Here is a 288,358-nt window from a genome sequence, read left to right as displayed (position 1 = left end):
GGAATTTTACTGAATGTACTTTAGAAACCACTACCTTCTACCATAAGAAGCTATCTCTGAATTACTTTTCCCTACTTTTCATTTTGTTATTTTGGGTTGGTTTGGTTTTTTTTTTTTTTGTTTTGGGTTTTTTTTTGTTTTTTGGGGGGGAGGGGGGTTTGGCAGGAAGAGGGGAGCGGAGCTGAGCGTGGGAGAATTGCTGATACATAAATGTCTGGACCATGACCTGGACCTGCTTCCTTAATCATGATGTGATGGTTATTGCAGCTGAGTAACAAATTCAACATCAAACTTTTATCCTATAAAGCAAACAGTGCCAGGAAACATGAGGATGGTTCATTTAAGGGACGTGATTAGTAATAATGACTTCTAAAATCAACACATCCAGTCTGCTGCATAGCTTAGTTCCAGAAACTGAAACTACTCATGCTCAGTTTTGTTTTGATTTTGAATGCACTACTTTTTAAAGTTAATGAGAATCTGAGAAGTAATTGTGCTTAAAATACTATTTTATTCAGCTTAAAAGCACACCATCGATTTTTGCTAGGTATTAACTGCTATTTTACAAAATGCTGCATTGATGTTAAAAAGCCTTAGGAGGGAGCTGAAGTGACTAGAACTGAATTCTCCCTAAGGCTGGTTCATATAGAATTAAGACAGTCACAGAATTCCTGAACAGAGATCTGACTTCCTCAATAAAATTCTCAGACACACACACACACACACACACACACACACACACACGCACACAATTCAAGATTGATCATGGTTATGTAAAATATGAAACAGCCTTATGGGAAGAGGTTATGAAATACAGGGGATGGGAATGGGAGACAAGAGGACCCAGGTTCTAATTTCAAATTTGTCATTCGCTAACTACGTAGAATTGAGCAAATCACAGAGAATCACAGCATATCACAACTAAAAGAAACTTTAGAGACCATGTAATCCAAACTATCTCTGAACAGTTCTTCTCTGGGTAAGAAAAGAACTTGGGAGAGACCCAGAGGTAAATCATGCATTGATACAAGTTGCCAAAAAACCCCACCCTTTTTGAGAGGAGAGGAAGAGGAGTTGGAGAATAAATCCTTCTATAATATCCCAGACAGGTGGTTATCTGGTCTCTGCTGGAAGATCAGCAGTGAAGGAAACTCTTTTAACCCACTTATGCCCCAAAACCCATTGCAGTTCTGCATAATTTTCATTGATAGAAAAAAATTTCCTTATATGGAGCCTAAATCTGCATCTCTAACTTCAACACTATCCAAATCGATTTGACACAAGTGCCTAGGACAAGGATGGGGAATCTGTGGTCTCAAGGCCACACATGACCTTCTAGATCCTTAAGTGTGGCCCTTTGACTGAATCAAAACTTCAGAAAACAAATCCCTTCAATAAAAGGATTTGTTCTGTAAAACTTGGACTCAATCAAAAGGCCATACTCAGGATCAAGAAGGCCACAGGTTCCCCACCCCTGGCCTAGAATAAAAAGAAAATTTTCCCTGATACATTCCCTTTGGTATGTTGGTAATGACCATTCCCCTCAGACTCCATGAGGTTTTTATTGTTATGAGTTGTTTTGTTATCCTAATGTATTTCATGTGTACTGTGGTGCATTATAGTTCTCTGTGTTAGATTCTTGGAGTCCTTGAGGGTGAAAACCTTCCCATTTATATTGTGTGCAGATACATATACATATAAACAATATTTGTAAATCATCTTAAAACAATGTATATATATATATATATACATATATATACAAAAGTGTGTTTTTATCTATATATGGAGTATTGAGAAAAGCAGAGCACTCTGCTAAGTGATAGAGGAGATACAAAAAAAAATAAAACAGGATCAATTAGTCAATATGCATTTATAGAGGGATTACTAGGTGCCTGGTAGTATTCGAGGTGCAGAGAAGATAAAGAAAGCCAAAACTATGGTCCTTGCCCTCAAGAAGCTCACATTCTAATAGTGAAGATAATATACAAACGCGTGGGAATATAAGATATATACCATACGAATAAATGGTCTCAGAAGAAAGGCATTACTAGTAGAGGGAGAGAAAAGAAGAAGATATCTTCAGATCTTAAAATTTGAGCTGAGTTCATAAAGAAACTTGGAAATATAAGGAAGTAAAGCATTCCATAAATGAGGGATAGCCACTGAAAAAGGTGCAGAAACAGTGCTGAGTATAAGGAATAGCCAGTGTCACTGGATCACAGAGAGTACGTAGAGGGGAATAAAGTATAAGATTGGAATGGTAAGAAAGAACCAGGCAAAGACATCTGAAAAAATAAAAAGAGGATTTTATATTTCATTCTGGAGATAATATGAATTCACTGGATTTCACTGAATAGAGAGGATGGCACGGTCAGAACAGCACTTTAGGAAGATCACTTTAACAGCTGAGTGGAGAATGAACTGGAATAGGAAAAAAAAAACAGAAGGCTTTTGCAACAGTCTAGGTGTGAGGTGATAAGGATCTGCACTACTTTGGTAGCTGGCTTTTGTGAGTAAAGAAGATAGATAGATAGATAGATAGATAGATAGATAGATAGATAGATAGATAGATAGATAGATGCTAAATATATGATTGATAGATAGATAGATATGATATGATATTGTGAAAGTAGAAATGACAAAATTTGGCGAAAGAATGGATATGTTGGGTAAGTGCAGTGGTGGAGCCTAGATGTCATCTTTCAAGAAATTATAAAGGAAAACTACCCTGATATTCTAGAACCAGAGAGCAAAATAGAAATTGAAAGAATCCATCAATTACCTCCTAAAAGGGATCCTAAAATGAAAACTCCCAGGAATATTATATCTAAATTTCAGAGCTCCCAGGTTAAGGAGAAAATATTGCAAGCAGCTAGAAAGAAATAATGCTTGTGTTATTCATAGTCAGGATAACACAAGATTTAGCATGTTCTACCTTAAAGGATCAGAAGGTTTGAAACATGATATTCCAGAGGGCAAAGGAGTTAAGATTCAAGAATCAGCTATCCAGAAAAACTGAATATAATCTTTTAAGGGGAAAAAATGAGTATTTAGTGAAATAGAAGACTTTTAAGTATCTCTGATGAAAGAACCAGGGTTGAAGAGAAAATTTGACTTTCAAAGAGAACACTCAAGAGAAATATAAAAAGATAAACAGGAAATAAATCATAAAGGATTCAAGAAAGTTCAAATGTTTACATTCCCTAAATTTCTGCATCTCACATTTTTTTTTTTTGTGCTACTGCCATTCTGCTTTGCTCATAGAGCACAGTGCCTTGTTTGATGCAGGCACATCATGTTGATGGTCATTTGCCAGTGACTCCCATGTCTTATAATTGATTTCAATTGTAATTTCCAAGAACTTTTATCATGGTAAGGCAGGTGGAAGAACTATACATACATAGAGGGCATGAGTATGAGTTAAATATGATGGGATGATATCTTAAAAAATAAAATTAAGAGATGAGAAAGGAATGCACTGGGAGAAGGCAAAAGGGAGAGGTACAATGAGATAAATTATCTCACATAAAAAAGGTGTGAAAGAGCTTTTGCAGTGGAGGGGAAGATGGGGGAAGTGATAGAGGAGAACTTGAACCTTACTCTCATCAGAATTGGGTCAAAGAGGGAATAACATACACATTCAGTTGGATATAGAAATCTATCTAACTCTATAGGAAAGGAGGAAGAGAAGGGGATAAGAAAAAGAGAAGTGCTGATAGAAGGGAGGGCAGAATGGACAAGGTGGTAGTCAGAAACATTTTTGAGAGGGACAAGGTAAAAGGATAGAGAGTAAGATAAATGGGAGGAATAGAATAGTGAGAAATACACAGTAATAATAACTGTGAATGGCAAGTTTCTCTGATAAAGAACTCATGTTTCAAATACATAGAGAAGTGAATCAAATTCATAGAAATGTAAATCATTCTCCAATTGGTAAATGGACAAAGAATATGAACAGGCAGTTTTCAGATGAAGTAATAAAAGCTATATATAATCATATGAAAAAATGGTCTAAATCACTATTGGTTCAAGAAATGTAGATTAAAACAACTCTGACATCACTTCACACGTATGAGATTGGTTAATAAGACAGAAAAGGAAAATGACATATGTTGGAGGGGATATCAGAGAATTGAGACACTAATTCACTGTTGGTGAAGTTGTAAATTGAGTCAACCTTTCTGGAAAGCAATTTGGAACTGTACCCAAAAGGCTATAAAATCATTCATACCCTTTGTTCTTAGGTCTATATCCCAAAGAGATTTTAAAGAAGAAAAGATTCTCTCTCTCCCTCCCTCCCTTCCTTCCATGTATATATGTATGTATGTATGTGTATACACAAACATATATGTATATATGTATGTATGTGTGTATATGTATACACATACATATGTAATATTTACAGAAGCTCTTTTTGTGGTGTCAAGAACTGGAACTGAAGTAGATGACTATCATTGGAAAATTGCTGAACAAGTTGTGATATATGAGTGTGATGGAATACTATTGTGTTAAAAGAAATGACGAGCAAGATGCTCTCAAAAAAATCTGGGAAGACACATGAACTGATGCAAAGTAAAATGAGCACAACTAGGAGAGCATTGTACGCAGCAACACTGTATGATGATAAACTGTGAATGACAGGTATTCTCAGCAATATCCAAGACAAAGATACAAGACAATTCCAAAGGACTTATGACAAAAAAAAAAAGTGTTATCCATTTCCGGAGATAGAATTGATGGAATCTGAATACAGATCAAAGCACACCTTTTTTAAACTTTCTTTATTTTTCTTATTTGTTTATTTGTTTGGTCTGTGTTTTTTTGTTCTTAACATGACAATATGGAAATATGTTTTCCACATGTATAACCCATATCAAGTTGCTTGCCTTCTCAATGAAAGGGAAGGGGAGGGAGAATTTAGATTTCTAATTTAGACAATTTCTAGAACTAAATTTTTAAAAAGTTTAAAAATTGTTTTTACAGTAACTGGGAAAAAAAGAAAACATTAAAATTTTTAATTGTTTTAAATTAATTAAAATTAAATTTAAATTAATTTTTAAAAATTAATTCCACAGCATCCCCTGCCCACCCCAATTACTAGTCCTCTCTCCCCTACCTCAGAACTCACGTTGTATTTATTTCTAATTTATTTTTCTATGTACATGATATTTAACTGCAGTAGGATATAAGTTCCTTGAGGACAGAGACAATTTCACTTTCTTCTTTGTATCTCCAGCCCCTAGCCAAGAATAGATACTTAATGATTGAGTTAAATGGTCACATCCAGTATGAGTCAGACAAAGGACTTGACCTTAGGTTTTCCATAGTCTAAAGGTGGTTCCCTGTGATGTCATGCTTTTCCTCTATAGCCTTGAGATGCTTGACATACAAAAATAAAAAGAACTACTATTTTTTAAGTTGTCTACTTTGAAGAGTTCCCTAAATGTAATTTAACTCTCTCTAATCTTATTGCATAACTGCCTTGGCTTTTTACTTTGCAAATTACGCTAATTTAATTCAATTCCTCTGTCTGCTTATGTCATTAGCACCTTAGAAGAGATAGTTACATAGAGGCAAAATATAAATTTGCATATTTTTCTTTAATCATAAATAATTTTGTTTTATAATATAAAAAAGAAGAAGAAGAAGAACCCTAGGGATTTGTGTCTCCCTTCCCCAAATATGAAAGATGCCTTAAACAAGCCACTTAAGTTTTTTTCAAATTTCTGCTGTTTCAATGGTAAAATAAGGGGATAACTTGGTTCCTGTCAGCTCAAAATCTATAGTCTTTTGATCCTATGACCTTTCATAAATTGCTTTAATTCTAATTCCATTTAAAGTGATATTTAGAATATTCCAAGAAATATGATTGGAACTGACACTTCATGCTAATTTATTATTGATTTATGCTATTATGAACAAAAAGAAGAATGCCTAATGTGAAGCTGAAGTTGGATACTTCTGAAAATTTACTATGAGATAATAATAGTTTAATTTATTAACAAATATTATTTTACTTATTAATTTTAATTAATTAATATTTATTAACACTTAACTATTTAATTAATTCATATTTATTTGAAATTTATTAATAGTAATTTTAATATTTAATTAAAATAATTATATAATGATTATAATAACAATGATAGCTGATACTTATATAGCACCCCACTATGTGCCAGACAGGGTGCTAAGCACTTTATAACTTTTTTTTCATTTGATCCTCACAGGAACCCTGGGAGATAGGCACTCTGATTATCTTCATTTTACAGATGAGAAAACTGAGACAGAGGTAAACTGACTTGCCCCGGGTCACACAGCTAGTAAGTGTTTGAAACTAGATTTGAACTCAGGTCTTCCTGACTCCAGATCCCATGCTCTAGCCTCTGTGCCAGCAAGTTGCCCCAAATGCCCTAAGTGCACATGGTTTCTTCTGAAATATTTTACCTAGGAATTATATGTACCTATGTGATAATTTTGACAACCAGATAATAAATTTGAGTATTTTACTTGCTGTAACCATAAATGCCTTCTGATATTTACACACTGACATTAAATATTATAATTACAGTTATCAATGGGAGAAGTTTTAGATTTTTTTTAAATATTCAGGAAAGTGGAACTATCCAGCTTCTTGCAAGAGAGCCAAATCAGGTCCCAATGTATCTCTAAATGATAGGGGACACTCTCTGACTCTGATGTGAGAAGACCTGGATTCAAATTCTGTCTCTGACCCTTACTACCTATATCATCTTAGAAAAGCTTTAAATCTCCTCATCTGTAATATGGCAGGGAGAGGAAAGTTGGACTAGATAGGTGTCTAAGGTTCTTTTTAGCTTTATACTGATGATTCAGCAACACCATGATACCTATCTGAGCTAAATCTGAGTCTCTACATTAACTAGTGATTTGGAGGAGCATAGGGACCTTTTGTACTTTCCACATTGAATTAACTATCATTTCCTTCAAACCTAATGCCTAAAGAAGTTGCTCACTTGAACTTCTGTAAAATGAGTCATTTATCATGTTGAGATGTTGATAGGGAAGTAAAATATAAAGAGATATCTGTGCACCCCACTAATGGTATGGAAAGTACCACTGGTCTATCAGAGACAACACCACTCAGTGACATCTAAGTATAGTCAAAAGAAAAGTAAGAAGAAAGTACTTAGCACAGTATTTTATATTTAATAAATGTGAATGAGTGGATGGAGGCATTAAAAATTATCTGTGAAACAAAGCCTATATCCCCGCTGAGGGATTTAGCACATTTACAGGTGTTGCATAAATACAATAAAAAGTGTGCAGTGGGTGCAACTAGACTTTGACACATTGCCAACTATGTCTTGCATGTGAAAAGTAACAAAAGATAACATCAAAGACAGATCACCACAGGAAATGTGTAGGTCATCAAGTAAAAGTGATGGATAGATTGGGTACTGCAGCGTCCTGTGGATTCAGGAAATGCTTTCTAGAAGACCTATGGAAAGACATGGATGTCAATGGCACAAAATGAGGAAAATGTGGAGAATTTATTAGCACTGGGGGAGAAACCATACCAGTATCGATACCATGAGATCATAGAACCATCAAGTAAGTATAATGCAATAATGCCATCTTAGAAACTGACTTGTATACAGATAGATTCTCAAAATCAAAACCAAATGACAACAATATAATGGAAACCTACATGTAAATAGCCCTTACTATGTACCAGGTAGTATGCTAAGCACTTACAATATTATCTCATTTATCCTCACAATAACCCTGGGAGGTAGGTACTATTACTATCATCCTTACAGATGAGGAAACTGAAGCAAATAGAGGTCAAGTGACTTGCCCAGAGTCACGCAGCTAGTAAATATCTGAGGCTAGATTTGAACTAAGGTCTCTCTAACTCCAGGCTTGGCACTCTATTTAAAAGACAATGGTATAAGACCAGATTGTCTATGAGTTTTTCCCCCTTAACCCATCTGTTCATCTGTATAGAGATCTCCCCATGATAAAACTCCCTTCCCAAAGCAGATCCATTATCTATGGTACTTTTAATCAAAATGTAGTTTCCCTTGACATTACACATTATATCTATTGCCTTATCCAAAATTAGCCCCTGCTTTGTTTTGGGGTTTGCATTCAGCTGAAGCGTTATAAATTGTTTTCTATATCCCGGGGATTCTTAACTTTTTGAGTTATGTGTCCCTTTAACAGTCTGGTGGATTCCTTCTCAGAATAATGTTTTTAAATGTAAAAATAAAATAAACAGAATTAGAAAGCAAACTAATTATACTGAAATATAGTTACCAAAATATTTTAAAAAACCATTTTGTGACATAGGAATCTAGCAGGTGGTCTAATAACTACAATGATTCTAAGATATTTATAACAATTGTAATGTGCTATGAAAATATCTGTGATTTCTATTAGTGACAAAATCTGCTAATATTATTGTAGTTTGTTGCCTAAATTCGTAACTGATGAAAATGTTAAATTTAAGTTAGGGTCAGTGAAAATTAAGATGTAATTTTTTCCCATCTAAGTTCACAGGCCCCCTGAAATCTATCTGTGGATGCCTTGGAGGTCTGTGGACTCTAGGCTATGAACCGTTGATCTAAACTTAATTTCTGCCAGACTGCTTTCTAGTTCTTCCAGAACTTCTTATCAAATAGGGAGTCTTTTCCTAAGTAAGTTATGCTTTTAGATTTACTGAACAGGAAGTAAGTTATTGAGTTTCATTTTTCTAATTCTGCAATTTTTTTTTCCAATCCAAGTTCATGGACTGCTCAACTCTATCAATGGAGCTATGCCAAAAACTTCTTTTCTGTACTCTCATTTTAGCTTTGTATGTGTCTTCATGTTTTAAACATATTCCTTATATGCAGCAAATTTGTGGATTTTATTTTCTAATCCAAATGGGGATAAAATAAACTAACAAAACCCAAAACAAGCCATTTTAATTACATATAAAATTTTATTAAAAATCAATGCAGCTCAAAGAACTAAAACTATGAACTCAGGAAGCAAAAAAAAAAACCTTTTGTATCAAATCGTTGCCAAAGTACTGACATCAAAATCTATTCCCTAGTCGACAAGTGGTCAAAGGGTCTGAACAAATAGGGCAGTTTTCAAAAGAAGAAATTCGAATTATAAATCCAAATATGAAATAATATTCTCTAATAAGATAATGCAAATTCAGACAACTGTGAGGTATTCCCTCATAATCCTCAAACTGGCAAAGATCAAAAACTTTAATGTTGGATGGAGAAGCTATAAAAGATAGACATACAAATTCACTTTTGGAGTTGGCCCAACCATATTGGAAAACAATCTGGAAATATGTAAGAAAAGTTACTAACCTGTTCACGTGATCTCACTTAAATGGGTGCCCATCAATTAAGAAGCAACTGAATGAATTGTGCTGTATAAAGATAATTGAATATGATTATGCCATAAGGAAGAGCTACTACGAAAAAACGTGAGAAGAGTTATGTAAACTGACACAGAGCAAGAGAAAGCAGGTCCAGAAGAACTATGGAAATTGACATAAAATTATTACAACAACACAAAGATATATTAAAAGGCAATAGAATTCTGGTCAGTTGCAATGATGGTTCCAGATTATTAAAGTTACAACATGCAACTATCCTCCTCAGGTAGTTAGGTGGTAGAGTGAACTGAATGTTTGACCGAGTCAGGAAAACCTGAATTTGAATTCTGCTTCAGTCACCAACAAGCTATGTGAACTTGACCAAGTCATCTAGCCACAATTTCCTCTTCTAGAGATTGATGATGCTAATAGCAAATATCTCTCAAGTTTCTTGCGAGGATCACATGAGACATATAAAGCACTTTGCAAAACTTACAGTGTGTTATTCAATACTAAGAAACAGGAAACCACAGGAGTGGAGTGTTATATATGCCATCAGTCACAATTATTATATTTAAAAGCTTCTACTTTATCAGAAGGTACTATGAATGAGGCTACTGAAAATTGACTGATATATCAAAATGCTGATGAAATTAGGACTTCCTACCTTATCAATATCCTGGACTGGGGTAGTCCCTCCCACCTCCAGACATCTCATGACACCCAACTTGAGCTATCATAGCTGTGTCCTACTATTCCTGCTCTCACTGTCTTGTTTTCTTAACAATTTTATACAACAATCCTTTGCACATAGTTTTTAATGTGACAGAAAGTGTCACCTTAAGAAGTCAGCTTTGCTAGTATCATTGGCTTAGAACTTTTCTCTTTGCTTAGATATTTTCTTCTCATATAGACTATTAAAAACTCTCCCCCTGAAACATTTGGATGACTTTTTAATGGCAAAAATCTCTTTGAATCTGTCAGTTCAAGCCAAGCAAGTGCATTTTTTTAGTTGCTCAATGAGGAGGCTGGTAATGTTTTGATATTTGATCAGAACATTTGCTAAGTTATATAGGTATATAATTCTGGATTTAAGTGTCCTTTTTTGTCTCCTTCAAATATCTAAATTTCTGAAGAATTACCCTTTTTGGAAAGAGATTATGAACAAACACCAGCTAAGTCAAACTCAGTTATATTTTGTGGTTAAATTGTGCTTTGCAGAAGTAGCAACATATAGTGGTTAGACGATTGGCATTGGAGTCATGAAGACTGGGGATCAAGTATAGTGCTAATATGTGTGATCCTAAAAAAGGCATTTAAATGGCTCTTGAATCCCATAGCTAATTTGCTAAGTGTATAAATTGCAAGAGGTTTAGCAATCTGAGTTAATAAAAGAAGTCTCCACCTCAGGTTCTCTACACTAATGAAATAACAGGTCCAGACAAAAAATGGTTTTTGAAATGATTCTTCATCATGAGAAAAAACAGAAAGTCATTGTTTTATAATCAAAGTTAATATAAATGAAATAACATATAAGATAACATAATGGAATAAAGTAGAAATCTAGGTAAACCAAGGTCTTCTTTTGGGTTCTAACTTGTAATTTCATCAGTATAGGGAACTCCCAGTATGAAAACTTTCTCCACTGATGCAGATCTACAATTGTTCTGCCACTTAAATTTTTATATAGTCGCCAGGAATATTAAGAGTTTAAGTGATTTATCCTTGATATCCAACTAGTACAAGTCAGAAACAGACCCTAAATCTAGGTTTTGCGACCCTAAACCTGACCTTCTGTCCACAATGCAGGCTGCGTCTTAAAGTCAAAGCATTATGATACATTTCAGAAGACTATATAATACCTTCCCTCATATTCATAGGATCACAGATATAGAACTGAAAAGGACTTCATCTAATTCAGACAGCTAGGTAGTGTGGTAGATAGAACATGAAACAGACTCTGTAAGATATGAATTCAAATCATGATTCAGATACTGATTATCTGTGTGACCTTGGACAAGTAACAACCTCTGTCTACCTGAGTTTTCTCGACTGTAAATGAAGATAATAATAAAATTTACATTGCAGGGCTGTTGTAAAGATCAAAAATGAGTTAACATGTGAAATACTTTGCAAACCTTAAAGTGCTAAATAATTGCTAGTTATTAGTATTTTTAATTCACTATCATATCACCAGGGATGTCAGACAATTTGCAAATGATACCCAGCTAACAAGTAACAGAATCTAGGTCTTTTGAGTAGAAAGCCAGTGCTCTTTACCCCATATAATGCTGTCCTGTTTTCAGAATACATTAAAGACAGGGCAGCATAATACATATGTATACGTGTGCATGTGTGTGTATGTGTGTGTGTTTTGCCTTTGCAGAAATATGGCCCTTTAAGATCTGTCGAAATTCTTGCTGCTTTAAAAGCCTCCTTTGAGATCAATGAATCATTACTGTAAAGGTTTCAGATAAATATAGCATTTGGTGCAGTGTTATAGTCATTATAATCCACAGGCCACCTCAGACCAGCCACTGAGAACTGAGTACAAGTAGAGGAATTGAAATAGGAATGGCATTTCTTTGTACAATATATTATTCAATTGTAGTTGCATGGTTTTTGGCTTTTTTTGTTTTTTGCTTTCTACCTTTGAGATTTGCAAAGGATCTTGTGATTATCGACAGTCTTGTGATTATCGACAAGCAACAACGATTATCGACAAATCTTGAACGGTCATTTTTCTGGAAAGGTTAAATACCCATACAAACATTGGTGATCTATTTAGCACTCTTCCGCTGCAATGGTTTAAATAAGTTTTCACAAAGGACTGCCTAAATCAAATTACTAAGCACTTACTAACTAATGATCATTGTAAAATATCAAATGAACCACAGATAGAAGAATTCTGGCATAGTGTCAACAATCATATTTTGGGGGAAATAACTACTTTATAGAAAGTATGTATCATCACTTATATACGTTCTGACAATAAAATGTGTATATTTTGGTTTTACTTTATTTTTAACTATAGTGGTGATAGCCTCAGTCATCTTTGTTCTCACCCGGATCCTTCCTGTAACCAAAAACACGTGCTACAAGAACTCGGTGTCAAAGGTCATAATTCTGAATAGACCATGGTTGTACATTTGATCATCAGATGAAAATGCATCCCTGTCCAAAAGAGACAAATATCAGGCAGCCATTCCTATGTGCATCTATCTAACTCTTTATGTCTTAGTCAATATTAATAGTGCTATATGAAATCTTAAATGTGATACATCAGATATTTTGTCTTAAAACTGCTATAGCTGTGGCATTATACAAATTAGCTAAATCTCAGACTATTATCCTTAAATTTTTTCTTCTAAGTAAACATAGTTTATCTCCAGCATTTGCTCCAGTTTTAGAGATGAGACTGGGAACATGCGCACCGTGCCATCCATTTCTCCTAGGAGACTTATCCACTCGGCCTGGATGTATTTACTACAGAGATTGAATTGTCTAATTAAAATAGTAGAGATTAAGCAGGAATGAGTGTATATTTACTAAAAACCCTACTATGTGCCAGGCACTTCGAATACGAATATAAAAAGTAAGCCAGTCCATACCTTTAAGGAGGAGATAATATAAAAAGGGGAGTGGTAGTTTAAAAGGGAGGCTTGGTATAAGAGAGTCATAGGAATGTTGAATGGAGCTATAAGTGGAAATTACTATGCCTTTTCTAGAAGGAATGGTAGTATTAATTTGATGGGGAGAATGGTGATGGTGAAAATGTGAGACTAGAGGGCAGAAGAAGGGGTATATAGACACCTGGCTGGATGGGATGTAAAGTAAAGTCTGGGGCCAGTTACATAAGATGAGTTTAGATGGGTTTTCACTCATTTATTCACTAACCAAGACCCAGCCCCAGGGCAGGGATTCCAAACTGAATGAATTATCTTCCTCAAGGGGAGGAAGAGAGCCTGGTCTCTGAAGGTCTCATCTACAGGGTATTATTCTGAAACTTAAAGCAGGAGTGATGGAGAAGCATCAGCAGCGGAACAAATGACAAGATGCTGGGAGTCAGCAGCTGAATGAATGAGATGTGATGATAAAACTACTTCAGTCAAGCACTTACCCCAGCCCTGTGATTTCACAACTCTGAGGAGTTACTACCTAAGTTATCACTTGGGAGAAACTAAGTTGAGCAACCAAGACCTTCCCTCTTAGTTATAATTTTGATAGAGTGGTTTGAGGAAGCTTGTTCGACTATTGTGGGCCAACTATTGATTACTAGGGATGAGCATCACATCCATCATTGTAGGCAGAAAGACCACTACCCATATTATAATTTTCCTGTGGCACAATGAATAGTTAGGTAAATAGCTAATACATAAGTTTTGTTTTTTCCAGACATACACACCTACTAACTCAGAAAAGTTTCAGATATGAGCCAGGTGGTGAAATATGTATCTGCTGCCCAAAGACCAATCTTGCTAAATTCAGAGAGGCCAATTGTCATAAAAAGAATTCTTGATCCATCACATTATCAGGTCCCTGTTCAGGCGTAGTTGTTCTTATGTATTGGAATGATATGACTCTTCCTTGACCTAACATGGATATCAAGAAGTCATTGCATAAAGACTACAACAGACTTCAATAATTATCCTGCCGTCTCTATCCTTACAGATGAGCAAACCAAGGTTCAGATCCATGACGCAACAGCTGAACGGCCTGGAAGTGTCTGCTCACCTCTCTGATCCTCTGCTTCCTCATCTGGAGCATAAGAGACCTAGACTAGAATATCTCTCAGGTCCCTATCAGGTTTGAAATTTTATGAGTTTGATTATGAAAATTGATTAATGAGGTAATGAAGCTTAGTTAAACATCAAATCCATGCTCATCATGATGCATTCTGATTGGGAAAGAACCTAAGAAGTCAACACTTAGTTACCAGAGTGAGCATCTTTATTGTTGCCAGTAAAATGCTGGATAAGGAGTATGGCTGACCACAGAAGCAATAAAAACAGAACAGCCTAGGTAAGGTGATACTGAGTAATTTCAATGAGGGTGAAGTGAAATAATTCAAAGATATTGTGAAATCTGAGTTGGAGGAGCATTGCGGTCAATGGCACAGAAATGAAGAGGTAAGGCATACAGATCAGTGGATACTGATGCTGCAACAAAAACATATTCAGGTCACAGCAAAGCTGGGAGAGCAAGCAGTTTGCATAGGCAAGAAAAGGAGCTTGGCAGTGGAATGCCAATGGTTATGGCAGGTCTCTATTTGGGACTCTTTCCTGATTTATAGGGTACTTAAAATAAAAACTGTCTTTTAGGGTGACTTCATGACATGAGGCAAAAGACAGAATCCTAGAGGAGACTTCTTGGGGGCAGAGATAGCCATGGAAGCCGTGGGATCAGCCCTAATTTATTTATAAGAGAGTATCTATCTATATCGCATTTTAAGGGCTAGTCAATCCATTCCCATGGATCTCATTTCTAGATATTGCAAAGTAACATGTAGATACAAGGATTTTTGAAGTTGCATTCCAATCATCACTTTTCTTATGTTACAATGAAAACTCATCATGATGACACTGAGTTCTTGAAGATACAAAGCAAAAGTTCTGGAAGTTTCTAGAAACCTGGAAATGTTTCAAGTATGGGCTCAATAATGGACTATGTGTTTGTGACCTGGGGACTAATATAGCTAAAGCCAGAAGGCACTTTGAGAAAGAGACAGGAGGCAGCATGTGACAGGCAAGTCACCAACATCACCACCTCAGATCTTGACCACCTTCTCCCTTCAGATTTTGTTGAAGAAGCCCAGGAATTAGAAACCAAGAGCCTTGGGAATAACAGTATTCCCCTAACTCAGCCAACATTGATGGGAGAGGTCATTGTGGAGAAGGGGCCCACCTTCTTCCTCCCCACCAGAAATACTAACTGCTGCCAACCATCCAATAAGCACTCTGGGAATGGCATCAACCCTTGAGTGGCACCCCTCTCCACTCTTAACCCCCAGCCAAACCATTACTTCTGTAGCCCAGCCCCTAGAGCCATCATCCAGTGAAAGAATCCCTTTAGATAAGGGGCAAGCTATTCCAACCAATTTTCAACCAACTGCCACTTACAGGACAGGTAGGCCTGACTAGCTGAAACAACAAGTTAAACCACCACTACCACCTTGACCACCATCTCCCCTTGGATTCCGATGAAGACAGCCCAGGACCTTGAACCCAGGAGCCTCCATAACAGTAATACTTCCATACCCCTACCACCCTGAGAAGCAGCTCCTGTGGTGATACAGCCTGGTATTGCTCCTGCAGATGTTACAACTACACCTATTTAAGACCCAAAAAGGAAAGTTCATACCACCAAAAGTCTTTGGTGAAATGGTTCAATGTCAGACACTGACATCATTTTATCAGTAGAAGTAACATTGAATTAAATTCATCTAAAAATTAAAATAAAGAAGTGACCTTGCCATTCACTATGCTGATGACAGTGGGACCTTTCCATTAGATTTGCAGCTGGAATCTTTACATGTTATCTCCCCCATTAGAAAATGAGCTTCTTGAGTTGTTCATTGTTTTTCAGTCACGTCTGACTCCTCATGATGCCCTTTGGGGTTTTCTTGGCAAAGATACTGGATTGTTTGCCATTTTTCTTCTACAGCTCATTTTATAGATGAGGAAATTGAGGCAAATTGGTTTAAGTGATTTGTCAAAGGTCATCCAGCTAGGAAGGCTGAGGCCAGATTTGAACTCAGGAAGATGAGTCTTCCTGACTTCAGGCCAAGCACTCTATCCACTGGGTCACCTAACTGCTTGAGAGCAGGGGCTTTGTTTTCTATTTGTATCCTCAATATTCAGCACAGTGCTTTGCATATAATAAGCACTTGATAAATGTTTTGTTCATTCATTCCAAAGATCCTTAATAATTCTGTCTGTAGTGATTAATGAAACAGTCTACTAAAAGATGGAAGAATTAGGATCTGCATCAGCAGGGGGAGTAACTATATTGATAGACAGCTCTTTTGAAATGCTAAAACAACTTAAGGCAAAAACATTTTCCATGAGAACACATTTCCAATTTTATAGTTGAAGCCAAAGGCAAAATACGACCCAGTTTACAACAATTCAGTTGCAAGCAATTCTAAGATATAAGTATAAATAGATAATAGGGTAACCCCCTTAGGGGTTATGAATATTTGTTTCACTTTGTTAGAATTTGAGATACAAAGCTTTTGTGGTTCAAGAATGCAACAAAATGGAATATACTTCATGGTTTTTCCCATCATGGCAATATCATTCATAGCCCAAAAGAGGTGGTGAAACCAGGACACAAGTTGTTTGACTGGAAATCTATAAACCTCATTTCCAAACTTAGCAGTAACATGAATTGACTGCAATTTTTATATTTCTTGCCCACAGAGGAGTGGTGGGCAGTAGTTAGTGTTTCTGGTGGGGAGGAAGAAGGTGAGCCCCTTCTCCACAATGACCTCTCCCTTCAATGGTGACTATGAGTTTGGAAGATGTTGTTATTCCCAAGGCTCTTGGGTTCTGAAGCCTGGGCTGTCTTCAACAAAATCTGAAGGGAGAAGGTGGTCAAGATCTGAAGTGGAGATGGTGGTGACTTACCTGACACATCTTGCCTCCTGTCTTCCTCAAGGTGCCTTCCAGATTTAGCTATATTAGTCCACAGGTCACAAACACATAGTCCATTATTGGGCCCATACTTTTTCTTAAGTCTGGATTAAGATTTTAGCAGCAAGGTATACAAATGATCAATTCACAGGGAATAATCAATATCATTAATATTGTTGCTACAAAAAGTCTTCTGGCCCATAAATCATGTGTAGCATTATTTCAAAATCCTTCAGCAAGATGCTTATATGTACACTACATATGAACAGAGTTCCTGCCACGGAGGAACTTATCATTTACAGTAGGTGGTAATAATGAAGGAAGAGTGGGGGAAGTAATTTGCCAGAAACTGTGTGTGTGTGTGGGGGGGGGAATGTTGGAAAAACTATATTAGGTTTATCTGCTATGGAAAGAGATTGCAAGGTTTAAATTCTTAAGCACACAGTCAAATCACCAAGCATTTATTAAACAGCTACTAAGTCAGGCATGGTGGCGTGGCATACTGGGCATACCAATGAAAAACAAAAGACAGTCCCTGTTCTCAAGGAGCCCACAGTCTAATAGGCAAAATTACATGAAAATAACTACATACAAACAAGCTATGTATATATAATAAATTGGAAAGGAGAGGAGCCAATATTGAAGTGAAACCCATTTTCCTGGATCACAATTATATAAATGAGTTAGTAAATGATCGTGGATAATTAAGAGTCTCTTCCTCCATAAAAACGGTCACTTCAATATACTAACAAATTCGGCATGACTATTCCAAGAAGAAAAAGAAACTGATATGCTGAATGTGGTATTTTGAAAAGATGGGCAGGATGAAATAAATCATATATATATCTCACCAACAGAAATGGAAACCTTTGTTCTTTCTCATTAATCAGTGTTGCACAACTAGTTCTGACTGGAATGAAATGACTGAGTACAAGATTATATCATACTATCCATGCTGTAAGAATGCAGGGAAGCAAAGGTCACGGTGGAACAGCCTTGGGAAAGGCTTCCTGGAAAGAGGGAAGGTGGGGAAAGGGAGTCTCACATGGAGTTACCTTGCTCCTAATGGGAGAGTTTCGTCACTCTCTATTGTCTGGTATAGGTTTATATATGTATACTTTTCTGATTTCTGTTTTGCAATCAACTTGGATAAAAGGACTTCTTTGCTGATCGCAGTAAGAAACAAGCATTTTACCAAGAACTCTTCAAAGCCGCTGGTGAGTTAGGAAGAGCTTTTATTCAACGTTCTTGCAAGAGCAAGGGGTCTAACAAGTAGGCACACCCATTGAGACAAATACACAGATTTTTATTCCCTCTTCTCAATTTGTATTTCCCTCCCTTGTTTCCCCATTCAGGGTTTACCTTGACAATGCCTAAACTCCCCGAGTGATTCTCCACCCACCTCACCCCTTTCATCTCCCATTACCCTGCTCCCTTCTCCTCATTTTCTTTATGATTTCTAGCTGCCTCTTAAGCACCTGCATCTTGTTTAGCAACTTGATTTTTATGCAGAAGCAATAAGCTCCCTTTTTCCACATCAATATGTTAGTTCATTATGGAACTGATATTTGGTGGGAAAGGAGTCAAGCCTTGGATGTAAAACTTGGGTCCTCCTTTCTCTGTTAATGAATAACTATCAGAAATTTAGCTTGAACCAAAAGACTACATTATCCAGACTAATAATATTTAGGGGAGCAGATAGATATAATTCTAACCCAGTATTCTCTCACTTTGAAATAAGCAGAATGACTAAGATTCTGGCCCCAACCTCCTGCTTCCTCTACTGGCAAGAATTAGTCTCCTATGGAGAAGGGTCAGGGAAGATGAGTCTAAAGAAATCTATTCTTTGAGTCGCACAACGACACCCCCATGCTTCATATGTGTCAGACAGCCTTACTACATTTGTGTGGGTAGAGAAAGTTGGGTAGGAGTTTCCAAGACTTTTTTTGATTACAGCAAAGGAAGAAAAGGAGAGGAGAGAAAAAAATAAAAAATGTCCCTCGGTTGTCATTTTCTTCCTCTGTCAATGGGTTCGCTGAGACTTAGATGACACATTTGAATCCTCAGTAAAGTTCTCACATAGCAAACTGAAAGACACATATTGATGGGAAAAAGCTAAGATATAGGGGAAATGGCACAGTTCAGTGACAGGGACTGTTCCAATGGTGATTGGATAAAAAAGCATTTCTTAAATGTTCACTGTGTCCCAGAAACTGACTTAAGAGCTGGTGATACAAATAGAAAATCTCCAGCCTTCTATTATTTTATTTTAAATTTCTTTTAAAAAAAAATAGCTCCAGCTCTCAAGGAGTTCGTATTCTAATAAAGGTTTTAGCTGCAAACCCTAGTGGTCCTTAGGGTACAGTGGCAAAACAGGTTGTGATGCATCTTCTATGTCATTTCCATTAATAAAGCCATATTTGTTTCTAATATTGAACCATTTTTCAGTGCCAAGGATTTTGATGAAAAGAAATGTCTTTTCCCTATCTTTAGTTGAGGAGAGGTATGAATGGAGATGAAGAGGACTTACTGTAGCACCTTCAGAGACACCAGCTGGGCTACACTAATGACAGTCATTAAAAGGCAGGAAATAGAACTGGGATTGCCCTGAAACTAGGAAATTCTTCAAGACTGGCAGGTCCAGGGAAATTCTTGGGAAGCAGCACTTAGCTGGGAGGAACACAGTAGATACTTAATAAATGCTTGCTAATTGTGGACTTTAATTCACCCTAGGAACAACTAAATATATAAGATCAAAGGCAGACAAAAACTATTCTGAATGCTTTTTTTTAAAAAAATGCATTTAACTTAATACTCTATTAGTTGTGTATGTAGCCTAGATGTAATGGAACACTATGCATTCTCCTAATTCTGTATAACTTCTAGCATATCACAATGGAGTTAAGAAAGCTAAACTCAATTTTCAAGAAAACCTATGACAGCAAACTATTTTCAAAGAAGCTATCTCTCAGATTTCTTGAAGTTGCCTTAATGACTGACTTCATACATTTCTAGGAAAAAGATATGAATAGCTCTCATCAATTTATTATGTTCCTCCCGCTTTCCAGATCTCATCATTTCAATAAATGCCTCTGTTTTCCATCAGGCTAACCAACTAACGTTTTTGCTTTTTAAAAAGTTCAGTGGAATCCCCGTTCAAATGAGTAATGTATTAACCTTGATCTAAAGTGCACAGTTACTTTTTAAAGACCACTTCAAAGAAAGGGTTTAAGAAATTTCAACACTTATATTGTAAAAGGAGGAAACAGAGGCTAAAAATTAAAGTCCAAAGTTACACAATCCATAATGTTGACTTTGAGCAAGGACCTTTGTCTTCAAATTCCTACCCACTCCAGCCTAGATTATATTTACTTGTTTGCTGGACCTAAAAAAAAATAACTAAAACCAAGAAAAAATGTCTTCTGGTTTTGGAAGCCAAAATCTCAATTCTTTGTCTCTCTAAATGGTTCATTTGAGACTAATCTTCTCTCCTAGAAATCACTTATCTGAAACACTAATTATTTTCTTTTATTTTTCCCCTTATCATAAGGGAATTTTCAGTCCAGGATTAAAAACTACTCAGAGATCATTTAGAAATAGAGAAATAGCTCATCTGTCTCACACAAAAATCATGAGCCTGACATTTTAAGTGCTCTGTAGAGAAATCTCTTGATTATATTGGTGATATTGAAATGGATCCTGGATTTGATGAGCTCGAATGGAAACTGGACTTTGACAAGCTGTAGAAAGTCCAAATGACTGTCCCGGAAACAATAGTGCAATTAGCAGTAGAAGGCATATTTCATCAGTAATAAAGTTAACCGGTTTAACTGAGACAGGCAGAAATCCAAAAAGCTCGTCTGCAAAAGGAATAGCAATCAGAATACTTTTCCCATGTTCAAGTTTCCATTTCTAATGGAAGTGTAAACATGGAGGTCAGGTAAATTAGGAGTAACATGATGTGAGAAATATTATAGAACCTTTTGATCCCATTTGGTCCTGTTCTACACGGCAGCCTATCCAGATGGGAGTGCAGGCACAGTGGGTCCAGAAAGACTTTCTCTAGTTCAATTCATAGACCACAGTTAATACTTGAATATAGCTAAAATTCAAAATCTTAAAAACTGCTTAATATCTTAAATTATCAACTGGATCCATCAAATTTGTTGCTTTTGTTTATTCTTTTGACAGGACATGTAATTTCATTGCTATATGAAGCAACTGGGGAAAAAAACCAACTTCCTACATTAATGCAGAGAGTTCTGCACTGTTGTGTGATATTTTTTTAGTCTGGGCATTGAGAAGGTAAATGACTTAAAAAGTTCGTAGATAGTATGCATCTGAATAGGATTTAAGACCTAGGTCTTTCTGACTCCAAAGCCTTCTCTCCAGCTACTACTTCATGATTCCTGTTGACCCATCAATTTTTCACAAAAGGATGCACAGCACTTGAGCCAGGAGTACAATGATAACAATAGCTTATAGAATCATTTGTATTTTAATAAGTACTTTCTTCACAAGGCTCCTTTAAACTTTTTGTTGTTCCTTGTTCGATGATCAACTATGATTGGCTCAGCTCTTCTCATCAGTACAATGATCCAAAACAATTCCAAAAGACTCACGATGGAAAATGCATCCAGAGAAAGAACTAATGGAATCTGAATGCAGATGGAAGCATACTATTTTCACTTTCTTTGTTTTTTATCTTTTATTCTGTTTCTTATTTCACAACATGACTAATGTGGAAATGTTTTACATGTTTACACATGCATGACCTACACAAGACTGCTTACTGTCTTGGGAAGGGGGAAGGGAGGAGGAAGGGAGAAACATTTGGAACTCAAAATCTTATTAAAAAATGAATAGTGAAAATTTTCTTTATATGTTATTGGAAAAAATAAAATACTATTTACTTTTCTTAAAATTGTTGCTGTTGTGGTTGTTGTTCATTCTAGTTACGTTGTTGTAATTGTGTATCTTGCTTTCCTAATTGTATTTACTTCCCTCTGTGTCATTTCATGTGTTGTAAATTTGGTTTTGTAAATTTGTTTTTATCACTTTTTACAGCTCAATAATATTTGACTGCATTCATGTACCACAACTTGTTAGTCATTCTTCAAATGATGAGCATCTACTTTGTTTCCAGTTCTTTGCTACCAACAGAAAGTTCTATTAAGCATATTTCCCTGTATGGGACCTTTCTGTCTTTGGCCTTCTTGGGGTATATAACTAGCAGTAAGATGTCTGGAGCAAAGATTAAAGACATTTTAGTCATTTTTTAAGCTGAATTTCAGATTGCTTTCTGTAATGATTGCACCAAACCCAGCTCCATTGACCATATATTAGCCTCTCTCTTTCAGCAGTCCTTCCAGCATTAACTATTCACATCGTTTATCCTTTGCCAATTTTCTGGGTGTGATGATACCACCAAAGTAGTTTTGAATTACATTCCTCTTACTGCTAGTGTTTTGGAACAATCCATAACATGAATCTCAGATTCCTCCTTTGCCAAATGAAGGGAGTTGGACTAGATCAGGGATTCTTAACCTGGTGTCCATGAGCTTTAAAAAAAAAAAAAAGATAACTATTACAATATCGGGTGTCCCAAAGTCTTTGTGCAGTTTTAAGCTGTTCATTAAAATACACCAAGTTTTTTGGCACCTTCTGTATAATCGGTTTCCTTTGTACTTCTACATTTTATTTTATACACTGAACATCATAATTCTAAGGAAGGGTCCCCCAAAAGTTTAAGAACTCCAAGCCTGGATGGTTTCTACTGTTTCCAGTTCTTTGCTGCCGCCGAAAGTGCGACCATGAATGTCTCGATTATATATATATATATGTATATACACACACATATAGACACACATGTATATGTATATACATACATACACGTATATACGTACACACATATACGTACACGTGTATATAGACACACATGTATATGTATATACATGCATGTATATACGTACACACATATACATACACGTGTATATACACATACATGTATATACATGTATATATCACATATGTGACATATATGAGATCCTCTGTCTTTGGCCTCCTTGGAGGTATGCCCCTAGCAGTGGGGGGGGGGGGCGTCTCCAAATCCCTCCACACCCTCGGTGTCTCCAAGTGGACGTACGCATTCCCCCCGGATCCTACTTCTCTCTCAAAATACAATATTCCCCGGACTCCTATTTAATCCTCGATTTGCAGATAAATATTTATTTCACCCTTAGGATGCAATAATCACAAGGGTGAAAACGCCAGTGACAACATGAAGATGAGATCTATTTTCATTTTCCTTTTTCCCTAATGCATCTCTCTTTTCTTGGGGCCAAGAGAGTCAAGTCCAAGGTGGAACGCGGGGACTCCTGCAACGAATTTGTCAATTTCACAAAGCAAGGTGGGGGCGGGGCCAAGGCGGTCGGGAAACGACTCCTACGGAGAGCCCGGCGGGACATTCCGATTCAAAAGACGAAACCCGTTCCAGCCGCGGCTGCGGCACCAGGGAAGGCCGGGAGGAGAGGCCGGCGGAAGTGACGCAGGGGTTTTCGGTGTCCGGAGGGTCGCGAGCTCCCGAGCGAGAGGCGGGCCGGGCGGGGGCGGGGCGGGTTTAGAGAGAAAGGAGGCGCCGAGGCCGGGCACATGTGGGCAGGGCGGGGTCTAGGAGCCGGACTGTGAAGCTAGCCGCGGTTCTCTCGCTCTCCCCACGTGGCCGGTGGCGGGGCCCAGGGGCCGAAGGGCGCCGGGCGGATGGAGAAAGGCCGCAGGGCCCCGGCTCAGGCTCGGCTCCCTCCCGGGCCGCTGGAGCGCTAAGCGCCTTTGTTCCGCGCCCGCCCGCGCCTCCCCCCACCCGCCTGCTAGCGGCTCCTCGCGCCCATGCGGCTGCGGGGGCCGGGGCCGGGTCCCGGGCGCGCGCGCGGCAGGGGGGCGGCCGGGCCTTGAGGTCGGGGGCGAGACGAGCGGCATGCCATGGGGAACTGCTGCTGGACCCAGTGCTTCGGCCTCCTCCGCAAGGAAGCGGGCCGGCTCCAGCGGGGAGGCGGCGGCGGAGGGTAAGCCCGGGGGGAGGGGCCTCGTGGGGGACCCCCCCCAGTCGGAGCTAGGCTCGCGTGCTGCCCGGGGTCTGGGGAGGGGAGGGGAGAGAGGGAGGAGAGAAGGCGGGGCCCCTCTGCTCGAGCCCCCTCCTCCCTCTGACATGGGGGGGGCCTCGCCTAGGTGTCCAGAGGGCGTCCGGAAGTCGTGAACGCGCCCTGTGGACGCCGTGGGGCTCCTTGCCTTTTTTTCCTAAGGAGATCTTAGCGATTGGAGGATGTTACGGATGAATTTTTAATGGAAATAGTGAGGAAAATGGAGTTTAGGGAAAAGGAGCTGCGGTCACTCGTAGGCTCTTCTGCGTGCCTGCACGGGGGGTTAGAAGACAGTGCAGCTTTAGGCTGTTAAAGTTTTAAACAGCACTAAGACTTCTAAGACATACTTTACGGGTGGGTGGGTGGGTGGATGTAGACATGAATGTATGCATGTGTAGATACATAGGTAGATGTAGACATGAATGTATACATGGATAGATACGTAGATGTATACATGAATGTATGCATGTGTAGATACATAGGTAGATGTATACATGGATAGATACATAGGTAGATGTAGACACGAATGTATACATGGATAGATACGTAGATGTATACATGAATGTATGCATGTGTAGATACATAGGTAGATGTAGACATGAATGTATACATGGATAGATACGTAGATGTATACATGAATGTATGCATGTGTAGATACATAGGTAGATGTATACATGGATAGATACATAGGTAGATGTAGACATGAATGTATACATGGATAGATACGTAGATGTATACATGAATGTATGCATGTGTAGATACATAGGTAGATGTATACATGGATAGATACATAGGTAGATGTAGACATGAATGTATACATGGATAGATACGTAGATGTATACATGAATGTATGCATGTGTAGATACATAGGTAGATGTATACATGGATAGATACATAGGTAGATGTAGACATGAATGTATACATGGATAGATACGTAGATGTATACATGAATGTATGCATGTGTAGATACATAGGTAGATGTATACATGGATAGATACATAGGTAGATGTAGACATGAATGTATACATGGATAGATACATAGGTAGATGTAGACATGAATGTATACATGGATAGATACATAGGTAGATGTAGACATGAATGTATGCATGTGTAGATACATAGGTAGATGTATACATGGATAGATACATAGGTAGATGTAGACATGAATGTATACATGGATAGATACGTAGATGTATACATGAATGTATGCATGTGTAGATACATAGGTAGATGTATACATGGATAGATACATAGGTAGATGTAGACATGAATGTATACATGGATAGATACGTAGATGTATACATGAATGTATGCATGTGTAGATACATAGGTAGATGTATACATGGATAGATACATAGGTAGATGTAGACATGAATGTATACATGGATAGATACGTAGATGTATACATGAATGTATGCATGTGTAGATACATAGGTAGATGTATACATGGATAGATACATAGGTAGATGTAGACATGAATGTATACATGGATAGATACATAGGTAGATGTAGACACGAATGTATACATGGATAGATACATAGGTAGATGTAGACATGAATGTATGCATGTGTAGATACATAGGTAGATGTATACATGGATAGATACATAGGTAGATGTAGACATGAATGTATACATGGATAGATACGTAGATGTATACATGAATGTATGCATGTGTAGATACATAGGTAGATGTATACATGGATAGATACATAGGTAGATGTAGACATGAATGTATACATGGATAGATACGTAGATGTATACATGAATGTATGCATGTGTAGATACATAGGTAGATGTATACATGGATAGATACATAGGTAGATGTAGACATGAATGTATACATGGATAGATACATAGATGTATACATGAATGTATGCATGTGTAGATACATAGGTAGATGTAGACATGAATGTATACATGGATAGATACATAGGTAGATGTATACATGAATGTATGCATGTGTAGATACATAGGTAGATGTATACATGGATAGATACATAGGTAGATGTAGACACGAATGTATACATGGATAGATACGTAGATGTATACATGAATGTATGCATGTGTAGATACATAGGTAGATGTATACATGGATAGATACATAGGTAGATGTAGACATGAATGTATACATGGATAGATACATAGGTAGATGTATACATGAATGTATGCATGTGTAGATACATAGGTAGATGTATACATGGATAGATACATAGGTAGATGTAGACATGAATGTATACATGGATAGATACGTAGATGTATACATGAATGTATGCATGTGTAGATACATAGGTAGATGTATACATGGATAGATATATAGGTAGATGTATACATGAATGTATACATGGATAGATATATAGGTAGATGTATACATGAATGTATACATGGATAGATATATAGGTAGATGTATACATGAATGTATACATGGATAGATACGTAGATGTATACATGAATGTATGCATGTGTAGATACATAGGTAGATGTATACATAAATGTATACATGGATAGATACGTAGATGTATACATGAATGTATACATGTGTAGATACATAGGTAGATGTATATGTAGATGTATACATGGATAGATACATAGAGGTATGCATAAATGTATATGTGGATAGATATATAGAGACATGGATAGGTAGCTAGATGTATACGTGTGTAGATAGATAGATAGATAGATAGATAGATAGATAGATGAGACCTAAGTATTTAATCGTTGCCTTTCTTTCCTAAAGGGATCCTAGGACTTGGGAGTTGTTACAGATGGATTTTTAAGAGAAGAAATTGGGAAAATAGAGTAAAAGAAAAAATAAGGAGCTACAGTCACTAATTATTAGAACATCTTATCTTTTTCTTTACATATAGAGGATGAAGCTGTTATAAATGGATTTTTAATGGAAGTGATGTGTACAGTAATAAAAGAAATAGTAAGGAGTTGCGGTCAGTTATTAACCCTTTTTTTATGCATTTTATATACACACGGTGTTGCAAGATAATGCGGTTTTAAGCTGTCAAAGCTTTAAACTGCACTGACTTTTAGGACACACTCTATGTATAAGTGTATACGTGTATATATAGATACATATATACATATAGGTGGATGGATGGATGGATGGAACCTGAGTAATTTAATCATTGCCTGTCTTTCCTAAAGGGATCCTAGGACTTAGAAGTTGTTGCAGATGAATTTTTAGGAGAAGGAATTAGGAAAATGAGTAAAAAGTAATAAGGAACAGCAGTCACTGATTATTAGGCCATCATATCTGTCTCTATTTACATATAGAGTATGAGGCTGTTACAAATGGAATTTTAATGGAAGTGATGTGTACAGTAGTAAAAGAAATAGGAGCTGCAGTCAGTTATTAACCCTTTGTGTGTGTGTGTGTGTATGTGTGTGTGTGTGTACACACAGGGTGTTGTAAGATAATGCAGTTTTAAGCTATCAAAGCTTTAAACTGCATTAAGACTTTTGGGACACTGTATATATGCATACATAATTATGTATTTGTAGATGGGATCTAATTGTTTAATCATTGCTTATCTTTCCTAAAAGGATCGTAAGATTTAAAATTTGTTGCAGATGAATTTTCAAGGGAAGGAATTTGGAAAATAGAGTGAAAGAAGTAGTAAGAAGTAGCACTCATTTTTAGGCCATCATATCTACATACACACACATACACACACACACACATTCACATTCACTCTCACTCACTCTGCTGATCATGTCGCAGTTGCCTTTGGGCACTCATATGACAATGATCACAGTAAGAGGGGGCACACCACTGCATCTGTTGCCAGCGCTTTATTGGAAGTCTGTATCTATACCAGTGTTGTACTCTGGTACTGGTCCACACTGTAGGATTTGGATCAGTCACCCAGCCTCCTTGCACTGCAATTTGCATAAAACCAATTCTCTTCATGTCTTTTGCACAGCACTCTTAAAATTTTAGGATTCCTCCCTTGAGAGAGAATCAAGATACTTCTTCTAAAGTACTTTTCTGTAGAGTTTTCAATGCCTTTTCTGAGGACCTAAAATTGAAACTAGTTTCAGTCACAACCTAATGAATAGAATGAGGACATCTGAGGTCAAATATACCTGTTTACTCATTTGTAAAATGGGAGATATTCTTGAATTTAACTCACAAGGTTATTGAAAGGCACAGATGATATGGTGCTGAATCTGGGGTCAGAAAAACCTGAGTTCAAATCCAGCCTTCAGACACTTAATAGCTGTGGGAATCTGGGCAATCACTTAGTTGTTGTATCCCTCACTTTCCTCATGTTTAAATGGGGTAATAATAGCACCTATGTCTCAGAATTGCTGTAAACATTAATGAGAAAATATATGTAAAGGTCTTTGCAAAAAGAGCACTTTATTCTAATTATTGTTATTATTAATATTATTTTCGTAAGATGAGTATTTTAGAAGTCCTAGAGGGCCCCAAATTATTAATTTGTGTTATGTCATATACTATTTTGCATTTTCTGGTACAAATAGTTTTGTAGATCTAAGATTAGCATAGAGCCTAGGTACAGAAATTACTCATTCAGTATCATCAGGGAATAAAGATAATTGAATTTTTTAAGTAACTGATTTCTAACTCTTAAAGTACCCTGTCTTAAAGGTTGTAACATTTTTTGAATCACCTCTTTCTAAGATGCCTTATACACATCCTTTTCTAAGTGGTGTAAAACACAGTATTTTGAGGGATAAGCGATTTGAGTCTTGGGTCTAAAACCAAACTGTGTGATTAGGTAGGCTAATGGACCTCTCTTTTGTGAGACTGGGGTTTTTTTTATGGTTTGGTTTCTTTTTGCTTTTCACTGATGAGCTGTTATCAGTCACTTTGAAGGTTGTCACTTCATATTTTGCTGCTTCTAACTTATGTGAGTAAAACTAAGAGACCAGGCTTATTAGAGTTAAATATAAAGTAGGCTGACCAATGGATCAAAAGAGATGGAGCTTCAGGTGTAGTTATTGGGAGAGGCTAATGTTGCTTAGAGACCCTTTTCACTTAATTGCCAGATTTGCTGATGGGCTTTAAGATGTTGAAGTTCCAGGAAGTCATTTATCTCTGTTATATTCCCTAATGGAGAGGAGCACCATCTGAAATAATACAAAATAGTGGATAATCACGTCTCTTATGTTTGGCTTTTAAGTGCTTTATGTTGGGCTTTTAAATGGTAGTTTCACAGCCTAATTATGTTTTCCTTAGAGTAGCTTTGGAAATAGTTCCCAGCCCCCAACTTGGCAACAGAAAGTGGTAGTGGGAAAAGCAGAGTTTTCAGAATTGCTTGCAGATAATTCGTAGAGGATATTTGAGACCAAAGAAATATATTTCACATGCATATTTATGTACAAAATTTCTTGATGGATAATTTATTAAATTTAAATTGTTTGAATTTGAGTTAACAGAAAAGTTTGAGCCAATAGATAAATATGCATTAACATTAAGAGTCTCATTCAAAGACTTTATTTTAAAATTGTATCATAAAGCTGTTGATCTACTTTTCTATATCCATAATGAAAAATTTTGACATCATTTCTTCACTTAATTTTTCAAATAACATTGTTTTGTATTTCATTTTATTGTGGGTCACTCCTTGCATATAAAGAGTAGACAGGAGTAGGTTCTATTGAAGAGGTACTATTTCCCCAGCCCAGGTGAGGCATTGGGTAGAGAAGCAATATATGTCACTTGGAGAGCCCAGGGATGAGCAGTAGATAGTTTCCCCCCCTCTAGACCATTGTGTTCATCCTTCATTGCCGAAGAAGACCATGCCATCAGAGAAATAATGACATGACTTGCACTTGACTTTATTTTGGGTGAGGGCGGGCTGTGCAGGTCACCAGCCTCACTTCTCCTTCAGAGCCACCAGATATTCATCAGGATGACTGGAGATGACCCAGGATGAGGCAGTTGGGGTTAAGTGACTTGCCCAAGATCACACAGCTAGTGAGTGTCAGTAAGGAAGAAAGGATAAACCTCGCATTTCTATGGCACCATTTCCCTTTTAATTGTCCTCCTTCACATTCTGCCCTGGCCTGTTTCTGAATCCATCTGGCATGACCTGTCAGATACTCCTCTTACTTTCCCTCTGTTCTGGCTTTCCCAGAACCCAACTTATTTTTTTCCCCTTCCCCTAGACTGTTTGACTGCTCCCAGAGCTTAGAAAAGATGGCACATAACAACTCTATCCTGTCTGATTAGCTAGAACACCAGTAGGCCTTACCTTCAGCCTCCTAAAGTCCTCCAGACCCTGACTGGAGTCTTGCAGTATCCCAGCCTTGTTGTCTGACCTCCTTAAGTTTCCTAAGGATTTCTGGGCCCAGCCATCTTCTCTAGTTCTACACCTTTAAGACTTTGAGGCCTTTCCATCTGCCCTGCAGCTGAACTTTCTTTTATGTGTTGTTTCTCTCAATAAGAGTAAAAGTTCCTTGAAATCTGAGGCTCTCTTTTTTCCCCTTTCTTTCCTATAAATTTTCTCCAGTATTTAGAACAGTGCTTGTCACATATTAAGCGCTTAGTAAAAAACTTTCTCATTCACTCACTTCACAGTTTCCAGCTTTTTCTTGGACAGAAGCCAGGTGGTTTTATGGAGGGGTCGTGTTTTCCTTGACATAGGAGCCCTTTGGACTTTGGTTTCTCCAAAGACAGCACAGCACAGAGACCAAAAACACCCAAGAGTGTTAGACCATGAGTTAGTCACCTGATGAAATTTGCCTCAAGCATCAGAATTGTTTGTTATAGCTCTGATCTAGTCTTTAAATACAAATATTCCAGACAGCATTATTTCAGTTGTGTAGTTAATATACTTTAACCAAACGATGCAATAAATAGCAAGGCTGTTAGCGTCAGCGGACGTATAGTATAGTATAGTATAGTATAGTATAGGGAAAGTAACTGCTCTGTAATGATGTTTCATGTTCTGTATCATCAAGAAAATAATTCATGACATTAGACGGAGTTCTGCCTATATTATTATCCTCTAGTTTTAGGGTTTGTTTGTAGCTGTGTCAGAAAATAGGAACATGGATTAGGATTGTTCTGGTCCCAGAGGGCAAAACCAGGAAGAGGAGGGATCCTAGGGATGGAGTGGAAAAGAGACTCGTTCTCTGTTGTTTCAGTCGCCATCATTTATTTTTCACCGGTGGCCTTACTGATTGCCCCTCTGTGGCAATCCAACCACATGGGCTTAAATATAAGGAAAAATTTAATCATTAACTTCCGAAGGCAGTCACATCTAGGGATAACTGGCTCAAGATAAATGATAGAAGATTGCAGAACTTAAATGCTGGAAGGGAACTGCCACCTAGAGACTTGTTCAAGGTCACATTGAGAGGTAGCCTAAGCAGGATTTGAAGTCTTGTAATTCCAATCTAGTGTTTTTGTTTTTAATATATCCACTAAAATTAGTTTCCACCTAATTTAGCTCATTTTAAAGTAAGACTTTAAGTGCCATTGAACCAGTGTACTTGGTGCAGTAAATTGGCTGTAGTGTCTGGTGTGCGTATGTGTGTGAGTGAAACTGGTTTTCCCAATGTTGAACCATTGTTAAAACCCTAGTATAAATCCAACTTGTTCATAATAAGTGATTTCTTGCATAAAATGCTATAATCTCTGACAGGATTTCTTTTAAAATGTTTGAATCAGTATTAATGCTATTGGTCTTTAGCTCTTCTTTGCTTTATCCTCCTTTGGTTTTGTTATTAGGACTACATTTTGCCTATAAAAGAAGTTTGGTAGAGTACTTCCCCACCATGCAGCTTCTCCTTTTTGCATAAGGTATGCCTTCAGTTTTTAGCTCTGTTCCTTACAGAAAGGAACAGATTACAAAGTTTTGTTTTCTTATCCAATCTGTCAGTCTTTTGTATTATTATATTGTTAGGTTTATATTTCTTTCATTTTTAAATAAGGATTTTTTTGTCCTCCTTCCTCTTTTAAGAGAGTACTTTGTCCCTACGATTAGATTTGTTTAATCCACCTTAAGTCACCCTTAAACAATCCCCTGTCCTATTTTTTGCTGTCCTTTCCTCAGTTTTGGAGTTTTACTTCATCCTTTCTTGCTTGCTTCCATTTATTATCTAATCCTTCCCCTCTTTCCCTCTTGCTTCTTTCTTTCTAGAGTCCATGGATCATTTTGATTTGTTCTTTGCATTTTGTATAAAAAGTTCTGGGAAGTTTTCTTGTATTATTCTTGCATTGTGATTCAGGTTATTTGACTTGTCATGTTCTTCTGGAACATCTGTTATCTTTAAATGATTTATATAGATCTCATGATCTTTTAATATTATTGCTTTTGAGGTTCCTTTGGGTCAGATTATCCTTTATTTAGGTATATTTCTATTCCCAATCTCTTTTTGGAGAGAGCCAGTGTGGATTCAAGATTTCTTCTAATTAATTTTTTTTGCTGTAACAGCCATAGATTTTGCCATTTGTTTTTATTTAAATTCTTCCCTCAGGGTTCTGATTTCTTGAACCATTCTGGCACATTACTGTGGTTCCATGGTGTCTTAGAAATCTACTGTATTTTATCAGGTCTTGGTTTATTTTCTTTTAACTTGCAGTATCTGTTTAGAGCTCTTTAATCTTTTAGGTATCTTAATACTTTTAATTTTGGTATCTGGTTGTGCTTTAACTTTTTAACTGATTATACACCATTACCAAGTTGGATTTGTGACAAGAAGTCAGAGCTGTTTTAATACTGGACAAATTATAAACTTAACTGACCATATAAATAAAATATGAATGTTTATGTGTACGTATAAAACCTTATTAACAAAGTAAAAAAAAAAAGTTTTTAACTGAATTTTCTTCCTTCTTTGGTGGTTTTAGATCTTTCATCTTTTTTCCCCTAAACATTCCCCTGTTACTTTTGATTCCTTTCTTTTTGATGTTGGATTTACCCCACTTTGCCCCTCCATCCCCAGGGCTGGACCTCAAAGCTGTCACTGACCTAGGTTACCTCTGAGGGAACTTGGTCTCATTTGGATTTCAGTCAGCTTCAGGCCTGTATAACTGTTGGTTCTCTGACCCAGTTACCTTAATTCTTTACTTCTCTAGTTGGTCTGAGTCAGTGTCTGGGGAAGGCCAGAGTGAGTATTCAGAGCAGAGTCTGCTGCTTTGAAGTGCTTCAGAGGATGCCTCTCTTTTCTCCCTATCCTCCTTACCTAACTGAACAGAGTTGAAGACTGCTTCTTATTGCCACAAGGTACTAGGGGAAGGACAAGAACGATGTGTTGGTAGTAACAAGAGGGAGAGCCCCTTGTGGGTCCCAAAATAGAAATCTTCTGGTCAGTGTGTGCACCCTCTTGCAGCATGGAGGCCGGTGGTGGAGGGATGTGAATGATGGTATTAAAATTTAGTATTCTCCACTGCTAATGCATAATACTGCTGTTGTTGGTCTTTTTGTTTTCTTGTGCTGTGGAAACAACTCCAGTTGCTTTGACTGACATAATTCCTCTTTGGGGAGTTTTGTGAGAGTTAATGGGTAATAAGAATATGTCTAGTCCTCCCTTACTGTCAGACTAACTCTCACTTCTTTCTGATACTAATGAGCATCTATATCTGGCAGGTTTCTACTAATAATCTTCATTGAGTTGGGGAACTTGATGACTTAAATTACATTGTGCATAAAAAAAATATATTTCTAATGTCATCACTTTATGATATGGATCTTGGCTTTTAAATTTCCTCAGTCTGTCAGATAAGTGACATCTGATAAGTGAAGGATTATTGTATTTCATTTCATCCTGTGTGTTAAACAGATTTGTCCTAGTTATTTCTTTTATATAATTACTTTTCCTTTTTTCCTCGTCCACAGCTTCTATTGGCAGTGAACCCTTGTAGAGTTCATGTAGGGTTTGGACTTTGTGGCCAGTGAGATTCCATCCAATTCAAGTTCTTTGTGCAAAGAATGAAGTGGATTGAGAGGGTAGAGATGAAATGGGTACAGTTATGAAGTTACTACAGTGGTCCAGGTGAAAGGTGATAAAGGTCTGAGCTAATGTACTGTCTCTGAGGGGAGAGAAGGGTACAGGTGCAAGAGCTGCTGTGAGCAGTACAACACTTTGCCAAAATTTGACAACTGAATGTGTGGTGCACTTGTGAATATGAGTGAATTAGAAAGATGGTGATTCTATTGCTGAAAATAAACAAGAAAAAGAGGCAGTGGCAAAAGTGAGGAAGATCTTTGGAACAAGCCACCTGGAGGAGGCAAAAGAGGATGAGATTGGGGCAGCAAGGTGGTGGAGTGAATAGAGCACCAGCCATGAAGTCAGAAAGACTTGAGTTCAAATCCAATCTCAGACACTTGACACTTACTAGCTGTGTGACCTTGGGCAAGTCACTTAACCCCAATTGCCCTGCCTTCCCCCTCTCCCCCCCAAAAAAAGAGGTAGACATCAAGGGTATAGAGAGAAGCATTAACCTTAGTGAATAGTAGAATCTTCTTGGTGGTTGTTGAAAAAGAAGAAAATGTAGTAATTGCTATGTGGAATAAGATGAGGAATCAATAAGGCTAAAATAGGATTTTGAGCAAGGACAATAGCCTAGTTGAGAATGTACATGCCATGGATTTGTATGAGTTTGATTTGATAATTTTCATCTATGATACTTGGAGCCTCTGAAAAGAGCAGAAAAATCAGATAGTTGGGATCTTTTAAAAATAATAATTTGTAGGTTACAGGTAGCTAGGTGGCTGGCGAATAAAACATGTACATGGAATCAAGAAGACCAATTCCAAAATTTGTGTTAGACCAGGGGTGGGGAATCTGTGCTCTCCAGGCCACACGTGGCCCTCTAGGTGTTCAAGTGTGGCCCTTTGACTGAATCCACACTTCATAGAAGAAATCCCCTTAATAAAAGGATTTCTTCTGGAAAGCTTGGACTCAGTCAAAAGACCACACTGAAGCACCTAGAAGGCTACATGTGGCCTGGGACTACAGGTCCCCACCCCTGTCTTAAACACTCTCCAGTTGTGTCAGACCCTGTGCAAGTCACTTAACCTTTCACTCTAATCTGTATAATAGGTAGAAGTTGCAAGGATGTATAAATTTAATCTTGATGGCAGGAAAAACTTCCCAACAATTGGAGTTTTCTAAAGTGGAATGACCTTCCTGGAGAGGTGGTATGTTCCTCCTCCTTAGGGGTCTTAAAGCAAAAGTTAGATGAATACTGGTTGGATATGTTATAATGGAGATTCCTTTAGTGTGTGGATTGAATCTGTCTGCTCAAGCTTCCTTCTAAATCTTAGCTTCTGTGACTGGCGGATTTATGAGAGGTATGCATGGGTTGCAGTATTTACCACTAGAAGGAGTAATTATATCAATGAAAACACAATCCATAGTGAATCCGAAGTGAATGTGAGGTTCTTACTCACTTTTTAATTATTATATATTTATAAGAATGTCAGATACCCTCCCTTAGATGTTAAGTTACCTGAGGTCAAGAACTATAAGTCGTGATTATTTTTGCATATTTCTCAGCATCTACTACAGTGTGTTGTTCATATTAAACATCTGGAAAATGGTCATTGAATTGATGAATAGAATATTAGCTTGTGTATGTAGTAAAAGAGACTGTGTATGTGTGTGTGTGTGTGTGTGTGTATGTGTATGTACACACACACACACACACACAGATTCCATATACTTACTCATTGGTGTGTGAATGAGTACCTTCTCCAGTGTTCTTGGGAAGTGGGTACTATGGTTATTACTGGCCTTTACCTATCTAAACAGCTTCCCCTTCATTAGCCCATATGTGAGAGTAAGTAATAGATCTGGGAAGAAAGGAATTAATCTGAGTACAGAGTTGTGGTACTGAACTAAAGGAATTTCTTAGAAAAAATGCTGAGAAACTTGTATATAGAATTATAAGAAGTTATGTCTCTGACCTCTAGAGACCTTTAGGCCAGTCTCTTCATTTTACAAATGAGGCTCAGACTAGAATGAGCCTCTTCTTACTCCCCTCTAAGTGAGTAACTGGAAAGGCCAGCCTAAGAAGGTCAAGGTCTCCTATTGCATCCTGGGCCGTCTCAGTCATCCTGATGAAAATCTGGTCACTGGATCCAGATGGCTCAGGAGGAGAAAGTGAGGCTGGTGACTTGCTCAGCCTTCCCACACTCAAAACAAAGTCAAGTGCAAGTCATGTCATCATTTCTCTGATGTCATGGTCATCTTCAAAAACGAAGGATGAACACAACATGACCAACCTCTTCCTAACCCAGTGCTTTTTAAAAATTTCCTACCATAGACTCCCTTACTTTAGAAACATTCCATAATGTGGAATGATCTGAGTTTGAGTGTACTCTGTCCAATAATTGTGAAAGTACTTTTTGAAATATGAAATAGCTTTCAAACAACTGGCTTTTTAAATGCTGTTAAATATGTATATCAATATTCCTTTGCTTCTTTTAAGATAAACTTTAAGATACGGATTCTTCTGATGTATAAACGCTGATTCATTTGCCAAGGTCAATATTTACTGTGTCAGCAAATCTTAGTGTTTAGTGTAATAGGAGTCAGTAGCATCTTTGCTTCATAAATAACAATAACAAAATATTTACCATCTAATCCGTCATTAAAGAAATACTTTGCAAATTTCCTTTTCCTTTTCTTTTGTCCTTCTTTTACCTTTTTGATCCTGCATTTGGTTTTTAATTGGTTGTTTGTTTTCTATATTACTTGGATCTAACAAGATAAAAAAAACTAGCATTCCAAAATATGGAATCCTATGGTATTTGACTTTGAATGTCCCAATATTTTGTTATGTTAATTATCTTAATTATAAAATATATCATTTTGATTTGGAAAAAATGAATTCTGAAAAATGAAACCTGTTACTTTGTCAAATATGTGTATATATACTCTTTAAACTCTAATTCATCAGTAAACTTTAAAATTAGTGTTTTCCTATGGCATCAAATGTGGAAGGAAGCTTCATTGCTGTGTGATTTTGAGTATTGTCCTGTCACACTGAGCTCTCTTTTAAATTCTATGCAGGACAGTCTTATGTGACAGTGACAAACACATTTGGCAAGCATGTCTTCTTGTTTTATTCTTCATTCGATATTAAAAATTAGAGTATTGTTGAGCAAAATCATCTTTGCAGTAGAAGTTACTGAGGTGTCTTGTGTAATTTTTAACATAGACCAGACACCTTGTTGAAGTATAATTAATAAATAGTGAAATTTTTTTCTATATCTTTAATGCATTTTTTTTATTATGAATGGTCTACTGAAAGCTATGATTTTATAAATGCCAGCTATTGTTATTAGAACTAGTTTTGCTTTTTTTAGCTAAATTATAAACTTCCGAACAGAAGGAACATAGAATCTATTTCTTTTGTGTGCCACTACCCACTCCCTAGTACCTAGTATTTCCCTTTGTCCCTAATTTATGTTCATAAGATTTACATGAGATAGCAGAGACCATCCAATATATAATTGATCAGTGATCATCCAGCTCCTGCTTGAAACCTTTGAATGAAGGGGAAACCATCACCTCCAGAAGCCTCCCATCACTCAAGCTGAAAGTGTTAGGATGCCTTTCTTTACACAGAGGGAGTCTGCCTGCTCTAATCTCTTCCCTTCCAATCCAGTTTTAGGTTTTGCTGTTGAAATTTATTTAACTAATGCACAAGTATGATTATAGCACTCCACTGCTCAAAAATCCTCATTATTTCTGTTGTCTACATAACTAGTTAGTTTCAGAACCAGGACAAGAGTACAAAACTCCATTACTTTCCTCTCATCTACATCCCACTGGGACATTCTTTGACATTTGTCTCAGTGATTTTGATCATGATCCTGACAGTAGGATCCTATGATAAACCTAGAAAATGACCTTACAGTTTAACTACCTTAACTTTTCATTTAGAGATTAAGAAATTGAGCTCAGGTTAAGGGACTTGCCCAACTTCATATGAGTGGTTAGCAGCAGAGTCAAGATTATATCTGTACATCAGCCAAAATTCTCCTGAATCCAAGTCCAGAACTCTCACCACTCTCACTTCCCCCACAATGAAGTATATCTCAGCTTTACTTAACCTAGATTTGAAGTCAAATCCTGCCTCTAACTCTTGTTAGCCGAGTGACTGTGTCAATAACTTTAACCTTTCTGGGTCTCAATTTCTTCATCTATAAAATGGTAATAATACCTCACTAAGTTCTTGTGAGGATCAAATTAGAACATACAACAAAGTTCAAAAACTTTAAATTACTCTATAAACTTCAGCAACTTTTTATACTATGTGGCCCATGATTTTCTGAATCAAGCTATCTAAATTGCACATGGGTGTGGGTGGGTAGGTGGGTGTAGAGGCAAATACTTTATTCTTTCCTGCAGAACAGAGGACCCATTTCAAATGAGTAAGTGATTCATTATAAAATTCTCACTTTCCAGGTGTCCCGGCTACCATTGATGAATTCTCTATTTTTCCATTTACTTTAACTTCCTCTACTAAACAAATGGTAAACTATTTGTTTTGCCAGCAAATCTGGGTTTTAAAATTGCTTTAAAGTACTCTTATTGATGTATAATTTTAGATTACATGTGGAATCATAGAATTTTGGAAGTTAGCCTTCAGTGGACGTGTGAGTTGGCTATTTAACTGTCAGATAACTTATGTGAATTCAGACTATTAGAAATGGAAGGGATCTTAGAGTTAATGATCCTTCCTAACTTTCAGGACAGGAATCTCCTATGCAACCTCACTTAATAGCTCAGCATTTGCTATCTATTTGAATATTTCTAATGACCAAGAACATTTTGTTTGCAGAGGCAGCTTATTCAGTTGTTGAATAGCTGTAATTGCCATAAAAGTTATTCCACATGCTGAAACAAAATACTCTTTCCTGTAACTTCCACTCATGTATCCTAGTTCTACTCCATGGAACAACAGAGAATTGTCTTAAGTTCTCTTTCACATGACATTCTTTAAAGATTTTAAAGATGTCTAGCATTTTTCTTTCTATGCCCTCCCTTTTAAGTTAGCATCATTTTTCTAGTTCCTTCAACAGTTCATCATATAACTTGTTTCTAAACCATTGCTATTCTGCTTGCCTTCTTGTAGATATTTTGTTGGTTACCATTGCCCTATACAAAATGTGACACCAGGAACTAAATGTTATTAACTAGATGTGCTCTGAAAGTGTAAACCAAGATTGTTGATTTTTTTTTTAAGCAATTAAATTGTCACGTTCTGAAAGTCTCACATGGTGCTGTTTTTATTTATTGATACTATACATTACTGCCTTATTGCCATTCTAGAATGGAAGTGGATTCAACAAAGTCAAGTTCTAGTATTTCTTATTTTTCTAGGGAAGTAAGTACAGGAAAAGGAATGTTTTAACCAGTTTCCAGGGCATTTTAAAATTCTTGCTTTGTTATCTGAGGTTGAAATGTGTAGGAGATTGTCTTGATTGCTATTAGGTGGTTTTTGAGTCAGGAGGAGTTGAGGAACAGTTAAGGTATAGTTCAGTTCTCTTAGATAACCCTAGGAGTATGCACTTCTTCACAGTGAAACTTCTTTTATGCTGTTAATGGTATTGACTAAAAATATGTTAACATTGTTTTCTAACAAAGTGCTTCTAGCAATAATCCCTTTTGAAAAGGTCCAGTGTATGAACAGGCAGTTTTCAGAGGAAGAAATTAAAGCTATCTGTAGTCATATGAAAAAATGCTCTAAATCACTATTGATTAGAGAGATGCAATTCAAAACAACTCCGAGATATCACATCACACCTATCAGATTGGCTAACATGACAAAACAGGAAGATGACAAATGTTGGAGAAGATGTGGGAGAGTTGGAACACTAATTCATTGTTGGTGGAGCTGTGAGCTGATCCAAGCATTCTGGAGAACAATTTGGAACTATACCCAAAGGACTACAAAGATGTTCATACCCTTTGACCCAGCAATACCTCTTCTAGGACTCTATCCCCAAGAGATCATAAAAATGGGAAAGGGTCCCACATGTACAAAAATCTTTATAACACTCTCTTTGTGGTGGCCAAAAACTGGAATTCAAGGGGATGTCTATCAGTTGGGGAATGATTGAAAATTTATTAAATTGTGGTATATGCATTGTGGAATATGAATGTAATGGAACACTATTGTACTGTAAGAAATGATGAACAGGAAGACTTCATTGAGGCCTGGAAAGACTTATATAAACTGAAGCTGAGTAAAAGGAGCAGAACCAGGAGAACTTTATACACAACAACAACCACAGTGTGTGAGAACTTAGTACTTCATTGCAATTCAAGCACTTAAATAATTCCCAATGGTCTCTTAAGGCAAAATGCCTTCCACATTCAGGGAAAGGACTATGGAATTCGATCGCAGAATGAAGCAGATCATTTTCTTTTGTATTAGGTTTTGGTTTGTTTTATGATTTCTCCCATTCATTTTAATTCTTCTATGCAACGTGACCAAGGTGAAAATGTATTTAATAGGAATGTATGTGTAGAACTTATATAAAACTGTATGCCTTCCCAGGGAGGTATTGAGGAGGTAGGGGGGAAAGGGGTAAGGGATGGGAAAAAGTCTAAGAGATATGGAAGTGATTGTAGAACACTGAAAACAAATAAAATAATAATAAAAAAATTTTTAAAGAGTCCAGTGTGAGGTATGTTATATAGCAGTTAGGTCTAGCATATTGTTAGGTACTAAACATCTTGGAAAGATTTTGGTGTATTTATTTGACTACTTGTATACCCCTTATAATGGGAATTATGATAAATTGGTAAATGTTTCTGTCTTTGATGTAAAAGTCAGTCAAATGTGATTTTTGAACTGCTTGTTTTTGGTGTTGTTGAGTTATCCTTCATTCTTGAAGAGGACCATAGCACCAGGAAGATAATGCCATTGCTTACAAGTGAAGTAGATTACAGCGAGGGCAGACTGTGTAAAGTCAACAGCCTCACTTTCTCCTCCAGAGCCATGTGGATACAGTGGCCAGATAAAGATCAGGACAACTGGAGATGGCCCAGTAGTTCCTAAAGGGAGAGAAAGAATCTGGGAAGAAGCCAGTATATAGAAGACCTGGCAACTTGATTATGTCCCTTTTTCATAGCTACATTTGAGACTTCTCACCTTAGATGAAACATGGGACTCTTTCTCTTGGTTGAACTGAGATATCTTGCTCCCAGTGGGAGGGTTTGTATTCTTTCTCTGATTTCTATTTACTATCAATTTGGATAAATGAGTTTGTTTGCTGTTTGCTATGTAAGTTCTTTGTGGAACTGGTGGGAAGGAAATCAAGCCTTGAATGTATAGCTTTAGTTAAAAGGCGAGTAATCATGATCACAGCTTTAACCTAAAAATTGCTTCCCTTATGCTAACAATATTTAGAGGGAATGGATAGATATAATCCTAGCCCAGTGCCCTTCTCTGAAGAGTGCAAAACATCTAGCCTCTGGCCCAGTCTTCTACTTTCCTTCTGGCAGGAATCAAAGTCTCCTTTGGAGAAGGGTGGTCAGAGAAGAATATAGAGATATGTATTCATACCTCCTCATAAGCCACATCTAAATAGACTAAAGTGGATACAAGTAGCTCACGTGAGAAACACAGCACACATGCTCTCTTTACGTAAGAAAGAACTTTCTCTGTTAGTATAGTCTAAAAATGGAGCCAACTGCTTCATGAGGTAGAAAACTCCCTGTTGTTGGAGAAATTATAAAAGATAAATTGTCCTCTTTTAGGGATGCTGTAGAGGTTTGGGGTATGGGAGAATTTGCACTAGATGACCTTTAATTCAAAATGCCCTCTAGCTTTCAGATTCATGCTCCCTATTAGTCAGACCACATTTGGAGTATTATAACTGGGCACTGCCTTTGAGAAGGGATAGTAGCAAAATAGAAGTATATCTACAGCAGGGTGACCAGTGTGTGGATGCCATGCAAAGATTAGTTGATGGAACTAGGGTTACCAAGCCTAAAAAAGAGAAGGCCCACATAGGACACAACATTTGTCTTTAAGTATCTAGAAAGACATTAGAATTCTGCTGGGCTCCACAGGGTAAAAGTAGGAGCAAATGGATTTGAGATGCAGGCAGGAAGATTTAGATACCTGTAAGGAAAATGTCCTAATAGCCAGTGACAAGGGTTCTTCTTTATGTCATGGATCCCTTTGGCAGTATGATGATGTCTATGGACCAACCTCTTCTCAGAATAATGCTCTTAAATGCAGAAAATAAATACATAAAATTGCAAAAGGAACCAGTTATATTGAAGTGTAGTTATAAAAATATGTTTTTTAAAAGGAACAAATTCACATACCTTAGGTTAAGAACTTCTGTATTAGACCTTCTCAGAAGCAGACTGGGCTGTCTTGGGGGGATGTTAGACGTCTCTAAGTGGACAGATGTGGTGGAGTTCTTTTGTAGGAATGACCAGGTCCCTTCCAACTCTGAGATTCTGAGCTGTCTAGCTAGATAGAAAGAGATCCACAGATAGAGAAGATCTCTTGAATTTGTCTCCTTGAGTTGCCATATTTTCCAGAAATACTGGACCTGGAGTATGCAGGAGACTCTAAACTACAAAAAGTATCCAACAGTCCATATTGGCATTGGCTTTACTTGAGATATCACATTTCTGGTTTAGGGACATATTTTCTGCCAGAATATTTTTATTGAAGTAATAAGGTAAAATGATGGTAGTAAAGATTCAGAATTATTAGTCTGTTTTAGATGTTTGTGTCATGAATTAATATTAGCAAATGACTGCCATGTAAGCTCAGTGAATAGTTAACTAAAATGCTGTTTTAAGATTCTTTTCAAATAAAATAACAATTTAACATAAGTGTTAGTAACAGTTTAACATTTAACACTTTTAACAATTTAAAAATGTAAACATCTGCTTCAGGGATATTTATGGGAAATTGTGGTTATGGTTTGTTAACTGTATGAAATATTTGAAGCTTTGTAGATTGTACCTAAGGAGATTATTTTATGCTGCATTTCTTAATGGTAGCATTCTTTTCTTCTTCCCAGGTCAAAGTATTTTAGGACGTGCCCAACAGGCGAGCATTTCACTATAGAGGTAAGTAGAGTGCTGAATAACATATCAGATTCTTTATAAATGTTGAAGTGAAGTGAATATTTGCACCTCATTTCATTTGCTCAACATGTGTTTTATCTGTTGAACACTGGATATGCTAGCTTATATTTATTTAAGATCAGGAAAGATCACTCAGCAAGAGCAACCATGAAATAATTAGAAAACAAAATTGCAGAGCATTGTGTGAACAAATTGAGTATAACGTATAAACTAATCAGAATGAAGAGGCAATCAGGAATAGCTTTCTTAGGGAAAGTGAGTTGGTTCCAAAGAAAGTAGTGGGCAGAACCGGTAGGTGAAGGATAGTGACAGAAAAGAGACTATTCTGAATGGGATGAACATACCATCCTTTATGTTTTCATCTGCCATAATTTGAGTGATTTTTAAAAGTTGTCCCTTAAAAACTTTCCTCAGAGAACCTATTTTCCTATCCTTTTGATTTCACTGATTTGCTCTGGATACTACAACTTCCCCACACCCAGACAAATTTTTCTTTTTTCATTTTCAAGTAGGAATGCTTTTTTAACTTTTATAATATGTATGTAAATGAAATATCTAGAATTATTTAACATTGAATATATTGACTTTTTAAAAAATTCATATTAAATTTGATAATTTAGACTTATGGTAAGATTTATGCAAGTATTCACTCTTGAAAGAGTTTTTTTTTTTTTTTAAGACTTCTTGATTGGGTAATTTTGCCTTAGGATCTTTTTCTGATATTGCTAAGTAAAATTTCATCCATGAGTTGGCATTAATCTTACTTCCATAGTGTTGTGTTTTGCTTTTATCTTTCTTGCTTGTTTTTTTTTCCTTTTTGTCTTTCACTAATACCCGTGTCAAGACAAGATAAATTAGACTGCTTCTTAGCCAAAACAAAAAAACTCCAACATTTTCAGATAATATAGACATCCTTCCAGTCTTTCTTAAAAAGAGGTAGTATGTCGCCACTTTAAAATGAAATGAAATAACATTGTATTTCAAAGATATGTTAACTAAGTCTACTAAAAATATGGTTAGGTAGAACACAATAAGTAAAATGAGAACTATGATAAGAAATTATTTAAAGGAATTGTTTATTGCATTATTGTATATGGTTTGAAGGTGTGTGTTCTCACAATAAAATAAAGATTCATCTTCCCACATCTCATAATCACCACAATTTCTAGGATTTTATAATGCTGTATTTTAATAGCTCATTGAACTTATTATTGTTAATATTTTACTAGGTTGCTACTTTTTTTGAGTATATTTTTTTAGAATGGAGTTGTCCTTTTTAAATAATATTTGTAACCAAATTATTTTTCTTTAGAAATACATCTTTGCATTTATAAATCACTAGTAAAATTTAATTTTATTTGATATGTATTGATTTAAATACAACTTCATGGAAAATTCACCCATTGAATAAAATGAAGTATGCCTTTATTATAAATTGTTGCCTCATTAGAGATTTTTTTAAAAATGTGATGATCACTGATGATCTATAGAATTCCCTGTATTTACGTTTATTGAGGTTCATATCTTATTAGTGTTTAGCTCAGGATCATTTAAGAACCACTAAAAAAACATATTGAGTTGTGGCTACCTAACAGTGGAAACTTTAAGTTCTGTAATCCATTAATTTGCCTTCTGCTTTGTATAGGTATTACAAGGGATTTAAGATAAAAGCATTATCTCTGGAACATTCTGCATGCTTGATAAATATAGTCTTCCCAAACTGGGAAAGATGAATTAAAGAGAAGAAAAACTGGAACAAGAAAGACCAATTAGAAAGCCCATATAACAGTGTAGGTTAGAAGAGGTGAAGGCCTGCAGGTAGGATGGGAGCGGAGAATAGAGGACGCTTGGACAACATCACAGGAAAGTGTTGTGTTGTGTTTTTGAAACAGAGGAGCCCTGAGCATGTTTTGTAGTTTGAGGGAAGGAGAATTTGAGAATTAATGGGGGAAAATGATTCATGGAGCAAGGTCACAGAAGAGACGAGGGACAATAAAGGGAGCAGATGGAGAGATTGTGTGTTTGTCCTTTGTTGCCAAAAAAGACCATGCCATCAGAGAAGTGATGACATGACTTGAACTTGACTTTATTTTGAGTGAGAGAGGGCTGTACAGGTCACCAACCTCACTTCTCCTCCAGAACCATCTGAATCCAGTGACCAGATACGCATCAGGATGACTGGAGATGACCCAGGATGAGGCAATTGGAGTTAAGTGACTTGCCTAAGGTCACACAGCTAGTGAGTGTCAAGTGTCTGAGGTGAGACTTGAACTCAGGTCCTCCTGACTCCTGTGGAGGGATTATCTTTGACAAGACGGATCATAGATTTGGAGATAGGAGTCATTTTAGGGTTCACCTAAAGCCACCCCTTCATCTTCTCAGAGAGGGTAGTGCCACTTAATATTATATCGTAGGGACATAAAATGAAATAAAATGGAGTCATGGTGAAAAGTTCAGCAAAAAGCTGGCAAATACAGAAGTAGAATTAGAGGTTATAAGATAATCTTTAAGTCCACACACCAGATTGCCCTTTATTAGGATAGCCAGCCATGGACTCATCGACTTTCTAGAGTCTGTAAGGTGCCAACCGTTAAATAACTTTACAGGAAATAAAGCCTATATATTTTTTCCATGTGATCCAGCCCTATTGAATTCTAACATATACATATCTTTTTAGTATTTAATATCAATAATCCATTGAATAAGTCATATTATAAATATGATTCTTTCTTAATTCTTGTTATCAAGTATAGTAGTTTGTGCTAAGTAGTTTGATTTTCAACAGTTTCAGGTGTTCATACTTTTCCCATTTTATCCTGTTAAGACAAATTATCAAGTTACTACTAACATTTCTTGGTTCTGCAGCATGTTTTAACTTGGAGTTTTCTATTTTCAGACATCCATTTTCATAGTGATGAGTATTGCTTCAGTTTATTTTACTTAAAAGTAAGAAATATTTATTCGGAAAAAATGAACGAATATGAGGCATTGTGAATTGTTTTCATTATTGGAACTTTGTTTTCAGTAGAAGTTGTCAGTTTTTGTGTTTACCTGTCAAAAAGACCTCTTTACTCAGAAAATGGGTAAAATACCATGAAGAATGTGATTTCAGAAACTACTTGTGAGAAGGAACTATATATGGAAATGCATTTGAATAGTTGGCCTTGAGTTGGGAGGAAAATATTTAGCTCATCCTCTGAAAGAGTTAATTGAAGCCCCCAAATCAGTAGAGAGGTAGAAAACATTCAGTAATTTTCCACTTTAAAGGTAGAAAAAAGTGATGTGAAGAATCTTAACAACTCTGTATATTTCAAGGGAGGGAACACCTTTGTATTAAATTTCTAGTTAACTGGGATAAAAAGTTTTTATTTTTTGCTTCTTTTATGAAGTAATTGCCTCCAATTCTCTAAAAGTTGTTGGGAAAATTAAATGAGATAATAAATCATTTGATTTCAAATGGTTTGAAACCTGCAGTGTCCTTACAAATAGCTACATTATATCATCTTTTTAAATGAGATTACTTTCCTTTCTGGTAAGATGTTATATATGTTATCCTCATTAACATTTTTCTTTTCTTTTCTTTTTTTTTTACAGTTTGAAAATCTAGTAGAAAGTGATGAAGTAAGTATTTGCATTTTTATAGTTTTGCAAAGTTGAGGATTCTTTGTTTCATGGGTAAACTCTCAAGTCCCATTCACATTTAGGTTATCTGGTTATTTACCAAGGTGAATGAATGCGTATTTATTAAGAATATATTATTGGTCAAGCACTGTACTAAGTTCTGGGGATACAAATAGAAAAATTGAGTTCACACTTTAATTACAGTATGTTAAAAATACTCAGACTTCATGGCAGAGCAAAAGGCCCAGAAGTTCTGAAAGTGCTTCACTGGGGCAGATGGCAAAGGACAGAGGTCTTTAGGGTGTATAAGCAAGTCAGGTGATGATTCTGGGAGACTATAGGACATTGGGGCAAGGCATGTGATAAGGCTTGGTGGACTTTATGGATAGTGTCAGGGCAGCCGATAAGGCCTGATAGTTTTCTGCCTTAGCCAGAAGAGATGAGCTGTTGGCTCCCACCTCACCAACCCTATGTGCATTCAAGTAACTGGGCAAAGGAAGAATATAAAGAGGAAGGCCAGCCCTGTGGTGGCAATAGATAATAATATACTAGTTTTATACTAAATACCCAGATGTTAATATTATTGATACAACACGGTTATTTCTGAACTTTGTTTTCTTTCCACCTGTCAGTTTTTAGACAATTTAGAAAAGGAAGTCACACATTTAACTCCCCTCTTCAGCAAGCCAAGTGAACATGTTAAAAATAACTACAAAAAACTTCAAGTAGTTATCGAGGCTAATCCCTAGCAGCTGAGCAGGTGAACACCCAAATGATCCAATAGAGATACTCTATATATTATATATTAGCTCTGTTTTAAAGAATCTCTGTGTGGAGGTTTCATTGGCTTCTGTGGAAGCTCAGGGCCATCTTCAATCAAGAATTTCTCCCTACCCTTTAAATGAAAAAGAGAGCTGTTTCTCTATCAATGTTCTCTTTGTAAGACCCCATTATTTACTTGACGTGCAGTGTGATGGAGTGGGGTGGGGTACTGGGCTTGGAGTGGAAAACCTGAAGTCCAGCCCTGTACCCACTAATTATTGGTTCTGTAACCTTCAGTAAGTCACCTAAACTCCCTGAGCCAATGGTTATAATACGTTGATCACCTACTTCATAATAAGACAGTTGAGTAGGGGAAAAACCCAGCTCTGCATGTTTTTAAAGGTTTGGTAAATGTGTTTTTATTATAATTCCATATCCTTCTGTCCAAGATAAATTATTCCAGTTTTTAACTTAAAGGATTTTTACAGGTTTTCTAGAAAACCTGTTGTTCCTCTCCGTGCACACGCAATACACACCCCAATTTCATTTTTATTACCAAATTTTCCATTGTTCCAGATAAAAGGCATATGTAGATGTTAAATGTTGAAGACCTTTCAGGTTATATGGAATATTGCTTATGAATTCCCAAGAAAATGCCTTATATGGCAAACGTGACATATTCCTTCCTGAGTCACTGTGGTGTAGGGAAAAAGCATTGGCCTTGGACTTGCATTTGAAGACTGGTTCTAACCCATACTGGTTGTGTGATCCTTTAATCTCTTGGAATCTTCATTTTCTGGGATAATAATACTGGGAGTATGCACTTCACAAGGTTGTTGTGCATTTGGTATACTGCATATCTTCTTTAGGACTGTAAATTGTTACTAATGAAGGATTGAAAAAGGGTCTCTTAGTCATAGATTTCTTGGCCACTAATTCCTTTGCTCACTCTTTGTAATACAAAAATATGACTTTGCATATCATAGATATTATAGTAGGAATAATAACTGAAGAAAGCCTTTTTAGCTCTTGAATGCTAATTACACAGTTCTTGCTTCCCATAAGTGGACCTACCCCACCCCTCGGGGAGCACCTTCTGAGAGTGAGGGGAGGCAGGTGTCCTGCTTTCCCTCGTAGCTGAATTTGCATAATACAGATCTAAAAATTCCATATCACACTGTCATCTTTGCTTTTTAAATTGTTTACTCGTTCAGCTTGTACTGAGTGATAACTTGCAGTCTTTTCTCTGTAGAACTCATATTAGCCATTCTTTCCCTGTTACATATTCCTCATAACCTTTTACTTACTTGAACTTTACCTCATTTGTTTTTTGATCATTTTTCCTGATTTGTTGAAGTTGATTAGAATTTTTGTTTCCACATTTCCGTAATCCTTTTCTTTCTAGTTAATTCTTTTTAAAGCAGTTCTTAAACTATTTTTAAACAGTTTAAGTAGAGATCTATTTTAATAATTTATGGTTTGCTTTCAGGGAAAAAATGGACAATATGTGATTATCTAAATAATATTAGCTATGATAGCCTTAATCAGTAATTGATGCATATATATATAAAATAACATAATTGATGAAATTTGATGTTATTTTAATTTTTTTGTTTTGCTTTAAAAAGTGTCTTTAGCAATCCTGTAAAAAGAATATGTGGAAAATATTTTGCTAATTAGTACACATATATTCTCAGCATATTGACTTCTCTTTTTAGAGATAATAAGATCTAATGAACTATTTGATTTATTTGGAACAGGGAGAAAGTCCAGGAAGTAGTCATAGGTAAGGACTGATTTTTGTATATGTGATAAGCTTAAGAAATTCTTTAAATTCACTCTTTTAAAAAAACAAAAAACCAAGGAAAAAGACACTTGTCCTTTTCTCTGTTTTATTGCAAGCTTCTTCCCTTTTCCCTTCTGTGTTGCAGATTTTGAAAATTGTCTTCTTGTTTCAGAGTTTACTGACCCTTTAAAGACCTGGATACTGTGATAGTTTGAAGGAGCCAGTTTTCTAAGTGATTGCACTGACTTCTGTTAGTTACATTTGTTGTATGAGGAAGAGGCGGCAGTACATACTTGTTTTAACTTCAGAATGACGCTCTTAGTAATCCAGAGCATTTTCGTTTGATATCCCTTATTTTTAATGTAACCAGTCGTTGCCCTGGCTCAGGGTGATTGCACTCTAAATATCCTATTGTTATTCCAGTTTCAGATTATTTATTCATCTCTAGAAGTGATGTTAGTATTTGTTGTTTCTAGTATATTCATTAAAATCATAGCGTTAAATTATTTTAATACCTTTTAACATTGCAAAAGTTTGGTATTTCCTTTTTCCTTGTAGGCACCTTACTGAGGAAGAAATAGCTGACCTAAGAGAGAGGCATTATGATTCCATTGCTGAAAAACAGAAAACATTTGATATAAAAATTCAAAGAGAGGTAAACCAAATTCTTTGATTGTAGAACTGTGTGTATGACTTGGATGTTTGCTGTGTTTCACTCTTGCTTTTTTTGTGATGTTAAGTATTATGTTCAATGGTCGTAGTTTACTGGTAGCAGCCTTGTGCTGTGGTCAGAAGAGAGCAATTTGAAAACTTTGATGGATGTCCCTTCCCCAGCACTGGTTTTGTGTCTGGGAGCAAGTCAGTTAACAGCTTTGTGCCTCAGTTTCTTCACCTGCAACTTTACCTCATAGAGGTGTTCTGAAGAAGCACTGTAAGCTTGGAAAGCAATATATAAGGGGAGTTACTATTTTTCGATTTATAGTTAAATCTTGTCAGGACTTAATGAATCAGTGAAAAGTTCTTGCAGTCAGTCAACAGTAAATCATGCAGCCTACAGGGAGTTGGTTGTATTTGAGAAATATGTGGGAGCTTAAGAGAACAACCTCTTAAATCTCAGAGGGACTGTGGTCAAGCGTGTTTCAGACATCATAGTTGAGTAGGAAGAATCCTGAACTGGGCCCAGGAAACCTTGCTTCTAGGTTCAGGTCTTCCACTTTGAGCAAGTCACCTGATGTGTAGGCCTCATTTTCTCCTCTATTATAGATAAGGAGGATAGACCAAGTGTCCAAACTTGATGATGGTCTGTGATTCTTGTAAAGCTAGTAGAAAGCCAAGTTCACTTAAAAGCTTGAAAAATTATTTTACTTATAAAACAGATTTCACTGCTGTCCAGTTTTTGTACACTTTGTTCTCATTGGAACAAAACAACTGCAAACCCAGCTACTGTTTATTTTAATGTTTATGGGATAGTTACTGTTGGCACATAGCTGGTTTTCCAGATACAATAGTTTTTATCGATATTATCTTCAATCTAAGCAGGACAGTTTTGAAAATACATGTAGAAGAGCTCAAAGTCTTGTAAAAATGAGTGCTAAAAATTTTCTTGACATGTAATGAAATAAAATAATATTAAATTTTTTTAAAAAGATAAAACACATGCAGAATTTATCATAACCTGCATTTAAAAAGCAACTGGTATGAAATAGAGATTGTCTATCATGCAGAATCTTTTTTTTTCTGTTTACCTCTATGAAAATGCTCTGTATTGTGGTGTTTAATCCAAAATTAAAAATTTTTAAAAATACTGTCTTTGATCAATAAGTCAGGCATATACAGTAACAAAAACATAGAGAACAAAAAAATGTAAAATTCTGATTTTTAGAAACAAAGACAATTATTACTGTAGACATCTTGCATACTGTTTAGTTAACAAGAACTATATTCAAGACAATTCTTGAACAGTAATAAAACTAAATGTCTGTAACAAAATGGCGCTAAGTTAAGTGAAATCCCATGAAATTAAACTTAAGGGTTTACCCCAAGAAAAATGTTGGGTATGAGCAGGTCATAGCATATTACAAAGAATTGTGCCAAAGAAGTATAAAGGATGCCATCATAGGCATATAGTGTGTGACTGGAAAACAGATAGACGGTCACATGGTGAGAAGGGAGAGAGAGTAAATAAGAGAATGAGAATTGCCTGCTATGAGAAATTTGCAGGCAGATGCAGATAAGACTGGCACAGGAAGAGCAGGTGCAGACGAATGTGGTCTTCCTCCTTCGCTGAAGTAGAAGGGTCATTTGTAAATGGGAGTGTTGTAACTGATTGTGATTTGGGGAAGCCATCGACTTAGAGTAGCCAAGGTAAAAATGTGTGAAGAGAAATGGTATGAATAGTAATTATGGCATGTTGTTAAAGTGAGAAACCGTTCTGTAATGTGAGAGCTCGTAGACTAAAAATGAGGTGTCACTCCATAATGCAGGATATAAACTTACTAAGTAATGTTTGTAGTTTTACTTTGTTACAGAAAAAGCAAAAAATTAATAACTAAGATTTCCTCTCTAACATGTAAAAATCAATTTTTGTTGTGAATAATTTTTTTATTTTGTAAATACTTATTTTATAAATAAGCATTTCATTATTTTAGAGCAGTTAGATAGGTTCTAATTTTTGTTAACCCTTATTGTTTTGTTCATATACAGTTAGCCTTACAAGAAGAGAAGTTAAGACTAGAAGAAGAAGCTTTATACGCTGCACAGCGTGAAGCAGCCAGGGCAGCAAAGCAGCGAAAGTTCTTGGAGGTGAGGGGAAAAGACCCCAATACATAAATAACAGAGCTGCTTTTCTACTTATTGGTAAAAATGCGCTAAAAGAAACTTTAGTTTTTGACCTGTTTTTTCCTCTGAATGAAGGTCATTTTATTTATCATTGTTTACTCTCTGCCTACCTTCTCAGAATTTTTAAAGGCAAATTAATGAGCCTTTTGTGAATATAAAATATCAATAGTAGCATGTAGTCACATGCCTAGTCTGATTAACATTGTTCAGTTTGGCATTAGTAGGTGCCATTTGATTTTGAAAATACAAACCTTGGATGATAACTCTTTGTTTTCTTCAAAGAAGAACTATCATATTTTTCATAAGTATGCATTTCCCAGCAACTTAAATTGTTTTTTAAACAAAGGAAATTTTGTAACAAAACAAACTTCTTAGTAAAAATTAATACAATGCTTTCTGAATGTTTTTAAAGTTTATTGAGTTCTTAGTTGGTACTCTCTAAAATTATATGTTGTTACATGTTCTCTTCTAATTTTATATTGAAACATCTAGTTCACAGAAAGTACTATGGCATATAAAGTCAGAAAAAGGGGAGGTTCAAAGGCTATATAATGTTTTATGTTGTCTTATCAGTTAAGCAGCTTGGATGTGCGTCTTACACTAAATTAATGTCAGGTTGAACCTCCTGGAAAGAATATGCTTTTATGTGCTCATCTGCTATTGCCATTGTCTTGGCCGTTTTCATTTTTGTGGAAATGTCAATGTTCACAATAGAATGAAAACAAAACAAAATTTCAGGGGCAGTCCTGCCCAGTTAACAACAACCTTGCTTATAGTGAAGAGCCAAATAGTCAAGGAATCTGTACCCCCTGAGGGGAGTTGGGGCCATCATGGATTTTTATCTGTTGTCAAAAATTTGACTTACATCTTTGGCAGTTTTGGTCCTAAGATGTCTGATCTGAAGGCAGCAGATTTTTACTCAGAGATGCCTATATAGAAATGTACTTGTTATGGTAATTAAATCACAATGCCTTTTTTTCTGGCCAAAAATTAGTTTAATAAGTACAAAAAACCCTAAAATTAAAATATTCAGTTTCAGAATCTGACCTTTTTTTTGGTCCAAAAAAATTTAGCAATGTAATTGAAATATATTGGCAAATGAACATTTTATGATAGATCTTTAAAATGGAAGCTATATTGGAAATTAGCTCTTATATTTTCCTAAAAAAAAATCTGTATAGGGGATAGGCCATTTATTTTATCATACTCAGGATGGGTATGTTCTTGCCTCTTTAAGAATGGCAGCTCCCGGGGTTCAATTCATTAGATATTACTTAGTATCTCCCAGGGTTCTTAGAGGCAAGGGGATGTGGATGGGGGATGTGGATGGGGAATGTGTACAGGGGAAGTCTGGCAGAGGTTTTTGCCTTACCCCTTGATCAAAGTTTAGTTTTAGGGGACTGTTTTTGTTTTTTTTTTTTTTTGATGAGTTGTCTTCCACTGAGAACCTCTCTTCTGAACCCACTAACCCCCTAGAAACTAGAGTCCCCTCTCTCTCTTTGGTTGCTGTAGAATTGTTGTCAAAACTCAAAATTTACTTTTTACAATAAATCTAAGATCTCCTCATCCTCAGGGACTATATTGATCCATCTGAAGGTCTGTAGTGACAGGCTCAGTTTCTTCATCTGTAAAATGAGGGGATTAGATTTGATGACATCTGAGATATAGTCCATCTCTAACATTTTCTGAGTCTATGAGTACAGTACAAAAATAAGGGTGTATGGAGGAGAATAATGATAATTAGGAATATGAGAACTCCCCAGTTCATCTTTCCCCAGTAGAAAGTATTTTTAGTTATGATAGAATGATTTAATTTACTTTTTCTCTTTATTTTTATTTTCTATTATTTTTTAAAGCAAGAAAGGCAAAGGATTATGCCACGATCTCATCATTCCAACACTGGAGAATATCAAAGGTAAATAATAAAAAGTGCTTTTTCCTTCTTTCTTTATGGGAAGTTCTAATGTCCATAGGGAGCAGGGGTCATTTCCTTCTCTCTTTTGGGGACATGCATATAGAGGAAAGCTCATGTTTGATCAAAGAGCTGTTGCATTCTCAATTACATGATACACTGAAAGCTATTTTCTCTTCAAAGTCGGAGAGCATCATCTCTTTTGATTGCCCTTATCTTCTCCCTAGAAAACTACGTAATAACATTATTGATACCAAGTGGTTATTCAGTTCTGTTTCTCTGAAGACCCTCTCTGTTTTGTGAGCAAGTGACTTACTTTTTGCAAAAGAAATCTTGGATGTCTCAGTTCTATAAATATTTATTATTCATTCAAAAAGTCTGAGCTATGGGAGATCTAATTTCATGACAAAAATCTGCCTGTATTTCCCAAAATGTTTTAATTATACAATAGATTCTTCTGTTCTGGAGGACTTCAGCTTTAAATCTCATTCTTCATAAATAATGATAAGTATTTAAGAGAATCTATTGTAAATATAAGAAAAATGTTTTACTTTATTACAGTTCAGGGGCAGAAGAAGACTTTGAATCCTATTTGAGAAATATAAAGTCACAATATGAAGTTTTTCGAAGTAGTAGTAAGTATTTTTAATTATACAATCAAAATTTAAAATACATTTCATGTTCCAAAGACTTCACAAATTTCATCAAATACTCATTCCTAGGATTTTCCTAAAGCTGTCTTTCTAGAACACATTGCCTTCCTTATCCCTCAGTCTACTTCAGCTTCTAACATAGTACCTTGCATACAGTAGGCATATAATGAAAGCAAAGTTAAAATTGGATGTATTCAAAAAGTTAATTCTTGATTTGTATTTCTTAGGAATTCTTAATTTTTTTGTATTTTAGATCTTTTCAGAATCTAGTGAAGCTTATCAACCCCTCCCCAGAATGTTTTTAAATTCTTAAAATAAAATGCGTGGTATTACAAAGGAAACTAATTTTATTGATGTACTTATGACAAAAAATTTAAGTCATAGACCCCAAATTAAGAACCCCTAGCATACTTGTTCCAAAAATTTTTCCTTTGCTTCAAGAAGTGGCCTTCCTCCTGCTTATCAGATAACTGAGGTCATAAATAGCATTTTTATTGAAAAAAAGATTTCCTACCATCTAGCTATTTTACATGATTTAGCTAAGTTACAACTCAGTGTAGTTCTAGTCTTGTGAAGGGATTTATCACCATGACATTCTTCTACTCTTAAAATATTAATAAAGCAAGAAAAAGATCTCGAGCTATTATCTTGGCCTTGCCAGATTTTTTTTAAATCATCCCTGTTAAATGTATTACTGTCACATAAGGTGGTTAAATAACTTAATCGTTTTCATTTCTATCATTAAATGACAAGTTATAATTGTTTTTTTCAGTCCTAAAATTTTCTATTCAAGGTCTGGCTTTTAAACGACAAACTCCGTGACGACTCTCTGATCCCTCCAGCTGAAAGTGAAGAATATGGTCACAATAAAGAGTTCAGAGGAACCTCAGAGGCCACCTTGTCCAACCCATACTCTTATCAGGTGTCTTCTACACCATCTCTAACAAATAACATCCGGTCTTTGTTTGACATCCTCTAAAGAGGGGAATCCGTTACCTCCCAAGGCAGGAATACTACTTTTAGATAACTTATATTGTTAAATATTTTCCTCACATCAAGTCAAAATCTGTGTCTGTGTAATTCCCATTACTTGTTCTTAGTCCTGCCTTCCAAGACCAAGCAGAAAATGACTAAGCCCCTTTTCCACATGATAGTTTTTCAACAGTCAGCTCTTTTTTTTCTCTGGCCCAGGCAGCCCTGGTTCTTTCACATGATGTTCCTTGAGGATAAACATTGTGGTTCCCCATTTCTTGGCACCCTGCTTGGTAAATAGGTGCTTATGCCTGGTGATTCATTGTTGATTCATCCTCCCACAGAGGCATTCTGCCTTGTCAGTGTCATGACCGAAATATGCAGGAGCCCATGACAGGGCCTGGTGATGTGAGGCATGATGAGTTAGACGTTGTGCTTTTCCCAAAGGTTAATGGCCACGTGATCTGTAGGACTGTGGTGTTACAGCAGCAGTTTGAGGATGGCCAGTGAGTGTGTTAGTGCCCACCCCATGTAACAGCTGACAGGAGTGAATTTTCATTTCTTTTCCATAGATTGAAAACTGGAAGACACCTCAGAGATCAGATCATGTTGTTCAATCTTGTTCAATTTAAAGTGAACAAAACTAAAGCCAAAAAGGTTAATTGACCTGAGTCAGTCACATGGTAATAAGTAGTTGCTCAAGCTTCCAACTGCAGTTAACTCCAGATGTAACCATCAATCAATAAACATTGTGCCAGACACTGTTTGTAGGGACACAAAAAGAAGCAAAAGATCTTCTCTGCCTTCAGGGACCTTACAGTGTAATGGTTATCTTTCTTCTTTATAGCGCAAACTGCATGTAGAGAAATAACATACTCAGATTGCCTCTAGGTCAGTTAACTAGCAGAACATACAAGTTAAAATTCCTCTAGTATGTCATGTATTTTGAAAGCTCAGAAATAGAAACCAGAGCATTTCTCTTCTTGTAGCTCTGCACTAACTTCCTCTTTCATCCTATCATTTCTGTTCAGAGTGGGCTGGTCTCTGTTCTCCCTCCCCATAAGGTGAATGAAATGGGCAGTTTTGAATATTTATATGTCTAGGGTATCTCCCTCTCATACATAAGATCTGCAGAATAGCTACCTCAGTTGCAGGTTACTCTGTGGATCCATGTCCATCCAAAACTATAGCTCCCAAAGCCTTGGAAGGTGCAGGTAATTCAGAGCAAAGGCATAATGAAAGATCATTGTAAGAAAAGAAGCCGTAGAGCATCTACCTCATAAATAATAGTCGTTATTAATAATAGCTAACATTTACATAGCACTTTAAGGTCTGCAAAGCTAATTTCACATCTGTTTGCTCCTAACTATAACTTTGTCAAGTAGATACTCCCATGATCCTGATTCTACAGATGAAGAAACTAAGCGTGAGGGATTAAGTGATGTGGCCAAGGTTACAAAGCTAGTCAGTGGTTTAGATAAGCTTGAACTCAGGTCTCCTTATTCTGAGTCTAGCAATCTCTCTACTGTGCTGCCTAGCTACCTCTCATAAATCCAGGGTACATGCTTCCACAGAAAGGGGCAACCATCAGTGGGGAAAAAACAGTATGAATAGAGATCATACATGTCATGAAGGGGTAAACTCTATGTCCAAGGAAGGTTATCTCACAACCCTAGCCCTCCAGGACTACCCTTGCATAATATTGGGCACAAAATAATTTGATGGTGGCTGGGCACCTCTCCTTACTACCAGCTTCTAGGCTTCATCTCTTCAGGACCATCTAGGTAGCTTTCCTAGGTGTAGTCTGCAAGAGTGTATAATGATTAAATTCTCCCCCTTCCGTGGGCAGGCTGACATCTTACCCCTTTGTAGCTGACAAAATCTAGGCTAAGGTGTATGAGCTCTTCTCTAGGCCCAGGCCTGGGGTCTTAGATCACAATAATCTATCCCAGATAATTTAGGCCTAGAAATTCTCAAGATGCTCTTTGGCCTGACATGCAAATAAACGGAACAGGACTAGAAGTCAGCTTCTCTGCCCTTTTGACCTATTCCTGTGTCTAGTTCTGTGAGCAGTAAACTCCCTTGGCTTTATTTTAACCAGCAAAAGACCTTACTTCCTCCTCTACTCGTTTTAATTTCTTTAAACCTGAATATTATAAGCTTGTGGTAATCTCTTTCTCACTGCCTCACAGCAATTCATTTATGATATAATGTCCCTTCAGCGTAATAACCGGTTTTTTTTTGCACACTTCAAAGTTCTCGTTGGCTTAACCAAATATTTCTTTGGTTTTTACCCAGAACTTGTATAAAACCAATAGTTCAAACAGCCTAACAGTGATGCTTAGTTTTTAAATCTTCCCCTCTTTAAATTTTGCTAGTGTTCTGCCCAGATGTCTCCTTTTCTCTGATCATATTCTATGCCTTGCATTGCCTTCTGTCTCCTTGAGACAAATGATATTGTTTGCATTTTTGTATCCTAATCCCTGTCATAGTAGTTGGGATACTGTAGGTACTGAGTAGATGTTTATTTAAGTGATAAATTTAGTTTATAAGTTCAAAGCTTTTTCTTCAATATAAAAAGTCCATACTATTATGCCCCTAAACAAAAAGTATCCTGTTTTAGGTTATGTTTCTTTAAAACCATCAGATTTTTCAATATAACCTCATTCATTAAGTTTTTTTTGAAGTTGTAGAATAAGTGTTCATCTTATTTTGAAAATTTGAAGAAGCAAATGATAAAAACTTCTCTGTAGTTTGTGTGGAATATAACTGTCTAAAACTTGCCTTGAAAGTCTTCCATGAATTGTACACTTGCCAGTTCCAGTGGTTTGGGGACAGAAGTCAGGAAGGCCAGGGCCAGGATTGCTAAGAGCCTTGATCATGGGTTTGTTTTACCTCACAAGTGAAGGTTTATTGGCCTAATATGGGGTACCCAGGGTCTGGAACTTGTAGGAACAGAGGCAAGGGAAGAAGGATTACTGAGTATAGATTACTGCAAGATTTCAGAAACTGAAGGAGTAAGGAAACTAGTGATCTCTATAGCCAGCAGGAGAAAGGGGTGTCCCCAAAGAGTCTCCTTTCCAGCCTGGCACCATCAGACTACGCAAGCTGTCTTCACTCCTCTAATCAGTGGGAATGACTTCTATACTTTTTGTCCCCTTGTGTAGCAGTGTAGGATGCAGGCCATGGTTTAAAAAAAAAAAGTGGTTGTCATTCAGATCCTCTGATCGGTTTCCCTTCTGTAATGTTATAAGAAGAGAGATACCAAGGATTTGCTAGCAACTCTTGACTCTAGAAGCATCCAACATAGAAGTTTCCAATGTAAAAACAAGGTAGGGATGCCATGGAGTGGAGTGTGTATCTAGAGCAGAGATAGCCTGTCATAGGCAAACCTTTAGGAGTTTCAGACCCAAAAAATGGTTTTTTTTTAAAGTTGTCAAATATCAGTAGTAATAATGAGATCATGAGAATGGGTAGATCTGCCACTAACTAGCTGTTTGGGTAGGTTACTTCCTCTACCATAGTCTCCCTATCCTTATTTATACTTTCATCTGAAAGGTCCTTAGAATTCCGTTGAGTTTTCCAGTTCTGAGATAAGTGGTCATTAGAAAAGGAATCATAATTTAAACAGGGTGAGGTTGTAAACTAGATTGTTACATTTGAAGAGAGGTATCATGGTATTCTAGAAAAGGCACTGTACTGAATTTGTTTCAAGAGGCCAAGTGCCACTTGGTGGTCCTGTGATCATGGAGAGGCTCTTTTGCCTCTGAGCCCTAACACTTGCACTACTTTGCAAGTGTTGTGAAGAAAACATTTTCTGAACTCTGCAATGCTTAATTAAGAAGTGGGTGGTTGTTGTGGGCATGGTTGCTATTTTGGTCAGAATGGTTACAGATATCAGTTTTTAATTATTTTGGTGTTTGATCTAGGGCTTTCATCAGAGGCCACGGTTTTGACACCGAATACAGAAAGTAGTTGTGACTTAATGACCAAAACCAAATCAACAAGTGGAAATGATGACAGCACATCCCTAGATCTAGAGTGGGAAGATGAAGAAGGTAATCTTTTAATAATTCACCATTTCATATTTTAAAACTTAAGTATTGTAGGCCAATTTTCTTCTATAATCTTCCTTTTTATTTCTTATGAGATCTGGTTAAATTCAGCAAAAGCCTGAAATGATATTCTTTTTAAAAATTCAAGTTTTATTGATGCCTTTTGTTGATGCCTATTTATTCTTCCCATCTAGTGAAACTTCAACTTTACTGTTCAAATAAAGAACAGCTGTGCAAAACCAGCACACTGCCACAGCCCACAGCACATGCAGTGCTCTGGAGCTATGTGTTTCCATGCTGCGCCCTTCTCTCCCCAAAGAATGGCAAGAGATAGTTCTTCATTTTTCTCAGTTGAACGGCATTTGATTTTTTTTTCATTCGTTTTCTTTTTTTTCTTGGTTCTTGCTTACTTTATTCCTATCACTTGATACAGGTTTTTCCATAGTTCCCTAATTTCCACATACCTGTCATTTCTTACAACGTAACAATATATGATTATTTTTATATGCCACAATTTGTTCAACTGTTCCTAAATTAAAAAAAAAAAGCTATACATGTTATTTCCAGTTGTTGGGAGTTTTTGGTTTTGGTTTCCACAAAAAGTTCACCTCTGAATATTTTATTGTACATGATACCTTTTTGTTTTTTACTTCCTTTAAGTATATGCCCAGAATTGGGATCTCCCAGAAATTTTTTTAATAATTTTGTTACTGCTTACAGTATAGACTAATTTTTTAAAAATAATTTCTAATAGATGGAGAAATGAAAGTAAATTCCTCTTAATGATTTTCTAATCATGACTAAATACTGCCCACTTGTGGATAACATGATTTTATTGATATTCAGACTAGACTTACCTTTAACTATTTTTGTTAGTTGGTAAAATTAAAATCAACAGTTTATTTTAAATTTATTTTGTAATTGACTTTGCTGCATAAGATCCAGTTTTAGTTCTTATTTCTGAGAAACAGGAGATATTTGTGGTGTCTGCTTCAAGACAGTTAATATTCTAGTGTTGTAAATAAAATTTACTAAGAAAACATGAAGTCTCAGATTTTTTTTTTTTAATTCATTACAAGCAAGGGAACATAGATAGCATTGGAAGGACCATAGACACTTGACCAAAAGAAAGGTTATAACAGTAATGCATTTTGAAATTCTAATGGCAATTATTTGCTTTAAGAGTAAATTTCCCCAAGTCTTTTATATATGTATTCAAAAATAAATCTGATTTTACTTCTTTCCCCAGAATTCACTAGAATTAAAACCCTATCTTATAAACTAGAGAGTTTTAAAAATTCTTTTTCCCAAAGTTGTTGGGAGGATCAAGTTAAGTTTGCACTTACAAACCTTAAAGTATTGTATAAGTGCTAGCTACTTGTATTTTGTACTAAAATACTTGATTTGTTTAATAAAAGATTTTTTGTTTTTTTTCAAATTTATCACTCATCCAAAGTTTTTCCTCTCATCAGATATTTAGATACAAATCATATCCCAACTTCACTAAAAAAATATAATAGTGATAAATGAATGTTTTGCAAAGTTATGGGATAAAAAATTAACCCACAAAAATAACCCACATCCTTATTTGCTTTTAATAAAGATAAACATAGCATATAAAGGAAACCCAATTATAATTGTAATTCAGATATTTGGGAATTACTCACCCAAGATTAGGAAGGTCTGTGTAAGAACAATTCAAAAGCTGTGATAACCAAAATGAAGGAGGACCTAAAATACCTAGAAAGAGCAGTCAATATTTGCAAGTGGATTGAATTAATATAATAAATGATAGGTTAAATACGGGTTAATCTACAACTATCAGTCAAAAATACCAAATAAATGTCATTGTTAGAACTAAGCAAAATAATTACAAACATATAAAAAGAAGTAGGTATGAATAATGAAGGGGACATTATAGAAAAAGAAGCTGGTCTTGTATTCCTAGACTTTAAAATGCTACAAAGCAATTACCAAAGCTCTAATACTAGACCCAAAGCATAGTAAGAAACGTCAAATACAATAGATATACCAGACATCCAACCAAATATATACAAAGGATTCATGTTTGATTAAACTTACAGAAAATAAACTCTGAGAAAATGAATATTTATTTAACAAATGTATATTGGAAAATTGGATTGTGATTTGGTGGGGAATTAATTACTATCCCATACTTATGCCATATATACTATTGAATTGCAGCTAGATGTTAGACATAAAAAAAAAATTATAAAAATTATCGGAAAAAATAGAATGTATTTACCTTAGAGAGAGAAATTACTTCTATATAGTCAACAAATAGAAGAATTAAAGGAAAAGATAGATGTTCTTAACAAAAACAAAATGTACATGCAACAAAAAAATATAATTAAAGAAAAAAGATTGGAAAACATTTGTGGCAATATGATAGATAAAAACCTGACATCTAAAATATGTGAAAAACTATTAATAAAAAAAGATAACTCCCAGTCACAACTGATAAATGTTTAAAAGATACTGATAGACAGTTTTCAAAAGAGGAAACCACAATGTTAATACTTACTTGGAAAAATGTATAACTCCATTAATAAAGGGATGCAAATTAAACCAACTTTTCATAAAACTTCATACATCAAATTGGCAAGAAAATAATTAAAAGCAGCAGAATTCAATTCTGACAAGATTGTTGGAAAGGAAACAGTTGTAATCATTCCTGGTTGGTGACATTACATTACAGTGTTTGCGGACACCAGTCTTTCAGTATATACTCATTCTTTGTCTCCAAAATTCCGTTTTTGAGGATGTGTCCTAAGCATTGTAAAACATACACAAATAAATGTTCTTCAGAGTTGTTCTATAGCTGCATTATTTGTAATTTTAAAAAAACTGGAAGGAACCTAAATGTCCCACAGTATGGAGAAAATTAAAGAGATCATGGTATATTTGCAGAATACTGTGATATAGTTAAGAAGGAATATAAATGAATATGTTAACACCTTTGTGAAATAATAAAGAGGAAAAGAAATTCACACTTAAACCATGTAAAACTGAATGGTATATAAATTGGCCAAGAATCCCCTTTTGAATAGGTAGGGATTGTTTTATTTCTTGTGCTTATATCCCTGCCTCTAACATAGTGCCTACTATCAGTTAGTGCTTGATGAGAGGGAGGGAAAAGATGAGTTAGGATATTTTATGGGATATATTTCACATATTTAAATATAATCAAATGCAAAGTTTGTTTATTGGTCAGCACAGTTTATAATCACTCATTTTTAAAATCAAAATCAATTATTTTTATCAGCAGCATCAGAATTCCTTTCTTCTTAAGACATAAATTCAGCAGTAGAATCCCTTTTTTGTCATGCCGAACTTGGCAGACAGCAATATTTGTATACAAAGAACAAAAACATGATATATGAAACTATCACGTAAAACAAAATCAACACGTTAGTTCTAAAACTGTCCTGCTTGTTCATCTCAGTCTCTGTCTGGACTTCGTGTTTTGTTGATACTCTTTACTTTTTAAGACTCTCTTCAGCACCCCTCTCCTTGCAACAATCCTCTGAAGTCTTTCAGAGCTGTTTTTATTTGCACTGTTGTCGTTATAAAAATTGTTCTCCTGACTGTCTCTTTCACTTTGCATCAGTACAAATGACTCTTCCCCGATTTCTCTTACATTCGTGTATCCTAATTTGTTTAGCCATTCCATCAGTTGATGGTAGGTACTGTTTGGTTTTCAGTTTTTTATTTGTTTAAACTTCTTCAAACCCTAGGAATGAATAGAATGGTCCCATTGAGAGAACGATCCAGAACTGAAGAGGATATTCTGCGGGCTGCGTTAAAATACAGTGGCAAGAAGACTGGAAGTCATCCAGCCTCTGCTTCGGACGATTCCAACGGGCTGGAGTGGGAGAACGATTTTGTCAGTGCTGAAGTGGATAACAATGGCAATTCGGAATACTCTGGATTTGTGAATCCCGTTTTAGAACTGTCTTCCTCAGAGTTAAGAAAGTCTGAAGCAGATCAGCAAGACAGATAGGGTGAGATCATCTTTCCTTTTAACAGTCATGACCAAATGTTGAAAATCAAATAGAATGTATAAATGTTTGTTCTGAGCCTTTTTGTAAGGAAGAAAGAAATTATGTGGTAAAAGTTCAATAGCAAGGAATAGGAATGATGGAATCTATCTAAATTCAGAATTAAGTGCAATTTCATCATGATTCTGTCATGCTTCTGGATATGTTGTAAAGAAGATTCTTGTTCAGGTACCATTTGGACCAGATGGCCTCTGAGGTCCCTTCCAACTCTTAGATTCTATGATTGTTAAAAACTATGTGCTCTGATTTATGTATTCCAAATTACTATCTGTAGATTTAATTTGTTTCCTTTTCAGTAACTTGCACTTTCATTTTCTTTGCATGGATCTAATATTGTTTTAAAAATTATCTACTTATTTCAGTATCTGAACATGAAAATAATAAAGCATTTTTATTTGTTTTTCTCAGCAGCTATAAAGAGAAGTAATTAGCAGCTTCAGATAATGCACTGTTTCCTGAAAGTTTTTTAAACTTTCTCTATTTTTATAACTTGTTTGATCATCCTATACTAGCACAATTAGAGTTCAATAAGCCTAACAGAACACTAATATTCATTTCTTCCAAAGTGATATAATAGCATGTTCACTGTATTATTGCTAAACAGGATTGTTATGAGACCTGAAAGAGGTGGAATTGGAAATTTTTTAATTGCTAATGATCACACACAAAATTGAAGATGTAGAGCTTAAGCATTCCACTTCAAAGTGAGTTACATAGTACTGCAAAGGGAGTGTTTACTTTAGATTGTATTTTCAATTTCTAGTTATTTTTTTAAGTCTACATTGGATGAGTTTGGAATAATATTAAAATAAAAAACTTGCACAAAGGACTAAATTCTCTGTGAATGAAAAGGTGGGAGATCCTAAAAAGAAGTTATACGGGTATTTTGAAGAATGTTTTCCTGTATGAAATGACAGATTTTATTTTGTTTCTTTTGCCTTGTTTTATGTATGATAAAGGAAGGTGCTCTGAGAAGTAAAGCTAGGTGAGTTGCGATCTATAACTGCTGCTAGGATTCTGCAGGGGGTCGCAAAGGCTTAGTGATGCTTTAGTCACTTAAAAACACCACCAAGGACTTTGGGACACCCCGCATGTTAGCCTTTCTTTTCCTACTTTGTTAAATATGAACTGAAGGCTAAGGGAGCAAAATGCCCCCGCAATTTGGGCTGCATTTCTTGATTTTGCTAGGGAATCTAGTGTAATTTCAGTAGCTAAATTGCTGTCTAGTTTCCTTAGTAATTTTTTTTTCTTATAACAATAATAATGTACTTCCTTAACACCATAGGAAGATTAAGATGCAAATAGTGATGTAAGTTCTTGCTGTTATTTTTAAAAATCACATGGCCATTCAAATATTTTCACTTGTATGATAAGCAAGGGTATCTGTAAATTCATCTCCTTTTTTAACTTGCAGAACTAAGACACTGACTGAATATGTAAATATATTTCATTAAAGATGTGATTATTCTTTTACCATAATTTAAGTTTGTAGCTATGTCACTTAAAAATATTTTAAATATTATTTGCGTTCATACTGCCTGTAATATTGCCTTTTAAAATTTGTATACATTAGATGTATATTTTTGTTTTGGCATAAGCTACTGTCTAATTTTTCTTGGCATTTTGTCCATATTATGAACTTTTTTGAAGGAGTGGAATCAACTTCTCAAAAGTTGTGAATAAATACATTTTTACATTTAAAAATAATAAATCATCTTGCTTGTTGCTGTTTCAGACTTTTTATCAACATTATAAATATTATGACTACTGATTTATAGAAAATATTTTGTTGACCCTGAAAGACACAAAAATATAGTTAGAAGAATAGTTTGAGGACCCATGCCTACAAATGACCTGGACTACTGCTGCTGCTAGCATGAGGTTCACTGTGGAAAAAACTTGGAGCTTTTCAGAGAATCAATTGGAAAATCAATTGTTTAAAAGTAAAATAGATTGGTTTCTGAATTTCTTATTTTAAAGAAAAGGAAGAGAACCTGTGAAAAGTAAAGCTTGACTCAGAGGAGCTAACTCCCCGACAGGCCTTGTAAAGGTGACTGCCGCCTCAAAATGCCTTCTCTGACAGTGCTTTTCATTTTTACCCTCACCTTCACAGTTACACTGACATTTGAGCAACGACAAATTAATTTGAGTGGATAAGTATGCTGTCAGTATTTCTATTACTATTGTAGCACTTGGGATCCAGAGACAAAAAGAGCCCTGTTCTGGACCCTAAGATTTTACATTCTACTATACAACATATTTACCAATTAGTACAATACAAGGGAGATTGAGGATGAAGAACTGGGGAAGATCAGGGAAGGCTTCATTGAGGAGGTGGCAGCTAACAGGAGCCTTGAAGGAAAGATCCTAGATGAGGGAGTATATTCCAAGCATGGGCACTCACTACTCTGTGCAGAAGCAGAGATTTGCTGTGGAGTGACAATTTTCCAGGACAGCTTGCAGTCCTGTGTGGCTAGAATGTAGAGTTCATGAAGATTAGTAGGTCATGAAACTAAAAGGGTAAGTGGGGGCCAAGCTAGAGTTCATCCGTCAGGTTGAGCTTGTACTGAGTGGACATGTCATGATTAGATCTTTGCCTTAGGTTTCGGTAGCTGGACATGATAGGAAAAGGGAGAACCTGCAAACAGGGAGACCATTTAAGAGTTCTACAGTAATCCAGTTGAGATTAAAGTTGGATATAGAGATTGGGAATTGTTCTTGAGTCCATGGGAGCAGATGAATTTGCCAAGACAGAAGAACGAGGTTTATGACAGCCTTGGGGAATGACCGTACTAAGGAAGCAGGAAATGGTTGATGAGTGGTGATTAGCTAGAACAGAATCAGAAAAGTGTGTCGTGGAAGCCAAAAGGACTAGAAGGAATTACAATATGTGCAGGAGAAAGTCAACAGAGACCAAAAAGAGCTCAAGAAGGATAAGACTGAGGAAAGACAAATTCAGAGATCAATAACATTGGCAAAAGCTATTTCAGTTGTGGTACTGTCTGGATCCTTTGAGTTTGTGAATGAGAGGTGAAACATCAGGAGTAGTTTGAGGGGGTAGAATTGTGAAGTTCCTTGTAGTTGATTTTTTTGTTTGTTTGTTTTGTTCTAAGCTTGGAATGTTTTCCTGTACCTGGTGGTATTGAAATGAAAGGAGATAGGATAATGATAGATTGGATAAGTTCCTAAAAGTAAGAGGACCAGTGGAAGCAAAAGTAGAGGATGAACTTGACAAAAGAGACTCTCTTCATCACAGATTAGAGCACAGAAAGAGAGGTGATGAATAATAATGAGGAGGTTTTGAATTGTGCAATACAGGAAAATATGAAGTTTATACAGATGGCCTCAGTTTTCTCAGCAAAGTGACACAAGGTCCTTTGCTGAGGAGGGACAGAGTAATATAATCAATTTAAGAAACCTCAATTGGGTCTGCCCTGGTGCTCTGAAATCCTTTAATTCTCCTCTAATTGTTTCTGTGATAGTCTTTCCAGCTGCTTTAGAAATAGCAGGGATGATGGTTTGGTGTGGGAAAGTGACTGGAGACAAGGAGAGCCATTATGAAATTGCAGTCTGGGTGAGAGAATGATGACCCAAACTAGGATGGTGACCATGTGAATATTATTAAGAGAGTGAATGTAAGAGAAGTGATGGAGTTAGATATAACTTGGCAGAAGATTTTTGGATCCCATATTTAAATTCAGATTTTTTTTTTGGACTAGACTACAAATTTAACATTTATGCCACTTTTTCTGTGAAAATGTTCATATTCCAAAGAACCAATACATAGGTGACCTTTTGATGTGTGACAGTTATGTAAGTAAAAAACCGTATAAAATATCTTAGTATTTCTTTTTCCCATTACTGGAATTTTCCAGTTCTAAGAAAAATTTTCCCCTAATAAACTCTTTGATTCTTAATATACTCCAGCATCTCTTCCTTTACAATACTAAACATTAAATTGGTATGGACTTGATATGCTACATTTTAAAATCATGTAAACATATTTTTAGAAACAGTTGTCCATCAATTCCAGAGGACTCATGATGTCCACCTGAGAGAGAACTGAGTATATGCTGAAGCATTTTTTTCACTTTATTTTTCTTGCTTTTTTTTGTGCAACATGGCTAATATGGAAATATGTTTTGCATGACTTCACATGTATAATTGATACCTATTGCTTGCCTTTTCAGTGGGTGGGACAGAGACTCAAGGGAAGGAAGGAATTAGGATCTCAAAAAAAAATTTTTAATGAATGTTAAAAATAAAAGAGGGATGATAATAGTACTTCTCAAGGTTGGTGTAATGATAAAATGAGATATTTGTGAAACATTCTGCAAACCTTAAGAAAATAAAATTATAAATGTAGCCAAAAAAGAAAGAAACAGTTATCAGTGTTCTACAAAGTAACCTAATAGAGCCAAGCTTCCTGAGCTGGGGGCTATGGTTAGGGGTGTTATTTGAAAATTCCTTGGTTTTTCCCCTAAATAATCAACATAGTTGAACAGACTGCCTCAAAGAGATTATTTGACTCAACTAGACATTTCTGCTCTAGGACAACAGCAAAAATGATTATCTTCCCTCTTCTTTGGGTTTTATTTGATTTCTTTTAAAATTATCCTTTCTCTTGTCATTTCAAACAGTGAAACTTGTATTCCCTGTAAAGAATTCAGAGAAGCATCAAAAGACATGAACTGATGCAGAGTGAAGTAAGCAGAACCAGGAAAACAATATATGCAATGAGTGCAACATAGAAGATACAAAAACCAAAACAAAAAACTGAATGCCATGTATGCATAATGACAACTATGGTCCTGGAGAAGAGTTCAGAAAATGAAACTATATTCTCTCTCTGCACAGGTGTGAGACCGTGGTAGAATATTGCATATACCCTCAGACAAGACTCATGTGTTTTTACTGAACTGCTTTTTTCCCCTTTATTTTTCAAGTGTTTGTTTCAAGAAATGACTTGCTAAGTAAGGAAGGAATAAATTCAGAAATGAAAGTGATGTAAAAACAAAAGGTATCCCTAAAAATAAGATGTCTACAAATTATTTGCATAGAAGCCAGCTTTAATTTAATATTATCTGCACTTTTGTTTCTGTGGTTTAAGGTTATTTTTAAAGGGATTTTTGATGCCAGACAGTGAGTAGTGTTCAAGCTCAGAGTATCATATACTTAGGCCACTTGAAAAGGAGTCCATTCTAAATCTCACCACTATTATTGAAAGGTAAAATGTCAGGAAATTGAATTTATCAGGTACATGCCCCATGTAGTCACTTGTAAAATATGGGCAGTAATAGTATCGTGGATAAAATGCTGCAGAACTCAATAAACATTTATTAAGCACCTACAGTGTGCCAGGCATTGTGCCTGACCCCACTATACGTGGGGCACAAAGAAAGGTAAAAATAGCATCTTACCTCAAGTAGTTCACATTCTAATTCAGGAGACAACATTCAAACCACTACGTACAAATAAGATTACAGGGTGAGACCGTAAAGCATTATAAAAATATAACTCTTAAAGATGTATATGAACAATAGTAGTTGTTAATAACAAGCTTGAGTAAGAAAGATGAGAAGATTGGGGGAAATTACCAAATAAGGCCAGGAAATAACCGAGGGAGTTTATTCATATACAGAGAGCCAGTACAAATGGAGTGGGTAGAGTGTGGGATGTGGAGTCAGCAGCATCATATAGTAAAAAAACAAAACAAAACCCGGGTTCCAGAGATAGACAACCTTAACTTCATTTTTTTGTTTCGTTTCTAATTTTTATTTTCAGTTCCAAATTCTCTCTTTCCTTTCACCCTTTCCCTACCTATTGATAAGGCAAGAAATAGGATACCTATTATACACAAGAAGCCATGCAAAACAACAAAAAAAGAAAATGCTTCCATCTGCACTCAGTTCATCAGTTTTCTCCCTATAGGTGGATAGCATTTTTCATCATGGGTCCTTTGGAACTGTCTTAGATCATTGTCTCAATCAGAGTAGATAAGTCATTTACAGTTGGTCATCGTACAATAGTGCTGCTACTGTGTATAATTTCTTCTGCTTCTGCTCACTTCACTTTGCGTCAGTGATACTACACCTACATGACCATGAGTAAGTTACCTAACCTGCCTTGGTTTTCACATCTATAATATAAGGGGGTTAGACTAGATAGCCTCTGAGATCGTTGCGATGGGCAAGTGAATTAACCTCTTTGAAACTGAATTTTTTCATCTGTAAAATAGAGATATTTGCTGGGTTGTTGTGAATGAGATGTATACAGTGCGTTCTACATTTTAAGGATGCCATTTAAAAGCCAATTATGTCTTTATATCTCCAGTGCCTGGCATATAGTGAGCCCTTAATAAGTGTTTGTTTTAAATTATTGTTGTTATTATTCTTATTATTCCAGTTTGAATGTAAAAGTAAGATTTTTAGTTAAAAAATAAAATTTTCCTAGAGTAGTTACGTCTAAAAATACTTAAAAGAACAACGCTAGCCTCGATTCTGTTGTAATAGCAAGCATTTCTATAGCACATAAAGTTTGCAAAGTGCTTTACTAATGTCTCATTTTATCCTCACAATAATGCTGGAAGGTAGATGTTATTATAATCCCCCATTTAGAGATGAGAAAAATTGAAACAGAATCTAAGTGACTTGCCCGAGGTCACACGGCTAGTAAATGTCTATGCCAAATTTAAACTCAGGTTCCGCACGTACACAGTGCTACATAGCTGCTTTTTAATAGAACACACCTGCTTTACAAAGACTGAAGAGATAATAATCATAAGAAAATTCAATTTAACATTTCTGGAAGGGTTATAGGACCAAAAAACCCCACAGTAATTCATTACATGACCATCCATTTAGAAGGAACTTCAGGCCATCTAATCTAACCATCATTTTATAGATGAGGAAACAGGCTTAGGGAGGTACAGTAACAGCAGAAATCACAATGATTAATTTTAGAAGAAGTACATGAACCCAGGTCCTCTGACTCTAGAGTCAGTTCTCTTTTATGTTATTATTTAAATTTAGAAAAAGGAACCACATGTAGTAAGGAGAAAAAAAGTAGCTTAATGGGCAAAAATCAGGAAACTTGGTAGTTTAAAAGCACATTACTACATCTTGTGCTTTGATAAATTTCTAATTTCAGGATTGTGTTAACTCCTTCCACTAGTGCAGATTACAATCCATCCATACCTTTTGTGCCCGTTATCTTCTCATAAGAAGTGCCTCATAGTTTCCACTCCACTCTCTGCAGACTTTCCTAATTTTTTTTTATTTAATTTTTGTGGATAACAATGCAACACTTGATTTTTTTTTTAACCCTCATCCTCACCACAGGACTGACTTGCTTCCTTTTCTGGTCACCTGTCGTTGGTGATGTCCTTTATACCATTTCTTGAATGTGACTTATCATTGGCAACAGGTAACACATACTTATACCCGTCATGTGTCTTTCCATTGCTTTTGGAGACACATGAAATTTTTAGTCTTCTCAAGGCTCTAGTATGTCATAATTTGGAGGCATATGACACCACCGGGAATTTGTTGGATGTTAAAAATATAACTTTTTGCAATGGGATGCAGCTTGGAATAACTGAAAGTATTGTGAGTCAAACAGTTAACTACATGCTAAATTTGGATGAAATCCACTCTCCTTTTCAACTCTAAGCCCAATTCATCCATCTTCAGTACTTTCTGTGTGATATTAGACTAACTAGCTCACTGAGCTATGCATCCAGTAATGTTGCATATCCTGTATAATACAAATTGTCCAACCACTTAGTTTTCGTATGTAATTTCTATGCCAGTTTCTTTTGAGTGGTCATGAATATCATTCAGAAAAACCTGTAGTATCCTGGGACTTGGCACAATCAATACAATGTTTGTAGAATCATAGGATTATAGATTTACAGTGGGGAAGGTCAAGTCCAGTGTTCTTATTTTACAGATCAAGAAATTAGAAGATTTGCCCAGGATCACAGAGCTAGTAAGTTCTAACGATTTCAACCCACACCTGCCCTTCAAAGTTACCAGTGATCTTTAATTGCCAAATGTAATGGACTTTTTTCCGTCTTCATCCTTCTTGACCTGTCTGCAGCCTTTTAACACTCTTAATTATCCTCTTTTTGATAATTTCTTCTCATTAGGCATCTATAACAGCGTCCTATCCTGGTTCTTTTCCTACCTCTCTGACTGCTCCTTCTCAGTCTTCTTTCCCAGATCTTCATCAGGGTCACACCTGTTAAATATGCTTATCTTCCAAGGCTTTGTTGTTTCCATCTACACTGCTTCCCTTGGTGATCTCATCAGTTCCCATGGTTTCAATTATCATCCTGATGCTGATGATTTTCAGAGCTACTTTTCCAGTCTTAACTTCTTTCTTGACCTCCAGATCCACTTGTCCATCTGCCTTTCCTGTGTCTCAAACTTTAAACACAACATGTCCAAAACTGACCTCAGTATCTTTTTCCTCAAACCCTTCCCCTTTCTGAACTTCCTGATTATTTTCAAGGGCACCCCCATCCTTCCAGCCAATCACCCAGTTTCACAATCCAAGTATCATCCTCAGCTCCTTACTCTCCCTCACTGCCCCCCATCTCCAATCCATTGAAAAGTCCTGTAGATTTTACTTTAACATCTCTCATCTATGCCCCCTTCTCTCCTCTGACACTTCCACCACTCCAGTGCAGACCCTCATGACTTCACACCTGAGCTATTTCAATAGCCTTCTGGTTGATCTCCCTGACATGTCTATCCCTATACCAGTCAGTCTTCCACTCAGCTATCAAATTAATTTTTCTCAAGTGCAAGTCTAACCATGTCATTCTCCTACTAAGTAAACTAGTGGCTCTTTATTCTCTCTAGGATTAAATATAAAGCCTTTGTTTGGTATCCAATCTTCTTACACCTTCTTCCTCCCCCTACCCCACTTTATACCCCTCTCATGGACTTTGCCATCCAGTGACAATGGCCTCCTTGCTTTTCCTCAGACTGGACCTTCCTCCAAACCTGATGCATACCTGGAATGTTCTCTTTCATCTCCACTTCCTGCATTCCCAGGCTTCTCTGAGTCGTAGCTAAAATCTGTTCTACAAGAAGCCTTTTCTGATCCTCCTTAATGCTAGAATCTCTCCTCGGTGTATCTCTAATTCATCTTTTATATAACTTGTTCATACATAGTTGTATATATGTTCCCTCCTCTGTTAGTCAATAAGAGTATAAACTACGTTTTGCCTTTCTTTGAATCCCCAGTTTAGCATAGTCCACAGGCATATTGACTGACACAAGTTCTGTCCAGTACGCCGCACTTCCTCTCATATCATTCACAAACAGGAGCATCTGGAAAACCTTTCCATCTAGAGATCCTTCTGTCCTTCTTCCATTTGCTGATACCTTCTAATACCTTTGATTAGCTTTGTTCCTGGTTTTCAGTCATATCTAACTCTACATGATGCCATTTGGGGTTTTCTTGGCAAAGGTACTGGAGGGGTTTACCATTTCCTTCTCCAACTCATTTTACAGATGAGGAAACTGAGGCAAAGACTTAAGTGATTTGCCACAGGGTCACACAGCTAGTGTGTGACCACATTTGAACTCATAAAAATGAATCTTCCTGATTCCAAGTCTGGCACACTACCCACTGCACCACCTAGCTGCCCTGTTTCACTAGTATATGCTTCCATATTTTATACATGGGAGACATACTGCTCAGTTTTGGAAGGGGCTGCTAGTGAACCACTATCATGTTCTGGAAAAGACATGTTATTTTCAAGTTTTGACAATTGATTGGGTTACGTTTGTCTTCTATTTGTGGAATCACTGGTAGGTACAGTGTGCAGCCATGGCCACCTGGCTGCTGCTGCTGCAGTTTGTCCTTCATTCTCAAAGAGGACCATGACATCAGGGAGGTGATTCTGTGACATGCCAGTGAATTGGGTTTAAGTGAGGGAGGGCATTGCAAGGTCACCAGCCTCCCTTTCTCCTCAGGAGCCATCTGCGTCAGTAAAGGGGACACATAGGACTCAAATTCACAAGCATAATCTCAATTAATTAAACTAAAGGAGCTAGGAATAATCTACAGGAAGAGAAGCCTATCAGAGTCAGAAATTAATGTGACTTGAAGATAAACATTCTACAGGTAGCTGAGGGAATTGGGCAAAGTTTGGAATTCAGGCTTCTTCAGGACAATAGCTGGAGGTTGGACTGTATAATCCTGAAGTAAGAACCAGTGCAAGGTGCTACTCTTTTCCTCCCCAGTAATTATTCTCCACTCTGGAAATTAGTAAAGAGGAACAGCTACTTCCTTTAAATAAAGACCACTGGAAAGAAAATTCACTTTAAAAACTTTGCTTTACTATAAACATTCACATTATGCATTTGTTTATACAGAAATGTCTGAAAAAGTCCTTTCCAGAACCTTCAATCCCTGCTGCCCACAAGAATCAGTCAAAGGCCCCACCCAAAGCAGGGAACTCCCATTCTTAATACTGCCTGTGATGGCCCTTACTCAATGTATCTTCTTCCAGAACTAGCTCATATATTTCAGAAGACTGTTTCATTTTTACTGGTTATACAATTGTAGGAAGTGTAGAAACCACAATAGGGAAATGCCACACAGTCCCATCAAAGTAAATTGGTCCCAGTTTGCACTTTTCTGATCCAAGAAAGCCCAAAGAGCTAATCAAAGTTGGAATTTCAGAAACCATCTCGAGTAAATCAGGTCTCCTCAGAGAAGGAAGGCCCCAAAGCCAAACCTACCATTGCTGGAGTCTAGGGCAGCCTCGCCATATGGGACTGCTGCCCAGGGTAGACAGAAATATTGGCAAGACAACTATAGTCACCACTGGCACTCATTACACACTTATGACCTGGTATGCTGTGGAGGCTTTGTATGCTGGAACAAGACGTTTTGATATATTCCTATTTTGAACAACTCTTTTCAAGTCTTTATACACTGCAAAATTAAATCTCCCTCAGGGGTTAGCATGACCTTTCCCAAGGCCTTCATGAGGATGAATCAGCAACTGGTTTGAAAGACAGTGCAGTACAGTCTCACTTTCATGACCTCGTTGTGGTGTGGAGGTGACCCTTCATTCTTGAAGGCTATGACAGCAGAGCTCAATGCTGGAAAGGCATTGAGAAACAATCCCAGTGGCAGACTGCCTCTGCTATGCTGTTGCAGAACCAGCCTAGTTAAGTATGGAGAGACTCCACCAGGAGGCCAGATACTTGGTGATGAATTTTTTGGCTATGAAAGAAAGAAAGCAAACGGAGGAAATAAAACACAAGATGGCCTTCTGTTCCATGTCCCTTCGATTTCTGCGATACAATGAGAAAATGCCAATGAATACAGTGCCAAGGATCAGTTTTTAGATCAACTCTAAATATTAGTTTAGCTGTTCGTATTTGAAATGTAAGAGTTTTATCCCAATGACCAATCCATCAGTTAGGGCAACAAACAGACTTACTGTACTGGAGGAACTGGATTATATTAATACAGTAATGATAACGGCTGTTAATTTTGCCATTCTCATATTTTTTTTAACATGTCAAAGAAATTTACTACTGGAGGAAAAAAATGGGCTGGTCATATGACAAGTAAGGGCTAAGTGATAGTCTGCATATTCCATTGGTTTCCATGCAAGATCCCTATCCAGTGGGGTGGGCTTCTTGGTGGTGGGTTTACAAGAAGACATGGACAAAAGCTGCACAATATGGACTGCAATCCATATTACTGGGGGGAGGACCTATGTCAAGATCACAGATCCATTCAAGAACATTGTATTTAAAAGAGCAAAGGATTTAAGTCTGAAAACCTACATCCCAGTCACTGCCCTATCACATACTTTGTAAACTTGAACGAACTGTAAGTTCTTGGGGCCTTATTTCCCACCACCCCCATCTGTAAAAATGACCATATTATTTGTGCTACCTCCTTACTATGTGCCAGGCACAGTGTTAAGCACTGGGTATACAAGAGACAACGTCTCAAGGAAGTCACAGTCTAATTGGGGAGACATTGAAACAGCAATATACAACGTAGAGACAGAACAAATTGGGGTTAACCAGCAGAGGGAAGGCACTGGAATTAAGACCCTTTAAAAATTGTAAATGTTAGTAGTTCTTGTAAGTTGTCATAGTAACACAATTCTATACCTTGTTCTACACAGCACCTAGTATGTTATTAAAGCTTAATAGCAAATACATATTAAAAGCCTATTAGTCAAGGAATCAATAGGTTAAGTCAAGGGAAAGAATCAGATACTTATAATGGGGTTCAGGGTATCTCCCCCTGCCCCATGCCATCCATGTAGGTGGCTCCTTCCACACACTTATTCTGGGTAATTCTTTTCCATGTGTTTAGATAAAATCTCCGTGGAGGAGCCATTCGATTTTTTGGATACTTAACTTTTGTTCTTTTACCATTTAGGGGAAGGCTAGTGAAGCACTTCAGAGTATCTCCCTGCTCTTTTCCTTCTCCCTCCATGATCCTACCAGTGACACTTTATCATGTCTTTTATACCATTTCTGACAAGTCATGAAATGAGATAAACTTCAGAACACCACACTTAGCTTATCTAAGAGCATGTCCAACCTATGTGGAAAAGCTCTAGTTGGTCCTACCATGCTGAACAAGCCCTGTGAAAGACAATGTGTCTACTGTCTAGCAACAAGCCCAGCCAAGTTCAAAGAGCTGAGCAAAACCCAGCCATATGACTGACTACCTGACGAATTTCTTTTCAGCCACAAAAACTCCCACAGGCTATCTACTTAGGAATGGAGGGATTCCAGTTTTTATAAGTGGAGGTAACTCTCATACTGACAAAATTATGGAGCCTTGAAATATGAAACATAGACTATTAAAAATACTAATACATCTGAAATGGTACTTCTTTAAAAGGCTGAAAAATTTCCCAATGATTCTGGTTAACTGAGGTAAGGGTATAGGGGAAAACTATATGGGAAGCAACATTCTTTCTGGCTCTTCTAAAAGAAAACCAAGGAGAAATTTCAACTCCTTCCTCCAGGGCCAAAGATTAGGCAGAAAAGTGAAGTTGTCATTTCAACCACCTCAGAAAATGGACATTCCCCTGGAACATGGTTGCATGAGATGAGCATGGATCTTGAACCAGTCTGGGTATCACAGTTTTGACAGGCTAACTGACAAACAGTCAAAAATTGGCCAAGGTCTTTCACTTTGGAAACCAAAATGCTCTGTAATAAGGGGACTTGACCAAATAAAGGCATGGCCCATTATCCACACAAAAGTAAAAACACAAAATTAAAAACAAGGGCCAAAAATGAAACAGTGAGTTTGTTATCTGAGTAAACTCTCTAAGGCATGAAGTGTTACAGGGATAGACAGAGTTTCTTCATTGGGAATTCCCTGTACCTTGAGTAAAATCTCAAGTCTAGCCATCCATCCATACCCTTACATGCATTCGCATGAATTTTTTTTTTTAAATATGTTTATGCAATGTTTATAATAGGGGTTTTGTTTTTCTTGCTTTCTTAGTGGGGACTAGGGATGGGAGGGAAAGAATGTGGATCTGAAAATAAAATAAAATGTAATTCAAAAAATAGGTACAGTATAAGCTAGGTCTAACAGTTTTTCTTCTTCAAAAGGCACCAAGGTAACCTAAAGTTAATTCTTTAGAGATCCAAACAGATCATGCTCTGGATAGATAGATCCTTAGATACCTCATGATCTCATTTGTCCCAGTGTCGGTCCCAACCGTCCCCCTACACACACATACACAGACACTTGCACACACACACACACACACACACACACTCACACTCATATCCTGTGCAATTCGTATCCATGCTTTTCTGTAAATCCTTTAGTAAGGATCCACCCAATGCACTGAATTTTTTTCTCTACTGATCTTCAATGCCCAAGAAAGCTACAGAATTTTAAAAAAACAACAAAGTATTGAATTTAAAATACTCCATTTGATGGCATGGAAGACAGAAATGTTGACGTTCAACTAATTCTACCCAAATAATATCCATCAAGTTGCCTGCCTTCTCATACCCTTTATGATTTTTCTGTCTTCTCCATTTGTTCAATACTCATTTTCATCCATTTCTGTAGGTAATGTGGATGAATAAAAGCCATTCTCAGGTACAGGCATTCCATAATGTCTTTCCTCTAAGAGTGATCGTGGGGCCAATACAAAGCGTGTCTCAAAATACTCCAAGGACTCCCCATCTTCTTTCTCCATCAGGAACTGGTATTCTCCAAACCGTACAATGCACCTGCCTGGAAGGTCCATTTTATTGAGATAGCCAAGTTCCATGTTATCTACAAGCAGGCTGGTTTTCTTACTCAGGTTTTTTATTTCAAATGAGAGAACTGAATTGTTGAATTGTTTAAATGGCTGCAGAGAGAACTGAACTCTGGAAACTTGTTTGTCTTGTAAGGTGTAATGACACAAGTTGGAACTCCGGCCAAAGTTTACCACTTCCATGGATGACAGCCTTTCTCGATTGAAAAACCTTAGCCCCTGAAAAACGTTATTATTATCTTGGTTTGGATGATAGACTGTAAGTTGGAAGCAAGTGAGTTTTTCCTCAGTGTCAGCATCCTCAAAGCTGGACATGGTGGTCATCAGAATGAGACCTGCCATCATCAACAAATGAATCACAAAGTTAGTATATCACCAAATATTACTGTAAGACTTCCCCTATAAGAACTAAAATTAATTCTTCAAGTAGGAAGGTGATGTCTAAGAGTAAAAGAATTTTGCTGAAATTTTTTCTCATAAAAGATTCGTTTGAGTTCCAAGTTAGGGAATAAGGAGCTTAATGTTACAGATACAGCATGCTTCTATTTAGTTGCTTAGTAAAATAAAGCCCTTAGGCCAGGGCCCTGTAAGAAAAAAAACAAATTCAATTCAATTCAACAAGAGAAGTCCTGGTTACACAAAGAGAGAAATCAAAGTGCCTGGATAGAGTAAAATCAGAAGACTCCTTGTTTAGGAGATGGAACTTAAGGTGAGCTTTAAAGGGACTTAGGGATTCCATATGTGAATCTCTTTGACACCAATAATGTAAGCAGCGGGATGGTATGTGATTCAGGGATACAAGATACCTGGTCAGGCAGCTGAGTGGCACAGTGGGTAGAGTACCAGACTCATTTTCCTGAACTGAAATCCAGTTTTAGACACAACTAGCTGTGTGACCCTAGACAAGTCACTTAACCTTGTTTGCCTCAGTTTCCTCATCTGTAAAATGAGCTAGAGAAGGAAATGGCAGACCATTCTGGTATCTTTTCCAAGAAAACTCCAAATGGGGTCACAAAGGGTCAGACACAATTGAAAATAACTGAAAAACAAAGATACCTAATCATTTTAAAGTTAGAAAATGTAAGCTACTTTTTGGAAAGGGAGAAAAAATAGCTTCTCTAATTCAACTTAATACCCGTGAAAAAAAATCTTAAAGGAATCTTATCTAATAACTAAAGAATTTGAAGATCAGGGAGCATTTTCTAAATCTTGACATATTTCTGGGAACCCATTAAGTTCTTAGGTGATGCTGAACAGGCTTCAGAATTCTGAATTCTTAGTCTTTAAGTTCCTCTTCTCAGACAGAGACTGTGGGCTACAGGAGCCAATGTGCTATACTAGTTTGTTCAATCATTCTGTATTACAAAGAAGGGTTTTATTTTCAGATATGCAGGTCCTTGGGAAGTAACTACGACAGTTTTTAAAGTGTCACTGAAACATTTATAGGGACAGGGACTGGACCTATGATTTTATTGGTATTGGGCAACTACCAATACAGGCCTAGACAGAAAAGTGAAATGCTCAACATAGCCAGGATATGTTGGAGGTAAGACTAGAACCCACGTTGTCTTGGCTTCAAGGCCAGCTCTCTACCCGCTACACCACAATGCCTCTAATGAAACATTTTTTTTCAAAGAAAGAAAAAAGTGCATTTAAAATAAATAACAAAAGGCATTGAAGAGAAGGAAAGTTATTGTAAGATTTTTTTTACTAGAATAGAATAGTAGAGTTGTTTATCTTATTCAATTATTTCTGATAAATTAACAGCCAAAAAAATTATCACTTACCACAAGTACCACAAATTAACTGTTAACCTCAACATCCTCATACTGTTAATATCCCTATCTCCCCAAGGCACGTGTTATGTTCTATTTTCTCTCCTTGATCACTGGTGTATAAAAAGTAACATTAAAAAATTGGAGGGACTGCTGAAGATGAAGTCTTCAGTCTTCATTTTACATATGGATAACTGTCATTTACTTTTCAATTGCAATTTTTTTCAAAAGTTATTTAACCTCTGTGGACCTCAGTTCCTCATTTGCAGAATGAAGGGGTTGGTCTGGCTAGCCTTGAGATTCACTTTCTAAATCAATGATCTTATGATCTTAACGTTGTATGCAGATTTGTAACTGAATAAAAAAACAGATTTAAAAAGAAATGTCATTAAATTCTTAATTGTCTTAATGACTAATCCAAAGTTCCCTTTTATTTAAAGGGCATGTTGTTTGATGTTCAAAGATAAAATTATCTTCATTCAGTTTGATATTTACTAAGCACTTATCATAGATAAGACAGTAATGATAATATAAATTTAATATTATGTTTTACTTGGATTAATAAAGAATGTTTGGGAATTCCCTGAGCATACACTTTGGAAAACTAATGGGAAGCTGAAAATCCTAAAAGTGAGATTCATCTCAAAACACTAATAAAAAAATGGCAAATGAAAATTAAAAAGCAAACCAAAAAAGATCAACCCATCAGCCTTTGTTAGGTGCTTTTTATGAGGCAAGGGACTACAAATAGGAGTGACCTAGTTCCTACCTTCAAGGAGTTTACATTCTAGGAGATGGGTTTAGTAAATTCATCATAAATCTTATTTGGAGAGAACTTTCTTAGGAGAATACTCCTTAATCAGGAATGGGTCTCCTTTAAACGCGAATGATAAATTATGATCTTGGAAACTGAATCATGGGCCTGCAGAATGATAAAAAGGCCCAATAACCAGGTAAGATTTTTTAAAAGAGAAGAGAAAAAAGTAATAATTTTTAGTCTATTGTGAAACCTGAAAAGATGGTTTGATTGTCGAAGGTCTTTATAGAATTCTTAGAGTTAGAAGAGAACCTAAAGGAAATCTTCCACAACTCCTTCCTTTTATATATGATGAAACCAGGGTCTCAGGATAGTAGGTGACAACAAAATAGTCTGCTCTGAATCCAGAAGATGTGTAATGAAATACCACCCTTGCCATTTGCAACCTGTGTGACCTTAAATAGTTTAATACCTTTAACCTCTTTGGGACTCAATTTCTAACAAACTAAGAAGGCTGAACCTACTCCAGGATACTCCTAGCTCTAAGGCTGTGAACCTAAGACTTTATCAATATGATACAGCCTCTCCCTCCAAGTTCAATGGCCCTTTCCACTATAACATAGCTGTCTCCTATCCATACCAAGATAGATCCCCACACTGTAAGACCCAGATTAATGGTCCAGCTATCTGTACTACCAGTATGGTAGGAAAAACCACTGTAACAACAATGGATTTGGAATCAGAAGATACAGGCTCAATTCTCACCTCAATCATTCAGCTGCTGTGTTCACTTAGGCAAGTCAGTTAACTTCTAAGTTTCAGTTTCCTCATTTACAAAATAAGGATAACGATAATCAACTGATCCCCCAGGGGTGCTGTGAGGATCAAATTAGACAACATAGGTAAAGAGTTATTCAAGAGTGAATTATTTTTGTAATTGTTATTACAATGTTTGACCGAGTCTACTGAGGCATAAAGAAGTTACCATCAGTGTCTGGGTAGAACAATGAAACCAGAGATTTTTAAAGTATTCAATTAGTTATTATAAAACATCCTACAACTAGACAGTGGAGAGAGGTCGGCTAGGGTGCCCCTGGCCTCTCGTGATCCATGAAGCAGTGTGTTCCCAACTGACTGAAACAGGCATGAGGATAAAAGCCTCTCTCCCTGACCTCATCAAACTGAGAAAGGATAGATGGAAACTTCACCTACTGTGGTTTACTGGTGTGACTTTTAAAATCTATCCTTTAATTCTGAAGCCACAGAGAATTAATATTATCCCAATATGGCACTGAGGCAATCAATAGTGGTACACTAAAAAGACACATTTAATAGCTCTTTAAAGTCCAGCTTCGGAATGAGGAAGACCTGGGGTCGTCATGACTAATATACAGTGGCTCTATCAGCTTGGGGAAATCTTTCAGTTGTCCAGGCAACTGTCTAAGACAGATATTTTAACCATTTGTGTCATGGACCCTTTGGGCAGTCTGTTGAAGCCTATGGGACCCCATCTCAGAATGAGGGTTTGTCGCCCACATTCATTCTTGAAGGAAATGCTAAACTTCAGTTATAAGTTAGTGAAAATAAAGATTAATTTTTTTCCTATCCAAGTTTTGTCAGCCCCCTGAAATTTGACCCTTTGAAATCAATGAATCCCAGATCAAGAAATCCCACTTTAAGACATGTGGTAGACAAGAACTGACCTGCATTGGTAGAAGGAGTTCCCTACACAGGTTAGGGTTAACCATAGCCCTTTATTCATTCAGTCACTTAATATTTACTGAGTGCCTACTATGTGCAAGCTTTTATGCTGTGTTGAGGGAGTGGAAATGAAAATTAACTAAGACATGACCCTCAAGAAGCTTAAATGATTTGTTTCCTCTTCCCACCTAACCACGATGATACTGCTAAACAAAGAAGTGAATCTCTGATATTTCATTTGTAATGGTCAGTATTAAATGGGAAAGCAATAGCATGAAACTAAAATTGGCAGTTAACAAACTGATTAAATGCTTACTTTGGCAGGGCTTACTCCGGACATATACCTGGCTCAGTTATTGTATTTTTCAAATATATATGATTACCTGCTATGACAGTTTGTGACAGGAAAAGATGGATAATGTTAGTATTGGTCCATGTGAAGGGAATTATGATTTTCATAATAATTGATATATGTAATGAATGTACTAATTTAGATTTTCCAGAATTGTCTTTTCTAACTTGTGAGTCAGAAGCTCACAATGTAGCTGGAAATAATCAAACCCTTGACACACAATCACTGCATTCTTGTGCCTGTGTACCTTAACTGACATGAATGAAAGATTGTAAAACCTGTTTCCGGCACATATCTCTGATCCTGTGATCCATCAGGTAATGACCCTCAAAGACCTGAAGTAATGCTGTTCCCACAGAACCTTGGGACACCTTGGTGATTGTGGGATTTGTGGGTTTGTGGGAACTCAGGCCCTGGGTAACGATAGCTTGTAATCCACCTTCCCCCCTCCCTTTGTGATGTATATAATCTTTGCCTTCACTTCTGCAAGGTGGAATTGTGATCAGGAGAATTCCCGATTTGCAAATCTGTTCTTCATAATGAAACTTATTAATTAAACTGATAATTGATTACTGACACTTTGTCTCGGGTTAGAGTCTGTCTTGGTAAAATCCTGTTCCCACCCCATTATAAAAATACACCATACAAAAGAATGCTCTCTGATCTCTAAGAGGCCAGATGGAAATTGATGTAAACTTGGAAAACTAAAACCTCAGGAAGGGGGAAAATAAAACAAACAAAAACTTCCACCAACCTGAAAATTCCGTAGAGGCAGAAAATCACATCTTTTATTGAAGAAGATAGATTACAATATAACACACTTTATTATCTGAAATCCCCAAAGATCATAGGGTCAGAGGTCTAAAGCTGGAAGGGACCTCGGAAGACATCCTGTCAAACCCCATTCATTTTACAGATAGGGAAACTGAGGCCCAGGAAGGCTTAGGAGAAGCTAGATGGCATGGTGGATAGAATGCCAGAATTGGAATAAGGAACTCCTGAGTTCTAATCATGCCTCAGGCACTCTAAGCACTTACCCTCTCTCAACCTCAATTTCCTCACCTGTAAAATGAGAATGTTGGACCTTTGTCTCTCTCAGTATCTACATTCCTATAAGTGACTTGCCCATAAGTAGCAGAACAAAGATTGGAACTGTTCTCTCATGTGTTCTAAGTACAGTACCCTGGAGGCAAAAACTGAGTGGGAAGGAGAAGGAAGTAAGGGTGTACTCAAGGTCAACAGAAAAAAAGGGCATTACAATGCAAAATAGCATCACTGAATGCTAATAAAAATAATAAAAGAAAGATTACTCAAAGGATCTTTGGGCTAAAGAAGAGCTGAGGGGAACAGAAGCCCCTCCTGGTTGATCTTGGTCAGAAAGGAACTCCAGCTTATAGCAAAAACTAGTGATAAGATACCTCCAGTGAGACCTCCAATAGCCAGAATGAGGCCCTTTGACATGATCTCTAAATTCCCTTTTAACCCTAAGATTCTAGGACCCAAAATGGATAAGTAGCGAAAGGAAAACAGACACAATCAAGTGGTCTTTTCTGACCTATCCCCTTATGCTCTAGAAGAACTAAGTTGAGCTTACTTTCTGGGAGATGTTACTATTAAGTCTACCCAGACCTAAGAGGTCATAGAACCCTTCCCCAAATCTCTCCAACTGCTAACTGCTAACATCAAATGTAAACTTCTTGAGGTCAGGGACTGCTTCATTCTTGTCTCTGTATCCCCAAGGCCTAGAACAGTGACTGGCATATAGTAAGTATTTAATAAACACTTGTTGACTGAATGGAGTTCCTTTAAAAAGGTACAAAACCTTTGATTTCACAATGAACAATATTTTCATGGATGTGACTGTTCTCTCTAAAGCAGGACTTCTTAACCTAGGGTTCATGAACTTGTTTTTCCTCATATATTAATAACTTATTTCAATATAATTGGTTTCTGATCCAGCCATTTTGGAGATCAATTCAGAAACATGCCCAAGGGGCTATAAAATTGTATATACCCTTTGACCCAGCAATACCACTACTAGTCAGATCTCAAAGAGATCAAAGAAAAGGAGGAAAGACCTGTATGCACAAAAATACTGATAGCAGGTCTTTCTGTGATTATAAAGAATTGGAAATTGAAGGGATGGCTAATATGGAAAATATGTTTCAGCCATCATCGTCAGGACCCTCACACTGAGCTCTGATAGATGAGGTTCTGCCTTATCTAACCTGGAACCAGGAAAAAAAAAAAAAGACTGTACTACTACACCCTGCCCTTCCAAATACACTTTCCTTTCTTGGTCCTCTTTATCATGTTTCTCAATTAGAACAGAAAGTCCTTTTAGACAGGGACTATCCTACTTGCTTTTATTTGTATCCTTAGAACTTAGCACAGTGCCTGACATATAGTAAGTGTTTTAGACAGACAGACAGACAGACAGATAAATAGATAAGTGTTTTATCTATCTTGTAGTTAGGTGGTGTGGTGGATAAAGTGCTGGACCTAAAGTCAGGAAGACATCTTCCTGAGTTCAAATCTGGGCTCAGATACTTCCTAGCTGTGTGACCCTGAGCAAGTCACTTAGAATCCTGTTTGCCTCAATTTCTTCATTTATGAAATGAACTGAAGAAGGAAATGGCAAACAATCCAAGAAAACTCCACATAGGGTCACAGAGTCAGACACGAGAGAACAACTATCTCTTCATCATCTGTCTGTTTCTGTCCCTATCTTCCTATCATATCTCTCTATCTATCTCCCAAAGTCCAAAGCCCATAAAAGCTTTACTAAACACGTTGCACAACAGTAACTGAACACCTATTGTGGAGATAAGAGTGTTTTCAAGTTACTAAAAATATAGTAAATTTCTCAACTAACCTACTTTGTATTAGCACATATAGGAAAGTGCAGAGGAACCGTCTTTTGTGACCTGAAGAGCCAGCTTTAAGGAAGGAAAGATGCTACCCTAACACAATTAGACATAGCCACTCTAGAAAAAGCCCTGTGCACATGCAAAGAACAGTCAAGACACGAGAAACCTGGATTCACCTTCCCTTATTAAGCCCTGACATCTTAAGTCACCACAATAGATTGAGTGGTCACATAGTAGAATGGATCAGAACTGGACTGGGAATCAGGACCGAGTTCAAGTCCTCTTTCTGATACAGTCTGGCTGTGCAAACCTGGGTATTTTTTAACCTCTCAGTTCCCCAGACAGCTCTCTTAGGACTGGACTACAATCCTACGTTGGTGGAAAATGTTTCCACACCGGGAGCTTCCCTAGTTTGATGAACTCACAGGCCTGCATCCCGGCTTTTCCATAAAGACTCTGAGCCCTCCTGAAAGAGGTTGGAGTTCGTAGAAAAGTTCCCAAACTGGAATTTCTCTTCAGATTACTTGGGTCTGAGTCCTAGTGCTGATTCTTACTTGTCTTATGAGCTTAATTTTCTTACCTGCATATTTTAAATTTTACCTTAAATTACCTTAAATTTTCTTACCTGTAAAATGGGCAAAATGGAAGGCGAAGTTTAAGATCCCTGAGCTCTCATCCTTTACGGGCCACTTGAGCTACGCACCATTCTGCGCCCACTCGTGTTTCCCGGTCAGCAGGAGATTGGGGGACACCCAAACTCACAAGTCCGTCTGGCCTCCTTCTGCTGGCCTCGCCTCTCTCACGTCCCTGGGGATGTAAGGTCAAGGTGCACGTTATTTTCGTGGGCACTTCGGGGATTTCTCAGTTATTTCCTTCCTTTTTCCCACCTACGTCCATCTACGTTTCACTTTCCAAAGTATGTCTCCACCGCCAAGACAAGCGAGAAGGGCCTGTCTCTACTTCCCTCTGTCCCCTCCGCTTCCAGAAGCAGATAAGCCGGACCCCAAGTGTCTGATCCCAGGCCCTTCACCTTCCCTGCACGCGCTCCCGCGGCAGCTGGAAGGGTGCTGTCCACCTGCGCCCTGTGCGCCCCGCGCGCCCCAGCCAGGTCGGGCAGGATGGGCCAGGTAATTGTGGCACGGCCAAACCGGAGGGACTGGCTCTCCGAAGGAGGCTCCCTCCTCCCCCTTCCTCTTTCTTACCTACCTCGGCCAAGGCCAAGGAGACTGGATACAGCAGGACTTAAGGAGGCGGCAGCCGCTGGCTTAGCTCAGCAAAGACGTGGCGCCGGCCGGGCGAGCAAAACTAGGCGGACTTGCCGCTGGACTCAAGGGAGCTTCTCCCTCCTCTGCATGAGAGCTGGGCAGAACTCTTTATTGTAGAGTAGGAGAAGTACCTCCTCCTCGCCAGCTCTCCGCCTCTGCTCAGTCCCGTGACAGTGGGAATGAGAATGGGGAGGGAGGGGCCAAGGCAAGTAGAAAGTCTGCCAAAAAAAAAAAGAGAAAAGACAGAAGAACTTGTGTCTCTGCAAGCTGCCCTGGCAATAAGACCATGGGAAGATGCGGGAGTGAGGTGGGGCTGGGAGTGGGAGGTGGGGAGGGGAGATTGGGCAAGATGGAGATGGTGCCCGATTTATGTGGAAACGTTTAGGAGAAAGGTCCCAATGACCCCACGCACTGAGATTGGTTGTCTGGTGTCTGTCACACTTGAGAAGGGAATTGAGTCACTTGGTAAGTGTGACCTCCCCCCCATACGCGATCCTATTGGTTTTCCTTTGTGGCTACTTCAGTGAAATGGTTTCAGGATCACCACAAAGACTCTCCCCTCTACTGCTTTCCTCTCCCTCTCCCACCTCCGCACACCCCATCCCACCCCTCTGGCTAGCTAATATCAGAAACTGATTCCTCCTAAAATGTGTAAACATCTTAAGCGTTATCTGACTAGCTTAGGGGTGTAGTGAAGCCAGTTCTTACAAGTTAGGAGACTGTTAAATTATGAGTGTGTGTATACACACACACACACACACACACACACACACAAATACACATGCATATATATATACATACACACATATATACATATATACACACACATATACATATATACACACATATATACATACACACATATACCTACCTACATATATATCCACATGTATACTTATATATCCCAGAAATCAATAAAGGATTTATTGGTTTGTTGATTATTTAGATATGAGAAACATTAAACTTAAGAGTATGTCTTGCAGGATTTTTTTTCCCCTTCATTTTGTTTTTTTAGAGATCTGGTTGTTAAATATTTGCCACCTTGTTTCAGGTACATGAATGTGTAGATGTGGAGCAGCAAGCACCCTGACACATCCAGGATGGACTGCTAGCACAGGTTCTTAAATCTGCTTTTCTAAAAGGAAAACAACTTTTGAAGGATCAACAATCTGCTTTAATTACATTTACCAACAGAGAAAACACAAGCAGAGAAATAAAGACCAACAGACAGGGTTTCCAACTGTCTGACCGTAAGCAATATGTACATCACAGGTCAACAGACTGATCCAATTGTCTGACCTTTACATACATACATAGTTACCAGAGAGAGAAACACCAACATTTGGGTTTTCAAAGCTGGGGGAATCCCTTAACAGCTACCTAGAGTCTCCTCTGGCACATGAACCTTCTTCCACAGAGTAAACCTCAAATCAAAACCTCACCTCAGAGTATATATACACTTTTCAGAGCTGGAGGGCACAACCCTGGTGAGCTGGTACCTTATTAGAAATTAGCAAAAGGTACCTGGGGCCTATTAATGGTTGGGAAAAATCTTTAACTCTCATTGTGAGTCTTCCTACAAAACAATCCTCCCCTAATCATTACAAGAGGCAAGTATCTTGGACAGAGAGACAAGAGATGTGGATTCTAATCCTACTTCTGTCACTAACTAGCGGTATGACCTTGGGCAAATCACTTGACTGAGTCAGGGCTCAGAATCCTAATTTTTCCAAAGAGAAAGTTCCAAATTTTACATTTTCATTTTTTCTAATTCTGAATTTAACAAACACTAAAGCAGAACAAACAGCAGAATAGAAAGATAGGCTTATGTGTGAAATTATAAATGTCCATTACATACAGCTTTTTGAAAGCATATAATAAAATCAATATGTTATTTTCAAAGCTATCCTTATTAGTTTTGTTTCGCTTTGAATTTCCTTCTGTTCCTATCTGGGCATTTTAAAGACGCTTAACTAACTGTTTTATTCTTTTTTTTTTTTCCCAACCCTGTTGCTAGCTTCTACCTTTACTACAAAGGTTCTATCCCAAATTTTAAAAAAGAGGGGGATTACAATCCTTGTACCAAACATACATGATGAAACAAGACAAATCCACATATTTGCTGTGTCCAAAAATGTATCTCATTCTGTGCCTTGGATCCATCAGTCAGGAAATGGGGAAGATGGTCTGTCATTGGTACTCTGGGGTTGTGGTTGGCCACTGCACTTAGAATTTTTAAGTCTTTCCAAGTTGTTTTTCTTAGATTCTTAATTTTAAAAAGGAAAAGGTTTGTTGATTCATTCAGTATTCATTTGCTAAGAGTCTGATGTTATAAAGCTTATTGTTTAACCTCTAAGGAGTTCAGCAAGAAGCTGTCTAACAACATTGTATAGAATCTTCGTCTCTGCATTTGCCTATATGACATCACCAAGTTAGAGGAAAAATGTGTTCCAGTTCCATGCTAGAGTTGTTTCTTAGCTAAAAGTTTTGAGACTTCTCTTCATTGTCTGGATTTCACCCTAGTGTTTTAGCAGCTTCTCTCTCTCTCTACCCCAGTAGTCCATCCCCACCCTACCCCTCTTTGGTGATTTCTTGTATGAAACTCCATTTTGAAGTGTAAGGACCAGTATTTCTTCATTTTTTGCCTCTGTTGCCATAATAAATACACACACACACACACACACACACACACACACACACACATACACACACACACACACACACACACACACACACACACACACACCCTCCCCCTCTACTTTCAGCTCCCTTTTCTGTATTCTCTGCTCCTTGTTAGAACATGGGAAAGAACTGTCTTTTTGCTTTAATTTGTACCCCCAGCTCTTAGCTCCATGCCTGGCACATAGTAAGCATTTAATAAATGCTCATTGACTTGATTAGATTTATGTGCCTAGCTGTTTTGTAAAACTATAAATTTCAGAGAGGCAGAGTGGCTGAGTTGATAGAATAGTGGACTTAAAGAATCAGGATAACTTGGATTCAAATCCTGCCTCAAACACTAGTTATATGATGCTGGGCAAGTAACTTAACCTCTCCATGCCTCAGTTTCTTCATCTGCAAAATAGGGAAGGATTGAACTTGATAGCCTCTAAGGTCCTTTCCAGTTCTAAATCTCTAATCCTATGGACTGCATTAGAGGAAGAGGATTCCCTATACAAATGGAATCACAAGTCAGATCCAAAAAAGTGACTGGGACTGCAAGGAGCAGCTAGCGATAGTGCACAGAGTGACAGACCTAGAGTCAGGAAGATGAGTCTTCCTCAGTTCAAATCTAGCAGCGTGACCCTGGGAAAGTCACTTAATCCTGATCACCTCAGTTTCCTCATCTGTAAAATGAGCAGGAGAAGGAAATGGCAAACCAATCCAGTACCTCCACCAAGAAAATCCCAAATGAGGTCATGAAGAGTCAGATATGACTGGGACTACAAATGTAAAAAAGAAACACTGCCTGTCCGTGGCAGTGGGGGGATGGTAAACTATACATGTACATAGAAAAGTAAATAGGAATTATAGGATATGTAAAGTCATTCCTGAGAGGAAGTCACTAGCTAGTGCGAGGGCTGAAAGAGCAGGACCACATGAGCTCTAATTTCCTTCCAAAGAAAGCTAACATTCCAGGACTCTGTGACCCTTACATCACTCTTACATCGTACTCTTATGAAATCACTGGCAGGGTAGTCTAGGCATTTCTTCTTTACTTACTGTCTGCCAGATCTGGGTGCTCCATCTTTCTGTTGTTTATGGGAAACCAGGTGTTTCCAGCATGCTGGCCAGGAGTCTAAATTCTGGCCTGATGATTCCCCAGAGGGTTCCAAGTATGTATGCTACCTGCCTCAAAGTGAGGAGCCTCTGTGGAGACTTGTTTCCCTTCAACCTGTGGAAGCCCTAGCAAATAGTAAGCCAGTAGCATCTCTTTTCTACCAAAGCAATTGTCTTCTTCCTGTTAAGGTAGCCTCACATTCCCTACTTATATTCGTAGATTTGGTCTTTGAATTTTCTTCTAAAAATCCCTCCAGACATCAATGTCTGACTGAATGGATGGAACTTCCATTGAGCTAAACCCTTCTGAATGTTTTTAGAACCCTATTAACATATATTTCAAAATCCTATTAATAATTAACTTTGGCCACCGTGATACACCGCTAGTCCTCCATTTTTCCCCCAAGAGGTGTGAGGTGTGCTTCACTCTCTGACTGATTTCCATTACATTCCTCCTTCACAATTCCTACCCTCTTTGACTCTACTCCCTGCCATGTCATCTTGCATTTTACTAAGAAAACAGGGGCCGAATTTAAAACTTAAAACATTTAATTTAAAACTTAAAACATTTTAACCATTTCTGTTTCTTTGTAACTGTGGAACCTCCCAATCATTTAACTTATAAGGCTACATTGTATGGACAGAGCAAAATTATTGTCCTTTAGTTTCATATGATTACACCTGTAGCTACCATAATGCATGAAATGTAAATAAATTTTATTATGTCTGAAAAAAAAAAAGAAAACAGGGGCCATCCACTATGACATATTTCTTTTCCCTTATTGCATATCTTAAAACTCATCTTCATAATCATTATTCTTTCCTCCTTTGTGCCAGTGTCTGAGATTGGGCTAGTCTTTCTCCTTGCCAAAGTCAAGTTTTATTGTCTCTTGACTTTCATGATATTGTTTTCACTTGGCTCTCCTCCTTCTTGTCTTTTAGTCATTTTAGTCATCAACCATAACCTACACTTGAAAGTTGGCTGTTCCCCAAAGCTTTGTTCTGGGTCCTCTTTTCTTCACTGGGTACACACCATGCATTGATGAGCTTATACGTTCCCTAAGTTTTCCCAAGTAAACAGATGACTCTCAAATCTATACATTCTTCCCTAGCCTTTCCCCTAAATTCTAGGCTTGAATCATCAGATGCCACCTCAATATCCCACTGGCATCTCAGACTCACCATGTCTAAATAGAACTCATCTTCTCCCCAAATCTGCCTCTTCTTCATTTTGTATAAAGGACATCATCAACCTCTAGTCATCAAGGTTCTAAACCTTGGACTTTTCTGGGATTCTTCCCTCTTCATCAACCCCTTCTTTGTTCAATCAATTCTTATTGATTCTACCTCCACAACATTTTTTAATCTGTTTCTCTGTTTTCCATTTTCATGGACACAGCCCTAGTTCAGGCCCCCTTGCCTAGACCATACCAGTAGTCTCCAAATTGTCCTCCTTAATCCCAGTCCTCCGCTTCCCACAAATGCTACATTAACCATTTGCAAACACAGGTCTAAACAGGAAGGACACCCTTGCTCATCATTTTCAGTGACTTGATATTACCTTTAAAATAAAATAGAAACTCCTTAGCCTGACCCTTAAAGTATCCAGGTTAACTGGTACCAGTTCATTTTATATCATGTCTCTATGTAGCTACATCCCAAACTCCACATTCCATTTCTGTGTTCTGTCCCATGTGCCTAGTATGTGCTCCATCCTCACCCCCAAATGACTTCAAAATTCAGCTCAAGCATCACCTCCTATATGAAGTCTCTTCCGATTTGTAACTCCACAATTGTTAGTAGGAGTACTTTCCCTCCTAAAATTATTTTTATTTACTTCTCTATGTATATGTATCCAACCTGGCACTCATTAGCTCATAGGTCAACAGGCTGCTGTCCATACATGCCTGAAACCAGGCTTCTTAATCATAGCTTCCAAAATTTTCATTGGCAGCCAAAATTTCAGTTTGTGAATAGAATAGGGTGGATCTCCCTGTCACTGAGTCCACTGACAGTTTACAAGTACAAATGAAACAGTCTGCCTGTAGCTATCACTTTGTTATTCTAGGTACCAGCTGGTTTCTGTATGTAAGAGAAAGGCATCTAATGCTGTTCATAGTTAATGCACAGGACAGCACTTTCTGTTCAGATGAGAAAATTTCTCAAGTTATAAATGCGATAGGTAACCAAACTGTGAAGTAAATGAGCTAATTTATGATGGTGTATAGTGTCTGTAACCTCTTGTATACTAGGAAGAACAAGGAAATGCTGTGTGAAGAAAGGCGTTCATTCCAATAAATGTGATGGTAAAAGTCCAAACCCAGTCTCACATGAGGCGGTTAATTGAACTTTTTTGTAACTTTTGTAATTCCAGGCAGTCCCAAAAGAATGGTCAAAGGTCTTCAAGTTCCAGCTATATCTGAACAAGATTCTCCTCCATGATATATTTGTCAGGCCATTATCCAGTTTTTGCTTAAAGACCTCTAGTACGAGGGAATCTCACTGCCTGCCATGGCAGCCTATTTGACTTCCTGGTAGCTCACATTGTTAGGAATGTTTTTCTTCACACCAAATCTGCTACATCTGCTTCTCTATAATTTCTGTATATTGTGCCTATGGTGCTAAAATACTCCAGTAATAATAATAGCTATTTTTAAGGTTTTTCAGTCTTTTTTTTCCCCAGTCATATCCAATTCCTCATGATCCCATTTGGGGTTTTCTTGGCAGAGGTACTGGAGTGGTTTGCCATTTCCTTCTCCAGCTCATTTTATAGATGAAAAAACTGAGGCAAACAGGGTTAAGTGATTTGCCCAGGGTCACACAGTAAGTGTCTAAGGCCATATTTGAACTCAAGAAGACTCACTTTCCTGACTCCAGAACCCTCACTCTATCCACTGCACCACCTCAGTGCCCCACTTTTAATGTATATAGCACATAAAATCTGAGATCTCTAGCCCATATTTTCATTTTTCTGTGTCTAACAATGTTTTTCTTAGAATATTTCAGAAACATACCAACCAGGTTTTCTTTTTCTCCTTTCCTCTTAGGGTAGCAGTGTCCTTTAAAAATCTTGTAACTTTTTTTGAGGGATACATGTTGGGTGGGGTTGTAATATTGGTCTTGGAATCTACCCAACCTCCTGTGTCCTTTCTTCAAGTCACATCACGTTTGGGGGTAGAGGACACTCTCCATCACTTCCAGAACTGTCAACCAAATCAGGAAGCATTTATTAAGAACCTACTCCATGCTAAGCTCTGGGGTTACAAGGCCAAAAGTGAAACTCTTTCTGTCTTCAAAAAAGTTACATGCTATTGACATAGTTAGAATGAAATCTTATATCTTAATATCTGAAATAGTTCTTCCTTCCTTCCCTAGGGAAGAAATCAATCTCTCTAACAAGTCAGTGATTGAGACAGAGGTTATCCAATCATTTTCCATTTACTCCTTTCTTTTTATAACGTCTAGGAAATGTGGAAGGTTTTGTGCTTCAGAACACTCACAGAGAACAACATTCCTACTGTGCCCACTTCTTAGCATCTTACCTATACCTGCCCAGAGGTTCACAGTAGTTGGCAGGATCTTCCAGATGGTGCTCTTATCATGGTTTAGTAATATTCCCCAAATCAACTGATTTGTGTTTATCCCAGCAGACCAATCGTCTTAAAATTGTTAAACCATTTCCTTACCTTGTCTTCCTGACACAATCTCTGCCCACTACATTTGCTAACCATGTTCATCTATTGCAAAGACAGACAATATATGCTTCCTTGAATCATAGGACACATATCTAGAACTGAGAGGGACCTTAGGAGCCACCTTGTCCAGTTATTTCATTTTACCATTGAAAAAACTTGAGGCCCAAGGAGGTGAAATGACTCACCCAGGGTCACACAGGTAGTATAAATCAGAGAGATGACTTAAACCCAGCTCCTCTGATTCCTGAAGGAATCATCTTTCTACTCTACCAAACTCTTCACCTAAGTTGACTACTCAGAATTCCTCGTCTTTGGGGGATTTCTTATTTCCCTAATAGTCTCTTCCTAGAAAATCTGAGGAAATTACTGTCTAACACTACTTAACATTTTACTACCAACTCCCATGACTTTCCAAACCAAAATGGCACTCTCTAGATACCAGACCCTCATTTGTGTACTCTGCTTTTATAAGAGTTTAAACTCCTTGAATGTAGAGATTGTCTTTGCCTTTGCATTTATATCTCCAACTTAACATAGTGCTTGGTACATACTGAGTGCTTAATAAATTCTGGTTTCCTTCCTGCCTTTTTATTTATTCATTCACAAAATTGAAAAAAATATCACAGGAGAAAACTATAAATAGAATCCAAACAAAATCAAACTAGAATCTGAAACAGATTGTTTTGGGGAAAAAAATATAGAAACCCTTGAATCCAACCATTCAACCCAGAAAGCACATCCCTGTGGAGTCAGAGGAGCTGGATCCAAATTCTACTTCAGATACTAACTGTGTGACCTTGGGTAACTTATTTCCAAGGCATATTATTTCCAAGTGACCAGTAGACCCAGTGCTGGGCCTGGAGTCAAAAAGAGTTTAAATCCTGCCTCAGACACTTACTAGCACTATGATCCTGGGTAAGTCCCTTAACTTTTGTCTCAGCTTCCTCATTTGTAAAATGGGAATAGCACCTACTTCCATGAGTGGTGAGGATTAAATCAGAAAATATTGTAAAAGTGCTTACCAAAATGCTTGGCACATAAAAGATACTTAACTGCCTAAAGTGCTTATTTCCATTATTTTCTCTCACTCCCTGGACCTCAGTTCCCTCTTTGGCAAAATGTGGTTGTTGAACTAAAAACTAGCTTGCCTCTGAGGTCTTTTCTGGGTCTAGACTTGGGATCTCATAATCTCAACAAGGCAGCTCCGTTTGTCTGTGAACAAGTTTCTCTGTCCATCGGACACTTGCTGGCTCTTCTTTTCACCATTTGGTTTTTAGGGTGGGGTTACTTCTTTGAACTCTTCAGGGAAAAGTATAATCAAAGTCATGTGCTCATCCTTATTAGTCAGATTAGGAAATATATTGTCATCGTTAGTCAATTATCAACAAAATTTATAATTCCTAGGTAGAAAGCTGCCTTTGCTGGTGTCTTTATCACACTCAAGTGGGTGGAAGAAAGAAAAAAATATAACTTCAGGTTCACAGCAACAATGGGACAAAATTAAAAATTACTAGCAGATTTGGATTTCTGATGTCCAATCACTTTAAAGAAAGTACAATAATGTCATAAGAATAATAAAAAAAAAACACTTTTTCTCTAATAATTAAGTTTTCCTTAAAACAGGTACCTTTGTTTATAATAAGGTACAGTGGAAAGATCACCATGGCTTTGGAGTCAGAGGACCTGGGTTCAAGCTACATCTTTCCACATACTTTCCACCTGTGTCCTTAGGCAAATCACTTAATCTGCTTGTCCCCAATTTCAACTGTAAAATGAGGATATTGGATTACATGACCCTGGAGGTTCTTTATAGGTCTAAATCTGTATATTTTAGATATAAAATTCACCTTTAATAACCTGGCTGACTCTATTGTTGGCAACATTTTTCCTCCAGCAATGAAATTAGAAATGATAGATCTTATCATGTTTTTATCTGCTGAGGATGGTACCCACTTGAGTAGTCAATTAGGCAGTTAAGTGTCATTAGTGGATAGACTACTAGGCTGGAGTCAGGATGGCATGAGTTCAAATCCCATCTCAGGCACTTACTAATGGTGTGACTCTGGGTAATTTTAATTAACCTCTGTTTGCCTCAGTTTCTTCAATTGTAAAATGGAAATAATAAGAGCATCTCCTTTACAGTGTTGTTGTGAAAATCAAATGAGATAATATCCATAAAGCACTTAACTGACACAGGGACTGACATGAAGTAGACCCTACATAAATGCTTATTTCCTTACCTTCCCCCTAATCATTCCTACAACCTTGAGTCAGTGGCTTGGATTAACTGTTTATTGAAGTGAATTTCCCATATTTCTGTTACTGAAGGGTCAGGAGAGATTGTTTAATAAATCAAAATGGATTTTGCCTGGGTACCTCTCCATGTAATATGGAGCCTTGGCTTTTCTCGAGGACTGACAAGAGGCCTAGACTGATAGAAAAGCTCTCTATTCAGATTTCAATAGCTAAGAGGTAATTCCCTAAGTCTCATTCTTTCTTCCTGCCAAATAAAAAGATTCTTTTGTGACTCCAAATCTAAATTACTGAGTTAGCCAGATATTTGATATCTATTTCACAGATGCACATTTAATTCAAGCAACCCCTAATGGTGCCACTGCTTTAGGTATAAAGTAATCTGTATCTTTGTGTTTTATTACTATTCGCTTAAGTTAATATAAAAATTAAAATAAGATTCTTAGAAAGACACTTTATATGTGTTTGCTTAGATTTTTCTTTTGTTGTTCCTGAAGGCTAGGACATAAACAAATATGACATAGGAAATATTTTTAGGTAATAGGAAAATTATAGCAGGGCAACAATAGAACTAGTATTTTAATAACACAAAGAAAACATTACAAAGATTTTTAGGAAAGAGTTAAGTGGTGATTTTTCTTTTTTCTTTTACAAAGATCATGCCTAAAAATACAGGCTTAGCAAAAAGACCTCAAGCCATAATGATATGTCGTGTGCAAGTCCAAATACACATCATTAAAATCAAAGTTTGTAGTAGCCTTCTTTATCTGCAGTTTTCTTGACTTGCCTTTGTAAGAAAAGAAAGAGAAAAATGTATCTTTGTTCAACAATAACCAAGAATTTTAAAAACCAAGAATTCTGGCCTATTGGGTTAGTGACCTCTTTTCCACACTTGCTTTTTGGCTTCTCATCCTTTAAAAGCTGGAAGAGGTTCTGATGCTCAACTTTTTTTCTTATGAAATGAAAGAACATTGTTGATAGCATTTATATATGGTAGAATTGTGATCGAAAGCAAAATTCCAATATGCCAGGAGCTAGACTGAGATTCCACTGGATTATAAACTCATTGAGGATAGAGCTGTCTTCCTGCATCTCTCTGAGTGCCTAGCAAAGTTCATTGAACAAAGTGGCCTCTAAATCCAACCCACTGTCAAGACTTTCTTGGATGATTATTCTTAATAAATAGTTATTGAATTGATGGACACGTAAAATAAGTCAAATAGATATTTAAGTCCATTCAGTCAGCTAGTATTTATTTAGCATTCATTATGTGCAATATAGCATAATGGATAGACAGCTGTCCTGGAAGTCAAGGAAAGCTGAGTTCAGATCCTACTTCTGACACATATTGGCTATGTAGCCCTAAGCAAGTCATGTATCCTCTTAGCGCTCTAGGCCAGAGGGCCCAGATGTATCAGGAGTTTGGTGACCAGTTCAACCCAAACAGATTACAGTATAACTGGGGAATATTTAAGAAGGTGAACAGAAATACAAAAAAAAAAAAAAAGCATAGATAATGTTAATTTTTGGTCTTCCAAGACAATATGTATTTCTGTTTGATTTTGGCACTGTTGTTCTCAGCAACTGCCTACAACTTTAAGTTGCAACAAAGGGTCTGATTTGCATCATTAGAGGACATTTCTTAAACAAATGAAATCATAGATACAGTCCCTAATTCTATCCCTATTATATATAAGACACTACACTAAAGGCTGAGGATATAAAATCAAAATGAAATAGTCCCTATCCTCAAGGAGTTTATTTTATGAATGTTATATAAACACACACACACACACACACACACACACACACACACACTTTAACCTAAAAGAGCAAGGGTCTCCTGTTGCATTCTGGGCCATCTCCAGTCATACTGATGAATATCTGGTCACTGGATCCAGATGGCTCTGGAGGAGAAAGTGAAGCTGATGACCTTGCACAGCCCTCCCCCACTCAAATCTAAGTCAACTGCAAGTCATGTCATCATTTCCCCTTCCAGGATCAAGTGGATGACATTGGCGTCTTTGATGTCTGATCAAGCTCTAAACTCTCCATAACCTGCTTCATCTGCCTCCGCTACCATTGGACCAAATTGTTTTCATTCACCCATTCTGCCAAGGGAAGTCTTCATGTGCCTGGGATAGATATCCTCGTAAGTCACTGATGGGTTTGAAACCTGTTGGTTACCCTCAATGGTTAACTAGGGTGTGGCTGCTTTGTGTACTACAGCTTCTTGGAGCCACAGGTGGGAGCTGAAAGAAAGTGGATACCAAAAGTGTACAAGCAGCCCTGAAAAGGACTCAGCAAACCATGACACCAGAGGTACTAGCTCTCCCTCAATGCCCACTTACACAAGTAAAGAAAAATGAAAAGAAGCATTTGGCACAGATACAGAATGCCAAAATCAGTCAACAAGTACTCATTAACAGCTTACTATCTGCCAACATGTCAGGCGCTACACTAAGAGCTAATGAATATTTATGAATCACTTACTATATGCCAAACACTCTGCTAAGTGCTGGTGATATAAAGAAACATCAAAAACATTGTCACATAATCACTCAATGAGTCAGTCAATGAACAGTCAGTGAAACAGTCAGAAAATATTAAATGCCAGACACTGCGTAAAGGAGTAGGGGTACAAAAAATCCAAAAGACAGTCGCTGCCCTCAAGTGGCTTATAATCAAGTAGAGGAGACTACGAGCAAACAAATATGTATAGCAAGCTATACACCAAATAAATGGGAAATAATTAAGACAAGAAGACATTAGGATTAAGAGAAATAGGGAAGACTTCTTGCAGATAATGGAATGCTAGCTAATTAGTACTTGAAGTCAGGGAAGCCAGAGGCAGGTGAAGGAGAGCATTATAGGAGTGGAGTCAGTCCAAGGAGGAAAAACTATTAAGACAGAGGCAATGTGACTGTGTCCAGTTGTGCAGAAAGGGGAAGAAGGATGGTCAGAATAGGGGGGCATTGGATCTGCAGCAGGGGAATGGAAGAGAATGGTATAGTTTGCAACTTGATTCCTAGAATTAAGATCATAAGACCACAGATTTACAGCCAGGGTCCCTCAAAGGCTCTCTAATCCAAACCCCTCATTAGGCAGATGAAGGAAAGTGACTTGCCCAAAGTCACTTAAGCAGTAACAGAGCCAAGGTTTGAACTCGGGACTTTTTACTCAAAATCTAGTGATATTTCCTCTGTATATGATTTATCCTAGTAGAAAATTGTAATTCCAAAAGACTAAAGATGGAAAATGCTATCCACATCCAGAGAAAAAAGCATGGAGTCTGAATGCAGATCAAAGCATATGATTTTCTCTTTTTATTTTCTTTTTCACAGTTTTTCACTTTTATATTGATTTTTCTTTACAAGATGACTAATATGGAAATATGTTTAACATGATTGTAGATGTATAGCCTGTATCAGATTGCATGCCATCTTGGGGAGGAGGAAAAATTTATAACTCAAAATCTTATAAAAGTGAATGGGAGGCAGAGACAAGATGGTGGAGAAGAAGGACAGACCTGTAAAAGCTCTCCCCTATAGCCCATAAAATACCTGTAAAAATTACTCTAAACAAATTTTAAAGCAGCCAGAAACCACAAAATGACAGAGTTAAAGAGATTTCCAGCTCAAGACAGCCTGGAAGGCTGACTGGAAAGGTCTATCATACTAGGTGTGGAGCACAGCACAGCCTAGCCTTGGTTACAAAGCACTAGGAGGAGCAGGACCAGAACAGGTCTCAGGAGCAGAATCCCCAGCAGCAGAGGAGGTTCTCAGATCCCTCAACCCACAAATGCCAAAGACAACTTCAAAGGTCAGTGAGAGGCCTTTTTCAACTGGGCAAGAAGGGAGCAGAGTACTTCCCTAGCTCCAGCTCCAGGTGGCAGGGGAGGAGACAGCAGCAGCAGCAGTGGTGACAGCAGTTGCAGCATCCATTTGTGGAGCCTTGGGCCTAAAGCCCCTGGGGAAATTGAGCAGATGATCTGAATCTCAGCCCTGAACATGGTCTCGGGGTGTGATGGAGCTGGAGGTGGTTGTGGGGTGAGAATTCTACTACTTGTAGATTATGGGCAGAAAAGTTTTTGGTTGTTACTAGACCATTGTGCAGGCCAGGAGAGGAGTAAACTCCTCTCCCTTGATTGTGCCACCTTGGAGGAACTGAAAATTTACAGATTCCCTAGAATATACCCTCCTCTTGACAAAGGACTCAAAAGTCAAATAACTGACTGGGAAAATGCCGAAAAAAGGGGAAAAAATAAGACTATAAAAAGTTACTTTCTTGGTGAACAGGTATTTTCTTCCATCCTTTCAGATGAGGAAGAACAAAGTTTACCATCAGAGACATTCAAAATAAATGTGCAATGGTCTCAGGTCATGAAAGATCTCAAAAAGGACTTTGAAAATCAAGTAAGGGAGGTGGAAGAAAAATTGGGAAGAGAAAAGAAAGCAATGCAAGAAAATCATGAAAAATGAATCAACAGCCTGCTAAAGGAGACCCAAAAAAATACTGAAGAAAATAACACCTTTAAAAATAGGCTAACTCTTGACTGAATGCAAGTGGATAATCTAATCCTGCCTGGAACTGACATGAAGTTGGGGTGATATTGTACCCCTGCAATGTCCTTACTACTGGTGGCAATTTCCTATAGTCAAAAGGTTTGTAAGCTTAATACCAGATCTATTCAATTATAGATTATGGGTAAGGGAACATCTAAGGTTGTCTAAAATTAAGCTATTAGGCATAGGACTTTAGACCAACAACAATAAGTTAGGGTCTTTTAATTCTTAGTAATACTGTGGAGACAATTAGGTCAAGAGCTAAAAAAAAATTTCTTTTGTGGTCCATATTATAAATGCTTTAAAAAGAAGTATCACCTGTCCAAAAGTTGGAATTGCTTTACCTGTTATAAACTGTGTTAAAAATAAATAATGAAAGTAAAAAATTCAAAAAAAAATAAAAATAGGCTAACTCAATTGGCAAAAGAGGTTGAAAAAACCAATGAGGAGAAAAATGCTTTAAAAAGTAGAATTAGCCAAATGGAAAGGGAATTTCAGAAGCTCACTGAAGAAAGTAGTTCTTCAAAAATGAGAATGGAGCAGATGGAAGCTAATGACTTTATGAGAAAACAAGAAATTATGAAACAAAACCAAAAGAATGAAAAAGTGGAAAATAATATGAAATATCTCATTGGAAAAACAACTGACCTAGAAAATAGATCCAGGAGAGATAATTTTAAAATTATGGGACTATCTGAAAGCCATAGTCAAAAAAGAGCCTAGACATCATCTTTTATGAAATTATCAAGGAAAATTGCCCTGATATTCTAAAACAAGAGGCCAAAATAAATATTGAAAGAATCCACCAATCATCTTCTAAAAGAGATCCAAAAAGAGAAACCCCTAGGAATGTTGTAGCCAAATTTCAGAGTTCCCAGGTCAAGGAGAAAATATTGCAAGCAGCCAGAAAAAACAATTCAAGTACTGTGGAAATACAATCAGGATAACACAGAATCTGGCAGCTTCTACATTAAGGAATCGAAGGGCTTGGAATATGATTTTCTAGAAGTCAAAGGAACTGGGATTAAAACCAAGAATCACCTACCCAGAAAAACTGAGTATAGTCCTTCAGGGGAAAAAATGGTCATTCAATGAAGTAGAAGACTTTCAAGCATTTTTGAAGAAAAGGCCAGAGCTGAATAGAAAATTTGACTTTCAAACACAAGAATCAAGAGAAGTATGAAAAGGTAAACAGGAAAGAGAAATCATAAAGAATTTCCTAAGTTGAACTATTTGCATTCCTACATGGAAAGATAATATTTGTAACTCTTGAGACTTTTCTTAGTATTTGGGTAGTGGGTGGGATTACACACACACACACACACACACATATAGACAGAGAGCACAGATTGAATTGAATAAGAAGGGATATTTAAAAAAATAAAATTAAGGGGTGAGAGAGGAATATATTGGGAGGAGAAAGGGAGAGATGGAATGGGACAAATTATCACTCATAAAAGAGGCAAGAAAAACCTTTTTCAATAGAGGAGAAAAGGGAGGAGGTGAGAGGGGAAAAGTGAAGTTTACTCTCATCACATTTGGCTTATGGAGGGAATAACATGCTCACTCAATTTGGTGTGAAAATGTATCTTACACTACAGGAAAGTAGGGGAGGGGGGACAAGTGAGGTGAGGGGGATGACAGAAGGGAGGGCAAAAGGGAGAAGGGAGTAATTAGAAGCAAACACTTTTGGGGAGGGACAAGGTCAAAAGAGAGAATAGAAAAAATAGGGAGCAGGATAGGATGGAGGAAAATATAATTAGTCTTACACAACATGTCTATTATGGAAGTCTTTTGCAAAACTACACATATATAATCTATATTGAATTACTTGCCTTCTCATTGGGGATGGATGGAGAGGGAGGAAGAGAGAGAAGTTGGAAACCAAAGTGTTAGAAACAAATGTTGAGAATTGTTTTTGCTTACATCTGGGAAATAAGAAATACAGATAATGGGGTATGGAAACCTATCTTTTCCTACAGGAAAAGAGAGAAGATTGGGATAAGGGAAGGGAGGGGTGTGAAAGAAGAATAGTCATATTGAGGGAAAAGGTAATCAGAATGCAAGGTGTTATCAGGTGGGGGAGGAAAGAGATGGGGAGAAAATTTGGAACTCAAAATTTTGTGGAAATGAATGTTAAAAACTGAAAATAAATAAACATTAAAAAAGTGAATGTTGAAAAATAAAAATAAATCAATAAATTTTTGAAAAAAGGAAAAAAAAGGAAATTGATTGATATAGGTGAGTGAATACTATATTTGTAGTCAACTGGTCTGGATTTTAATCCTGGCCTTGCCATTCACTACTTGTATGAAATTGGGCAAAACACAGAAGATTGTGGAGTCCCTTAAATTTTACAGTTATCTTCTGTCAGATAACTTGCTCCAGTCTGAGGTGAAGTGAGCATTTTGCAGCTTCCATCTTGGGTTCTCATCAAGAACATATCAATACCACATCAAGGGGCTGGTGAAAAGGTCATCTGAGGTCCAGAAAAGGGTATTGCCTGAAGGTAATGCCTCTATTTCACAACCCAACCTGAGTTAGATGTACTGGAATAGCTTCAGGCAGACCCATTTTCCAAGGTATAAAAAACCATCAAGAAACCCGAGAGGAAACTCTGACCTGGTCCAAGAGAAAATTTTCATTATTGAATGAAATCTAATTTTTTAAATGGTCTTTAACCTTATTATCTTTAAGGAAAGAAGAATTTTCTATTATCTACAGATCCTCTACTCCAAGGTTTCTTCTCCTTTCCTCAGTGAGTTTAGTGCCTGGTTCACAGTCTTTCTTTCCTCCCCAAATCAGTCAGTTAATATTTATTAAGCATATAAAAATTATAATCTGATAATTATAAAATAATAAGAATTACTTGTTATGCACCATGCTAAGTGCTAGGGATACACAGAAAGTAACAGACAGTCCCTGCTCTCAGAGAGCTCACACTGTAATGGAAGAGATAACATTCCAATACCTATATACAAATGAGGTACACATAGGATAGCTTGGATATAAGCAACAGAGAGGAGATATTAGCATTAAGGAAGACTGGAAGAAGCTTCTTGCAGAAGGTAGGATTTTAGCTAAGACTCACTTATTAAAATGCCAGCTCTCCTTTGAGCCAGCAATAGCACTTCTAGGGCTGTATCCCAAAGAAATCAAAGAAAAGGAAAAAGGACCCACATGAACAAAAATATTTATAGCAACTCTTTTTTGTAGTGGCCAAGAATTGGGAATTGAGTGGATGCCTATAAACTGGGGAATGACTGAACAAGTTGTGGTATGTGAATGTAATGGAATACTATTGTGCTATAAGAAATGATGAGCAGGATGGTTTTAGAAAAATGTGGGAAGTTGTGTTTGAGAGCCAGGAGAACAGTACAAGTGATTAACTTTGTAAGATTTAACTATTCTGATCAGCAGAATGTTACAAGACAATTCCAAGGGACTCTTGATGAAAAATACTATCCACCTCCAGAGAGAGAACTAATAAACTCTGAATGCAGACTGAAGCATTTTTCTTTAACTTTCTTTATTTTTCTTGGAGTTTTTTTGTCTGTGTTGTCTTTTGCAACATGACCAATATAGAAATATGTTTCGCATGACTTCACACATATGCTTGATATAAAATTTCTTGCTTTTTCAAGGAACAGGGAGGAATGGGAAGGAGGGAGAAAAATTTGAACTTAAAATTTTAGAAAACATCTTTTAATTATTTTACCTGTAGTTGGTAAATATTTATCAAAATAAACAAAAATATATTGGAAAAAAATAGATGTACTCAGTAAAAAAAAAAAAAAGAATTAGCTCCTACATAACAGTGACTGCTTTTTGCCTTTCTTTGTATTCACAGCACTGAATTCAGTGACTGGCACATAGTAAATGCATATGAAATATTTATATTCTGACTAGCTGTAAGAAATACAACTCCCAGAATTCCTTTTACCGAAAGAGCTTAATGTGAGAAGGTGTAATCCTGTAAACCTAGTAGCTGTTGAAAGTCCCTGGAGTTACACAATCCTTTGCTGAACCAATACCCGTTCTCTGAGTTTTTTTCTTTCCCTTTTGTTTTCTGCTCCCTACTTCCTGGAACTGGAATTGTTTTTTAGAAGCTGAATACTTCTAGCTGGGTCATACCATTGTCCATCAAATTCCTGGCTTGTTGCTTAATATTGTTCTCAGAGATAAAGGTAAGTACTCACTTACGCATCTATTTTCTGTAAATCTGTCTGCATCAGATCCGTTCTAAAGTACTGACCAGAGGGTTCATTTAGATCCCTGTCATTTAACTTCCTCACTAGCCCACTCAGAGAGTGAGCTGTCTGGCCCAGAGGGTATGGATGTTATCTGAGGACCATCCTGGTCAATTTCCAAGAAGCTCCTTCTCTCCCCTCATCCCTCCTGATTCAGCTTTTAGCCCCAGCAACTCCCAATTTAGACCACCCCTTGTACTGTTATTTGAGTTGGTGAAGTTTCGTTGCTGAACCATAGAAGCCTGACGGCTTTTTAAATTAGTTTTAAAATTAAAAAAATAAGCAAAAATTATTTTATCATCAACTTAGTACCCATTGATAAACCATCAAATAAGCATTTAAAAAAAAACAGTGTGGTGAAGAGAATGAGAGTTTAATCCTATGTCAGAAATTTAACAGCTGCAGGACTTGGGGCAAATAATTTCATCTCTGCCAACCTCAGTTTCGTCATTTGTAAAATGAGTGGATTAGACTAGATGACTTTGGAAAGTCCTTCCAGCTATAAAAATCTGTGAATAACATATGAGCATTTAAACAGGTGACAATGAATGAATCCAAAGAAGACACAAATGTTTTCTCAGTGTCCCTTTCCAAGTTTATCTGAAGCCCTGTTACATTTGGCTCCATTATAGATGCATGTTTTTGGACTAGATCTACCTAAGATGGTATTGTTGTGGGAAAGTCCTGAGGAGGAAACTCCCTCTACCGAAGTAGAGATCTTAGAGAACTGTCCGGGAGCACTAGAAGTGAGGTGATTTGCTCAGGGTCATACAGCCAGGGTCAGAAGCAGGATCTGAATCCAAGTCTTCCTCAATCTAAGGCCATATCTCTCTATACACTATGTCACACTATGTATATATTACATATATCATACATGCATATACATATGTATATGTATGTATACTGATAATGTTTAATATAAAATTTTGGAATAATCTCTTTGTTCTCTCTGAAGCAAACTCAGAGAATGCCTCTTCCTATGTCAACAAAAACCAGCCAGGGCTGACTTAACATTCCTTAAGAGACCTTTAACCTAAGACACTATCTTGAATAACGGGACGTTTTCCATATCTTAGTATTTGTAGACATATACTATGTTATAGCATGTTAATGGTAAAGAAAATACAGCCATCTTAGGTCGTAATTTCAATTGAAACTTTGTTTACCCTTTCCTGTGTCAGCTATTTCGAGTACCTGTTTAGGACAGGAAGCCTGGTGGGATTTTCTTATTGTATGTCACAGAGACATATATTTACACAGCCTAGAATCGCAAGGCCCAACCAACATTACTTTGTTAATTGTCTTGTCTTACTAAATTTATGATTTGTTCAACTAGGAGAGTTCCTTTCTCACGGCAAAATGTATAAAAGCCAGAAGATTTCTGCACTGGGTAGCCAGAACATTTCTGGCTCCATAATGCATTATGTTACCGTTGTCTTTAATAAGGAATTGATTAATTAATTAATTAAATTATAAAATGTATGGATTTAGCCTGTTTCCTTTTCTTTAACCAAGTTTTCAGGTCAACAATACACACATTTATATTTTTACATTTGTATTTATGGTTGTTATCTGTATAGTGCTTGCTTTAAATATTTTATAATTATTGGATCCTCAGAACTCTGGGAGGGAGGGGCTATGATTATCCCCATTTTACAGATCAGGAAGCTTAAAGCAAAGACAGTTTAAATAACTGCCCAATTACACAGCTATTAAGTGTCTGAGGCAGGATTTTAATTCAGATCTTTCTGAGTCCAGGTCCAGCCATCTAGCATATGTATTGTGCGTGTGCATATATGTAGATATGTAAAATAGCAAAAAATGGAAAATATGTGCAAATGCGTATGTTCATATAAAACATGCATGTGGCGTGTCCTATATAAGGTACATGTACATGTGTGTGCATGTATATATTTTGTAAGGGATCATATGGTACTGACCGTAGTAAGGACTTAATAAATACTTGTTGACTAAAATAGTTGTATATTTGTGGTTGATATTTAGACAACTCTGGTTCTGCTGATCTCATTTTGTATCATTTTGTGTAGGCCTTTATAAATTTCCTTCTATTCTGCAGAGTTGTTATTTGATGATTTGTTGGTATACTGTTACCCTAATATACCACCATTTATTCAGCTGTTTTCTAATCATTGACAATATAAGTTACTTTCAGGTTTTGTTTTTGTTTTTGCTACTACAAGTAAAACAATTCTGAATATTTTTTGCAGGAAGGGCCTTTTATCCTTCTTGGGTGTATGTGGGGGGGGTTGGGTTGGGGGGAGATGATTAAAAAAAAAAACCAATGAACTCTCCAAATCAAAAGGATCTGTTCTGTGTCTCTTCATATGTATTACTTGTTTTCTTGGAAGTGTCTGGATCTGTGCTTTCCTGGTGGGGAAACTCCCTCTACCAATATGGCAACTATTCTTCAATTCTTAGAGACTAACCTGGGAACACAGACAGTCTAAGTGACATGTCCAGGATCATCCACATGTTGCAGGCAAGACTTAAACCCAGGGTTTCCTGAAGCCCTTTGTACTGTGAAGTTTGGATTTAGTCAGAGGTTGTGCTTGAGGATATAGAGGGCCACCTCAAAGCAGCAGGTTCCCCACCTCTGTTCTAGACTATAAGAGGCAGAGAAGGGTGAACCTGCATTTGTAAAGGGAGTTTCCTTGTTCAAAAATTCCTTATAATACCAAATCACAAGTCTAACGTCTATCTTAGATTTAAAGCCAATGTGTATATATAAGTGTATATTATTACATGTTATCATATGTAATATAATAATGTTATATAAGTGTTTATGTATATATGTGTATCTGTATGTAGACATTAATACACATACAGGGACAGCTGGGTGGTGCAACAGATAGCGAATCAGGCCTGGAGTCAGGAAGACTCATTCTCTTAGTTTAAATCTGCCTCAGACACTAGCTGGTCAAGTCACTTAACTCTGCCTCAGTTTCCTCATCTGTAAAATGATGTGGAGAAGGAAATGGTAACCCATTCCAGTATCTCCACCCAAAAAATCCCATACGGGGTCATGAAGAGTCAGCCATGACTGAACAACAACATACATACATCTTTTTATCTGAAGTATCTAAGAAATGATCATTGAAACTATCATTCACTTTTATGATAGCATAACTGGGAAACCTTGGGATTTCCCCAATCTGTATTGGAATAACTGGAGTCGAAGTCTAGGTGTAGAAAAGGACACCTGGGGAAATGGATAAGGAATAATCTTCATGATAAAGTCCTTTCAGTTTCCGGTCAAAAGAGCTTGCTATTAATTGATACAGTCCTAGCTTTTGAATATTAGAAGGTGTTTTGTGTGATATTGTATGAGTTTTTGTAATATGAGAGGCTTTTTGTGTATTCGATGTCAGGGCTACAGATTTATTTTGAATACCCCATCTTGGAAAGGTAGCAGAATAGAATTGCAGAATTTCAGAACTAGGAGGAGCCTCTGTGGTTTTCTGGTCTAACACATACCTGGAAGAGAATTCCTTCACTACCATACCTGACAAACGGTCGTCTTGATTTTGGTTAAGGACCATCTGAGGCAGCCCATTCCCTTTTGGATGGCATTAGTTATTTTTTGGATAATAACTCATTGTTATGTAGTTTTTCTTTAAGCTGAGGTTCAGTTTACAACTTCAGAACCTCTACCTATTAATTTTGTCCTATTGGGGCCAAGCAGAAAAAATCTAATTTTTTTTCTGCTACATGACAGAACTTCAAATACTTAAAGATGACTATCACATGTCCCTAAGTCTTCTCCAGGCTACACAGCCCATGTTTTCATCCTTATATGGCATGACCTCCAGGCCCTAGACCATCCTGACTGTCTTCTTTTTGATGCCACCTAGTGAATCAATATCCTTTTGAAAATATGGCATCCAGAACAAAAACCAGTATTTCAAATATGCTTTAACCTGGACAGAATGTAGTGAGACTGTTACCTCTTTAACTTTCTTTCTTGAATCTATGCCTCTCTTAAATTAGCCTAAGACTGTGTCTTTCTTGGCTATCATAGCATACAATTATCTTATTTAACCTTATAGTCCACTAAAACCCCAGGTCTTTTTTCAGGCAAATTGTTGTGTAGTCATAGTGCTCATTTGAGGAAGCCAAAGGTAAATCTTTACATTTGTTCTCATTGTATTTCAACTTACTTGATTCATTTGGGGAGCCTCAGGCCCTCTAGGTCCTTAAGAACAGATCCTTTGATTAAGGGGATTTGTTCTGTGAAGTGTGAATTCAGTCAATGGACCATACTTGAGGACCTAGAGGGTCCCATGTGGCCTTGAGGCTGCAGGTTCCCCACACCTGGTCTAGCCTGTCAATGAAGTTTTTGGATCCTGAGTCTGTCATCTAGAGCATGAGCTATTTCTCCCATCTTTGTGCCATCTACAAATTTAATAAGTATTTGAATTAGCCCCAGTCTTGGCACTCCAACTTAGTGCTGTATTAGTGCTCTGTGTGTAAGAGGTTTTCCTTCAAATGTACATGAACTGACTGCTCTATCTATTTCACGTGTGTCTCCAGAGGAATGATGCTGCGGTAAATCAGACTAGGGAGGAGGGGGACAAAAGAAAATCTATGCACAAAACTTTTGCATTCACATGAGACTTATTGAAGGACATTCTTTATGGGGCCTCAGGAGGGATGAGGGTTTGTGTGGGGAGAATCCTGCAAAACACCTGCATCTAATGTGATTGGGGCTGGGGTGGAGGTAACTGACACAGATGCTTCTCAGCATTCCCCCTTGGTAGGGTGTAACACTCTGATAGAATAATTGCCAAAAGGGTAATATGAAAAGCCCTTGGGACTGACTGGTTTTCCCTTCTGATGCTTTAGGGAATTTATATGAAATAAAACATCATAAGTACAATTGCAACAGCTCTAAGTCCCCAGTTAGAAAAATTCCTAATGTTTAGACAGAGGTTCGGCTCTTAATTCACAGCCCTCTCCCCCTCCTACACACTCATATGAGCTTTTGGTGAAGCCATATTGCTTGTTGTGGTCACACTTTATTTTCTATGTATTCACTAACTATCTCTTTAATGATATGTTCTAGAATTTTGCTGAGGGCAGCTAGGTAGCACAGTAGATAGAGCACTGGGCCTAAAGTCAGGAAGACTCCTCTTCTTCAGTTCAAATCTGTCCTCAGACATTTGCTAGCTGTGTGACCTTGGGCAAATCACTTAACTCTGCCTTGGTTTCCTCATCTGTAAAATGAGCTGGAGAAGGAAATGACAAAACACTTCAGTATCTTTGCCAAGAAAACCCCAAATGGGGTCAAGAAGATTCAGGTATGACTGAACAATAACAAGAATTTTGGCATTCTCTTTCCTTCCTTGAAATCTGAGAAAATAGTTGCCTTCTTCCCATTTGGTAGTGACTATTGCATTCTCCATATTTTTCCAAAAGATCATTGACACAGAATCAGGAATCATCTCTGACAACCTTTTATGTTTTTTTAAATAATTTATTTATTTTTAGTTCTCAACATTCATTTCCACAAGATTTTGACTTCCAGATTTTCTCCCTATCTCTCCCCTCCCCACTACGCTGAGATGGCATGCATTCTGATCACTCCTTCTCCAGTCTGCCCTCCCTTTTATCATTTCCCGCCCCCTCTTATCACCTCCCCCTTTACTTTCTTGTAAGGCAAGATAGATTTCTATAACCCATTGCCTGTATATCTTATTTCCCAGTGGCATATAAAAACAATTTTTAACATTTGTTTCTAAAACTTTGAGCTCCAAATTCTCTCCCTTCTTCCCTCCTTACTCACCCTCATTGAGAAAGCTAGCAATTCAATATAGGCTATACATATGGAGTTATGCAAAACACATCCGTAATAGTCATGTTGTGAAAGACTAACCATATCTTCTTCCATCCTATCCTGCCCCCCCCCATTATTCTATTTTCTCCTTTGACCCTGTCCCTTTCCAAAAGTGTTTTCTTCTGACTACCCCCTACCGCAATCTGACCTCCCTTCTATCATCCCCTGCTCTTATCACCTTCTCCCCTACTTTCCTATAGGGTAAGATATCTAATTGGGTGTTTATGTTATTTCTTCCTTAAGTTAAATCTGATAAAATTTAGGTACACTCATTCCCTCTCACCTCCCTCCTCTTGCCCTCCAGTGTGAAAGTTTTTTCTTGTCTCTTTTCTGTGAGATAATTTACCCCATTCTATGTTTCTCTCTTTCTCCTCCCAATATATTCCTCTCTTACCCCTTAATTTTATTTTTTAGATATTATCCCTTCATATTCAGCTTACCCTATGCCATCTATCTAGCTAGTTAGCTATCTCCTCCAACTATCCTAATATTGAGAAAGTTCTCATGAGTTACAAATATCATCTTTCCATATAGTAATATAAACAGTTCAACTTTAATGAGTCTCATGATTTTCCTTTCCTATTTGTCTTTCCATGCTTCTCTTGATTCTTGTGTTTGAAAGTCACATTTTCTATTCAGCTATGGTCTTTTCATAAAGAATACTTGAAAATTCTGTATTTCATTGAATTTCCATTTTTTTCCCTAAAGGATTATATTCAGTTTTTCTGGGTAGATGATGCTTGGTTTTAAGCCTAGCTCCTCTGACCTCTGGAATATCATATTCCAAGCCCTTCAATCCCTTAATGTAGAAGCTGCTAAATCCTGTGTTATCCTGATTGTATTTCCACAATACTCAAATTCTTTCTTTCTGGCTGCTTGCAACATTTTCTCCTTGACCTGGGAACTCTGGCATTTGGCTACAATATTATTAGGAGTTTTCCTTATAGGATCTCTTTCCAGAGACAATTGGTGGATTCTTTCTACTTCTATTTTATCCTGTGGTTCTAGAATATTAGGCAGTTTTCCTTAATAATTTCTTGAAAGATGGTGTCTAGGCTCTTTTTTTGATCATGGCTTTTAGGTAGTCCAATAATTTTTAAATTATCTAGACTGGCCAGGTCAGTGCTTTTTCCAATGAGATATTTCACATTGTATTCTATTTTTTCATTCATTTGGTTATGTTTTATAATTTGTTGATTTTTCATATGCTAAATTCTAATTTTGAAGGAATCATTTTCTTCAGTGAGCTTTTGGACCTGCTTTTTCATTTGGCCAATTCTACTTTTTGAGGCATTCTTCTGCTCATTGGCTTTATGGACTTCTTTTGCCATTTAGGTTAGTCTTTTTTTTAAAGTGTTATTTTCTTCAGCATTTTTTTGGGTCTCCTTTAGCAAGCTATTGACTCAATTTTCATGATTTTCTTGCATCATTCTCATTTCTCTTCCCAATTTTTGCTCTTTTTCCCTTACCTGATTTTCAAAATCCTTTTTGAGCTCTTCCATGGCCTGAGACCAATTCATATTTTTCTTGAAGGCTTTTGATGTAGGAGCTTTGACTTTGTTATCTTCTTCTGATTGTATGTTTTGATTTTTTTGTCACCAGAGTAGGATTCTATAGTCTGAGTTCTTTTATAATGGTTACTCATCTTCTCAACCAAACACTTGACTTTCTAACTCTTTGTCAAGGTAGGAATCTGCTTCCAGTAAGAGTGGGGGTGGGTTACTGTCCCAGGCTTCAGGGATTTTATATCAGCCCCTCAATACCCCACCACCTGTAGGCCCAGAGATCCAGAAGCAACCTTTGACACAGTTGCTGCTGCTGCTGCTGCTGCTTCTGCAAGGCACCAGCCACTGCCGCCCCTACTCCCACCACCCTGGGGCTGAGGCTGGACACCAGGCAGATGGCACACTCTTCTTTCACCCAAGCCCCACAGAGTTTTCCCTCTGACCTTTTCGGTGTTTGAGGATTGAAAAGTTTGGAAACTCCCATAGTTGCCAATGGTTCAGTCCCCTGAGGCCTATTCTGCCTGCCTATACCCATGTGGCCCATGACACTCAGCGCTCTGCTCCCTGCTCAGTGTGTTAGACCCTTCCTGTCAACTTTCCAGGCTGTCTTGGGCTGGGGATTTGTTTCACTCTGTCATTTTGTGAATTCTGTAGCTTTAGAATTTGTTTAGAGTAATTTTTCACAGATATTTGGGGGGTGGGGGGGGAGAGCTCAAGGAAGTCCCTGCTTTTACTCTGCCATCTTGGCTCCACCCTCTGACAATCTTTTAGACTCAGAGTTCATGTGGGCTTGGTGACTTGAATTAATAAAAAGATAGATGGTGTTCTTTTAATATTTCTTTATTTCTTTTAGACATAAGTATTAGAAATCTTTGTTCCAGACTTTCTAATCCAAAAGTCATTCTTCTTGGCAGAAAAAAATAGAAGAAAAATTAGAATTAAGTAGATCTGCTTTCTCTCTGTTGGTATCTATCACTAATAAGAAGAATCATAGATTTAAATTTAGAGGTGGAGAGATTAGAGGCCATTGATTCCAACCCTCTCATTTTACAGCTGTAGAATACAAGAAAAATAAAAGATAAAGGAACTAAAAGAACCACTCTGACACCACCACCCCCCTCAAACCTTCAGTTTGGAGATCACTGCTTGGAGAACAAGGAAAAATAGTCCTTCCCACACACCTAATTGTGACCAGCCACACCCTTAGTTGAGTCAATAGAAACTCTGGCAAATTTTCCTGCCAAAATGAAAATTAGGATATAAAAAGACTCAGTAAAAGGGGACAAGCCTATGCTTGAGACAGACAAAAGTTGATGGAGAAGTGGAGAGTCAGGAAGAAAGAGACAGAGAAACAGAGAGGCAGAAAGAAAAATAGATAGAGAAACAGAGAGGCAGAAAGAGAGACAGAGAGAGAAACAGAGAGGTAGAAAAAGAAAGACAGAGACAAACAGAAAAACAGAGACAGAAAGAGAGACAGACTGACAGAAACAAAGGCAGAGTGACAGAGACAGATAGAAAATCAGAGAGACAGAAAGAAAGATAGAGACAGACAGAGAGGCAGAAAGAAACAGAGACAGATGGAGAAACAGAGAGGCAGAAGAAATACAGACAGACAGACTGACAGAAACAGAGATGCAGAAGAAATACAGACAGACAGACTGACAGAAACAGAGATGCAGAGAAAGACAGAGACTGACTGACTGAAAGAGAAAATCAAAGAGACACAGCTTGTCCCAGAATGCCCACCTGGACTCTTGCTTCTTCCCTTCCTGACCATTGGATTGTAAGTGTACTTCTCCCCACATTAAAGCTTGCTTGTTTTAATAACCCCTGCCCTGGTCTCCTTTTTCCTCATATCCATAAGCCACATCCCAAGTGGGGTCAGCACACTGAGGCACATAGAACTGACATAAGGATATATAATTTCACCTGAAAAACAAAACATTGTCATTGAATGAGGTTGAAAACTGGAAAAAGTGAACAAGGGAAGAGGAATATACATGACAAAACCTGATGGAATTTCCTATATAAATGCATATGTTTATTTGTACATGCATGTATGTATATACATGTGTGTATATACACATATCCATATACATACATACATGTTTTTGGTACCAAATTAAAAAAAATTCTTGATCTTCAGAGAAAGAGAGTGAGGGATATGTAGGAAAAAAAAAACTATCTCCTGCCACCAAATATTAACACAGGAGGCACAAAGATTAAAATTCTTTAGGTCATAGGAGAGAAAAATTTGACACAAATATGTTTTCTAGAAAAAACCAGAATTTTACTTTCGTTTTTCAGTAACTAACAGACCTGGGGAGGTCCCCAAAACTATTATGTAGAGTGAACTTCCCTTCATCTGTAAGAAAAAGTATAAAAAACTAACTAACCTTTAAACTTCTACGGTAGTAGAAGTTTGACTGTAGTCAAGACACATTATTAAGGACAAGCCAAGAAGCTGCTAGAATTAATGGAAAAATGCACAAAAGTATATACAATATGTGGTCACTTGAATAACTTGAGATTTATGATTTCATTAGCAGTTATCCTTTCCCCTAATGCTTATCAAAGTCCCACTGCACCCTTTTGTTCTGTACAGTGTCATTTTTACCCATGTCTTTCCATAAATTCTTTTCAAATATCTACCCAATGTACTGGAGGCCCTCTTTTCATTCCTTTTTTAAAAGTTCCCAATAACTGAGTATTTTTTTCTCCCTCCCATTTTCTAGCAGAGAACTCTGAGTGATGAGTCCATGCTCTATTTCCTCTGCTCTAGGTGCTGAGCTCATACCCCTGTCCAGGGCCTCTGTCTATGATCAGCTCTGTGTGTACCCACACTATTGGTCTGGCTCAGAGCTATGGGTATTGAGGCCATGCTCTTTGACCCAATCTTGATTCACAGTTCCTACCCTGGTCACCTATCTATAGATTAAATTGGTGAATTTGTTATCCACTGTAATTTCTCTATTTCTTTATCATTATTCTCAATCTGATATTCTTCTCAGATTATTGTTGGAGTAGTTGTAGGGGGAGCTGAGAATGTACTGCTTCCTCCAACTCCTTCATTTTGGCTCCTCTGATTCTTTTTTTTAAAGAATTTTATTTTTTCTAATAACACATAAAGAGAATTTTTAACATTCATTTTTTGAAAAATTTGAGTTCTGGGGGTGGAGTCAAGATGACGGAGTAGAAAGATGCACATACTCTAACTCTTCCCCCACAGCCCATAAAATACCTGTAAAGAAAGACTCTTAACAAATTCTTGAGCAGCAGAAGCCACAGAACAATGAAGTGGAGGAGATTTCAAGCCCAGGGTGACCTGGAAGGCCGAAGGGAAAGGTCTGTCCCATCAGACATGGAACAGAGAGCAGCCCAGCCTTGGCTGCATGGTGCTGCTAGGAGGACCTGACTAGGACTCCCAGGCAGAATCTCCAGAGGCAGCAGCTATGGTCAAAGATCCCTCAACCGATAGGCAGCTTCAAAGGTCAGTGAAAGGGCTTTTTCACGTCTGTGACAAGGGATCAGGGTCCTCCCCTAGCCCCAGCCCCAGGCAGGCAGCAGTCAGCACCCATTGTTGGATAAAACCCCTGGAGGATTTGACCAGCTGATCTGAACGTCAGCCCTGAGTGGCAGCCCCACACCCACCTAAAGCCTCTGGGGGAATTGAGCAGCTGATCTAAATCTCAGTCTGGTGCCCAGCCAGGGAGAAAACTCCTCTCCTTTGATTGTGCCACCTTGGAGGAACTGAGATCTTACAGGTCCCCAGAATATACCCTACTGTTGACAAAGGACCCAAAAGTCAAGTAGCTGGTTGGGAAAATGCCCCAAAAAAGAGGGAAAAAAATAAGAATATAGAAGGTCACTTTCTTGATGAACAGCCATTCTCTTCCATCCTTTTGGATGAGGAAGAACAATGTTTACCATCAGGGAAAGGTATAAAAGTCAACAACTCCAAAAAGTCAACCTCCAAAATAAATATGCAACAGTCTCAGGCCACGGAAGAGCTCAAAAATGATTTTGAAAATCAAGTAAGAAAGATGGAGGAAAAATTGGGAATAGAAATGAGAGTGATGCAAGAAAATCATGAAAAGCAAGTCAACAGCTTGCTAAAGGAGACCCCAAAAATGCTAAAGAAAATAACACCCTTAAAAATAAGCTAACTCAATTGGCAAAAGAGGTCCAAAAAGCCAATGAGGAGAAGCATGCTTTAAAAAGCAGAATTAGCCAAATGGAAAAGGAGGTCCAAAGCTCACTGAAGAAAATAGTTCTTTAAAAATTAGAATGGTACAGATGGAAGCCAATGATTTTATGAGAAACTAAGAAATTAAAAAACAAAACCAAGAGAATGAAAAAATGGAAGATAATGTGAAATATCTCATTGGAAAAACAACTGATCTGGAAAACAGATCCAGGAGAGACAATTTAAAAACTATTGGGCTGTCTGAAAGCTATAATTAAAAAAAAGAGCCTAGACATCATCTTTCATGAAATTATCAAGGAAAACTGCCCTGATATTCCAGAACTAGAGGGCAAAATAAATATTGAAAGAATCCACCAATTACCTCCTGAAAGAGATCCAAAAAGAAAAACTCCTAGGAATATTATAGTCAAATTTCAGAATTCCTAGGTCAAGGAGAAAATATTGCAAGCAGCCAGAAAGAAACAATTCAAGTACTGTGGGAATACGATCAGGATAACACAAGATCTGGTAGCTTCTACAAGAAGGGATTGAAGGGCTTGGAATAAGATATTCCAGAAGTCAAAGGAACTAGGATTAAAACCAAGAATCACCTACTCAGCAAAACTGAGTGTAATGCTTCAGGGGAAAAAATGGTCATCCAGTGAAATAGAGAACTTTCAAGCATTCTTGATAAAAAGACCAGAGCTGAAAAGAAAATTTGACTTTCAAACACAAGAATCAAGAGAAGCATGAAAAGGTAAACAGGAAAGAGAAATCACAAGGGACTTACTGAAGTTGAACTGTTTACATTCCTACATGGAAAGATAACATTTGTAACTCTTGAAACTTTTCTCAGTATCTGGGTAGTTGGAGGAATTATACACACACACACACACACACACACACACACACACACACACACACGTATACAGAAAGAGAGAGAGACGGAGAGCACAGGATGAGTTGAATAGGAAGGGACCATATCTAAAAAAATAAAATTAAGGGGTGAGAGAGGATTATATTGGGAAGAGAAAAGGAGAAATGGAATGGGGCAAATTATCTCTCATAGAAGAGGCAAGAAAAAGCTTTTCCAATGGAGGGGAAAAGGGGGGAAGTGAGAGGGAAAAAGTGAAGCTTACTCCCATCACATCTGGCTCAAGGAAGGAATAACATGCACACTCAAATTTGTATGAAAATCTATCTAACACTACAGGAAAGTAGGGGAGAAGGGGAAAAGCAGAGTGGGGGATGATGGAAGGGAGAGTAAATGGGAGGAGGGAGCAATTAGAAGTAAAAACTCTTGGGGAGGGACAAGGTCAAAAGAAAGAATAGAATAAATGGGGGGGGGGCAGGATAGGATGGAGGGAAATACTCTTACACAACAGGACTATTGTGGAAGTCATTTGCCAACTACACATATGTAGGCTATATAGAATTCCTTGCCTTCTCAGTGGGGATGGGTGGGGAGGGAAGAAGGAAGAGAAGTTGGAACTCAAAGTTTTAGGAGCAAATGTTGAGAATTGTTTTGGGTACCACTGAGAAATAAGAAATACACGTAATGAGGTATAGAAATTTGCCTTGCCCTACAGGAGAAGAGAGAAGATGGGGATAAGGAAAGGGAGGGGTGTTAGAAGGGATGATACATTGGTGGAAGGGGCAATCAGAATGCACAGCATTTTGGAGGGGAGGGGAGAGATGGGGAGAAAATTTGGAACTCAAAATTTTGCGGAAATGAATGTTGAAAACTTTAAATAAATAAATAAATAAATTTTTCTAAAAATTTTAGTTCCAAATTTTTCTCCCTCTCTTCCCTCCCCCCTTCCTAAAACAGTAAACAATTTTACATCAGTTATATAATCATGTAAAACTTATTTCTGTGTTAGTCATCTGAAAGAAGAAACAGACCAAAATGGAAAAAAAAAACACAAAAAAAGTAAAGGAAGTGAAAATAGGATACTTCAGTCTGCATTCAGACTATGTCAGTTCTTTCTCTGAATGTGGAGAACATTTTCCATCATGAGTCCTTTGAAATTGTCTTGTATCATTGTATTGCAGAGAAGAGCTAAGTCATTTATAGCTGATCATTGTATAACACTGCTGTAACTACGTATCATGTTCTCCTGGTCCTTCTCTTTTCACTTTGCATCAGTTCATATAAGTCTTTCCAGGTTTTTCTGAAAATCACTTGCTCATCATTTCTTATAGCATAATAGTATACCATTATATTCATATACCACAACTTGTTCAGACATTCCCCGATTGATAGACATCCCCTCAATTTCCAATTCTTTGCCACCACAAAAAGAGTTGCTATTAATATTTTTGTATGTGTCCTTTTCCCATTTTTATGATCTCTTTAGGCTACAGATGTAGTGGTGGTATTGCTGGATCAAAGGGTATGTACAGTTTGATTGCCCTTTGGACATAGTTCCAAATTGCTCTCCAGAATGGTTGGATCAGCCCACAATTCCATCAACATGCATTAATTAGTGTCCCAACTTTCCCACAGCTTATCCAGTATTTATCATTTTCCTTTTTTTGTCATTTTGACCAAGCTGATAGATGTAAGATGGTAACTTAGAGTTGTTTCCATTTGCATTTCTCAGATCAGTGGTGATTTAGAGTATTTCTTCATATGATTACATATAGTTTTGGCTTCCTCTTTTGAAAACTGCCTGTTCATATCATTTGACCATTTATCAATTGGAAAATGACTTGCAGTCTTACAAATTTGACTCATATATTTGAGAAATGAGACCTATATCAGAGATATCTGCTATAAAAATTGTTTCCTGTCTTTCCACTTTCTTTCTAATCTTGATTGCTTTGTTTGTGAAAAAACTTTTTAATTTACTGTAATAAAAAATCACCCATTTTACATCTCATAACGTTCTCTATTTCTTGTTTGATCAAAAATTCTTATCTTCTCCATACATCTGACAGATAAACTATTCCTTGATCTCCTAATTTGCTTATGGTATCACTCTTTATGCTGAAATCATGTGCCCATTTTCTTGGTATACGGTGTAAGATGTTGGTCTATACTTGGTTTCTATCATAATGTTTTCTAGTTTGCCCACCTGTTTTTTGTCAAATAGTGAGTTCTTATCCAAGAAGCTCAGGTCTTTGGGCCTATCAATGCTAGATTACTATAGTCATTTACTATTGTGCCTTGTATAACTAATCTATTCCACTTATCCACCATTCTGTGTTCTTAGCCAGTGTCAGTGTTTTTGATCATTGCTGCTTTATAATATATTTTGAGATCTGGCATTGCAAAGCCACCTTCCTTTGCATCTTTCCCATTAATTCCCTTGATATTCTTGACATTTTGTTCTTCCAGATGAATTGTGTTACTGTTTTTTTCTACCTCAATAAAATAATTTTTTGGTAGTTTGAATGGTAAGGCATTGACTAAGTAAATTAATATAGATAGAATTGTTGTTTTTATTGCATTGGCTTGTCCTATCCAAGAGCAATTGATATTTTTCAAGGTGTTTAGATCGGACTTTATTTGTGTGAAGTTTTTTGTAATTGTTCATATAGTTCCTGGGTTTGCATTGGCAGATAGACTCCCAAGTATTTTACATTGTCCACACTTATTTTGAATAGATTTTCTCTTTCTGTCTCTTGTTTCTGAGCTTTGTTGGTCATATAAAGAAATGTTGATGATTTATGTAGGTTTATTTTATATTCTTCAATTTTGTTAAAGCTGTTAATTATTTCAAGTAGTTTTTTAGTTCATTCTCCAAGATTCTCTATATACCATCATATCTCTGATATACCATCATATCATCTCCAAATAGTGATAGTTTTGTTTCCATATTGCCTCCTCTAATTCCTCAATTTCTTCTTCTTCTTTTATTATTATAACTGACATTTCTAGTACACTATTGAATAATTATGATGTTAATGGGCATAGTTGCTTCACCCTGATCTTCTTGGGAAGGCTTCCAGCTTCTCCCTACTACAGATAATACTTGCTAGTGGTCTTAGATAGATACTAATGATTTTAAGGAAAACTCCATTTACTCCAATTCTCTCTTGTGTTTTTAATAGGAATGGACGCTATATTTTGCCAAAAGCTTTTTTTGCATCTATTGAGATAATCATATTATTTATATTGGTTTTGTTATTGATATAGTCAATTATGCTAAGAGTTTTCCTGATATTGAACCAGCCCTGCATTGCTGGGACAAATCCCAGCTTGTCCACTGTATTTCCTGGTGATATATTGTTGTAATCTCTTTGCTAATATTTTATTTAATAGAAAATTTTATGGTGAAAGGGAGGATCAAGATACAAACTCAGAAGAGGACAAAAATGTTAAAATATCTGTGGTCAAAACTCCAAAGAAAAAGCTGAAAGTGGCTTCAAGTCCAGAAAGAATGCATGGAAGAACTCAAAAGGGGGCTTAAAAATCATATGAGAGAAGTAGAAGAAAAATTGGAAAAAGAAATGAAAGTGTGCAAGAGAATTATGAAAAAAGAGTAAACAGCTTGGAAAAAGAAAACAACTACTTAAAAATTATAATTGATCAAATGGAAAAGGAGTTACAAAAATCCACTGAAGAAAATAACTCCTTAAAAAGCACAACTGACCAAATGGAAAAAAAAGTCAAAAGTTAACTGAGAAAAACAACTCCTTAATAGTTAGAATTGGACAAGTGGAAGCTAATGACTCTATGAGTCATCAAGAATCAATCAAATAAATTCAAAAGAATGAAAAAATAGAAGAAAATGTAAAATACCTCATTGGGAAAATAACTGACCTGAGAGGCAGGAGAGACAGTCAAAATTAACGGACTGCCTGAAAGCTACAATCAAAAAGAGTACCAGAATAGCATCTTTCAAGAAAATATCAAGGAAAACTTTCCTGATATCCTGGAATCAGAGGGCAAAACTGGCATTGAAAAAATCCACTGATCACCTCAGGAAAGAGATATCAAAACAAAAACTCCAAAGAATAGTATAGTGAAGTTACAGAACTATCAGATCAAGGAAAAATATTTTTCACGTCTTCAAAAGGAAACATTTCAAATAACAAGAAACCACAATCAGAATTACAGAGGACTTAGCAGCTGCAGCATTAAAGGATCAGGGGTCATGAAACATGATTTTCTGAAAGGCAAAGGAGCTAGGACTACAACCAAGAATGACCTACCCATCAAAATTAAGCATAATATTTCAAGGGGAAAGAAGGTCATTCAATGAAATAGTATGATTTCAAGTTTTCATAAGAAAACCAGAACTGAAGAAAAAAATTTAATCTCCAATTTCAAGACACAAGAGAAGCCTAAAAAGGCAAAAAAAGGAAAGAAAACATAAGACATTCAATATAGCTGAACTGTTTACTTCCCTACATGGGAAGATATTTGTAATTCTTAAAAATTGTGTCACTAATGGTACAGCTAGAAGAAACATACAGAGGGTGCAGGTTTAAGGTGAATTTTATGGAATAGCATGAAAAAATAATTAAGGGATAAGAAAGAGGAGTACACTGGGTGCAGAAGGAAGGGAAAGGTAGAATGGATAAATTATTTCACACAAAGAGGTGCAAAAACCCATTACAGTGGAGGGAAAGATGGGAAGGTGGGCAATGGGCATTGCTTGAAGCTTACTCTGATCTGTATTGGCTAAAAGAGGAATGATATACACAATCAGTTGAATAGAGAAATCTCTTGCCAAAAAGGAAAGTAGGAAGAGAGGAAATCGGGAGGAGAATGGGAAAAAGCCTGACAGAAGAGAGGATGGACTTGAGGAGGTAGCAGACAGAAACAAAACACAACCAAGGAGGGAAAGGGTGAAAAGAGAGAAAGGACAAATGGGATGAAAAATAGGATGAAAGGAAATACACAGGAAGTAATCATAACTGTGAATGTTAATGGGATAAACTCTCCTATAAAATGGAAGGGAATAGCAGAGTGGATCAAAAACCAGAATCAGCGAGACACACACAGAGCAAAGGTAAGGGGCTGGGGCAGAATCTATTATACTTCAGCTGAAGTAAAAAAAAAAAAAAAAAAGCATGGCTAGCAATCCCAATCTCAGACAAAGCAAAAGCAAAAGTAGACCTAATTAAAAGAGATAAGGAAGGAAACTACATTTTGCTAAATGAAGTAATATCAATACTAAACATATCTGCACAAGAGGCATAGTACCTGAACTCTTAAAGGAGAAGTTAAGTGAGTTACAATTTCATGACCAACCAACTTTTATGTGTGCACACACACACACATACACACACACACACACACACAAAACCAATGCAACCAAGATTAGAAGGAAAGAAGAAAGCTGGGAAACTGATGTCAGCAGTTTCTTTACAGCAAGTTTCTCTGATAAAGGTCTCATTTTTCAAGTATATAGAGAACTGAGTATTAACAAGAATACAAGCCATTCTTCAGGTGGTAAATGGTCAAAGGATATGAACAGGCAGTTGTCAGATGAAGATAGTAAAGCTGTCTTTAATGTGTGTTTATCCTTCATTGCTGAAGAAGATCATGCCTTCAGAGAAATAATGACATGACTCACACTTGACTTTGATTTTTTGAGTGAGGGAGAGCTGTGCAGGTCACCAGCCTCACTTGTCCTCCAGAGCCATCTGAATCCAGTGACCAGATATTCATCAGGATGACTGGAGATGACCCAGGATGATGCAATTGGGGTTAAGTGACTTGCCCAAGGTTACACAGCTTGTGAGTGTCAAGTGTCTGAGGTGAGATTTGAACTCAGGTCCTCCTGACTCCTGCACTGGAAAGCTGTCTATAGACATATGAAGAAGTGCTCTAAATCCCTTTTTATTAAAGAAATGCAAATTAAAACAACTCCGAGGTACCACCTCACACCTATTAGATTGGTTAATATGACAAAAAGGGAAAATGATAAATAATGAGGAGGTTGTGGGAAAATTAGGACACTAACACACAGTTGGTAGAGTTGTGAACTGATCCAACCATTCTGGAGAACAATTTGGAATGATGCCTAAAGGAAAGCCAAACTGTGCATATACTTTGATTCAGTAATACCTCTACAAGATCTGTATCCTAAAGAGATCATAAAAAGGGGAAAGGATATATATATATACGTATGCAAAAATATTTATAGCAGCCCTTTTCATGGTGACAAAATATTAGAAAGTGAGATGTCCACTATCACGCAATAAGAAATGATAGACAGGCAGCTTTCAGAAAAGCCTGAAAAGATTTGCACAAACTGGTGCAAAGTAAAATGAACAGATCCAGGAAAACATCGGACACAGTGTCAGCAGCATTGTGTGATGATCAGTTATGAATGACTCAGCTTTTCTCAGCAACACAATGATCCAAGACAAGCACAAAGGACTCAGTCAGGAAGGAAAATACTGTCAACATCCGGATAAAGAACTGATTTACTCTGAATGGAAATTGAAGCATACTTACTTTATTCTTTTTCTTTTCATGTTTTTTTTCTGTTTCTTCTTTCATAAATGTGACTAACACCGAAATATGTTTTACATAATTGCACATGGATACTCTAAATCAAATTGCCTCCCATGTTAGGAAGAAAGGAGAAGATGGAGGGAGGGAGAAAAATTTGGAATTCAAAAATTTTGTAAAAATGAATGCTAAAAATTGTCTTGACATGTAATTGAGAAAAAATAAAATACTATCATGAAAAATAAAATAAAATTTTTACATCAATACTCATTAAGGAAATTGGTCTATTTTTTTCTCTGTTTTTGCTCTTCCTGGTTTAGGCATCAGCACCATGTTTGTGTCATAAAAGAAATTTGGTAGGACTCCTTCTTTGTCTATTTTTCCAAATAGTTTATATTGGAGTAAATTGTTCTTTAAATGTTTGGTAGAAGTCACTTGTGAATCCTTCTAATCCTGGGGATTTTTTCCTTAGGGAGTTCATTGCTGGCTTATTTATTTTCTTTTTCTGAACTGTATCCCAAGAAGGACAGCTTATACAGACCAAAAGTGGCAGATTGTGCTGATATCCACAATGTATTATCTTCTAAATTAAATTCAGTCTTGTTTGTATATACCATAGTAAATAATCACTGTCATATTTACTGCCAAATTGGAATAAATTCTCCAGGCTGGTTTTCCTTTTGTTGACTTAGATAGGAACTTTGTTTTCATTAACAAAAAGTGGATGTATTTGTGTGGGAATTACACCTGAAAATAAGCAGCTATTTTGCTTCTTACCTGCAGAGAATCTCCAGACTTCTGAAGACAGAATGCTTCACAGTTTGGAAAACTTTGCCTTCTATCGAGTAGATCTATAGCATTAGTACTTGGACTTAGTTTCAAAATGATGGATTCCAATTCAAGAAACATTTATTTTAAATATTCTTGTTTCTGAAATCTTAAGTCTCTTTATGACAACAAACACTTCTGTCTGAAGTTATCCAGGATGTGAGCATAATTGTTTGAAACAGTTGGTATTAAATCTTATTTTAGATGTGTTTGTTAGAATTAGTGGTTTTCTGGAAAAGAAGGATGTCTTTTCCCCCCTCCTTAGTCACTGTAAACTAAAGAGCGCTTAGGCAGTGTATAGGCCATTGTGGTTTACTTAGTTTACTAAGCTTATAGCGCTCTCCCTCAACTTGAAATTTTAAGGTAAACATGTTCTCTACTGTTTATTTTCTTTTATGTCTGAAAAAATGGAAAGAGATTGACATAGATGGAAACCCACTTAAGCAGAGATTGCTTCTCATTGTCCTTCTTGGGATACAGTTCTGCCACCCAGTTGGTATTTTCAGATTATGATATAATAAAAAATTATATTTAATAAAGGGTCATGGAAAGAGATTAAAAATTCATGGGAAACTAAATAGTCTAATCTTAAAGAATGAGACTGTCAAAGAACAAACTACAGAAAATCAATTTCATCAAAGAGAATGTTGAACTTAAACATGATGTGAAAACTCAGATACAAATAATATTTCTGTAGAAATCACAAGTATCTATCATATTTATCACCCGTATTCACTTTGATAAGCACAACATAAGCTGGCTTACAAAAACTGCAACTTTTGGAAATAGCTCAAGAATGATCATAGTTATATTACCTTTGATTAGATATGTATGATATGCTATTGAGACGGATGTTAGAAAAGACATTGCTTTACAAAGCTATTGATCACAATACCACATGAAGAGAAAGTTTTACTCTAAATGCTGGGTTTTTAAATAAAAATTACATACATATAGGAATATTGTAGACATTCTGCCCTGATAGAGCTCAATCATAGGTCACTGATCTAGAGATAAAGAGACCTGAGAAGCCAACCAACCATGTGAGATATAAAATAAAAGAATAGCTATCATTTATATAACACTTCAGGGTTTACAAAGCACTTCATAATTATTATCTCCTTTTATCCTCACAATAACCCTGAGACATAGGTGCTATTGTTATCCCCATTGCACACATGAAGAAACTGAAGCAGACAAAGTTTAAATAACTTGCCCAAGGTCACATATTTAGGTAAGTTTCTGAGGTAGGATTTGAACTCAAGTCTTTCTGACTACAGATCAGGGTCCTGGGCTACCTACATTAGAGACAGAAGGGTTGTTCTAAGGATGGTAGCAGTAGTCTGGCCATCCTAGCACATGGTGCCTCTTCTGTCTCTCACTCTTCCTCATCCCCCTCCTTCTACTACTCCTTCTTCTTCTTCCTCTTCATTATCTTTCCCCCTCCTTCCCTCTCTTCTTTCTCTCTCCATTTCCCCTCTCCCTCCAACTTCAGGTCTATTCAATGAGTCACCTAGCAACCTATGAGAATTCAAGTGAAGCAGGGATTACTTCTGTCTGGGGAAAGCAGATTGCCTTTGAACTAGGCTTTGAAGAATGCATAGGAATTAAACAGAAAGAACTGGAAAGGCAGGTAGAAGAGGAAGATATTCTAGAAATAGGAAACCATGTAAACCAAGCCCTAGTGGCATGAGGTATCTTTTAGGGAGACAGTAAATATTCTAGTTTGACTGGAATGAAGTGAAGTAGTGAAAAATGAGACTGGAAAAGTAAATTGAGACCAGATCATGGAAGGTCTTGAACAACCAAGGCAGGATCTTTTTCTTTTTGGCAATGGGAAATCATTTACATTTTTATAGAGGGAGGGAGGAAGTAGAGGTTGACATGATAAAGCCTATATTTTAGTAAGATTACTATGTATCCTGTTATTAGGATGAATTGCATTCCCTCTTCCCCCTCTCCCCTGGCCTGGCAGTCTCAGAGCCCCTCTGGGATGGCTACGTAGCAGGAAGCCTCTCTACCACTGGAGGTCCCTCCCTCTTTTCTGAGGGCTGATTGACTGCTCACTGGCCTTGGATGAGATGGGAATCCACAATTCTATTCCTTTCTATGAGATGGAGGACCACCATGGCTTGTCATCTGCCTTCTACTGCTTGCTATCATCCTCCAGTCCTCACCGTCTGACCGGCCTCTTACCTGCCTATATAACCTAAGGACTTGTGTGCCTCATCATCATTACCACTATTGAATTCTTGGTATTTTTATTTTGACCTTTCCATCTTCCCTAATGATTTTCTTTCGAGGCATCATTTTCTTCAATTGATGGGTGAGCTCCCTGAGAGCAGGAGTTATGTTACAGAATGCTGGGCACATACTAAGTACTTAATAATTTTTCTTTCATTCATTTCATTGATTCAAGAGGAGAGAAGCTGAAAGTTGGGAGATTAATTAGGATTCTGGTGCAGTGGCCTTGCAAGAAGTATGCCCAGGATTCTTGGCCTCAGCATCCTGGGCTGTCTCCATCCGTCTCAGGGGTTGTTGTCAGGATGGTAGCAGCAGTTTGATTATCCTGGAACATGATGTCTCATTTCCCTTTCCCCTTCCCTCCCTTTCGATCCCCTTCCTCATCTCCTCCCCCTTCTTTCTCCTCTCCTCTCCTCCCTTCCCTCCTCCTCTCTCTTTTCTCTCTTCCCCTATCCTTTCTTCTCCTTCTTTCCCTCCCCTTCCCTTCCTCTCCCTCCCTGTATGTTTCTCTCTCTGTGTGTTTCCGCCTCTTTCTCTCTCTGTCTGTCTCTCTCTCCTCTCTCTGTACCTTGCTGCTTCAGCTGAATGGGTCTGCCTGCCTAGAAAGTGACAATTGGTAAAGATGACTGGCCCCTTCTATACAGGAGTTACTTATCTTACTGATGGCTTTGGGGGACACAGCTGGAAGCAGGCTTTGTGGTCTCATTGATGAGGCAGCCACACTAAATGCGATTATCTTACCGTTCACTGATTCGTCAACCTCTGTTCCTTACTTGCATATCGACAGCTGAATCCCAATCACTGCTTACCACCTTCATTTTGTTAGGACATCACTTTTTCCACTTACTTTGCCGTTAAACTTTCTCAATTAGTTTCCTTCCCTTTGAGGAGTCAGCATGACCTAAGGTTCTTTAGTTTATCCTATCTTTTATTTAAACCTAATTTTGTTCTTCCTTATTAAACACCCCATTGTATCCCCAAGACTTCTAGTTATAACCTGTCCTGCAGGTTCTACTTCCAAACTGATCCTGGGCCTAGCCAATTTTTTCTGTTCTCTCTTAGTAGGTCATGCGAAAAGATGAGCTGAGCTAATTCATTATACAGCTTTCTTCTCTGAATCATGGTTTATTTTTGTGTGGTGGGTTGTTTTGTTTTACCTGAAAACTTTCATAGTGGGAGGAAAAACTGAGTCTGCCTCCGAGGCCTGCAAACACACACAAAAACACAACAAAGACCTAATGGGGAGAGGGACCACGGGAGGCAGGTTAAGTCTCAAAGGGGAATTTGAGCAATAGTCCCTCCCCAGGGGCCAGGATCAGGCTGTGCAGGTTCAGTACACTCCCTTCTTGGTGGCCCCAGGGTGCAGTGCATCAGGACTGCCCTCTCAGACAGCTCTAGCTTCTGGTTGGTGAGAACAGGGGGCATCTCTGGCAGTGCTTCCTGACTGGTGGAGCCTAAGCTGATCCCAGTAGCACATTAAGGCGAAGACATCCTGCATGGGCAGAACCATGAAGTCTCTGTGCAGAAAGGACTGACAAATCTTTCTCTCTTCTGGAAACTGAGTGACAGAAGAGAGAGCAGAGAGCTAAGATTGTCCTTTTGGCCCTGGATAGTCATGCTGAGCCTCACTGGTTTCATAGGGTAGAGGGAGAAGCAGGGGTGAATGGTGCAAAGAGGTCAATTTAGACTTGAGATTGGAGAAAACTTCTCAACCATTAGAACCGTGCAAAGTGGAACAGGCTTCTCTGGAGAGGTGGTGAGCTGCTCCTCCTGGGAGATCTTGAAGAGCTGAGATGACTGTTTGTCAGGTAGGCTGCTCTATTATACTGAGAGTTCTTTTCAAGTGTAAACTCTGGGGGGTCCTTATAAAAATAGCAACTAACATTTATATATTACCCAAATGTGCCAGGTACTTTACAATTATTATCTCATTTGATCCTCACAATAACCCAGTGAGTTAGGTGCTATTATTAGCAAACATGAGGATTTTACAGAGGAGGAAACTGAGGATAACTTGCTGAAGGTCAGACGACTAGGAAGTACCTGACACTAGCTTTGAGCTCATGTCCTCCTGATTTTAAGCCCAAGCTCTCTCCACCTGCCATAATACCAAGCAGTGAAATTTGTATTATTGTAATTCCCATTCACGCTTATGAACTAGGTTATGTCAGAACAAAGCTAGCTAGCTACATCTCCCTCTCAGGAGTCTAGGGGTACTCTTGAGAGGTTATCAGTATCTTTTTTTCAACTGCTTTTGGCTCAAGCCCCATTAAATTATGTTCTCTTTAATATTAATTGGCAACTACAGATAGAATCTCTCTTAAATCATGGTTGATTAGTGCCACGATAGATTCAACCAATTAACATTAACTAGGTTTTCTAAAGGGATATTTGATAAGAAGATATAGGAGGAACTGAAATATTAAAAAATCCACCACTTCCTCCCAAACCAGGGGCACATTTTCCCCTTTTAGGAGATATTTCTAATACTAGAATTCCCTTTGTTCAAGTTTGAAGTTGGTATGAAAGGAGGCACTTGAAGATCATTGAGCAGTTAACAAAAGGAGGTTTAATTTCCCCCAATGTAGCAAGAATAATATTTAGTTTTACCGGATATAGCACCTTTAGTCTCCAGATGGTAACTTGTCTGGTCGTCAGAACAGGAGAGGGTGAAGGACAAGAGGATTCACATGGTATTCAGAAATCCACCAAGTCAAAGGACCCCAACTGCCCATGGTTGGGACTTTGTATACATTCAGATGTACAGGAGAAGTCAGACTCGATCAGGTCCTGGGGATAACTGTCTCTTTTTGGGAAAAACTAACACCTTCACAAGGAGGGAAGGAGGAGGGACCTTTGCCTACTCTACATTATAGGTGGGAGAAAGAAGTTGCCTTAGACTAGATGTTAGCCTTATCACACAACTCTAGCAATTCGGTCCTTGGGGGAAAGTGGTCTCAAATTTAAAATGACTGCTACAAAGAGTTCACTTTACCAAGTTCAGTATAGCCCCTAGATGAATAGCTCCCTTATAGAAGCAGGTCATGGTGTCTCAGAGTGCTTCCACTGCTGGGCTAAGTCCAACAGATTGCCGGGGCAGCATTGATACCTCAAACAGCTCAAATGACAGCAAAATGACTGCTAGACCACTAGTAGGACACTTGACCTTTAGAAGTTCACAAGACTGCATCTTAATCCATTCCATCTCTAAAGTTTCTTCATCTAGTAACAGAAAAAAAAAAAACCAGGCACAAGGAGATGAAAAGCAGAGATACCACATATTCACATGCACACCCAGGCAAATAGACCTCTGGCAGTGGCAGAAACTCTCTTCCTACCCAGAGGCTTACAGCAGGTATTACCTCAGTCACCATCAGGAAAACGAGACCAATTTGATTGGTTAGTGACTTTTTTTATATGCCCTCTCAATTCTAGCTCAGCAGCCAATCAAAAGGTTGTACATTCTACAAAATTCATATGGAGGATTGCACCAAGTAGGGTGCTAAGGGCATGTTCATCAGGAGTAGGCTCTAATTGGCTGATTCCTTATTGTATATTTGAGCCTTGAGGACTTAAGAAACCACTAGAATTTATTAACCAAGGAAATGAGAGAGGTGATAGTTCCATCAAACTCTGTTCCGCTCATGTCACATCTGGAGAAGTGTGGTTAGTTCTAGGGTCTGCCAACTAGAATGGACGTTGATGAGCTGGAGCATGTTTAGCTGTATTCAGCAAGGACAGTGAGGGGAGTTGAGATCACACCATGCAAGAATAATGCTCTATGGGAGAAGAGAAACCTTAGGGAGAACATGACAGTTTCAGCTTTAATCTGAGACCTGTTGAGAATCAATCCTAGACTAACAGAAGCCAAGTGAAGGAGGGATTTTTATTCCTGTCTCATCCTTTGTGCCCCTACAACTAAAAGGTTAGCAGTTATTTCTGATGATATTTCCAAAAATAGCTGAACTGGGAAGGCATCATAATAGTGTCCTTTCAGTGGTTTAATACATGTCATCATGCCCACCATATCATGAGTAAGAAGGCAAGTGCCTAACTTGCCAGCAGTCACAGCAGCAAACATGCATGTGTGTATGTAAGTGAATGAATATTCATTAACAAGTATTCTTAACTTTTTTTGTTGTTGTTGTTATAGACCCTTTTGACAAACTGGATGAAACCTATAGACTTCTTTTGAGAATAAAGTTTCTTTTAAAAAATACATGACGGACATATTGAATTTCAGATAGAGGTTAGATAATTTTTTTTCCTATACAAATTCTTGAAAACTATCCATGGTCCCTTGGGAAGGCCATGGACCCCAGGTGGAAAGCCCTCATGTTGGAAAAATGTCCAGTGAGCACAAGTGATGAAGGATTCACCCTGACAGATATATCTATGTTTCTTTGGAATGTGGCATGGAGTATATTCATCCAAAAAGTACATACCTTCCTTCAGGTACATTTGGTTGAACTACAGTCTGTAACTGTCATTCAACAAATAAGCTGTAATTAAACTAATCATTTTATCCTTCCATTTGTATCATTTATTTAGGATGAATGAATTAGCGGGTACCCGGACTTGAGTGTACTATGTCTGCCTCAATGACTGCGGAGTTAGCTTCCTGTATAATGTGAGTATTTGTGATTCTTTTTGTAAAAAAAGAAGCAAGTGAAATGCAATTAGAGATAAGGGGATGAGGGAGGGAAATGTGGTACAGCAGAGGAAATGCCTTTGTGTATTGTTTCTGGCTCACAGTTCCAGGAATTGGTCAAAGGCACTAGCCAGGATATAATCTAATTGCCCTCCATAAATCATTTGTCAAGTCCCAAAAACAAAGTTAAACATTATTTTTTTCTTTTTAAAAATTATATTTTATTTTTTCCAAATTACATATAAAGACAATTTCTAACATTAGAGTTTTTGAAATTTTGTTCCAAATTTTCACCCTCCTTCCCTTACCTCTACCCTCCCTAAGGCAATAAGCAATTTGACATAGGTTATACATGTGCAATTGTGTAAAACATTATTACCATATTAGCATGTCATGAAAGAAGGAACACACCAAACAAACAAAAAATGGGGAAAAAAGAAAGGGAAAAATAGTAAACTTCAATCTATATCCAGACTCTATCAGTTCTTTCTCTGGAGCATAGCATTTTTTTATCGTGAGTCTTTTGGAATTGTCTTGGATCACTGTACTGCTGAGCATAACGAAGTCATTTACAGTTAATCATTGTGCAATACTGTTATTATTATGTACAGCATTTTCCTGGTACTGCTCACTTCTCTTTGCAGTTTGTACAAGTCTTTAAGTATTGTTTTCTAGAAAATTGAAATGAAACTACTTTGCAAAGAAGGGAAAAAGGATGCATTAATTGTGTCAAGTATTTTACAAATGTTATCTCATTTGATCCTTTTAACAAGCATGGGAGGTAGATATTATTATGTTCATTTTACAGTTGAGGAAACTGAGGCAGGCAGAGGTAAAGGGACTTGCCCAGGATCACACAGCTAGTACTTGAGGCTGACTCCAGGTCCATTTCACTATCTACTGTACCACCTCACTGCCTCCTTCCAAGGATCATGGGATTTAGAGTTTAAAAAGAGAGATTTAAGAAATCATCTAGTCCAAGACCCTCATCTCCTCAAAAAATGAGGAAACTGAGACCCAGAGGTGAGAACTGACTTGTCGAAGGTTACACGTGTAAGAAATAGAAATTGACTTGGTCCTGTTCTTAATCCTTGTCCAGGACTTACCTGTGATTGTGGATTATCTACTTGGTGCTTGAAAATAGAGAATTTCTAGATATTCTTTCTCAGATTTATAGAATGGCTGTTTGTTGGCATTTTAACAGTTTCTAGCTTAGCATACCACATATTCTGCCTGACTAGAGCTACACATACAAACCTGGAGAAGTTTTCCATTAGACGTAGAGTGCAAAAAGGAAGTTTTTAAAAAGTGAAAGAGAAGCAAGAGCATTAACTATTATGTAACACGTGAAAGTCCCACAGTGTTACCCCAAGGACATCCTCCTAATGGAAACTACAATTCCTAGAAAAGGCATCTTTTCAGGCTCTAGTAGTATTAAGAGAATGGATTTGAAGTTAGAGGATCTGAGTTCAAATTCTGACTCGACTTTTTTTGGTCCTATCTGACTCTTCATGACCCCCTTTGAGGTTTTCTTGGCAAAGATACAGGAATAGTTTGCCATTTCCTTCTCTAGCTCACTTTTCAGATGAGCAAAATTGAATCAGAGTTAAGTGACTTGCGCAGGGTCACACAGTAAATGTTTGAGGCCAGATTTGAACTCAGAAAAATGAGTCTTCCTGACACCAATACTGGTGCTTTATTCATTGTACCATCTAGTTGCCTGGACTCTGCTATTTACTGCTTATGTAGCCATGGTTTCTGGGTCTCAATTTCCTCACTTATAAAATAATCTCAAGGTACAATTTGGTTCTAAATCTTATTATCTGCTCTAGACATTCTGGATATTAACTTGGACCCTGGGAATTCTCCCACTACTTCTGTATATTCTACATTGCAATAAGATCTTACTCATCCATTTCCTCCTTAATAGGCCTTTTCCTTCTGGTCTGCCTCAGACGTCATATCTGGACTGGCAGTAGCTTCTTAAGTGGTCTTTCTGACTCCAGCCTCTTCCTTCCTTAATCCATTTTCCATTCTGCTGCCAAAGTAATCCTCATAATCCTAGGCTCTTGCTTGAGGTGTAAGAACTTTCTAAGGACCATCTACTTCAACCCCACCTTTTTGAATATGAGGAACTGAGACCTAGACAAGTCAGATTTCTTGCCAAAGCTCACACAAGTAGTAAGTGATAGAACTGGGCTTCAAATTTATGTCCTGTGACTTCAATTTCATCCTTTTTTTTATGGTGCCACTGTATCTTAACATGTGTCTGTTTTTATTTTTAATTTCATGTTTTATTCTAAACTTAAGCATACCAAAAAAATCAGAACAGAATACAGAAAGAGGATGAAGTTGTAAGTCTACATTTCATACTGATTAATGCATCAATCTTATGTTACTCTCCTGCTCAAAATCCTTTACGGCCTCTCCATTACCTCCACAATGAGACAGATACCCTTCCTCTGGTATTTAAGACATCCCATAGCCTAACTTTAACATAATCCATGCATTATATATTCCAGCATAATGAGACATCTATCCTTTTCCAGGTCTTGTTTTGTTCTCCCTTGCTTTAGGGCATTTGTTTAAACCACAAATTTTTTTGGAATAGACTCCACGTTGCCACATGTTGAAATTCTTCCCAACATTCCATGCCCAGGTCATCTGAAGCCTTCTCCATAAAGTCTCACCTGATCCCCAAAACTAAAGGAGGTCACTCTGTCTCCAATACTTTATTCTTTTTTTTCCTTCTTTGCACTTTGGGGAAGGGGCTGGATTTTAAGCTATAGCTTGTGGCCCAGAAACTCCTGAGCTCTAGACTCATGAGGAACTGGTTCTATCTAAAAGATCATTATTTCTGTAGCTCATGTCCTTCCTCCTAGAAATTATTCAGGAAAAACTCCAAGTATACTCATGTCTATTGTTCCATAGATGTAAAGACCCTAGATACCTGTGCTCAAGTTAACAAATGTATATCTGATAATGTATATCTTAGAGAAATAGTCTTTAGTTAACTTACAGAAAATATAGAAGGTAAAAAAATACAAAAAGCTTTTTTCTTTCATCAAGAGAAACAAACTAGGCCAAGGGCTCACAGTAATTTCTAAACTCTTTTCAAAAGGGAACTGAACTTGGGTGTTGCCATTCTCGCAATACACTGAAACTTCAGTGAAATTCTTTTCTCTCATAGGTTTCCATGCAATACTTCTTGATGTTATCAGATAGCAAAATCCTTCTCATTGGATTTTCACTGTTAAAATAATTCATGGTAATGGGAGGGGGGGAAGAGGGAAGGGAGAAGAATGGGCCTTCTTCTTTCTCCTTTAGGATGCAGCTTTAGTCCCTCAGTGCTCCTCCGACTGAAGGGGATCACGAGTGATCGCTGCTTTTTTTTTTTTTCCAGTAGGACCACTACATGGAAACTCTCCTCTTTCTAGAAAAATCACATTTCTAAACTCTTCAACTTAAGGTTATTCTTAAAGTAATACCCAGGGCTAGTGCTCCCTGAAAAAATCTGTTCTCTGCTAGAAGGCAAATCACTGATTCTTTTCATGGTTAAGAATAATTGAAACTTCACCTGAGTTTACAGTTTTCTTAGAATTGGATCAAATGCCCTTTTCCTCCATTGTACTGAGATTTAGTAAAGCAGGCATGGTTATTCAAACTGTAGGTGGAAGTTGAGTTTATAAGACAACTAGGTGGTATAGTGGGTAGAATGTAAGGCCTGGAGTCAGGAACACCTAAGTTCAAATCTAGCCTCAGAAACTTGCTAGCTGTATGACCCTGAGCAAGTCACTTTACCCCATTTGCCTCAATTTCCTCATCAGTAAAATGAGCTGGAGAAGGAAATGGCAAACTATTCCAGCATCTTTGCCAAGAAAATCCCAAATGGGATCACAAAGAGTCAGACATGACTGAACAGCAAGAAGGTGAGTTTTGGCAATTTAATAACAACTACCTCTCTGTATTCCCTAGGCGAGAACATTATAAACATTCATGACCCATTAACTACTTTCATTTCTTATGTAGCCCCCAGGGGGAGGTCAGATGCTTGCTCTAGCTTTGCAGCTGGGATTACACAACTAAATAACAAAATATTTTTCTTGTCTAGTTCCTCCATTCTGGTTACCGTTTAATTTCAGAAGAACAATTTATTCAAAGGATCCTTTGTCTATTAAGATCATTAACAGTATATAATTTCTTGGTTTACTAGTACAAATAAACTCACTAAGTGAATCAATAACTAAAGCAAATTTTCTTTTTTTCCTGGAAAAAAAATCTATAGGGTAGGTATGATGGCTTGATTCCACATTAACTGTGTCTGAACATGTAAGCACTCATGGTTTCTGTAATGTAAAGTTGAAGTTTTCATTCATGCTTTTAAGAGAAAGAATTTTGAACACATATTTAAATTTGCCGTCGTTATTGATTCACCTTTGGAGACAGTGGCCACTCTTGCTTTTTCTGTAACTTAAAAAAATCTCCCCAGCATTTACAATAGTTTTCAAGAATAAATATTAGTTTTATCATATACCAATTACATTTTAATGCAAGCTCAATTTCACTTTAGTTTGTCAATGAATTAAATTCTCTTTCGGATATCTTAATGATGTCAGACTCAGGAATAATTTTTATTTTAATAGTTTATTCTGATAACTAAGCATCATTTTCTCATTTGCTTATTTATTTGGCTACAAAGTTCCTCTAAATTTTGAGTTGAAATCTACAGAAGATGTCTTGAATGAGCTTTCAAATATTTGAGTTTCATAGCAAAATATTTTAGGTTATCAGTGGAATACAACTGTCAAACTAGAGGGTTTTAAACTCAAAAAGAACAAATTTCCCAATGTAAATGCACAACAGAAAAAAATGCAATCAACATAATTGTGATAATATTGTGATAAAATAATAATATTGTGACAAAAGAAACAATAAGTTTGTACTAATTCAGATTAAGTCTATGGGAAGCTGGTCTGAATGTAAAAGAACAAGTCAGAATTGTGGATTTTCACAAAGAAATGAAGTTTTATTACTTTTGATGACATCTATGAAATTGGAACCTACTGCTAACAGGTTGTTTATAATTCAAAGCTCCATTGAGTTTGCTTTAATAAACAGGTAAAACTAATTTAAATTAGCAGCATCTGTGCTCATATAATTAGGGTGAAAACATATCTTTTAAGTTTGTGCTCCCAATCAGTTTAAATATGTCTGGCTATTTTGTTTGAACTATACATTGGCTAGCAAAACTAAGCATCAGAAGGTGGATTTAACACTAGCCAGGTGAAGTTACCATGCTGCCTAATCCAAACAACATTTTTAAAGTGCCCACTATGTGCTAAACATTGCATTAGAGAATACAAAGACAAATTCTGGATCCTTGGGAGAAAAAGTAGTGAGTTTTAATTCACTAAAAACTTATGCCAAATACTAGGGAGGTCACAGAATCATAGATTTAGAGCTGAATGAGAGCTTAGAGGTCCTCTACTACAACCCTTTCATTTTATAGATGAGGAACTGGGCCTAGAGATGTTCCCCAAGGTCCCACAGACATGAAGTTGTAGATCTGTGATGCAAATCGGGTCCCCTTGTTTGAAATCTAATTAGTTCCGTTGTATCCTGAGGTAATTGATAGATGTCTTAGTTTTTTTGCTTTGCATGTTTTAAAAAGTTTTCTGTTCCTTTAAGAGATTTTTTTCAAGGCTTGATGCAGGATCAAATTAATGAAATCTTTCATTTTTAACAAAGTATTTTTAAAAAGCATTGTTGCTGCTGTTGTGTTCGTCTTTCATTTTCGAAGAAGACCATGACACCAAAGAATTGATGACATGACTTGCACTTAACTTTGTTCTGAGTGAGGGAGAGCTGTGCAAGGTCACCAGCCTCACTTTCTCCTCCTGAGCCATCTGAATTCAGGGACCAGATATTCATCAGAGTGACTGGAGATGGCTCAGGATGCAGTGGGGGACCTTGGCCTTTTCAGGTATTGACTTAGAGGGAGGTAATGCCCATTGAATGAATAGGTCCCTTTAAGAAGTAGTCAGGGAATGACCCTTTTAATGAGCAAAAGAAAAAAATAACTGAATGAAGTTAGGAGGGAAAGAGAAACTGTTACTATTGATTATCACTCTACACCAGCCATTAAGTAGAACTTGGGCATTGAAATGAAAAGTGTTTTCATAGAAACCCCTACATAGACGCTGCCTGAAACCAAGGCCTAGAGTGTCTAATGAACATTGTATGTGTACCCACAAGTGTCCAAGGACAAAAAGTGACAAGTCCTTCAGAGGCCTTAGAGTCCAAACCCTTTATGTGATCCGAAAGGGAACTGAGTCCTAGAAAGCTGGATAGCTGAGTGTCTTAGTGAAAAAGCTTTGTAATGAAGGAATGCTATACACCGGCTATTATTACTTCTTACCACGAGGGGGAGACAGCGACTCATGAGAAACAACTCTAAATTACATGAAATTTTTGATTATGTGAGGAGTATTTAAGGGTCTGTCCATCCCAGGAGCCTTTAACTCTCTCAAAGATGTAACATTTGTTGTACTTAGGATTTTATTTCTATTCCAGACTCTCAGTCAAGGAAAGCTACCACTTCTTCAAGTCAATATAAAGGCCCAAATCTAACACATCAAAGAAACATTATTATTAAGAATGTGTTATTCTATCTGGTTACTTTTGTAATAATAACTTGAAAAATTACTTGGGAGTATTTCTATATATCATCTTATTGTTGCCTAGATAACATCTCCAATGTGCTTGGCATATAGTAGGTGCTTAATAAATGCTTAGGCATTCTAGGTGGCACAGTGAAGAAATGGAGTCAGGAAAGCTTGAATTCAAATAGGGTCTCAGATGCTTACTTATTGTGTGAACCTGGGCAAGTTATTTAACCCTATTTTCCTGTTTCCTCATCTATAAAATTATCTGGAGAAGGAAATGGCCAACTACCCCAGCCTCTTTGCCAAGAAAACCCAAAAAAGGTCAAAAAGAGTCAGACATGATTGAAAATGGGTTGTTGACTTGATGGTACTTGATCCTTTTTCTGAGACAAAAACTTTGAGGCTAATACATTGGCATTAATTTTGAGACACAGAAAGACCAGACATGTTATCTAGCCTTAGGATAAAATGGTCATCCAATGGAGGCTAGTTAAGTACTTATTGGGACGACTATAGAAGATATTCTAGAATCAGGTAGGAATTGTACTTGAAGATCAATATCCCTTCTGACTCTAAAGATACTACCGTCATCCAAATCTATGATCGTATGATTGGGTAGTACAAATGGTTCTAGATGCTAACATCCAGCCATGTTTTTCTTGAAGAATGAACACACATCATTAGTTTCTAGAACATCTGTTGGTGTCATTATGATCAGTATAAAGAGGAATTATAATAAGAAATTCTGGCACAGATAACAAGATCAACACTAATTGGATGGTCAGAGAACGTCAGAAGGGAACAGATTCCAAGGAAGGCTTATATTTACATGTATTTTTGTTATTTTTTAAAATTATCAGCCATTTTTCTCTTCTCATATTCTCTTTGCACTGGGAGATAAAACCCTGAAAAATAAAACTCTTATACTGAATAAGTACATCCAACCATAGAAATTCTCCCTTTGTTCTTGTCCAAAACTGTTTCATTCTCCCTATTAGTTTGTCACCTCAACATCAGGAGATGAATATTATCTTTTATCATGGCCTTCTGGAATCATGATGGATGGTTTCATTGATCAGACTTCTCAAGTCTCTCAAAAATTGTTGGTTTTTATAATGTTGATGTCAAAGCATGCATTGTTCTCCTGGTTCTGGTTTTGCTTACTTTACTTTTTATCAATTCATAGAAATCTTCTCAAGTCTCTTTGAAACCATCTCAAGTAATTTCTTACAGCATAATAATATTCCATTACATTCATATGAGATAATTTGTCCAGCCACTGCTTAATTTCTAGTTTCTAGATTTTTACCAACATGAAAAGAGTTACTATAAATAATTTTGTATATAAAACACCTTTTCTCTTTTGATCTCCTCATGGTAGTTGTTGGGACCAAAGAATATTGCACAGGCTAGTAATTTTAAAAATTGGCCACTTAGTAGATTAAGTAAACAAGAGAAATCACTTGAATTTTCTGTCTACCTTTCCTTGAAATGCTACTGTTGTTCATTCTTCATTCTTAAAGAGGACCAGAGGCATCACAAGGGTGATGTCTTGACTCACTCATGAATTGGATATGAGTGGGCCAAAGCTGGGCAAAGTCTTCAGCCTTACTCTCCTCCAGTCATCCTTCTTGAAATGCAGAAATGACATAAAAACCCAACGATACCACTCTGCCACTAAGAAAACTCCTAAAAAAATCTGCTCAAGTCCTAAATGCTTTTAAATTAAAATTTCATTGCAATGAACAAAAATTTATTTTCTCCCAAGCCTTAAAATGACTAGATCTGGGAGAATCAGGAGAGGCTTCATGTAGGAGGTGGCACTTTATAAGAATTTTGAAGATGACTGTGGATACTAAGAGACAGAGGTGAGTAAGCAGGTCATATATTCCAGGCATGAGGGATAGTCAAAAAGAGAATGTGGAATACAGTGTTTAATGTACAGCAGGAAAGTGGGTTTGACTGGACCAAAGAGTTCATAAGAGGGAGGGATATGGAATCTTCCAAGAATGGTAAGTTAGAACCAGGTTGTGAATGGGTTGTATAAATGGGAATTTACTGAATATTTTAAATTGAATTTCCTTTTTTCAATTAAAAAGCAATATAGAAAATTCTGTACCCTACAGATGACAACCTTGGATAAGGTGACTACTCTTGACTTCCCCTGGAACAAGTGAAATTTTGGTTTTGATACTGGGTTGAAATAAATTTAATATGTGAAAGGGGACTTGTCTTATTGACATAGCTAACTCAACCTTCTATCCACACATATTCTGAATGTTTGAATGAATGTATTTCTGAATATCAGTTTCAGCAGGTTTCTTTTCTCACCATGTAACTTTAGGAAGGTTTGAAAACTGTAAATCAGACTATTGAAATGTACTCTCTGATCTGAAATCTAGCTATAATACACAGGTCTTGGGAAGAATTGATTAAAAAAAGAAAGGAAAGCAAGGTAGAGGAAGAAAGTGATGGTCATTGAGTAAAATGAAAAGTCTACTATCTCTTTAAATAATTGTATTCTCACCTAATCAAATATTCTACTACTACTATTGATGATGTTGGTGATGATGGTGATGATGATGATGATGATGAAGAAGGCAGAATGATGTTATGGGCAGAGAGCTGGTACTGAAATCAGGAAGATCTGGGTTCAAGTCCGGCTTCTACACACAAGCTCTGTGACTCTGGGCAAGTCATTTACATACATTATCTCATTGGATTTTCACAATGACTTTGTGAGATAGGTATTATTAATGCCCATTTTACAGATGTGGAAAATGAGGCTGTGAGAGATTGTGACTTGTCCGTGGTCACATAGCCAATAGGAGTCAGATGGACTTCTCCTTGACTCTGTGTCTGGCACTCTATCTCGTGTGCCGTGTTCCAAGTGCCTATGAATTAGAAGGTTAAGCAGATAGTGTATGTGATTCTATTTGCTTCTTCTGTATTCTTCTGTATTTGTTATAGCAGAGAAGTGATTCAGCCATTAAGTAAATGTCAGAATAAAATATGGCAGCCAAGTACTCACAAGGGTCTTTGTAACTAGTCCCAAGAATGAATGGAATTAAGTAATTAAGAGGAAAAAGTCAAACCAAGTGGGTGAAACTTGATTTTCTGGAAAGTCTCTTAGAGGCTTCAGAGTTCTTACCTATTTGAATACGTAAAGTGAGATAATTAAATTATTGAGGAATAGACTACATTGTCCAAAGTAACCACATCCTTTAATTTGTGAAAATGATTATGCATATCCTTTCTCACATTTGGCCACAGTGAATATTTGTGCATTACATGTTATAATTCTCCAGGGACTCAACTGTCATTCTTTCCTGACAACATTCCAGTTTCTGAGATTTCTGGAAGGCTGTATTTGGCATTTGGCACCTGGTACTCTTAATGGAGTTCTTGGCCACTGCTATGGGCCTGCTTGGAACCAGGTTTTGCATAATATCCCACTTTGTGTGACAAGTCTGACCACTGCTGATCACTGATGGATATTAACCCATAGACCCCTGAAGAGAGAGAATCTTTTCCACTTCTTCTGGTGTGCAAGTCATCATTAGGAATATACTGAAACCCATTTATACTCAGTCACTATTTCTGTCCCTTGGGACTCCTAAACTTTGCACTTATCAAAATCTAATTTTCTGTGATTTATAACCAAATAGAATGATCAAGAGAATCTTGTATTAAAGAGGTTGTTTTTATAGCAATGAACAGTTTAGGACACACCTCTGACAGTGTAAGTACATACACAAGTGTTATCATTATGCACAAATTATAAATTTTGAATATAATAGTATTAAGGAAGTAGCAAATCACTGCAATAATTTCTAGGGGGTAGAATAATTAGAAATTATAACCTGGTGTGGTGACACAGGCCTGCAGTCCTTGGCATTGGAAAGCTGAGACTGGTGGATTGGTTGAGTTCAGAAGTTCTGAGTTTCAGCAGGGCCACAGTGCCAGGCATAAAGATGGTGAACTTCCTCCAGAGGGGTGAGCTGCTCAGGCTAGAAAAAACAAAGAGGTGAAAGTTCCTGTTCTGATTAATACTGGGATGGCACACAGGGGTGGTGAGCCTGTGGTCTCGAGGCCATACGTGTCCCTTCTAGGTCCTCAGGTGAGGCTTTTGGCTGAGTCCAAGTTTTACAGAACAAATCCTTTTATTAAGGATTATGAAGTTTGCATTCAGTCAAAGAGCCACATTTGAGGACCCAGAGGGCTACATGTGGCCTTGAGGTCACAGATTCCCTACTCCTGTGTGAATAGCCCCTTGGCTAGATAGGACTGGGCAAGATAGGGAGACTCAGTCTTTAAAAAAAAATTGTTGTTGTTGCATATTAATATCCCTCACTTAACATTACTTAGAATTGCTTAGAATTCTACATTTAAGGATTTATTTTTACAGTACTTGTAATTTCATCAGTGTGGGAAGCATTGAGAGAAGTACTCCCTTAGCCAATCCAGATACTGCTCTGAAACCTGCGGAGTCTTCAGATGTTCACATTTCACATATTACAATTGCATATTATAATTCTCTAGGGACCAACTATCATTCTTTCCTGACGGCATTCCACTTTCTGAGATTTCTGGAAGACTGTGTTTGGTTTGTGGTTCTCTTAATGCAGTTGACCGCTGCTGTGTGTCTGCTTGGAACCAGGTTTTACCATAATATCTCACTTTCTTTTGCAAGTCTGACCACTGCTCATCACTGATGGATATTAACCTATAAACCCATGAAGAGAGAAAATCTTTTCCACTCCTTAGAATAGAGGTTAAGTCAGTTAACAAGCATTCATTAAGTGCTTACTATGTGGTGAGGCACTGTGATAGACTCTGGAGATAAAAAAAAAAATTAAAAAAAAAATGCTCCCTGCCCCCAAGGAGCTCCCATTCTAATGGAACAAAAGACAACATTCAAGATACATGCAGAGTTAATGGAAGACCACTTGAAAGGGGGAGGCACCAGCAGCTATAGGGAACAAAAACGGTTTGCCAGAGGTAGAACTGTAGATGAATCTTGAAGGAAGCCAGGGAAACCAAGAGGTAGAAATGATAAGCAGAGCATTCCAAGCAAGGGGACAGCAGGTACAAAGACAGAGAGATGGGGCTGGAGCACTCTGTTTATGGAAGGGAAAATACAACAGTGTGGTTGGATCATGGAGTGCAAAAAGGGATGGAGGGGGTTAAGTGTAAGAAGACCGGAAAACAAGGAAGGTTATGAAGAGCTACAAACGCCAACCAGAAGAGTTTTTCCTGGAGATAACAGGGAGCTCACTGAGCCCAGGAGTGACGTGGGTAGTGATCTGCCTAGAGTCCCAAAGACAGTCTGTGAAAGAGTCAGGACTTAAACCCAGGTCTTCCTGACTCTTGAATTCTGTTCACTGTCTGTCTCTCTCTCTCTGCCTCATAGATATTTAAGAAGTAATGAAACTAATTAAAACTCATTCCAGAACCACTGCCACTTCAGTTCAGAGAATGTGATTGTGCACATGACACCATTTTGCCTCTGTTTTCATCAAAGGCAATGCCCAGCAACCAAACTGCTGATATAATAAAAGGATAGTAAATAGGAAAATCATAAAATGAATCAATTAGAGGCCAGTAAATAGATTATACTTAGAGTAAGTGGTAAGATATGAGAAAGAGACAGGTGGGCTGACTTCAGGCTGAGACAGAAGCAGGGGACCAAAAAGGATGACAACAAAGAATCAGTCATTGGAAGTGGAAAACAAGAATTCATTTCCTTTAATCAATAGACTGAGGCAAAACCAGGAGATCTCTAAGTCCCTATCTAGAATTTGAAAATTCAAAGACAGAGTAGAGGTGAAAAGTCATGGATAGTGAGGGATAAATCTTAGAAGATGAAGATAAAATAGATAACTACTGTTGAACCAATAAAGGCCCACAGATCTCTGCCATCTTATCTTGTCCTTAGTCAGAAGCTCAATTGCCAGCACTTTGGTTCTGGTCCAGCATTCTACGAAGCAGATGAATTACCCTCCATCCAGTTTCTGCCTGAGCCTCTTATCTGCTCCACGGAAATGGAACTGTCTTCATACACAGACACCTAGGACTCATGAAAAAGAGGAACCACACTGACAGGCTGGAGCAGGTTTTAAAAAAGGTCGATGGGCAGTCCTGGGTGAGGCTGCCGAGGCTGAAGACCTAAGCCATTCCACCTAAAAGGTCACAATGGACAGCAAGCTCCCCCAAATACTCAGACTTTCTGGGAGTGATCCCAGTTGCTTTTTTAGACCCTACCCTGACATCTGCCTTTACTTTGTCAGGCTTAACCTTAGCATTTTCATTGTTCAAGTAGGCTAGGTTTACCTGAGATTGTTCTGATATCTTAGATTTGAGATTGGAATGAGACACTTGGAGAATATTTAGCAGCTAATAAAAACAAATTTATTTAGCCATAACGGGGAAAGGATATTCAGCAAAGACACAGTCTTGCTTCAGTTAACAACAACTTTCCTGATTCTATGTTGGCTATGATGGACTGCTGGTTGGAGCTTGAAGAAACAGTCAGAGCTCCTTGTTTCATGATAGTTATTTTCTTGTAACCAGGAAGCCATGTCAATGACTCTAAGCCAATCAAGTCTCAAGGACAGTTTACATTTTAAGGAAAAGCCCATATTACAAAGGACTAGGAGTATGATGAAGCCAGCTTGAGCTGGACTAATTTTTAAATTTTCAATGCGAGCATTTGCATCTTAGAAGTCAGCAAATGCTACAAAATCAGCTAGTTGGCTAAACTCAAGAAAGTGAGGGAGAAAATGTTAGTAATGCAGAATAAACTTAAAAGTGTTCTGGGATGCATTTTTTTCCAGAAAGCCAGTTGTTAAACATGGGCTGCAAGGACCCATGGTAAATATTCTTCCCTCAATGATGATCTAGTTTTTGCCTTAATAGTGATGACCTAGCTCTGACTCCTAGAATTTAGCCAAGCCCTCCTTCAGTTTTACTTTTGATCTCCTGGCCCCTGCTCTGGTTTCCATCCCACAGCCATCAAAGCTAAATGAGGCAAGTTGCCTTGGTCCAACAGAGTGGGAGGAAAAACTTGAGTTGGGGCATTGTAAGTATTCTAAGAGGTAAACTCAGCTTTACAAATTAGCTTTTCATGGTAACTGGAGAGAATCCCACTGAGTACAGCTCCAACCTGGCCACTTGGCCCCTGGGGGCCTCAAACCTGCTTCCTTTCCCTGTGCCAAGTCATCACTTTAAACCCCAGATGAAACTGAGATTTCTTCAGTACTATCAATTTAGTGGAAAGAACGCTGGATTTTTTTTTAGGAATATGCATTGTAAAATCTGGTAGGGCTGTAGGTTCTTCAAAATAAGACTCCAGAGGAAGAGGGAAAGGAAAGACATTAGTACCTATAGGGAACACAAAACAATTTCTTCCTTGATGTTATGTTCCTTCCCATTCTGACCTTCCCAAATATTGCCAACTCTGCCCCATAAAAGGAAATCAGCCCAGTCCTATTCTGGAAGCAACTAAACCTCCAGGGTATAGATAAGCCCAAGGACTCCAGAAGGGACATGCTGTCTTCTATTATCCCTGAGATCACACCATAGGGATATACCCAGGATCTATTGAAGCTGGAGCTTCTGAGATACCAGATTGTAAATATGGATTGTCCGGTCAGTCGACAAGCATTTATTAAGGGTGTCCTCTCTGCCAGGTACTGTATTAAGTGCTGAGGATACAAAAAACCATGGACTCTAGCCTCAAGGACCTCAAATTCTAAGGGGGAAGAGAGCTTGTGAAAAAATTTTACACATCATCGTCCACTTCACCCATGAGGATCCCAGATCTCTTTGTTACATATTTAGAGAATTATACTTGAATGAGGAATACCAGACTCTTAACACCATCATCATTCCAAATGGGTTTACTATTCTGCTAATTCCTTGTTTGCTAGGTCCCCTATGATAATTTTAAGGGAAGAGACAATTTCATTTTGTCTTTGGGTCTCCTGCATTTTACGTAAGACCTTTCACTCTGTAGATACTTAATGAGAGCTATTTATTGTGTTGAATTGATTCCCAAGGGCTTTTGCAGACTCCTACATCCTATCTAGACCATGGCTTTTCAACTAGGTTCTAGGTCCAGACCTGCTGAATGATGACTGCTCATTTTAACCAACCCCCAGTCCTAGTTCCACTGGCTAACTCTTGACTCCCCTGCCCTGCCAGGACCGTAACTTGACCCTACATCTGCACTAGCTGAGGAAACCACTCTTTGAGTAAGCAGCTTGACCACAGGCTTAGCTCTTTGGTCAGGACCAAACTGAAAGACAGATACAAGGCAGCTGTGTAACTAGACTATGGCGCCGGGAGAAAAGGGATGACGATGTTAATCAGACCAAGAGGGCCACGTGTGGCTTTAAGTTTTCCCACTCCTGATCTAAACACACACACATGCATATTACATACATATTACATATACATGCATATATTTCTGTATAATACATACACATACATGTATATATGTTTCATACAAAATATACATATGCAAAAACATATATCCTTCTATAATGAATTCACACTAAAACTCCTGAGAAGCTTTTCTGAAATAATTTTTATACAGATTTATTTCCTTTGCCTCAGATGTACACTATTTTGCCTTCCCAGAAGATTCACAATCTACTACCCAGGTCTACTACATCTCTGACAACCTGTCCCTTTATAATTGTTTAGAAAATGCTTTCTACAATGACTATTCTTAAATACTGGACTGATTTTTCTCTTCAGGGATTCTGTGAGTATTTCTTTTTTTATTAAATTTGAATCCTCATATGTTCATTTTGTCAAATGTGCAGTTATAACTTCTTAGAAACAGAATAGATGTTTTCCCTCCAAACATGAAAAGTCAATGCCTCTGTGTCCCATGGCACTATGTATTTATCTTATATACGTTCCATGTTCTGGTTTTCTGTTTTGTTTTTGTTTTTTATGAAGCAGCATAATAAAGGTCAAAGGTACTGATTCTAGATTCAGAGCAGCTGAGCTCGAATTTTGCTTCTGATGCTGGACCCAAGCTTACTTTTCTGTAAAGTTAGGGAACTGGGAGAAGCCAGCCTCCAATGTCCTTTCCAACTCTAGGTCTATGGTCCTCTGTATCTATCCCCTATCCACACCACTAGATTCTAAGCTCCATGAACATGAGGACTGTATCTTATTTCATCTTTGTATCTCCCCCTTTGCTTATGTGGATGCTTAAATGTTTATTGAGCTGAATTGATTTAGTTTATGGGTATACTATATGCCTATATAGTTTATAGGTATATTATAGGTATACTGGTAAGCATTCTCAGTAAGAGTCTATTTTCAGTCTTCTCTCTAGGAGAATCCTGTCAGTGAGATAATGAATGATGACTGCTTATTTTGACCAATCCCCAGTCCTAGTTCCACTGGCTAACTCTTGACTCCTCTGCCCTGCCAGGACCATGACTTGACCCTATATCTGCACTAGCTGAGGAAACCACTTTTTGAGTAAGCAGCTTGACCACAGGCTTAGCTCTCTGGTCAGGATCAAACTGAAAGACAGATACAAGGCAGTTGTGTAACCACTAGGACACATTTCTAGAAAAACATGGATAAGAATCCTAGAGGAAGAAATAGCATGGAGGATTTGCAATCTATATTGATGGAAGAAGGGTTTACCCATACCAATGAAATCACATGTCTATCAAGAGAATGCTAATGATCGAGTTAATGGAGAGCAAGTTTTGTAGGAAGTATGGGAAAATCCATATAGAAGAGAGGCCACGCAGCTGGAATAATTTTTTAAAACCCCAATCAATCGATATAAACATTTACTTAACACACTTTACTATGTGTCAAACACTATGCTTAACACTGGAAAAATAATCCAGTGGTGGATAAGAATAATGTCCCAAGAGAGGTAGGGAAGTTCATCTGTATTTCCTTCACTGAACTGTTTTGTTTTGTTTTGTTTTGTTTTTGGCTATGTTTTACTGTGAAAATGACATCAGGATTATTTATGTGAGAAAATTCAGCAACACACATATTTCATATTTGTCCAATGGCCACATCATATTTGCTAAAGTAGCCCATCACTATGAAACCATGTTATGCCTTTCTTTACTCTTCAAAGTTCTTAAATCTTTTGTATAGTTACTAAGCAAAATGAATATGAAATTTAACTTAAGAAAACAAGCACAACCTTGTTGCAGTTTTTAGTGAACTAAAGAAAATGGTTTTCCCTTTTCTTCTCTCCTGTAATTTTTTCTGCTTCCACCATCTGGTGATATGTGTTTCCAATCAGGTTTATATATAGGTTTATATAAACTAGATCAGATGAAGAAATATGCCACAGGGATTTAGAACAAAAAAGTTTGTTTTTAAAATTATCTAGGAAACTCGATAAAATGTGTATTTTTAAGTCGGTCCATCATGTTGCTAGTGGAGGAAGAAATCTTTCCAGGATTCTTATACTAACTCCCCAAATCCCCCATCCACACTTCATGCATTCCACAACCCAGTGATCCCAGCATTCATGCTCATCTTTACACCTTGAGAATCTGTCTCCCAGCTCCAGGCATTTTCATTGTCCACTAGACCACTCTCCCTCCTCATCTCTGTTTCCTAGCTAGCCTGGCTTGCTTCAAGCCTCAGTCAAGTCCCCCACTTCTGCAAGAAGTCTTTCATCATCTTCCTTAACCTTAGAGCCTTCCCTCCAATTTACTTGTTTGTATATAATCACTTTCAAATTGACTCCTTGAGAATAGGGACCTTTCTTTGTATCCTCAGAACTTAGCATAGTGCCTGGCACATAGTGGGTGTATAAGAAATTCTTGTTGACCACTCAAACTAGTAATAGATTATGAAGATGTCTTGAACCATGAGAGAGCATGTTTTTCCTTACACAACACCTGCCATAAGTATGATCCTATCTGAAAACGTTGGTGTCTGCTGCTAGTTTTTATAAACAGGTTCAATGAAGGAGAAAAGTTCTGAATTTATACAAGGGTGGGAAGCAGTTCCTCACAGAATCTCAGAGTAGGAAGAGACCTTAGAGTTCACTGGGTATAATCCAACTGGAGCAGAAATCCCCTTTACCAGATAACTGAGAAGTGGTCATTCATCTTCTGTTTTTCTGCTGAGAGGAATCCACTGTCTTACGAAACAGTTCACTCTTCTTGGAGGGTCCTGAATGAGATGATTGTAGCCAGCACAAATCTCCCTGTGCTTTTTTCTTTCTGATCCTTATTTTATTCTCTGAGACTATTTCTTCCATGGAAGCTTCTTTTCTATTTAATATCTTAAGAGGCAGATGATTATAAATTTAATTTGAGCCCTCTATCTGCCTTCTTCAGGGGAGGTGTCAATGGAGGAGAGAGTTTGGCTTGTATTCTCATCCCCATTCTAGTGCACTGGGGAGAAGAGAGAGTTGGTTTTAGTTATTTAAGATTTTAGAGGTACACTGTGTGTTACTGAGTCCTACCATCCCCTTCAGCCACTTTATAGTGGTGGCTTTACATGTTTTCCCTCTTCCTCCTAATTTGTTCTCTCTCCAAGTATTAGGGCACCACATAACTTTAGTTCATCTGTTATTTCCTTCTTCAGCTTTTTTTGCAACCCCTTGGAGGGTTGGGGTGGGAAGATCAATGAATAAGGGGTGGACGCTGGTGATGGATGTAAGGGTTACTTTGGCTCTGGTTCCACCTATGGGTCCTTTCTCAGCCCTCCACCTTAGTCATGAGGGGGCACAAGACAACAATGACTAGCCTCCTTATTTCTCCCTCTCTAGGTCAATCTCCCAGAGATTCCAAGACAACTGCAGCAGCAATGACCTCTCCACACTCATCTTTCTTTTCTTCTAGTCTTGGAGTATGATGGTGAGGAGTGGGAGGGGGAAGCAAGCTAACTCAGGAAGTCTTTTTCGTAAGGACCCTCCATGGTTCTACTGAAGGACTATGTTCTGCTTCTTTCTTTGTTAATAGACTCTCATCTTGGCCACTATCAGTAGGGTCAGCCACTTCCTCTGGGCAAATGCCTGCATTAAATGTGCTTCCAATATTCTCTGTCTCAAGAATGAATGAATGAATGGGTGGATGGATGAATGAATGAGAAAACCATTTAAGTGCTTGCTCTGTGTGAAGCACTAGGGTAAAGGAGACATACAAATAGAAAAGTAAGACAGTCCCTGCCTTCAAGAAAGTCCCATTCTATTGGGGGAGATAGAGCATAGGAAAAGGTTCAGCTGCAAGTTAAATGGAAAGGTCTCATGGTCCATAGGTTACAGCAGCAAAACAGATGCTAATGCATCTTCTTTAACGTTATTTCAGCTGATAAAATGATATCAGTTTCTGATGTTGAACCGTTTGACAATCACCATCTTCTCCTCTCCCCAGCAGCAATCCCCTGGCACCAGCCAATTTTCTCCCTACCAGGCCCCACAGAGAGGTAGCATGGTATGATAAAAGGACAGAGTGCTAGAATATGAGGCAAGAAGACCTGGGTTCAAATCCCATCTCAGACACTTACCAGCTGTGTGACCCAGTTCATGTTGTTTAACCTGTCTGATCCTCAGTTTTCTCATCTACAAAACGAGGGTGTTGGACTTGCTGACTTCTAATGTCCTTTCCAGCTCTAAATCCAGGATCCTGTAATGCACTCCAGACTCAGCTCCCTCTCTGGGCTCTTCTCCATCTTGTAGCAACCTTCTCATCCTGGCAATAACCCAGTCTGAAGAATTGGTCCTTTAATTGATGATTCCCTACCCTGAACTATTCTGTCTCATGAGGGGAAAACCATGTTTTTGGCTCAACTCACTCTGTATTTCTTCACTTCCTTTAAAAAACCTTCCAGTAACCCCTCTCTTCCTCCCCTGCCACACTTTCTGGTTCCTTCTCTGTATTTCCTTCCCCCATTAGAACATAAGCTTATTGAATTTACATTTGCTCGTATTTGGCTTTTTGTCTTCTCTGTCTCTGTCTCTGTCTCCCTGTCTCTGTTTCTTTTTGTCTCTTTCTGTCTCTATCTATCCCTCTATCTCTTCCCCTCTATTTTCTCCCCCTGCCCATCTCTCACACTTCTTCTTCTCTCCCCTTACTCCTCTCCTATCCCCAGGATATAGCACAATGCCTGACTTGACTATTTATCTAGCACATCAACTCTATCTCTCTGTGATTCTGAGGTGACCATGTGGGACAACCAGCAGTAGCCAGGGGTAGACAGCTTTAATGGGTTTGGCAGTTGTAACAGAATTTTCGCCCTTACAATATTGTGAATGGGGAAGAGGCCACCGTTTGTTGTTTCTCTCTCTCTAGCATCATTGTAGGGAACTGGTACCTGGTTTTGTAACAGCTTTATCAACTTGCTGGAAGTCCAAGTTCACATTTCGAAAATTAAGATTGAAAAAGAAATAAAGTATTGGGAAATCATCTTTAAATATTTGTGGGGACTTGAACAAAGAGTCCCCTTCCTAAGTGAATCCTAGGCAAAACCCATGTGAGTGTGTATACACACACACACACACATACACACTGCCTTCAGAGCCAGAACCACAAGACTAAGGCACTACTGCCCCCTCATGGCAGCATGAAGGAGTCTAATCTTCACATTTTATGTGAAGCCAATAAAAGTCCCCTTTAGAATGTTTCATGCTATATGATTCAACCAAAAAGTATGAGGTTGTGGCAAACTCACAAAAGTATGTGCTTTATATGGTGTTCATGAAGATGGGATTAAATTAGATTAGACATGTATACTGCATTTCTTCCCACAGATTACTAGGTTTCAACCTCAATTTCCTCATCTACAAAATGTGGATAATAATTCTTAATAATAATTATTATATGACACAGAACTGGAGCAAAAATTTAAAGAAATGTAGTATGTGAAGCACAATGTAAATGTTAATGATCATTTTTCATTAGCAGGAGGAAGAACACTGACTTTGGAACCCAAGCCCTTAATTCAAATCTTACCCTGCCACTTCGTATCAGTTCAATCTTGAGCAAGTCATTTATTTTCTATGGACCAAGTTTCTTTGCTTGTGAAATAGAGGGCTAAGCTAAATGATCTCTAAGGTCCTTTAGAGCCGAACATTTATGATCTTAGATTAATTAGACCTTTTTGTAAAAAAACAACAACAGTTCTTATGATTTTATTGATTTAGGAAACATCTAAGTAGAACTTTCTCTATGAAGGCTGATCTTTACCTCCTTCATAATTTATAGTCTCACAGAGTTGTAAAATCAAATGACTTACTCAGAGTCACACAAGACCATTATGCGGAAATAATGGGACTTGAACCCAGGTCTCATAACTAACTGTCTATCCTCCACATTGATTATACTACTACTTCTCTTGACCTCTATATTTTATTAAAGTGGTACTCTAGGGTAATATATTGTTGATGAGGATAGTGGGAAATGGAGACTATGATCAGTTATGAATTATTACTTCAAAATACATAATTTTATCTTATCAATCAACAATCCAGTTTACCTGTAAGCCAGTTACAGGCTAGATGATGTGATCTTCCCCCTTCCCTAAAAGAGAGAAATTATTCTTGCCCTCACAAAGTTTCTGTATTATAGGAGAAGGTAGCATAAGAATATTTAGAATATATACATACATATACAGACTATGGATGTATACACATACACTATAGATACTTGCAAAATATACAAAGCAGATACAAGGTGACATGGAAGGAAGACAGGGGAGATAAAGCATTAGCTAATGGGAAGACCAGGAAAGACTTCATGCTGACAGCAGTGCTTTAGCTGAGTCTTCAAGGAAGCCCGACATTCCATGAGGCAGAGGTGAGAAGGGAGAAGATCCTGGGCATAGGAGACAGTAGAGAAACACAAAACAGGGAGATGGGGTGTTATGTACGAAGAAGAGCGAAGATATCTGGGTTGGCTGTGTAAGGAATGGATGTGTAATAAGGCAAGAAAGTTAAAATGGAAGCAGGTTTAAAAGGCTTAAATACCAGAAAGAGAAATTTATATTTGATCTTTAAGGTAAGAATAATAGCCAACATTTCTATAGCGCTTTATGGTTTGTAAAGCCCTTTAAATACATGAACTTACTTGATTTTCCTAACAATTCTGGTAGGTAGGTGCTATATTACTATCCCCATTTTACAGATGGGAAAACTGAGGGACAATGGTTAAATGATTTGCCTGGGGTTACATGGTTAATAAGTGTCTGAGACAAGATTCAAACTCAGATTCTCCTCACTCCAGGTCATTTATTGTACCACTAAGGAGCCCCTGACATTTATTGAATAGAGAGGACAACATGGTCAGAACAGTGTTCATGGAAAATTGGAAAATGGCTTTGGTAGCTTTGTTTGCATACTTTGAGGTGGGGAGAGACTTGAGTCAGGGAGAGGAATCAGGAGCCATTGCAATTGTCCAAGGGGGAGATGAGATCCGTGTGTGTGTGTGTGTACATACATATACATATGTGTATATATATATACATATGTGCCTGTATATTTTAAAATAATATCAGAAAAGAAAAGGGAAAGAAAGACACCATTCGCTGGGTCTGTTTTCCCTGCTCAGACTGGCTCAGGTTGCTCCCAAGACAGAAGATGTTGTTAGCACTTGATCTGTAATCAAAGGGCCAAGAAACATGGAACTGGTTTTATTTTTCATCTTACTTGAGAAGATTATAGGTGGACACTCAAGGAAAAGTGAAAAACAGAAAAACTTCTCTTCTTCATTTATAGCACAGTGTTCAGAATGGTAGCATGGATTTTATCCCCCCTTATAATTCTCCTTGATGAGCACAAGGCTTTCACAACACAGAAGACAGTGGTTTATAGGGTGGTATACAGACTCACAAGAGATCTCTGTTCAATAGCCTTCAAAGTGATTCAGCGATGGCATAGCTGCCGCTGTGGCCACATGTAAAGGGTCTGTAGCTCTTTAAAGAGGATTAGCCTTCACTCACCAGGAGCATTCATCGATGGATTTCATGTAAAGTAGAATATGCTAATTAAATGTCAATGTCTACAGCAAACATTGCATAATATTGAAAAACCCTCAAAACTGAGCTTTGTCTCTTGCACCGTTGGAAGTCAAACTTTATCATATCAGGAGAGAGGGAGGGAGAGAGAGAGAGAGAGAGAGAGAGAGAGAGAGAGAGAGAGAGAGAGAGAGAGAGAGAGAGAGAGAGAGAGAAGAGAGATGCCTCAGTGGTTTAGAGAAACACTCCTGTACAAAGTAAAATGAAATATGTATAGATTTAAAATAAATTAAGATTGAACTTATTGCAGCAAAACAAAATTCAGTCAATCTCTTGGGAAACAAAACATTTATTTGATACATAACGTTGGGAGAATCTGTTGTATTTTATTCTAAAGCATTCTCTTTTGTAATTTTTCCCACTTTTTGTCTGAATGGAAACTTTTCAGTATGTAACGCTAGAAAATATTCTCTTTTTGTTTTCTTTTCTTGCTTTTTGTTATCTCATAGGAAATTGATGTGAAATTGACCAATTTATTGAAATTAAATCAACTCTTTCTCACTGTAATTAGCACTAAAGTGCTATGTAAGGATGAAGTAATTCATACTGTATTTAAACTATATGAAACTGACCTCACTGTGAAAACCTGTGATGTGAATTTCACCTAGGTTCATGGATTGAATTCCATGTACATTTGCATAGCACATGTGAATACACACATTTGAAGTCACTTATACTGTATTCGTGCTGTTCTAATCACCCTGAAGTTTCATCTGGACTTGTTGGGAAAAAAGGTCCTAGAAATCATATGCAGTCATGTTTGTCTGGTTTGATTTCCAAAGCGTGAGCTTTCATTAGTTACTAGCATTTCAGCACACTCAGCTTAGATTTTTTTTTTGGGGGTGTGTATGTGTGTGTGTGTGTTTCTGTTGGTCGGTGATGTGTGTGTGTGTGTGTGTGTTTTATATCTCAGTTTTGAAGGGTTTGTCTCTGTAGACATGGAGCGATGGTAATACATATTCATGAAAGACGGCTCTTTCCAGCCCCTGTTAACATTGACAAAGACTTAGCTGTTTCACACAGCAAGCTGGGTGGAATTGTGTGTATGTATGGAGAGGGCGTGGGGGGAGGGAAGGAGGGAGAAGAGAGAAAGTTGAGGAGGGGGAGGGGGTTGCTGCATGGCCAGATTAGTGCCAACATCAAGCTTACTCCTCCAGTTGTTAGACCTTGCCTTCCTAACAATTGTCACTTGTGACAAGGCTGTCATTAGGTGATGACTTCTTTTGGCCATTTCGAGATAAAGATGATTTCCTTAACTTCCATTTTATTGGGCAACAAGCACTTTGGGAGAGAAAGGAAGTGCCTCAGTAGTTTATGGATTGGGGTTTTGTCACTTCAAAGGCATCTTTGATCTAAAAATATGTGCTGTACCAAATTCATTATGTCTTTTTTTAAAGAGCTTTTAAATTTATTGATCTCCTCAATTATTCCCCTTTAACATCTAATAATGATGTGTGAGATGGTAGTGTTGGAAGGAGTGCAGAGAGCGACTGGAGAGGGGGGACGTCCTGCCCAAAATGGTCACTTTTAAGGTCATTACAAGAGCTAAACAACAGGTGCTTTTGTTTCATAAGGACTGATTCTCTTAACTTTGGATGCAAAGGGCCATGTACTATTTCTCACCCAAGATGACAATATTAATATCAGTGACACAGAGGCTAGGTTAGGTCTGAGACTTTCAATACCTCCAAGATAAAAACTTTATTATTTATAAAATACACAGAGCTCTAAACTATTTTTTTATCTTTATCATGTAGTCCTTCTGTGGTTCAAGTCAGATCCAATAGTGTTTGCACAACCGATCAGAAAAAAAAAATAAATGGATTCTTCTCGACCAGAAAATGATTCATCTTTTTTGTTTGTTTATTTTAAGAATTCCAACAAAAATCTACTAATTTGAATTAATGTTTTTCTCTGTGGAAATCATGAGTTTTGGCTAACTGTTGAGTGTGGGATGGCTTCTTTAGAAGCCAGCCTGCAATGTGAGATCAGCCTTATGAAATTCTTAGGTTTTGATTACTACCACATAACCATGGATACCAGTAGATGTGGTGGTTGTTTTTTAAATTATTTTTTCAATTAAAAATTGATTTTCTCTTCTACCCCTTCCCCCATCACTGGAAGCGGGTGAGGTGGGGTGGAATCTTTTGTAAGGAATATATGTGTGAGTGTGTGTGTGTATGTGTGTGTGTGTGTGTGCGTGTAGTCAGACTATTTTATATGTAGTCAAATATATAAATATATGGTCAAACAAAATTAATTCCACGTGTAAGTAGTGCTAAAATATCTAAGGATATACTCAATATCCTATTAAACACACAACAAGTTACATCTTCTTTAAAGATGAAAAGCAGACATTGATGCTGTTGCAGAAGGAATATAGGTTTCTTCTTCCTGCTGGCTTTTGTGTTTTCAGTAACTTGTTGCTCAAGTGAAATTTACAAGCATGCCCCACATAATGTTTTAATTGGTTTCACAAAAACATGATTTTAGAGGAAGCAACATTACAGGGGGCAATATCCTAGAAACAGTGTCATGAATAGACTGTCAGCTAGGTGATGTTGCAACATATTTCTGTAACTTTTGCAGTAGGTCCCGGTTAGCCTTTCTGGGGATACCTGCACATTCTTTAAAAAAGTAACAATAAAACATCAAGGGAAAAGAGACACATAATTTGACCACATCCACACTGTTACTTAATACAATTCTGTTTCTTTCAAATATAGTGCTTAGTTCAACTCATCAAGCACTCACTGTGCTAGATGTTAGGGATATAATGCCAAAAAAAAGAAAAAAGAAAAAGAAAGAAATTCCTGCCTTCGTGGAGCTTAAAAGGGAGGATGCAACAAGTGGGCATTTAATTAAATAAGATTTCATTTAAAGAGAGAAAAGACACTAATGACTTGGATACAAACTATCAGGTGTTACTTCTATGCCTTAAGAAAATCCTTTCCTACTTGAAATAGCTAACTTCAAAAATCATAGAGCTGGAAAGAATCTCAGAAATCTAACTCATAAAGACTACAGATGATGACACAGTGTGAGAGTCCTACAAGAAATAAAGCTTTGACTTGAATCTTCAGCAGCTAGGGGAATATTCTGCTTGCTCCCATCTCCCAGTCCAGAAGGTAAACCTGAGGGACACGAAGGTAAACCTGAGGGACACTGTTGCTACTTCTGGTTTCAGGAGATGCTGGGCCCCTGAATGAACTTTTTCTTCTTACTTGTCACCCAAGCAGATGGCTCCCAAGTTTCAGAAACAGGAAGCATATAGAAATCTTGTAGTAGATCAGTGAGTTAACATAAACAAATTTGGTAAAAATGAAGTCAGTAACATGAAAAATAATATGCAAAAAGCATATTATTCTGTCATTTTGAGGATCCCTTTCATGCAGGTATCAAAGGGTGGTGAGGAATAGATTGAGGGGGGCAGGAGAAGCTGGTTTGTAATCCTAGGTGAGCCACAAACCAGCTTTGTTACCTTAGGTAAGTCATTTAGATTCTCTTGGGGAAGGAGAAAAGGAAACAAATTATTATAACACTTATTAAATGTTTATTTTTTTGTGGTTCAGTCGTGTCTGACTCTCACCTCATTTGGGGCTTTCTTGGCAAAGACACTGGAGTGCCTTACCTTTTCACTCTCCAGCTCAAGAAAATTGAGGCAGACAGGGTTAAGTGACCTGTCCACAGTCACACAGCAAATAAATGTCTAACGCCAGATTTGAACTCAGGAAGATGAGCCTTCCTGAATCCAGGCCCAGCACTCTATTTACTACACCACCTAGTTGTTCTGTGTGTCTATTAGGTGTTATTATTAACCCCATTTTACAGTTGAGGAAGCTGAGGCAGAGGGTGTAACTTGCCCAAGTACATACAACTAGAAAATATCTGAGGCTATAAATGAACTTGTCTTCCTGATCCCAGGCCCACCACTCTACCTATCTGCTTTTATTTCTCATTTAACTAGACTTGGGGAACACCTGGGTTCCAAATCTGCTGAGACACTTACTAGTTTTATGACAATTTCTCTTGGGCCATGGATATGGTTAGGATACTACATTTGGAATCAGAATAATCTAGGTTCAAATGCCCCTCAAACAATTTACTAGCTGTGTGACCCTAGGCAAGTCTCTGAGTCTCTTTGTGAGTTAATGTCCTCATGGGCAGAATTAGGGGGCTGGACTTGATGGCCTCTACTGTTCATTTCCAGCTCTAAATCTATGTTCCTATATTCTGTGAAATGAGGGGGTTGAGCTAGATTGTAACTAGATTTGACCCCTTCAACCTTAAGTTATTATTTCTTTTGTCTGTAAATTTTAGTCAAGAAATCTTACTTTTGTCTTTCTAGTGAAATAAGAAAATACTGTTTTGGGGTGAAGGAGTAGAAAGGTAGGAGGAAATGAGGATGGGAGGAGGTACACTTTGAAAAAAAGCATTTTTCTTTTTGTTGGATAACATTCAAAGAAGTTTAACTGTTATACAACACCTGAGTGAAAGACAGATGGCATCTCTTGTATAGAACTCCTCTGGGCAGCAACTCCAAGCTACCAGCCTTAGATCACTGAGACATAAAGCCCCCTCCCCAACAGGCTGCACTAAAGTGGGAGAAAAGCTCTTGCCTAGTGACCCTTCTGCCCATACAAAGATCATATTCCCCTTCCCAAACACACAGGGAGTTTGTAAACCACCTTTCCTATGCAGACGGAGGTGATGATTATAATAACGGGACCCTTCTCACTGCTGAGGCCCCTAGACTGATCCCATCTCCAAACACAAACACTTCTGCTCAAGTCAGGGCCGTGGCTGTGCAGTGGTCTCTCCCCACCCCCAACCCCACTGGTTGGGTCTTTTTTTTTTTTTTTGCCTGTTAATTGGCTGAGACCACCAGAATTCGAAGGACACAGATGTCACTGATAGTTTGCCTAGGAGCACATTCATGCCCATCTGTTGCAGTCTAGAAGGCTGTTCATATATCCACAAGGCCTTCATTTAATTCTTGTCAGAAAGTAATGTAAATCCAGTTTACCTCAGAGGTCGCAGCCGAGATTTATGCCAATGAGCCCCCTGCAATTTACACACACTGTAGTTGTATAGGATGAAAAGAGAGCTTTTCATGTTAGTGCATATTAACAAGAAAGCCTGCCTTTGGAGAGGCCTTGGGAGTGGGGTTTCTCCTGATTTTAATACAGCCCATGCCAGTTGGTATACCCAGCTTCACACACACAAAAAAAGAAATATCTAATCTTTAAACTGAAGAAGTTAAAAAAAGAAAGGAAGAAAGAGAGAGAGAAAGAAACAGAGACAGAGGAAGAATCAGAGAAAGAAAGAGAGAGAAAAAATAAGAAAAGAAAGAAAAAGAGAAAGCAATCTGCATCTTTTATTGTGAGTTATTAGAAAAGCCTTCTACGAAGGAATGGGAAAGAGAAATTGACTAAAATTTAGGCAAACCTTGGGAATGCTTCATCAAGGGCCCTTGTCCATCCTAGTGGATAATTATAAGAAGAGGAGGCTGACATATTGCTCAACTTCCCTTCCCTGCAATTTGGTTCTACCACATTAGGTATTTCTAGAGCTCTGTATTTTATTGTTTCAAATAAGATAATATTTGGAAAGCATTGTGCCTGGCACATAGTAAATACTTAATAAATGTTTTGTTTTTTCCCCTTGAGGAGTGCCCACACAAGGATGCATTTGTAAATGAAATGGAAGAAGGTATTTCTGGGTATTCAATATGTCTATTGGGATATTTATGAATTATCTATTAAAGGGAGACACAAGAAAACTTCTGTGAACTTGTGTGTGAGAATGTGTGTATATATATATATGTATGTATGCATGTAATATCTGTACATACACCCAAATATATTTTATATATATGTTTACATATACTTTATAGCTATCAAAATACAGTTGGAATACAGTTATGAAAAATACATATTTTATTGATAACTACAAAACAAGTTTCCTTTGTAATCTACACATTTTCTTTGATACATTTAAAAACATTCTTCTGAGAAGGGGTCCACAGGTTTCACCATATTCTCAGAAAGGGCCATGACAGAAAATAAGGTCCAAAAGCCTCACTCTACAGTATCTCCTGATTGTGGCTTACTCAGATCAGCACATTTTCTTAAAAAGCCAATGCCATCTTGATTAAGGCCTTTGGTCACATGGGTCAAAGTCTGTAAGCTATTATATGGTAAACATTTGGTCAAATCTGATGAGTACGTAGTAAGAAAACATTAGGCAATGGAGCCAGTGGAATTTTGTTAGGATTTTAAAGATGGAGAAACAAAAAAGAGCTGGATTGGTGGGCTCTAATTCTGTGAATTATAAATATTTGTATTTATTTTATGGAATGAACTAAAAAGAAATAAATGTGCTGACTAACAGCCCATCTCAAAGTGATTTAGAAAACAAGTAAAGCTATGCTCCGAACTGAATTTCTTATGCATGAGCATAAGCAGATTAATGCTAATGACTTGAAAAGGATCATGAACAATGATGAGCTCTATTTTCTCCTCAACTCTTGACTATCTGCATTAAATGAGAGAAGAAATTGGTCTTGCAAGAATGACTTACCTTTGGCTTTTGAATTTGACATGCTTAATTTCACCACAGATTTATCTCCTTTACAATGCTTCCGGCTCTAAATCCTGGAATTCTGGTATTTTCATACAGTGGCAGAAGTAGAAGGCACTTAGAGATTATACAGCCCAACCCTCACTGAAGAGAAAACTAAGGAAGGGAGGTAATTATGTCATACAGTTTGACTAAGATATAATTAAAGGTTTCTCTGCTCCCTAAGCACACACTAAATGGACAAAGTGGAGCAGACAAGCAACCTAGGGTTGGAGTCAGAAGACCTGGATTCAAGAATTGTTTCCAGTTCTTATATCTGGGTGTCCTAAAGGATCATGAGCAAGTCAAATATGACCTCTCTAAGCTTCAGTTTTATCCTCTGTAAAATGGAGTTGACAATATTGTCATATCTACCTTGAAGTGTTATTTTTCAGAAAATACACTGTGCAATAGAGGCTGAGGCTGGTGGATAGCTTGAGGTTGGTGGTTCTTAGCTGTAATAAGGCTAAAGCCAATTTGTCCATACCCAAGCCTTACACTAATATGATAAATCAATAGGGATTGGGGACCCATCAGGCTGCCTCAGGAGAGGTGAACCAACGCAGGTCAGAAATTGAGCAGGTCAAAGTTTCTATGCTGATCAGCCCACATATGCTCGTTGCATTTCCAGCCTGAATGAGATATGGAGACCCAACCTCAAAACCAAAATAAAACGAAACAGTACTTTGAAAAGCACAAAGTGCTCTACAAATACTGTCATTGTTCAGTCATTTCAGTCACGTCTGACTCTTTGTGACCCCTTTTGAAGTTTTCTTGGCAAAAAGTGCTGGAGTGGTTTGCCATTTCTTCCTCTAGCTCGTTTTGCAGATAAGAAAACAGAGGCAAACAGGGTTAAGTGACTTGCCCAGAGTCACACAATGAGTAAGTATGTCTTCAACGAGTAAGATGGGTCTTCCTGACTCTAGACCTGGTGCTCTATCCACTACGTCACCTACCTACCCATTCTATCAATGTAAACTATTATTATTATTTTGGAAGAATCAAAGGAATATGGGATAGCAGGTAGATGCCACAGTGGATAGAATGCTGGACTTGGAAGAAGAAAGACTGGAGTTTGAATCCTGCTTCAGACATTTAATAACTGTGTGACCCTGGGCAAGTCACTTAATTTCTGATTTTTAATTTCCTTATCTGAAAAAATGAGAGGGTGTGGGGGATGGATTTGATGACCTTATTTAAGGTCCCTTCCAGCTCAAAATCTCTGATTCTATGGTCATGCATTATGTGTGATCTACAAAGCCCATCCAAATTAGAATGCTCAAAAGTTAAACTATTGTTAAAAAAAGATAGAAGCAATTGTTTCATCCTATAGAATAACAAAAGTGTCAAAGAGACTGAAATCTGGTCAGTTAGAACAGCTGGGTCCCAATTATCCCAAATAATAAATCCCATAGTGAGGTCACATTATTTGAATTCACACTGCATACTTTCTGTATTGTACTGGAACCAATGATCATATTATATATAATTATAGTATCAAATAGTTCAGATTTGAATATGTGTGATCACTTCATGGGACTCATCTATACTATTTGGAACCTAGCTGTATCTAGGTTGAGTTGTTGTGGTAATTAGCACTTTGGGCACAGTGGATAGTGCATTGGAGTCAGAAAGATCTGAGTTCAAATCTTACTAGGTATGTAATCCTGGACAAGTCACTTAACTTTTCTGTACTTCAATTTTCTCATTTGCAAAATGAGGATAATACTAGCACCCAACTCCCAGGATTGTTGTGAAACTAAAATGAGATAATTGTTGTAAAACACTTTGCAAACCTTAAAGTGTTATATAAATGCCAGCGATTTTTAGTATTCTCGTATTACAATGAATAGGTTTCATACTTCAAGGCTCTTTGGTAATATATCAGCCTGGATTGAAGGGGTGTGATTTGTGTGTGCTTTGGTGAGTGTTTGAATCAGTGTGTAAATATGAGGGACCTTCACTTATTGAAGGATTACATGTTATTTATTGTCTAGTGCCTCCCTCCCTCCCCAAATAGTAAGTGATGGCATATAGTAACTATTTAATAAATGCTTTATAATTCATTTGGGGGGGGGGGAACATTTTGCCTTATGACTTTTGTATACAGTTAGATCCTTGAAATTTCAGCTGATATGACTTACAGGAAGGATTGATATCGATATCACATTGCCCAGTGGTACAAACTACTATCTTTAGTATAGTATAAGGAAAGGGAGGGGATTAAGATTCAAACTGATATGTAAATTGGAGTCACATAGTACTTGTTGTTTTTAGCTTCCTTCCCCAGTAAAGAATGTTGCATTTACAGTAATTAAAAATGTTTATTTAATAAGAAAAACCATGGTGGTCATAAATAACAACTCCTTTTCTCACTTGGCTGCATTGGACCTCTATCGAATGCCCCTGGGAAGATGGTTATTTGCTCCCTGTCAGGATTAATACATAAATGCACTCCCCACATGGAACTCATCAGTTCTTTTCTTCCCCTTCATTGGTCCCTCTGGAATTGTCTTGCTGCTTGAATAAGATCAAATGAGGGCTTGTTTTTTATTCCAAGACATAGGAGTTGTTGCTTTGGTGCTTTAAAAATTAGGGCTCTTACAACCAGAACTGTAAGGAGACTTTCTCATTCAAGAAAACTAACCCAATGGTCTTTGGGATTTGTTGAACTCTTTAATATGCAGAGTATCATATACATCGAGAGACAGAGACAGAGAGAGAGAGACAGAAACAGAGAGAGACTGAGAGAAAGCATTTGGATATAAAACAAAAGTCTGGTTCTAACTCCTGGTAAGACCTTTTACCTTGAGCACTACAGGTATTTAATAACTGCTTCTGGATTATTAGGAGATTTAGATCAAATCACTTGACACACCTTCTTCTGTAAAATGGGGTAAACCCCCTTACTCGTTTTCCTTTTATGATCTTGTGGGAGTTCATAGGATAATCACTTTATGTCTTCCCTTTTCAAGGAGTAATAATGTCTCCCTCTCCCCCCAAGAAGTGCTAAGCATTAAGATGGCAGAGAGGGAAAATTGAATTTTCCATAACCCAGAAAAATCCTCCACAGATTCAAGACAGCAGTTTGTGAGTCAGTATAGTAATAAAGTCTTTTTACATTTGAAAAATAATTTTTCCTTCAAGGGAAACATGAAAAGGTAAACAAGAACGAGAAATCATAAGGGACTTACTAAAGTTGAACTGTTTACATTCGTGCATGGAAAGATAATATTTGTAACTCTTGAGACTTTTCTCAGTATTTGGGTAGTTGGAGGGATTATACACACACACACACACACAGAGAGAGACAGAGAGAGAGAGGGCACAGGGTGACTTGAATAGGAAGGGGATGATATCTAAGAAAATAAAATTATGGGGTGAGAGAGGAATATATTGGGAGGAGAAAGGGAGAAATGGAATGGGGCAAATTATCTTATGAAAGAGGCAAGAAAAAACTTTTTCAATAGAGGGGATAATAGAGGAGGTGAGAGGCAAAAAGTAAAACACTGTCATCACATTTGGCTTAAGCAGGGAATAACATGCACACTCAATTTGGTATGAAAATCTATCTTACACTACAGGAAAGTAGGGGAGAAGGGGATAAGTGGAGTGGGAGGGGATAATAGAAAGGAGGGCAAATGAGAGGAGGGAGTAATTAGAAGTAAACACTTGAGGGGAGGGATAAGGTCAGAAGAGAGAATAGAATAAATGGGGGGCAGGATAGGATGGATGGAAATATAGTTAGTCTTTCACAGCATGACTATTATGGAAGTCTTTTGCAAAACTACACATATATAGCCTACATTGAATTGCTTGTCTTCTCAGTGGGGATGGGTGAGAAAGGAGGAAGGGAGAGAAGTTGAAACTCAAAGTTTTAGGAACAAATGTTGAGAATTGTTTTTACATGCAACTGGGAAATAAGAAATACAGGAAATGGGGTATAGAAATCTGTCCTGCCCTACAAGAAAAGAGAGAAGATGGGGATAAGAGAAGGGAGGGGTGTGATAGAAGGGAGGGCAGATTGGGGGAAGGGGTAATCAGAATGCACAGTGTTTTGGGGTGGGGAAGGGGAGAGATGGGAAGAAATTTTGGAACTCAAAGTCTTGTGCAAATGAATGTCGAAAACTAAAAATAAATTAATTAGTTAAAAAAATTTTTTAACATCACTTTAATTTCCAAATATATTTCTCTCTCTTCTCTTCCCCAGAGAGTAATCCATTGTAACAAAAGGGGAAAAAGAAAAAAGGAAAAGAAAAATAACAGTTCAACAAAACTGACCAACATAGCAACATATATACTGCCAAGTCTGACAGTATAAGCAATATTACCCATGCATAGTCCCCCACCTCCACAAAGAAGAGAGGGAAGTGTATCTTCTCTCATTTTCAGGTCAAACTTGATCACTTTAATTGAACTGCATTCATTTTTGTCATTTTTTCCATTAACTTTGTTGTAGTTAGTATGTATTGTTTTCCTGGTTCTGCTTACTCTGCTTTGCAACAGCTCATATAAAGCTTCCCATGCTTCTCTAAATTCCTCTCTCCCCTCCCCATTTGGCAGCTAGGTGGTGCAGTGGATAGAGCACCAGTGCAGGATTCAGGAGGACCTGAGTTCAAATCTCACCTCAGACACTTGACACTCACAAACTGTGTAACCTTGGGCAAGTCACTTAACCCCAATTGCCTCATCCTGGGTCATCTTCAGTCATTCTGATGAATATCTGGTCACTGGATTCAGATGGCTCTGGAGGAGAAGTGAGGCTGGTGACCTGCACAGTGATGACCTCACTCAAAACAAAGTCAAGTGAAAGTCATGCCATTATTTCTCTGATAGCATGGTCTTCTTTGGCCACAAAGGATGAACACACACAAATTCCCCTATATTCACTATTTCTTATGGAACAGTACCATTCCATTACCTCTTGTAGAGGGTTTGGATTAGCCATTCCCTAATCAATGGGCTGTAACTTCTTTTGGTCACCTTCATGCCTGGACTTACGAGTTCCATGAAAGCAGGAACTACTTTTTCTTATTTCTTTCATAGCCACCAATAATGCCAAGTATTTTGTTATATAAATTTCTAGTGTTCAAAAATGCTTATAGACCAAATTTGGTGTCCCTCAAAGAAAATCATAATGCAAATACTGTATATAGTATTTCTTTTCTTTTCTTTTTTAAATTTCCAAGTTAGGTACAGAATATCCCTAGTTATCAAAGGAATAATAAAAAAAAAATCTTTATGATTTCCTCTGATCCTATAGGTTAGTGTTGTTGATATGTGCTGTGCCTAATAGAATGAGAGTAGGGATTCTTTTTTTTCTGTATTTGGGTTGCTGGTGCCAATAGTACAGTGACAGTAGGTGCTTATTAAATTCTTTTTAATTGATGTTACTCTTTGTCCATTTCAAAAACTTCCCTTAAAATTTGATTTCTGTTTCTTTGTGAGCACTGTCCTTAAAACCATAGGATCATCGAATTAAAACTGAATGGGATCTCAGAGGTTATCTAACCCATCTCCTCCCCTCATTTTACAGATGAGAAAATGGAGATCTAGGGAGGCAAAGTGATTTATCTAAAGTCACATAAATAGTAAAGTGCAGAGCTGAGATTTGAACCTGAGGTCATCTGACACCACCATCCTGTACTCTTTACAAAGGCCATCTCAAACAGGAAAGTAGACTTAATGTCAAGTTCTCTCTCTCTCTTCCTCTTTCTCTTCCTTCTCTCTCCCCATCTCTTTCCTTCTCTCCCTCTCTCCCCCTCTTCTCTCTCCTTCTTTCTCTCCTCTCTCTCTCTTTCCATGTCTCTCTCTCTCCTTCCTATCTCTCTCTTTCTCTCCCTCTCTTTTACTTTCTCTCTCTGTCTCTGTCTCTCTGTTCTTGTCCCACATTATTTTAATGAGGAAATGAGACCTCTAAGGTCCTCAATTTTAATGAGAAAATGATGCTTCTGACCTTTGAAACTAGAGGAGATAGTGAAGAGTAAAAACGTATATACAAAAACAAGAGATACTGCTCCAAATGGACTGTTTATAGTTCTGAACACCATTTTACTGAGAAGCAGATAAAAGGGTCTAGATTTTTTATTTGCTCCAAGAGTGCTCATTTTCCAGGACTGCCTGGTCACATGAGGAGTTCTCAAAGGCATCCAGGGAGTAGAAGTAATATGCATCTACCAGGCAAGGTTTTTTGGATAACTTTGGCAGAGACAACAGAGCAGAGAGAGAGAGGAAAGGAGAGAAGGGGGGAGGGAAGGAGGAAGGGGAATAGTGAGGAAAAGAGATACAGTAAGACAGACACAAAGAGAAGAGAAGGATGAAAAACAAAGAGGAGACACAGAGTGAATGAGGCAAGGGGGGAGAGATAGACAGCAATTCATAAAGAAAGACAGAGAGGGAGATAGGGAAAAAAGGAAGAGAGAGAGAGGAAGACAGACAGACAGAGAGAGAGAGAGAGAGAGAGAGAGAGAGAGAGAGAGAGAGAGAGAGAGAGAGAGAAGAAGAAGAAGAAGAAGAAGAAGAAGAAGAAGAAGAAGAAGAAGAAGAAGAAGAAGAGACACAGAGACAGAAACAGAGAAGGAAAGAGAGAGGGAGAGAGACAGAAAGAGACAGAGAGAGAGAAGGAGAGACAGAGAGAGGTAGTAAGACAGACACAAGGAGAAGAGAGACATGAACCACAGAGGAGAGACACAGAGTGAGGCAGAGGGAGAGAGGGAAAGGCAAAGATAGAGAGACAGGAAGAGAGAAAGGAGGGTGAGAGAAAAGGAGAGAAGACATAGAGCCAGAGAGCAAGACAAACAGACCGAGAGCACAAATGCCTCCATGATACAGTATATGCTAGGCTAAACAAGGGAAATAAACATGATCTCCCTTTTCCACTGAAGCATGGATGGGAGTGGGGGTGAGTCGCATTACACCATGGAATGACACAACACATTTGTTGTAAAATCCTGCTATAAACTTTCTCAGAACCACTGCTGTTCCGGTACACTTGGTCACGCTTCCATTTAAAAATGACAGTGTTTTGATGCCTATCCTGCTGAACCACAGATTTCCATATAACTTTGGAGCAGCCCCCAGTCGCACTCTGTGTGGCTCTCCGGATTTCTGCATCCCAGTGACTTTGGCAGCTCTAGGAAGCGTAGCCCTCTCTCTGTCCCTAGGCCAGCAGGAGGCTGCCTGCCAAGACCCATCGATTGCGGGTGACATGCCCATTCTGTGTAGATCACACAGCCACATGGTGAATCTTTATTATTTCAGAGCTGGAGTGTGATCTGCCAATCCACGGCTCGGGAGGCCCACCCCCAGGCTCCTTTGACATTCTAAGTATAAAATAAATAAGAGCTTTTTGTGTGTCTCAGGGTGAAGAAGAGGAGGGGCTGGGGGAATGTTCATGTCTGATCTGTAATCCGATGGACTCTTCTTTCCCTCCAGCCACAGCGGTGCTCACTCTCCTGACACCCCAGACAGAGGGCTGGGGAAAGGAACAATGGGACATAGCAGGGGCTCAGCAGACCAGGAGATTACAGACTGGGGATGAATTACCTTTTTAAAAGAAAGAAAGAAAAGCAAATAAAGCTCATATCTTCCTCCCTGAAAAATGTCTAATTGGTCATAACACTTCAAGTCCTTTGAGTGGAATCTTTGCTTGGTGATAGAACATGGATCTACTGTGTAATTTAGAGGGATTCTCCCCACGATTATATCACTTTGCACTAGAAACCCAGCTCAGGAGTATTGGATGTCGAATGCAAATTATGGACATAAAATTTACTCTTCTCAGAAATTCAGATGCCAGTAAAGCCAACAAGAAACCTAAATATAAATAACAGAAAACCAAGAGAAAAGATAGTATTTTTTAATTAAAAGAAAAAAAGAAAGAAAGAGAAAAGAAAAAAAGGGTATTTCTTGAAGATTTTCCCTTGTCGATTAGCGCAGTGAATTTGCCTAGATGTTGTTGAAAAAATGAATGAATGAGTAAATGAATGAATGAATGAAGAAGTCAAACTATCATTTCTAGGACATCTTAATTTTTCTCCTCCAGTAGTTTCAGATTCCTCCTTTACATATGTGCATTTTGTGGATGTATGCATATTATATTTACACATGTATATGTAAATTGCTCTCTCTCTGGATCTGATTTAAGTTCCTTGAGGGTTTCTTTCACTGTTGTTTTTCTATTCCTAGCACTTTCCTCATGCCTTCAACATAGGGATAAGGAGGGAGATGGAGATAGGGATTGGACCCATGATATCATCTGGGAACTCACAGATAAGGAAGTCTCCTCTACCCCTTCAGGTCAGCACCCTCCTTGCAATGTAAAGTATTAAGGAGTTACTGGGTCACTGAGAAGTTAATTGGCTTGCCCAGGATTGGACAACCAGTATGTGTCAGAGGAGAGACTTGAATCCAAATCTGTCCATCCCTAAGGCTGGGTCTCCAGACATAATGCCAATTCTGCCTCTCTGACTGGCACATGTTATGTGTTTAATACGTTGAATGAATATGCTGTGACCTCATAGTATTATAATAGTATGTGTGTATCCTAGGTGGTTGTTGTTTAGTCATGCCTGACTCTTTGTGACCATATGGACCTTACTGTTCATGGGATTTTCTTGGCAAAGATACTGCAGTGGTTGACTATTTCTTTCTCCAGTGGATTAAAGCAAACAGAGGTTGAGTGAGTTGCCCAGGATCACACAGCTAATAAGTAAATTCAGATCTTCTTGACTCTAGGCCCAGTGCTCCATTCACAGAGACACCTCACTGCCCCTATCCCAGGTACTTATCTTCAAAAAGTATAATAAACCCAGAAATCAGTGGCGTAACCTAGAGGTCCATAGATAATAGTATTAAGACTCTGGACTGGGTGAAGGGAGCTTTAAAGGTGATAACTGGCCTGCTGTGCTTGGGACTGTGAGAGAAGAAACAGTCAGCCTTGGAGACTCATGGCAGAACCAAGATCCAAAAGAAAATTTACAAATTAGAACACTGGACTGCGTCCAATAAGATGAAAATTGATAATGGTAAATGTAACCTTTTGCGCTTAGGTACAAAATAAAAATCAGCTTCAAAAATATAAGAAGAAAGAATCATGCATAGACAGGAATTCTTTTGAAAACCATCTGGGGTGATAAATGTCTAGGGGCAGAGCTATGATGGCTGAGGAGAAGCAGAGACTTGCTTGAGCATTCCCCCCAAATTCTCAAAAAACCTGTAAAGAATGACTCTAAACAAATTCTAGCAGAAGCCACAAAATGACAGACTAAAGCAAATTTCCAGTCCATCTGAAAGGGTGACAGGAAGGGTCTACCATACCGAACAGGGAGCAGAGCACAATCTTGTGACTCTGGCACACAGGGGAGCTGGAACAGGCCTTAGGGGACTCAGTCGTTGGCAGCTGCTGTAGTTTCCAAACTTCTCCACCCACAAACATCAAAGACAGCTTTAAAGGTCAGTGGTAAAGGTATCTTACCTGGGTGATAAGGGAGTGTGCCCCAGCCCCAGTTCCAACCCCAGCCCTAGCCCTGGCCCCAGCCCCACTGCTGAAGCACAGGCTCCTTCTGGAGACCTCAACTTAACAAAGAGCTCAAAAGTCAAGTAACTGACTGGGAAAGTAAGCAAACAGGGGACAGAAAATCAGACTATAAAATCTTACTTTCTCAGTGAAAAGATATTTTCTTATGTCCTTGATGATGAGGAAGATCAAAACATACAACCAGAAGAAGAGAACAAAGTCAAAACTCCTGCATCTAAAGCCTCTAATAAAAATATAAATTGGTCTCAGACCATGGAAGAGCTCAAAAAGGATTTTAAAAATCAAGTAAAAGAAGTAAAATAAAAATTGGGAAGAGAAATGAGAGTGATTCGAGAAAATCATAAAAGCAAATCAAAAGTTTGCTAAAGAAAACCCAAAAAAATGCTAAAAAAAAAAAAAAGTAACACCTTCAAAATTAGACTAACCCCAATGGCAAAAGAGGTCCAAAAAAGCCAATGAGGAGAAGAAAGCCTTAAAAAGCAGAATGAGCCAAATGAAATAGGAGATCCGAAAGCTCACTCAAGAGAATAATTCCTTCAAAATTAGAATGGAGCAAATGGAAGTTAATGACTTTACGAGAAACCAAGTAATTATAAAATGGAACCAAAACAATTAAAAAATAGAATACAATGTGAAACATCTCGTTGGAAAACCAACTTTAAAATAGATCCAGGAGAGACAATTTGAAACTTATTGGACTACCTAAAAGCCATGACCAAAAAGAGAGCCTAGATATCAGCTTTCAAGAAATTATCAAAGAAAACTGCCCTGATATTCTAGAACCAGAGGATAAAATAGATATTGAGAGAGAGAGAGAACGCAGAGTAAGCTGATTATGAAGGGATGATAGCTAAAAAATAAAATTAAATGTTGAGAGGAATGTACTTGGAGAAACAGAAAGGGAGAAGTAGAATGTAATAAATCATCTCACATAAAAGAGGCAAGAAAGATCTTTTACAATGGAGGGGAAGAGGGGGAAGGTGAGAGGGAATAAATGAACTTTACTTTCATCAGATGAGTCTTCCTGTCTTCAGATCTGGCAGTCTCTCCACTGTGCCAATCTGCCCTGCTGATCTGCCCTGATAATCCCCTAGCAGATCCCAAATGTTGGATGAGCCTTGTGGTGGCGAGGTAACTAGAGAAAGGAGACTAATAGAAATAGGATTCTACTTTTGAACAGTTACAAACCACAAAATATCTCCAACATAAGGTAACCTTCCTGGGATGGCCAATGTGTGAGTGAATGTTCCAGGAATTATAAGCATTCTTTGACAACGTCATATCTCCCAGACTAGATTACAATGTGAATTAGTATTATTATAATGTTGAGGGCATGAATTGACTCTGATTTTTCTTGTATCATCATTAGTATCAGTGCTTGGCACTGAGTAGGGTAACAGCTCCTAGGTGGGCAAGATGGCAGAGGGGAGGGGTGCACGCAGCAGATTGTCAGTCACTTCTTGTATCTCTGCTCTTCCAGTAATCACCCTGAAGCCTGGACCTTTCCTCACTTTAATCTCTGGTCTAGCAAGTTTTGCTGTGAGCACATCACAAACTTGCCATTCCAGCTCTGTTCGGGAAGATGACGTATATCAATCACTTCACCCTTTCACAGACAAGAAACCACTAAATAAATGCATGACACCATCTTCCTTCAAAAAATGAAGTCCCTATATCCCACAAAACTGTCCCCTTTTCTAACTTTCTCTTACTGTTGAGACCACCACCCTTTCAGTCGTCTGGCTTCAAAACCAAGATGTCATCCTCAAATCCTCACTTTTTCTCATTCACTATATTCAATAAATTGCCAAATCCTGTCATTTCCACTTTGGTCATATTTTTCACATTTGCCCCTTTCTCTCCTCTCAGGTACCACCATGGGGATACAGTGTCTTATCCCCTCATTCCTGGACTTTTATAAACATCTGCTAGTTGATCTCCTTGACTCAGTCTCTCCCTTCTCCCATCTATTCTCTACTTAGCTATCAGAGGGGTCTTCCCAAAGTACACATCTGACTATTCCCTCCCCACCCTCTTCAGTAAACTCCATTGACTTACAATTGCCTCCAGGATCAAATAGAAAATCCTCTATTTGATGTTCAAAATCCTTCACAGCCTGTCCTCCCCCTACTGATTTTCTTAAATCTTCTCCCTCCCCACAAAATCAAACAATACTGGCCCATGGCTGTTATTCACACAGAACACTCTCTTGACTCTGAACATTTTCCCCAGTTTTATCCCATGCCTGGAATGCTCTCTCTCTTCACCTCTGTTTCCAGGTTTCCCTGACTTCCTTCAAATCTCAGCTAAAATCCCACCTCTACAAGAAGCCTTTCGAATCCCCCTCAATGCTAGTATCTGAGATTACTTCCCATTTATCTGGTATATATATCACGTTTGTACAAAGTTGTTTTTATGTCATTTTCTCCATTCTACTGTGAGCTTATTGAGGATGGGGACTGTTTTTTGTATCCCAGAGCTTAGCACAGTGCCTGATGCATAGTAGGTACTTAATAAATTTTTTATTGACTTAATTATGCCTATGTCAAAGTGCTCTTCTTCCAGCAAAGCAGACATCATAAGTTATTTCCATGGCACTTGGACCAATGTGTATGGAAAGCAGGTCTTCCTACAGGGATTGGAAGGTCAAAATCTCAGAATTCTAATCCTCATGACAGGCTCATTGTGTGGCCTTGAGTAAGTCACTTAAAAATCACTGCTTCCTCTTTCCCATTTAACTCCCCCCTCATTCCTCTACTCAACTTTTTTACCTTGACTGTGGTTCTGGCAACACTTGACTCCCCAGGGCAGGGTTAGGGTTGCTCAGGGTTTCTTTGGGGATTGTCTAGTCTCCTGGTGTCTCACATCAATTCTGTGAATATTAGGGACAGATGGGTGTAGTGGATATTTTCTTGGACATAAATGAGTATTTTTTTCTTTCCTCATTTGAGTTTGGCATTGTAAAGGAAGATCTCCAGGAAGCAGCATTTCAAAGACATCTGCATAGGAGCCTGGAGCCAGGACCAGATGGCAAGGATGACTCACCTTGACCTGGCATGCTCTCAGGAGACAGTCATATGCCTCTCTTCTCGCCATCAGGGCCAGTCTAATCAGATGACTCCTTTGTCAGATGTCATCATGGGCTGATGGAGTGGGTAACTGTAGCTGAGTTACATTCACATTATGCTCAGCAGGGATGGCCTTTTCCTTTTCTTTTCTTTCTTCCTGAGAGTGACAGGTAACCCATCATGACCCTGAAGACTCTCTTGTCCTAACTGAACAATCCCACTTACCTACAGAGCAGAGTTTGGTAAACAGATCCAGCTTCAATGCAATGGGGGATTTGGTGTCTGAATTAGTGCTTCTGGAAGGACAGAATTTTGTTTCTTAAAATATTTAGTTTTCCCGACTTTGCCACTTTAAACAATGGGAAGGTTGGCTTGTCATACAGAACAAAAGAGATTGATTTTCAATTTGTGGTGGTAACTTTCTTAGATGTCCCCTTAGAGTAATTACTCCATTACAGTCAACTCTGTTTTTTTTATACATAGGAGAAAGAAATCAATGAAATCTCCTGAAAATATTGGAAGCCATTTTGGTCACTAGGTTAAACTTGTCCTAAGTAATCTTCAATGTTAGAGGCCCTCCACATGCATTCATAGACACATCTTTTCTATCTGTGCCAGTGACATAATGTTATTTACATATATGTCCTTGCAGTTGTGTGTGCCCCCTATGCATTATCCCTGTGTGTCCATTCATCCCACCGACAGTGGTATTTTCATTTTGGGGAGAGCAGCAAAAATTCTTTTCCTGTAAAACTAGGCACAGTCTTTCACAAAACACGTATATCAGTAGGAGGAAGGGGCCATACAGGGATCATGCATAGTATCGTTTGAGCATACTTTGTAGATTGCTACAAATCTTTGTTCCAAATGTTCTCCTTATCCAAACCCTACTGTCTTAAAAGGTTTAGCTTAAGTCCTCCTCTTCCATAAAACCTTTACTGCCCCTGCCAGTGACCAGGGAGTTTTCTACTTGTAGACTATTATATCAGTGGTCTATGCCCACTCATTGGGGGACAGTAACTATCTAGGGGAGCAATTGATCACAGTTCCTCACTTTAGAACACCTGGGGAGTAGTTGATCTAAAAAGTTATCTTCTTATATGAATACTCAGAAAGGTTGGGTTTTTTTATAGTTAGAGAGGTCCCAAGTCACTGGTACCCAAGATTTATACCACTATGACTAAATTCTAGCTCCCTTAAAAAAAAATTTCCTCCACCTTCTACTGTCATCCATGCATACTTCTGGAAACTGAGGGAGTTCCTATTCCCACCTCTGGATAGGAGGAAATGTGTTATTAACCCAGCTTGTGAATTCGGAATTCATTTTCTGAAAGGAACAGTTTTATACAGCAATTGAGTGTAGTTCACATTCAAAAAGCATTTATTAAATACCCTAATATTTATTAAATACCCTAGTATTAATTACCCAGTAAAGAGCTGGCCTTGGAGCCAGGAAGATTTGGGTTCAATTGTGTTTCTGACCTCTACTGGCTGTATGACCCATAGCAATTCAGTGCTCTAAGACTATCAAATGCAGAGAAGGTGGTAAAGGGAATTTTTCACTGGAGAATTCCTAATAGACCAATGAAATAACCAATCCAGTCCCTGTCCTTTATGTGCAAAACACTCTTCTAGATGTCAATAGAGGTAAAAAGAAATAATAAGACAAGCCATGTCACTATTATTCTAGGTATAATAATTCACATCATTATTATTATTAAAGTCTAGTTTGGGAGACGTTATGTTGGCAAAGCACTACTATAGCTGGAGGATTTTCTCACTGACCTCCAAAAAGGGTGCCCAGCTTCAAAGTGCTACTCTATGGCTTCACAATCACTCAAAACCATAGCTTAGAAGTCCCCACCAATGAGTTTCTTTTTATTAGACAGCCAGAGGACACAATTAATCCAGAGCAAAGGCATTTAATAAAGTAGTGATAAAAAGGAGCAAATGAACTTTTCTCCAACTAACCTGGGCATACTCTCCTGCAAATCACATAGCATCAGTGGAAGGAGTATACACACACATTCACACACACATACACGCACATGCACACATACACACCCACACGGATCATACATCCTACATACTTACCTACAGAGGTACAGAGGTACAATAAGTGGAGAAATATACATCTATTATTATGACTTTGCTGTATTCTATCATTCTTACTCCCATGCCAATAAGTTTTCCTTGATGCTTCTACCTACTGAACCTCAGCTATATTCTTTAGCTGAGGGGTTAATCTTTCCTAAAAGAGGAACAATTTGTTTCTTTTTAGCTTATAGCCCAGCCACTACACTTTAGCTCTTCTAGTAAGAAAGGCAGACCCTCACACTGAACAGTCAGATCAAGGGAAAAAACCTCATCTTTGGGTTCTTTGGTTTTTATAGAAAACTAATCTTTATCTCTTCTGTTGACAAGGTCTATTGATGCTATCTTCAATACGGCTCTCAAGTCATTCCTTCCTTTCCATTCCTATTACTACAATTCTAATCTAATCCTTCCTTACTTTTTGCTGAAGAAATTGTAATATATTTCTAACAGGTCTTCCCATTTCCTCTCTTTACTTTCTTCAATATATCTTTCAATCAAGGGAGGTAAATAGACCCCTGACAAAGTAATCATCATAATGCATAGGTAGACACAATGACCACTCATGATTACAAAGGACCAATGATGAAAAATATTATCCTTTACAGAGGTGATGAATTTGGGTACAGAATGTGACATCTATCTATCTATCGATCAATCAGTTGGTTAATATATGGCTATACATTTGTATACAATCTTGGGGAGATTTATTTTGCTTGGCTGCATATTTGTTATAGGAAATTTACTTTTTCAAATGGACTGGGGACTGGGAGTGAGATAAAATACATTCCTGTTGATTTTTAAAAATACAGAGATGGAGATGCTATAGATGTACAAATTTGCATGCGTGTTCATAAAGGTCATTGTATACTTAACTGTTTAACTTTATTACAAGAGACTTTTCCCATAGGTAAATGTAAAAGGTATTTATAAGTACTTGTAATGTAAAAACAAAACACATAAATACAACTGAAAATATAAACATGGGGGAAAAGTGCATAGATCTGGCCATATCACTCTCCTGCTCTATGGCTCTCCATAGCCTGCTGAAAAAATGATTACACATCCCTTAGCCTGGGATTCAAGGCCCTCTACATTCTGGCTCCAACCTACCATTGTAGTCCTATTTACCACTATTTCCTACATCCTTCCCTAATTTATCAGAGCATGGATTATAGATTTAAACCACCGATGTCATCAGATCCAACATCCTCATTTTACAGATGACATTCTTTATAGAAGACCATGATCCCAAAATGATGGGATTGGATCAGATTATCTAAATCGGTCCAAATTCTAGTCTTGTCATTCTAAGGAAAACTTAAAAATGCTCCAGGCTGTAGTGGATAAAGTGATAACCTGGGCTGATCACTTAATCTCTCATTGCTTCCAGGCAACCCTCCAAGACCATAAATTGAAGAGTAGGTGCCAATCTGGATTGCTAAAGGGAGTCCCACAACTAGAGCTCCCTATACCAATCACAGGTTCAGCCAAAAAGAAAAAAATAGACAAGAGACATTGGAGGGTCAGGATTATCCAGTATTTCTCAAAAGTCATAGGAATCAAGAAGGAGGAGGTTGGTAATAGTGTCAGCAGCAGAGACAGCAGAGGGCCACTGATTTAAAAAAAATCTATTGGAGTTGGCGATTACCAGGTTGTTGATGACTTTTGTGAGAGCAGTTTTAGCTGAGGATTGCAAAGGAATAAAGACAGGGAGAATGGCAAGAAAACAAGGTCAGTGAGTGTACATGGTTTTGCAACAAGTTTGACATTGAAAGAAGAGATGATACCTACAGCTGCTATATGTCAAGATTGATGAAAGTTGGTTTGGAGTTTGTTTTATTGCTATTTTAAGGATAAAGGAGACTTGAACATGTTTGTAGGGAGAATGGAAGGAGCCAGTGAAAAGGAATGTCTGAAGATGTGAATGAGAAATGGGATTACTCTCAGGTGAAGTGGAAAGTTGGAGATCAGAGTTCTAAAACATCAGAGTTCTAATCTAGTCCCTGGCACTTACCTTTCTAGGCCTCAGTTTCCTTATTTGTCAAGTGGGGAGACAAATGTTTTGCAACATCTTCCTTGGTAGGTGTCATGAAAGCTCTAGAGAAATATGATCTTTCACTTTTGAGAATGAAATATTAGCAGAAGACAGGGAGGGACACAATACAGTCACACAAGTGAGGGGGAAGGAAAGCTACCTCTTCATTTTGGTTAAGAAAAAAAGAGGATGAATGAAAATAGAGAGATGTTTTAGGACATGGATGGCAGAAGTTGTAGGAGCCCATGTAGGAAGAGCTTGGCTCTTTGTAGTAAAACAGAACATGAGGTGACCTGAGGAAAGTATGAAGACATGGATAGAAGGATCTAAGATAGCTCCAGAAGACTCATGATGGAAAATGCTGTCCACATGCAGAGAAAGAACTGATGGAGTCTGAATACAAATCAAAGCACACTATTTTCTCTTTTTTTTCTTTCTTCTTTCTAGTGGTTTTTCCCTTTGGTTCTAATTTTTCTTTACATCATGACTAACGTGGAAATATGGTTAAATATGGTTAATATACGTGTAGCCTATATCCGATTACATGTTCTCTTGGGAAGGAGAGAGCAGAAGGAGGGAGAAAAATTAGAACTCACAACCTTATAGAAGTGAACATTGAAAACTAAAAACAAACAGATAAATAAAATTTAAAAAGAAAGTGTGAATACAGGGAAATGAGACTTGAAATCAAAACACTCGGTGTATGACATGAAATGATCAGTGAAAATAAATTGAATAAAAATATAAAACAGTAAAGAGTGGAGATTAAAGAGGATGAATTGAAATATTCTGCAGCCTCAGAGAAGACTGGAGAGTTTGATCAGGATTGAGACTTAAAGACAACAATTGCAAAAAAGGAAAGGGTGTGGGAAAAGTTAAGGCAAAATAATTCTGTTAACGACTAAAGCTGTGCTATAGCTTAAGAATACTATGAAACTTAATGGGTATTTGTGAACTAATCCCATTGTTTTTATGGGAAAAAATGAATTCTAAATATTCTAATTTACAATGAACTTTAGGATTATACTCTATTTGTGACAGGGCGGAGGGCTTCCTGTACTGTCCTTTAACCATATTAAAAATTCCTTGGAAGTAAGGAGCATTAAAAATAATAATAAAATAATAAACATGAGTTTCTATTGTGCTTTAAAGTTTGCAAAGAAAAGGCTCATTTCTAACAACTCTGTGAGGTAGTAATACTGTTACTATTCCTATTTTAGAGACGAACAAATTAAGACTCTGAGGGGTTGTGACTTGCCTATAGTCACACAACTAGTAAAATGTGGCAGATCTGGAACCAGACAACTTATATTCAAATCCAGTCTTGCCCAACTTACTCCTTGTGTGACCTTGACCAAGCCACTTAACCCTTCTAAACGTAAAATCTGCGATCCTGTAATAACAAGTGTCTAGGGCAGGATTCAGACATAGGATTTCCAACTCCAACATTCATTCCACTAGACAACAACGTGTTTGACTCTGCCTTGTTCCATAATGTTTGTCAACAAACTGTTTTGTGGGCTGTCTGTTGATGGAGCAAACAAGCAGGAAAAAATTGGCCCAGTGTGACTTTATGTTCCTTTTATTTCTTTCTCTCTTTTCAGCAAAGGTGCTAATGATTAGCGAAACGTTCAAGAAGCAGCCAGCCACCAAGAAACAAGGGATCAAAATAATCCACAGAGTTGAAAATTGGTAAGTAAAGTATAGGATTAGCCAATTATCCCAAAACAACCAAGGACAGCTCCCCTCCTCCCTTCCTGATAGATTTTTAGGTCACGATAGAGCTGAACTGGTGAAGAGGCATAGGATCAGACAGATGGAAAGGAAGGGATGAGTATGTGTGTCGGTCTTGTAGTTTTTTTTCACATAAGAAATGAGAGTCAATTTCAAGTAATATTATGAGATCACTTATTCTGTATTATGCCTTTCCTTTCCTTTATGAGTGTAGATAGGTAGAGCTTATTAGTCACAGTAGCCAATTGCTGTATTTGAACTTAATTGGAATTTTAATTTTAGAATCCTCAACTTTAAATAAAAATAGTTTTCAAGGAATTGGAGCAATCAAACACATAGTTAGTTCTCCACAACACAAATACAAACCTACTCTTTAAAAAGAAAGAGACTTTTCATTTTAGTGCTATATCCTTGTATTTACAGCTTGAGCAGCATGACATAATTTATTCTTCTACCTCCATTTGATGAGAACCATAGGAAACTGCTTAAATTTGGGACTTGAAAATGATATTAATGGTTTGGACTAAATGGATAAATGAATGCATGAAAAGACATTTATTAAGCAATTACTGTATGTCAGATACTGCGTTAAATGCTAGAGATAGAAATTCAAAAAGCAAAATAATCCCTACCTAAGGAATTTACATTCTAACAGTGAGAAACAATACATATAAGGGAGTGATGTCTAGGGAGGGAAAAACTGAATCAAATTCCTTGTGGGTTCATCCTTCATTGCCGAAGAAGACCGTGCCATCAGAGAAATAATGACATGACTTGCACTTGAGTTTGTTTTGAGTGAGGGAGGGCTGTGCAGGTCACCAGCCTCACTTCTCCTCCAGAGCCATCTGAATCCAGTGACCAGATATTCATCAGGATGACTGGAGGTGACCCAGGATGAGGCAGCTGGGGTTAAATGACTTGCCCAAGGTCACACAGCTAGTGAGTGTCAAGGGTTTGAGGTGAGATTTGAACTCAGGTCCTCCTGACTCCTGCACTGGTGCTCTATCCACTGCACCACCTAGCTGCCCATACGTTGGCATTCAAAGCCCTCCACAATTTGTTTCTAATGTATCTTTTCAGTCATTAATTCTTCATGTATGCATTCTAGCCAAACCATACTATTTATTGTACTCTTATGTCTTCCCCTTTTCTTATGTCTATGAGCCTTGACTCACACTCTCCCCCACCCAACTTTAGTGTTGCAGTGGGACACTATTGACTGCAGACAAATACAAAGTCAACTTGTTGTCAGTCAACAAGCATTTATTAAACACTTACAATATGTCATAGGCACTCTGCTAAGTGTTGAGAATACAAAGAAAGGCTAAAACAATTCCTGCCCTCAAGGAGCTTGTATTCTATTACGAAAGAAAACTTGTAAAGATCTGTGTGTGTGTGTGTGTGTGTGTGTGTGTGTGTGTGTGTGTGTACACACACAACAGTAATCATAGAAAACAAGGTCCTGCTCTAGTAGATGAAGGGAGGGAGGGGGGTACCAGGGAAAGTTTTCTTCAGAAGGCGGGGCTTGAACTGAGTCTTTTTTCCCCCAGCATTCCAATATTCACTTTTATAAGACTCTGAGTTTCAAATTTTTTTCTCCCCTCCCCGCTCCAAGTCAGTAAGTAATCTGATATAGGTTACACATGTACAATCATATTAAGCGCATTCCCATATCAGTCATGTTATGAAAGAAGAATCAGAGCAAAGAGAAAAAGACATGAGAAAGAAAAAATTTAAAGCGGTGAAAATAGTATGCTTTGATCTGCATTCAGACTCCCATAGTTCAGTCTGCATATAGATAACATTTTCCATCAGGAGTCATTTGGAATTGTCTTTCTATGCAATATTCATTGTATTGCTGAGAAGAGTCAAGTCTATCAAAGTTGATCACGCACAATTTTACTATCGCTGTGTCTAATGTTCTCCTGGTTGTGTTGATTTGAGTCTTGAAAGATGTCAGAGTTTCTAACAGGCAAAGGGGAGGAGGGAGAGTATTCCAGGCAGTCATGGAAACAAGTGATGGTGGTAGCTATGCCAATGCTGCTACTCCAGGTAATTCTTTATGCTGATCACTTTGTTTTTTCTCTTTTCAAGCCATTTAGTTCTATCTTGGCTTCATTCCTCTGTCTTCACTTTATTTAGAGGGAAGCCAATGATCACACCATGCTTTACCCAATGTTTCTAGTCATAGAAAATTGCCTGTAAGACATTTCCCCATGGAGACATCTTAAACTCAACACGTCTAAAGCTGAACTCATTATCTTTCCCTCTTAATCCTCCCTTATTCCAAACTTCCCTGTTTCAGTCGAAGGCATTACCCTCCTTCCAGTGTCTCGAGTTCATAATCTCAGCAATATTTTTGATTCTTTCCCTCACCCCATGTATCTAATCAGTTGCCAAAGCTTGTCATTTCTACCTTCACAGTATCTCTTCCATCCAATCTCTTCTTTCCACTCACAGTAATCATTTCAGCTCAAACTCTCATAATTTTGTTTCCAGATTGTTACAAAAGCCTCCTTTTTGGTCATCCCATCTTGAGCCTCTTACCTCTCAGGTCCATTATACACTCTGCTGCTAAAGTCATTTTCTTAAGCACAGATCTGACCACATGATTTCACTGCTCCCTTCTTATTGCCTCTAGAATAAAATAAGAGCTCTTCTGCTTAACTTTTACAGCCTTACACAACCTGATCTCAACCTGCTTTTCCACTGGACATTAAAATCCCTTCCACTTTCTGTGATCCATTGAAACTGACCTTCTCTCTAGCCCACCCTGCCCCACTCTACCCATCTCCACATACTTGTTGTAGTGATCCCTTATGCCTGGAAAGCACTACATCCTTGCCTCTTCCTCACAGAGCATGCTCCCTTCATTTAAGATGCATCACGGGCATCTTCTGCATAAAGCTTGCTAGTGCCCAAACTACTTTCTATTTAACTATTTTATGTTAACATAAACTTACAGATAGATATAAAGATATGACATAGAAATAGACAAATAAAAATATAAACATAGACACAGATAGATATAAAGATATGACAGAAATAGACAAATATGGATATAGACATAGACTTATAGATATAAAGATATGACATAGAAATAGAACATATAGCAATAGAAATAGATATACATGAGTAAGGTGTCCCAAAAGTTTTAGTGCCGTTTTAAGCTTTAATTGCCTTAATTAACCTTAAAATTGTATTGACTTTTATTGTCATTCAATCATTTTTCAGTCATGCGCAATTCTTCATGACCCCTTTTGGAGTTTTTTTAACATACTGGAGGGGTTTGCCATTTCCTTCCCCAGCTCATTTTACAGATGAGGAAACTGAGGCAAATGGGGTTAAATGACTTGCCTAGGATCACAGAGCTAGTGTCTGAGGCTGGATTTGAACTCAGGAAGATAAGTCTTCCTGACTCCAGGTCTGGTCCCCTACCCACTTTACACTTACTAAGGGCTTAATAATTGTTTTGTTCATTTGTATAGTTCACACTTGTTGGATTTCATTAGAATTGGTATTCAGCACGATTTTAGGAAAATACTTTTGATATGACTTCTGATAGACTTCTGGAGAAAAAAAATTTCAAACTCAAAGTCTTATAAAGCTAGTTTTGAATCCAGTTCCTGTCACCTGCTTCCTATGTAACACTGAACAAATTCTTTTACTTGTCTTGGTTTGTTTCCTTATCCTTAAGAAAAAGAAGCTGTATTGGACTAGATGTGTCAGAGCTCTCCTAGATTTGTGATTCTATCCATTATTTTACCTAGTTTATGTCACTAATTCGTTCTGTTACCTTCTGCTTGTTCTCAATTCCCAGAACAGAAGAGAAAGCTTTCCCTTCTTTTCAAGCCCATGTAATTTTTCATTCACAATGAACCCATCTAAAAGAAGAACCCATCTTTTCTACACTGCTGTTAAAAGCTCAATTCTCACATCACTGCATTTCACACTGGGAGAGAGACTAGATCAAAGACAAAGGGAATGGAATCTAGGTATCCAGCTATTCTCTGCTCCTCTTATGCATCACCATTGGACTCTAGGTCCCATGCCCAGATGCATTCACAAGCATTTTAACCCTGATGAGAACCTCCTAAATATCTACTTATTCGCGTAGCAGGATGAGTGTTGATTTGTACACAGAAATATAGGTAGCTCCTGATTTGTATGAATAATAAATCCTTAGAATGAATAAATACAAATAATGAATCCTCACATGTATTCAGATTTGCTGTCTTCACCAACTAGAATAATGTGACTCTTCCAAGGGAATTCATTATTCCCATTAATGGGAACCCAGCTAGACTCTTTTCATTATTTCCTATCTAACTTATATAAAGCTTGCTTTGCATATATTTGTTTGCATGTTTTCTCTACCATTAGATTATAAACTCCTTGAGGGCAGGGACTAGCTTTTGCCTCTTTTTTGTATTCTCAGAGTTTAGCATAGTGTGTCCCACATAGTAGACATTTCATAAATATGTGTTGGTTGATTAATTGAATATAGGACAAAGGTGTGTCTGTCTAGTTATTTTAGAGGTATTTATTTGTAATCACAAAATGTGATAACTGGAAGGAACCTTAGGGATCATGTAATCCAGCCACCTCATTTACAAATCTAGGAAACTGAGGTGCAAAGTGGGGTTATGATTTAGCCAAGGACTCAATGTGAATTCTAGGCAAGACTTCTGTGCAGGGTAAAGAAATGATCCTGTTCTTGAGTTCGTGGTAGCTGTGGTATATTACTGTGCTGTGCATAAAGTTGCAGAGAGAAAATATTTTCCAGATCTTAGTTTTTTAATTAGTGTCCACCTTCTCAGGATTCTGTTTCTCTCTGTGTTGTCCACAGTGATTGAAAATGTATTAGCATCTATAACTGCAAATCTTAGTGCCTCTCAAATTTGCTGTTGTTTGTTCTGCATTCTCAAAGAGGACAAAAGTTGTCATGGGGTAATATTTTGATGGGCATGATTTGGATTTAAGTGAGGCAAAGTTACACAAAGCCTGTCAGTGTCACTCTTCCAGAACCATCAAAATCCATTGGCAGGGCAAAAGTGAAGAACACAGGTGATGGACCAGGGGACAGTGAATGACCTTGGCGTCTTCAGTGCCTGACCAAGCTCTAAGCTCTCCACAGTGCTAAGCTCTCTTCAGTCACTTTCATGGCCATTGGAACACTTTGCTCTCATCTGCCCATTCTACCAGGGAAAGTCTTTCCATGCTTGGGGTAGACATCCCCCTAACTCATCAATGGGTTTGAAACCTGTTCCCCTCAACCTGGTTTAGTCTGTCTGCCAAGACAGTGTTACCAGAGTGTTGCTGCTGCATGTGCTACAACTTCTTGAAGCCACAGGTGAGAGTTGAGTGCCAGGTGGACAACAAAAGTGGATGAGCAGCCCTGAAAAAGGCTTGACCCTCATACCAGAGGTGCTAGTCCTCCCTGAACATCTCATACACCCCTCAAAGTATTCATACATAGAATGTGGCATAAAGAACTCCACAGTGAGTCATGGGAAGGGTAAGCTTGGTACTTTCTTCATATGACCACATTCTTGTGTCTCTCAAGATTCAGCTCAAATCCTATCTCCTACTGAAATGTTTTCCCAGTCCCTCCCTGTCCTAGACACAGCTAGCTGGGGCATTGGATAGAGCCCTGGGCCTAGAATCTGGTAGACATGAGTTCAAATCTGGCCTCAAGCACTTATTACCTGTGTATGACCCTGGCCAAGTCACTTAACCTCTGCCTGCCTCAACTACAAAGCGGGCTGCATAATAGCACTTAACTCATAAGATTGCTATGAGATTGTTCCTTCTGAAATTATTTTCCTTTATCTATCTATCTATCATCTATCTATCTATCTATCTATCTATTTATCTGTCTGTCTATCTATCTACCTTTTTTCTTTCTATATCTTATACGTACTGCTCCCTATTTTTGCTCTCCTTTGTACCCCCAGTACTAACTAAGCAGAGTTTCCAACATATAGTAAGTACTCAACAAATATTTGTTAACTTACTGAATTTCAGGACTGTGATTGTGTAATCACTTGTGTAGTTTGCCAGGGATAGAGAACTTGATGCCTGTCTGTCCCTGAAAGTATCCCAATGCATGAAAATGAACCATAAAGAGGATAGAGAAACTCAGAGTGTCCACTGTTTTCTCAGCCTCCTCACATGGTTGCTGGCCCACCCTGGGGCTCTTTCCCTTCTGCTCTCCCCTTCCTCTGAGGTGCTTTCCCTCTGCAGTAGGCCCTATGGTAATTTCATACGGTCTTCTAATAAAGTCCTCAGAGTCATGTCATGTATTTCCATGCATTGTCTCTATTATGTCTCCCTGCTTGAGCCTTGCAGATAATTGATGATGCTTTAGTTAATTATCTCCTCCATCCCTTTTGTTCACCAGGTACCTCAGCCTTGAAGGGGATCCCCTTATTGAGAATCTGTGTCTTCTCCTGGGTAATTGATCACTCTGCACCCAGGGACACCCAATTCATAGTTGAGGAGGAGTAATCATCATGAATAACCAAAAAGCTGTGGCTGGGCTGCTGCAGGAGTGCAAAGAAGTGTTGGACACACTCTCGTGGGCATTGGGAAAGGAAGACAGGAGACAGTATGAGCAGTGCCAAGGTGAGATCTGGGGGAAGGAGACCAGAAAGGATGCCACCAGTTCCATGTTCTTACTCTGTGCTGCGTGATGCCTGTCCTCCTCCCTGCCCCATTTATCTGCCCTTGGCAGATGAGCAGTGAGACATGGCTGGATTTCTGGGGCATGAATGGGACATGGGCTGCAGGCAGGCAGGGGAGGAAGCCCACTTTGTTGCAGTGAATTGCTGTCAGTTCCAATTTTAGGCTCCAGTAAACATGAGACCACAAGGAACAGTTTAGTTCAAGAGGAACAATGGCCCCAAGTTTGCTGCTGCACATAAATTTTAATTATTAAAAAAATGAACTTCTGAATGGTGCTACTTCTTAAATAAAAAGCCACAGAACAAACAACAAATAAACCTCAGAGTTTGTGCTTCTGCTTGAAGATTACCCAAGTTTTGGTTTATGGTTCATGCCCGAAGTCCAGTCTCTCTTTTGAATGGTATCAGTAGATTTATATGATATTTTAATGACACAAAGAGGTATGAAATCAATGAACTCTAACATAGACTAAAAATTTATATGTGGTATGAAAGCTACCATTATTTCGATTTGTGTTCAATTTCATATTCTGAAAAAGTCTGTGGGAGAAAAGGTGTGATTTTTAGATCAGAAAGTATAGAAAGTGACTCCTTACATCTTTTCTCTCCAGTTATAAGAGTGGCAAAACCCATCTTTAGTCTGGCTTGATCTTTCTCTGTTCCAGTCAACTTAATTGTGTCCTTGTCTCCTCATTCCTTCCTTTTTTCTTTTGGGAGAATTTGTTACTGTGCTTTTTTTGTAAAAAGCAAGACATTGTCCATGTTAAATTCACACTATATTCTCATTTTAGTTATTCTGCAATGGCTACAAAGTAGCGTGAGATTTTAAACATTATACATATGCATATTGATGTCTGTACAGTAATTTGAGTATCTTTTTTTAATGCAAGATTCTTTTACTGTTGTTTTGTCTCCATTTTTTTGTGACCTGCTCCTTTCAATATAACATGTTCCATCACCAGCCATTTGTCAACTTTAGTTAGCATGTCTCAGTCAGGAGTATTAATCAGGCCATTATTTAAAAATACACTTATGGCTCTGTGATCTGCATTTTCATACAAGCATCCCCTTGGTCATCACTGACAGGTCCCCTGGTCTTTGAAAGCAGACTGAGTAGATGTCCGTGTTTCTCTCCATGAGCTGCATGTAATGTTCTGTCGTTGATGCTGATGCCCTTTTTTCTCCATAGGACCCTTTTCCTCCTTGTAACAAATTCTTTTAAACTTTGTGATCTTCTTTTAAGGGATACCCTGAAGCCCTTAATCAGGTATAGCTTTTTCTTCTTCTCTTTCCTCTCAAATGCCACAGAATGGGAGAAATAATCAGTTTAGTTCCGGATAAGGCAAATCAACACTTCATAATCGTGAAATTAGACATGGTCCTTCAGGTAAGAAGCATCAGGAAGTAAGCAATCAAAGGGCAAGGGGAGGCTGCTACTGTGCTGAAGACCACTACCCTGGGCTGGTTGAACAGAAGAAGTGGAAAGAAGGAGCAAGCATCTCTGCAGAGACCAAGACAGTCTTCTTAATAAGGGAGCATAATTGCCGTGCGTGGACATGCCACTGGAGGGCATGGATTGGTGGGGAGGCCGGCTGGGCTCGCATGGCAGATCCCTTCTCCTCTGGCAGGTGGTTTCTGAACAGCCCTAGCAGGCGGATTGTGCTGGCTGATTTCATCAAGCCTGCATGTGCGACAACAGAATGGCATTAGTACAGGGTCACTTATGGCAGCAGTTTGAGCCAAAGGGATTCTCTGAACACAAACACAGCCTTTTTTATTCCTCTTTTTCCTCCCTCCCCCCCAATCCCACCCTTTCCCTCAGATATTGTTTTTGTCAGCATGGGCGAGTCTCCCCAAAGAGATTTAAAAGGGGGAAAAGGGAACTGAAAGCCAAATACATAAGTGGGAAAGGCTTATTCTGGGGACTTTTTTTCCATTTTGGTATTTCCCATTGGACTTTTCTGGTAGAGAGCTTAGAGAAAGGCTGATATGGAGGAGGCCAGAATGAAATGGGTACTGTCCCATCAAAATGTTTTTGTGTTTCTTCAAAACCTCTAAGTAATTCTTAAGTATGTGGAAATCATATACAATCTCAAATCACAGCTGTGTCCCAAGTACCATTACCTAATACCTGATTCATCAAAAGAAGATTCTTAACAAAAAAGAAAGTCAGACACACATTAAAAATATTTCCAGAAATTGATAGTAAAAATGAATGGTTATATACATAGGCATACAGCGGTGGTTTTAAAGCTTTTTTTTTTTCTTTTGCTCATAAGCCAGTATTCTTTTTCCTAAGGAACCAAGGCAGTCTGCATATTTAAGCTGTCAATACTATGAGGGGCTTGTGCCTGTGCATTTTCCTTCAATGAGACTAGCTGTTTCGGCTGAGTTTTTTTCAGGTTCAAGGGTTTAATATGTTTTGAGGTTTCTCTATACATGTAATAGCAAGTTTTATTTATACTATAGGCCCCATACTGCTTGGGCTGGACAAGGAAATGTATCAACAGTAATGCAGCATCTAAAATTTTACAGTACATCTACTGAAACCCAAGGCCCGCTATGATCCTTTGGCCCATCCTTTGAGAACCACTCTTGTATAGTATGTAAGGTTCTTAAGACTCAGCTGTAAATGACTGCATAGCCTGGATTGTATACCTTATTCAAAAATAACAGAGTAGAGATAAAAGGGGAGGGTGGTCTAGCAATGCATGTTAAGATGTTATTTCAAACCAGGAAATTCAGAAATCAAAGAAGGAAAATAGAAGGGGAGAAGGCAATATGCAATTGTATAGTACCTACTATGTGCCAGGTACCCTTCTAATTGCTTTACAAATAGTATATCATTTTATTCTCACAGCAATCCTGCAAGGTAGGTGCTCTTGTTATGCCCCATTTTACAAATGAAGAAACTGAGGCAAACACAGGCTAAATTGACTTGTCTAGGGTTACACAGCTACTAAGTGTCTAAGGTCAAATTTGAATTAAGGTGTTCCTGACTCTAAGCCCAGGGATCTCTCCTCTGTACCATCAGCTGCCGCTGTATTAGAAGTGGAGAAAAAATTTCAGTAAAGATCAAAGGAGGGAAAAACAGGAGTTAACTTTGTCATTGGTATACACTACAAATCACCTGGATAAAAAATAGGGGCTAGATTAGTTATCCAGAAAACAGATTATGGGTCTGGCATGAAGACATGTTATAGTAAGAATGGGCAGTGATATACTGGTAAATGTTTAACAACCAGCTTTCCAGGAAGGGGTATATGCACAACATAATATACATCTAATCTACATTATTAACATTTTCCTTTTACTTTTTAAAGTCTAGACTAGGAAGAAAACAACAAATTAAACCCAGGATATAACTGTTACTGATCTTTGAGGTATAAATACTTACATGGAAAATTTAACAACTGGCTCTCAGGAATTAGTTTTTGAAGGCTCTACAATGTACCTGGGGGTGGAACTATTGCATTTGTGAGGACTTCCTCTCTGCCAAAAGCAGAACAAACAACAACTTCCTGACTTGTTGTAATGATAGTGGAGGAAGAAACAAAGGGAAATTTTATTCTGCATCTAGCTCTCAATTACATGAAGGAATTGGTTGCTAGGGTGAAAATGATGGCAAATACTGGGCAGGGAAATAACGTTGCCATGGGGTTGGTGATGCCTCTATCAGAGGCAGTCTGGAAATAATCTGACATGGACCTTAGATTTTAGAAAAACAGGTTTCAAAGAGTTCAAAGGAAAGATGATAAGGTCACATCAAGTGAAATGTTTCTGACCACATCAGCCTAGAAAGGATAGAAGATGATCAAGAAGGAGATTTTGAAGAGATAAGGAAAATATGGAGTTTATGTGAAAAGACCAATGTGGATGCATAAGGAACTCACCAAACAACTTAGCCTTCTGGAGCTTGAGGCAAGGCCAAGGAATAAGCCCTATAAAACAGTGATAGGAATACTAAAACTCTGATGAACTAATGAAACCTAAAGACAATTAAAAGGGTTTTTGCAAATGTGCATACCCTTTGACAAAGCAATATCACTGCTAGGGCTGTATCCCAAAGGGATCATAAAAATGGGAAAAGGACCCACATATACAAAAATATTTTCAGCAGTGCTTTTTTGTGGTGGCCAAGAACTGGAAATTGAAGGGATGCCCATCAATTGCAAAATAACTGAACAAGTTGTGGTATATGAGTGTAATGGAATACTATTGTACTATAAGAAATGATGAACAGGAGGACCTCAGAGAGGCCTGGAAGGACTTTTATGAACTGAAGCTGAGTGAAAGGAGCAGAACCAGGAGAATATTATCCACAGTAACAGCTACAGTGTGCAAGGACTGATTTTGATAGACCTAGCCCTTCTCAGCAATGCAAGGACATAAAACATTCCCAAAGGACTCATGATTCAAAGTGCCATCCACATCTAGAAAAAGAATTATGAAGTTGGAACGCAAAATGAAGCAGAGTATTTCCTGTTTTATTATGTTTTTGTTTTATCTTGTTTTTCTCTTGATATCTCCTATTCATTATAATTCTTCTATGCAAGATGGCTAATGTGAAAATGTGTTTAATAAGAATATATGTGTAGAGCCCACATAAGATTGCATGCCATCTTGGGGAGGGAGGAGGAGAAAATTAAAAATTATGGAAATGAATGTTGAAAACTAAATATAATAAATTTGGGGAGGATTAAAAGGGTTTTATTTTTTGTTTTGAGCAAAAAAAAGAATCACTAGGAGAATAGAATCTTTGCTGGGGGTGGATGGGACAATGAAAACTGAGAATAGAAAGAAGGCAGAGTTCAATCTTAATTGTTTCTATTTTCTCTGCAAAGGTTAATGACCTTTACACTATAAATGACAGAACAAAAAATGACCACCCTGGACCACCCAAGATAAGTGAGGAGAGAGCAAGAGGGCATTTAGCTGCCTTTGATAAATTCAAGTCACCTGGCCCCATTGAACTGCATTCTGGGTCCTGAAAGAACAGGTAGATGTGATTGTTGAGTCACTGCCAGTGACATTTGAAAAACAGTGAAAGGCAGGAGACATCCTACAGTGTTCTCACTATTGTTTATTTCTTCCAATCTGTCCAACTCTTTATGACCCTATTTGGAGTTCTCTTGAAGTAGTTTGCATTTTCCTTCTCCAGTTCATTTTACAGATGAGGAAACTGAGGCAAACAGGGTTAAGTGACTTGCCCAAGGTCACGTAGCTAGGACAGAATACCAGGCCTAGACTCAGGAAGATGTGAATTCAAATCCATACTCAGACACTTCCTAACTGTGTGACGCTGGGCAAGTTACTTAACTCTGTTTGCCTCAGTTTCCTCATCTGTAAAATGAGTTGGTGAAGCAAATGACAAACCATTCCAGTATCTTTGCCAAGAAAACCTCATGGACAAAATTCACGGGGTCATGTAAAGTCATACGTGACTGAACAAAACAATAATTTAATAGCAATGTGGCAAGAGGAATCTAGTGGAGTAGCCCAGGGATCTAGGCTTGGTGTTATCCCATTTCACATTCTTATCAGTGACTCAGATAAAGACATAGATGATATACTCATCAAGTTTACCAGATTTACCTGATGCTTAGAATACTTTCTCCTCCTCACCTCAGCCTCTTAGAATCTCTGGATTCCTGGCAGATGGCACTAAACTGGGAATGACAGTCCAGAATAAAGCAGAGACAGGTTCTAAAAGGTCCTTGACAGGCTACATTACTGGGCTAAATCTGATAAGATAAAGTTCACTGAAAATAAATGCAAAATCTTATACTCGGATATAGAAAATGAACTTTACGAGCATAGCATTAGGAGGCAAAGTTAGCAGAAGTTGTTCTGAAAAAGATCTGAGAGGACTGAGAACTCAGAGAATGGATTGAAGTATTTTTTGCCTTCATTTTTCTTCCTTTTCTTTGAACATGGCTAATATAGCAATGTCTTACATAACTTTAGGTATATAATGGGTATCTTCTTTCTTGCCCTTTCAAAGAGTATGGGAGGGTATGTGGAAAGAGAAAGAGAATTTGGAACTGAGAGCAAAATTATTTTTTTTAAGTGATGGGGGTAGGGTGTGTGTGTGGAGGGGGTGGTATGTTAATGGCCTTCAAAGTCAATATGAATCATCAGTATAATGGAGCAGTCAAAAAAACCTCATGCAACCTTGAGCAGCATTAAAAAGGCCGAGTTTCCAGGAACAAAGAAGTGATTGTGCCAATTTTCTGTGCCCTCAGATTTCGTCGGGAATACTGTGTAATTAATTTGGAATATCAGTTTTTGAGAGTGTAAATAAACTGGGAAGAGAAGTATTTGTCAATAAATTGGGAAGAAACTGTTCAGAAGAAGGCAACAAGAATGGTGGAAGGCCTAGGGACCATCTCATAGGAGGAATACTTGAAGGAACTGAGCATGCTCAGCTTGGAGAGAAGACTCACTGTCAAAGGGGTAGGGGGAAAATGAGAACTGGATTCAGGTATTTGATGGGCAGACATATGGAAGAGAGGTCAGACTTGCTCTGTTTGGCCCCAGAAGGTAGAATTAGGAGTAATGGATTCCATTTCAGGAAAAGCTTCCTAACCATTCAATCTGTCCCAAAATGAAAGGGTCTACCTCAAGACATAATGGGTTTTCCCTTCTTGGAGATCTTCAGGCAGAGGCTAGACCACCATTGTCTGATGCGTTATATTGGTGAATCCTTTCATACATGAATTGAACTAGATGCTTACTGAGCTCCCTTCTAACTTTCAAATTTTGTAACTGAGTGAATGAAAAAAATCAGTTCCCATAAACACCAAAGCTTACAACTCAGAGTTTTTACACTGAAACTCTTGACCATCTGGGAAAGTGAATCATATGACTCAGAAACAAAAAAGAAGTACTGTAAACCAAGGGTTTTTAACCAGTTTTGTGCCATGAACCACTGTGGCTGGTGAATGAAGTAGATGAACCCCTTTCTCAGAAGAATGCTTTTAATGCATAAAATAATACATATTTAAATAAAGGATTAAGAGGAAACCAATTATCCTGAAATTAGGCTGCATTTTTCCCCATCCAAGTTCACCCCCTACCAAATCTGTCCGCTGACCATCAAGGAGCAATAAGGATCACAGATTAAGAAGTCCTGCTGTAGACTAAACCCTTCCCTGCTGTTAAACTGAAAAACAGAGATATGCAACCCCCTATGTTAGAGTGGTTTGTTAAAAAGAAAAAACAACAGCAAATTGCTTTCTATTAGAGAAAGTATTCTTAGTAGTCATAGCCTCCCACTGATTTCCACTTGGTACTCAAGGTTTCCCCAAAGGCATCCAATAACATGTAATCATTGTCTAGTATTCTGTACCCTTGTAACAAAATTTCCCACTAAGTTAAACTCTTACTACAACTTTTTTTTCTATATCTTATATAGCTTACCTTGACATAGTCCCATGGTGTTTGTGTGGACTAGTGGAAAGAGTCAAAGGATAGACATTCAAGTCTCAGATCTCCCATCTCCTACTTATATGACTTACATAGCAGCTAGGTGGTGCAGTGGATAGAGTGCTGGGCCTGAAGTCAGGAAGACTCATCTTCCTGAGTTCAAATCTGGCCTCAAACACTTAGTATTATATGACCTTGGGCAAGGTACTTAACCCTATTTGCCTCCATTTCCTGATCTGTAAAATCTTCTGGAGAAAGAAATGGCAAACCAGTCCAGAATCTTTGCCAAGAAAACCCCAGATGGGGTCCCAAGAGTCAGACACCACTGAACAACAAAAGGCAGAGCAGTGAACAGAGCACTGAGTCAAGTATCAGAAAGACCTGGGCTCAAATCCAGTCTCAGACACTTATTAGCTGTGTGACCCTGGACAAGTCACTTAACCCCTGTCTGCCTCAGATTTTTCCACTGTAAACATGGGGATAATATTATCACCTACCTCCCAGAGTGGTTGTGAAGACTAATTTAAATAATATTTGTAAAGTTCGTGGCACAGCGTAGACACTTACCAAATGTTTGCTTCCCTTCATTCCTTTGTCAACTCTGAATCTCAGTTTCTTCATCTATAAAATGAAGAGACTGGGCAAAACAATCTCTCACATCCCTCATGCATGGCCCTGCCTCTGTCTGTCATTCCTAGAGCACTATGGCCCCTCATCGCAGCCTCTTGAAACCCCCAGTTTCTTTCAACATTTAGCTCAAAATATTCCTTTAAGCTTGGGCTACACCTCCAGTAACAGCCATTTTCTGATCCCTTTGGCTGTTCACAGTTGCCTCTTCTGCAAGGTTATCTTGTATCTACTTTGTATGTCTTTGGTATATGTCTATACATGGTTTTTTCTCACAATGGTACGTAAGCCTCTTGAAAGAAGAGACTGTTCCATCTTTGTCTTTGTATCCATCCCCAGTGTCTAGCACAGTGGCTGACACATAGTCAATATTTCATAAATACTGGCTGATGGATCAGTTCTACACACACCCCCAAAACACCCTTCAAGTCTACAACAGTCTTCATTTCTGATTACTCCCTTTCAAAATGAATTTGTGGATTTGGGGCCTTTGATTTCTTTTCTTCCTTTTTTAACTTTCTCTATTCTGAGTCATTGTTAGTGAAAGTATGGAACACACCAGGTAAGAAAGGATGAGTCGGATGAGCAGGTTCTCCCCATTCTCTCTGTTGTCCCTCTATCCACTTGACCCCCTCCTCAAGCCATTCTGTTTCTCATTTGACAGTGAAAATAATATTTCCGCCACTCCTTTCTCTGATTCTTCATGCAAAAGTAGTCACTGGAGTGCTCTGTTTCCTGCTAAAAACACTTTTCAATGCCTGAATACCCCAATTTACCTGTAGGGCAGAGCAGAGGAAGGCAGCCCCTGACAGCTAGTTTCTCATTATTACTCTTTGAGTGAGAACCAACAGCTTGGAGCATCTAAGGAGAAGCTGGGGGGAGGGGAGAGGCTGGTTTTTTCTAACAGAGGTGCTTCATCATAACATGAGTGACTGGGTTGCCTTTTCTTTGCCTGCAATTTCCTTACCTGAACTCTGACCTTTTCAGCTTCACTCCCCAGCGAGTTAAGGACCCTAATCCAAGAGGCCAAGGAAATGAAATGGCCCTTCGTGCCAGAGAAGTGGCAGTACAAACAAGCCGTGGGGCCCGAAGACAAAACAAATCTGCAAGATGCCATCGGCGCCAGGCTGCAGGAGTTACTGGTAGGGAGCTCCCCGCCACCTGTTCCTTTAAAACCCACAAGTGTAACATTTGGAAAGTCTAAAAAATGTCTCCTGAGATCAGATTTCTCGAAGCACAAGTTGCCTTCTTCCTTCCTGGTGACTTTGCCAGACTTACTAATGAGGGGAAGTAGCTATTAGAAAAAGACTGGTCATCCAGAAGTCTGCCTGTGGCAAGCCTAAACAACAGCTAATAGAATGGTAGGCACAAAGCTCATCTACAACCAATTAGATCACACCATTCCTAGGGCCATTAAGATGCTAGGAATAGTAGGTTGGGTCCTATTGTTTTTCATATAGTTTTGCTTTGTACTTTCCTAAATTTGACTATGGATAAAAAAAGTCCACAGCAGTTTCAGAAGTGTTTTTGCTTTGGGGGCTAAGGGAAATTTACTTAGCCCCTACTCTGGGTGATAGTTGGTTCCATTATCAGACATGAACTCAGTGTGACGGGACTGGCCAATGGGATTACGGTCCTTGAAGCTTGTGTGATACATGCTGTTTAGCCTTGTATAGAGGCTTGAGAAGCATACTTCCAGAAATGAATGCTGTGATGGAGGAAAATTTCTCCACTTACGTGCATACGCAGGTATCCTGTTTCCTGTTGGCTTAATCCATGGTGATAAAAAGTCTTCTAATTAACTGCTGAACTGGAATCATGTGTGAATTCAAAAAGCTTCAGCGGGGAAACTTCACCTCTCTGTCTCTTCTTGGCAGCATTCAAAGGAGGAAGAAGAAATGCCATATGCCTCTAGGTGTGAAGAGGGGCAATAGCTGTGGCCTGCAGCCACCAACTGCCTATCTCCGCACCCAAGCTGTCATGTGTCCGTGAACACATGGCACTGTTGTTTTTGTCTCTCTCATGTTTGTTCTTCCTTACTCTTTAGGTGACTGGGCATTGAAGATAGAATAAAAAGACCAGGTCACAAACTTGTAAGCTTCAATGACTGAAGTACATAGCAGTGTTTATTGACCTGACAAGGAGCCAGCTTGGAGGAGTCAGTTTTACTCAGCCCAGTAGTGACTTGACCTGACAGCCAAGACACTGCATCTTACCAGCAAGGAAGTAATTCATTTACTGGCTGTGCCAGACCCAAAAGTGATCCTTCTGGGAGGAATGTTTAGTAACAGCCAATTTATTTTTTAGTCCACTCACCCTAGGGACTGAAGTGCTTCTTCTAACAAGGTGGAAGCCTAGTCCATTGAGTCTTCAATACTCATTCACCTAAGAAAAGAAAAATATTAACACGTACCAGCACTAAACAGCAGCATCATGTTTACTAGCCTCCTGATGACCAAGTGGGAAGATGTTAGCCCAAACAGTTGCCTCTTCAAGAGTTGCCTCCTCCCCTCCACCTGGAGGCTTACAGAAGGTCTTCCTCAGTTGCTACCAGGGAGAGAGAGACCTTTTATATGTTCAAGTTTTTTCTTTTTGTAATTACTCTCATTTCTAGTTTAGCAGCCAATTAGGTGAAGGGAAATGGATAAATATTATATAGCACCTATTCTGTGCTATGCACTGTGCTAAGCATTTTAAAAACATTATCTCATTTGATCTTCATAATAACCTGTAAGGTAGGTGCTATAATGATCCCCATTGTACAGCTGCCAAAACTGAAGCAAACAGAAGTTAGGTGACTTGCCCAGGATCACACAGCTGGTAAGTGTCTAATGCTGCATTTACATTGAGGTCTTGACTCAAGGCCCAGTGCTCTATACACTGTGCCACCTAGCTGCATGACTTTTCATCACCGTGGAGGAAACTGACAGGAAACAGAATAACTCAGAATACTCTGAATCAGAGAAAGGGCATTTCATGAGTTTCTGGAAACAGATTCACTGAGCTTCCACATGGGTGATACCAGCAAGAACACACTTGCTGCTCCAAAGATTATAAACCCCATTGGCCAGTCCTCTATTATATCAAGGCTCAGGAACTAGGGATGTCAATGAAAGTACCTTTTTGGTGGTTTTGCTAAACTTCTCCATTCTTTCTTGATTTCTGTGTAAAAAGAAATGGTGCTTATCTTCTGCTGCTTTTCACACACACACACACACACACACACACACACACGTGTGCACGCGCACACACACACGAAATTAAGCCAGAGACCAAGCCTTTGTAGCAGCAATAGCATTATTATTCAGTATATATGATTGCACATGGTGCCACACAAGGAGCTGTATACCACCAACCAACCTTTGCCCACTAGAATAACATTTAAGAAATATACAACACCACAGAAAAACATGTATTGGATCCTAGAGATCTAGAGCTAGGGCCCTCAGAGGGTTTGTAGCCTGACTATTTCATGTTATAGATGAGCACATGACAGACAGCCTTATAGAAATGTTAAAACAAAATATGCAATATGGCATGCTGACATACAACTCCAATGAGATAGGCTTGGATACTAGGGAGAAAATGTCCAGATCAGATAGGCAATAATGAAACAATCATTTCTTCTCTGATCAATCCAGAAAGACTTCATAGAGGAGTTAAGAATTTTAGGAATTGTTTAAAAGATGGGCTGAGGGCAGGTGATGGCGGAATACCCATGCAGATGGATGGGCCATTAATTAGACATTCATTGCTTAGGGCTTTGTCTTTGCTTCAGCTGAGGACTCAGGAAGGGGTGGAGAGGTGGTCTATTACAAAGTTATTCCCCATATTTTACTCTTCAGTTCTATTCTGGGACATATCTCTCCCTCACATTGAGAGCTTATGTTAACTTCAGCCAAAAAGCTACTGATTAAAAAAAGCTCACTAAACATGGGACAAGCATGATTATCAGAATCTAGTTTGTGTATTTCATGTTTTCAGAATACTCATACAGTTATCCATTATACAACATCAGATTTCTCTCTGGCAAACAAAAACTTGATGGCACTGAGAATTTAAAATTTTGATATCCAGCTTTTAAGGTCAGTTATTGGCATCTTCAAGAATTTAGACCTATTAGACCTCCATTTATCTCTAATAATATATTTATTCTGGGTGCTTTCTGAGCATCAGTTTATATTTACTTATTCAGTGAGCTATCCTTTTTTAAAACATACATACTTTGAAAAGACCCTTCAAATCTTTCCCTTTTGTGTCATCCCCTGGTATATGATTGCTAAAAGACCCTGTTTTATAAATAATGACAACTCTGGCACTTTAAGAGGAAGTCAGACCCAGCAACTTTTAACCTAGGCTACTAATATTATTTTAGTTTTTTTCAAAGGCAAAACCCAACCATAGTCATTCTTATACATCTTTGTATGTGTGTGTGTGTGAGAGAGAGAGAGAGACAGAGAGAGAAGAGAGAGAAGAGACAGGAGAGAGAGAGAAGAGACAGAGGAGAGAGAGAGAGAGAGAGAGAGAGAGAGAGAGAGAGATTTGCTTTTGCTTGAGGCTGCTTTGCTGCTTGTTTCTAAATTAAAATTCACTGAGCTGGACAGCTAAGCTTTCATAATTGGTTTCACTCTGTGACTTAGTTTTTCTGTGTTTTCCTTTTCCCTCTCAGGTTCTCCCTTCTCTTCTTTAGCAGACTCTTCCCCACCAAAGAGTTCACTTCTCATATGTGAGTGTGAGAGCTGTTTTCGTTTTATATTATTTTTTAATGCTCCAAAACAATCCCATCTGCATGATAAGTTCCCAACTTCATTAAAGGGGAGGGAGTAACCATGGCACATTTGGGATGTAAACTGTATCTCTTTAGCTTCTGATTAAAAATGAAGACAGAGTATAACAGAGCTGAGAAAAATCAGGTTATAAATATATGTTTTTCTATGCTACAGCACAGTAAGATTGGGGAAACCAATAATTGTGACCACCCCAACTCGAACAGAACATTTATATTCCTTCTATATTTTGCCTTCTTTTTTCTCTCTCTCCTATCCTCACCATGCCCTCCCTTTCCTTTTTCCCTTTGGTGTGTGGCCTCGGACAGAAATTTATGGCAGGGGCCAACCTCCTTTACAATACACACAAAGCTTGAGAGAGTTTGTCTGCTCTCTCCCAGAAAAAACACCTGCAGTAAGCTCTCCAAGAAACCTGGATAGATGGGAGATTAATGTGGCTGTAATAGCAGAGCAGTGTTTGGGGTATTATGCGCTCTCCCCAGGTAGATGGGCCTTTTCCGAGATGATACCAATTATTTATTGCTGAAACATCTGTTGATAACTGCAGCTGCCCATGTCAAACAAAGCATATCGTGGGGTCACAGGCTCTAGGGACCGAAAAACTCTCCCTCATGCTAGTTTTAGGACATTCACCAACACCTCCCCCCCACGTCCATGGGTTACCATCTCTTTAATGTTTCATCCTGCCGGCCAAAATACTTTGTAAACACAGCACTGCCTTGCCCCGTGGGCTTTGAAGCATTATTTCATCTCCGTTGGTAATTTATATTCCAGGGCTATTGTACTGCAGGGGAAAAAAGAGGGAAACCTTTTTTTGTTTTCCACTTATTGTAGATCTCCTGACACTTTGACCTGTATTATTAGTATTAGTCAAGAAAGGGGATTTTCTCTCTCTCTTTTAAAAATAAAATAAAATAAATTTTCAAGGGAAAGCAAGAGCTCCTTCAGCCCTTTTGACAAGAAACAGTGTTTACAATTTGATAGAAAAAAAGATGAAAAGCATGAGCAACTTTTTTTCAAGTGTTGGAGTGAAGGGAGTTCCAGCCTGTGAAAGAAAACAGTAAGGGCTGCATAAATATTATTCAGCAAAACCTTTGATGGTGATCATCAAAACCTAGCAGAAGCATCTAGTTTTGCTCCCTTTTGGATGGATGAAGTTGGGCTCTGGCTCCTGAAGGCTGGCTTTGTCAATGGGCATGAGCACTGACAGTAATCTGAGAAAGACCATTGGCTTTTTCATGGAGCTCCTCTCCCCCGCCTCCCACACTGCTTATTAAAAATAATAATAATATTAACTTTTAAAATTCTAATAAAAAAGATGCCGAAAAAATCTGAAAAGCTGTTTTTAAGACCCCAAAACAAGGGGAGATGATTTAGTTTGTAGCTCTGGGAGCATTTATCAAATAAGCATTGAGACGGGTCAGATTGTGTTAAATTGAAAAGTAAGGCTAGAGAAGGTCATGTATGGTAGAAGAGAGAAGCCAGTGCGTTGGGATTCAGAAAAATTGGGATCCAGTCTTGGTTCTATTATTTATTAATAGCTAGCATTTTAAAATAATAATAATTATGCATTACATTATTATTATAAATTATTATAATCACATGTTATAATTATAATATATTGTCATTTTAATTTTATCATCTGCATGATGATGGAAAAATCATTTCATTTCCATGATCCTCAGGTTCCTTCTGTAAAATGGAGATGATAGCACTGCCTGCATTATAAGGGGTATTGGGAAGATTGAATGAGATACCATGTGCAAAGCACTCCATAAACCTCAAAGTCCTATATAAAGATTGAAATTATTATGAGTAGAAATCCTGTCTATACAAGTTTGGGAGTTCTGTTGGTAGATGGTGGGAGTGGATTCTTTCTGATCTTTCGCCTACTTTATTCTTTCTGCCCAACCAATCCCTACTCCCATCCCCATCCCTATTCCCTATCCCAACCAATACAATGCTGAATTCAATTTGGGAATGGTGGATGCTTTTCATAGGCTTTAAAAAGACTCAAATGGAAATTTTTAGTAAAACCAAGATGAAATGATTGGTGCCCAAAGGTATGTAATAGATGTGGATAGAGGTGCATAGATGTACACACGTATGTAAGTACATATACTCACATACTTATATGTATACACATATAAACATATACATATGTGTATATATATATATATCACTGGAAGAAAATTCATGGTAGGATCCTTTTTCTGGCTTTTTGACTAATATAGTTATGAAAGTTGTACTCTTATTGTCTGCCAAGTATATTGTTTTCATACTTACATTACTTAGCCCTCAGTTTCCTCATCTGTAAAGTGAGGTGGGCAAACTAGCTGAGTCTTACATTCTTTCTGGCTACAGATTCTTAATGCTATGAAGTTATGAGCCTGGGCTGGAGGGGAGGAGAAGGGAGGGAGGAGAAATCAATTTATTTTTCTTTTTCATTTTCCTCGTAGTAACAAGAAAACAATGCATTGTGAATGACTGAAGTTTGGAGTCGACTAGTCAGCAAGCCTTCATTCATTAATTAAGGGCTTATTATATGTCAGATGCTGGATTAAGTGCTAAGGGAAGGAAGGAAGGAAGGAAGGAAGGAAGGAAGGAAGGAAGGAAGGAAGGAAGGAAGGAAGGAAGGAAGGAAGGAGGGAGGGAAGGAGGGAGGGAAGGAAGGAGGGAAGGAGGGAGGGAAGGAAGGAAAGAAGTTAAATTTTTTTCCTCCTGTTTAGCCCAAGCTCCAACACATACTCATATTTTTTAAATTTTATAGTGACCAAAATAAAATAGCTTCCTAAGCAGCAAAGAATTAGAAAATAATCAGATATGCATTAATCCAAAGTCACTGAAAGGGCTGACAAAATATTGAAGCAGCTAAAACATGATATGGTGTGCCTGGGAGTGGAGAAGCTAGAGAAAATAACGACCAGCAAGTGATAACTCAAGTTATTACAGAACAGAAGTCCAAAACTGAGAAAGGCAAATGTGCAGCAGTGCAAAGCACTAATGAATCTGAAGGCTGAAGGGCTGTGTCTGGGAAGCAACAGTAAAGTACACTCAGAAACAGACTGAGAGGGAAGGTGCTCTTGAAGTAAAGGCAAAAACACTAAATATAGGTAACCAGTGGGGGTCATTAAACCATTCGGATGCAAGTAAGTCTTCATGTCAGGAAAAGAGAACACAGAAGTGAAAGCAGTTAGCTTTCCTGATTTTTAATAGTTGAAATTTCCTTAACTGGCTGAAAAATGAGAGGCAATCACAAACGAGGCACTTATTCTTTTTCAACAGTGCTCATTTAGGTCAAGTGTTTTAATTCTCACTAATGATATACAAATGAAGACAAATTCCGTCTATGAAAAGCATCTGGCCTTTGGAGTACAGAAAGACTGAAATTCTTGCTACAAATTCCTGTCTATATTATACATATATGTCAACAGTCAACGTGGAGTGTCACTATTGGATTTTAACCAGCAAAATTTCAGTTTTTCTATAGGGAAAAGGTCAGGTCAATTACGTAAACACATACATATAAATATTAAGTCTGTTAAAAAATCATAAACTCATAGATGCAGGCGAATGTATGTTATATTGGTATGCAAAGTCACATATATATAGTGTATGTACATACAGAGAGTATGTACAAATGTTTGTGTATATATACACATATATGGAGTAGCTAGTTGGTACAGTGGATTGAGCACTGGACCTGGAGTCAGGAAAAATTTAAGTTTAAATGAAACCTCAGATACTAGTTAGCTGTGTGACTCTAGGCAAGTCATTTAACCTCTATTTGCCTCAGTTTCCTCATCTATAAAATGGAGCCATACTGGAGAAAGAAATGGCGAACCACTCCTGTATCTTTGCCAAGAAAACCTCAAATTGGGTCATGAAGAATCAGGCACAACCGAAGAACAACAAAAAATATGCATATATACACATTTGAACCCAGGTTTTTCTAATTGTAATTTAATGAACTATGCCATGCTACCTTTCATATGCTTTGCACGTATATCCTATTAATACATACCCTACATATATGTATATATGTATATACATATATACATGTGCACCTATACACACATATTATATATATAGCATATATATTTATATATGTATATATATGTAGCTGACTAAATGAAATAAGGATGGGAAGAATTCATAGACTTCAAGATCTGAGTAGTTTCAAATGAAGGGAAAAGCATGATTTCATAGAAAAGAAGAAATGTCCTATGATATTCTCTGAGTATTGAGCAGGTAGTAATGCAGAACATGACAAGGGTTTATTGGGGCAAAGGCAAGTGGATAAAAGCATGTTAATTTATAAGGGAATAGACATACATGAACAGGAATTTTACTTTGATTTAGGCAGTAATTTGAAGAAAGCTTCCAAGGAGAAGGAATTGACTCACAGAAAGATGGTCCTTTTTTCATTTCTACTTTAGATTGAAGTAGGAAGAGACATTCAGAGAAGCCACTGAGCAGGGAGTTAGACAAATAGAATGAAATTCCATTTTATGGAATGAAAAGCAGTTTATATTTTCAAGTTGCCATCTATATTTTTATAGTGAATATTTTAACACTTTGTACCATCTTTGTGCTCATCAGTGTCAATACCTACTCCACCAAAGAAAAAACCAACAAGAATTTAGTAATTGTCTTCTATGTGGCAGGCATTGTGGACTGTGCTGGGGATATGAAGAAAAAAATGAAAACGGTCTCTGCCGTCAAAGAGCTTGCTGTCTAGCCAGAGAAAATAACACATACATACCTTAGTAAACATAATCTAGGTACAACATTTGGTGGGTGAAAAGGGGGAATACTAGCTTGGAAATGTCAGGAAAGGCTTCGTCAGGAAAGGGTTGAAGTTGAGCTGAACCTTGAATAAACTAGGGGTCCTAAGAGGAAGTGATAAGGAGAGAAAGCATTCCAGGCATGGTGAACAGTCTACATGAAGGCAAGAGGCTGGGAGATAGTGTTGTGTATGAGGTCCAAAAAAAAAAAAAAAAAAAGATCATGTTGGCTATACCACAGTGTACATGAAGAGGAATAATCTGTAAATCTGTAAAAAGTCTGGAAAGGTAGGTTAAGGCTAGGTTGTGAAGGGCTTTAAATGACATCAGAGAGTTCAGATTCTAACCTATTCACACCTAACTCTACGTGACTTTTGTCCATGACCTTCTGCAAATCCTCCTTAATGGGTCCACCAAAGGTGGAGGTAGGGTCCTTCCTCTAGGTCTCTTGACTTTTCCTCAATAATTTGGAAGCATGTTGGCTACCCATCTGTAATCTCTGGATCTTGCTCATTTTCTAATCTTTTAGACGTTGTTATTTATGTTGCTTATCCTTTATTGGTAATGGACTGTGGTCCACTGAGATCCAATATGTGCCCCTCAATGACCCTTTGGATGACCCTGATCTTTAATCCTTTAGGATCACATAGTATTCTATGGCTCACAGCCATGTAGTATCAACAGAAGAAAATGTGTCTGTGTCTGTGTGTACCCACACATATATATGTATGTATGTGTGTATATATAGACATATATATATGTATGTGTATATTTTTAAAATTAGCCTTTGTTTCAAGGAGATACATAGTCCAGTTTTCCATTCTGAGTCCATCCACAGTTTGAAGTAACTTTTCTCAAAAATTAAGATATCAGAGAGAAAGCAGGAACTTGTTTGAGCTCTCTTAAATATTCTCCAAATACCTGTAAAAAATTATTCTAAACAAATTCTAGAGTTGCGGAACCCACAAAATGACACAGTAAAACAAATTTTCAGCCCAAGATAACATGGAAGGTCAACAAGAAGGATATATCACACTAGACTGAGAGAGGAGCATAGTCTAGCATGGGCCATGCTGGCACAAACAGGCAGAGCAGGTCTCAAGGGACTGAATCACTAGCAGCTTCAGCAGTTTCCAGTCTTCTCAGCCCACAAACACCAAAGACAACTTTGAAGGTTAGTGGGAGGGCTCTGTTGGACCTGGGGGAGAGAAGAGCATGATCTAGCCTCAGTCCCAGGGCAGAGAGAGGATTCTGGTCAGGCCCCAGGGCAGCATCAGTGGCAGCAGCTGCTTCCAGAGCTCTCAGACTACAGAAGGTGGGGGGATCCAGTGGCTGATCAGAGGAGGATTACATATATCTCTTTGCTGGCACTGAGGCAGAATTCTCTTGCTTTGCTCTTTCTGGATCTGGGCTGCAGTCTTGGGTGATGGTCTTGGGGCAAGGAGGAGTGCTGGTGTGCAGAGCCTGTGATAGCAGCAGACAGGGAATCCTCCTCACAGTTCAAAGACAGAAAAGAGTGCTTGTGGTCACTCACAGACCAGAGCACAGGCCAGGAGAGGAATAAACACTTCTAATTTGAACATACAACTTTGGAAGAACTAAAAATGTTTAGGTCCCTAGAAATATCTCTGAAAACAGTTACACAAAATCCTTGAAGCTTCGGACAGTGCACTCTCCAATCTGGAAACAGAGTTCTGCCATAACAAAGAGCTCTAAAGTCAAGTAATTGGCTGGGAAAATGAACAATGGAAAAAAAGTCAGACTACAGAATCTTACTTTGGTGACAAGGAAGATCAGAACATACAGCCAGAAGAAGACAACAAAGTCAAAGCTCCTGCATCCAAAGCCTCCAAGAAAAATATGAATTGGTCTCAGGCCATAGAAGAACTCATGAACTTGGAAAATCAAATAAGAAAAGTAGAGGAAAAACTGGGTAGAGAAATGACAGCAATGCAAGAAAATCATGAAAAATGAGCCAACAGCTTGCTAAAGGAGACCCCCAAAATGCTGAAGAAAACATCCTAAAAATAGACTAACCCATATGGCAAAAGAGGTCCAAAAAGCCAATGTGGGGAAGAATGCCTTAAAAAAACAGAATTGGCCAAATGGAAAAAAAAAAGAGTCCAAAAGTTCATTGAAGAAAATAATTCCTTCAAAATTATAATGGAGAAAATGGAAGCTAATGACTTTATGAGAAATCAAGAAATTATAAAACAAAACTGAAAGAATGAGAAAATAGAAGACAGTGTAAAATGTCTCATTGGAAAAATAACTGACCTGGAAAATAGATCCAGGAGAGATAATTTAAAAATTATTGGACTACCTGAAAGCCATAATCCAAAAAATAGCCTACACATCATCTTTCAAGAAATTATCAAAGAAAACTGCCCTAATATTCTAGAACCAGAAGGTAAAATAGATATTGAAAGAATCCACCAATCACCTCCTAAAAGAGATCCCAAAAGGAAAACTCCTAGGAATATTGTAGCCAAATTCCAGAGTTCCCAGGTCAAGGAGAAAATATTGCAAGCATCCAGAAAGAAGCAATTCAAGTTTTGTGGAAACACAATCAGGATAACACAAGATTTAGCAACTTCTACATTAAGGTATTGGAGGGTCTGGAAAATGATATTCTGGAGGTCAAAGGAGCTAGGATTAAAATCAGAAGTCTCCTACCCAGAAAAACTGAGTATAATACTTCAAGGGAAAAATGGATCTACATATAGACAGAGGGAAGAGGATGAGATGAATATGTAAGGTTGATATCTAAAAAAAAAAAATTAGGGCATGAAAGAGGAATGTAATGGGAAAAGGAGAAATGGAGCCGTAGAATGGAGTAAATTATCTCACATAAAAGAGGCAAGAAAAAGCTTTTATAGTGGTGGGGAAGGAAGAGTTGAGGGAGGGAAGAGGTGGGGAGAAAATTTAGAAATCAAAATCTTGTGGAAGTGAATATTGAAAACAAAAATTAAGTTTTTATAAAAAAAACCTCTGATGATTATCAAAAGAGGCACAGAATGAGCAAAAGTATGCTTACTGAGAAAGGAATTTAGCAATCTCTTGAAGGATGTCTAATTCAGAGGTCAATATTTATAAATGGTAGTACTCTGAATTCTCTTGAATAATTTGTCAAATAATAATCTGTGAGTAATTATAAAAACAATAACTAGCATTTACATAGCGCTTTAAGGTTTGAAAAGCCCTTTAGTGAATGCCATCCTATTTGATCCTCCCAACAACTCTTTGGGGGTAGGTGCTATTATTATCCTCATTTTATGAGTGAAGAACCTGAAGCAGGTGAAGGTTAAGTGACTTAATCAGTGTCTGAGGCTCAATTTGAACTTGGGTCTTCATGGCTCTGATTCCAAAGCTCTATCTACTGTGCCACCTAGCTGGATGCCATTATGCTGTTTATTATATCCAGCCACAGAACTCTTCAGAAACTCCTAATGGAAAATTCATCCATCCAGAAGATCCCTCAGTAGCGCTGGCCCCAACTGTGTATTCAGGAAAAGCCAGGTAAATGAAGAATACCTATTAAAAATAGCCAGCATTTACATAGACTTTTAATAGCTTTACAAAGATTATCTCATTGCATCTTTACAAGAACCCTAGGAGGCAGATACTATTATAATCCCATTTGACAACTGAGAAAACTGAGGCAGACAGAGGCTAAATATCTTGCCCAGGGTTACACAGTTAATTTGAGTTCCAGTCTTCCTGACTCAACCTAGGGCTCTATCCATTGCACCACCAAGCTACCAGTCAGTCAACATTTAATAAGTGCTTATATGTGTGAGGCACCATATTAAATGCTGAGATTACAAATACAAGCAAACAACAACAAAAGAAGGTAGTCCCTTGCCCCTCAAGGAGATTATAGTCTAATGAGGAAGGCAACACACTGAAGGAAAATGAAAAGGACAGGAGGAGTAGGGGTGGGATGGCAGATGGCAACAGTCAGATGAACAACCTAGAGTTTTTCTATCAGTAAAGTAAAATTTTCAGCAATTCAAAATTTGTTCCAAATCCAGGAAATATTTACTAGCTCTGGGTATATGGGATAGGGTAAAGATTGTAATAGGGAAAACAAAGAAAAGGAAAGAATATTTGATGACTTCATGTTCATGAGCAGGCAGTGTAGTGGACAGCTGCATCATTTTTATTTTTTAAAAATCTATTTATTTATTTTTACTTTTCGACATTCATTTCCATAAGATTTTGAGTTCCAAATTCTCCCCCTTCCTCTCTCTTCACCCATCCCCACTGAGAAGGCAAGCAATTCAGTATAAGCTACATATGTGTAGTTATGGAAAAGACTTCCATAATAGTCATGTTGTAAAAGACTAATTATATTTCCCTCCATCCTGTCCTGCCCCCCATTTATTCTGTTCTCTCTTTTGACCTCATCCGTCCTCTGAAGTGTTTACTTCTAATTACTCCCTCCTCCCATTTGCCTTCCCTTCTATTATCCTCCTCACCTCACTTGTCCCCCTCTCCCCTACTTTCCAGTAGTGTAAGATAGATTTTCATACCAGATTGAGTGCGCATGTTATTCCCTCCTGAAGTCAAATGTGATGAGAGTAAGCTTCACTTTTTCCCTCCCATCTCCCCCCTTTTCCCCTCCACTGAAAAAGCTTTTTCTTTCCTGTTTTATGAGAGATAATTTGCCCCATTCCATTTCTCCCTTTTTCCTCCCAATATATTCCTCTCTCACCCCTTAATTTTATTTTTTTAGATATCATCCTTTCCTATTCAACTCACCCTGTGCTCTTTGTCATACATACATACATACATACGTATGTATGTATGTATGTATGTATGTATGTATGTATGTATGTATATGTATATGTGTGTGTGTATAATCTCTCCAACTATCCAAATACTGAGAAAAATTAAGTTTCAAGAGTTATATATACTATCTTTCCTTGTAGGAGTACAAACAGTTCAACTTTAGTAAAGCCCCTAGAATTTCTGTTTCCTATTTACCTTTTTATGCTTCTCTTGATTCATGTGTTTGAAATTCAAATTTTCTATTCAACTCTGGTCTTTTTGTCAAGAATGCTTGAAAGTCTTCTATTTCATTGAATAGCCATTTTTCCCCTGAAGTATTATACTCAGTTTTGTTGGATAGGTGATCCTTGATTTAATCCTAGTTCCTTTGACTTCTGGAATATCATATTCCAAGTCCTTCCATCCCTTAATGTAGAAACTGCTAGATCTTGTGTTATCCTGATTTTATTTCCACAATACTTGAATTGTTTCTGTCTGGATGCTTGCAATATTTTCTCCTTGACCCAGGAACTCAGAATTTGGCTACTATATTCCTAGGAGTTCTTCTTTTTGGATATCTTTCAGGAGATGATTGGTGGATTCTTTCAATATTTATTTTACCCTCTGATTCTAGAATATCAGGGCAGTTTTCCTTGATAATTTCATGAAAGATGATGTCTAGGCTCTTTTTTTTTTGATCAGGGCTTTCAGGTAGCCCCATAATTTTTGAATTGTCTCTCCTGGATCTATTTTCCAGATCAGTTGTTTTCCAGTGAGATATTTCACATTTGTCTTCTATTTTTTCATTCTTTTGGTTTTGTTTTGTAGTTTCTTGGTTTCTCATAATTCATTAACTTCCAACTGCTCCATTCTAATTTTTAAAGAACTATTTTCTTCAGTGAGCTTTTGAATCTCCTTTTCCATTTGACTAATTCTGCTTCTTAAAGTATTCTTCTCCTCATTGACTTTTTGAACCTCTTTTGCCATTTGAGCTAGTCTATTTTTAAAAGTGTCATTTTCTACAGCAGTTTTTGGGTCTCTTTTAGCAAGCTATTGACTCCCTTTTCATGATTTTCTTGCATTGCTTTTATTTCTTTTTCCAGGTTTTCCTCCACCTCTCTTACTTGATTTCCAAAATGTTTTTTGAACTCTTCCATGGCCTGAGACTATTGCATATTTAATTTGGAGGTTTTGGATGTGGAAGCCTTGACTTTTATGTCTTTCTCTGATGGTATGCCTTGTTCTTCCTCATCCCAAAGGGTGGAAGAAAATACCTGTTCACAAAGAAAGTTATCTTCTATAGTCTTATTTTTTTTTCCTTTTTTGGGCATTTTCCCAGCCAGTTACTTGATTTTTGAGTCCTATGTCAAGTGGAGGGTATACCCTGGGGACCTATAAGTTCTCAGTTCCTCCAAGGTGGCACAATCAAGGGAGAGGAGTTTACTCCTCTCCTGGACTGCACTCTGGTCTGGAAGCAACCACCAGCTTTTCTGTCCAAGATCTGTGAGTAGAATTCCCTCTCCAGAGCCTCCACCAGCTCCATCAAGTTAGCACTCTTCCTCACCCCAGGACCACCACTCAGAACTGAGACCCAGATCAGCCACTTGAGACCCCCAGGGTCTTTATGCCAAGGACTCCAAAAATGGATGCAGTGCCATAGTGGCTGCCAACACCTTGGGCCCAGGGCTAGGTCCACTCCCTTCTCACCCAGGTGAAAGAGCTTTTGCACTGACCTTTGAAGCTGTCTTTGGTGTTTGTGGGATAGGAATTTGGGAACTGCAGCTGCTGCCCATGATTCCATGCCCTGAAGCCTGCTCCAGTCTTGTCCCTGCCATGCCACACCACACAGCCAAAATGGGGCTGCACTCTGCTCTGAGTCTGGTGGCATAGACCTTTCCTGTTGTGTTCATCCTTCATTGTCAAAGAAGACCATGCCATCAGAGAAATAATGATATGACTTGCACTTGAGTTTGTTTTGAGTGAGGAAGGGCTGTGCAGGTCACCAGCCTCATTTCTCCTCCAGAGTCATCTGAATCCAGTGACCAGATATTCATCAGATGACTGGAGATGACCCAGGATGAGGCATTTGGGGTTAAGTGACTTGCCCAAGGTCACACAGCTAGTGAGTGTCAAGTGCCTGAGGTGAGAGTTGAACTCAGGTCCTCCTGACTCCTGCACTGGTGCTCTATCCACTGCATTACCTAGTAGAAATTGCCAGTTGGTTATATGGGATGAGGGAGAGAGAGGAGAAAAGGATGAGGCTGTGAACATGGTGACTAAAATGATGATACTATTCTAGAGAGAAACAGGGAGGTTCACAAGAGGGGAGGATTGAACATTTACTGAACATCAAGCAATTGTTTATTCATTTAACAATTAAATGGGTTTTTTAAAATGAAGGATTTAATTTCCTTTGCTCAGAATAATTGCTTCTTTCTCTGGACTGCCAGCAAAAGCTGTAATTAGTCTCCAATCACGTATGTTCAGCAATAACCAGATTTCCTTTGATTACGCATAGAAAATCAGTATTTTCGATGTGTAAAAATGTGAAAATGTAATGTTTTTCTAAGCGCTTTTAAGAATGCTTATAAAGTTCTAATATTTTATCTCAGTTGCCCTATTCCCTTTTACCAATTGTAGTCTAATTTTCTATGTCCTCTGCAAAAGATCCTTTTTCTAGCTGTAAAATCTGTGGGATTAATTTAACAGCAACAAACAGCATTTACTAAGTATTTACCATGTGCACATCACAGTTATGGGCACTGCAGAGATACAAAATTTAGGTAAGATTCAGTCACTGGTCATTTTCTGCTTTTGTGATTTGGCTCACCATTCAGACTGGGACTAATTAAAGCAAATTTCGTAACTTCAAATGTTGAAGTTCAGTCTCTAAGTTTCTGTTGAAAAGCACTATATTCTGTTTTAAAAGAACCTACACAAAAAAGTTGACATTTCTTACAAAGATTTTACACAATGAGGGGAAAATAGGTTCCAGAAAAATTGGATAGATATTAGCACCTGTAACTACATTGGTTTTAAATTTCATTTAAATGACAAAAACTTTTTAAGATTGTGCTGTAACTATGCAAAACTCAACTCTTTAGTTCCTTCCAGTTTCAGTGGGAGATTAAAATGGTGGTTCTTCCTTAAAATTCTACCAACGAAATTTATCTGCCCGTTGCCACATAACCAAGCATGCAAACTATCCCTTTGATGAAAATTAACCCTATGGCATGAGTCCTGTAAGTCTCCAATAATGAGACACTGAAGATTGAGCCAAGCCCCCGGAGGAGGTGATTAGATTGAAAGAAACCCTGCTCAAAACGCCAGCAGCCTCATGAACAGACAGAAGAGTGGAGAGCAGACAAGGAAAGATGACATTTATAAAAACACAAATCCAGAGGGCTCTGGAGATGTAGTCAAATGTAGGCTAGTGAGCAAAAAGTCATAGCTTATTAGTAATTATGGCTTAGAGTTCAATAATGCTTTCTAGATTACAAAGCACACTGGTCATCTATTTTTCTTATTTGATACACACACATACATACACATACACACACCATGAAGTAAGCAATGCAAATCTTATTATTCCCATTTTACAGGTGAGAAAGTATATTGCAGAAAGATTAAGTGACTTGCCCATAGTAGCACCTATTTGTTATATTGTTAGCTAATTAAGTGGCAAGTGTGGAACTTGAACCCAGCTCTCTTGGTACATGTCCAGTGCTGTTTGCACTACATTTAAAATGAGTAAAAAGTTATGTATTCTACAATCATACTCAATTTCTTATTCCTTGTGTTTATCCCTGACTGGTATGGATCTATCTGGCCCATATCATATATGATATGATATTATTATATATGGTAATGAGGATGCCAGCATCTTCCATTCCACCTTAAAGGTGCACTGGAAGTTAAGGCATTGATTCTTGGACTCCATCCTCTATTTCAGAGGCTTGTATATAGAATATTATGAAGTAAAGACTTGGAAGTTGCCCCTTGAAGTTGATCCATGTAGATATCTAAACTATATTTTTCGAATGAGGAAATTGATGTGCAAGGTGGGTAAATGAGTCACATAGGGTCATGCAAGATCCAAGACAAGATTCAAACTCCTGACCCCAAGTCACATTCTCTATCCACTGCACCATACTAGGTATATACAAGACAAAAGTGAAACAGTCCTTGTTCTCAAGAAGGTCACATTCTATCAGACAAATTCTCTCATGTGTAATACATATTACAATTAATTGAGTTATATTTTTAAAAATAAGGAGGGGATACATTATATAGAGAGCATTTCCGGGAATCCCTAGTAAAGAAACTTTTCATAGCATTAACAATCACTGTTTAACTTGGCCCTTACTTTTATAGAAATATAGAAATTCCTTATAGAAAAACTTCCTGTCTATGGATTAATAAATAAATCCTCTTGTATCTGTACAAATATGGCTTTTTACATCATAAACATCTACAATGCAGAGACCAATTCTTTTAAAAATATATCTTTATTCATCTCTTTTGTTTTCGTATTATCTGCATTTCCCAGCCACTTACCATTTGCCAACATTTCCTAGCTCCCAGCTCCCCCCATCCCTTGTCCCAGTCTCAGAGAGGCATCTCTTATAACAAACAATTAAAAAAAGAAGGAAAAAAAGTTTAGCAAAACTAACCAAAATGTCAAAAAAAAAAGTCTTGCATTATATGCAGTGTTCCATAGTCTCTCAGCTCTAGCAAAGAAGTAGAAGGAGCTGCTTTCTCATATCCCTTCTTTGGAAGCAAGCTTGGTCATTATCATTTGCAGTAACCCCATTTGGTTATTGCTGTTCAATCATTTCAGTCATGTCTGGCTCTTTGTGACCCCATTTGGGGTTTTCTTCACAAAGATAATGGAGTGGTTTGCCATTTCCTTCCCCATCTCATTGGACAGATGAGGAAACTAAGGCAAACAGGGTGAAGTGACTTGCCCTATAGCCTGCAATGTGTCTGAGGCCAGATTTGAACTGACGTCTTCCTGCCTTTGGGGGTGATGCTCTATCCATCTTGCTATCTAGCTATTTCATTTTAGTGGAGAGATCAATTCTATGTATTTCTCTTTGTGTGGCATCTAGGACTACACCCTGCATAATCACATGCTGATTGTATTTTGAGGAGGAGACAGATAACCTAAGGACAAATTAAGATCTTAGAGCAGTGGGACCTATTAATTTTGTGTGTGTGTGCAGAGATACATCTACAGTGGGACAATCTAGAGGTGGGTCATTACTAGGACTTAAGAGTTCTTTAGGAGCATAGTGCTTAGAGTGAGAGTAGATACAGATAAGGAGCAGGCTTATGATTTCACTGGGATAGGAAATTCCAAAGAGAGGAAATACCCTCTTCCAAAGCAGGTCACCACACATTCTGAAAGTTCTCTTCTCAGAGAGCTGCATAGACCACTAAGATGTTAAATGACTTGGCAGGGTCCACAGTCAATACGTGTCAGAGGCAGGACTTGTAACACCGTTCTCTCTCACCTTGCCAGCAAGGTGGTACAGTGGATAGAGTCCTGGGCTTGGGATCAGGAAGACTCATCTTCTTGAGTTCAAAACTGACCTCAGACATTTTCTAGCTGTGTGACCCTGAGCAAGTCACTTAATACTGTTAGCCTCAGTTTCCTCAACTGTAAAATAGGAATAATCATGATAGCATCTGCCTCCCAGGGTTGTTCTAAAGATCAGATGAGATAATATTTGCAAGAAACGCTTAAGAGTGTGTGGTGAATAGTAGGCATTATATAAATGTTTGTTCCCTTTCCTCTTTCCCTGCCAATGAAGTCAAAGTTCATATTAGATAGCTACCATTCACTCAGGTTGGTGGTACAGAAGATTGAATGCTGAGTGTGGAGTCAGAAAGATTCATCTTCCTGAGTTCAAATCCCAAAGAGTTTGCCCATAGTCACACTGTTAATAAATACCTAAGGTCAGAGTTGAACTCAGGTCTTCCTAAGTCCAGGTCTGGTGCTCTATCCATTGCACCACCAATGTGATAGTCTCATGATGTATTCTTTGCTAGGTAGAACACACACAGTTACTAAGTACTCAGTAAGCACTTATTGACTGACTCATTGACTTTTTTACTTTTAAAGTTCAAGACAAAGTTTTCTCCATTTCCTTAGCACAGGTCTGATACTAAAGTGGCCTTTATTCATTTCTTATGAGGTTTTTGTTCTTAAGAACTGCCCCCGAGAACTTGCATCCCTCAAGATAGAAGGGTCACATTTTCTGGCAAGACTTGAAGCTCCATGCAGATGAAATTTCCCCATAAGTTCTGATAATGAGGAGGGGTAGGATGTTAGCTTGGATGTTCATCATGGAGTCATGAAGACCTGGGTTCATATCTTACCTTAGACACTTACTAGCTCTGTGACTCCAGGCAAGTAACTTGACCTTACTGTACTTCAGTTTACTCATCTGTAAAATGAGGAAATTGGACTTAATGGCCTCTAAGGTCCCTTCTGCCTCTAAAACTATGATCTACTGATAAACTAGTCAGGAGGCCCCATTCTCATGAGATGGTTTGTCCTCTAAGGATAAATGCCAGGGATTGTAGTTTGTCCCTAGTTTGGCCTAGGTACTGACTTGGATGATCTAAACTCTGGACTCAAGTCCACAAAGAATAGTTTAGATGAATTTCTCCTCTTATACATATATATTATATATATGCGTACATATAATATATAATACAATATACACATATAATATGCATATATGCATACATAGATACACTATACACATATAGATAATAAAATAATAAAATAGACAATAAAAATTTTATTAAAGCAATTGCAAAGTATTTACAAATAAAAACAACTTAATAATAATATTGAAAAAGAATAGATGGCAACTTACCTCTAATAATGAAGTATGCTTAGAAAACATTGTTACCCTTCATTTGAAGACCATAGTTCATTGTGCCTCAAACAAGATAATTCTATCTGCAGCTCAGTTTTGCATCAACTTGTAAAATGTGTTTTTCATTTTCACACTCCAAATTTTTCAATACAGAGGGGCCCTTTGAAAATCTAGATTTGAAAATCTAGAATCTTGATTCTATCTAGTTCTATTTTAATAATATATGAAAGCCATTTTTATACATATAGAACCCTACAAGAATTCTGTACCTACATAGACCAGGTTTGATCCTGAAGGCTGACTTTATAGATGAGTCATTTTTTTCTGCTTGACTCATTGGCTTGATCTGGAGTTACCCCTAAAAATTCTTAAGTATACTCATGAGATAATTCACCTCCAAATGTCCCCAGCTGTGAGGGAAAAGGGTTCTCATCTCTCATATAGATGCTTAAGGGACCAAATGCACATCAATTCAAGATGACCTACAGAAAACAGAGAAAGCACAAACAAATCCTAGGGCCTCATTCACTAACAAAGAAATGAGCAAATTCCCCCTGAAAGATAACCAAACTTGGAGGTGGTATGTGGGCAATCTTTGGACATTCTAGTGTGTCACTCTTTCCCATATAACCCTATATTTCCTTCTTCTTCTCCTCACCTATAAGTTACAATACTGTGATAATTCCCTTGGGTGGGTAAACATATTTTGTAAGTTAACTAAATAAATTATCCTCTTCTCTTTGGCCTTGTACTAAATAACTTATAGTAATAGTAGGAGGTGGCAAGATATATCTAGATCTCCCCCCCCCCCCACCCATAACATCTTCAGTTTCCATGACCATACTGATCATAGTCTTCCTTCTCCAAGGAGCATGGAATATGAGAAAAATCCCCTTCTCCCTCTCAAAGTTCCGGTTTTCAAATTCTCAAATTTGGAAACTTTGTAAGTTGGGGCTATTCCTGTAGCACTAACAAAAAAAATCTCTGATTTCTGGCTAGAAGGATAAATTCAACTTGAATCATTCTGCCTGGGGAATTCTAAATCCTCCACAAAATCCCTCCTCCACATAGAAGTTTGGGGTTCATGTATTTCATATACATTGTTCATGGACTAACCTCTCAGGCCAAATGGGTTTCTATCATGTGTCACTGCAGGAAATCCCTCAATGGCCCAGATATCAATGGTCACTGGCCATTCATTGCTAATCAATGATCTCTAAAGAACTAAATCCTTTGGTTGTCTCTCAGTCTTCACCTTCCTTGGCTTCTCCAACTTACTGCCTTTGATTCCAATTGCTCATTACTTTCAACCTGGCTGCTAGTTCAATCACTCTATTGGAGTGGACTCTGAGTCTCCCAGGTTCCAAGTTAGCTTTTTTCCCCTCTCTCTCTCAGATCCCATGGCCAATCAGTTGCCAAACCCTATTCTTCCTTCATGACCTTTCTCATTTCTATCCCCTCCTTTTTCCTCCCCTATCCACCAGCTTAGTGCATGTTTTGTTGGTTTTTTTGCTTTTTACCTATGAAATAGCTGCCTAATTTCTCCAGTCTGGCCATCTCTTTATCAGGAAAAGTTAGTACAATCAAACAGGATTTTAAAAAAATAGTCAATAGAAGTAAATCTAATAGTAAATCTAAATAGTCAATAGAAGTAAATCTAATAAAGTAAATAGTAGTAAATCTAATAAAATGAAATTTAAGATAAATATAAAGTCCAGTACTTGGTTCTAAACTGAGCTGCATATAGGAAATTTGGAGGTGCCCTGGCTGGAGAAAAGTTTGTGTGAAACAACCAGGGGGAGATAAGGAGGGTGGTGGGCTAAATAGGAATCAACAATTATGCAGAGGCTGAAGATCCTAACTAAATCTTAGGCTGCATGGTTTCTCTAAGAAAAGAGGTCAGAATTCGGTCACATTCCACTTTGGTCTGGCCATATCTTGAATATTGTACTCAGTTCTGTGGGTTACATTTAAGGACGGACATTGGTTTCAATGATATCCAAATAAGGAAGAGGAGAATTAAAGTCACGTTGAGCCATGATAAGGGGGGAAAAGTAGAGGTGATTTATCCAGGAAAAAGACTTACAAGGGACACAATATTGTTTTCAATTTTTTTCATCATTGCCACATGGAAGAGAGATTAGATATATTCTTCTCAATCCCAGAGCGCAGAATTAGGATCAGTAAGTAGAAGCTATAGGGAGGCAGATTTGATTTGGTATAAGAAAGAATTTTGTCCCAGAGTGGTCCAAAAATAGAATCAGCTGACTCAGGAGATGATGAGTGTTTCCATTTTCACTGGAAGTAGTCAAGTAATAAACACTTATTAAGCACCTACTATATGCTAGGCATATTGCTAAATGCTGGGCATATAGAGAAGGCAAAAGACAGACACTGCCAAGTGGGATTCGTGTTTTAGATATGATGTGAACTACATGAGCTCTAGAGTTCCTCCCAATTCTAAGATACATTATTCTCTGTTTCTATGTCAGGAGTTCTCAAATTTTTTGGTCTTAGAATCCCTTTGCACTTCAGAGAGCCCCTGAAAGGGTCTTGGGGACTCCAGAGGTCTTTGGACCCCATTAGGATCTACTTCATGAAATACTTTCTTTAGGCAAAACGAGTATTTAGGGTAGCCTAGAGATAAAAAGAAAGCTTACAACTAAGTTCCAAAAGTATTTCAAGCTTCCATATTTTTTTCATGGAATAATAGTAAATCCTACCAACAGTCAAGGAGAGTTTTACTAGGTCCTGGGCCCAGATTGTTTGTCTTTCTCTCTGACATTCATTCCAGGGTGTTCAGCCTTTCACACCCAATCTCATGTGCACTTTGGCCTCCTCCACTCTTTCTCTCCAGTTTGTCTTTTGCTTCTTCTATTTTGTTTTGTTTCATCTTGGTCATAATTGTGCAGGCTGGAATCAATATTTCACTTGTCTATTCTTCTAAGTCCCACAGCATCAGCTCTCACCTCAAAACCCCCTCCCCCTCAGCCGCCTTCCCTTCCCAATCTTCCAATTTGCTATGCAGAAATAATTTCCCTTTACACTTCTGCCAATTGCAATGCCAGATGGCTGCGGTTCTGAGCTCCCCTAACCCCCCTTGAGAACAGCTGCCATTGTCATTGCTATGAACACATCCCGGCTTTGAACCCATAGCTGAGACCCAAACTTGAGGCGGAATGGGGGGAGGGGCTAGCACACTAATGCAAGAAACCATGAAAACAGCACACACTTTCTCTCCCTCCCTCGCTGTTAAGCAATAGCCCTCAAGAAAAGCCTCTCTAGTGTTTTCTTCAATCATCTGTGTATAGAAATCTCATCACAGAGTTTAATTCCTTCTCCACCTGACTCAGCTTCCCAGCCATGAGTTCCCCTTTGTGCCAGAAACTCAATTACAGCCCTTACATTTCCCAACCTGAAAACTGATGAAAAATTTAGCAACCACAACTGTATGGTGTGGGTGCATGTTGCATGCATACCTACGGACATATGTGCATGTGTGTCTGCACATGTGGTATCTGTGCATATGTGTGTGGCCGTGACATTTATGCACTTGTATGTCTGTGCATGCAAAGTTCTCTCTAAAGAGGCAACAAACTCTTACTCTCTCTTTCTCTCTTCGCATGAATTCCCACTTAGACTTATTATCATAACTGGATTCAGTCGAAATTTTGAAAGTTAGACCTTTAATAAAAACTTCCTAATTAAAGCAATAGGATGAAATTTCTATTCATTTTTAACTAGAGGCTAATACTGGAACCTTGCCCTCCCCACCACAAAATGGCCACGTTTTTGACTCTTCTAGGATCTCAGTGAGAGAATCAAACCCAAAACAAAAAAGGGACCCTGAGACAAACTCCAAATAGTCCAATGGATATTTTGCAGAGATGGAATCAGAAAGGTTACTGCTCAGTTTTATTTTTCATTTTTCATCTTATTTTGATTGGAAAATGTGACTTTCTCTTATGCCAACTTAATTAATTGTAAGTGCCTCAGAAATATCTGACTATGTAAGGAAACTTTTAGTGGTTCTTCCCTATAACATACCCTGTCATCCTTTCCTTTCTTCTCTCCCTGCTGTCAGGGGTGCTCCCCAGCGAATATTTTGTGGAAATTCCCAGGATGGTGATGTATTTGGCTGCCTTGCTGCTGAGGAATTTACTACCCTCTCTCTTGGCAGCAAATGAAAGACTTGGGTATTAATTTCTCAGTGTGTTCGGTAGGAACACCCGAGTGTAACAGCAAGAATGATACCCACCAAAATCTGTATGTGGTGCACAGCATGTAGCCATTTTAAAGGAGAGGGGGAGAAAGGAAAGAAGAAAAAGGGAAGAAAAGATTCTCCCAAGTTGACTTTTCTGCATTTTGTATTGGTTGGGTTTTGGAGAGAGATGCGAGAGATTTCAGCACTGAGTAGAATTAAATGATGCAGCTGCGGGGATGCCAGGTCCCCCAGAATGGGATGCTTCGTTTAGATTTTCCACAATGCTATTGAAGGGCTTCTTTTCCTCCTGAAAAGACACAAACAGATGCAAACTTCTGTAAACACTTTAGAAATGAATTCAGTGAGTTTGGCCTCTCAGCAGTGCTCAATAGCTGACAGAAAAATGTCTAATTAGTGCAAGTGGAAATAATAGGGCCACTTGGATTCCTTCCATCCTCCTCCACGTCTACTTTTCCAAGGAACTCAAAGGTCCTTTTGTTAACCAGGTCACCCTCTCTCAGGCTTTTGTGCTCCAATCTATTAAGGGTAAAAGGGGGGAAAATAGATTAGGCAATGTTCTCCACTAAAATATAGAGCATGTTCATGGGGGATGCAGAATGGGGTGCTTGCAACGCCAGTTTACAGGTGCCTGGAGAGGGATTCCTCCATTGTGGACAGCCCAAAGCCCTGTCCCACGTGCACACAGAGACATCCCTTTTCAAGAACTGTCCTCTTTTCAACAGATGCAGATTACGGAATCTGCTCACTTTTCTTTGCCTTCTCATTTTTCTTCCTAGCCAGTTCATTTCTTAAGTGCTGCTAAGGAGAAAAGGGAAGAGGTAGGAAACAACTTGGAGGAGGGATTCTTAACCTTTTTGGGGTCATGGACCCTTTGGCAGTCTGATGAAGCCCATAGACCCTTTTGCAGAATAATTTTTTTGATGCCAAGAATAGGACACAAATAAAATAACAAAAGTTATTGAACATAAAGATGGATTTTTTCTCATCCATGTTCACAGACTCATGAGGGGTCCATGAACCCCAGGTTAAGAATTTCTGTGTGAAGAGTCTTGGAATTTTTCTGAGATAAGTACAATAGAGATTGGGGGAGGGGGGAAATGGACTCTTTCTGTTTTTAAAATTTTGATGATGGGTGTATATTGGGTATAATGGGTATGACATTGTTTGTCTCCTCAATAAGTTGGGAAGATGCCAGAAAGAGAGAGGAAGAAAATTTGGAGCTGAAATTAATTAATGTAAATTAACATAAAAATTAAAATTTTGATGAGACTTGAATTTGTATACAAACTTTTTTCTGCCACTGTTATAATTTGAGAAAAGGGTAAACCAGTAGACACCCTTAGTAGTCTGATTTAACAAGATTTACACACACACACACACACACACACACACACACACACACACACACACTTTGTTCCATTGCTTCACTATCATGCTACTGTGATGCCTCACTGTGTATGGAGGTGACCCTGGATTACTGAAGGTTACAATAATGGATCACCAACTCTGGAAAGGTCTGCCAGAACCATAAAGTCTTTGGGCATAAGTCTAGGGAAAGCTTGCCTGTCTGTTGTCCAAGGACCAGCATCTTTAAATTTGGAGAGATTAATCTATCAACTAACCACAGAGTGATGAATTTCTCAGCCCCTACACTGTCAAGTACCAGAGTGTTGTGGTAGCACTCAGTTTGGAGTTAAAGGACCTGGTTCAAATCTAGACAACTAAAGAGCTTGAAATGCAAAGACATAAGTACAAACCCTGCCTCAGCTACACATTAACTCTGTAGTTCTGGACAAGTCACGTAACCTCTCTTATTAAGCCTTATTTTGTCAACTATAAAATGGGGATAAAAATATCCCTTTCTTCTCAGGGTTATTGTGAGATTATATTCATAAAGCACCTTGTGAACCTTAAAGAACTATGTAAATGATAAATTCTAGATGTTCAGTCGCTTTTCAGTGGTATCTGACTCTTTGTGACCCCATTTGGGGTTTTCTTGGCAGATACTGGCATGGTTTGCCATTTCCTTCTCCAACTCATTTTACAGATGAGGAAACTGAGGCAAACAGGGTTAAGTGACTTGTTCAGGGTCACACAGCTAGTAAGTGTCTGAGGCTTGAATTTGAATTCAAGTTCTCAGGACTCCAAATCTGGTGTTCTATCCCATTGTGACATCTAGCTGCCTCTTGTATTACATCAATCTTCTTCCTTAAATTGAACAACATTTCATGGGTACTTCCCATTCAGTGTATGTCACTTGAATAGGCAGCCACTTTTCCTCTTTAATTTCAATCCTGTTCACCCCAATACTTCTTCCCCTTAGATACTTCAAATGGAACTAAGGAACAAAAAGTAGAGTCTGTTTGACTATTGTTTGTTTCAGATTGTAAGTTCCTTGAGGGCAGGTTTACTGTTACACATTACTTCTGTAGAGTTCCTAAAAAGGTCATGTACAAAAGTACATTTGATAAATACTTTGACTTCTGAAAACAAAATAAAATTGAGTTAAATTAAATGGTCTAGAGTTCTACATCTAGGATCTGCTAGATTATAGAGGTATCGTGATCACCGTTGGTTGCAGGAATACCCAACAATGACAAAATTGAATCTTTTTTCTTCCATTAACAGCTTCCAATTTCAATGTCTTTCTTCCTTGTATTTTGATATTCCCTGTGAATAGTGAGATAGCAGATCTTTAGCTGAAGAGATTCTGTCATCCCTTTGAAAGCTGTCCTCGTTGGGTTTTTATTTTAGTCCATAATTTTACATTCTAAAACTTGTTCCTTGAAACTAAAACAATTTACTGAGGTGCAAGGAATCAACCTCTTCTGCTGAGGTGGACCTATCTGAATTGTCATAAAGTTACCTGTAAAAGTTGACTCCCATTGCTGATCAGTTGACTTACTTATAATGAAATTCTTTTAATTCCAATAATAATAATAAACAAAATTAAAGTAATTGCAGAAATAAAAATATAGACTGGCCTTGTCATCAAAGCCCTTTGGATTTAGAAGGGAATGTTTCAAAGTCGTTATCAGAAAAGTATCAGATGGGGAGAGAATATGGACTAGTCATCACACAGTAAGACTGAATGACAACTAGAGAGAGGCTAGTGTTCCACTCATACCCTACCAATGTCAGAACAAATGAAGGACGGTCTCCAGAACTTTGGATGGACTCTCCAGAGTGAAATTCTGGGGGGGAAACATGAGTAAGAGTCTCCCAGAATGGTCAGATAGGGATGGGTCAAAATATGCATCACTGAAATATTCATATTCATGAGATTACAAACACATATGAGTGGTAAGCAAACAAGCATATTTGGGGGTTTTACAAAATATGATAGACTTGAAATATGAGAGTTAGGGCTCTGCCTACCCAGGCCTGAACAGAACTTAAATTCTTTTTATTCTCTCATATTTCCATCTTCTGTCATGGCTCCTGGCAGGAGTGTGTGTGTGTGTGTGTGTGTGTGTGTGTGTGTGTGTGTGTGTGTGTGTGTGTGTGTGCATAAATACATTGGAGTTGAGGTTGTAGCTGAAATTCTCTCACACAAACAAATTTGTAGATGCAGTCCCCTCATTTTAGCTCTTGAAACTATTTGTGTTTCAGCCTTAAATATTTATGGCCTAGAGCCACTATCAAAAAGGAATTGAGTTCATATTTGTCCTCAGACACTCACTAGTTGTGTGACCTTGGGAAAGTCACTTAACCCTGTTTGCCTCAGTTTCCTCATTTGTAAAATGAGCTAGAGTAGGAAATAAAAACCCTCTCCATTATCTTTGCCAAGAAAACCCCAAATGGGGTCATGATGAGTCCGATGCAACTGAAATGACTGAGTAACAACAACCTCCCTTCCTGTTGCCTGCAGGAAACCCCAGGGTGGTTTCAATATATTGAGAGTCGGCATAAAAATTAAATGGAAATTTTTGAGAAGTTTTGCAGAAGCCACAGATGACATGAAGGACAGCAGACCCTGTGACCAGATGCTTAATCCAAATTTCACAGTAAGGTACTGGAAACATCCCGTAAGACAAAAAGAAAAGATTTGGACTTCTCTGAAACAAAGAGAGGGCCAAAAAATTTTACTGAGATTTTCCATATCTTGGGGGTACCATGCCCCTAACCCCCACCATGTGGGAGGAGTAACTGTAAGCACCTGTAGTGCTTTATGTATGTTATCCAATTTGATCCTTATAACAACCCTGGGAGGTAGTTGCTAGCATACCCATTTACTAGAGGAAGAAACAAGATAAGAGGAGGTGAAGGTAACTCAGCCAGGAAGAAACTGAATCAGAATTCCCAGGCTTTCAGCTCCAAGTCTAGCTCTCTACCCACTTACCAGAGGTGTGAGACCCTGGGTCTAAGGGCCTCATGCTGCCCAAAACCCTACCGAGAACAGCCTAAACTTAAGATGTAACTGGAAAATATTTGACAAAGTAAGTCAAGATACAATAAAATGTAGATAATATTACATTTTAAAACTAAGTTCATATGCAGCCTCCAGGGATCCTTATATATAAATATTTCTATTTGTATTTGATACCCCAGCTGTATGCTACCTACAGGTGCACATTCAACTGATGGCTATCCAAACCACCATAGAGTGACCTGCATTGGGGCCATGGAGAAGCAGAGGGAATAGGAAACACACACTGACCATCACGCAGATGTAGAGCATCTCCACATGGCCCTCCCATCTTTTTCTTTTTTTGTGACTTCTTTTTTTCTTAGTCTCCTTGTCTCTCTCCTCTCTTTTGTCAATGATATGAACATGTTTCCTTTACTTTTTTTAAAGTAGACTAAAAGAGAGACAGCAGGAAGTAATGAAGACAGAGTCGGTATCAGGTCTGGGAAAACCTGGGTTCAAGTTTCACCTTTAACACATAATGTTTGTGTCTGTGACCCTTGGCAAGTCTCAACCTCTCAGTGACGCAGGCAACTCTCTAAGGTGATGATAGAAGATAGATAGATAGATAGATAGATAGATAGATAGATAGATAGATAGATTGACTAACACACAGATAAATAGATGAATAGTGATGGACAGACAAACAAACAGGTAGATCAACAGTGATAGATGATAGACAGATAGACAGACAGACAGACAGACAGACAGATAGATAGATAGATAGATAGATAGATAGATAGATAGATAGATGATAGATAAATGATAGATATATGAATAGTGATAGACAAGTAGGCAAATAGATGGATAGATAGATAGATGAATAGTGATAGAAGACAGACAAATAGATGGATGAATAATGATAGAAGATAGATATAGACTGATCATTTATTAAACACTTCTGAAGTTTCAGATACTGTGCTAAGTGTTTGGAAATACAAATAATACCATACTAGACAGTCCCTGCTGTCAAATAATTACACTTCAATGGGGAAAGAAAAATCATAAAGGAGAGATAGAAATTGGGAGTGGAGAGAAGAGGAGGAGAGGGATCCACCTCTGGTGACATAGTTGGAGATGTCAAGGGAGTGCTTTGGTGGCCTGGAAGGGTGGGAGATAAGGTCAGAGCTGGCCTATCATAGCTCCAGGGATGTTCTTGGGGGTCCAATTTCTTAGTGGGGAAGAGACGGAAGTGTTGGCCATAGAGGATATGGCATGACTGCAGATATCAGGGGAGCACCAGTCTGCATGGGTGAGGGGAGTTTCTGCACCAGGAGTTCCTTCATCAGTGAAATCCCAAGTCCAGTCAAAGAAAGACTGAAATATGAGGAAGAGAGATCCTGAGATCGGATCCCACTCTAAAGGCTTTTCTAACCTTCTCTAACTCTTTCCAGTGAGTTGCATTCTCTGCATGTTCTTTCCAGGCATTCTTGAAAGCCTCCATCCTGGTCAAGGATTTCACAACAGCAGCTGCTCTCGTGTTCCTGATGGACCGGTTCTTATATGGGCTTGATGCCTCTGGAAAACTCCTGCAGGTCGCCAAGAGCCTACACAAGTTGCATCCAACAATCCCAATTGCCCCACAGGTGGTCATCCGACAAGCCCGGATCTCAGTCAACACAGGTAAGTTCTCCCTCCTGCCATGCTCACCTCTGCTTCTTGAGCCATCGCTGTGTCTTTGATTCCACTTCATTCAAAAGCCACTTGACTTTTGAGAAGGCATTTTGTCTGGCGAGGAAGATGGTACTTCTAAGCTCCCAGTGTGCCATCGTTCAGCCTCTATCCCAGTCCCCACCCCCTCTTATGTGTGCCTCCATGCCCTTCCACCCACCCCTTGCCAGCACAAAAGCCCTGGCATAATGGGTTTCAGAGCCAACAGTAGTAGAGAAAATTGTGAAAGGGTGTGGAAAATACTAATTGGAGCTTTTGTCTCCTAACAAATCTGTCCTGCTGCTTTCAAACAGGGGTATCTGAATTGCTATACTTCAGACCAAGAGACTTTAAAAAGCAAATTAGAATTCTAGCATTTTCTCTGAGTTCTCCCTGTCTCTTTTCTATAGGGTTACTTGACTATGCAAACAATACGGCTGACAGGTCCCCTCAAGTAACTTGATATTTTCACTACTCACAGGGTATGGGCTCTACCTGAAGATGCTTTAAAGTTTGAGGGGGGGAATCTCCCCTGTTACTTCTTAAGACAAACTAAAAATGAGGCTGACCTATTTAGCTTGAGGTGTGAGGTGGGAGGAGGGAGGTCAGTTATTTAATTTTTTAATGGAAGTTTTTAAAACTGGAATTACTGAAATTGCCTTTGACTTATTTTGAAGTGTGCTGAATTATTTTCATTCTCAAGAACAGAAATATAAGGGTCACACAGAAATGAACAAAAAGCAAACTACCTTAATTGGAAGGAAAGAAAGCAGGAAACAAGCATTTATTAAGACCTACTATGTGCCAGGTACTGAGCTAAAGGCTTTACAAATATTATCTTATTTGACCCTTCAAAACAACTCTGGGAAGTAGTTGTGTTGCTCTAACCAGAGGGATCAGGGAAGATGGAATGATGGTAACAATAGACAATAAGCATTTTAGGGAATCAATTTTATTTATATTTGAATTCTGTAAGAATAGCATAGGCAGCCTAGTTATTGATGAGTAAGATCCAGGGTCATTTTATTTTAATACCTACACCTGCAGTAGGTATTTGCTGTTTAGTCATTTCCACTTCTTCATGACCCCATTTGGGGTTTTCTTGGCAGAGATACTGGAGGAGTCACCATTTCCTTCTCCAGCTCATTTTATGGATGAGGAAACTGAGGCAAACAAGGTTAAGTGATTTGCCCAGCTAGGAAGTGTCTGAGATCAGATCTGAATTCAGGGCTTCCTGACTCCAGGCCCAGCACTCTCTCCACTGTGCCACCTTGTTGTTTCAATAAATAAGCATTTATTAAACATTTACCCTGTGCCAGGTACCATGCTAAGTACTGGGGATATAAAGAAAGGAAAAATATTGTCCCTACCCTTGGAAACCTCAATTACTCAAATCGAACTCTATTGAAGAGTAAAACAGAAAGTTCCTTCCTAGAATCCAGCTAATGCTTTCAGTGCTTTAAGGGGAAGGAGAGGGGAAGAACAAGAGTTTATTAAGCACCTACTGTATGCCTGGTACTGTGCTAAGTTCTTTACAAATATTATCTCATTTGAGTTTCACAACAACACGCAGAAGTAGGAGCTATCATTATCTCCGTTTTACAGATGAGGAAACTGAGAAGACAGAAGGTAAATGACTTGCCTAGCAATAAGTATCAATAGCCAGGTATTCTTGACTCTAGGCTTAGCACTCTATCCACTGTATCAGCTAGCTGTCTAGAATAATAAACCATATTTATAGAGTATTTTGAGGTTTATAAAGTGCTTTTCTGATAAAAAAAATAACAACAACAAACCAATACTGTGAAATATAGAACCATTGATTCAGACTTGGAAATGGAAGGTATCTCAGAGACCATCTAGTTCCAACCCCATTTTATAGATGAAGAAACTGAGACCCACATAATTTCAATGACTTGCCCAAGCATACAGAGAGGATAAGCATCAGAGTAGAGGTTTGAATTCAACTCTACTGATTTTATGCTCTTTCTCCTACATTGTAAATTCTATATTGTAGGCACTACTTACCAATTTTACAACTAAGGAAACTGAAGATCACAGAAGTTGTGTGGCTTGCCCCAATTAGTAAGTCTTAGAGACTATACTTGAGACTTGTACTTTGGCTCCATTATCCATGCCATAGACACTCTCCCTCCTCAATCTCTAAATTCTTCCCTTCCTTCAAGATTTAATTTAGGTGCCCATCTTCACTTTGAAATTTTGCCTGACTCTATCTTCACCCCCTTGCTGAATGGATCTCTGACTCTTCTGATTTCTCATAATACCTTTCCTTCACCGATTACACCATGCTTTGCATCACAATGTAGTGTTCTTATTTTTCCCCTATCATGAGATTGTAAGTTCCTTGAGAACAGTATCTGTATTGTATCTATTCTTGACTTTTCCAAAGTGCCTTGTAAAAAGGCTGTTAATAAATGTGTTGCATTGAATGCCCAGTCCAAGTCCTGTGCCATATCATGCCCTCTTTAATAAAGGCAGTAATTTTGCCACTAAGAAAATCGAGTCTTGTTAAGTATCTTGAGAAATGATGCCTAAACACAAGAATAGCTCATTCCCATATTATATTTATGTCAAATTATAATGTCTCATTACAGGGTTTGGAGAAGAGGGCATCTAGGTGGTGCCGTGGATAGAGCACCAGGCCTGGAGTCAGGGAGACTTATCTTCCTGAGTTCAAATCAGGCCTCAGACACTTACTAGCTATGTGAGTTACTTAACCCTGTTTGCCTCAGTTCTTTTATCTGTAAAATGGGTTGGAGAAGGAAGTGGCAAACTACTACATCATCTTTGCCAACAAAACGCCAAATGGGGTCATGAAGTCGGTCATGACTGAACAGCAGCAACTCTCTAATATTTCAAATATTTCCAAGTATACCACTGTACCTTACCCTTCACTGACACACACCCCCCCAAGCCCTTTCTCCACTTGGAAATATATACCATTACATGGCTTCTCTGCTGCAAATGGCAATAGATAACTTTTTCTCCAGTTTTTCATAGCATAAAAGTTTATTCACTTAAACGTGGAAAATGAGAATGATCCCAAAGGACATATCAGTGTACTGTTAATATGATCTTGGAACCTGAACTACATTTTCCTTTCAATATGAATTGATAGGAATTTTGCTGTCTCTTTTCAGGAAAACTGCTGAAAGCTGAATATATCCTAAGCAGCCTTATAAGCAACAAGGGAGCAACAGGTAAATAAATGTACATTCATACTGTGATTACATGGGGCAACTAGGTGGCACAGTGAAAAGAGCACCATCCCTGAGTTCAAATGTAACCTGAGACACTTGACACTTAGCTGAGATGCTAGACACTTACTAGCTGTCACTTAGTGACCTTGGGCAAGTCACTTAACCCCATTTGTCTTGCCTTCCCCCTTCCAAAGGAAAAAAAAAGTTGTGATTACTCCCAGTGTGATACACTTCTATTTTAGAAGAAACAATTACTCTTACATATTCTGCAAAGTATTAGAAATTAGCTACATTGACTTCTAATGTTAGCTTTTGGGTTAATTCTTAGTACAGCACTAACTATAGTAACTATTCTTTTTTGTCTTCCTTTTCCTTGTTTTGAAAATGGGGTATCCAGTGCTTCCCTAAATATCACTGTATGATCTAACTGAATAATATTTTAAAAGTGGACTCAAACCTCTGAAAGTGATTAGAAACCACTTTAGAAGGGAAATTCAGAAGAAACTGTTGCTAGGAACAGGATGTTTTAAGACCAAACGTGTAGCTTTTAATTTAAAAAAAACCCAACAATTTAGTTCTTCCATTTAATTTAACTATTTAAGAATTTTAATTAAAGTACATTTTTAGAAAATATTTCTTTCAAAATCTAACCATATAATAATAGCTAGCATTTACATAGTACCCTAAGGTTTGCAAAACATTGTACATGTTTTATTTCGTTTGATCCTCAAAACAACGCTGGGAAGTAGAATCTATTATTATCTTCATTTTGCAAATAAGGAAACTGAGGCTGGGAGAGGTTAAAGGACTGTCCTCGGTTCATACAGTTAGTAGGGTTCTAATGCAGGATTTGAACTCAGGTCTTCCTGACTCCAAGGACAACATTCTTACACAGTTATCTTACATTCATATCAACTAGCTACCATGTGTTTTACATGTAGAACCTAGATGCGAAGAATCACTTTTTAATGGCTGAGACCATAGGAAATCTATATTGCTGTGATCTTAGATCACTGATTCCTTCTCTAGTCAATTTCAACATTGGCAGCAGCTGCCATGCCTTCTACATGGGCATTTCCAGAGGAAAAGGGGAACATATCATATCCCAGAAGGCTGCAGATGAATAATGTCCAAGATACTACTCTAGTTTTCTCTGGTTTGGGGAGGTATATGGGTGGAGAGGTTGAGGCAGAGATGTTTCTATACAAGAAGGGCTATCAGAATCAAGATGTCAACAGACCAAGCTCAAGAATTAGATGAGTCACAAATAGTGTGTCTGAAGCAAAAGCAGCAACAGGAACACCAAGGCACCAGAAGGAATTAGTGCAAAATGAGGCATGGAATTCATGCTACAATAGTTTGGCACCCAGTGACGTAAAAAGATGACAAATGAAATAAAGAATTCTCTCATTTTTCTGCACTGTTTTGTTTTGATGTGTGCTTTACCCCTGGTCCAGTGTGATTGACACCCTCTCCACTCCCTCCAATTTCTTCTGAAGTTCTAACTTTATCTGGACAGCTCCCTCTGGGTCCCTCCCATCAGTCTCTGGCAGCAGTCAGGCAGTTTGCAGCATGGACATCTTTGACTGCACCTTCAGCCCCTCTCTCATTCCACCCCCTATTGCCCTAACCCTTAGTAATGTTAAAGTTTTCATGAAATTGAATGTAGAGCTTACTCTGGGGAAACAGTGGATGTCTCTGCCTTAGGTGACTTTTCACCAAAAGTGAAGAATTACAAAGAAATTCATAATTCACAAAATCACAAGAATTACAAAATAAAGAGTACATACCATGTGATTCGCAAAAAAAATCATTTTGATATATAAGAATGAAAAATTTCATCAGATTAGTTGTTTGTTTTTTAATAGAGCTCAGTATGCCCAAAGGGCTATAAAACTGTGCATACTTTTTGATTCAGCAATATTACCACTAGGTCTGTATTCCAAGAGATCGAAGGCAAAGGAACTCTATGTACAAAAATATTTGTAGCATTTCTTTTTTGTGGTGACAAGAATTGGAGTTGAAGGAATGCCCATCAATTGAGGAATGGCTGAACAAATTGTGGTATATAATTGTGATGTAATACTATTGTGCACTAAGAAATGATGAGCAGGATGGTTTTGAAAAAACCTGGGAAGAACTGTATGAACAGATGCAAAGTGAAGTGAGGAGGACATTATACACAGTAACAACAATATTCTAATGATGAACGATTATAAAAGACAATTATTTTGATCAATACTATGATCCAAGACAATTCCAAAGAACCCAGGACCTCTCTGGAGAGAGAACTGATGAACTCTAAGTGCAGATTGAAGCATATTTTTTCTCTTTCTTTTTATTTCTTGCTTTTTGTTGTTTGTTTTTTGCAATATGGCTAATATGGAAATATGCCTTGCTTGCCTTCTCCATGAGTAGGGAAAGGGCAGGAGGGAGGGAGAGAATTTGGAGCTCAAAATTTTTCTTTTAATTAATGTTTAAATAAATAAATAAATTTAAATAGCCATTCAGAGGGATACATGCTTCGCTTTCTTTCTTCCCTTTTCTTTTCAGGTACATGGCAGTATAACAAGGAAAGTGATAAGATCCTTGTCCAGTCAGTCTGTATACAAATCAGAGGGCAAATCCTACAGAAGCTAGGTAAGCCATACATTGTTCCCAGAAAAAATTTACAAAAAATAACTTATCCATACTCTATTATATTTATTTTATATTATAAATCATAATAGTCAGTAATAAGGATAGAATCTAGACCCTTGATTTCATCTTTGGAGAGAATTCCCAGATAAAGGAATTCTTTCTATTAATGCAGATTGCAGGAATCTTGTTTGCAACTTATAGTCTTAGAGAATTACCTAGACCACTGAAAGGTCAAGGACACTTGGCCAGCCAGTATAGGTCAGAGGTAGGACCTGAACCCAGGTACTCCCAGTTCTGAATCCACTTCTCTATCCATACCAAGCTGCTTTCCAAGCAGAGTCATCACTGAATATTTTCACATCAAGTGAAAACAGTTGGGCGAGCAGGGGCAGTAATGGGATGTAGCAGTGCAGAGGACACTTGAATTGAAGGTTCAATCGCACCAAAAGAGATGAGATTCAGACTGTCATGTTCTGGTGGTAAAAGCTGCCCTCTTATGGGAGCCATCTAACCTGCTGACCCTGGGGAAGGGTTGCCCTAGAAATAGACAAGACCTTGGAGGTGAGATAGGGGAAAGGTTTCCCCATATACATACATATTGAAACCTTCAGGAAAATCCCTCAGTTTTTCTAGTTATGGTTCTAGTGTTGACTACTAGACTGTATATAATTAAACTGACACTCCACTGGAAACTTTCCCACTGAATAGTCAAGAAGTCTTGAATTTGGTTTCCCCACATGAAAAAAGAGTCATTGTCCCTTCCAAGGATATTGTGAAGATTAGTGGGGCAGTGTGCTAAGTTTTTATACATTTGATGATATAAAGAAAAATATACCCATGGTTACCTTTAATGAGAGAGCATTTTGCTCTCAATATATTTTCTACTGCCTGACATTTCACTGTCAGTAGGGCTTTCTGGTGAAATAGTAATGGCTTTTTCTAAATCTGCCATAACATCTGTACCTATCCTCTGCTCAGAAGTGTCCTTATGGAACTTAGATGTGATTCTATGGCAAGGAGTATAGAACACTGTACTTACAGTTATTTTCAACAGTACTTAATCTGGATCCTTCCAGCAACAACCCCTTAAAAGCAATTTTAAAAAATTAATGGAACTCTAATGGGCGTAACTGATCAATCAAGCACTTTATTAGGCACCCACTCTGTGACAGGTACTGTACCAGAGACTAGGGATACAAAGACAAACATGATAAAACAGTTCCTTCCTCAGAGTTTATGTTCTACTGGGAGAAACGACACTTACGGTTTTGAGTATAAACAGATAATTTCCAGTGGGAAGTACTAGCTGCTGAGAGAGCAAGGAAAATTCACATAAGAGATAACAACAATAATAGTATTATTGCATTTATATAACGGTTTAAGCTTTTCAAAGTGCTCTATGGATATTATCTCATTTTGCCCTGTGAGACAGGTGCTATTATTATCCCCATTAAGCAGATGAGAAAACTGGAGCAGAGACTAAATGAGTTTCCTTGGGTCACATAGATAGCAAGGCAGAATTTGAACTCAGCTCTTCCACTGAACCACCACACTGCCTCTAGTGGCTAAAGGAAGTAGTTCTTGAGCTGAGTTTTGAGGGAACATAGAGATTCTCAGAAGGGGTGATGAGGATGGAGTGTATTCCAGGTCTGATGGCAGGCAGCCTTTGTAGAGGTAAAAAGAGATAGAAAATGGAGGGTTATAGGTAAAAATCAAAATTGTGGATGAAGAATATCAAGAAAACCAGTCTTCTTGGATCATAGAATGTGTGAAGATACCTGGGAAGGCAAGCTAGAACCAGGTTGAGAAGACTTTTAAATATCAAACACATGAGTTTGTGCTTGAGAGTACAGATATAAGAAGGAGCTAGAGTTTATTGAGGAGAGGAGTAACAAGGCTATATCTCTACATCATATATGTAGATATCACTTTTGGAAACAACGTTGTTGAATGGATTAAAAAGAGAGGCTGAGGCAGAGAGAGCAACGGGGAGGTTTTACTGCAGTATCCCAGGCTAGAGGCATTGAATTGGGGTGGTAATCATGTGAATGGAGAGAAGGGGATGGATGTCAGAGATGATGTCGAGGTAAAATTTACAAGATTTGGAAACATTAGCATGATCGACTATATGAAATGAGAGAAAGTAAACATTAAGAAGGATGCAATGATTTTCCATCTGAGTGAATGAAAGCATGATGGAATCTTCAACAGAAATAGGGAATATGGAGAAAGTGGAGAGTTTGGGGGTGGGGGAAGGTAATGAGTTTTGTTGTGGACATGTTGAGTTTTAGATGCCTGTGGGACATCATACTAAAAAATTGTTATTTTTTAAAAGGGTAATATGAATAAAATAATAATTGCAAACTAATCAGAGAGACTAGAGGGTGTGTTCATCCTTCGTTGCCAAAGAAGACCATGCCATCAGAGAAATAATGACATGACTTGCACTTGACTTTGTTTTGAGTGAGGGAGGGCTGTGCAGACACCAGCCTCACTTCTCCTCCAGAGCCATCTGAATTCAGTGACCAGATATTCATCAGGATGACTGGAGATGACCCAGGAGGAGGCAACTGGGGTTCAGTGATTTGCCCAAGTTTGCACAGCTCGTGAGTGTCAAGTGTCTGAGGTGAGATTTGAACTCAGGTCCTCCTGACTCCTGCACTGATGCTCTATCCACTGCACCACCACCTAGCTGCCCCTTATGACTAGAGACCCAGCCTCTGAGTCAGGAAGACCTGGGTTCAGGTTTCACCTCTGATACATACTGCCTATGTAACACTGGGCAAATCACTAAATTTCTCAGTGCCCCATGCAACGAAGATTATATGTTGTAAAGCAAATGCATTCTTCATTGGAAGACAGAGTTTCCTCCCAAGAAGGACAGTGACATCAAATTCAAATAGAAAGAGGGAGCCATTAAACTCCATAAAGATTCCCATAGTGGCATATCAACATAGAAATCCATATCTCAACATTATCTATGTTTTATTGTATTTTTATTTATTTTGTTAAATATTCCCCAATCACGTTTTAACCTGTTTAGCCCAGTGCCGGGAACATAGTGGGCCCTTAATAAATGTGTGTTCGATCGAATTTATTCTAGGTGCACTCCAGACAATGTGCCCTACACCAATGTAACCACAGGTCTTGATCAAAGAGAATTTTTAACCTGTTATATTTCAACATTATAATTTTAAGATTGAAACAAAAAGGCATTGTAATATAGTGGATAGGGAACCAAACTCAAAGGCAGAAAGACTTGGGTTCAAGTTCTGCCTCTGATCCACACTGACTGTGTGAGCCTGGGTAAGTCACATAATATCTCTAGGATATGTAAGCAATAGAAAGTGCACTAGTCAACTCTAAGACAATAAACTGGAGGAAAGGTGCCAGCCTACACTGATAGAGGAAGTTTCCTCACTCAAGAGTTCCCCCAACTCATGAAATCATAGTTCTAAGCTCAACCCTTTTTGTTACTGTTCAGCCATTTTAGTCACATCCTACTCTTTGTGAACTCATTTGGAGTTTTCTTGGCAAAGACACTAGAATGGTTTGCCATTTCCATCCCCAGCTCATTTTACAGACTAGGAAACCGAGGCAAACAAGGTTAAATGACTCGCCCAGGTCACACAGCTAGTAAATGTCTAGAGGCCAGATTTGAACTCAAGATGAGTCTTCCTGACTTCAGGCTCAGTGCTCTATTCATGGTTCTACCTAGCTGCCCAATGTCTTTAATAAAACATTATAATTGGACATAAATATAACGTTGTAAGAAAGAGTTATTCTTGTATTCAGGGATCACATCTCTCCATTGCCCTGAAGATTCATAACAAGACTAGACTTTCTTAGTGACAAAATCACTGCCTATTTGTAGATCAGCTTCTTTGGAGCTTCATAAAATTCAGGGCTCTAATATTCAGTTAGCCCTTACCTCAGTATATACAGAAGTGAACCTTATTGACCTGAGAGAGATGATATGCCTGTCAATAGTTTCTAACTTCAAATCCAAGAGTAGTTTTGATAGCAGAAGAATGTCATAGGATTATAGTTTAAAACTGGAAGGTATCTTTGATCATTTCAACCAGTCCTTTCAGGAAAGTGAGACCTAAAGTAGTTAAGTGGGGCATCATAGTAGATAAGGCACTGACCTTGGAATCAGGAAGACTCACCTTCCTGGGTTCAAGTTTGGCCTCAGACACTTCCTAGCTGTGTGACCCTGGGCAAGTCACTTCACCTGGTTTGCCTCAGTTTCCTTATCTGTAAAATGAGCTGGAGAAGGAAAGAGCAAACCACACGAGTAGCTTTGCCAAGGAAAACTCCAGATGGGGTCATGAAAAGTCAGATACAACTGAAATGACTGAACGACAAAGGAGTTAAATGACAAAGCCCAGAGTTAAGCTTACTGTGCTTGGATTCCAAATCCAGGGCTCTTGCTTACTCTTGCCCACTTTCCTATAAGTCTGAAAAAGGATAAATATAAACCAAATGTCAAAAACAGATTGTTAAATATAATTAACCTGCAAGTTCAACCCAGCTCTGTATCAATAAAATGAATATTCTTTTTTTCTTGTTTTAAAAGGAGGTTCAAAGGCATTTTACATCAAGGAAGCCTAGATGGTTGCTAACTATTGATCTACTTTATTTCAGGAATGTGGTATGAAGCTGCAGAATTAATTTGGGCTTCAATCATAGGGTATTTGGAACTTCCTCAGCCAGACAAAAAGGTGAGTTATTTTCTCTCTACTCCACCTTAGTGTATCCCTTTCTCCCTCCTTCCCTTATTCTGCCCCCCTCTCCTTCTCTCTCTCTCTCTCTCTCTCTCTCTCTCTCTCTCTCTCTCTCTCTCTCACTCTCTCTCTCTCTCTCTCTCTCCCCTTTCCCTTCCCTCACCTTAAAAGTGATTAAAGCATAAATTTCATTTGCCTACATCATTTTAATTTTATCTTTCCTCTGCATGATGGTAGCAGGCACAATACAGAAGCGTGCTTTGGGGCCTGGTTCTACCTTAATTCACTGTTAAATCTTGAGCAAATTGCATTTCTAAAGCTACCTACTTAAATTTTATTTGTTTACTCAGGATTTTTATCTTACCCACTTCCAGAAGAATTTAAGGCACCTGATTTGGATATATGTAAAGTTATTATTTTAGTTTCTAAAATATCCTAAGATAATGGTTCCCAACCTTTTTCTTTGAGGACCTCTTTTTAATATATCAAGACATTTCACAAACATTCCCAAATAGTATGCATTATTAATATTGAATAATTTAGAAAGTACACAATGATGGAGAGATCCTATGAATCCAATAGTGTTTTATGGTGTGTAATTTATAAATCTTAACAGAAAAAGAAAAGGTGTTAATCCAAAAGGCCTTCCATCCACTCTTCCACCTCACGCCTATAGATAAAATACTATCTAAATGGAAATTATGCAATCAGAGGATTTCAATTCAAATCCTGCCTCTTTTGTTTGCTACTTGCATTTTATTACACAAATCATTTAACTCCTCTGAGCCTCAGTTTCCTTGTCTGTAAAATGAGGTGGCTCTAAGGTCTCTTCCAGTTCTGTGATCTATAGCCTCCTGTTATAACATAGTTTGGGAGGGGGTTCGTTTTTTTTAAATAAGTGGCACTTCCTATTGTCTAGAAACACTGAAAATGAGAATGATAACTCAATGAAAATTAGGGAACTACCAAGAAATGTCAATGCTTTTGGTAAATCCACATGCCCTCAGGTATCCTGAATAGACTATGGGAGAGAAAATGGACCTTCATAATCACTCTCATTTTACACATAAGAAAACTGAAACAAAGAGTTAAAGTAACTTGTTCAGTGTCACTAAGTGGTTTTATGGTAGAGTCAGGATCAGAATTTACTTCTCCTGACTGCTCAACCCACTTCACCATGGTGATTGTAGCCTTCCCTTTAAAAGTACTCCTAATGCTAAGCTACTGGAATTTTTAAGAGGACTGAGTACAGAGAGGGCTCAGTTGATATTATAGGATACCCTTCTTAGGTCAAGCCAGAAACACAAACAACAATCAGCCCTAAACACCTCACTTCTTTTGTTTTTCTTTCTAGGGAATTGCTACATCGCTGGGTATATTGGCAGACATCTTTGTTTCTATGAGCAAGAAAGATTATGAAAAATTTAAAAACAACCCTCAAATTACCCTGGTAATTATCATTTTATCTCAAACATGTTAAAGAATGGAATAACTTACAAAAATTCCATTGGTTCCTGCATTTTTTATCTAATCAAAAACCTAGGTGGAATAGTCAAAGGATACCAAAAAACAAAACAAAACACAAATTATAAGTAATCACTTGTATATTTGCCCAACCTCATTAATAAACAAAGGAAAGAAAATTAAAATACTACTGAGTTACCTTTTCAAACCTATCAACTTGACAAAAATTCAAAGAAGTAACAAAATTCAATGTTGGTGGACTTGTGAACAAACAGGTAGAGTAATATATTGTTGTTGGAATTGCAAAGTGGTAGAATCTTTCTGAACATGATAAACTACAAAAGTAAGTGACCCAATGACTTTTGTTTTTGGAATGTATCCCAAGAACATAATTAAAATGAAAAAGTAGCTGTCTATTCAAAGATATTCATAGCAACATTATTTGTAATTGAAAAAAGTGAGAAATGACTTTAATATCCCATGGTTGGGGAAAGGCTAAGCAAATATTATTACATCAGTATAAGGGGATTATATAATTAAAATTAATAAGCACGGGGATAAATATAGGATCCCCTCTGGGCATACTCACCCAACCAGTACTAGCACTGTCAGACTGAGCCCTTAGAAGGTGGCTGACTATTCCTCTCCCTAAGGGTCATAGGGGTAAATCTGAGGGGGTGAGTTTCTAGTACTGTCAATCAGAAACCTCCATTAGTTTGTTCCCTGTTAACATTTAGCAAAGCAGACTTAGTTAGCTTTTACAGAAAGTGGTTACTAAGCCAGTGCAGTATGAAGAATTGCTACGATACATTTCATCTAAAACCTAAGATGCATTTCTCTGATGGCACGGTCTTCTCCAGCAACAGACGAACACAATCCTGTGAGTAGATGCAGCTGATTGAATGGGGACCCAGGTAGCTGGGTAACTCAACTCCTCCTCTCCCGTCTGCTTCCCCCTCTCCTTCCTTCTCCTCTTCAAAGGAAGGTAAATTTGGATGGCCAAAAGATACCCAGTTGACTTGGGTTTTACTGGCTCCTTCCCTTTCGTTTACTTCCCTTCCCTTGCCTTTTTGTTAAACCAGTTCTGAATGCTATTGTATAGGTACAAATATGCATGTATCTTTATTCAATATAATTGGATCCTTTGTAATCCTATGTATTTTATTTAATGCTTTTAAATGTATTATTCTGAGAAAGGGTTAAGAAATTCCCTTCCGGAGGAATGTGGAATTCTCATATGAATACTGAAGAAAATAATTTTATAAAAAATTTCTTCTTTAAAAATAAACACAATTTGGTTGCATATTGAGTATGTTAGATTGGTAAAAAGGAATAGTTTAAGAGTTTTAACATTTTCCAGCTAAAATTAAAGCTCTTCCTCCATTTTCTCTAGTCTCTTGTCCTTCTTAGGTGCCATAATGAAATTCCATAGTAAAATCAAAGTTACCTGATCATGTTCTAAAGGAGGATGACAATTTAAGAATTTTAAGATTAACAATATGAAGATCAACTTTTTCATTTACTGTAGAAAGCAAGAATGCTACTTTGTAGGGAAGTCCAGACCACCCTTTCATTATTTATTTGATCAAGAGACGTTTTTTATACTTTTATTTTATTTTTTAAAAGAAGATTGCCCATGAAATTGCAAATATATTATGTATAACTTGCTGTCCCTTTTAACTATATCAGAAAATTATGTAACTTTCTTTTTTTCCTTTTTTTCTGCCCTCTTCCACCCTCACCCTAGAGATAGCTATCATCAGACACAAATAAGTATATGTGTGTGTGTGTGTGTGTGTGTGTGTGTGTGTGTGTGTGTGTGTGTGTGTAAAATCATTCTATACATACTTCTACTTATCTGTTCTTTCTCTGGATGCAGATAGAATCTTCATAGATCTTTTGAAGTTAATTTGGGTATTTATAATAGTCAAAATGACTTAGGCACTCAAAGTTGTTCTTAAAAGTATATTGCTGCTAACTATATGCAACAATCTCTTGGCTCTGCTCATTTCACTCTTCATTATTTCATACAAATCTATTCATGTTTTTTTAAATCAACAAGTTCATCACTTCTTATAGTATAGTAGTATCATGATCATATCCCACAAGTTGTTCAGTCATTCACCATTTGATGAGCATCCCCACAGTTTCTAGTTCCTTGTCATCACACAAAAAAAGCTGCTATAAATGTAAGTCGCCACTATGTACCAGCCACCGTACCAAGTACTTTGCATTTAAAAGCAAAAACAAAGCAGTCCCTTCTATCAAACTTTTACTAGGTCTTTAACTCCATTTACACAGATAGAACTCAGTTTATAGAAACTGAAAAAAATGTCCTCTTTTGCCCTTCACATTCTACTAGTATCCTAATTGCTATTAAATCACAAGCTAATGATGTCTTTGCCAATAAATATGCACTAATCATCAGTGAGTTGATGATTCTATTAAAAAGTTATAAGGGAAATCCTGTTCACTTTGGGAAGAGAGAGAGTCAGGGAAAGAAAGGAAAGGGAAGAAAGGAGGAAGGCTATACAGAAAATTGGAATCCTAGGCTCCCTTATTCCTCTTTCCTGGTGTATTTTCATTGTAGATGAGAGGAGAGCCAAGATTTGGAAACCGAAGTGTGAATCCTGAGCAGAGCTGTTTAGCACACTACCACTCACTTTCACTCCAGGTCGAGAGGGTGTCTAAGTCTTATTGTCTCTTCCGTTGTTTTGCAGAACCTTCTCAGAGAGTTTGATCATCATTTGCTGTCAGCAGCAGCAGCCTGTAAGCTGGCTGCTGCCTTTAGCCAGTACACCCCACTTTTTGTGCTCACAGCTGTGGTAAGTGTGGTATAGCAAGCCCCTTAGTCTTGCCTTGCCCTATGGCCTTTCAGATTTACCCAGTGGTAGGAGGAAAAAATCAATCCACTGAAGCCAGGCTTCCTGCTATGTAATTGACAGTATTAGCTTAAAGACTATTCATGTAGGGGAAAGGCTTTAATACTTAGTATTGTAGCATCATAGTAGGAGCTAAGTTAATTCTGCTTGAGCAATAAATGCCATCTGCCCTTGAGTACTAAGCATTATTATCTGAATGCATATTGATGCAAAAACCAGTTTGTGTGTGTATCTATGTTCAATTGCCTTATTTTGGAAAAAACTTGTGTCCATGGCTATGCTCTATGGGCAAGAACTCAAGGGTCATCATCTTTAATAGAAAAATGTCAAGGTTACAATGGAATGGTAAATGGACATATACAACATCCCCTATCATTCTTTGCTACTTAATTATGCATTTCCAAAACCATTCTTCAGTATTTTTAAAGATGCCTCAACTCTGAGAGCTTTCCATCCTGAATTCTAGCAAAATAAAATTCCAGGTTTTTAACTTGCTATTTTATTTTTTTCCATAGAACATACAAGGCACATGTTTATTGTCCTACAGTAACTCTATTGACTGTCCTCCAGAAAAGAGAAAGTTCTATTTATCTGAAGCCAAAGAGGCTTTTGAAATTGGCCTCCTCACCAAAAAAGACAGTGACCTAGTTGCTGGAAAACAAGAGCTTCACAGTTTCCTCAAAGCTGCTTTCTGCCTCACCACAGTACATCGGAGCCTCAGTGGAGAGACCAAAGCAGTCCGTGTTTCAGATAAACTTTGTAGAGAAGCAATGGGGAAACTGTATGCTTATTCCACTTTAAGTGGGACTCAAGACAAAGAAACACTGGCTCGGCAGATCATGTCTGATATTGAGCAGATTAAGAAGTATTTGCAAGTCCAAAGTTTCCCCAATTTAGATGACAGATCTTATGTCCCAGAGAGTTACAAATCCTGGATTGATCAGCCTATCTTGCATGGCAAAGTGGATTTCAAAGGAGTCCTTGAAAGGCATTCCCAGCACCATGCTTCAGTGTGTGAAGTGTTTGAAAGTATATGTAAGAGCCACGGGGAAGAAGTAAAAACAGGAGCCTGTATCACATCCTTGAAAACTGAGACAAAAAACACAGACACCTTGAGTACTAGTGATGATAAATTAAGTCAAAAAGGCAATGAAATGTCTTCTTCACAAAAAAACAGTCAGAATCATGGGAAGATCCAAAGAAAAGAAAGAAGAAAATTGCCCCAGTCAGATGCAGCTCATATCTCACTTGATGAAGAAACAGAAACTGAACCACCAAACCACTTCAATAATGGGGAAACTGATGTTTCTAGCAACTCTCTGAATGGAAGTCAGACATCTAACTCTTGGAGCAAGATATCGGGATCCAGCTGTTCTACTAGCTGGGAGAAAGTCAATGATGATGCTGGTGATGAGTCAGTCAGAAGGGAGATCATCCAAGAAAAAAAGCTAGTAGACACTCAATGTTCCACAGCCCTGACTCAAGATCTAGAGAATCATGATGAAAGCAGAGATCTCCATTCATTTGCTTCAATGCCTCATCCTCCCTCTCTCAAGGATTCTAAGGAACACTATTTAGATCATTCTCAAAATCAACAATGTAAACAAACTCCCTTGGCTCCCCACAAGACAATAAACATAGCTTCAGTTTCTGGTAAAGCAATCTTATTCAACAGAGAACAAGAAATAGAAAATGTCCAGGAAATCAGAAATATGGAATCGAAAGATGGCTCTCCATTGTTTGGACATTTAAGGGTCTCTTCTTATTCCCCTACCTCTAGCAGGTCTAGGGAGATCATCTCATTGTCTTCCCCAGAAGACTCAGACTCATTTGAGATGATTGATGTATTACCTGAAGCTGAAGGGAAACTAAGAGTCAAGAATGGAGAAGAGAAAGGAGTAAAAACCACTGAAAGAAACAAAGAACCCAAGTTTAGAGGACTGATTTCTTGTATTGATCAGGAAGAAGAAACTACAGAAAGTATAGAGCATGCTACTTTGAGCCAACCTAAAAACACCAAAGTCTCTTCCACTTGTTCTTTAGCCAACAAATCCACTGTGGCTGGTAGTTCTTTCACTTACTACCGGCCCACGAAGAAACTTGTCACAAGAGAAAAAGAGCACATAGAAAGGCAAGCAGATGAATCAGATACCTCTACAGAGGACAAGGAACTGGAGAGTAGTAAGGTGAGCCACTGGGCAAATAAAAATGATTCTCATAGACTGAATACTTCCGGAGAACAAACCTGTCAGATGGTGAACAACACCCATGGCTCCTGGGCAAACAGTAGCAGACCCTTCCCCACCCTGTGTGATGACACTACCACAGAGGATCATGGTGGAGGGAACGAATTTGGAAACTATAGGCAGAATTCTAGCTCCTCCTTATCAGGGCGGCTGAACTCACCTGACATTTCCAATGGTTCTTCTGAGATGGGAAGTCCCTTGTCATCTCTGAATTCCAGTGGAAGTTCTTTTGTATCTATACTAGGAAAGGCCAACCAGGAAGTCCTAGAAGCTCGAACATTGGAGAACAATGACTTTGAGAAACTCCTGTCAGGAGTAGGGCATGATTGGTTATTCCAGAGACTGAAGAACACAGGAGTTTTTAAACCCAGAGTGCTCCACCAAGCACACAGTAAGTCATTGGTATGAGGGACAAGGGTCTAATTTTAAGCAACCATCAAGCTGAGTCTTGATTTATGAGGTTTTGTGAAGCCAAATGTAGCCACCTCATCGGCAACCTCAATAAATACTTGTGGAACTGAAATGAATAGCTAGATATTGCCTTTCTTGGAAGATATTTGAGAGACTCTAGAGGAAGAATGATGCATATGTCACCAGCAACAAATGTTACTTTGTTTTGTTTAACTACTCTTTGTTCCAAGGGAGGATTCTATTGGAAGTTGGGAGAATATAGTGGTGACCATGATCTAGAATCATAGGATTTTACAAAAAAGCACACCCATAAAGTTTTCTTTAAAAAGACATAAAATTCATTTAGCCCAGATCCTGCTGGCAGACATCAACATGATAGGCATGTGCACAGGATATTATATATATAATGTGGCATTTGACTGACCATAGCTGGAAATAATTTTTAATTCAATAGCTGGAGACCAAGTGATGTTCTTTCTCAGCCCAACATGACAAATGTCCCATTCTTCTTAGTTCAAATATCACTACGCTGTCTCACAAAGATACAATTATAAGCCCAGAAGCAGTTTGGCCTAGCAATGGACTGGGCCTGGGTTCAAATCTTATTTTAGATATATTAGCTGTATGATCCTGGGAAAGTCAGATAGCCCTTTTGTCTCAGATTCCTCATTTGTAAAATGGGGGATAATAATAGCACCTCTTACCTAGGATTTTGTGAGAAATAAATGAGATAATAACTGTAAAGTGCTTAATACAGGGGTTGGCATGTGGTAGGCACTATAGAAGTATTAGCTATTTTATTATTATTATTATTATTATTATTATTATTATTATTATTAATAGACCTGGAGTCAAGAGGACCCAAATTGAAATTTTGCCTCAGTCACTTGCTAGCTTTATAACTGTGGACCATTCATTTAATCTCTCTGTGCCTCAGTTTCTTTATTTGTAAAATAAAGGAGTTGGATTCAATGGTCTCTAAGATGCTTTCCAGGTATAAATCTATGATCCAATCCAATTTTTTAACTAGAAGGAACTCTAACACTTTTCTAGTCCAACTCGCTCATTATATAGATTAAAAAGAAAACAAAACAGAGACCCAGCTTAGAGCAGTGACCAGTCCAAAGTCACAAAGTTAGGGAATAGGAGAGGTAGGGGATAGACCAGTTTCAGACCCCACCTCTGATGTGTAGAGCTAGTGTGGCCTTTGGTACTTTGTTCAACCTCTTTAACCATGCCTGATGGGTTAAAATGAGTGGATAGAACAAGATAACTTCTGCAGTCTCATCCAGTTCTAGGATTCAATGATTTCTTGATTTTTGATTTAGAGTTTTCTCTGTTCTAGAACACAATTGATCATGTGATAGTTAAATAAGGTCAGTTTTTGTAAAGTCCAGTAAATATCACAGAAAACAAAGACTACATGATCACAAAATGAATTTTGAATCAAGCTTTCACCTCCTGTAGGCCAAGACACAAATGTGATTCAAATAACCAGTGAGATTAATTACACAGTCACTGTCTTAGGATGCAGGAACAAACTAAGAGCACTTTTTCTCTGCATCTTGATTTAACATTTACAAATCACTTTCATATAGACTCTCTCCTTTGTTTTTCAAAGCAAGTCTGCAAAGCAGACAAGTCAGATATAATCCCAATTTTACAGAGGAGGTGATTTTAATTCCAAGGAGATAATATGGCTCAGTAGCTTCACAGCTAGTAATTTTAAAGTTAACTTAAATGAGGCACTGGAATACAGTTATTATCTCATTTGTTTCTCACAAAAACCCTAGGAAGTAGGTGCTATTATTATTCCCATTTTACAGATGAGGAATCTGAGACAAAAGAGGCTATCTGACTTTCCCAGGTATTAGAATGAATAAATTAATAAGTTTATTAAGCACTTACTATGTGCCCAGCACTGTGCTGAATGCCAAAGATATAAATACAAAAAGCAAAAACAGTCCCTATCCCTGATGGAGGGAGGTAACATACAAAAAGGAGCAGTGATCAGTGAAAAGTGTCTTGTCCCAGAAAATTGTAGGGATGATGAGTAGATTGACATATGTCAGCCGGTAAGAATGACAAGTGATTTGATCATGGTGGATAGTTCCAGAACCAGAGGGGAGAGGAAAATAGTACCCTTTTGGAGGGAAGGATGCTGACTAATCTGTGGAGAAAGTCAGAGAATGGGAAGTGAAATGGGGCCATTTTGGAGATATTTTCCTTGTACCATGCTACACAGTTGTACCTGTGTATTCTATGTTTCAGGTCACCTCAGGGTGTTGAAAATGATAGGATTATATTTCTCTTGCCAAATGATTCCTTTTCTATTTTCTGACAACTAAAAATGTTCCGTATCACATGCCTTATGAATTGTTCTTCCATAAATGCTTGCCTTATCTTTTATTTCTTCCTGCCATTTTCCACACCAGAATACTTTATTAGTATAAGACTTCTCTTTGTTACAAATTCATCACCTGTTATTACCCTTTCATCTAGAATTTAGAAGTTAAAAGTGTGTGAGACCTGAGGGGGGAATATTTTTTAAAGATTTGAAAAAAATTTCACAGATAAAGTACTTTAAGGTCCCTGTTAATGCTAGTTTTCTTCTGGGACTGTAATAGCCTTGCTCAAGATATGACTAGTTTCACTTTTTCTTTTTCCAGATGCTCTTTTGCTAAAATATTCCAAGAAATCAGAACTGTGGACAGCCCAGGAAACTGCTGTATATTTTGGTGACTACCTGGTTGTAAAGAAGAAAGGTCAACAAAGGAGTGCCTTTTGGATACACCTCCTTCATCAGGAAGAAATTTTGGGAAGGTATTGTTCAAAAAAGAGGGGCAAAGTCCAATTAACGTAAATGTAATTCAACCGAGTTCCCTGATCAACTTGGTGAGGTCACCTATAGATGGAGTGGGCATACCCAGTAATATCTGGTTGAGAGGATATTCTAGGCTTTGTCAATCCATGTGTACCTCACTGAGGATGAGGATTTGAGTCTCAGCATTTAGGAATGAACTGATTGGCTTGGGCTATTGTAAGTTAGATCCAGTCCTACAGAAAACCCAAAGAACTCATAGTAACCTCATCAAGAAAATCCCATGCTATTCCCTGCAGTCCATAAGGATCCAGAACCAAATCCTGAGAGGTAACCAAGCTCTAGTGCCACAGAAGATTGCATTCATCAAAGTTTTAAAAACTAATGTTAAAAATTGTTTTTACATGCAGCTGGAAAATAAGATATACAGGTAATGAGGTATAGAAATCTATCTTGCCCTTCATGAAAATAGAAGGGAAGGAGGTAAGAGAAGGGAGGGGTGTGATAGAGGGAGGGCAGATTAAGGGAAGGGGTAATCAGAATGCACTCTGTCTTGGTAGAGGGGAGAGATGGGGAGAAAATTTGGAACTCAAAATCTTGTGGAAGTGAATGTTGAAAACTAAAAATAAACTAATTAATAAATGAAAACTGAAATTCTAAGTCAAATAAAAGAAGACTGAGTTCAGCTGCCATTACATCCAACTCATCCCTCCAAAAAGAATCCCCAGGGGTGGAAGGAGGAAAAAAAGACAAAAGAAGAAGTGCACATCAGAGAACAAAAGAAAATTCCCAAGGAAGCAAAGAGAAGATGGACAATTCTCCACACAATGTGTATTACTTATTATACAAGCTTTCTTGAAATGAAAATTTATTACATATTTTGAATCCTCTCTTATGTTCTATGTATACAACATGCTTTGTTCCCCTTTCTTACTTTGTACTCAAGTTCCAATATTTAAGTTTACGATATGTTTTTGTTTCTTTTCTCTATTGGATATTTGTGTTGTGGCCTTTGAGTCTAAACTAAAATTTAAAAAAAGAATCCTCACCATAACATACTGGAAAAAAATGGTTATCTTGTCTTTGCTTGAAGACTTCCAGCTAGGGAAGAACCCATTACCTTCTGAGTCCACGCCTTCCACTTTTAACACAATTTTCAGTAGTATTACTTTTCATTGAGCCAAAATTTACCTTTTTTTAACACTCACTCATTGCTCCTAGTCCAGTGGTGGGAAATCTATGGTCTTATGGCCACACGTGGCCTGACTCCAAATTTTTGGTCAAAAGGCCGCCCTTAAGGATCTGGAAGGCCACATGTGGCCTTGGGACCATAGGTTTTCCCACCCCTGTCCTAGTTCAATCATCTGGGGACAAGCAGAGCAAATTTAGCCCTTCTTCTGAAGCCTTTCAGGTTCTTGAAAGCAGCTGTTATGGCCCTTCTGAGTTTTGTCTTCTCTAAGACAAGAATCCCCAGTTCTTTTGCCAAGTCATCCAATATCATGGACTTAAGGCCCTTCACCATTCCTCAGGATGCTCTCTAATTTATCAAGTCTTCCTGGAATATACGTGGTAGTGGTGGTGGTGGTGGCGGTGGTGGTGATTGAGTCATTTTTCAACTGTTTCCAACTCTTCATGACCTCTTTTGAAGTCTCCTTGGCAAGGGAAGCAAAGCCATTTGTCCTTTTTTTCTCTAGCTCACTTTACAGGTGACAAAACTGAGGCAAACAAGGTTAAGTGACTTGTCCAGGGTCACACAACTAATAAGTATCTGAGGCCATATTGGAACCAAGGGCTTCTTGACTCCAGGCCCCAATCTCTACCCACAGTGACTCTGAACTAAGAACACTATTCCAGTTATGGTCTGACCAAAGCAGAGGGAACAATTACCTCCTTCTCCCTGGAGACTATGCTTCTCTAAATGCATCCTAAGATTGCATCCTATTTGGAACCCCATTTCTCCCTGCTGGCTCATTTTGACCTTATAGTCCCCCAAACTCCCAAGCTCTGGGCTTGGTCTAACTCTCTCTAGAAGAGAAACAAATCTAAGGTTGCTAGAGCAGCAACCTCTTAACATTCTGGTAATTCCCATCTTTAAGTCCTTACTTGGTACCAGCCTGGGAGGGAAAGATTTAGTAATATTTTTTTTGCTCATTAAAGGGGTCATTCTCTAATTACTTCTTAGAGAGGCTTATTTACTGAATGGCCTACCTTCACCCTAAGTGAGTACCTGAATAGGTCAAGGTCTCCCATTGCATCCTGGGCCTTCTCCAGTCATCCTGATGAATATCTGGTCACTGGATCCAGAAGACTCAGGAGAGGAGAAGTGAGGCTGCTGACCCTGCATAGCCCTCCCTCACTCAAAACAAAGTCAAGTGCAAGTCATGTCATCAATTCTTTGGTGTCATGGTCTTCTTTGAAAATGAAGGATGAACTAGACCTGATACCAGCCTAACTAAGGACTTGGACTTCTCCAGAGGAGAAATATGGGGTTCCTAGAAAGGCAAGCTCATTGCCTACTGGAACTGCAGTGTCTTAATAATTCACTATAAAAGTAGAAAGAAAAGCCCAGGTTTTTGTTATATATCATCCCTATTACTCCTCCAGTTCTGGGACTATATGTATGATCTTTCTAAGAGACTGGTGTTGCCCTGGTACACTACCTCCTCCTTTCTTAGAAGACTGTGTCCCAGGATCCTCTTCTCTCCAAGATGGGTCCAGATTCTTTCATCACTATCCCTTGACATGTGGTTTATAAAATATACAACTTCATTATGTCTCTTTTTCCTTGTACCCTGGGATTTAAGTTTATCCAGTTTTCCTGCAGTTTTCCTATCTATGCTCAACTATCTTAGTAACATTCCAAGTAAGAGCTACCAAAATGTAGGACCAGAACAAGGCATGACTCTCATCCATAACGGCCAAATCCAACCAAATCACCCCTCATTGGTGAGGCTTGAGATCTCATTCTCAATGAGGGGTGAAAGGGTGTCCTCAAGACATTGAAGACATTAACCATGTCATCAGTCCACCCAACAAGATTGCCAATCATGTCTCCCTATAGCACCTTCAAGTTGAACAAGCAAATTTCCTGATCAGTCCTCTACGTATCTTTGTTCTGGACGAGGACCATGATATCAAGAAGGTGATGCCATGACTTGCAAATGATTTGGATTTAAGTGAGGGAGGGCTGTGCAAAGCCACCAACCTTACTTTCTCCTCTGGAGCCATCTGGATCCGGTAGCAAGATATGAATCAAGACAACTGGAGATAGCCCACTGTCCTCTGCATAAAAGAAATAAACACAGGCCTTCTGGGGCTTTTTTAAGCAACATACTTTAGTTAAATCTTATAAATTTAGGTCTAGAAAGGAATTCATCCAATCCAAACCTCCTTTTCAGAAAAGGACCTGACTCTAAGTGACTTTCCCAAGATCACACAGGTAGTAAGCATAACAGAGTCAGAATTTCAACAAAGGATCTCTAAGTCCAAATTCAGGACTTTTTCCACTGAATCACACTGCCTCCCAATTCTTGCACTAATGGATGTCTGGTGCAGTGCCACACTAGATACACACCTTCTCCTTATAGCATTGATAGAAGGGAGCTCAGGATCAAATTGTGCTCAACTACTGCTATGACAAAATGATTGAAATCACTAGATATAGGAAATAAAATAGACAGTGCGGCAAAGCTATAATATTTGTGTTTGTGTGTGTGTGTATATATATATATATATATATATATATAACACAATTGTGTTTGTATGGAGTTTGTATATTGGTTGTATATTGTTATGCTTTCAAAGCCCACTCAAACACACTGAATCAATTTCTTCTCATCTTCTGTCCTGGGTTTAGGGGGTTTGTTCTAGCTTGTTTGTTTTTCTCCCCCATAGATATGTTGGAAAAGAATATCAATCACAGAAAGGACTCTGGCACCATTTCATTGATGTGGAGAGGCAGATGACCGCACAATACTATGTCACAGAGTTTAACAAAAGACTCTATGAGCAAAATATCCCAACACAGATCTTCTACATCCCCTCCACGGTACTGCTGGTAAGAAATCCATGATAAATCACAATACGGATAGACTCTGTCTCTCTCTGAAAAAATAAACTGGAGACAACATAGTAAGGTAGAAGGAGCAAAGGCCCTTTTCAGAGGACCTGTATTCAAATCCAGCTTCTGACATTTAAAATCTGTGTGACCTTAGGCAAGTTACTTAGTCTATCTGGGCCTCAGTTATCCCATCTGTAAAATGAAGGGCTTGGGTTTGGTGCTCTCTGAATGCCTTCCAATTCTAGATCTATGAGTCTATATGAAATATAGAAGGCAGTATGGCATAATGAGTAGAGGAACAGCGTTGGGACCAGAAAGACCAGAGCTCAATTCCTACCTCTGACACAGACTAGCTAGATGACCCTAGAAAAGTCATTTAATCTCTCATTACTCTCAGGCAATATGTGAGAAACATCAGATGTTCTTCTGCATTAGTCAAGATAATCCCTTCATTGGGATTTCCATAGAGTAAATTCCTTGGGGACAGGGACTGTCTTTTGCCTCTTTTTGTGCCTCCAGCACTTAGCACAGTGCCTGAAACACAGTAGGCACTTGATAAATGTTTATTGATTGATTGGTTGGTGTCCTGGAGCTGATTTTACTGACTCAAGACAGCCAATTGTTAAACTTTTAGTGTGATCATTTACACCTCTGAAAATTGGAAAATGCTACAAATCAAGGCTTGAATTATTGTTTTGATTAAGACTATTCAGTCTTAAGAAAGTGATGGAGAAAATATGGATGATGTATATTAAACTTAAAAGTATGTTTTGCATGCATTTTGGAGGGTATATCGTTAAACATTTACCAGCACACCCCATATGTGTACACATATATAATATTCACATATGCACATGTATACACAAAATCACATGTATGTATATATATTTACTGATAGATGTGTGTATATTCACACAGACATATATGTGTGCTATATATGTACCTAAGACAAAGGAAGCCTAGGAACTTCTGAGCTGCCCATAAACGACAAGAACCTTGGGATTTGTGGACATATTCTGGTGCCAAAAGACATCAAAGAAGAGAATCTACTCTCCTGAACTGAATATAGTTAAGCAGTTAGAGCATTATCTCACTCACTGACCTGATTAAGAGAGCCTTGTCTCACTCACTGACTTGATTAAGAGAGCCTTATCTCACTCACTGACTTGATTAAGGAGGGGACTGTCTGGACAGAAATTTTTACCACACTGGGAAGGGGTAAATTTATCCCTTTTTACCTATGAGAAAACTGAGGCTCAGAGAAGTTATATGGCTTTCCAAAGACACAGATAAATGTACACAGTACATTAAAAGTACACAGATAAATGACAGAGGCAGGATCCAACCCCAAATCTAAACTCGGTACTCTTTTCATCGTAGTTTCTCCACTCCCCATTTTGTCAAGACCACTCTTTGTTGCCTTTCAGATTTTAGAGGGCAAGACAATTAAAGGATGCGTCAGTGTGGAACCTTACATTTTGGGAGAATTCGTTAAACTATCCAATAACGCAAGAGTAGTGAAAACGGAGTACAAAGCCACGGAATATGGATTGGCTTATGGACATTTTTGTTATGAGTTTTCCAATCACACAAATGTTGTGGTTGATTTGCAAGGTACGTGTCAGTGTTGGCCACTTTCATCCTTTCTTAACCAAACATAATCATGTGTCCTACATATGCAAATGTCTGCCTGTGCAGCTGCCTACGTTCCCGATAATAATGTTTATTTTCAAAGCAGATTGAGCCATTTTAGGTTGCAAAATTCTGCTCCAGATTAAGGAAGACAGTTTCTTTATTCATTTTGTAAATGAGACTCGAGTATCCTAAAAATGTTACTGCTTCTTCTAACAGTTACAATTAAATCCAATGCAATAAACATTTATTGAATTACTACTAAATACAAGGTGCTGATTTTGCGTAATTTTTGAGCAGATCTAGTTCCATATAACCCCAGATTCCACTACAAAATCAGGGATTACCATTTAAATCATTCACTAGCAGGGTTAAATGGTTTTGATTCCTTGTTTATTAAATTTTCTCCAGCACTTTCTTCTTCAGACTTTCACCCTTACTGTACAAATGAGATCATAAGATGTCTCCCACAATCAAAAAGGCTGGTCAATTGATCTATAGAGCAAGGAGGCAATATTTTTTTTTACAATAACCCTTATGAAGCTACCAGACTTGTTTTGTTTTGTTTCTTCTTGAAGTACTTTTAAAAAATCAAAGCTTGCCCAAAATCTGTTGATGTTTCTAAATTAGTCTTCTGACTGTGACTAACTTTCAAAGGAAAGCATGAGAGTCAAGTGACACCTCTGTGGAGCAGGGTACAGGAATTCAGATAAGTCTAGTGGCTTTGGGTGGCTTTTCCAGAATGTTTTTGTTTGTGTTCTACTACGTTATACATGCCTGTGGGGAGCATCTCACACAATAAGCTGTATGGAAAACTACCAGAGGTCTTAAGGCATATGTGCCCAAAAGGTGCAGGAAGTGATTTCCATGTCACAGTCAGTGACAACTGCATCTTTGACAATACATTCTGAACTCATCCTTATTCTCTCATTCATATCTGTGGTAAAAGTCATGCAACCTTGATGATGATGATAAGGACGATGAGGATGATGAGGAAGAGGAGGAGAATAGTGATGACGGTGATGATAATGATTAACAGTTATACAGGGTGATCCACAAGTCTTAGTGTAGTTTTAGCACTTTAAGGTTTAAAAAAATGTTTTACATGTATTTATTTTTTCATTGATTTTTCACAACAATGAGATAGGTATTTCATTAGTAAATAAGGCTTTAGTAGCATAAGAATTTTACTACAGCTTCTAAAACTGACAATTCAATTCAATCAGATTATTCTCATTTTTTAAAGATAAAGAAAATTAGACTAGAAGTTAACTTACCCAAAGTCACATAGTTACTAAGTGCCCAAGGCGGGATTTGAGTAGCACAGCAGATAGATTTCTGGGCTTGGAGTCAGGAAGACTCATCTTCCTAAATTCAAATCTGGTCTCAGACACTTATTAGCTGTGTGACCCTGGGCAAGTCACTTTACCCTGTTGGCCTCATCTGTAAAATGAGCTTTAGAAGGAAATGGCAAAGCACTCCACTATATTTGCCAAGAAAACCCCAAATGAAGTCAGGGAGAGTTGGACACAACTGAAAAATGACTGAACTCCCTTAACTCCAAGTCTCCACCTACCTGATAAAGGTAATAGTTTGAGTAAAAGGTAGTGAACTAGAATTAAATGAAATATATTAAAGATTTAAATGCTTACTTGCATTTAACTCCTGTGATTACTTGCATGGATATTTTTATTTTTTGTTTCCAAAAGAATACATAGTGAAAAAATAAAAAAATCACAAAAGAAACATGTTAACCTGACATTCTGTCCAAAAGAACTCTGTTGACTCCACCATATGCATTCACATTAAAATGATTGTTGATGTCCAGAATGATGACCTGGATACACTCAGCAACCTTGAAGTGCCTTCTGAATCATCAGAGAAATATTATATTATGCTCAAGTACAGTTCCAGTGTTCTGAAAGTAAGCCTAGATCTCTTGTGGCTTAGAGATGACGTGTCTTTTCAGTTGTTTTGGTTGTGTCTGACTCTTTGTGACCTTATTTGGGATTTTTTGGCAAAGAAACTGGAGTGGTTTGCCATTTCCTTCTCTAGTTCATTTTACAGATGAGGAAACTGAGGCTAACATGGTTAAATGACTTACCCAGAGTCATACAACTAGTGGGGGTCTGAGGCCAGTTTTGAACTCAGGGAAATGAGTCTTCTTATCTCCTGGTCTAGCATTCCCACTGCACTAGAGACTTGTTGCCTTTGGAGATGACTGCAGCTTCTTTAAGGCCATGGTAAGAAAATGCAGTCATTGAAAGGTCATACTAAGATGCAGATTATGGGCTTTGTTGTCGTAGTATCAGCCTCATCAAGTTCAGAGGGGCTGACCAAAAACCTAGTGTTGAATCTCTCTGACACCAACAATCCAGGAAACTGTCTGATGACATCACAGATCTTTCAAGTATTAAAATAAGCAGAGAGTGACTATTCATTTTAAGTTTATTTTCCTTCATTCTGCACCTTAGAGAACTGGTAATCTATTAGCCCACATATCCAATTCCTAGCTTACTCAGGAGTCAGCTAGATGGCAAAGTGGATAGAGTTCAAATTCCTGAATCCATATTGAGCTCAAGTCCCACCCCAGACACTTACTAGCTGTGTAGTCCTGGTCAAGTCACTTAACTTTTGTCTACCTCCATTTCCTCATCCGTAAAATGGAGATAACAGCATCCACTTCCCAAGGTTGTTGTGAGGATGAAATTAGATATTTACAAAGCACTAAGCAAACCTTAAAGTGAAATATAAATGTTAGGTATTATTATTTAGTCTAACTGTTGTGAATTGGGTCTGGGAGATTGATTGGGGTCAACTCAGCCTAAATGAGTTCATCTGAACGCTACATTCTGTTAACATCCTGGTTATCATAAAATTTACTAGATATCCCTCTAAGTCAAAGGTTATTAAACTTTTTTATGTGTATCCTGAATCCTTTGGCAGTCAGGTGAAGTTTATAGAACTCTTCTCAAAATAATGTTGTTAAGTGAATAAAAATCAAATATATAAGCTTACAAAAGAAGCCAACTATATTGGAAGAGTTTGAAAAATATTTTAAAACAAATTTCATATATCCCAGGTAAGAACCTCTGCTCTAAGTAAGCATATTCTAGAAATATTATCATTCTTATAATACTGAAATGATATTTCATAAGAAATCTAAAACTCAAAAATCCTTTCGTTATAGGTTGGGTGACCGGTAATGGAAAAGGAGTCATCTACCTCACAGATCCCCAGATTCATTCTCTTGATCATAAAGATGTGACTACTAACTTTGGAGAAAGGGGCATTTATTATTTCTTCAACAATCAGCATGTGAAGTGTAATGAAATCTGCCATCGACTTTCTTTAACTAGACCTTCAATTAAAAACCTTAGTTAAGCACATATTTTCCTTCAACAGCCTTACAAATGAAATAATAAATTTAGGTCTACAAAATGACAGTAGTCTAGGTGAAAACAAAAAAAATCAGTTAACTATCTGGACATCATTACTAATGTAAATATACAGATGTTTAATGTTATTTTTCAAATAATCTGAGTAATGGATCTTTTGTTTTTACCTTTGAGACATTATGAAGATACATTCTTGGCTATCTCCAATTATTGTTATTATAAGAGCTCATTATTATTTAGTAAGGAGGGATAGGGATAGAGACCATACTTATGATTTATATATATTATATTACATATGTAATATAATATATAATTATTGTTATTATAAGAGAACATTATTATTGAATAAGGAGAGATAGAGATAGAGACCATACTTGTGATTTCATTGTACAAGGAACTCCCAAATGAAAAAATTCTCTCTACCAATGCACGTCATCTTTAACTTAGAGCCTTAGAGACTTACCCAGGGCCCTGAGAGGATAAAAGACTGACCCAGGGCCATATAACCAATATATATCAGAGAGACTTCTTGGCTTCCAAATTCTAGCCACTACATCATGTCACCTGTAGAACTTATAATTTCTCCAAACTCAGAAAAATCTGTATTCAGGCTAAGTCCTCTGCCTTTAATTCATGTATTTGTCCTAGGTATTTTCAGACAAAAGGTATTTAGTGATAATAATATCCATTCAACTTCCTCCTTCAAAATTCTTTGGCCAGATGAGTGACAAGTCATAAAGGCAACTTAAGGTACCTGTCACTAGACACTGACTAGCTATGAATCATCTCTGCAGTGAACTTGCCAACCCCAATATTTCCTGATCAAAGGACTAAAACAGCCTCTAGGTAAGGCAGGAACATTTTATCCTCCCAGGGGTCTCTTGGACCAAAGTCCAATCCAGATAAAGAATTAATTCTTCTAAGGAATATTATTTTCATTAAGACAAGTGTTATGGTCAAATACACAAAAATGAAAGATTTTTATCATCAATTAATAAATAAAATATTTGGAGAAATGTGATGAGATATTTCGTTGTAAGGGATTTCTAAAGAATGCCCAGGTACTGTCAGATAGCAGTAGGACCATGATAGGCTTGAAGCTCTGATTCTCACGGAGTGTTCTTCCCCCTCTCCCCAACTTTTTTTGGGGGGCAGGGATATGGATCTCTCTCTCACTCAGACTAGAATGCTGCAATAATTCACAGCCTTACCTGATGTTGATTGACATGAAAGTTTTGACTTTCTTTTCTGACCTGGGTCAGACCTAGGACCCTGGGACCCTATTAGCCACCAGGGTGCATTGTAGTGTTAATCGGAATTAGTACAAACAGGTGATCAGCTTCGAGCCCCACCATAGTTCAATCCACTGGTCTCAACTTCCCCAGTCACAGGGATTATAGTGTCTACCACCAGGCCTATCAGTGTTCTCCCTCATGACCATGTCCATCAGCATGTGTTTGTTGTTGTGTCTGTCCTTTGCTCTCAAAGAGGACCATGACATCAGGGAGATGATGACACGACTTGCACTTGACTTTGATTTTTGTGAGGGAGGGCTGTGCAAGGGCACCAATCTCACTTTCTCCTCCTGAGCCATCTGGATCCAGTGACCACATATTCATCAGGATGACTGGAGAAATCTGTGTTTACTGGAATAAGGTGTACCAGTACTATGTAACAAAAGTTATCTTGAAGAGACCAATATGTTGTCCCTGGTGAAAACAGTAAAGGCATTTCTATATTTTATTGGTGAGAATGTGACTGTTAATCAAATCATGGCCTAGATTTCATGTCTGTTAGATGGAAAATAACTCTGCCTGGTTTTACCGATTCCCCTGCCTTCTCCCATTCCTGGCAGACATCCCTCCCTCCCAGGTCTTTGTTCTCTAATTTGTATCACTGCTTTGAGTGTTTCTTCTCACCCACACTACGAGTAGGGCAAGCAACAGGACAGTGCACACAGACTCCAAAAAATGAGTGACTCCCACCTGACACCTACAATTTTTATCCTAGAAGATAAGGATGCTGCTAAGTTTCTTTAGTTTCTTCTGGTTTGGACCAAACTCTCTCTATAGAATCTTCAACTTCCTCTGCACTCTTGGTTTTAATTGAAAGTCTGAAAGCAAACCAATGCAGCTAAAATTTAAAGGCAAACACTGAGAAAAAAAAAATCTTTGCAGAAAGTTTCTCTGATAAGCATCTTCTTTCCAAGATATCTAAAACAACAAATTCAAATGTATAAGAATAAGAGCCAGTCCCCAATTAAAACATAATCAGAGTTGCTGAGTGAAGTGACCACAACCAGGAGAACATTGTTCGTGGAAATAGTCACAGTGTGCAATGACTGATTTTGACAGACTGAGCCCTTCTTGGCAATGCAAGGACCTAAAACAATTTCAAAGGATTCATGATGGAAAATGCCATTCACATCCAGAGAAAGAACTATGGAGTTGGAATGCAGAACAAAGCAGACTATTTTCTTTTTTTTATTTTGTTTTGCTTTTTGTTTTCCTTTCTCATGGTTCCTCCCATTCACTTTAATTCTTCTATGCAACATGACTAATGTGAAAATGTGCGGAATGTAATGGAGTACTACTGCACCATAAGAAATGATGAACAAGAAGACTTCAGAGAGATCTGGAAGGACTCATATGATCTGATGCTGAGCGAAAGGAGCAGAACCAGCAGAACTTTGTGCACAGCAATGACCACAGTGTGCGAGAGTTTTTTCTGGTAGACTTGGAACTTCGTAACAATGCAGGAACTTAAAAAAAAAAAATTCCCAATGATCTTCTAAGCAAAATGCCTTCCACACTCAGAGAAAGAACTATGGAATTCATTCACAGAATGTAGCAGCTCATTTTTGTGTGTGTGTATTATGTTTTGATTTGTTACATGATTTCTTCCATTTATTTTAGTTCATCTACACAGCATCACTATAGTGAAAACAAATTCAGTAGAAAAGTATGTGTAGATCCTATATGGAATTGTAAGCTGTCTTGGGGAGGCAGGGGAGTGGTGGGGGGTAGGGAGGGGGGGAAATCTAAGTTTTATGGTAGTGATTGTAGAATATTGAAAATTTAAAAAAAGAAAATAAAAAAATGTGCATAATCAGAATGTATGTGTAGCACCTATATCAAATTGCATGCCCTCTTGGGGAGGGAGTGAGGAGGGAAGGGGAGAAAATTCAAATCTAATGTAAGTGAATGTTGAAAACTAAAAATAAATTAATTAGAAAAAATAATCAAAGTATATGAACAGGAAGTTTTCTAAGAAAGAAATTCAAGCTATCAATACCCAAATGGATAAATTTCTCCAGAAAACTAAAAATTAGAGAAATACAAATTATAACCACTCTGAGGTTCCACCTCATACCCATCAGAACAATGTGTTTTTGGCAAAGTTGACCAAAAAAAGGAAAATTACAAATATTAGAGGGTTTATAGGAAAAGAGGAACATTAATGTGCTATTGGTAGAGTTATGAATTGGCTCAGCCATTCTAGAAGCAATTTGGAACTTTAGGAAATATCCAAAAGTCATCAGTTTGCATGACTTTTGACCCAGTTATACTACTACTACTGGGCTTATTTGCCAAAGAGACCAAATAAAGAGGAGAAGGAGCTACATGTGCAAAAACATTTATGAAAACTCTTTGGGTAGTGGCAAAGAACTAGAAACTAAGACAGTGCCAATAGATTGGGGAGTGGCCGAACAAGTTATGGCATAATTTTAAGAAATGACAAAAGGAATGCTTTCAGAGAAACCTGGGAAGATTTGTACGAAGTTATGCAGCAAAATTATGAGCAAAATCAGGAGAGCAATTTATACAAGATAAACAATTTTGGAAAAATTTAAGACTGATGATCAGTGATGAATCAGGATTCTGAATGTAGATGAAGAAGCAAACTACGCACCTCCAGACAGAAAGGTGATGGCCACAAAGTGTATGAGGTAAAGTAGAATGAAACATACTCTTTTGGACAGAAGGTGAGAATCTCTTTTGTTTCATCAAGTATATTTGTGACAATGGTTTCCTTGTATGTGTGCTTTTCTTTATTTTCAATGAGAGAAGGAATAGAAAATGGACAGAAAATAAATGTCTGTTCATTGAAAAAATAAAAATGAAATGAAAGTATGTGTGTAAAATGCACAGAAGAGAAAAGAAGGGAGATCAAAAGCAAACATACATAAGCAGGAAAGCCTTGAAAGTTACATGTTAATTGTATTATATACATTAAATGGGAAAGCACGCTACTTACAATAGAAATTCTCTTTCATGTACTATCCTTTTTATATTCTACTTTTTATCTGGAAATGCTCATTTTGTTTTTTGTTAAGTTGACAATAAAAATAAAATTTTTAACATTTTTTTTAAAAACTGTGTTCACTGATTTTAATTGGAAAAATCTTTACATCAAATATCTCTTTTAGGCATCTGATATACAAGATATATAAACACAATTATATAAGATCAAAAGTCATTCTCCAGTGGATGGTTGTTGTCCTTCATCTTCTAAGAGGACCAAAATGACATCACCATTGAAAGTAAAATTTCAACATGTCTTACTGTGGCTGATCAAATCAATATGAGCTCGAAATGCTCTACCACAGGTTGGGTACAGATAGTCCATGTGAATATTTGGGGTGAATATCCCAAATTTGCCCATTCTGCATTTACTTTGTGCTGTCTCAATTCTGCTTTGCTCATAGAGAGCAGCACCCTTTCTGATGTGGACATGCCACGCTGAGTGGTCCTGTGCCAGTGTCTCCCATGTTGCACAGTCAAATCCAAAGTTCTTGAGAGAGACCTTGAGAGTGTCCTTGTATTGTTTCTTCTGAACACCATGTGATCACCTGTCCCATGTGAGTTCTCCGCAAAGTGGTCTTTTTGGCAAACATACATTTTGGATTTGAACAATGTGGTCAGCCCATCGAAGTTGCATTCTCTGAAGCAGTCTGAATACTTGGCAGTTCAGCTCCAGCAAAGACTTCAGTCTCTGGTACCTTATCCTGCCAGGTGATCCTCAAAATGTTCCTAAGACAGTTCAAATGGAAGTGATTCAGTTTCTTGGCATGGCACTGGTAGACTGTCCATGTTTCACAAGCATGTAATACATGCTCAGCACAATGGCTCCATAGACCTTCAGTTTGGTAGTCAGTCTAATACCTCTTCTCTCTCAAACTTTTCTTCAGACCCTCCCAAACACTGAGCTAGCTCTGGCAATGCATGCATCAACCTCATTGTCAATGTGTGCATCCCTAGAGAGTACATTGCCAAGGTAAGTGAATTTATAGACAGCATTCAAAACTTCTCCATTTGTTGTAACCAAAGGTTCCACGTATGGATGATGTGGTGGTGGCTGATGGAGCACCTGTGTTTTCTTGGTGTTAATTATTAAGCCAAAATTAGCACAGGCAGCAGAGAATTGATCCATACTTTGTTGCATCTCAGCTTCAGAGGCGGCACTGAGTGCACAATTATCAGCAAACAAACAATCATGCACCAACACTCCCTTTACTTTGGTCTTGACTTGTAGCCTTTTCAAATTGAAGAACTTGCCATCAGTACAGTAGGTGACCTTGATGTCATGCTCATTCTCATTGAAAGCATTTGTCAACATGACTGAAAACATCATGCTAAAAAGCATGAGAACAAGCACACAGCACTGTTTCACTCCCCTGGTGAACTGGGAAGGCATGAGACAGTTGTCCATTATCCAGAACCAGGCAAACATGCCATCATTAAATTGACGTATAAAATTGATGAACTTCTCCAGGCAGCCAAATTTTGACATAATTTTCCATAAGCCCTCACAACTAACAGTGTCAAAGGCCTTGGTCAGATCCATAAACGTTGTGTACAGACCTCTGTTCTGCTCCTAGCATTTCTGCTGGATTTGTCAGGCAGCAAACACCATATCGACTATTCCTCAGCCGTTTCTGAAGCCACACTCTCAGGTATATGACCATCTTCCAGGTGAAGGATCAGTCTATTAAGGAGGACTCTAGCAAGAACTTTGCCAGCAATGACTAAGAGAAAGGTCCCCCTGTGACTATTGCAGGTCAATCTATTCCCTTCACCCTTATAGAGATGGAACTTGAACTCCTGAGGGATAACCTCTTCTTGCCATATAACCTGAAAAATTTCAGTCAGCTTTTGTATGAGCAATGGTCCCCCTACTTTGTAAATCTCAGCTGGAATAGAACCAGCACCAGATACTTTGCCATATGAAAGGAGCCTAATGGCCCTTAAAACCTCTTCTTCAGTTGGAAGCTCAGCTAAGGAGGGATTGACTTCAACCTTAGGTAAATGGTCAGTGGAGTCAGCATTGATTGATGATGGTCTGTTGAGGACACTATGAATGTGTTCAGTTCATCTCTCTCTAGGATCATGTCCTTATCACTAATCAATGTGGCTCCATCAGAACTGAGTAGTTGTGATGCACCATAGGTTTTTGATCCATAAATAGCTTACAGGTAATCATAAAAGTGCTTTGAATTGTTACTATCAGCATAAAACTGAATTTCATCTGCCTTCTTACTGAGCCAAGAATCCTGCATTTCTCTAAGCTTTGCTTGTACTTTGCTTTTGATGGAATTAAATTCAACCTCCTTAGAGGTGGATGAACTATTCTGCTGGTAAATCCTGTGGAGTTCTCATTTTTCATTTAGCAGCTTCTGGACTTCCCCATCATCTTCATCAAACCACTCTGGGTGTTTGCCAGTGTTCTGACTCAGATTAGAAAATGCAGTGCTGTACACCAAATCTCTGAAAGTTGCCCACTCCTTTTCTGCTCCACTGTTGCCAATTGTGTGTTGGCTCAACTTTCCCTCCAAGTTAGTAATAAATTGTTCAAGCTCGGAGAAGAACTCTAATTTGTTGACATTAATTCTTCTGGTAGTCATTTTGCCTTGGGGGTGGCGCTTTTGATGAAGGTGAATAATTAGCTTGGAAAGGATAAGTCTATGATCAGTCCAGCACTCTGCAGCACACATTGCCTTTGTCACTCTCACATCTTGTCTGTCTCCTCTCCTTACAATCACATAGTCTATTAGATGCCAATGTTTGCTGTGAGAGTGCATCCATGAAGTTCTATTGCATTTAGGTAAACAGAAGACAGTGTTGGTGATGAGGTCATGTGATGCAGAAGTATTCAGCAGTAAATGACCATTGCTGTTGCTGTTTCCAATTTCATTCCTCCCTAGGACTCCCTACCAAATCTGGTAGTCTGAGCCTTCTCTAGCATTAAAGTTCCCCAGAATTACAAGCTTGCCCTCTTTTGGCGCATTGACAATAAGGGTCTCTAGGTCTTCATAAAATTTTTCTTTGACTTCATCAGGGTTCATCATGGTGGGAGCATAGGCACTGATGATGGTGGCTTGGCATTTTCCCACGACTGGCAATCGCATTGTCATGAGCCTGTCATTCACTCCTTTTGGCAGGCATACCAGTTTGCTGATTAGATTAGTTTTGATTGCAAAACCCATGTCAGCTTCACAGTGCTCCCCTTCACTACACCCTCTCCAGAAAAAGGTGTATCCAGCTCCAACTTCAGTAAGTTGACCTTCATTTGTCAACCTTGTTTCACTCAGGGCTGCTATTTGGATATGATACCTGTTGAATTCTCTTCCAACAAGAGCAGTTCTTCTTTCAGGTCTACTGGATTTTGTGTTGTCTATTAGTGCATGCACATTCCATGTGCCAATGGTGAGTGGAAATATCTTTGCAGATGTTTTCATATATTTTGTACATTTTTTGTGTGTGTTTTGACCACATAGTGGGATTCCCCACCTGCTGTGGTAATCAGGCCAGGGTTGGGTAAGCAAACAATGTTTAGGGCACCTAGGAGGTGAGTAGTGGGATCCTTAAAAGGCACCCAAGGGTCTGCCGAGTCCCACTGCTGTTCCAGTGAGAAACGACCCTATGGCCTGGGCTGCCTGTGTGCGTGTTTGTAGCTACAGCTCCCAGTGTATCCACAACTGCTACTTCTTCACTTGCCTGTCACCACAGGACTTTGAGGCATAATAGTGAAATGGTATGGGTGATGTCTTTTGATGTGTGCATAAATTGGATTTAAGTGAGGCAGGATTACATGAAGTCATCAGCCTCACTCTCTCCTCCAGAGTCATCATATTCCAGTGGCAGGACAGAGTCAAGATGGCTGGCGATGGCTCAGGATACAATGGATGACCTTGGCATCTTCAGTGTCTAACCAAGCTCTAAGAGCTCCACATCACCTGCTTCATCTGCCTTCATGGCCATTGGAACAAATAGTTCTCATCTGCCCATTCCACCAGAGGAAGTCTTCACATGCTTGGGACAGATACCCCCCTAATTCACCAAAGGGTCTGAGAACCCTTGGCTACCCTTAACCTGGTTTGGCCTGTCTGCTGAAGTGATTTACCAGGGTGTGGCCACTGTGCATGCTGCAGCTTCTTGGAGCCACAGGTGATAGTTGGGTGGAACAGGTGGACATCAAAGATGGAAAGAGCCTTGAAAAGGGTTTGGCAGCCATCGTACCAAAGGTGCTGGTCCTCCCTGAACACACCCTACACCCCAGTGGATACAGTCAAATGATAAGGACAAATAGCTCTCAGAAGACTGACAAATTACTAACAACCACATGAAGACTGCTTCAAATCATTCATAATAAGAGAAATGTAAATCAACATGCCAAGTTCCCTGTCATGTAACTAAACTTGTTTCCCTCTCTCCTCGACAAAAGACAAGAACCCTGAGATTTGATTGGCTCAAGGGTCTAAAGTTCAGACAGTTGTCATGGATTCTTGGCTGTCTAGGGCCATAAAAAAGGCCAGCACATAACTTGACAGATGTCCAGGCTTAAGAGTCACCAGAGCTTGCCCTGTTGACCAGACATGATTCTCTATGGAGACAAAGGGAGCCACATCTACCTAACCTCTGTACTGTATTGTTGCTGAATAGCCTTTCCATCTAAGCAAGTTAAGTAAAGCTAAGTAAACCTCATTTTTTTTAATAATTAAATGTTTCACATGTAATTCCACTCATTCTAAGCCAATCTTGAACCCCAATATAGAATGTCTTAGATTCCAACTCCCACTTTTAAAAAAATTCTATAGTAAGTTATACTTTTGATTATTTGCTGTGTCTTAATGATTTCAAAATCCTACTTAATTCTCTGTGCATTTTCAGTCAGTCACCTAGCATTTACTAAATGCCTACTATGTGCCAGGCACTGATAAGCACTGGGGATACAGAGAGAGGCAAAAATTGTCCCTGTCTCCAAGAAGCTTATAGTCTAATAGGGACGAGTTTTAAATGGACTTCCTTCTTCCTGGTACTACCTGTTTTAGTTTTTTCCTAATGTCTGATTTCCATCAAAGGTTCCATCTTATTTTTGCCTCTATAATAGCTTGTTGAGTGATTATAAAACTAAGATTAAAACAAAATAAATTAATTGTTTGCCTCAAGCTCAGTTTGAAGCCCTTGCTAATGTTTGATATTTTGATACAAAGTCACAATCTAAAGAAGGCATTGGACCAGATGGCCTCCCAGAAGCTTTCCAACTCTTAGATTCTGTGATAATAGCAAGGAATTTTAGAAATTGATGTTTTAATCTGATACAAACTGTCTCATTTGGCAATGCAAATCACTATTTGAATACAACTATAAAACATTCTTTATGGAAACAATTACCTAAATAGTTGGAAAAATACTAATTGCTTATGGTAGGTAGATCAAGACAATATGATGAAAATGACAATGTTACTATATTCATTTACTCAGCATCATACAATTCTTACTGCCAAATGACTTTGTCCCAAAGGAACAAAATTGAAAAAAAAACTCAAAGGAAATTATTTTAAAGGCGGAAAGGAATAGGTTATAGAAATATCAGATGTCACACTACACTACACATGGTAATCATTAAAAAGACTGGGTACTAGTTAAAAAAATCCAGAGGTCAAGTAGTGGAACAGATTTTGTACATAAAATACAGAAGGAAACAAACCTCGTAGCCTAGTATTCAGTAGAGCCAAAGCCTCCTATTGCAGAAATAAGGATGCACTATTCCACAAAAACTGCTTTGAAAACTAGAATGCATTCTTGCAGAAATTAGATGTCAACCACACCTGACATCACATACCAAGATAAACTCCAAATTTATACATGACAAATATAAAAGTTCACATCATGTAAAAGAAAGAAGAATAAGGAAGAAATTATCTTTCAGATTTATTTATAGGAGAAAAGTTCATGACTGAACAAGGGCCAGAGGAGATCACCAAAAATCAAATGGATAATTTTGATCACATAAAATTACAATGGTGTCACATAAACAAAACCAAGTCAAGTATAATTAGAGAACAATTAACTGGGAAATAATTCTTTGCAGCAAGTTCCTCTACTAAAGGTCTCATTTCTAAGGTACATAAGAAACTTTTTCAAATTTATAATAAAAACATATGAATGAGAAATTTTCTAAGGAAGAAATGTAAGCTATCAACACATATAAAAAAATATTCAAAATGACTAATAGAGAAATGCAAACTAAAGCAACTCTGAATTTCTGTCTCATGCCCATTAGATTAGCAAAGATGACCAAAAAAAAAAAGGAAAATGCCACCTTAGAAGGACTGTGTGAAAAAAGGTAGATTAATGTATTCTTAGTGGTGCTATGAATTGGTCCAGCTATTCTGGAAAGTACTTTGTAACTCTGTCCAAAATAATTACTAACCTATGCACACTCTTTGACTCGGTGATACCTGTCTTAAACCTGTACCCTAAAAAGGTCAAATAGGAAGGACCAACACATACCAAAATATTTGTAACAGCTCTTTTTGTGGTAGCAAAGAACTAGGAATTAAGGGCATGCCCATCAATTTGGCAATGGTACAAAAATATTATAGAATATAAAAGTAATGGAATATTATTTTATCATAAGAAATTATGAAAGGGGTGGTTACAGAGAAACTGAAAAGATTTGTATGAACTGATTCAGAGTAAAGTGAACATAAGCAAGAGAATAATGTATACAAAAACAGCATTATGAAGATAAACAACTTTGAAAAATTTAAGAATTCTGACCAATGCAATCATGATTCTAGAAGAACAATGATGAAATATGCTACATATATTCTGAAAGAGATACGTTAGACTCAAGATGTAGAATGAGACATACATTTTTTGGACATAGTCGATGTAAAGATTTTTTTCCCCTTGAATATGCATATTTATTACAAGAGTTTTGTTTTTCTATACCCCACCATACACCCACCCTTACCAAAGCAGAGAAGGAAAAAGAATGTTTAGTTTTTTAAATAATTTTTATTTTTTTTAATATTTTGTTTAAGTTTGTAGTTTGAAATTGAGAGAGAAGAAATTAGTCCATAGGAAAAGATTTTCCCAATTTACTTCAGGCTAAGGAGTGAGCCAATTAATGAGACGGTTTTTGTAACTTGGGGCATTTTTAAAAGTATCCCTAGGATGCGCAAATTTGGGACATCCACCCCAAATATTCATATGGACTACCTGTGCCTAACCTGTGGTATAACATTCTGAGCTCATACTGGTCTGATCAGCCACAGTCAGACACATTGAAATTTCACTTTACAATGGTGATGTCATTTTGGTCCTCTTTGAAGATGAAGGACAACCCAGAGTATCCCAAAACCTATCCTCTAGACTACCCTTGAGCACATTGGGAGAAATTTTATACGGAGATCAACTAGTAGCATAATGTGAGGTAGGATGTTAATGTAAACAAACTAAGGTACCTTAGATGCATAGCCTTGTTACACACAAACACATACACCTTGATGTTATGGCAAATGTTTAAAAATTGACTCTCCAAGGGAAAAAATGTATAATGGACACATTTTTAAATGTGATTTGCATTATTGTTTTCTCCGCTACTTTTTAAAAAATGTTTAGTATTTTATTTTTCCCAGCTACATGTAAAAATAATTTTTAATCATTTTGAAAACTTTGACTTCCACTATGTCCAAAGGGCTACAAAAATGTGCATACCCTTTGACCCAGCACTATCGCTCCTGGGACTCTATCCCAAAGAGATCATAGAAATGGGAAAGGGTCCCACATGTACAAAAATATTTATAGCAGCTCTTTTTGTGGTGGCCAAAAACTGGAAATCAAGGGGATGTCCATCAGTTAGAGAATGGCTGAACAAGTTGTAGTATATGAATGTAATGGAATAATACTACTGTGCTATGAGAAACAATGGACAGGAAGACTTCAGAGAAGCCTGGAAAGACTTATATGATCTGATGCTGAGTGAAGGAGCAGAACCAGGAGAATTTTGTATACAACAACCACAGGGTGCGAGGAATTTTTCTGGTAAACTTAGTGCTTTATTGAAATGCATGGACTTAAAAAATTTCCAATGAACTTGAGGCAAAACACCTTCCACATCTAGAGAAAGAACTATATAATTGGATTGCAGACAGAAACAGACCACTTTCTATTATGTTATGTTGTGTTTTGTTTTATGGTTTCCCCCATTCATTTTAATTCTTCTATGCAACATGCATTTAATAGGAATGTACGTGTCAAACCTTTATAAGATTGTATGCCATCTCATTAAGGGAGTGGGGAGGGAGGGAGGAATGAGAGAGAGGGAGTGGAAAAAAATCTAAAATATATGGAAGTGATAGTAGATCATTGAAAACAAACAAAAAATTCAATTAAAAAAATAAAAAAAAACTTTGAGTGCCAAATTCTCTCCCTTCCTCCCTTCTCACCCTACCTTATTGAGAAGGCAAAGAATTCAATGCAGGTTATACATGTGTTGTCATGCAAAACATTTCCATAATAGTCATGTTGTGAAAGAAAACATAGACAAAAAACCTCAAAAAAATAAAGTAAAAAAATTATATTTCGATCTGTATTCAGACACTATGAGTCCGTTCTCTATGTGTGGATGGCATTTTTCACCTAAGTCCTTCAAAGTTGTCTTGAATCATTACATTGCTGAGAATAGCTAAGTCATTCACAGCTGATCATCTTAGAGTATTACTACACAGTACATTTAACTTTGCATCAGCCCATGCAAGTCTTTCCAGGTTTTTCTGAGAGCATTCTGCTCATTATTTATTATAGCACAATAGTATTCCATCATAATCACATGCCACAATTTGTTTAGTCATTCCCCAGTTGATGGGCATCCTCTCAATTTCCAATTCTTTGCCACCAGAAAAGAGCTGCTATAAATATTTTTGTACATATAAGTCTTTTTCTTTTTTGTCTTTTTAAAATCTCTTTGTGGATACAGACCTAGTTGTGGCACTGCTAATTCAAAGAGGATGCATAGTTTTATAGCCCTTTGGGCCTAATTCCATATTGCTCTACAGAATGGTTGAATCAGCTCAAAATTCCACCAACAATGCATTAATTTCTCATTTTTCCCATATCCCCTCCACCATTTTTCATTTTCCTTTTCTGTCCTATTAGCCCATCCAGTAGGTAGGAGATAGTACCTCAGGATTGTTTTAATTTACATTTCTCCAATCAATAGTGAGTTAGAGCATTTTTCCATATGGCTAGAGACAGCTTTGATTACTTCATCTGAAAACTGATCATATCTTTTTATCATTTATTAATTGGAAAATCATTCTTATTTTTTATAATTTTGACTCAGTTCTCTATGTTTGAGAAATAAGACCTTTATCAGAGAAACTTGCTTCAAAATTTTTTCACAGTTATGATTGCTAACTGTATTTTCCTCCACCCTATTTCCCCTGCCTCCTTTATTCTGTTCTCTCTCTCCTTTCACTCTGTTCCCTCCTCAAAAGTGTTTTGCCTCTGACTACCCCCTCTCCCAATCTGCCCTCCCTTCTCTCACCCCCTCCTATTATCCCCCTCCCTTCCTATTTTCCTGTAGAGTATGATATATTTCTGTACTCAATTGAGTGTCTATGTTATTGCCTTTTTGAGCCAATTCTAATGAGAGTAAGGTTCAAGTGCTCCCACCTACTTCAATCATCTCCCCCTCCATTGTAAAAACTCTTTCATGCCTCTTTCATGTGAGATAATTTGGCCCATTCCACCTCCGCCTTTCACTTTCTTCTAGTACATTCCTCTCTTACCCCTTAATTTTATTTTTCAGATATCATCCCTTCGTATTCAATTCATGCCTATGCCCTCTGTCATGTTTAACTGCCCTAATAATAAGAAAGTTATTATAAGCTGCAAGTATCATCATCTCATGCACGAATGTAAACTTTTTAACCTTATTAAATTGCTTATAATTTCCCTTTCCTGATTACTTTTTTATTCTTCTCTTGAGTCTTGTATTTGAACGTCAAAATTTCTATTCAGCTCTGGTCTTTTCATCAAGAATGCTTGAAAGTCCTCTGTTTACAGTTCTTCCAAAGTGATATGATCTAGAGAAAGGTATATTTACACTTCTCCTGACCTGTGCTCTAGTCTGTGAGTTACCACAAGCACTGTCTTCTGCCCTGGAACTGTGAGGAGGGTCCCCGCTCTACTGTGGCCACAAGCTCTGTTGTGCTAGTGCTCCTTCTCACCTGGGACTGACACCAAGATCTGAGTACAGGCAAAGCAACAGAGTCATGCCCCCCAATGCCAGCAAAGAGACCCCTGTAATCTCCTTCTGATCAATTTTTCAACCCATCATCTATGGGCTGAGAGCTCCTGAAATAACTGCTGCTGTTGATAATGATTTAGTGGCTCCCAAGGCCTGGGATTTGCTGGGACCAGGGCTATGCTGGAGAGGGCTTTGCTGTACTCCACTCTCACCCAAGTGTGGAGGTTTCCAGATCTCTCAGCCCAGAAGCCAAGGCAACTTGGAAGGTCAACAGGAAAGTCTGATTGAGGGGAAACTAAGACTATCATAGCCTACATGAAAAGCTGAAAATTTCTCCTGTACATAAAGGAGTGTCAGGAGATTTTTTTATCTTTGGACTGTTTCCTTCATGGACCAATACATCCCAGGTGTTGCCATATATACTTGTAAGATCAACAAAAGCCTCCAAATAAAAGACATTCTACAAGCCTAAAGGTACATGCTTCCAATTAGTATAATCTAAATAAATTTAGGAAACAGTCAGGTGGTGCAGTGGATACAGCAGCAGATCTGAAGTCAGGAAGATTCTTCTTTCTGAGTTCAAATCCAACCTCAGATACCAACTAGCTGTGTGACTCTGGGCACATCACTTATCCCTGTTTGCCTCAGTTTTCTCATCTGTAAAATGAGCTGGAGAATAAAATGCCAAATCATTGCAGTATCTCTGTCAAGAAAACCCCAAATGGAGTCCCAAAGCATTGACCACAACTGAAAAAGAATACATGTATGTGTATGAGCACATATGCGATCATATACACACACTGTGCTTTATGAATATATGCATACTTATATATGTGATATATGTGCATATTCATATATGTATATACACAAACATATATAGTTTGAATCTTATTTTTGCCACTTACTAGTTGTGCGACCTTTGGTAAGGCACTTGACCTTTCGAACCTTAGTTTCTTCATCGTTAGAAGGATGGAGCTGGACTAGATGCTTTCTACAATCCCCTTCAGCTCTAAATCTAGGATTCTACAATTGGAGAAGTCATTAAACTCTGAGAGCCTCAGGCAACACAGGTAAGTGCCTAGGACTTATCTAGGAAGTCATAGAAGGGTTGGTAGAGAAAGTTTTCAACAGGAAACTACACCACTTCACAATAACTTGCAAACTGCAACTTTTCCAATATATATTTCCATAAGCGAACTTTAAGATACAGCACCATATTTACTGTATAACTTCTGGTGTACTAACATACAAAAGGCGAACAAGAAGAGGTAGTTTGAAAAGGGCTGGTCCACTCCTATCCCTTCTCTCATGTTGTTCAAGGGCTGACCAATCAATCAATAACCATATATTAAAATTCCTACTATGCCCCCAGTCCTAGAGTTGAGTCTCAGCCCTGCAGAACAGGTGGAGCAGCCGATTAAGGCTGTGGACACCACCACTACTTGTTGTAGTATTTATGTGTTTCTTAACCATTTAACATATGTAAAACTGTGCTACCATTTTTATTTGTACCTTTTCTTTTATTTAATGTGTCTCTGATGATGTTTCTGAGCATTATGCCCCTGAATCCATTTTCCCTATAAGCCCTATGGTTTATATTGTACTATTTTGCAAGGCTTGGTGATTTTTAGGAACAGATATATTGTGTTATAGTAAAACTGACTGTACACAGATTCAGACTCCATAGCTGAAGGGCAGTCGTTAATGGTTCAGTGTCAACTTGGTTTCTAATTGCACCCCAAGCATCTATGCTTGGTCTTGTGTTACCTAAATTTTATCAGTGTCTTAAATAAAGGCATAAATAGATGGCCCATTTATCAGATTTGAAAATAACATTAAACTGGGATAGACTCTGAGTGATAGGTTCAGGATCCAAAAAAAATTTGACAGAGAAAGGAAGAGAACCCACATTATTACTATTAAGAATTCACTATGTGTCAGGCACTGTGCTAAGCATTTTATGGATATTTTCTCATTTCAGAACATTAGAACCAAAGCTAACAACTATTATTATTTTTAAAAAGAACTAAATTTAACAAAACTACAACACTGGGCTAAATTTAATAAAAATAAATTTAGAGGCATTATTCTGGAACTGTCAGGCAAAATAGCACCTTAGAAGAGGGGAGCACGGTATAATGGGGAAAAAAAGCTTAAAGTTAGGAAAACCCAGCTTCAAGTTTTGCCTCAGATACATATTAGCTTCTCCAACAAGTTACTTACTTTTTACTTACGCAGTTTCGCATCTGTGTAATGGAGGGGAGGGCAGGGTAGCAATAGTATCTATCTCAGAGAACTATTGTAAAGATCAAATAAGATAATATGCATTAATTGTTTTGAAGACTCTAAGCCATATGTAAATGTGAGCTATTACCATTATCATATGGCAGCCAAAATAGCCAAATCACTTGGGCTTCATTAAGGGAAACACAGTACCCAGGAATTTAGAAGTGATAATCCTGACTCAGACAGAGAGGGAGGAAAAGAGGAAGGGAAGTAGAAGGAAGGAAGGAAGGAAGGAAGGAAGGAAGGAAGGAAGGAAGGAAGGAAGGAAGGAAGGAAGGAAGGAAGGAAGGAAGGAAGGGAGGGAGGGAGGAAGGAAGGAAGGAAGGAAGGAAGGGAGGGAGGGAGGGAGGGAGATGGGAGGGAGGGAGGGAGGAGGGAGGAAGGAAAGAAAGGATAGATGGATGCATGGATTTATTAAGCACTTACTATGTTCTAAGCAAGGTGCTTACTACTTTAATAGACATTTTATTTGATACTTTCAACAACCCTGGGAGGTAAGCACTATTACTGTCTCCATTTTACAACTGAAGAAACTGAGACAGAGGTTAAGTGACTTGCCCAGGATCACACAGCTAATAAGTGTTTAGGGCCAGATTTGAACTCATTTTCCTGATTCCAGGCCCAATGTTGGTACACCTACTGCCTAACAATGAAAATTAAACTTAAAAGGGCTTCAAAGTACCTTCCCCCAACCCCAGAAAGCCAGTGGATGAACATTTCCCAGTCTACCCCTGAATAGAAGTCATAAAGAGGCAAATTTGAACTTGAGGTCAGAAAACCTTCTAACAAGTAGAGCTGCCCAAAATGAACTGAGTTGCCTTGCTAGGTAACAGGTAGCCCTTTGCTGGAGGTTTTCATGCAAAGTTTCCAGGATGATTATTTGCTGGGTATGATGAAGAAAGAATTTTTGTTCTGGTGTGTTTGATTTTGTGGCCTCTGAGTTCCTCCCAGGTATTAATATTATTATTAATATGATTAGTATTTCTTTTCTATAATGATTTGCAATAGGTGTTCAGGAAATGCCCTGAACTTGCCCCTTGCTACAGGGAAAAGTGGGGAGAAAAAGGCTTATTTATTCTATTTTACTTTTTCACTTTACTCTAAACATGGAGTTAAGACTCATCTGCTGTACTTCTCTCTCATGCTTTAAGAAAACTACTTAGTTTATTTTGTTCTGTAAAGTAAAAATTATGACAATAATGAACAAAATGAAAGACCAATTGCTGAGATGAGTTTCAAAATGCTGGATAATGGCTAAGAGTATAAATGTCGCCCCTTCCACTTCTTTTTGTTGATGTGTAGGGGAAAATATTTTGCTTAAAGCAGGGGTTCTTAACCTGAAATTTGTTCATTTTACTTTTTTCATATTTTCATAGCTAATATCTTCAGTTTCCTTAGCAATTTTGTTTTATGTATTTAAAAACATTGTTAAGCAAATACTTCTATAAGCTTCAGTTCTCTGCTGAAAGTTGTCCATCACACACACACACATTAAAAATCCCCTGTTTAAAGTAAATTTAGGAAAATGTTATATTATTCCCTATAGTGAACATCAGTAAAGAGAGTTTTTCCCTCTTAGTATGTGTGTGTGTGTGTGTGTGTGTGTGTGTGTGTGTGTGTGTGTGTGTGTGTGCACGCTGCAGGGATTCTGGGAGTAGAGAAGGGGCAATGCTTGAAAAGATAGGTCTCCAGACTTGTGCTGGGCTTAAGCGGATGCCCAGCTTTTGTCTCACCAACCAGCAAAGATTTCCAGCTTTTGTTAGAACCTTTTAGCCCAGCTATTGTTTTCAAGGTGATGTTTGTTCTTAGTTGTTTGAATATACAGACGCCCTCTGCCTGAATAGTTTAGTAGAAACTAGGTGTAAAAAAAAAGAGAGGCAAGAGAGACAGAGGGAAAAAAATTAAATCTCTTTATTATGGTGCATAAACCTTCAGTGTGAGGGAGCTTTGCAGCTGCGCAAGAAGAAAAAATGCATTCAAAAATATAATGCTACTGTGAATAATCCTTTCTACAATGCTGCTTGCAGACTGCTCCAGCTTTGTCAGGTGAACTTGAACTGGGCCATCAGATTTGCTCCCGTCCCCATTGCACACTCTGTCTGTCACCCGGGGGCATTCACCATCTTGACTGTTGTTTAAAGGGACCAAGCAATCCATCATTGATCCAGGGAGTCACTTTCCCTTAGAAAAGTACAATCAGCATGTGACACTACTCAGCTCTAGTGTTTTGCAGATTAAAATGATACATGGAAACTCACGTGTTTCCAGGGAAGATTAAGTCGGCTATCTTGTTCCAGGGCCTGGACAAAAGACACCCCCTCCAGCAGTCACAGAAGAGATTTACCCAGAAAAAGTTGGGTCCAACCCTGGGGTCCTTAGATCACTAGGGCATTTAGAAAGAAAAGAGAAAATTAATATGACTTTGCTTTTTTTTCTAGCACTTTTCTTATTAAAAGGGCACAAAGAAGTAGCTGCCCCAAACAGGAGAGAAAGGCGTTCAATCTTTCTACAGGGTTCTGCCATTGGAGATGCCAATTTTATTACTTGAGACAGACACAATTTATTGTCTGACTGCCTGGGCAATTGATTTAAACGTGTCCAAATAAATGAACAGCCCAGGGGCTTCAAGGCAGTTTGCTTCCTAAGAAGGAGCTTCGAATCCTCTAGCTACAGTAGCGAGTTATTAACTTTGTTATTCGCTGTGATCCTCAGTGTCACTAATAAAATTTAAACAGGAATGAGTAAAAAGAATCAGGATTCCTCCAGCTCAAGAGAAACAAATGCTGCCAGGTACACGAAAAGCTGTGCTTGATGACTGAAAACAGTTTTGTTTGTTTCTTTGTTTTGGAAGGAAGAGCCTGGCAGCAGAGAGGGCAGGTGGATCGGTATTTTATTTTTATTTGCAATTAAAGCATGAATAAAAATTGGTGCCTTGAAAAGTGATGCCTTTAATAAAACAGAACTGAATGCTGCGTGATTGTAACCAAAAACCCTGGCAGAAGAGTTGAGAAAATGCTCCCTTTTCTGTAGAAGTGGAGGACTATTAGAATGAAATACTACATTATCTGACAAGGTTAATGTATTGGTTTGTTTTGCTGAATTACTTCTTTTTTATTTGTTTTAAAAATCTTCTTTTACAATAAGTAAGGTAGAATGGACCAGAGATTACACTATAACAAGAAGCATTCACAAAATTGTTAAATTTAATTTTGAATGTTTTATTCCTTATAAAAGAAAGGGAAATGACACACTCTGATCCTTAAAAAAGTCATTTGAATCTTAAAACTTGAAATAATCTGACAATACAATTTCTGTCTTATCATTTGAACACAGGACTTGGTCACTTCAAATTTCAGATTTCCTTGCATGTGAATCGCCACTGTGAAGATTTCTTTCCATTTAGGTTGTTTTGTTGGGGGGAGGGGGGGGAACGGGAATCCTTTCCCAAATATTTTTTTTCTTGAAAGCACAAATCAATTTCTACTTGAGTTTCATTTAAAACAACAACAACAGAATATATCGTGTTACTTAAATCTAGATTTTTAAAAAGCATTATTTGATAAATTTTTAATTAAACTTTGACCCTAAGCGGTCCAGTACAAAGAAACAGCAGTAGCCTAGGATCTCTGAGTTATGTCTGTTGAGAAAGGGCACTAGATTGAACCTTTTTTTCCATCACAAATCACTAAAAAGGAGGGAGTTGTTTAAACACTTTTGTTAGACATTTGACATGGTCTTTTCCAAATAACAGAAGGATTCACAGCAAATGGTTTTAAAGGATTGCATTCCCAATGCGTTGTCAATAGGGCACATTCTCTCTATACATAACACCTGGATCTAGGGAAGAATTCCCTTGGGTTGGACAGCAGTCACTGAGCCACCTGCACAGGACGAAAAGACATTGGCTGAGAGACAGTGTCCTCTGGCCAGCTGTAACTTTCCCCAGCCTCCAGGGCATGTGCAAGCAAAAGAGCCAGGTCAGACCAGGCCAGGTCAGGCTGTCTTAATGTGTAAGAAAGCCCTCCCAGTCCAGAAAGTTAATGCAATGAATATGACCCCTGTAGACTGGGCTATACACTGGGGGGCTGGGGGAAGGTGCTGTGAGCTCTTGAAATGACAAACCAGAACTTCTTCTAAGCTATCAAGTTCTTCCCTCCTCCTCCCTCCCCACAAAAAGGGGGGCAAATTTATATCTTCTGAACTCTGGGAATAATGATTTTAGAATTTTAAAACTAACTGGACAGCACCTCAGCTTATTCAATCCTGGGGTTCTTAATTTTTTTTATGTTCTGTATACCCTTTTTGAAAGTGTTAGGAAGTCTATGGACTCCTTTTTTAAATGTATAAAATAATATGTAAAATTGCAGAAGAAATTAGTTATAGTGAAAAATAAAGATATAATTCTCTTTTTTTCTTTTTGCCTTTTCCTTCCTTTTTTTTTTTTTTTTTTTTTGCCTTTTGTTGTATCCTCAACTCTTTGCACAGTGACTGGCACATCCTTAAGAATTAGGATCCTTAAGATTCTTAAGAATTGCTTATTGACTTGACCCATGGGGACTCTGAGATCTACCCCTGGATATTAAGAATCTTTGATCGATTCTAATTCTTTTACTGTGCAGATGAGGAAACTGAGGTCAAGAGAGGCAGATTCCCATTCAACATCACATACAGTCTTTAGAATCCCAGTCCAGAAGTAGAGACTATGATGCAAGTCAGGATCTGAGCAGGAAGTGAAACTCTAAAATTCAGTCCTGCTACAAGTTCAGAAAACCTTCTTGACTTCCTTACATTCTCTATATAGATTTGATATGAACACAAAATATTTTCAAATGAGCCTGGACAGTTTAGGTACTCTAGCACAGTATGCTGGAATAAACACTGGATTAGGAATCATAAGACCTGGGTTTGAATCCTGACACTGGCTCTTACTAACTATGTTTTATCTTGATTAATTATTTAACTTCTCAGAGCCCCAGTTTCCTCAACTGCAAAATGAGAATGATAACAGTATTACTTTCTCACAAGGTTTGTGTGGGAGTCAAAGACGATGATGTATATCAAGCACTTGGTCACCAGAAAGGTAAATCTAATTTATTATTGTTGAGAATAAGGTTCAATATAAATACTTATATTTTTATATTTATATTATAAATATATAATATTTATAACCTATTTTAAAAGGGTCTTGTGGAAATTCTGCCTTCTTGTTACAGTCAATTCTTAATTGACAGAGAACAACAGATGCCTTAAAATAGCATGCAATCCAAAAGTCATAGGACGGAAGATACCTTGATGGTTGCCCACCTAGATCAACTAGCCACCCTTACAGAGGAGAAAACTGATTCAATAACTCATCCCGGGTGTCATAGGCAGTGATTATGATACCGTGCAAAGGATGCTGGCTCTGGAGTTCAAATCCTGCCTGCCTCTAATGCTCACTTCCTCATATGACCTTGGGCAAGTAACAAAACTTTGTTACTTTATTTTGTTCCTTAACTCTGGACTTCAGGTTCCTCATTTGTCAAAAGAAGGGATTGGACAAGATGTCTCTTCCAGCCCTAGTTATGACTCTAAATTTGAAAAAGCAGAAATCAGACTTATACCAAATCCACAATTCTTTTAAAAACCCTCTTGGAAGGCCAGGGAACCTAAACCACCCATTTTACAGATGAAGAAATTGAAGCTAAAACTAAGTGACTCAGCCAGACTCACATATTTAATAAACGTCTAAGACAGAAATTCAAGCTAGCTCATCATGTCTCCAGGCCCACTGCTTTATCTACTACTCAATACCAACCCTTAGCATTTTTGGTTATAATCTCCTTCAATTTTTCTTTTCTCCTTCAATTTAATACTGAAATAGTCCTCATTCCTTATATGTGCTAACTAAGGACTGAAGGGGAAAAGATTCATTTTGTGTGTGAAGGAGAAGCCATCCATTTGTTGGGAATAACCCACAGATAGATAAAGGAGGGTTTCCTATACTTATCATTAATATGAACCATTTCATTCACGATTGAGTTTCGTATTCTCATGCATAGAATACCCCAAAATCATAGTGACCAACATATCTATGCCATTAGGGATGATCCCAAATCACAGAAGGAAGGACGAGGATAGAGACAGTTAAGGAGACAGTGAATAGATCCCTTTGAATAAGATGTGAGCAACACAGTATTTCTCAATGGTAAAGCACCAAGAGACTATGTATGTTCTTTGTCAATCAACAGACGTTTATTATGTACTCCTTATGTCCCAGTCAGTGAAGATAGAAAGACAAAAATAAAGTAGCACTTTTTTCGGGGTGCTTACGTCAACCAATGAACATATAAGCAAATAGAAAATATTTACAAACTATTGTTGACCAGGGGGAAGGAGGAGGAAAAGAGGCTCCAGCAGCTCAGGGATTTCAGAAAAGACCTTGGAGCTTGTGAAGATCCAATAAATAGATAGAATTGTCATTCCCTTGGCTCAGTCTACACTCCTCCAAGGAATCATTTTATAAAAATATTCTGTTATTGACATATAATCAATTGGAAGGGCAGGATTAGTGTGCTCAAAATACTATATTTATGTACAAGAGGGAAGAATAATTTATTCAATGCAGTGGAAAATATTACACCTGCCTCTTTGTAAGACCTGTAGTTACTTTCTCCCTCCAACCCTTTAAAAGGCAGAGATCTACATCTCCTGAAAAGACAGAAGATGCAGAGGGCCTTGGGGAATCCAGGTCTAAATTTGACAGTGTAGACTTGAAGGAAATAGACACACTTTTTTGTGGAGGATTGTTTTAAAGTCAGCCATGAATGTCTTCCTCACAGCTGGAAAGGTCATTTTGAGTGCACTGTCCTCAACGTTAAACGAGAAATGACCCTTGTCATCTGTCTCAGTATGCGGGACAAAAGAAACAAAGGAGAAGGCACACCAGAAAGATGGTGTCTCTGCAAGATCTCTTCCAGAAAAGATGAGAGTGTGCTTGTGGTGATGGGCTACTTCTCCTAAAACATTATGTGCTAGGAATACCCCAGTATGCTGTAGAGATAGAGGGGGAAGAGACCAGGCGGTTATGGAACATAAGGCTACAGAGTCAATTCATTCCCACCTCCCATGCCCAACACCAATCTCATCACATGCAGATGAAAATTCAAGCCACCTTCCTAATTATCTAGAGAAGAAAATTCCCTTTGTTCCAGAATCTAATTAATAGATTTTTTTCCCCTACATCTTGGCTATCTGCATATTTCTACCCATGCACATTTTTAGGGGAAAATAAAATAAAATCTGCCTTCCTATTCTCCCAATTATTTTCTCACACATTTTCCCCTTCCTGGAAAATAAGTTATTTCTGCTATTGACAACTTTCTTTAAGCAGGACATGTCCTCTCCAGAGCAAACAGAGGGTTAAATTAAAGCAACTGGCTTAGAAAGTTGCAGGAGGAGAGAATTATTTAGTGTGGATTTATCTCAGCTGCCATTTTGACTTTTCTGATCTCCACTTCTCTCCTAGGTGAAAAATTCAGGATTATCTCATTAAAAATATACATGAATGAAGGAAAGAAAGAAGGAAGGAAGGAAGGAAGGAAGGAAGGAAGGAAGGAAGGAAGGAAGGAAGGAAGGAAGGAAGGAAGGAAGGAAGGAAGGAAGGAAGGGAAAAAAACATGTATTAAGTACTTAGTATGTGCCAAACACTGTGTTAAGCACTGAAGATACAAATAGAAAAATTGAGACAGTTCTTCCTCTCAAGGATCACACACTCTAATTGAGGGAAAACAACACACAAAAGAAAGTTCAGCTTTACATCAGAGAGAAAGTTACAGAAGCTGTAAGGGTGCTGCAGTAGAGGGAAAGGGAAAACAAGATCCAGGAATCCTTAGGTGGTATCATTCAGTGAAATGACAGAGTCAATATCTTTAGGCATAGAGACATGGCAGATGGTAAGGTCTGAAGAGCCTTAGGATTCAGCAACAGGATAGAGAGTAAGGCCTTGTGGTCATCCATCAAACTGAAAAAAAAATTGAGTTGGTAACTTCCATCTGGCCCATTGAAGTGAAATCACCAATATGGTCTGACTTCCTAGAGCAAAAGTCTTTCAATTCTGAAACTGAAACTTGAAGAAGAAAAAAAAAGAAATACATATATATATTCCTTTCAAAGGCTCCTTGCTATTCCTCAAACTAGACATTCTATCTCCCAACTTCCATCATTCCATCCCTGGAATGCTCTCCCTTTTCATATTCAGGTTCCCCTGGCTTCCTTAAATATCAACTAAAAGCCCACTGAGAGCAGGATTCTGTTGTGTTGCTCAAACACAGTTCCATATTACAGTCCCAGGATGAGGAGGAACACTAGCATACTAGACTGTGACTGGTCACAGCTCCAGGATGGAAAAGAGTGTTTGTGGTCACAACAAACTGGAGCACAGGTCAGGAGAGTAGTGACCACATCTCTCTTTATATCATACCACCTTGAAACAACTGAAAATTCACAGACCTCCAGAACTTGCTCTGAAAACAGCAGCACAAAAAATCAAAAGCTTGAAACAGAGCCCCTTCTGCTCTAGGAACAGAGTCCAACTTTAATAGAAAGCTAAAACCAAGAAATAAGCTGGGAAAATGAGCAAACAACAAAAAGAACCTAATCATAGAAAGTTACTATGGTAACAGGGAAGATCAAAACACAAACTCAGAAAAAGACAACTAAATCAAAACTACTACATCCAAAGTTTCAAAGAACGATGTGAATTGATCTCAGACCCAAAAGGAATTCCTGAAAGAACTCAAAAAAACATTTTAAAAATCAAATAAGAGAGGTAGATGAAAAATTGGGGAAATTAAATGAGGTTGATGCAAGAAAATTATGAAAAAGGAATCAACAGTCTGGCAAAGGAGGTACAAAAATGCTGAAGAAAATAACATCTTAAAAAAACAGAATAGGCCAAATGATCTGGCACAAAAATCCAATGAGGATAGGAACTCCTTGAAAAGGCAGAATTGCCTAATTGGAAAAGGAGATATAAAAACTCATTGAAGAAAAGAATTACTTAAAAATTAGAATTGGGCAGGCAAAAGTTAACAACTTTGTGAGACATCAAGAAACAATAGGAGAAAATGTGAAATATCTCATTAGAAAAACAACTGACCTAGAAAATAGATCTAGGAGAGATAATTTAAGATTTACTGCACTGCCTGAAAGACCTAATCTAAAAAAAGAGACTAGACATCATCTTTTAAAAATTAGTCAAGGAAAACTGTCCTGGTATTCAAGAATGAGAGGGTAAAATAAAAATGGAAAGAATCCACCTGTCACCTCCTGAAACAGATCCCAAAATGAAAATTCCCAAATTCCAGAGTTCTCACATCAAGGAAAAAATATTGCAAACATCCAGAAAGAAACAATTCAAATATTATGGAGTCTCAGTCAGGATAACACAAGATCAAGCAGCTTCTACATTAAAGGATCAGAGGGCTTGAAATATAATATTCCAGAGGGCAAAGGAGGATCACAAATAAGAATCACTCACCTAAAAAAAGCTGAGTATTATCAATTAGGGGAAAAAATGAATATTCAAGGAAATAGAGAACTTTCAAGAATTTCTAATGAAAAAATCAGAACTGAATAGAAAATTTGACATTCAAATACAAGACTCAAGAAAGCATAAAAAGGTAAAGAGGAAAGAAAAGTAAATAGAAATTCAATAAGGTCAAACTGTTTATATTACAACGTGGGAAGATGATACTTGTAACTGCTAAAAACTTAATCACTATTAGGGAAGGTAGAAGGAGTACACATAGAAGCTATGGGTGCGAGTTGACTATAATGGGATGATATTTAAAAAATAAAATTAAGAGATGAGAAAGAGGGATACACTGAGAGAAGGAGGAAGGGAGAGATAGAATGAGATAAATGATCTCGTATAAAAGAGGTGCACAAGAGCTTTTAGAATAGAGGGGGAAATGGTGGAGGTAGCAGACAACGCTTGAATTTTACTCTCATTGGAATTGGTTCAAAAAGGGAATAACATATACATTCAGTTGGATACAGAGATCCATCTTACCCTACAGAAAAATAGAAGGGAAAGGGGATATGAGAAGAGAGTGGGACTAAGAGAAGGGAGAATGGATTGGAGGAGAATGTGATCAGAAGCAAAACACTTTTGAAGAGGGAGAAGCTGAAAAGAAAGAGAGGAAAAAAATATATTTGGGGAAAATGACTATTGAAAACACAATAGTCACTTCAAATTTTTTATTTACTTTATTTTTAATTTATGGAATATAACAAGCACTTCTATAATATAATTTTTGAAAGATAATTGCATGTGAAACAGCAAATCTTTTATATACAACTTATTATTCCTTTTAAATATATAGTAAAAGGGGTGGAGCCAAGATGGCAGAGTAGAAAGATGCACATACTCTAGCTCTTCCCCCACAGCCCATAAAATACCTGTAAAAAAAATGACTCAACAAATTCTAAAGAAGCAGAAGCTACAGAACAACAGAGTGAAAGAGATTTCCAGCCCAGGGTGACCTGGAAGGCCGACAGGAAAGGTCTATTGCGTGGGACATGGAGTGGAGTGGAGCCCATCCCTGGCTACATGGCCCCAGGAGGAACAGGACCAGAACAGGCTTCCAGGGCAGAATCCCCAGTAGTAGTGGAGGGTCTCAGATCCCTCAACCCAGAAACGCCAAAGAAAGCTTCAAAGGTCAGTGAGAGAGCTTTCACAACTGCGCAACAGGAGAGAAGGGTCTCCCCCAGCACTGGTCCCAGGAGGCAGAGGTGGCAGCAGCTTCAGTGTCCATTTGTGAAGCACTCTACCTAAAGCCCCTGGGGGAATTTAGCAGCTGATATGATTCTCAGTCTTGAGCTCGGTCCTGGGATTAGGAGGAGCACTAGGACCCTCTCTTGAAAAAGGATTCAGAAGTCAAGTAACTGGCTGGGAAAATGCCCAGAAAAGGGAAAAAATAAGACTATAGAAGGTTACTTTCTTGGTGAACAGGTATTTCCTTCCATTCTTTTGGATGAGGAAGAACAATGCATACTGTCAGAGGAAGTCAAGGCTTCTGCATCCAGTACCTCCAAAATAAATATGCAGTGGTCTCAGAACATTGAAGAGCTTTAAAAGCAAGTCAACAGCTCGCTAAAGGAGACCCCAAAAAAGGCTGAAGAAAATGACACCTTGAAAAATAGGCTAACTCAATTGGCAAAAGAGGTTCAAAAAGCCAATGAGGAGAAGGAGTCTTTAAAAAGCAGAATTAGCCAAATGGAAAAAGAGGTTCAAAAGCTCACTGAAGAAAATAGTTATTTAAAAATGAGAGTGGAGCAGATGGAAGCTAATAACTTTATGAGAAACCAAGAAATTACAAAACAAAACCAAAAGAATGAAAAAAATAGAAGATAATGTGAAATATTGCATTGGAAAAACAACTGACCTGGAAAACAGATTCAGGAGAGACAATTTAAAAATTTGGGGACTACCTGAAAGTCATGATCAAAAAAAGAGCCTAGACATCATCTTTCATGAAATTATCAAGGAAAACTGCCCTGGTATTCTAGAACCAGAGAAAAAAATAAATATTGAAAAAATTCACTGATCACCTCCTGAAGGACATCCAAAAAGAGAATATTGTAGCCAAATTCCAGAGTTCCCAGGTCTAGGATAAAATATTTCAAGCAGTTAGAAAGAGTATTGAGTATTATGGAAATTTGAGTATTATGGAAATACAATCAGGATAACACAAGATCTAGCAGCTTCTACATATTTCAGAAGTCAAAAGAACTGGAATTAAAACCAAGAATCACCTACCCAGCAAAACTGAGTATAATACTTCAGGGGAAAAAAGATCATTCAATGATAAAGGACTTTCAAGCATTCTTGATGAAAAGACCAGAAATGAAGAGAAAATTTGACTTTCAAACACAAGACTCAAGAGAAGCATGAAAAAGTAAACAGGAAAGAAAAATCATAAAGGATTTTCTAAAGTACAAGTATTTACATTCCTACATGGAAAGATAATATGTGTAACTCTTGAGACTTTTTTCAGTATTTGAGTAGGTGGAGAGATTACACACACACACAATCACACACACACACACACATAGAGCACAGGTTGAGTTGAATCAGAAGGGATGATATCTATGAAAAATAAAATTAATGGGGTGAGAGAGGAATATATTGGGAGAAGAAAGGGAGAAATGGAATGGGGCAAATTATCACTCATTAAAGAGATAAGAAAAATCTTCAATGAAGGAGAAAAGGGAGGAGGTGAGGGGGGAAAAGTGAAGCTTACTCTCTTCACATATGGCTTAAGGAGGGAATAACATGCTCACTCAATTTGGTATGAAAATCTATCTTACACTACAGGAAAGTAGGGGAGAAGAGGACAAGTGGGGTGAGGGGGATGATAGAAGAGGGGGCAAATGAGAGGAGGGAGTAACTAGAAGTAAACACTTTTGAGAAGGGACAAGGTCAAATGAGAGAATAGAATAAATGGAGGACAGGGTAGGATAGAGTTATATAGTGAGTCTTATACAACATGACTATTATTGAAGTCTTTTGTAAAACTACACATATATAGCCCATATTGAATTGCTTGCCTTCTCAGTGGGGATGGGTGGGGAGGGAGGAAGGGAGAGAAGTTGGAACTCAAAGTTTTAGGAACAAATGTTGAGAATTGTTCTTGCATATAACTGAGAAATAAGAAATACAGGTAATGGGGTATAGAAAACTATCTTGCCCTACACGAAAAGAGAGAAGATGGGGATAAGAGAAGACAGGGTTGTGATAGAACAGAGGGCACATTGAGGGAAGGGATATTCACAATGCAAGGTGTTATGGGGTTGGGAGGAGAGATGGGGAGAAAAATTGGAACTCAAAATTTTGTGGAAATGAATGTTCAAATCTAAAAATAAATAAATAAACATTAAAAAATATATATAATAAAGTTATTATGCAAATTTCTTTTTCCTCCTCCCCTCACCCTAGAGATGGCTACCATTAGACACAAATACATGTGTATGTATGTATGTACGTATGTACATATGTACAATCCTTCTATGATTATTTCTATTCATCATTTCTTTCTCTGGAGGCAAATAGTATCTTCCTTCATATGTCCTTTGTAGTTAGTTTGTGTATTTATAGTAGTCAGAATGACTTATTTGCTCCAAGTTCTCCTTAAAACAATATTGATGTTACTATATACAACAACCTCTTGGTGCTGTTCATTTCACTCTTCATTACTTCATCCAAATCTATTCATGTTTTTCTAAAATCAACAAGCTCATCATTTCTTATAACACAATAGTATTCCATCATGATCATATACCACAACTTGTTCAACCATTTGCAATTGATGGGCATCGCCTCAATTTCCAGTTCTTTGCCACCACAAAGAAAACAGCTGCAAATATTGTAGGACATATAGGTACTTTTCTTTTCCCCCTACTCATCTTTGGAAACAGACCTAGCAGTGGTATTGCTAGGTTAAAGGATATAGGCAAGTAAGTGACTCTTTGAGTAAAACTCCAGATTGCTCCCCAAAATTTAATCATAATGATGAAAAATTGTAGCAAGTTTCTCTGATAAAGGTCTCTTTTCTCAAATATATAGAGAACTAAGTCAAATTTATAAGATTAAAAGTCATTCCCCAATTGATAAATGGTCAAAGGATATGAACATGAATATGAACAAGAATTTCAGATGAAGAAATCAAAGCTATCTACAGTCACCAAAAAAAAAAAACAAAACTCTAGATCACTGTTAATTAGAGAAATGCAAATTAAAGCAATTCTGAGGTACCACCTAATACCTCTCAGATTGGCTAATGTGACAGAAAAGGAAAATGACAAATGTTAGAGAGGATGTGGGAAAATTGAGATGCTAATGAATTGTTGGTGGAGTTGTGAACTGATCCAACCATTCTGGAGAACAACTTGGAACTATGCTCAAAGGGCTATAAAACTGTGCATACCTTTTGACTCAGCAATACCACTACTAGGTCAATGTTACTGTCAATGAAGAGACTTTTTTTTTAAAGAAAAAGAATTATATGTACAAAATATTCATAAGGTTTTTTTTATGACAAACAACTGAAAATTAAGGAGATGCCCATCAATTGGGGAATAGCTGAAAAAGTTTGTGATATATGAATGTAATGGAATACTGTTGTGCTATCAGAAATGATGAGCAAGTGGACTTCACTAAAACCTGGAAAGACTAATATAAACTGATGCAAAGTGAAGTGAGTAGAACCAGAGGAACAGTGTACACAGTAACAACAATGTTATATGATGATCAACAATGAATGACTTAGTTATTCTCAGCAATACAATGATCTAAGACAATTCCAAAGGACTTATGATGAAAAAAATGCTATCCACCCCTGTAGAAAGAACTAATAGAGTCTGAATACAAATTAAAGCATAATTTTTTAACTTTATTTTTCTTGTGTGTGTGTGTGTGTGTTTTCTTTCACAATGTGGCTAATATGGAAATATGTTTTATGTACCTTCACATGTATAACTAATATCAAATTGCTTGCCTTCTTAATGAGGGGGAAGGGATGGGAGGGAGAGAATTTGGAACTCAAAAAAATTTTTAAATAATGATAAAAATTGTTTTTACATGTAACTGGGGAAAAATAAAACATTTAAAATGAAAAAAATAGCCATTATTATTTTGTTATTGTTGTTACTATTATTATTATAATGCACTTTATAACTTATGTTGATTTGGTGCTATTTCAGCTATAATCCCTGGAAACACCTCCCTACTTGAAGAAAAAAGACAGCTTGGATTCAAGTATTACCATAGTTCATGAGCCCCCGCTGATGATTACCTTTAGTAATCAGTCAGAGAATGCAATTAAAGGCAAAAGTATTTAATAAAATGGCATGTTGAGAAAAACAGAACAAAACATTTACTCCACAAATTGAATTTTACCATTCTGCATAACACACTATCAGTGGGATGAATGGGTACACACAGGGGAACATACACCTAAGGATCACATATGACAAGGGCACCCTAGGGGTGCAGGTGTGGCCAGGACACACACATGGGTAAATGTATCATGTTACTGTCAATGAAGAGATACTGACATCATATTAACATGCTATTGCTCTATACCTGCTTACCATTAATCTTTACCAGTCACTGATATTTTGGATGCTCCATTAAATAGTCTCCATTGAATTTGATCAGGCAAAAGAGAGTAGCAAGGGTTAAGAATCAAAGTTTTGAGACCATCTAGAAACACTGCCTTGATCATTGACATCCTAAAAATGAAATGTTTGTCAAATGGCCAATGAATTAGAAGAAATGAACCATATTAATATTGACATTTCCAATTATAAATGAAACCAGGAAATAGAAGAAATGGTCTCTAAATGGAAGGATGGCTCATAGATTATCCTTGTTTTGGGGACATTTGATTGGCTCACTTTGCAGTGCTGTTGATAAGCATAATGATCAATCACCTTAAAGCATACGTACCATTGTTGGATCGGATGATAAAAGGGAGAAATTCTGTGAAGTCCTTGACAAGAACCTCCCAACTAAGCCAACACCTACTTTCTAGCTTATAGTCAGCATTTATGTAACACCTTAAAGTTTTCAAAGTGCTTTACAATTGTTATTTCATTTGATCCTCTCAATAACCCTTCCAGGTAGATATTATTATTATCTCATTTTACAGATGAGAAAACCAATGCAGAAGTTAAGTGATTTGGGCAGGATTACACTGCGTCTAAAGCAAAATTTGACCTCAGGTCTTTTGAAGCCCAAGTCCAGGGCTCTATCCACTATACCATCTAGCTATCTCAACTCAGCAATTTGAGTACAAGTGTGGATATAGGG

The 288,358-nt window shown here is 38.0% G+C and overlaps 3 protein-coding genes across 11 annotated transcripts; 2 read left to right on the top strand and 1 right to left on the bottom strand.

Moving 5' to 3' along the window:
* The first annotated feature begins 23,924 nt into the window (after positions 1-23,924).
* Positions 23,925-65,606, top strand: AP1AR (adaptor related protein complex 1 associated regulatory protein). 3 transcript variants are annotated; one of them, XM_072622692.1, is made up of 10 exons: positions 23,925-24,059; positions 43,134-43,182; positions 46,795-46,821; positions 49,344-49,369; positions 49,928-50,024; positions 52,073-52,171; positions 54,064-54,122; positions 54,681-54,754; positions 59,674-59,802; positions 63,558-65,606. In XM_072622692.1, exons 1-10 carry the CDS (start codon positions 23,977-23,979, stop codon positions 63,821-63,823), a joined length of 909 nt encoding a protein of 302 aa, XP_072478793.1. In that variant the 5' UTR covers positions 23,925-23,976; the 3' UTR covers positions 63,824-65,606. The 3 variants fall into 3 exon arrangements, with proteins under 3 accessions (XP_072478793.1, XP_072478794.1, XP_072478795.1); XM_072622693.1 differs by lacking the exon at positions 52,073-52,171; XM_072622694.1 differs by lacking the exons at positions 23,925-24,059; positions 49,344-49,369 and having other exon boundaries at positions 43,155-43,182.
* An 8,608-nt stretch (positions 65,607-74,214) lies between these two features.
* TIFA (TRAF interacting protein with forkhead associated domain) lies at positions 74,215-87,070 on the bottom strand. Of its 4 annotated transcripts, none has more exons than XM_072622698.1 (4): positions 86,836-87,070; positions 86,255-86,436; positions 77,922-78,509; positions 74,215-75,202 (listed from the first exon to the last, which is right to left on the bottom strand). In XM_072622698.1, exon 3 carries the CDS (start codon positions 78,496-78,498, stop codon positions 77,953-77,955), a length of 546 nt encoding a protein of 181 aa, XP_072478799.1. In that variant the 5' UTR covers positions 78,499-78,509; positions 86,255-86,436; positions 86,836-87,070; the 3' UTR covers positions 74,215-75,202; positions 77,922-77,952. The 4 variants fall into 4 exon arrangements, with proteins under 4 accessions (XP_072478799.1, XP_072478798.1, XP_072478796.1 ...); XM_072622697.1 differs by adding an exon at positions 81,472-81,581 and having other exon boundaries at positions 74,215-78,509; positions 86,836-87,043; XM_072622695.1 differs by having other exon boundaries at positions 74,215-78,509.
* An 18,136-nt stretch (positions 87,071-105,206) lies between these two features.
* Positions 105,207-258,462, top strand: ALPK1 (alpha kinase 1). Of its 4 annotated transcripts, none has more exons than XM_072622687.1 (16): positions 105,207-105,374; positions 132,023-132,101; positions 179,777-179,864; positions 186,310-186,533; positions 195,635-195,789; positions 225,945-226,143; positions 229,332-229,391; positions 231,945-232,031; positions 236,679-236,755; positions 238,113-238,208; positions 240,943-241,047; positions 241,620-243,741; positions 246,431-246,584; positions 250,477-250,639; positions 252,070-252,256; positions 255,465-258,462. In XM_072622687.1, exons 4-16 carry the CDS (start codon positions 186,422-186,424, stop codon positions 255,656-255,658), a joined length of 3,711 nt encoding a protein of 1,236 aa, XP_072478788.1. In that variant the 5' UTR covers positions 105,207-105,374; positions 132,023-132,101; positions 179,777-179,864; positions 186,310-186,421; the 3' UTR covers positions 255,659-258,462. The 4 variants fall into 4 exon arrangements, with proteins under 4 accessions (XP_072478788.1, XP_072478789.1, XP_072478790.1 ...); XM_072622688.1 differs by lacking the exon at positions 105,207-105,374 and adding an exon at positions 128,140-129,279; XM_072622690.1 differs by lacking the exons at positions 105,207-105,374; positions 132,023-132,101; positions 179,777-179,864; positions 186,310-186,533 and adding an exon at positions 199,317-199,373 and having other exon boundaries at positions 195,674-195,789.
* Positions 258,463-288,358: the final 29,896 nt, after the last annotated feature.

Source organism: Notamacropus eugenii, chromosome 7 (genome assembly GCF_028372415.1).
Source record: "Notamacropus eugenii isolate mMacEug1 chromosome 7, mMacEug1.pri_v2, whole genome shotgun sequence".
Classification (NCBI taxonomy): Eukaryota; Metazoa; Chordata; class Mammalia; order Diprotodontia; family Macropodidae; genus Notamacropus; species Notamacropus eugenii.
Note: the sequence above shows the minus strand (reverse complement) of the source record. Positions and strands in the feature narration are given on the sequence as shown.

Excerpts from the sequence above, each read along its gene's own strand:
- AP1AR (XM_072622692.1), top strand. The coding sequence starts at position 23,977 with ATGGGGAACTGCTGCTGGACCCAGTGCTTCGGCCTCCTCCGCAAGGAA. Across the intron at positions 43,183-46,794 it reads GCGAGCATTTCACTATAGAG|TTTGAAAATCTAGTAGAAAG; the intron begins GTAAGTAGAGTG and ends TTTTTTTTACAG. Across the intron at positions 49,370-49,927 it reads AGTCCAGGAAGTAGTCATAG|GCACCTTACTGAGGAAGAAA; the intron begins GTAAGGACTGAT and ends TTTTCCTTGTAG.
- TIFA (XM_072622695.1), bottom strand. The coding sequence starts at position 78,498 with ATGACCACCATGTCCAGCTTTGAGGATGCTGACACTGAGGAAAAACTC.
- ALPK1 (XM_072622687.1), top strand. The coding sequence starts at position 186,422 with ATGAATAACCAAAAAGCTGTGGCTGGGCTGCTGCAGGAGTGCAAAGAA. Across the intron at positions 186,534-195,634 it reads ACAGTATGAGCAGTGCCAAG|CTTCACTCCCCAGCGAGTTA; the intron begins GTGAGATCTGGG and ends TGACCTTTTCAG. Across the intron at positions 241,048-241,619 it reads TTTTTGTGCTCACAGCTGTG|AACATACAAGGCACATGTTT; the intron begins GTAAGTGTGGTA and ends TTTTTTCCATAG.